This window comes from Tinamus guttatus, unplaced genomic scaffold (genome assembly GCF_059628265.1).
Source record: "Tinamus guttatus ecotype Peru unplaced genomic scaffold, ASM5962826v1 Tinamus_guttatus_pri_ptg000211l, whole genome shotgun sequence".
NCBI classification, from domain to species: domain Eukaryota; kingdom Metazoa; phylum Chordata; class Aves; order Tinamiformes; family Tinamidae; genus Tinamus; species Tinamus guttatus.
The window spans coordinates 5007604-5247578 of NW_028288745.1; the positions used below are offsets into that span (position 1 = coordinate 5007604).

The 239975-nt window shown below is 43.4% G+C and overlaps 7 protein-coding genes across 8 annotated transcripts; 2 read left to right on the top strand and 5 right to left on the bottom strand.

Annotated features, from left to right (window-relative positions):
- Window positions 1-1542: 1542 nt before the first annotated feature.
- On the bottom strand, window positions 1543-35722 carry SUCO (SUN domain containing ossification factor). 2 transcript variants are annotated; one of them, XM_088524422.1, is made up of 24 exons: window positions 35616-35722; window positions 25042-25150; window positions 23507-23614; window positions 22551-22696; window positions 19559-19699; window positions 19244-19394; window positions 18116-18236; window positions 17769-17893; window positions 17351-17418; window positions 15673-15780; window positions 15262-15367; window positions 12968-12988; window positions 12664-12719; window positions 11667-11758; window positions 11046-11111; window positions 9170-9244; window positions 8525-8618; window positions 7043-8209; window positions 6093-6180; window positions 5271-5375; window positions 4313-4467; window positions 3874-3965; window positions 2753-2808; window positions 1543-2593 (listed from the first exon to the last, which is right to left on the bottom strand). In XM_088524422.1, the coding sequence occupies exons 1-24, from the start codon at window positions 35678-35680 to the stop codon at window positions 2147-2149; spliced, it is 3762 nt and encodes a 1253-aa protein (XP_088380548.1). In that variant the 5' UTR covers window positions 35681-35722; the 3' UTR covers window positions 1543-2146. The 2 variants fall into 2 exon arrangements, with proteins under 2 accessions (XP_088380548.1, XP_088380547.1); XM_088524421.1 differs by having other exon boundaries at window positions 8525-8621.
- A 13565-nt stretch (window positions 35723-49287) lies between these two features.
- PIGC (phosphatidylinositol glycan anchor biosynthesis class C) lies at window positions 49288-50236 on the top strand. The gene has a single exon (XM_010216972.2). It carries the CDS (start codon window positions 49303-49305, stop codon window positions 50188-50190), a length of 888 nt encoding a protein of 295 aa, XP_010215274.2. The 5' UTR covers window positions 49288-49302; the 3' UTR covers window positions 50191-50236.
- A 9961-nt stretch (window positions 50237-60197) lies between these two features.
- On the bottom strand, window positions 60198-211438 carry DNM3 (dynamin 3). The gene is given in 23 exon segments (XM_088524463.1): window positions 60198-60430; window positions 72373-72609; window positions 73351-73397; window positions 73399-73523; window positions 73526-73577; window positions 78390-78554; window positions 105848-105959; window positions 115029-115138; window positions 161713-161826; window positions 168269-168298; window positions 169967-170015; window positions 172818-172888; window positions 175094-175180; window positions 176690-176828; window positions 179218-179285; window positions 180634-180769; window positions 182088-182230; window positions 184898-185058; window positions 185686-185784; window positions 186357-186560; window positions 188298-188447; window positions 198533-198606; window positions 211263-211438. Coding segments are annotated over 23 exon segments (2589 nt in total). The 5' UTR covers window positions 211409-211438; the 3' UTR covers window positions 60198-60360.
- A 1378-nt stretch (window positions 211439-212816) lies between these two features.
- On the bottom strand, window positions 212817-217007 carry METTL13 (methyltransferase 13, eEF1A N-terminus and K55). The gene is made up of 8 exons (XM_088524423.1): window positions 216848-217007; window positions 215925-216672; window positions 215334-215533; window positions 214803-214998; window positions 214422-214565; window positions 214055-214267; window positions 213535-213666; window positions 212817-213131 (listed from the first exon to the last, which is right to left on the bottom strand). The coding sequence occupies exons 1-8, from the start codon at window positions 216998-217000 to the stop codon at window positions 212857-212859; spliced, it is 2061 nt and encodes a 686-aa protein (XP_088380549.1). The 5' UTR covers window positions 217001-217007; the 3' UTR covers window positions 212817-212856.
- A 295-nt stretch (window positions 217008-217302) lies between these two features.
- Window positions 217303-219999, bottom strand: ITPA (inosine triphosphatase). Its single transcript, XM_088524424.1, has 8 exons — window positions 219882-219999; window positions 219735-219792; window positions 219591-219655; window positions 219432-219505; window positions 219141-219172; window positions 218410-218525; window positions 217921-217997; window positions 217303-217433 (listed from the first exon to the last, which is right to left on the bottom strand). The coding sequence occupies exons 1-8, from the start codon at window positions 219942-219944 to the stop codon at window positions 217313-217315; spliced, it is 606 nt and encodes a 201-aa protein (XP_088380550.1). The 5' UTR covers window positions 219945-219999; the 3' UTR covers window positions 217303-217312.
- Window positions 220000-223196: 3197 nt separating this feature from the next.
- On the bottom strand, window positions 223197-233066 carry VAMP4 (vesicle associated membrane protein 4). The gene is made up of 7 exons (XM_088524425.1): window positions 233001-233066; window positions 232857-232903; window positions 232503-232553; window positions 226115-226215; window positions 225279-225358; window positions 224815-224866; window positions 223197-223845 (listed from the first exon to the last, which is right to left on the bottom strand). Exons 1-7 carry the CDS (start codon window positions 233064-233066, stop codon window positions 223817-223819), a joined length of 426 nt encoding a protein of 141 aa, XP_088380551.1. The 3' UTR covers window positions 223197-223816.
- A 972-nt stretch (window positions 233067-234038) lies between these two features.
- Window positions 234039-235633, top strand: MYOC (myocilin). Its single transcript, XM_088524571.1, has 2 exons — window positions 234039-234594; window positions 234839-235633. The coding sequence occupies exons 1-2, from the start codon at window positions 234039-234041 to the stop codon at window positions 235621-235623; spliced, it is 1341 nt and encodes a 446-aa protein (XP_088380697.1). The 3' UTR covers window positions 235624-235633.
- The last annotated feature ends 4342 nt before the right edge of the window (window positions 235634-239975 follow it).

Genomic DNA, 239975 nt, shown 5'->3' on the forward strand with positions numbered 1-239975 from the left:
AGTAGAGGGTATCAAGCTTCCTACAGGACAGAAGCCAAAGAACACATTAAACTTCCTCTCTTCTCAAGGCTTTATTCCCCCCCATCACAGACCTCCCTCTGATGAGCCAAAGACCCCAGAGATACTCCAGTGAGAGATGAGTGCTGGAGAGGTCTTGTTTGAGAGACAAATAGATGCTGGACAGCCACTGAATCTGGCATCTGGTTGCACAGTTGCAACACTGGCTAAAAACTTAAGAGGAAGAGATTGGTAGAGACAACTAAAACAATAATAGTTTGAGATGTGTGACTACCTAAACATCATCTTATGAGAAGAAAATGCCTCTTAAGGCTCTTACAAGCCTTAGTTTTGAACACTGGCAGACAGTTTGCTGCAGACATCTTCACAAAGCTACTATTTCTTGACCCAATGAGGTCTTAGAAGTTAAGAAACTGCTTGAAACTTTTCTAGCAGTTTTACACAGTAAGGATTTCTAAACTTTTAGGCAAAATACCATTCAACCTTGAGCATTTCAGATCCACACATCTGGGGTGACAGTTAAGCTTTGTGGGCCACCAAATGATCCCCAGGCAAGATTCTGCAATGAAATCTGAAGGCTAGCTCTTCTCAGAAATTTAGCCACAAGTTTGATTTTTCAAAGGAAAAAAGTCACTGAATTAAAGACAAAGTGTTCAGATTTATTTGGAAATTCACAGTTTCTAATAGCACTACAGCTCTGTAGTTACATACTCTTGTTCCACAACATGGTGTGCTGCACTCAGGTGGTACATCTTTTCCTCATTTGGGTTTGAAGCCCTTTCAATTTCAAGTTCAACAAATCCAGTTCATGTGCTCTGACTGGCTAATTGTGCAGATCAACTCCAAAAGTACATCACCTTAAAGGTATTCATGAACTAACAAGAAAGCAGCAAAAAAATAAAGGCTTTAAATAAGTCACATTACATACAATACCCAGGAAAGGCATTAGATCTGTTAAAAAGGGTATCACTAAAAGTGCTCAATAAGTTAACTTATTTTTACAACGTGAACCTCTAAAAATCTCTCAAAAGAAATAACCTTTTGTTCCACTCACTCTGATCCACATTCAACATTTTAGCACTCATTCGATAATATCCAAATATACAACCACAAAATAAAAAACTCAGATATGAAAATACCAACCATACAAACACTGCACATTTGTTAGCCAATGCAAAAGCAAACATTATGGAAATATCCACTTTAAACAGACCTGGCTGGTTAGACTTCAAAACTTTGCAAACTCTACACACATGCAGGGCTGGCTTGCAATATTAGCCAGCTCCAGCAGTGCGCACTCACATTTTTAGGCCGAGCCTTTATCTGAACTCTTCCTGTGCTAAGAGTGAACAATCCCCATTCACCTCTTGGAGGACTACAGCAGTCGGTCCAGGTAACAAGTACACATTCACAAGCATCACTTCCTTTTGTATATAGGAAATCCTGAAGAGCAACTGTCACTGGTTTAGTACAGACTACAGTTCTGATTTGTAGGTGAAGGTGGAAATAAATGTAATCACAATCCCAAGCAAGTTTTCTTCCTCAATCGAGTTTGCAAAGCCTGAATCTAGTCAGGCAAGTCCATCTATTAGCATTTTTACAGTATCCAGTCCACATTGAGTCCAGCTGAAGGCCAACACATGTCCCTTTACAGCACTGTAGTGTTGCATCTTCAAAAAAAGCTAGAGAAATTACAAAATAAATCAAATGACAAACAATTTTATCTCCCCTCTTCCAGTGGCATTATAAATAGACAAAAGGCACATAAATATGGGAAGGTGCAAGAAATAGGAACAAAGCTAAAGGAAGAGGATTAGGCTTTTATCCCTATTCCACCCAACAAACTGGGTTTCAAAAATCTCTGCCCCAGGAATTGTGAAAAAAACCTTTATAAAATGAACCCTGCCCTCCCTCCCCCCAAGATGTTCTCATAGGAAATTATCAGCCTTGTAAAGCTGCAGCTTACAGCCAAGATTGACACAATCCCATCTATTTAAAAAGGCAGAAACCAAATTTCTGAATACTTTCCAATTACTTGAGCTCTTTGTCTCCCATTAGCCTCCCACAGAATACCACAGACTGTTCTCAAATGAACAAACACTCTCCTGTTTGAGAAGTTCAGCTAGTTTTAGATGTGTCCAGAAACAGCCGTGACACCAAGAGTGCCCACTGTTATATCTTTGTTTCCTTTGATTATGTCATGCAGGCTTGGCATTGACCCTGACTTAGTCTGTATTAGAGTTTTTATGAGCTTCCCTTGGTCTGAAACTTTTGACCGTCTTCGTTTTATAGCCCTCTTCTCAGTTTTTGTCTTTTGGGTCTGTCCGTTGCACAGACTCGTACAAGCTGAAATGCCACAAAAATAGGACTCCTCAGACTGCGACGAGGTTTCTGAGCTTCCTTCAGATGGAGGACCCTTATACGAAGAGTGATAAACTTCCCCGATATTAGAGAAGTCCCTCTGGTTCGTGAACGGCTTCCTTCCTTTAATTTCCCCATTGGCTACGGGATGCAGAGGCTCTGCTGTCGGCTTGATAGTCTCTATCTTGTCACTTCTGTATTTACAACGCTTTTTCTTAAAAAGCACAAGTAAAAAGAAAAGAACAGTTAGCTTCTGGGGCAAGCAAAGGGTTAAAAAAAAGGAACTGGCAGAGCAGGGGGGTAGCTGGAACATGCTCCTCCTGCTGCCAGAAACACACTCAGGCTCAGCTTGCCTGTCCCACAACTACTTTACCTTCTTCTCTGGGGAAAACTTGAGGGGTTCGACAATGTACAGGTCCTCTGGGTCCACTGCAAGAGGAGCGATAAGAGTTAGCAGTCCTACCTGACACTTCCAGCTCTAGAACGCCACGATTTAAATAAGCAATATCATGACAAAATACTCCACTCTTCCGCCCACAGTTGTGCTCCCGTTGTAAGTGCATGGGACACAGCCTATGCACACTGAAAATGAACTCAACGCTTTGAGGAACCTCCCTGTGCTGTCATGGCAGCTGTCAGGAGCATGTACTTGAAAACAACCGATCTCCTGATAGGTTAGATAAGGCTATAGATAAGTGGAGAGAACATCGTCTGGGGAAAGAAAGTGTTCTGCAGAAGTTTACTTTTTCCTCAGCTTTAGCTCATGCCTGCTGCAACATTTTCTCAGTTCAACTCATTTTTCATGTGGTTTTATTCACAGCACAAAGCCTGAATTAGGTTTGCTGCATCTAGAAATACAGCGTTAACTACTTACACGGTAGTTACTAGAATTAGGTTTTGTATGATGAAGGCTTAAGAAATCAAAATTCAGTTGTCCCAAGTTGAACATGAATATTCAACAAATTAGAACACTCCCCATGTCCAGAGTAACTGCTTTAAGTTCCCTTTCTACAGCTAAACTCAGATGCCTTAACATCTACTGAGCTTTAAGACAGATGACTTCTCAGGAGGAGAACACCGACCTCCCAAACTTGACAATCAAATATATCTACTTCCCCCCCACCTCCAAACTTCACAGCTTTGTAAAGCTAAATGCCCACGTGCACTGCTATTAACCCTAAGAAGGCTACATTATATACTCTGGACACTAATTCAGGATTTAACTACCTTTTAGCACAATATGGCTAGACAATTGCCATGTTTGGACTGGTGCATTTTTAAGTTGTGTTCACTGAAAACCAAGCACCTGCATGGACACTGTTAAGTGTCTCATAACTTGGCTTTAGACTCTACTGGCTAACAGAACACAAGCAAAGCTGAGGTCACATAGTGGTTCTTTGACAGAAACCTGAGATCATATTCTCCCACACCCACAGGAACTGTTAGCTGTATATAGTATGTGTGTAACACCAGAAACTAGATGTATGGATGTACCTTCTTTACCAGATAGCTGAAAGGACTGCGATCTGACCAGTGGAAGAGAGATTCTTCTTTTCAAATTCATATCATCATAGGAAGAAAAACATCTGTGGAACAAAACCCACAACTTTAACACATTTTTCTCAGAAATTTATCATCTTTTTCCACTAAGAAGCACAGGAGGAGCTAACATGATCAGCCATTGACCAAGGAGTTCAAAAAAGCCAGGAAAATAGACAGAACTTTGCAAAAAGCTATCAAGGCAAGCTACCAAGGTAACATTCCAAAACACTACCATGACTTTGGGAAAGCTAAGCTTTAGTAACTGGTTTTGGCTATCAGTCCCAGGGTTCGCGCTTGCAGAAAGATGACCCTTAGGACTAACACAGGCATGACAGTCCATGGATTTAGGAACCACTAACAAGTTGAAACAATAAAGTTTAAAATACAGTACCTTTTGGGGCTGGGATAATTATTACTTTTGGGAATTTTTGAGAGGTAATCTCCACAGAACTGAGAGGTGCTTCTGCAGCGCTGCGCACACAGCACCAGGCCCAGGATGACACAGAGAACCAGAGAAATCACAAGGTAGGTTTGCCTATCAGAAACCTGAAATAATTTTATACAGTTGTTAAAGACAAGAATTACTTAAAAGTAATATTCCAAAAATGTAACTTTAATTATAGCATAACTGACACGTTTTCAGATCAGCTTCCTTAATCTCACTTAATCACATCATCTCTTCCTTAATCACACCATTTTTCAGAGATTTGATTTAAACCACTGGCCATTTAACAGGTGAGATTAAAGTCTGAAAACTAACACAGGACAAGATGCCACTGATTGAGATACCACCGTAATTTATAGAGATACTTTGCATTGGAGGAGCATACAAGCTTATGCAAAATTAATGCACTTTTTGTGAGAAAGTTATCTTCTCTGCTTGCTAGAGAAATTCTTGAAGAGATTTACCTTTCACCTCTCGTTTTTAAAGACTTTTAAAGTGACAATTATGGAATTTGCCATACATAAAGTCAGTGGTTTTTTCTTGCTTGTGTTTGTTTAAGAATAATTTCACAGTGCACTACTACCAATTTCTATGCAGGAAGGAAGAAATACTACACTACCCTGAATAAGTTACAATCTTTTATCACTACAGAAGACTACAATAATCGGGCTAGTAAGGTTATAATAGAAGTTATTATTAAAAATTTTGCTGAGAACAATTTAAGCCACTTGGTTTTCAGCCTATTTTAGCAGCTGGCCAAGAAAGGGAGAAAAAGCAATAACACTGGCACCTTCCCAAACATTAAAATTCATTTTTAAACCCTCGGCCTCTTTGAATTAAGATATATCTATGCATCTGTCTGCCCTGCCTGAGTTCCCATGCCACATTGCAGAATTATAATTACCTCACGCTTTAATTCCGTGACAGTTGTTGACAGATTGGAAACCAGCTGTGTCATGTTGGTCAGCTGAGCTTGTAACAGCTGAATTGCATCTGTTTGCCGCTGATCCTGTATGAAAACATTCATAGCCACGTTGTTTAGCTGTCAGGATGCCAATATCATCTACTTTATGTACCAAGTTAGCACTATGTGACAGTCAGATATGATGTAGCCACATGACCTATTTACAGTTCAATAGGATGTCCAAATAGTGTCTTAATTCAACATTCCCTTCAACACATTTTTTATACAACAGTATTTGAAATTTTAACTGACACCTGTGTATAAAGATCAAACAATACTACTAAAAGCCCTCAACAGTTCTACTTCATTGAGCAATCTTTTTGCAACTTTATGTAAAGTGTGTTTGAGTACAGCAACTTCTACCATCTCTGGAGGCAGAATAAGCAGGCAGCTCTATGCAACTATTATCAGAAAGTTCTGAGTATGGCCATATTACAGAGTACTTGTAGTTCATGTGTTTTTATTTTTGTTTTTAACTTGAACTACACTTCCAACTGCAAATCGGGCATAAGCCATTACTACACTGCTCTCTTATTAGAGACTATGTCTCTTCAGTTAGACTAATGAAGTGCTCATCCAGCTATACTATATCAGAGTAGCAAGACAAATTAAGTTAAATTAGTTAAAATAGTTTAAAAAGTGGTTCTGAATAAAGATTTTTTAAATACATCATTCTAATCTTTCCTAAAAGAACAATCCATCTTCAATCCTTCCTGAGCAGCAAAACCCAGTAGTCAAAACTAGCAGTCAAACAAGCCATACCTGCTCCTCTGCTATTCTCGAGGTGTTCTGAAGTTTTATTATAGTTTTATTGAAAGCCTTCTGCATTTCTTCCATTTGCTTTCGATACCTAAAACAAGAAGCATGTAAAGGTCAGAAGTGCTAGATTCATCATAAAGCTCCTCAGCATTAGACTTGTCACTAGAAAATACTACTACATAAGGCTTTTCTTTGCCTAAAGCAGCATTATTTAAATTGCGTGGCATTGCTCTTCAAGTTTCATACATAAAGCAAAAAATCCATGTCTCTCTGGTGTTCCTACTGCCCCAAGGTCGAAGAGAAAGATCTGCTTCAATACTTAAGATCTGAGCTTTAATTTACTGGAATTCACTATGGAGCAAATTCACAAGCTATTGACTGTCAGGAAAGACACCTCAGAAGTTAACAAAAGAGCCTTCCCTTGGAGTCAGTTCTGAAAATGGTACGTTTCCTCTGTGGTTAGTGAGCACAACAGGCAAATATTAACAAATATAGATCCCTCACAAAGTTCTGGTTTCCCCCTCCATGCCCTCAAGAGCAGTATTACAGAACACAATGTTTTAGGTGAAAAAAATGAGTTTGGACAGTTCTGAGAGACTTTATAGATATGTGTCGTTCAACAACAGGATGTGACTGACCTTCTGCTGAAAGGATTATGGAGCAGGATTATTGCTTGCATCCAGACAATGCCTCCCATCCCTCTATGAATCAAACCAAAAAAATCCACCACCTGAACACACAGATGCGTTCCTTCGCACAAAAATAAGACGGATGGTATCATGGAACACAGGAAGGAAATTCTTGTCACCTGCAAGCATCTTGGCCTTTAGCAAGTTCAGAAGTACATACTTCTCTGGGTTTTTCATAAAGCTTCATGCACACACACTTCTTTCAGTAAAGGGTTATATCGTGTTTACATATAGTAGACTTTTCCTAGTCTTCCTCAGACTTACCTCTGACTAAGTTCTTCCAAATAACGGCTGCTGAGAGACATATTTACTTCCAGGGCTTTAATGCGATTATTAAGTCGCATAAAAACAGACTCCTTCTGATTAGACCCATGCACAAGATTTCCATTAGCATAACTTAGATCTGTTGAATTCTGCAGTTCAGCATAGAAGTCTGTAGCTGTTCTCTGTTGTCCTCCAGAAACTGGAATTGCCATAAAAGCATCTTCAGTTGCCTGATCCTCCTCCTTTATATCAGCAGATACAGGAGACTCAACAGTAGAGACCACAGGCTTCTGCACTTCTGGAGTGCTTTCTTTTCCTTCCCCAACATCACTGGCTAAGGTGCCCATTGTATATTCAGGCTGCAGAACAGTCTCTGTGGGCTTTGAAATTGCTGGAATAGCTGCAGTCTCTCCTGTGCTCATCTCCTTTACTTCACTGACAACACTGGTCTCTGAAGCTAAAGGTTTTTCTGCAATAACAGAGCTCACGGCTTTCTCTGTTTCTACACTAATCTCAGTTACATCCACCTGAGGAGTCACAGTTGGTGCTACATGGCCTCCAGCTTCTTTTGCTGGTTCCAGTGACATTTCTGTTGTTGCCGATGGCTTAACTTCAGAAGTTACTTCTAAGAGGAGAGATTGAGAAAGAGTTTGAGGATGGCTTGGTTCCAGTTCAATAGCATCTGTGGTCTCATTTTTCATCTCCTCATAGACCGCACTGCTAAAATCACTTGCAGCAGTAGATCCAGATGGTCTCTCAGTAACTTTGCTGTCCAACTCCTCAGGCAGAGGCTCATCTACTGAAGTGGGTATAGACTCAGGCAGAACAGCCTGGGGCTGATGAACAGCAGAATCATCTTGCTCTTGCTTGCTTTCACTTTTACTGTGTTGCCGATGGAGGGCTATTATAACTGAACACCATTTATACAGATACTCTGAAAAGGTAGAAATGCAACATATTGTTGTCATGTCATAGCAATACGTTTGTGTTTCAAGCTCAAACCATGCTGATGCTTCCTCGTCTTGATCATCACTGGGCAGCAAGGTCACTGTTGATTGACTGGCATCTTCTTCATACTCTTGAACTAGCTGCACAATGGGACTTTCTTTTGTCAAATCAACAGTTAATTCCTCTTTATCTATTTGGGGAATATCTGTAGTTACAAGTCTATAAAGAAAGAATTAAAGACAGGATGTTAATTTGACAGTCTTTCTTACTACTCTGGAAGCCTACAAAAGCAGGCTATTTTAAATAATTATCAAAGCTTCTATCAGTGACCAAATGCCAGTTCCCACATCTTGTAAATTCTGTAAGTTATTTTTGCTAGTGCATTTTCATCCCGATGTGCCATTCAGTTATTTCGGCCACAGTTTCTGAAACATCAAGCCTTCTGAATTCGATATTCCCCCTTCTTTCGAAAATTCCATACTGGCATATTTGGTCTCTGCTAGAATCTCCTTTAAAAACATACCAATCACTTACTCTGGTGACGGAACAGGAGTTGGTTCAGGCAGTCTTGGTGCAGATGTTGAAGTTGCAGGAGTGACAGTAACATTTTCAGATACACTTTTGTTCCCTACTACAGAACACAAAATGGAAGACATATATATATATATATAGATATAAGACTTCAAGGAAGCACTAACAAAACACTTTAATATTTAAGCTTCCTTCCACATTTCTACCATTTCCTCCATACCATCCCCTTTCCCCCCTGCCATCCCTCTCCTCTGTTTAGAGGATTAACTGCACTATCAAATTGACAACTGCAGGTCTCCAATTATCTGAACAAATATGCTAATTATGGTTTGTGTATAAGATTTTTTTGGACACGGGTTAAAAACATCACCAGAATATAACTGAATATATTTTTACACCTATTCTCCTTTTAGTGAATTCAGCATCTTCACTTCATGTTTTGCAGGTAATACAGTTAAGAATTCTGTGGCAATAGCCAAACACTTATGCCATGGAAGAGTGTGAAGAAAAAAAAAATCAAAATAAAACCACACATTTTAACTTATCTTCTGTGAAATTCTTCACAGAAAATTGAAGCATGCAGATCATAAAAAAAAAAAAGAAAAGAAAAAAGATGACTTTCTAGAAAGTTCACCACTTAAAGAGTACCTTCAGCTTCAGAAGTCTCTTCAGTTTTGGCTCCAAGAATATTAGCAGCAATATTCACCATATTTAGAATAGCATCTGAAATAGAAAACAACTGATCAAAGATGACATATGGAGAGATCTCAGGAATTAGCACCTCCAGGCAATTTGCTCTTATGCAATACTTCCTTTAAATGAATCAGAACAAAAACATTGAAAAGGCAATCATTCTGTTACACTGAATGCAATCTTAAAGAATTATGGATTTTCTGCTTATGAATAGCCTAGAAACCTGTATTTGAAAACACCATCTCATCTTTACCAGTCACAATCTGGCAAAGTCTTCTTAGTTGGCTTCTAGATAGCTAAAAAAGTTTATACCACCTGCTTCAAGTGTAAATATTGAAAGAAAAAAAAATTCCAATACATAAGATTCCCTCCCTTATAGTAATACTAAAGGTATCATACTAAAGCTGCTTGTAGCAGCTAGCCAAAGTTTCCCCAGCAGCTCCAAAGAGGTACATACTTGCACTTCAGTGCCCATCTCTAGGCACTGCCTTAGACTGTGCTGTACGTAGGGTTTGCCTGAATTAGCTTTGGCAATCGCTATACGAAGGAGATGCTTGCTCTCCCCATACAGAACTCCCTCGCAGAAAGAAAATGCAAGGATTTCCAGTGTATCTACACCACGACAAGCCTGTATCATCAGGGCTAAACCATCTAACACCAAGACAAGAAGTGATGGGAAGTACTAACTCATCATTACAACACAGAAATCAAGGAACAATTCAGTTGCTGAACTGCCTAGCAATCGAAGTGAACAAACAAGGGAGGATTCCATGACAAATTTCCATCTCAACCTTGAGAAACTGACAGACACGTCATTTGTTTCTGTCTGATCTCCCATTTCTTGGGTACTATTACATCAGGCTCATTTAGAAATTAAATGAGGAGCAGGAGAAGAGCACCTTCCTGTAAACAGGCATACATGAGTCAACTCTGCCCATTCCTCTGCCACCTGTCAGCACACACTTACCATACATCAAATGGATAAATTCATGAAGTTATAGAAAAAACATTTTAGTAGTATTGCCAAAATTCTTGTCTTAAACTTAATGCTATGTTTCCTTCAAAATACTTCAAAAGCTACATTCCTAAACTGTATTATTTATGCAAGCATTTATGCTTTGACTTACCATCCCCTTGAGAAGAAAACAGAAAACATTAACCTGAAGTACTCATGGCTTGCCATCATTTATGGGCAAGCAGGGAAAGAAGGGGAGTTAAGATCTGGTAAAGCAGCTTGCCAATCTGTAAGAATTTGCAGTGAGAGATGCAGGTCACCATAAGGGCAGACTTCAAAAACATTCCTAGGGAATAAAGATGCCCGAGAAGCACATAAACCTCTCTTCAGAGGTCCCTTACTGCATATCACTCACTCTTTAAGGCAGAAGGCTCAAAACAGACATCTGTCATTTGTTGAAACACATTAAAAACAAACTTGGATTTCAAAAAAACACTAGAGATGAAAGATTCACTAAGGAAAGCCCAGTAACAATATCCACAAGGCAGCAGAGCTGAGCAGTGAGCACTGCAGCAGCTATCACTGCAATGCTCAGTGTTCAGCTGTGCTTCTAAAGCACTGCTAGTATCATGTGTCAGGTCTGCTGATCCTGTTTTCAGTAGTCCATAGCATTTCTCAGACAGTGAACAAACTTACCATATTGTAGGGGTAGACAGAACATGCAAATTACTTCTTGACAGAAACTTTGAAAAGCCTCAGATAAAAGCTGACACAGGGCTTTCTCTCATCAGTGAAAGGCCAACACTGAGAAGCAAACTGCCTTTTGGTACTGCCTATTTTAGCCCAGCAGCAAGCTTCCTAATAAGCCATACTCACTTGTAGCAGAACCAAGGAGGTTTTTTGAAGATTTTTCTTCTCCTGTATTGTAATCCAATAGATAGTCTATTTAAAGAAAAAAAAAAACATTTAGGAGTATCAAAATTAGATGTGCTACATCAAAAAATACAACCCAAAATTTAACAAGTTTCAGCCACAAATGAGACTACAGAAATAAAGTCAAGGATGACAAACTGATCAAGCTCTAGAGAATAAGCAATCCGAAGAGATTCAGATTAAAGTTTCCATTTCCCTTAGATTCAAGAGACAGATGCAGTAAACCACTCCCAAGGTTTACTACAGAATTTTTCCCCCCTCCACTACAAACAAAAGGCATGAGCTACTCAGATTATTTTAGCTATTGTTCATTACCATAAGCACATAAGATGTTTGTGCCTAACCAGGCAACTGAAATTCAGGTTTAATATTAGTGTTTTGAAGCAACCTCCCAAATTGCCTTATTACACAAATAACATTAGTTTAAAACTTAAAAGAATGCATGGGTAAGTTGGAAGGAACACTAAAAGCAAACTCAGCAGTAAAATCATTTAGCATATCCAGGAAAGAACTAGACTTGCATGAAATATTTAAATGGTTAAAAAAAATAAATCACTTGCTTACCATAATCTTCATCAAAGAGTTCTTGTCGTTCTGATTGATATTGAGAATCAGCTATTTCTTCATATTCTTCCACCATACTGGTACCAAAAACCCTGAGCAACAGGTAATTAGATTAACATTTGTCTTCTGTTAACTTTGATCAAGCAGCTCATTTTATGCACATACGCTTTTGGAGCCTTTTCACAAACTTCTATCCAGAAAGTCTGTTGCAGCTTATCAAGGGCCGCTCCAAAGCGAGACCCTGTTCCTATTTCAAATACTTCATAACAGACTTCTCTTATGTGAGGTCCCCCCTGGATCTCAATTTCTGAGCTTCCTGTGTGCTCTTAGTTTCTCATCTTCACTTAGATCAAGAAAAAAAAAAAGAAAAAAGAAAATCCTTCTACCTGACTACAAATGCGATTCTTTGACCTGCTCTGTTGGACTACAATGTTTTAAATAAAATTGTCTTGTCAATTGAAAAGATGTTTTGCCTTACAGTGCTAGATTACTTGTGTTCAAGTCCTGCCAGAGCTTTGATAACAGAATCAAAATTGGATTTTAGGAACAGCAGAGAGGCCAGTCATTCTGTTATTCTGATTCAGACACACCAACTATTATTGCAAATAGGTACCTGGGGGATCATGCACCACAGTGGTTTATGAAGAGCACAACACCACAGCACCTGCTCCTATTAGTGTCTCACATGCTCCTCCTTTTGCTGCGTCAGTCTCCAGATGCTGGTATTCTGCTGTGCAGCTGCTGGCATTCCCATAACTCCACTCCCACCCAAAAACAAACTGTTCCTTAAAAAAAAGTCTTGATTTTTCCAAAAATTTTTTTAAACAAGTATGACGCATGCTGTGCAACAGGTAATTTATTCAACTACTTTGATTCACAGCATTTCCAACTAACTTAAAACACCAACTACTAGAATTTGTTTTCCAGTTATTGTTAGAATACATTAGTCCACAGTGCAAGGAGGCAGAAATACAAAGCAAAACACTTAAGTTATTACCTTATAAGACTTAAAGGACAAAAGTGTTCTGATCCAAAATGTGATATCAACTCCACCTAAAAAATAAAAAGTACTTCAAGATCTACAGAGCTAAGAGTCCATTTAACATATGCATCCAATTTTGAATTTGCAAGCTATGTTTGCTTAAGGGATTTGCAGAATGCCCAAACAGAAAAGATCTACAAGCTTTGCTCTTGCCATGCATTTGAAAGCTTTTCTCTTGCCATGCATTAATGTGCTGGGCCACAGCAGAAAACACCCCAAGCCCTAAGCATGCAGCATTCCACAAGAAGATGTTTCTAACCTTTATGTACTTGATGAACATCTGAAGCGAGAGAAAGGAAAAGAAAAAAATAGATGTCAGTACAAAGGCTGAACACATGCCACAGGCAACTACAGAGCCTTACTGTGTTTTTAACTCAGTACTACAAATACCTAAGGTAATAAGTTATGAAGGATAAAGTTGTATTACTCCTTGATCTGCCTTAGGTATCCATGATTTCATTTAGTCCTCATACCTTGCAGATATAAGGTAACATGCAAGGCAAGTGTTTTATTAATGAACTGTCAAGTCTTTTTTTTTTTTTTTTTTTCTCTCCTCAGGGGGAGGGGGCAGCCCTGACACCAGACAGTATTGAAGCTTGTTAAATTCACTAAGTACAATTCTCTTCCCATCCCCCAAAAGAGTAAAGGCTAAAGTGACTCAAGAGAAAAAAAAAAAAAAATCTAATTTCATAGCATGCATTCTGTGCACTGCTGCTGCTTTAAGCTCAAACAAACATGTTCCTGGTTACAGAAACACTTTTGAAAGAACCAGTGCAGAGCATCTTACAACACATTTGGTAGTTCCATTCATCAGTATATTTCTAGTGAGAACCTGCTTACCTGCTTTATTTAATATATATTAAATACGCGCACATAGACTGCATTTATTAAACTATGTGGACACTCACAATGAAGGACTGTACTAATTTGCAAGTGAGATCAAGATAACAATTTCCATGAAGTAATCCATACAAAAAAATGCTCAGTTTTACTACAATTCAGGTAAGCCATTTCAAACCATTGGAGAAATTGTGGATTGCTCTACAGGCTTGCTTACTTTTCATTCCATAAAGCCCAAGTGTTACAATAATGATCCTTCAAAAAGTTACCATGCTGTATTAAAGGCAGAACATCACATCCTCAAGGGAATTAAGTGCTGAAGTATCTAGCATACTGCTGAAACTCAGTGACAGTCAAGATTCTAGCTACCTTGAAGCATTAATTCAGCCAGAAAGCAGAATTGAAAGCAAAAATATAAAATATTTATCTTTGACTTGCAGACTCATGCAGGATTTCTGAGTATAGATGTTAAACAGATAATTATTATTCACAGCCATCTCTTGAAGAAAGTGCAAACCTCAGAGTAGCAGAATTTCTTTTTTATAAAAAAAGCACCACAGTTGCAAGATAATATCTCACTGAGGAAGGCTTAAAAGCTCTGTATTTTATGTGAACTTAAAGCTCTAGTACATGTCAATATTTTCACAAAAGCTTTTAACCCAGTCCAATTGCTACATTATTCATGGCATTTTATTCTCTTCGAATAAAGCTACTTTGCTACAAGCTACTTTGAGAAAGAGATCACACAACAAGTATAAGAGTCATCTTTCCAGGGAGGAAAAAACTCAACTTTAGTAGCTACCACACTAAAGCACAGTTGCTTTCCATTTCAGTTCTCCTAACTGTCACAGAAAATGAGAAAGGCACTCACAATCATACTTCTTTATTGCACTGATGCTTGTTTTAACAGATAAGTGGATACATCAGAAAAGGTGTAATGGCTCTCCTCAGAGAGGTTGCTCTAGAAGGCCAAGCAGTGGAAGGCAATTTTACCTTCACCTTAGTACACAGAGATGCATGCCTTTCTTCCTCATCTCTTCCTTAAATTAACATACACATTGAAAACCTTGCTTTTCTTAAGGAATGGCTTGCAAACTACACACGGCAGGATGCAGCACAGAAGTAGAAAGCACGCACGCTATAATCTGTGCTCCAGGGAGTAAAGGTTTAAACAGATTACAAGTGACTTGAACATAGAGTCATGTAGTGTGCATTTAAATAAATCTGAAGAGGCACACTTGTGAAACTTATACATTAAAATAGAGACACCAGATTTTATTTCTAGGTGTATAAAACTTCATTCACACATACGTATGTGTAGTGGTAGGTATAGCCAAGAGAGAAAATAGGTTAATATTTTAAACTACCCCTGAAGAATTCTAATTAATTCTAATTCCTATTAGAATTATTTCAAATACAGCTTATTGTATCTGATATTGTCTAGATTCTTCTTAGTTCTCGTGTATTTGGACACAGGGTAAATGCATGCTTTCCATCCTGCCAGTTACCACTAGAGGAAGCTAACACATTTGTGACTGACCATACATTTAACTGTTGTTCCCCAGTCACCTTAAAGCAATGCAAAAACTAGTGCAACTAGTAGTAAAGCATGTGCTGATTCACAGTCATCTCAATATCCTGCTATGTAGGGCACAGTTCAGCAAACATCTCCTTTCCCAAGAAGGATGGAATGCTTTTGCAATAGAAAGTTACCTTCACATATTTTGCATACATCTGTTCATCTAGAGGAAAGCTTTGGACATTTCTCTCATCTCTGGCATGGAAAGTACCTAGTTTAATCCATTTGTTTGTTGGATACCTGAAAAACACAATACAGTCAGCTGACAAAATTCAAGTTTTGGACTCCGCTGCTTACAGACATCGGCTGAGGCTCTCAAAACACTTCAAAGAATTATTTTTCTTTTTTTGTGACATGATTGCTGCAATGTCTTTAATGGTAATGTTGACAATGTGCAAAGAAAACGCATGTCACAATGCATTATATTTTGCAAAACTACAAACATACACAGCTTATTTTGTGAGGTCATCCATTTAGTAATTGATTCCATTTAATTTTCATTCAGAGGGTCACAATAATAACAAATAAAAGTTGTGACTACATACCTGTCACTGATGGACACCAGAAAGTCTTTAGGAGTGGAGGAGAACAACTCATGATTTGCAATGTCAAGTTGCTTTACTTGGATTGGCTCACAGAGCTCAATAACAAACCTTGAAGACGAATAGAAAATATATATTTTTAAAAGCACTTCACCCTGTGCAGTTGCACAGTATCTAAGTATCAAAGAACACTACAGAAATCCTGCACAATGACATTGCTTGTTGTTTTTTTCCCCCCCTTCAAAGTCATTAGCATTACCAGTGTACCTATCTTAACAGCTCTAGGTGCTATCTAAAGTTTAAGAGCTTTATCCTTCCTATTCTCAAATGCAACACATCACAGAACTGAAAAATAAAAAAGTCACAAGCACATTTAAACCACACCTGAAAGACCAGTTAGCAAATGGTAAATTCCAGTGACACAACCTACGGCATGAAACTAAATTCTTTACTCGAACGCTTGGTGCTTTATCTTCTGCAAAATTATAGTAATAACATTCAAGTGGTACAGTTAGAATGCAATTATGAGGTAACGTATATGCTGACAATGCTTGTTAGGTTGATATATTCCCTGCTAACAGAGAGCAGACTGACTACACCATGCATTTAAAGAGGAGTGGACTTCTTGCTATACATTAATGAATATTGGCTATCATACAAGCTGATTATGATCTACAAGACTAGCGTGGCCTGTATCTCACAACAAGATCAAAGACTTCTCAGGAATGACAGAAGTATATCTAACCCGTTCCTAAATGCCACAACACCTTTTTCCCCTGCAACACAACTTTGCTCACTGCTCACTAGCATCAAGGGGTGGCTCTCGGGAGAGAACTAACTTCTGCCACCGTAACAACTCAAGACACTGATGCTGCAGTCACTAGGACACACAGGATGCTCCTAAGAAGAGGGACAACTCTGGCTAAATCTGGATTTACTAGAAGCTCTATTACAGTCTTTTGGGCAGCTGCCAAGATAGTAGTAATATTAGCTTGCAACTAGGAACCCCTAAAACAGATCTATACCAGCCACACAGATTCCCAGGTAAGTTTCCTATACTTCACTTCAAGGTTTGATGTCAAACAGAACTATAGTCATAACTGTCTTTTATCACAGTATCCAGATTAATTGGAAGTGATAGAACAGAGGAGTGATAAAAATGGTTATTCTAGTCTATCTCCAGGCTAGCAGCACATCAATGTGGTCAGTTTGAGATACAGATCTACTGCATGGAAATTCACCGTGCTTCAAACATCCCTCTAAATCCCTGAAAGTCAGATTTGAAGACCACAGATAACCTTCAATTTTCATGTGATCTAGGACAGGTGAAGAGATTTTACTCCATTGAATTCAGGAAATGCTTTGACATCCTCATTCTGTTCAGACGTTAAGACTATTCTTGTTACGTGCAACTTGGTCAGAATTAAATAAGAAGGTTGAACTATACAAAAATATGTAAAAATACAAATGCTTAAGTGAATGGTTAACCCCTTAATCTTACATCTTTATCAGAGGAAAAATTATATGGGTGACACATTAAAGTGTCTTCTGCTAGACTCATACATATGCATTTCAGGCAGACACACACCAAGATCAAGTCAGTCCCACAGGATATACGGACTGCTGTAAGGATGGAAAACTAAACTGACTCCCGTCAGTCAAGGAAATTGCTGTAACCTACCAGATTTTGGTACTGCATGGATTTAGCATATAAAGGTCCATGTTTTCCATCAAAATAGCTGAAGTGCTCTGAACAAAAAAGAACAGTAGGAATATTTTAAATTGTACGGCAGATAACACAATGAAGTTTTTCCTCCCTCCATCTAAAAATAAGTTTGATATTAATTTTGAAATTTGGTGTTACTGTGTAAAACTAAATGAGAATATATAGGAGACTATCATATATCACTTTTAGACACTCAGTTGATTTACTGCAGCTAGCCACTTAGCACAACAATATTTATAAATCCAAAATAATAATAAGTCAAACACAAAAATAAAGGAGTACTTCAGAAGCCAGTGTTTCAAGTAAGTATGCTTTGTACTGTTTCTCATGCAAAAGTAGAATAACATAGCTCACACTAACAGCGAACACTTACCTTTGCCTCTGGATTAGCTGCCAGAATTTTGGCACCGCATTCTACAGAGGCATAGTTATTTCTATTTTTCTGGACCTTTTTTGTGGAATGCTGCCCACCATTAGCAGAAGGATGCATTGACTGACCTATGAAACAAGAAAAAAATTATTATAGCACACCATACTCCATTCTTCATTCCACAGAACTGCCCAGTGCTTTTGTATAATAAATGCTATAAAAGACATAGTTTTAGTACAGAAATGAACTGCTGGGCTTCATTCTGAAACCAGGTATTTTACTATTCAGATCCTAGAAAACGTTAGTGAGAAAGTTCATATTTAGGCCAAAGGAAAGAATTCTGAACTTACTCTTCTCCTTCTCTACTTCCATAACCTTCTTTTTCCATTCATCAAATGTTGGAATGTCTCCTGGGTCCTTTGGGGTCATCACAGATGTAGGGTCTATTTCTCCTGTTTTTTTGTAGTCTTTCTGCAAAAGAAAGAGCCACCACTTGGGAATGTTTCTCAATACAAACACTGAAAACAAAGATAAACCTCAATGCTCTTAAATATATATGACCAAATTCTACCCAAGTCAATAGGACACCCACCATTAAACCCATGTTGAAAACAGCTCTGGCATAAGTCAGTTCACAGGTGAGACACACATATGCTGATCTATTCCAAGAGTTACAGATTCTTTCAGTGAAGTACAGGTAGCTTTTGTTATTAAATTAATACATTTCAAATACAAAGTACTGTTTCATAAAACATAATGCTTTAAGTGTTTTGGTTTTCCTCTTCAAAGGGAAAAAAGTTTCCCTGTTGCAGAAATATTAATATGAACATTGGTCTGTAGAATTCTATATGTCCTCCGGAAGTCATGAATAGCCCAAAAAAGCTTTACTGAAAACTGAGCTGTTGTCTAACAATATTTTATTTCCTTTTCAATGACCAAAGATGTCATGTTTTGCACTTACAAATAATGCAGTAACCCTATAAAGTTAATCATAGGCTATGCCATTTCAAGCCTCAACTTTTGCTTTTTTACACATACATTTCCACATCTTTGCACATCACCAGAACAGTGAAAGGAGCATTCAGCTTGTGCTACACGTTTCAAGTGCAGCAGATTTCTTATCTTGTTGTCAAGATTTTACAGATAACACCCAGCATAATTGCCTTGGAGTCTGACTTTTTCTCTGTGCTTAGAAAAAGAGTTATTTTATATAATCAGTAATTGAAAATCCTCATAGGCATCAAAAAGACATAGTTAAGCAGAAGTGCAGCATACGACAGATCGGTGATTAATCCTGCTGCCCTTCCAGTTTGACAAACTTCAGATGACAGCACCAGAACTGGACAAAATGCTTATGGTATAAGAACTCCAAATAAATACAGTGCCAACAGAAAAGCAGAGATCACTCATTTTTAACATTAGTGATCACCCAAGAGGTCATTATGCGTACTCAGTGGACAATACCAGTGACTGCTTACCTCCCTTTTTAAGTTCTCTGAAGCATTCAAAGCAGATTTTTGTTCATCTGCCCCCTTTTCAGCAGCTGAGACTTTTGACTCAAACTCAGATTTTGTCTTCTTTCCCTTGCCATGTGAAGATGATATATTCTCTATATGCGGACCTGCAATGCTGAAAACTTACAAGTATTAGAGTCTATAAAACCATCGTATTTTTTGGTCATACACTGTCAAACAGAGATAGGCAAGCACATGCAAATGTTTATTGCAAGGCCAGGACAGAACAGAACAGTTACCTTTAAATTATTCAGTCTTACAACCTACTTCAATACTCACCTCTCTGCTGGACTGACAAAAGAGGAAGGCTCACTCTGAGGGTCAGCCTCAAGTGTCCCACCAATATCACAGTCAGGTTCTGACTGCTCAGCTTCACTAGAGCTGACTACAGGGGTATCAGCACGGGAATTTTCTATTGCACTGAAGGGAAAGAAATAATATGCTTTTTACCCTTCTGGTAATACAAGTAACCCTGCTAATCAACTACTAAATTAAAGATATTAAAAAAATCAACAGTCCGACAGAAATAAAGACAACAGAATACAAAAACAGATATAAAACAAAGAGGAGTATCTGACACACCAGACAGTTGTGCTGTCATTCAAAGGGACCTTGACAAGCTGCAGAAGTAAGCAGAAAAAAAACTAAAATTCAGAAAACGGAAGTGCAGAGTCCTGCATCTAGAGAGCAATAACTGCATGCACAAGTACAGGCTGGGGAACAATCAGCTGAAGAGCAGCTCTGGACATGGAGGTCCTTTGCTTATAAAGGACATGCGGTCATCTTGTCATTACCCAGGACCTCCAAGGCATCAAATCAAGGTGCCTTTGCAGCAAAGGCAGCAGATGGCACCCAGGGCTGCGTTAGGAAGGTTCTGCCAGCTGGCCAAGGGAAGCGATCTTTCCCTTCGGCACCGATGTAGCCACATCTGGAGCGGCGAGTCTAGTGCTGGGCTCCCCAACACAGCAGATGTACTGAAAGAGTCCAGCCAAGGACCACAAAAACAATTAAGGGACTGGAGCTTTACGCACATGAAGAGAGGCTGAGAGAGCTTGGACTATTTATGCTGGAGAAGATCATGTTGCAGGGGGGCAGACCTTATCAGTGCATATAAATATCTGAGGGGAAGGTGTAAAGAAGACTGAGATAGAAGTGCTGAGACTCTCCTCAGCACTGCTCAGCAATGAGATGAGAGGTAATAGGCACAAACTAAACCAGAGAAATCCATCTGAACAGAAGAAAACACTTCACTGAAGGTCATTGAAAACCAGAGCAGGTTGTCCTGGAAAGATGTAGTGTCTCCATCCTTGGAGATATTCAAACACTGACCACACACGGTCCTGGGTATCCTACTCCAGCAGATCCCCTTGCACCAAAAGCTCATTCCCCTTTCACCAGGAGTTCCTAACATTCCCAAATCAGGACAGAACTTAGCTAAACCTGTCTCCTATCTCAGGAATGAAGTAGCATAACAGTATGGAGGTGAGTCAGTCTAACTTTCCTCCCACTAGATATTTCTGCTGGTGTAAAAACAGGGGTAATCCAGCAGACCAGGACATGAGCTTTATACAAAGAGCTCAACCTTGCTAGATGATCTGCCTGCTGCTTTAACTCCTCATCAGAAATGACGTTTGCTAAGAGGAAAGTCCACCTAGATGTTCTTTAGTAGTTGGAGTAGGTGGATACAGGGGAAGTCGGACAAACAGTTTGACTTGACAGGTTTCCTGCCTTCCCCAGAGCAGGGATGACTTTCACACTGATCTAGAAGGTTATTAACCAGATCTAAACAAAAGCCCTTATTCTGCCTCCTGAATTTCACCATAAGCATTCATCAGCAACAATCCAGGTTAATCCAGTACCCTGAGAGCTGCAAAATGCTTTCTTCCCCTCACAAGCATAACAGCATGCCAGCAACTTAAAAGACAAACTTGATTTTCTGACTGCTATGATCAACAGAAGCAGCAAGAACAAACAACAGGAGCCAATTTTAGTACCTTTCATATCATAAAGGTTTGGGAAGAAGGGGAGGCAGAACCACACACAGGCATTCAAGACATTTTTGCTATGGAACAAATTCTAACAAGTCCTACAAATACCTAATACAGCTGGAATTTGTTACACTGATACGAGTTACCTTCCAAAACAGGAAGAATGCAGTCTAATGAAGTGCAGCCATTCCAAATCTGAATTGTTGTAGTCAAACCTCATATTCTAACTTAACAAAATACAGTATTTCCTGGATACTGAAGTTATTTTTTTCATAAAATTCACCCATTACTATTTAAAAACAAACTGAAGTTTGAGAACATAGAAGTGTGCATGCCTTTATATTCATCCTGCCCCCCCAAACATATTTTGTTTTTCACTTTCTTCCTATCTTCAATCTTTAGAGTTTACCATTCACGCTTTTCTCAATTACGATAGCAAGACTATTTTCAACAGTTACAAGATAAAAAGAATTACAGTATCTTAGAGCCAAATGTTTTAAGATTTTAAGAACTGGCAACAGTAGATTTTCATCACAGCACGCAAACAAATCAGTTCAGTAATCAACAAAAGCTGTAAAAGCCCAATCTGAAATTACACTGCAATTTTGCTTTACAACACACACGCATTTTGGGAGCCTATCTTCCAAAACTTCCAGTTAAAACATTTATGCATTTAAGCATCAAAAGATGTGCAGTTCTTAGCCCTATCAGACTAAGAAAGACTGAATAGTAGACAAGATTTGAGATCATTTCTATTGTAATGAGACTAAACTTGGTAAACTCAAAAAGTCTATCAAAAAAGTTTCTTATTACCAGAACTTATTTCAGACTGCTGCAAGTGCTGGAAAAAAAAAAAGGTGCAAATCTCATCCTTAGCTGAAGGAACTAAAACAGCCTTGATGGATTATGGCACTTATCACTGATGTAAAAGCACATTTGTGAGGGGCAGAAATCCTAACATTGAAGACTCAAGGGCTTTCATAGCACAGATCATCTAGCATATAAGTCATTAGATGTTTTTCCCCCCTTTCTCAGCAGCTGCTTAGACCTGCTAATGGTAACAGCATGACACTTTAGACAATACAGAGCTCTTACTCCAGACACCTAGTAGAATGATGGCACATTCCACTAGCATTGACACCATCAACTAAAGCACAGGAAAAGAACACAAGCAGTCAGCAAAAAGACCAAGCGCCCTATCTCTAGTGAACTTGATTAAGTAAGAGCACCAGACTTAAGTGTTATTCTCTCAAAAACCAAAACAATAAAGATAAAGAGCTTACTCAGGCTGCGAGACTGGAGGTATCTCTGAGGTAGCTGAACTGGAAGTGTTTTCAGTGCTTGCAGCTATGCTGGACGAAGCTTCATTTAAATCTACTGAAGGTGAAGGCTCAGCTTCAGGCTGCTTTGCTTCGCCCAATTCTGCAGTCTGTGAAAACATTAGAGACAAACGTAAGTTTTTGAAAGTTTGGATAGGACAGGTGTTCATAGAATAATTACTAGTATAGAGTTTAAACAGTTCAGTAAAGCATACTTCCAGTATCAATGAACCTGAAAAAATCAGATTACAGGAAATCACACGCTTCAGACAGTTTTTCTTTCCTCATAAACCTATCCAGTACTCAGTGCTACACTAAGACAGCTGCAACTTCTGTAGACTCAAGTTTATAGCATAAAAATATTAGGAAAAAGACGCATATACAACAACTTCCTCATCCATGCATCCCTACAAAGCAGCAGTCAAGAGAGAACGGCCCAAATAGTTCAGCAAGTGAAATATATAATAAGGTTCTGTTAAAATACCACTTATATTTAGTATTTTCACCCCAGGTCTTTTGATTCTGTTCATCTTCATAAAACCTATGCAGAAGTTCTTTAGATAGAGGACCAGTGTGGCAACATTGTCTGTTAGCAAAGGTAGGGATGTATGTGTTTATAGGGATGGCATGTGCATGTAAAGAGAGATACATACAGTATCCAATTTTAAATTAATTTGGAAAAATGTAGTAGGTACTGTCAAACAGTACATTATTCTATTACTTGTGCACATTGGAATTGCAAGGTCTGTTAGCTCACAGGTATTCTCCTTCATTGGAGACATGAGTCTCAAAGCAACCTTACATGCAAGGGGAATGTGACAGATAGTTACAAAGAGCTTTAGACAATGACAATTAAAGACTCCAAAAATCACAGAAGCATTTGAAGAATGCACAGACAGAATAATGAAATAAAGGCTTACCTGGTCGGGTTTTGTAGAAACATCGAGTATCTCCTCTGCTGAATAACTTTGTTTACTTGACTCTGTATGTTCTGAAGGCTGCATTCCAGTAGAACCAGCCACTCCCCCCTAGTTTATCAAAAGATAAAGCAATAGTAAAAATGCAGTAAAATAAGCTTTCTATTCTGACAAGCACCTAGTTTTGGTAGAGACTAATCTAAATATTACCTTTACAACCACTAGAACTTAAACAGAAAATTAAGTTACACAAATCTTCAGAGCAACAGTCCATGTATGTTTAAATTTTCATCTGTACAAAGCCTACAGCAAATTCAAACAATTTAGATAAGCCTTGACAGACAAATTCAAGACTGTCTTAACATTGTCTTTGTGTGCTCAAACAAGTTAATCAGTCTGCTCCATTCTCCCACAGGCTCCCCTGTGGACAAGCTCTCTATGCCCATGCTGCCCAAAATAAGAAATCATTTTTAGACAATTTAAAACAGAATGACTTGAAAGAATTACAAAGTAACACTTCAGCACATTTCAGTTACAGTCATCTTATCACAAAACCAGAATAACTTCACAAACATATTGCAACATGTAAAATAAACTATACTTTTACAACTAAATATTTACTAAGATTTTTAAGTGCAACAAATTCAGAGACTAAAAACAAGTATGTACTTGAGGAAAGTGTTTTTAAAAAGTAGAGCAGAGAATTGACAATAGTTTGTACTTGTTCCTATGAAATTCTAAGTAGAGCAACTACAATATAAGCAATTTTTAAAACATTCTTTCTGATGCAGTATTAAAATATTCCTTGTTTTAAGGGCAAACTGAAACCCTGTATACAAGATACACAAGATCACATGATCATAACAGCGTGCAATATTAAATTGATAGGGTTAGCATACACACTGGAGGAGCAGCAAGTAGGAGACTCTACAAGGAAATCTTCAAGACAGTGGGCAAGCAACACTGTCCCCCAAATATTAGGTCACATCCTAAATTCTGGGATTAAATCCCATAAGCCTTCAAGAAACAAATGACCTAAGGAAGCCTGAACTTCTCCTTCTTTAGCAGGGAATCTCCATAGGCTTAGTCAAGAGCAACAGGCACGTGTTTTAAACAAAAGGAAATGACAGATAAAGGCAGACCTAAGCAACACATCTTAAACCTCTTACTTAGAATAGCAATCATTGATGCACTAGGCTGATTAACACAGCACAGATACAAATGGAATACTGTGGCCATGACATATGCAGCCATCACCTTATCAGGGCCTAAGAAGATCCACATGCAATCCCAAACATTCATTTCTGGTAACTCGTGGCACTCAAAAAAACACCTGCATTACCATTACTAGATTATTTTTAAATGTCCAGATATACTGTCTCATAATAGCAAAAGCCCTTAAGAAAACAAGAGCTCAGAAATAGCACCACAGTTCACAGAACCACTGAGTACATGAAAAGTTTAACACAGAACACTAAATGAGTCAGTTCAAGCACTTAATATCAAATTATTTAACATCATTTATTTATTTAGCATACCTTTTCTTGGATATTTTCATCGTCATTTGCCAGGGCACAGGCCTCACCTGGAGCATACTGCACTGCAGACGAAAGACTCTCTTTACAAAAGACATGCCAAACAGGAAGCCTGTTAAAGAACAGGAATACAAAATAATAAATAAAACCTTATTTTAAAATTAAAGTACTATGAGTTTCTTCAACACTGCCTCCTTCAGCCTTTTTTCAGTTGTTTCTGTGAGGTGCCAAAAAAATAAAGCCATTCATGTACAGTTTAACGATACTCCTTTATCAAAGCTATTAATGGGCATAAGAAATGAGAAATGGAGAATGCACTACATATTACTTCCAAAAGAAAGTAATAAGTATCACCAGATTGTTACTGGGGTCATGTCACACAAAGCAGAAGCCGACATATTAGCTATTTACTGCAAGTTAAAATGAACTTCAAGTCAACTTTTTTCTTTGCCACAAAAAGATGATATATTTAGAAGTGTTTATTACCAGGAAAAACAAAGCAAAACATTAAGAATTAAGTCCATTTTTACCCCTTCCCCCATACACAGTATACATGAGTAAATTCTATATTATCAGAAGTATCAAACACAACTTAAGAGATTTAATAAAAGCAAGCGTATTAGAGGTCTAAAAACATACGTATACGTGGCATACTATATGCTGCTTTAGCTATATATCACACCATGTCTTCATAGAGATGGGTTTTATATTTTCATCTTTGAACAGTTTCCCTGAGAACTGCTGGATGCAGCAACTTTTTAATGCAAAGAGGTCTGACAAAAGCCCAGCCTTAGCAGTCAGTCATGACAGCAACATTAGTAGGTTGAGATTCACTTATACCACTGGGACCAGTTTCACGGCAAGAACTGGAATTATCACCTGTCTTAACAGCTTGAAGATCCCCTTTACTGAAAGGCACATTACAGCATAGCTTCCCCACCGAGAAGGAAGCCTCCTCTATCTATTGCAAGCTCACAAAATATATTTTAAAACTGCTGCATCTACCTCCAGTAGGTGCAAACAAAGTTTGGCTTCTGTCACACAGTAGCCTCCATAGCAAATCAGGCCTACAATATAGCTAGGTGAGTTTTGCAGCCACCAGTAGCCAATACATCAAGATGCATTTGCAGCTGAACAGTGTCTAACAGCAAGTATATGCAAGGTAGAGCACACACTGCTAAGCCTCACCTTAGATCCTGGCAGAAATCTCTCACACCAGGCAGAATACATTCATCACAAAAATGTCCGAAGTTAAATGTTTAAATCGCACCATTTTTCCACTTCACAACTTTCTCAGCTTTGTGCTCAGTGCCCTTCAATGAATGCACCATTACTCTTGGGCAAAGCCAGGAGGAAGGGCAGTTCTCACACAAATGCCTCTGCCCTTCACAGGGGCCAGCAGTACTTGGGATGAAAGAAGCACTTGACATGAAGCCCTAGCACAGCTACTATTTCAGAAAACTTTTGTACATATTTATATACGCACACACTAGATACACACACATATTTATATTTGTGTGTATATATATATATATGCAGAGAAGAAAGGAGAGCACTACTTCTCCAGGTTGCAGGCAATCATAAATCTGAGCTTTTGCTGCTGAGATACAAATTTGCTGCTCTTCTTTCACCTGCATCAGGAGAAAGCATTAGCAAGGAATTCGGCAGGTCTCTTCCCACCAGAAGAGCAGGAAGCAGCCGGCTAGGAGGTGTGTGATCCGACATGCTACTCTGGAGACGTGGCAAGGCAAACAACACAGCCCAGTTCTGTCCCACCCACCACCGTGCCTCAGCAATTCCTCTTCTGTAACAGCTTTCCTCCAAACCAAATGGAAGTCCTCCAGACAAGCATGAGCAGCTACAGTTGGTGAAAACCATGCACTGAACATTAAGGATGTTATGGCAGTTGACAATAAGAGGTATGGACATCCATATATCTTAAATTTGCATCTCATAGCTGCTTCTTCATATTGAAGTTTCCACTGAAACCCTGTCTTATCCTAAGCGTAAGATACACACTTAAAAGGACATCATTAAATGTTACCAGACCTTAAGGTCTATTCATCTCTTAGCTTACACTTCAATTCCCCTACGTTCCTGAATAGGGATGGCACAGAACCCCAGAATGCTTAAGGTTAAAAGGGATCTCAGCTAGTCCAACCCCGCTGCTCCAGCAGGGACACCCAGAGCATGTGGCACAGGGCGGCAACCAGGCAGGTTTTGAAGATCTCCAGAGAAGGAGACTCCACAACCTCTCTGGGCAGCCTGTTCCAGGACTCTGTCACCCTCACAGGAAAGAAATTCTTCCTCATATGGAGGCGGACTTCGGTTGATTTCAGTCATACCATAGAGAAGTTCTCATGCTCTTAATTTCAGAACTTTAAGCTCCCCTTACTGCTATAAAGAGCCCCTGGTTCTTCACAAAAATGTAAGATCAAAAATGCAAGATTATATGGAGCATACTGTGACTCACTTCACCCCTTCTGTAAGATAATATTTATGTGTATGCACGGTTTTGCTTACTCTAAGCTGGGATCTTCACTGAGCTGTGCAGAATAACATTAAGTTCCTTAATGTAGAAAAGGGAATATATCATTAGTGTCAACTGCTAACAGCATTTTAAAATGCGAGGTACACTTCCACAATAGCATTAATAACTAGCATCTGTAGTTATCAAAAGTGTTCGGCACAAAAACATAGCACTTCTTGCCTTATGCAAGGATTTGCCTTATGCACAACAGGACATACTTCATTAGCATAACCAGAGCTTTTGGAAAAGTGCACAGTTTGATGGCTAACAGATTTAAGCTAGTCTGACATAAGCTGTGTCCAATATCCAATTTACTTATTTTCAGACATTCTTCTCAGCCTAATCGCCCAAATCCAACATGATACCTCAAGTCTGCTAAAAGCCCTCGAAGCAAGGGAGGGGAAGGAGGATTTCTATGCACGCACGCATGCACACACTCACACGCCGAAGGCAGCGGGCCCCTCCTGGAACAGGGGATTCAGAGGAAAGGACCTATCGCTTGGCTGCTGCCATTAAGCTCTGACGGAGCATGAGGGATGTCAACTCAAAGAAAGCAAGATCCCATGAAACTAGCTATTCTGGGGAAAGGCAAACTGATCACCTTATAACTACTATTTCTCTTTCTGCTTTTTCTCCCGTTTATTTCAGCGTTCTTCACATTTAACAGGCTTCTTTTACCAGAACAGATAAATGATACAGCCTTTAATAAGAACCTGGCCAAATGGCAAGTCCCCTCTGTTAAGTCTTTCAGTATATCCAAAAAGACACACAAACGCGCAAGACAAAGCATTTATTTACTGAGTGCAGTGTTTGCCCTGGGTTCAGTAAAGACATTCAATACCTCCAAAGAAAATAGCAGCTTCCCACACCCTTCCCTTCCTCAAAAAGAAAGGGTGATATTCCAATGCTGACGTGGAAGTAAGCAAATTTAGTGCCCAAATAGTATCCACTATTAATCACCAGACAGTGATTTCTCAGGCACAAGGCATATTTTCAAACATGGGGACAGTGACAAAATATTTCAGATACTGTACCAGATGTGTAACTAACATTTAATTACTTTTGCAGATATAGAAGTTTATTTTTTGCTAGGTATGCCTCTAGCAGAGGCTATTTAATCTTATACAGAACAACAGTATAAGCAATAGCCTTTTAGCATCATCATTAATGGTTTTTTAAAACTATTTTCTCAAACACGCCATGATTATTTAAGCTTCATGTGCATAAATCCAAAAGCAAAGCCTGCAAGCTCAAGACTACAAACAGAAAAACAAATCTTCACTCTTTGCAGGGCAGGCCTATGCTGAGCTTCTCTAGGAAGCCAAATCAGAAAGGTACAGTATACTTGTTGATTGCTATAGGAATTATATATGGTCTGCTGATGGCTGTTAGGGCTTCTAACTGACCTGAATAAAAGTTTAAACACAGGTTGCGTTGAAATCGCAGTATAGGTTTCATCTGAAAGAGTGCCAGCTTTTAATTTATTTCAAAATCTTGAAGTAACTGTGAAGGAAGATGCAGAAGACTACGAGAGGCAGCACAGCTATCATTAATGTGCTTTGATAAGGAAAAAGATCAAGTAAAAAGTAAACTGCCAGGGGAAAAAACAAAACAACCGACCAAACAAAAAATGCATCAAACAAGCTACAAGATGCCTAGAATAAAAAACAACAACAAAAAACACACATGATCATAAACAGCAGTTTGTGCTCAATCTGGCCTTACCAGAAAATTAGTCTAAGCTTTTCTTTTCAAACACTGACATACACAGAAGATTCAATTGTTTGCTTAAACTCTCCCCAAATAGGATGGGCTTTTGGACAGCTGAGAGCTAAGCAGTTCAAAACAGGTCAAAGCTGACATCTGCAATACACAACAATTTTAATCAAATGGAAAATAAAGCCATCACGTGTCCCAATTATCAGGCCATCGCTGTACACAAAGGAACCTCTCTGACTATCACGGGCATTTTCTGCATCTCCAAGGATTGTATTACCAACAGGTGCAGATACACCAAACCCAGTGGGCTATCCCAGAGCAAGAATGAAGATGTCACTGTCTGTTGTGTGACACTTGCCTGCAGAAGCATTCATGGGAACACTTCAGAACAGGCAGTGCTACATAAAGCAAAGGATAGGTACATGTTTGCTGTTTAAAAATTTACCTTCTTGATTACAAAATAACTTATTCAGGATTAATCAGTCAAAGGGCTAGAAAAGTTGTAAAAGCATGAGGAAGCCAGTCTGCCTTTCAGCTGCTGGGCATGCAGGAAAGCTTCAGCTTCTCAGTTCATTTCTTATTGCTTTCCCTTAACCACAGTGTTCCCACACTCCACATGCACACACACATAAAAAAGCCCTCCCCAGTCTTTCCAAAGAAGGGGCTCTCTAGCCTCCCTCCTAACTGAAATGCTATACAAACAGACAGTTACTCCATTCAGAACAGACCATTACAAGCACTTCTGAAAAAGCCAAATTCCATAGCTTGAGACAGTGAAATTCCAATCTTCCACTTAAAATGGCTTTCATCATTTCAGATCCACCAGAACATAGAATAGACCATAAACCAAGGTTACACTTGCACCACGCACTTCATATTTAACTGACGAGATGATTACATTTGTAGGGTAAAATGGCAGCCACTCATCCCACCCTTAGCCACATATTTTTCCTGCACCCTTGATCCAATCTAGCGATTGTGTAGCCACATGCCAATTAACTCTGGAGGGTGAAGGGATAGCTACTGCATACTTACCCTGTAAATAGGCGAGAAGGCAAAGGGAGAACAAAATTTGTTGATGACAGTCCACAGTTGTACTAAGTTAAATAACAGAAAACAAGGCTGAGGACTAAAACTGGAACCCTCTTCCTTCCTTTCAGTGCTAGCAACAGTCTCCTCCTTATCTAAAGGACAGTCATATCACAGTCATCTTGAGAGTCCCATAACTGTATACTGTTTTGATACAGGATTTTGTCTATTCTGGGCACTGTATTAGATGCATACCATAAAGTATCACCAAAAAACATTGCTCTTCATTCTCAAATGACTATCTGGGTACGCAGCTTAAGATGTCCAAAGCAGGACCAATTCCCCAAAATGTTACCAACCCTAGTCCTCAAAATGTGCCCGTGTGGAAGGGCTCAGACAAGCATACAGTTCCTAGTCATTCTTGATAACACAGAATGCTGCAAGACTGCACTGAAGGCTGTATCCTGATAAAGCCCTCCTGCACTGTCCAGCTCTGCAGCTACTCTTGCTGCAAGAATTTGGAGAAAACAGTACATTCTGGGAGGGGGGGAACCTATAAGTATTGACCATGAAGACAATGGGAAAGGGGTGAAACAGGCATCAACCAGATGCTTAAATTAATTGTCTGTGCTTTAACTTTAAGGCTTTCAGGGGCTGTTAGCAATGTTTCTTTTCAGCATCTGTGCTGGATTATTTTGAGTAGTCAGAACATTCTACTGACATTCTGACCAAGGCAAGTAATTTACACCTTTTTTTCAGTCACCTCAGAAAGACTTCTTTGCACTACTTACTAGCATGTTACACCACCACACTGCTCAATATTTTCAGTAAGAATGAAGAGATTTTTTTCAGTGATTTGCAAGCTCTGTTACCATGTTTTCAGATAAAAGGTATACTGGTTTTCATGCTTAAAAATTATGCTCTTCAAGCAGAGAGCTGTTAGCAAGTCTCATATGAAGGTTTAAAGGAAGCTGCACATTCTGCTCTGGAAAGAAGCATGGACTTTGCTAAAAGCCGGATAAGTAATGGAAACAAACAAACAAAAAGTTAGCAAAAACAAGAGTTAACCCCCCAAAATCTGTAAAGTTACTTAGTGAAGAGAAACACTAAAGTGAGGCAGAAATAACAGCTTAGAGAGGCAAAAAAAAAAAAAAAAAAAAGTACTAGAATATGTGCTTGACTTCAGCAACAACTAGGGGCTTACACAGAAACACAGCAACCTCACCAAGAGGTGAATAGCATTTTAGCATATCACTCACATAACAAGCAAACAAATTTGAAGTTTCTAGGACAAACCTTTTAGAAGATGCAACATGAAAGCACTTCATTGATTTTCAAAGAAAATTTTATAAGTTAAATATTCAAGAACTGATTGAGCCAAGGACTTGTCTTTAAGAAAAGACAGCAGAATTTCAGCTTGCCCATAACCTGCTCACACTGAAGGTACTGCAAGCTAGGCATATTCAAATCTGATTTTAGAGCCCAGGAGTTAAAGCAGTTGCCTCAGCCTTAACTACAGGGCAAGGGCAGTTTCAAACAAAATACCTCCTATTTTGAAATAAGATGCCTGAAACAAGTCTTAGTTATACAAACAGTGCAAGTCATTTCTTCCTGCCATAAAATATACATATAGTGTTTATTTTAGTGTCAGTCTTTTAAACAGATCAAAGTAAAAACAAGAAAAAAAAAAATCAGCAGGCAAGAGTCTAAACCCCCGTATAAGTAAGTTATATTAATAACTTTACCCAGAGCACTAGGGCTGCCTCTCAAAGTGGGAATATTTTATCTCGTTAAAATATATAGAGAGACTCATGCTTAACCTATTAGAGGGAGGAATACGAAGCACAAGGAGAAAACAAACAAACCAACCAACCACTACTCTCCCCTATAATTGTATTTAGGTGTTAGCCCTGGCTATGGCATTGACCTATTTTGACTTTTAGAGTTTACAGGGCACATTCCCATTATGGCTTTCCAAGTCGGTAGAGCTACTACATGAGGGGTTTCCAGCAGAAACAGTCTTACTTGACTGCTGTAGTATACTCTCAAAGTAGCTGCAACTAAAGGATCCTAACATGCCCATGCACTTAATCCCCATCTTCCTTTTATTTCTAATTGTAGAACTGGGAATGATAAAATGGTTCATAGAGCTAACTAAATCAGGATGTGCAAAGCACTGATTCTGCCATGAAATGAATCATAGAAGCACAAATTAGGGCACGCATGATTTCTTTATTAAACTTATATCTAACACATTGAAAGTGCAGTTTTTGGTAGGCAAAAGGCTATTTCACAGCAATCCATGCAGGCTATTGTTTAAACTACTGTCTCAGCTGGTCTCAGTTCAGATAGCAGTTCTACTACTATAAGCTTCTAAATCCATATCACTTATTTAGCTCTCTATATTGTCAAATAACAAAGTACTGTGAATCTGAAGAGTGTTTTTCTATTATTATCACCCACACAAAGGAATTACAAAGGCTAAAATGCTTGGTGAAGATTTAGAACAACAGTAGTCGCTTGTGTACAGCCAGAGCTCCAAGCTGCACAGATGCATATTATTTTTAGAGCAGTATATTCCTAAGCTTTACCTCAATCAGAAGTATTTCTCTAAAACTAGACAGCCACCCCATTCTTTTGAACTATTTGGAACAGCATTGCTAGGAACAACATTACATGTCAACTATGTGATTTTACACTCCCAAAGGAACATAGCTTCCTTTTTTCCTCCCCAAATTCCCATAGTGTCCTTACTGAAAAGGCACAGCTAAGTAAATAACTAAACCCAAGCATCTGCCCATCTACAGATTTCCTAATGCCCAACAATCATATTCAAGCTACTAGGAATTGTTTACATATATACATAGACTATATATATATATAAAATAATATCTATATAAATCATTCAGTAAGAAAGGTCAGGTGTCTTATAGTCCATTTTTACCAGTTGCTATTTTTTCTCCACTGCATCAACTTATTTAGGAAGCTTTATAGTATGTACTTGGGACACATGCCCACCACCACTACCATTTTAATTTCACCAAATCAAAAAACATACCTACCTATCCAGGAATAAAACAGCCCAGGTGCACCAGAGTGCAAGTAGCTTAGAGCTTTGTTTCCCCCTCCCCTCTCCCCGCAGCGGTTCTATTTTCTCTCTCTAAATTTCCCCCCCTCCTTGTTTTTTTTTTTTTGCTTTTATTTTGATACTCTGTTGTAACAGACCAGTTTCATCCTCAAAAGAGACAGCTTCTCTTACTAGCACCAAATCCTTTGAAGAATACATTCCAAGGCAACTAAATTTAAAAAGACCTGGCAGACTCAGTTATGGGAATATGCCAAAATTTGTAACAGTTTTAAGCAGCAAGTCTTCCACACTTACTATTTAAAGTTTTTTAGTGGCTTCCATGAAAGTGATTTGATGAATTTTGAGAAATAAGTACCAAATACATCACAACTCACCATGTTACATAGCTCAACAACGAGATAGGGATTAATAGGCTCAGAGACTTCCCAATTACAAGCCTGACATGGCTACTGAAATCAAAGAAAGCCTTAATGCCATTCTGTAAACAGATGAATTAAGTCTGATATGAATTAGCATTTGGACAATGGACTAATGAATTAAAGTCACAGTCCTCCTTCCATATTAATCCATCTACCAGCTCTTTAACAAAAAAGGAGAGAGAGCAAGCAGGGGAAACATGCAGCCTGAACAATTTCCCAATAGCAAAAGCTCAGAGATAGCCTAGTGCAAGCTATAGATCAGACAAGACAGAGCTTGAAAGCACAATCTCTTTTTAGGAGGGGAAAAAAGCATGTCTTTCAATGAAAGAGTTAAATATGATATGACTTAAACCACATGGGAGTAGGTGCCTTTTCCTTAAAGTTACCTACCTGTTAAAGAGAGACTGAGAACACAACAAATTACTCTGATCAGCTAGTTGTTACTAAACAGGGAACACTTCCACTTACAGAGTGCCCTAAGGCAAAGGGGACAATCAGCCTTCAAAGCACAGCAAATAAATCCCAAAACTGCTTTCCTAATAATAGCAAGGAAAGATGAAAAGCAAACAAACACAACAACAGTTCTCTGGAGAGAGTTGCCTCAGGTTCACAGCTCATTGAATCAAATCAATATAGGCAGAAACTTTTCTCTTTAACACTTTTCCTAAAGGTAGACACAACAACTGAGCTTTGCAGACTCACTGTATTCTCTCCTGAAAAAAAAAAAACAACTGTGATAAAGGGAACTAAATCTGGTCCGAGACTGTTTGAGCCTATTTATACAAGTTTCAGTATCAGTTTTGCAGTTGATTCTGTATCCACAGCCTAAAGGAGCACTGTTAAAGGGGCTTCCCCTTGTCTGTGCCATCAGAACCAACAAGACTAAAATATTTACATATATAACTTAAATGACAAACACACATATCTTTTCAAACACTTTTAAACTAGAGTATTTAAACATTTTCTCAGGAAGCATTAAAATAACACATTAGTACACAGCATTCTCTTTTAATAACTGCTGCTGATTAGGTTTTCACATTTCCAGTTTGCTGCTCAAACTGGCTACAACTTCCCAGTGAGTCACAAGTTCAAAGCGGGTCAAAGTTTTAGAAGAAGCTTAAAAAAAATGTCATGCAGAAATATATTCTACTGCTTCGGGCGTGATAAAAGTCACACTTTAATGAAACTTGAAAGCCAAGTAAAGAGAAGAGGCAGGGACAAAATATGGCCAAGAGAACCACTACAGAGAACACCCCTAGAAGATGTGACCTGTGCAAAACTGAAGGCAGCTTAGGAAGATTCTAGCCACTAATCTTGCAGACAACACAAGCAAATTTGAGACTGAAAGAAGAAGAAAGCAGCAAACCTTCCTACAGGAAGCTCAGGCCGACAGAATACGTAAAGAAATGCACAGTGCAACTCTGAGCTCCTGATACACCTGGCAAGCAACTATGAAGCCAGGATGGGCTTCCAGGAGCAAAATAAATGACTTTAAAAGATTTTATTTTCTGTGAATAATAAGTTATTTAAGAGCTGCCTTCCCAAGCCCACCCCTTTTCCCCCAGGGCTGCATGTTCCCAGCGCTTCAACGGCTGCTCTTCTCCAACCACAGCATTTTCCTTCCCCAGTTACACGTTCACCCCCCTCCCACGCCGCGTCTCGCTAGTCCCCGGCGCTCCGGACCCCTCCGCCATGGCCCGGGACGCCCCCAGCGGTGCTGCCCCACGGCAACCGCACCCGGAGAGACCCCGCTCGCCAGCGGCGTCGGAGCGGGCCCGCGGGCGGCACTCACCAAAGCACGGCGCAGAAGAAGAGGCAGGAGCCCAGGGCCAGGAGCCGGCGGGGTGGCTCCTTCATCGTCTCCGCCGTCTGCCTCCCGCGGCCGCGAAGAGCCGGCGCATCCTCCTGCCCGGCGCAGGGCAGCGGCGGCAGCAGCACGAGCGGCGCGGCCGTTAATGCGGCCGTTAATGCGGCCGTTAGCGCGGCCCCTCCCCCCGTGCGGAGCGGCGCGGCCGCTGCTGCCCCCCTCCCCCCGCCCCTCTGCCCTCACGCGCTGAGCTGGAAGGATACGCGTCACCCCAGCCCCCCGACAGCCCCACCCCCTCGCCCCGTGCGGACCAATAGGAGGCGCATCTGGGATCGGCCACGCCCACCCTCCGCGCGATGCCGGCGCTGATTGGCTCTTCCTGGGCCCAACGGCGGCGAATCGGGGAGCGCACCCGCTTTCCCCGCCCCTGCGAGGACCTCTCTTGGGCGCCCGCCTGAAACGATCCGTTAAAGGGAAAACTGCCTTAATAATGAATAACGGCTGGCGGCACAGCCGGCGGCGCGCGCGAGGAGCGAGAGGGTGTCACTGCCTCCGCCGCGGCGGGCAGTTGCAATAACGGCCTTCTGTCATGACTTTTTTTTTTTTTGTCAGGCATCTCTCTCGACAGCCCCAGGCAGGCAAGGGCCGATTGGTGGCAGCCGAGGCCCTCGGCGGCAAACGGTTCCGGGGGGGATGGAACGACTCTATCTCCCAGCAGGCAGCGCGGGGCGGCGCGGGGGCTGCTGGGAGTTGTAGTTCCGGGAGGGGGCGAGGGTCGCCGTGCCGCTTCCCGCCGCCATGTTCCCCCGGCCTCCCCGGGGCGATGGCGGCGGCGGTCTCGGCGCGGCCCTGCCCGTGCAGACCGGGGCGGGCGCGTGCGAGCGGCGCGGCCGAGGAGCTGCCCGCGGGGTTAGACACGGCAGGGGGACAAAGCAGGCGTCACCTCCCCAGGCGCCTTGCGGGGTGTTGCAGAACGGCCGAAACTCACGGGTCACTTAGTCACAGTGTGACAGAGCGGGGAGCAGCGGCCTCGCGAACGTGCTGCGAGAGCAGTCGGCACGCGAGAGGGTGGCAGATTCCTCTGCTCTGTGCCCTCCTCTGTGGCGAGGCTCCTCCGCAGAGGGATCCAGGCCCTATGGACCTGCTTTCACCAAACGTTTTCCAAAGACATTTTATTTAGCTTGTTGATAAACAACTTTCTCCCAAATAAAATGTTTCACAAAAACACTTCCAGGACAATCACACAGGCTGCCTTTTTTTTTTTCTTTTTTTTTCTCATCAAAAATTGGCATACCCGAAAACTGACCACGCTTTGGGTGCTGAGGAAGCCCTTTGAGACCCGGGGCTCCCTGGTAGCCACACGGTGCGCGGAGGCGCCCGGGGCCACGGGCTGCAGCCGAGGGCTGTGTCCGGACCCTGCTCCGAGCCGCGTCACCGCGCAGGGAGAGCGGTTCAGGGCTGCATCCCCTGCCCTGCGGGGATCCCAGCTCCCGCAGTGTGTGGAAGCGCCCGCACGAGCCGCGTCCTGCCGCTCTGCTGATGTCAGCCTGCTTCTCACGGAGCTCTGGTATCTTGGGGCAGGAGATAAAGCGGCGGTGTCCTCGGGGCCGGCTGCGGGAGCCTCCGCCTGAGAAGCTCGCGGCTGGGAGCAGCTGGGAGCAGCCCGCGATAGCTCTAAGGGCAAGAGCTCGTGTCCCTGCGCCAGTGCCCTCTGCAAGGCCCCGGCAGCTCTCCCAGCGGCTCTGTGGTGGCCCTGGGACACGCGGCTCCAAGGGCCTCTGACAACTCCCTGCTCAGGTCCTGTCGCCTCGGGAGGACGCGGGAGCGGCCCAGCAGGTTACAGCGGCACGGTGAAGTCCTGTGTGTGCCGCAGAAAAACACAGTGAGACGCTGCTTCCAGGCACTGCTGGGCGAGAGCCTCTGCCTTTGTCACACTGACAGATTTCGAGGGTTTCGGTGCCCTTTTAGGGGGGCAGTGCTGCGACGCAGCGGTGCGGAGCCGTGATCGTGTGGGCGCTAGGCCCTCCTTGGGGACCTCCCGCGCGGAGATGCGGCCCCAAGGACACCGCCAGGCCCCGGTGGGTCCCGCAGCATCTCCATGCTCGGAGCAGAGCCAGCGCTGAAATCCTCTGTGCCGGGCAGCAAACCTCCCCCCGCCCCAGGGGAGCTGCCTTGGAAACTCCCCTGAACTTCCTCAGCGCCGCCAGAGCCCGTCAGAGCCCACAGCTATTTTAACCATGTGCCCCCAGATCTTCCCGCGGGGTGAGGACGGTGCCACGAGATGCAGGCGACACGAGCTCGCGTGCAGCTGTCCTTGCTCCCCGCGCCGCAGGAGGCACAGCCCTCCTGCCCGGGCAGCTCCCGGCCTGCGTCACCCCTCACGGGAAACGCTCTGGCGTCACTTAGGGCACCTTCCCTGTGGAGTCAGCGCTGCGAGTGCGCACGGGCAATGCCAGGTGAGGTGTTGACACGGCCTCCTCGGCCTTCCCTGGAAGATCCACCTCTGGCAGCGAGTGCGTCCCGGGAGCTGCTCTGCCCCTGGGGCCTGGTCGCATGGATGTTGTGCACAGCCACGGCCAGGGCAGCACCGAAACCCACCCGCCAGGCAGCGGGGAGTTAAACAGCTGCTCAGCTGTCTGCTGAGACCCCTTAAACATCCATTGACCCTTTGCTAAGGATTTTCAGCTCGAGCCCTGCCCTCAGTGCTGGCACTATCAGGAGGCTTCTGGCCCTTGTGTTGGGCGAGGGCCCCTGAGACAACGTGGGTGCCCAACACGTGAGAGCTCAGGGGAGCCCTGCAGCGCACGGGGGCACCAGGAGAGCTCGGAGGCCTCTCAGCACCACCTCGACACAGCACGTGTTGGCTGACGAGCTGTAGCATGCGGAGAGGCTCAGCCTGGCTGGGCTTGTTTCCTGAACACAAATGAGATGAGATGTACAGAGGTAAAAATATTAGATTGCCCAATCTCCCAGCTAGAACCTGTAATTAACCCACAAACCCACGTACCAGAGGTTACCTGGGAAGCTGGTATTTGAATGGGATTCTTTAAAAGCACTATACACTGTAGGAACAAGATCAGTGCCTTCAGCTGCATTTTTTCCTTCTCAAAAGTCCTGCTCATCAACAGAGTAATTTGGTCAACAGTTAGAGATCAAGAACAAATTTCTCTTGGGCACTTTGAGAGATGAAGTCAGAGCAGTTCTCAGGGAGGGTAAGTCCTGGCTCAAGGCTGAACTTTAACCACTGCATTACACAATTGTGCACATATACATGCGGCGGGGAGAGGAGTGTCCCTGCCTATAGACACAGTGTTCAGACAGCTTGTTTTTTTCCAGAAGAGCCGGTCCATTGTTCCCTTACCAGCAGAATTTGCTAAGAAAACGTTGCAACATAGATTTGTATCAGCAACTGCATGGAGAATAAAGGCTGGATGTATTGAATGACATTATCAGATCATCTGAGTTGGTGTTGTTGGGTTAAGTTAACCCAGAAGGGAGCTCCGATAGGTGAGGAGGAGCCAAGTCCTTCTGAACCTGGCGCTTGGGTTTGGAGACGGTGTTTTCAGAGGCAGCCACTGGAACTGCACAGGCACCAGACAGAGACCAGGGTCCGGCTTCTTCCAGCGAGACAGCCGAGCTGAACCCGGAGATGTCGCCATGGCCAAATCCTGGAGCGAATTACCTTCCAGCAGAAAGAAACGTCTCTCATTTCTAGCTGGGGGTCAGCTGCTAGGACTCGTCATGCCTTTGTGCTGCCTCTTGGTCTGCTCTGCAGAAAAACAGAGACCCGGAGCAAGGAGCATCTGGACAGCTAGAAAAAACTGCAGCTGCACCTTGCCAGGCACCCGTTAGCTTCTGCTCCCCGGATGCACAGAAGATGGTCAAAGTGCGAAAGGCTTCTTTTTTTCAATTTATTTTTTCCCCACCTGTGGAAAAAAAAGTCCACTCATGCAAAATCATTCCTTTTCTAACTACTGATCCTGGCTCTTTATTGCTTAAAAGAAAATGAATCTTTCCTAAGCATAGTCTGACAACGCAACTTTTGCTGGTGCTTTCTTTCCAGATATAATTTCCTGACCATTTCTTACTTAGTACAGGAAAGGCTAAAAATTGCAAGTTTGCTCCAGATAACTTCCTCTGTCTTTAGATGAACCAATAAACGTCTGCAGGACAGAATCCAGAAAAATAGTGTAAAACTTACTTAAAAAAAAAAAAAAATCCTGAGATTGCCAGGTAACTGAAAACTCTCCCATGGTTTTACCAAAAGCAGATAGGAGAAACTCTGCCTACAGCATATTTGAGGATGGTGCTTTCATTGCTAAATCTCCTCCTGAAGTACGGATTTTCCTTCTGCGGGATGCTAGAAGTCCCTCCCGTGTGATTAAGGACCTGCGGGGCTCAGCATTGGGGCCCCTGCCCGACGGGCCTCTTGCTCTCCCAAGTTATAACGCGAGCTCCTGCATCCCGTGGATTTGGGAACGCCCTGGAGCTGGGCAGACAGGCGCTCGCCGCGCGCGGTCACGGCCCCGATCCCGGTGCCGTGCGGATCCGCGGGCTGCGGCTCAGCACGCCAGGTCCTGCCAGCTGCCCCGCTCCGCGACACGAGGCCTCAGTGAACAGCAGGCCGGGAGGGCGCTGCCCGGCTCCGAGCAGCGGGACGGCGCCCGGCAGACCCTGCTCCCGGTGCTCCAGGATCGTCCCGGCCCGCCAGCCTCGCGCTCCACTGGCAGCCGCGTCCCGGCGTGATGAACCCACAGGCGTGCAGGCGGTCACCACAACCCGGGACATTTTGGCTGGGGCGACATGACCCGGCCTCGGAGGGACTGCTGCAATTGCCAGCCAGCCGACCATGACCCGGGCTGAAAGGGCCTTGAAGTGGCGTGGAGCCCAGCAGGGACCCACGGCTCCACAAACGCCGACGGACGCACGTCTGGGGCCAATTAGTTCAAAATTAATTGAACTTCAATTTCATTTATGAACGATTTTGAGTTTGTTTTTATCATTTACTGTTGCTTCATCTGAATTTTAGACATAGAAAATGCAGTGATTTCTCTGAAGGGCATCCCCAGATGCAGCCCTGTGGAAAGCTGTGCCATTTCCTAACCCCATCCCACGACCAGGGAGCCTCCACAAAAGGCGCCATCGATTTCTCTGGATGGAGATGGTACCTACCAGCTTCTTTAACACCTGGCAGCAGGGATAAGGCCTTGGCCAACCTTTTCAGCATCGTCCTCACTAGATCCCACCCTGCCTTCTGCGTGTGAAGAGCTCCCCACAGGCTGAGTGTGATCCCCGCTGCGCGTGGGCTCAGCACGGGAAAGATCAGAAAGGCGACGGGTTTGGCCAAGGAGCATGTCCCAGCTCTGTGTCCCACAGACACGAGTGCACCGCGGCCCTCGGAGCTCTAAATGGATCATTGCGTGTTACTGAGGATTTCTTCTGCTATTTAAAATCAATTTTTTAAGACAATAAGAGAAAATGGCACTTTGAAATAGCCCCTCCAAATGCCTTGCTTCCCCGAGAGCCCCCAAACCCTGTTAAATTTGGCTTTCCTCAGCGTGTATCTCAGCCGGAGGAGGGAAGGAGCTGCTGGGGCAGGGCAGGAGGACCTGGCTCCATGCACATCCTGGGCCAAAGATGACTTTAGCCACAGGGGACAGGACCTGAGGAAACAAATGGCTTTTCAGAGCCTCTTGCTGTCACCACAAGGCAAAAGGCGAGCGAGCGGGCAAGGCAGCAAGGGCTGAGCCTCCTCGAGGCACCGCTGCTGATCTGCAGCTCTGCTCGGTGCGGCCGGGGCGCTCGGCAGGGCAGAGCCAGCCCTGCCAGAGCCGCCGGGCGCTGCCCTGCGCTGCCCGGGGGACCTGGGCCCCGCGCTGGCAAGTCCCTGCTCTGCACGACGGGGACGGGCGGCCGGGCAACCTCCCGCCCGCACAGCAGCCGGGAAGCGCCCGGGGCGCTTGGTTAACCAGGGCAGAGGGAAACCTCGGAGCCCGCTCGGACAGCGCCTGGGCCGCGTCCCGCTTGGCGCCTGCACTGCTGCCCTGCAGCACGGCCTGAGCTGAGCTCCCGCAGCCGGGACGTGTGGGGGGAAGCCAAGAGAAAGCAAATCTCACCGCAGAAACCGAGAAGCAGGAACAGTCCTGGATGGAGGCGGGTGCGGGAGCCACGCGAAGCGCTCGCGCATGGGGGAGCCGCCTGCCTCCGTGGCCGGGCACGCAGGCGGGAAGGGGCCACACGTGCAAACCTTTTTTTGGCTTAGTTTCTAGGAGGGCAGCGTGGGCTGAAGCTGCCCGTAACCCACCGAGGGCCCGGAAAGCACCCGAGGCGACGCGCCGGGGATTTTCTCACCGCGGCATCACGCGAGTCACAGCAAAGCTGGGCCAAGCTGCAGGCGCGTGATGCGGCAGGACTGGACATCTGCTGTCGCTCCGTCAGCAGGCAACGGACAGGCCGACACCTCAAGACTGGCTGCTTCCCTTCCTGCTTGTGCAGTTAACTAAAATTAACTAGATTCCCACCTGGCTCCATCCCCTCTCCGCTCCAGAAGATATTTTAAAACCTGGAGTCAGATGTCCGAGTGCCCCAAGGCTGCTCCCGAGGGAGCTGCGCTCCTTGGGGCGCACGTGCTCCCAAGGGAACGCGCATGGCCCGTGGGCTGCCGGGAAAGCACCGTTCCCGGGAGCAGCAAACACACTGCACTGCCGGCAGCACGCCGCTCTTCCCAAGATCCTGCCCAGAGGTAAATGTTGGTGGGAAGGGAGAAGAGGGAAGGCAGGTGGGAAGGCGCAGGCTGAAGCCCATGGATCTAAGAGAGCAGGAACAAAATCCACGTTGGTGCAACCGTAGAACTGGCTCCTCCCGACGTGCCTCTGTTCACCCCAGTACAGTCGTATCCATAACAGGGAATAAAAAAGCAATGTGAGTGCGTGTTACAGAAACGAGGGCTCTGCGGGAGTCGCCTCTCCCCCCTTCTCTGCCAGCTGGTCTGATTTTCACTGGACTCGCTGCAGGGTTTAAATTCCCAATGGTAGAGGGATTTGCAGACGCAGCGGAAACCTGCAGGGCAGCTGGGAGCGGGCGCGACGCGGCCGCGGGGCCGTGCGGCCGAGGTCAGTGCTCTGCGGAGCGTCGCCACGCACAGCCCGCCATGGCGAGCGCCGCCTTCTCCCTCTCCTGGGACAGTCACCTTCAACTTGAATTTTCCGAAGCAGCCCCGTTCACGCTTCCTCTGGAAGCCGTGCTGTTTGCATGCTGCACTTCCTCAAATGTGCCCCCGTCCACTTCTGCGCTTGCACAGACAGAGAACAAAAATATCTCCTAGGCAAATGGTAAAAAAATGAGTTCAGAAACACTGCGTCTTTTCATGGCTTTTGCTTGGCCTCCCTCTTTAAGGAGGGCAGTGGATGCAGCTCCTTATGCATGTTCACCTACTGCAGCAGAGCTGGGTCAGCACTTCACACCTGACCCCCACGTCCCAAATTCAGGGATCAGGAAGAGCCTGAGAAAAGCCTCGCTCAGGAGGGAGCTGCCCAGGCCCGCTGAGGAGCCACCACTCACTCCTGGAGCAGCCGTGCCCGGTCGCCAGCGCCAGCAGCCGCACGACACGCGGGGCCCTCCTCACGCCCAGCGCTCGGCGCTTCTCACCTTCCAGCTTCGGCAACACGAACGCTTGGGCTTCCTCCTAGCCCTGTGGAAAGGGAGACTGCTGACCCACTGCCCTCGCCCTGGCAGGGGACGCCACCAGGACGGGGTGTCCCTCTCCCTGGAGAGCAGCACAGGGAGGGCATTTTGCCACGGGGCTTCTCGGGCACGAGCTGAACGCCGGGAATGCCAGGGCTGAGGGAGCTCGTGGCCCCGCTGCCCCATGAAGGCAGCGACTGCCAGGGGCCTCTCCCTGTCAGCGTGAGCCGCTCCGTGCGGTGTCGTGCCCCACGCCTCAACCCCACTCCACTGCTCTCCTGCGTTTCCAGCCTTCTCCCCCTTCAACAAGTCCCACATCTGCAGCTGCCCCATCCCGTGCCCCTTGGCCCCAGCCCTGAGCAGTATCGCTGGGTCTCTCACAACCTGGGGGCTCCTTGTCTCAGTCTCACTGCCTGGTGGCAGGGCTGGATCCAGGACACACGGCCAGCACGAGCGGAGCGGGAGAGCTGGATCGCTGCTAACCAGGGCCATCATCTTCGTTCTGCTTTAGGAAAAGCAAACACAGGAAGACAAGTGACAAAGAAATCAGGGCTCACATGAAGGTGTTAAAAGGCTGGTATTGCCTGGTTGTCTGCAAACCCGGTGGGGGACTGGATCCAGAAAATCCCTAAATAGGTGATTGTGGGAGAGCAGAAGCAGCAAATGTTATGGGGCCATTTAAGGCTGGAGACGCTCTCTGGTCATGGAAAAATTCGGCAGCTGGAGCTGCGCCAACCTCCCCCTCCTCCCCGAAAACATTCCTGCAAAGGGAGGTTTCAGCTCCAGGGTGGAGGGGAAGAGCTCGGGGATCGGCTGTCACAGCAGCGAAGCCCAGGCGCGAGGAGCTGCACTCGCAGGCAGCCCCGCGGCTGCCTCGGGCCCCCGGGCCAGCAAAACCTGCCCGTGGCAGAGCCAGCCCCGCGGCAGAGCTCGGCAGCGCCCCAGGAGCACGGAGCAGCCTCGGGCGCACGCGCCTCCCGCTGCGCCCCCACGGCGAGAGCGCAGGAGCCGCGCGCCGGGGACCCCACAAAGCTCCGCGCGGCCTTTCGGGCCTGGTGTTGCCTCCTCTGGGGGTCTGGATCTTGACTCGGTGCTGCTCTGGCCACTGCGGCCTGGGGACCAGCAAGGCCCCAGGTTCTTCCAGGCAGTTTGTGTCAGCCAGAACCGCTACGTTACCCAAGCGCTCTTGCACAAACCGGCAGCCCGCGCGGTGCGCGCAGAGCCCCGCGGTGCAGCGGGACCGCGGCGCCTCCTGCCAGTTCCCTGTGTCCGTTAATGCGTCCAGCCGAAGGGCAGGGCCTGTCTGCTGAGAGCCACGCAGGAGGCTTCACAGCAGCGTTTTGGGGTGAAACAGATGGGAACCGTGTCACCGTACAAATTCGTTATCACTGGTCTTCAGGGCGGCCGCTATCCTTCCTCCTTGTGCGGCACCTTGCGCTTGGGACCAGCCTGTGGGTCCTGATAAAAACTAGCAGTGCAAATACCTAAGCGGGGGGATTGCTCAGTTATTTTGCAGCCTAGTTGCCTGTGACACAAATGTCATTTCACACCCAGCCGTCCCAGGCTGAGAACAAGCAGATGTATTTCCAAGCGACCCATGAGACTGCGGTTTGCGTGCACTGGCGGGGGTGGGGGGTGCAGTGCCCTGAATACTTTGAAATTCAAATTTCTCCAGCCGAGGCCTAGATCAGTCACAGCTATTTAAAACTCAGCCTGTCACCTCTTCCAGTGTTACTTCCAAGCAGTTTTAGCAGCACACTGAAAAGTCAGAGACCTACAAAAATTAAACAGATCCGTAGTGAGGTCTTTTGCAAAATACGGTGCCTACCAAGCAAACGGGAGGTCTTTGAAGCACGCAGGGTGTGCAGTGCTGTGACAGCCAGCTCACCAAGAGGACCTGCATTTCAGCAGCGGCTCCCAAAGGACTTGGCAAGGCAGGTGAGCCTCAAAACCCCCTTTCACAAACAGAGGCACTAAAGGGAGATGCCAGCACCATTGGCAGAGGCAGCACCTTCACAGGTGACAGCAGGACACCACGGCTGTCACTTCGTGGCCAAGTCCCTCCTTCGAGCCCCTACTCTGCCACCCCAGCCTCCCCTTATGCAAAGATTGGCCCAGGCAGCAGCTGAACGCGGGTGCAAAGCGGAGCTGTTCAAACAGGATGTCCTGAATGGGTCCCAGCCAAAAAAAGCCAAAGCCTGATGGTGTCAGCAGTCACCCGGGACAGGACACCCTCCAGCACACGCTGCAGCCAGCTGCCAGCAGCTCGGGTAAGAAAATCCACCCGGGGCTGCTCTGTTGAGAAAATACCCTCTTCTGTCAACAAATTCCCAGGCATACTGTGCTCAGCAGCTCTGTGCTGCTTGCTGGGTTCCTCCTGGGATTGACTCCTTTATTCCCAGAAAGCTCCAGTAAACTGGAGAGGCCTGGACACCTCCGCACATGCAGCAGCGCCTCAGGGGCTCTGCCTGGCCCCCAGTGCTGCCCCGTACAGAGCTCTGCACCTGCAGATCCCCCCAGTGAAGGTGGGAAGAGGGACTCACCTTTTCCGGAAGGGATCAACCTGTGGTGCTGGGAAGCACTGGCCCTCTGGGCCAAAACCTCTCTGGGAAAGGGAAGTGTAAATTATCCAGCAGTGCAGGCCCCCAGGCACGGGGAGAGGGTGGCCAAGGGGGAGCAAAAGGCCCAGGACGCCCTGGCCTTCACTCTCCCTCATTCTGAGCTGTTCCTCCCACAAGCCAGCCCAGCATTTTGTGCCGCTTCATGCTGGATGGGGGCTCAAACAAACACGGGGGATCCTGACTTGTGCCACTTGCATATCGCACTGCCCCGGGCCCCTCTGATACCAGCTGGCCCAGCAGCTCCCGGCCTGGCTTCCTGCCTGCGCTCGACAGTCTCATCACGTAGAGCTGCGGGACCCACCGCCCGCGGGGACAGATGACGCAGGGAAAATCCCCAGTGTTCAGCAGAAGGACACCCTATAAACAAGCGTTTGCCTGTGTCACGGAGGGCTGATCCACTCTGCTGTGCAAACACCCCTCCTGCCACCTGATTTATCTGTAGCTGGTGGGAGAAACTTTGTTGCGTGGAATTGAGAGCAGAAATTAAGATACTCACATGGGAGGTTTACCTCAGTCTGCTGCTTAGGGGCCTGCATGGGGCGTGATGGGAATCTCCCAGCTGCTTTTCCATTCCTGCCTCCACAGCCCACGTGGCACCACGAAGGTCCAGGGATGACTCCGCAGCACATGTTTCCCTCCAAGCAGCCAGGATGGTGACCTGGCTGATCCTGATAGGGACAGGGCTGTCAGGCAGACAGGTGAGTCACTCGCCTGCAGGCAAAGTCTGGGCCACCTGGGAAGGCTGAGCTGCCCTTTAGACTTCGTGTGGAAGGGGCACACAGCAGAAAGCACATGCAGTCCCATCCTCCCAGAGAGGGACAAGAGTCACAGCCAGCTCTTAGACAGCTCCGGGACCAGCATCCCCCAGCTGCAGGGGCAGCTGCTCTGCTCAGGGCCTCTCCGTGGGGCTTTCCGAGGCATCGAGAAGGAGCGGAGCCCAGCAAGCCTCGGCACTGGTCAGCGCTGCCCCGAGCAAAGCCAGGAGCTGCTTCGCCTGGATGGGCCCCTCGTGCCAGGGCTGTGCACGCAGGCAGGACACCTGCACGTGCGCACGGGGCCGCGGGTGAGCGCTGCTCTGCCGCCACCACGGCTGGCATTGCCCGGCGTTGCTTGAGGAGGTTGCGTGTTGCAAAACGACAGCCATCTCCCACCCTTCCTTACCTGCGAGCGGGACTTTAGAGGGAATTCCAAAGGGCAGGAGAGCACTTCTTACCTCTCTTCTAACCCCTCTGCAAGATGAGGTTTCCCAACAGATTTGACCACTTCTTGAGCCTCAGCCCATTATTCCCAGGCCCCAGAGCATCCTGCTGAAGTATAAAAGCCCAGAAAGAAGTCAAATCAAACCTGCTGTAACGCAGACACTGCGGACAACAGCAGGGGCAGCAGCGATGTTGGGTGGGGAGTCAAAAGCCTGAAATGCCAGCAGAAAGCAGAAAGTTAGGATGGAGCTGGGCTGGGCTTGGGGGTCTGGCACGTTGGGGACCAGCTGACCCCCCTTCAGATACCCTGGCCTGGGCCTCTGACCTCGGGAAGGTGGATGGGTTTGGGGAGGACAGCAAGGGCCGAGCACTGTCCTGCCCCATGCGCAGGGGCTGCGGGGGCTCCCGAGGGCAGCCACAGCGCTACGTGGCACCGAGCACACGCATGGCCATGGGTACCCACCTTGGCACGAAGCTGCTCCGCAGAGTGAGCTGCGGCCCTTCTCGGCGCTGAGCTTTTATTTTAGGCACCATAGCTTTCTCTGCAGCATTAAGAGAAAGAAATGTCTTTCAAAATCAAATTCCAGCCCTGTAATCCCTGCGCTTCAAGGTGATGCCAGTGATTGCAGGAGCTGGCAGTGCTTTCCTTCCCTGTGGGCAAAAGCTCGTGCGCACGGAGGCACGCGGACATGCACGGCCACGGACAAAGCAACGGGACCCAGGGCTTCCGACCAGCTAAGTTAATAGCATAGGGGCACTGGGTGCCAGGGGGTGGCGCGTTTTAGATGCCAGCATGGGGTGACCCTGCTCAAGGCTCCCCTGCACAGGATACAGCTGCAATGGATGGGTTGCCTGCTGCCCTGGGCTTCTCTGTAGGAAAGGTGGCCTTGCAGCAGTTACCTCACGTCCTCTCCTTTGGAGAGGCCTCCGTGGTAGGAGCAGGCTGATCGTGGCTTGTAGCCAGGAGGAATGAATGGCACAAGGCATGGAAAGAAAAAAACCACCAGCTCTTTGATCTGCTCCCAGCACTGCCGCCGTGGCAGGACAAACGCGAACGCTCCCTTCCTGAAGCACAAACAGGGCAGTGTTCAGGGCTGCGCTGCCCCCATCCGAGGCCTCTCCGGTCCCAGATTGTGGCCTCGCGAGGGGCCAAAGCAAGTGGCTCCCCTGCGCCAGCCGCTCGCTGCGGGCTGGGAAGGAGCCTTGAGGCCTGCGCAGAGCTGCTCCGGCTGCGCCTGCCGCCCCGGGGAAGCCGCGGGACCGGCGGCCGCCCGTCCCCAGTCGCGGCTCGGCCAGAAGAGCGGGTCCGGGGCTCGCGGCACAGGAGGCCGGGGCCACCGCGGAGCAGCGGCGCTCCCGGCTCTGCCCCCGGGGGAACGGGGGCCTGGCCCGGGCCGGAGGGAGGCCGAGCCCTAGCGGGCACCTCCACAGCCGGGCCTGCAGCGCCCGGCGCCGCCAGCCGGGGCGCCGCCACCCGCCGAGCCGGGCGCTCCTGCGCCTGCTCCCGCGCGCGGCGAGGGCGGCGGGGGCGGCGGGGCCGGGCTCCGCGGGGCGGCCCGGGAGGCGGGAGGGCCGGGCCGGGAGGCCGGACAGGGCGGCGGGAGGGCGGCCCGGGAGGCGGGCGGGAGGCCGGGCAGGCCCGACAGGCCGCGCGCGGGGCCCGCGGTGCGCGGGCGGGGAGGGCGAGCGGGGCGGCCGCGCGGGGCCGGGCCCTGCGCTTTGCCTGTAGCGTCCAAACACCCACCCCGGCTCCCGGGGCTGGGGAATCGCGGGGCTAAAAAGGGGCCGCGGTGCTGAAAAGGGGGACGGGGGTGCCCGGCCGTGCACCCGGGGTTTCGCCGCTCGTGGTGCAGACGGGCTGCCCCAGGGCCTCAAGAGCTGCCCTTTCCCAGGGGTGCTGCCTCTAAAGCCTCCTGCTCCCTGTTAGGGCTCAGGAACGGGGAAGCTGCGGACGGGGCCCTTCCCTGTGCCTCCCAGCACGGGTTAACCTAGTACCGTGCCCTGCTCAGGAGCGCAGCGCTGCGGGCTGCTTTCTGGGGGGGGGCACGAGCTGGAGGAGGAGCAGGACCTGAGGAAGTCACCGTGTGGGGTGTCCCCAGGAGCCCTATCTCACGCCCGCAGAACTCCCCGGCGCACGCAGAGGCGGTCGGACCAAACTCGGGTTGAAGAATGGCCCAGGTGGAGACGAGCCCCGGGAGGCGCTGGCAGAAGGTGCTCTATGAGCGCCAGCCCTTCCCGGATAACTATGTGGACCAGCGGTTCCTGGAGGAGCTACGGAAGAACATCCATGCCCGCCAGTACCAGTACTGGGCTGTGGTCTTCGAGTCAGGGGCAGTGGCGCAGCAGCTGTGCAGCGTCTGCGTCTTCGTCGTTACCTGGTGGTACATGGACGCCGGGATGCTGAGCCCACAAGAGCTCTTCGGAGCAGGCCTGGTCTCTTCCCTGCTTGGCTACATCCTGTTCCACGTTATTGACGCTGGGGACGGGAGGCAGAAGAGCGGGCGGACGTGGTGGGCAGACCTGAAGAGCACAGTAGTATTCATTGCCTTCACCTACGGCTTTTCACCGGTGCTTAAGACACTGACAGAATCAATCAGCACAGACACCATCTACGCCATGTCGGCCTTCATGCTCCTGGGCCACCTCATCTTCTTCGACTACGGCGCTAATGCTGCCATTGTATCCAGCACGCTGTCCCTCAACATGGCCATCTTTGCCTCTGTGTGCTTGGCATCCCGCCTGCCGCGCTCCCTCCACGCCTTTGTTACCGTCACCTTCGCCATGCAGATCTTCGCCCTCTGGCCCATGCTGCAGAAGAAGCTGAAAGCCCAGACGCCCCGGTGCTACGTGGCGGTCACCGTGCTCTTTGCGCTGGCAGCGCTGGCAGGACTGGTGAGCATTTCCAGCGTGGGTGCCGTTCTCTTCGCCTTGCTGCTGCTCTGCATCTCCTGTCTCTGTCCCTACTGTCTCATTCGGCTTCAGCTGTTCAAGGACAATATTCACGGCCCATGGGATGAGGCCGAGATCAAGGAGGATCTCTCCAGGTTCCTCATGTAGGCCTGCCTCTGAGGAACAGAGGGAGGGAGAGAAGGGACCCTCTGCTAAAAGCAACATGAAGGATCCTTTCTAAGAGACAGTCCCTGACACACCGGACACCTTGACAATAAAGGCTCTTGCACAGAAATAGTGGCACATTTGCATGTGTTACCTTCAGGAATACTAGGTTGGGCCCTGTGGCAGCAGTCCTGGGCACAGAGAGGGCTCACAGCCAGTGGCTCATCTGCTCTGCAATAGTGCTTCAATAAGCACCACCAGCCCCTTGCTTCTGTTCCTGCAGCTGACAGGTAGAAGCTTTGAATCAGAACTTGCCAGCTTGGAGAGGACACCAACCTTCTCGCGTCCCACCCTTGCAGTCCCTTCCCCCTGGGTGAGCTTTTGCCCTCCCTCTCCGCAAGGGAGGCTGTCACAGAGCACAGGATCAGGGCCAGCGCAGGCAGCAGGTCCTTCCTGCTGACGCTTCCTCACGCGGGGCCAAGGCTGGTTGGAGTCGTGCGGGAGAGAGGGGGGACTGGGCTGGCATGCGAGGGTCACCGCAGGCCCGGGAGAGGAAAAGGGGTAGGAGAGACAGAGTGCTCTGCAGAGAGGCAGGGTCACCCGGGGCCTGCAGAGGAGCTGCGAGGAGGTGGGGAGGCCAGTGCTGCTCAGTGGCGCTCCGGCACGTCGCACGAGACAGCCGGAGTCTCCCAGTGCTGCCAGACAACCCTGAGCCCTTAGGAGAAGGGTTGGTGAAGATCGCAGGAGGTGACAGACGCCCTTCTCCGTCGCCAGAGGCTGCTGTGACCTCCCACCCGCGCTCGGGCCTGCCCGATGGCGGAGCCGCCACGGTGGCACCGCGCTGCCGTCCTGCCCGGCCGGCTCCGGCTCGTGCCACAACAGAGGGCGCTGCCGGCCAGCGAGTCGCGCTGCGGCGCAGGCCAGCGCGGGCCCACCCGGGTGGGGAATTGCCCGGATTCTGCGATCCTGGCACCGGCTGGAGCGTCCCCCACCAGCCCTGCCCTGCAGCATCCAGCGGGGAGCAGGGGGCCTGAGGGAGGCTGATCCCACAGCAGCCGCATGCAAAAGGGAACCCCCAGCTCTGAGGGGGGTTCCCTCCACAGCCACTCTGGTGGACCCGAGAGCCACCTCAGGGGCCCGAGAGCCACTTCTGGGGCTTTGTGCATCCCCAGCGCTGGCACCAGCTGCGAGGACAGGTAAGTAGTCACAGTGCCCAGCCCCGTGGGCGCAGGCATCCTGGTGGCACAGTGCTCATGGAAGGTGTCAGTGCTCCCCCTGCCCACAGTGAGGTAACAGCCGCAGAAGCCTCTTCCCCTCCCCGCTCCACGCGTTCATCACCGCGGCACTCAGGGCACGTGCACACCTGGGCCTCTGTGAGTGCAGAGCGTCCGTCTGGGAGAGCGTGTAGTGCTGGCTCTGCAGGTACATGGGCGCGGGGAGAACAGTCCTTCCAGAAGGGGACACCACGCAAGCTCAGATACTGCCAGAAAGGAGCTGTGCTCCATGTAACAGCGCTGGCTTCACTTAGGGCTTCCAAGCTGCACGTCTGGACTCCGCACCGCCCGGAGAAACCTTCCCCAGGAAAACCAGCCCTCTGCCCCCGAGTCGCACCCAAGATTTAGCAGCACCAGTCCGTGTTTCGCTAACAAATGCTCGCCTATTACTCATCACTTGCACCATGGTGGATCTGGGCAGCTCTGTCCCAGAACGGGGCCTGCACAACACAAGACCCTCCCTTCCCAAGGAGGGAGATGGCAGGTGGAGCCCCACCAGCTCACGGCTGGCAGCAGGACAGCTCGCAGGGCCAACCCAACAGCTAGGGAGGACTTCCTGGCACCGGCAGGTGAAAAGGGGCTCGGAGAGAACACAGAAGCGCTTCTTTGCAAGTCTTTTTCCTAACCTGAAGCATTTCAGTTTTCAAAACGCACTCACCTGCTCTGCAGGAGCACAGTGACTGCCTGAGCAGCAACCTCTGCTGCACGCACAGCTTTTTGTGCCCTGCTAGCAGCAAACCCCAAATTACTGAGCACCAGGGCTGAAGCTGCCGGACTGTGCGCCTGCCCTCCTCTTACGATAGCAAAGCAAGCAAATACAGAAGGAAAACATGCACCCCGTGCCCAGGGCACAAGCCCCAGATGTTCATTCCTTGCCCAGGGCTCATCATCCTCAGCAATAAAATCTTTGGTCAGGGAATTCTGGAGTCAGAAGGCCCACAAGACATGCATGTTGGGCCTGCCATTGAATAGAAGGTTATTTGACACAATGCACTATTTCTCTTAATTTTTCATGGGGCATCTGTGGCTTGTTAAATCTAGCACAACTGTAAGGCAGAACTTCCCTTTCCTTCACAGATCAGGTAGAAAGGAAAAACTGGGAATCTTTAAGCTGAGCAGACAGAATTAACCGGCGTTTATGGCCTACTTTTAGCAAACCTGTCAGAATCAACCTGTTTTAAAAAAACTGTCTAGAAAGATGTTAATATGACACTCTTCAAAAGGACTCAGTAGAAGAATGAAAGGTTACAAGAGCAAGGAAACCTAATGCTACAGAAGTGTAGCAGGAGTGCAGCATTTCTGTTGTTTTGCTTTTTAATCCATCAAGTGTGAAGGATTTTTGTGGACAAACAGCCCACACGTAGAACCGGCTTCTCATCTCGGTGAGCAGACACAGCACGTGCCTTGGGTTTTCTAGGAAATGAGCAACCCACTTTGGGAGTCCCTAATACCTCCTGCGCTTGGAGCCATTCTGTCACTTGCCAGGTTTGATATGTTGTAGTAGTCATGGTGACATCTCATTTTTATTTTAAGAAAATCTGAAAGGCTTACAGCACGTGTCCCAGCATTGCAGGGAACAGCTGAGTAGCCCCATGCTCACTATCAGGACAACATTTTTTCAGTTCTCCCAAGAGAAGACCATTTCTTCCCAAGGAAATTTCCAAGAGAGTCATTCTGCTGCGAAGAACCGAAATAGCCCATCTTGTTTGGGCGAAAGCCTCCACTTGGGAATCCTTTGATATCACGAGTTACGAGTTTTTGGAGCAGGGACAGTTCCCACACTTCATTCCTTCTAGGGGAAAATACGTTGCCCCAAGCACTGTCTGGAAAGCCTCAGGGGTTCCAGGCTGCCATCAAGAGCACCGAAATGTCAGACTCTCTACCCCTTCCCCAAGGAGGAATATTGCCTCAGAAACACTCTGCCCAAGTCCTGATTGCCAACAATCCCCCTGAGCTAGGAAAAGGGCAAACGTCAAATATGCACATATGAAACCAGGTAGCAATAGTCACAAAGTAACATGGCCCTGGGAAATAAAGGAGCTATAGAAACAGCAACAGGCAGAGAGAATCAGTGTTGCTGCTCCCCGTCAGACCCTGCAGACTCGTGACAAGGCCATGCTCTGAACGAGGAAACTTGGTCTTAACTCCGCATTCAATTCAGTGACTCCTGCGTAGGGACCAATTCAGGGACCGCTGCCTCTCAGCAGTGAAACTGCTTTAAGCATTCCCTATCTGAGGATACATCGGATGCACACCATGAGACCAAACAAAAATATTGGTCCTTCTTGGTTTATGCAACTGAGAAACCATTAAATGTTACTTTGCATAACAAAGCAGGTGCAGTTTCTTTAGGTTGGGGTTTCCAAATCTGCTGGGATACAGCACTTCAAGAGGACATCTTCGTTCAACTTCAATCTAGCCCAAAGTTAAGTAATTCTAAACTGGCCAGGGATAAACGTTGCTGCTCAGGGGAATCACTGACCCGTGCCATTTGGAATATCCATCTCGGGAGTCTGCAGCAGGGAAAGACAAGTGTCAGCCACCACCACAGTGACATCAGGCTGTCTCCCCTGCAGGAGACGGGGATCTGGGAAGCAGGCGACAGCAAAGCTTTAGGTTTTGAAAGCAGGATCTTTCCATCTCTCCACACAGCAATCACTAACCTTTTCTTTATGACATGGGGACAACAACATGAATATCAGGAAACAAAAATTAGGGGGGTTGTCTTGACACATCCCTTGTCAAGCAGCCTAGGATGCCTAATGCCACCAGCTGGTGTGTGGCACCCTTAGCCTTTTCCACTTATCCACAGAATATAGGTCACATTGTGCCTCCATTTCACCCTTGCACAAATTCTCTCCAATTTATCTAAGCAGCTTAAGATACCTTTTTTTTTAATATAAAGTAAATGAAAACATTGATTAGATTAGATGAACTCCTTGAGGCTTACTCCTTTACACACTTCTCCAGCACCCAAAACAAACCCATTTTTTCTGCCCATTAAATGCCACAGTCTTTCACTTGGATGCCACGGGAACAGGCACATTTGCAATCGCAGGGGTAGCTACTTACAGTTATTTGAGCTCGGATGCTCCAACAGGGTTGGCCCGCAGAGAATTCAATGGTTCAGCTAGAGAAACGGTCACAGCAGCTGCGATTTCTTTATAACCATGTAGATTCATCAGTGCAGAGAGTGCTACTATCGAGTGGGCATTCCATTCCCCTGGTTTATTAGCCTCTCCTCAGAGGGTCTCTTCAAGTCTTTGTTGCTAAGACATTGTCCACTCTTCCTCCTGTACCATTAAGCCAAAAGCCCCTTCTCTGGAGCCCCTAATGGATAAGGGATTCTGAAGCTGTGCTAGGATCCCAGCAGCACCTCCCTCTCTCTCTACAGATGGCCACAATTTCAGCAGGACCCAGGCAATTACTTTCTGGGGGTGTTAATGGCTCCATTTAAGAAAGAGTGGGTGAAGCCTGTAATGGAAAAGCATTTTCTTTTATTTATCACCAAGCTTATCACTGATTCTGAAAATAAAATTTTTATTTACAAATAGTGTAGTGCAAAGTAAAGATAATTTTGGCCAAAAAGACAACACATTGCATATAACACAAAAGAAATGAAATGTGCGTGTTAGGATGATCTTCCTGGAACAGCTGGAGGAGGTCGCCTAGGGGAAAAAAAAAAAAATAACCCAAAATTCATGGGGAGGGAGGTGAACAGAATTAAAACGGGAGGTAAGATACAACAAAATGGCTCATATACAAAATTATAAAATGGGTTAAGAGAAAAAGGCACAGAACATGCACAGTAAAGAAAAGAGCATGAAGGAGATGAGAATCAGCTGGCTGTCAGCACAGCTTCTGCTTTCATCCTCACCACTTCCCATCTGCCATGTCGGCGCCACAGAACTAGGACAATCGCATCACGAGTGTCGAGATCCTTGGTCAGAAACTTTCTACTTTTCTTGCAGAAAATAACATCCGCCAGAAGAGCTTTTCCCCAGCCAGCCTTAAAATCTGGACCACGGTTTGTTTCAAACACTGTTCTTGGAGGAGGCCGGTAAGTGAGATTCTGATGGATTCAAGGAATGACCAGACAAGATGATCTATGCGTTGGATTGCAATATTTGGAGGGGACATTGCTGAGGAAGCCTAAAAGCTTGGGTGATGGCAGTGCAATGAGTCTGCTGCCAAAATATGCAGGAAAGACCCTTGGCAGTCAGTGACTTAGCGCAGCAGTCAGAGCAGAGCGGCTGCTCATTCTAGTATCCAGCAGACAACACTGACATATTAGCTGGCCAGCACGAAGGGAAACAACTCACACAGGGATATTTAATGTACTCCAGCCAGCCAGGACACGTGTGGGACACTCCTGTCTACTGAGAGTGAGTGCAGACACTGCCTCCGGCGCAGCCATTAGAGGCTCTTCACAAAAAGAAAAAACCCAGGGCTCACAAGCATTAACAGCAAATTTGGGACATTGCTGCCCTGCCCATCCCGTGTTTTGCTCCCCTCTCTTTCTCTAGCACCTAGGGCCCAGCACAGGGACTGTCTTGCTCAGGCAGGACACGTTCCCTTGCGGAGGAAGCTGCTGTGCGTTTCCTACTTGCTGTCCTGCTCTTCCAAGCACTGAGTCCAGTGACTTGGCTCTTACTAACCTGCGGGAGGAACTGAGCAGCAGAGACGTGGAGGCATCTGCATGCTCGTACTCCATCACTTCAGGGAGAAATCCCTTCCAGGCGGAACGCACGCACACGCACAACGGCACTCCAACTTCTGCTCCTGACGGCTCGCTGGACCCCTGCTCAGCTCTGAATCTCCCCAAACACGTCTTCCCCAACGGTGAAAGAAATATCTGGTACTGCCTGGAAAAGCACTCACCCATTTCCCAGCAGAACATCTCTGCAGCACTCCAAGCCCCTAACGGTATCAAGCTGAACACTTTCCATGGGTCACTTCCCTCCCATCTCCCCATACACTTAAGTGATATCTCTAGCGATATGAACTGCAACATGTGTCTCTGGTGAATCCTTACTGCAGTCCAAACAGAGAGGTGGAGTGCAGCATGCTGAGGTTATGGTGAAGACCGCTCCTGCGCATCCAGAAAGCAATAATAAAAGCCCGTCAAGAGTTACAGTTTATTTCAGGTTCAGAAATGCAGCATAACATTTTTACAGCGGGTGTATGCAATGCTTGGTAATGACCAATGACTTGCTGTGCTCAAAGGCCAATACCAGGAACCATTTACAGACTAGGAAGCCGATGGCAGATGTTTTGGCTGTTATGAAGTAGGGTATTAACATACAGAGCAAAATTCAGACAGAAATTAAGCGTTAGCTCCTTACATAAAGAAGACATTGCTTACACCATTCTGGGAAAGCAAAGAAACAGGAAGTGAAACAAGCGGCTCTCGAGACGGCACAAATCATATATCAAGCAAGAGTGAAGGGCTGTCGGGACGGGAGGAGCCGTCGGTATCAGCTCGCCTGCAGACAAAGCAAGAGGAAAGACGGGCAGAGTAACATTCATTTACACAAGGGAGCTGTTCTGCTGGAGCCCGGGGGAAGAAGCAGGAGGCACCGTCCTACACGCGCCAGGACGGGAGGTGCCTCCCCAGCATCACATGTGCAAAATAGCTCTGCTCTCAATTCAGGAGGCTGGGGCTATTTTAAGACAGACAGAGCTAGCCAGTAATCTCAATATGCTGTATATATATTGCCTAGTGTAGCTGTCAGCAATATAGAGTACAATATTTGCTATGTTATACATTAACACAAAATGTCATAACCTATAACATGTCTCTTTTAATATAATAAATATCTCCTTTTATGAAACTTACTCAGAAAGTGCAGTAAGATCGGCAACAAAATAAACACATACTATTTACATAAACCTTTTCATTGAACATACAATCTTTTTAATCCCAACACAAGATCCCTTGAGATTAAAGACTGAGAGCTATTTTTATGGCACAGGTGAGCTCTTCAGCTGTTGGTCATCTGCGATGGGATGAGGTGAAACATGTTCTTTATGCAGAGATCTAGTCTTAGTCTAAATGCAGGAACACGAGCACCCTCCTGAAACTTAGCCCAAGTATCATCCAGCTAATACAAAGCTCACGTAAACTCAGAGAGCCTTCTGTTGCTTAACCTAACCAACCTACCCACCCAGAAGTGCTGCATTTCAGGAGCAGGGCCAGGTTTAGGTGTAATCTGAATGGGGATGCAGCAGAAGGAAGGGCCGCGCAGCTGCACGCTGTGCCCCACGGCCTCAAAACGAGGGCAGAACCCAGTGGTGCTAACACCAGGGCTACAGACCCCACGACTTCCCTTCCTCCTCTTGATGGTGAATCTATCCTGGAGAGCTTCATTTGGAATTTGAGACTACCACGGAGAATTACCATTTCTTGTGGGGCAGACTTAAGGGTAGCAATGAATTGTGATAACTGTGTATTTCCTTAAGCTTCACAGAAACCATAAGTAATGTAAATTAAGGAGTCTCAAGTATGTTAATTAAACATTTTTAGACCAAGAATTATGCCATCTGATTGAGGCTCCTAAGTTACCAGCATTCCCACCCTGGGGCCTGGCGTCCTGTGCAGCCACACCAGTCTGAATCACTTTCTGGAGCTGCTGTCTTTTCCCACCAAGCAAAGGAGGCCTTGGACAGCTAAAGCTGTACTCAGGCATTTAGGGTTGGATGGGGTGAATATTAAGATTTGGGGTTAACAGGATGACTCTCGCTGGCTGAGGTGGAAGAGGTGCTAAGCAGGGCCTTCTCACAGAAGGCAGCTGCCAGCTCAGTAACTAGCTGATAATCTATATACAGGTTTGCTAGCTAGGCAATAATATGGACTACTACAGTTGCTTATAAAAACTTATTTAACAGATGCATTATATGTTACAGAAGAGAGCACTACAGAGTGGAAAACAGAAGAAAAAACATCAAAATATGTTTTCACTTTTTCTGTAGTAAAAACCAATGTAGTGCAGTTGCAGTTGCGCCCTTTTTTTCCCTTGTAAACTGATTTTCTGCACTTGAAGATTTGGTCCTGTTCTCTAGACAAACACTGGCCATTTCAGCCCTTTGCTGAGACCATCAAGCTGCCACTGCACTGAGAAATTCCATCTTCACTGCCCTTCAAATACTGATATCTGGGCTCCCCAGGCGTGTGTCACAAGTATGAGGTTGACAGGAAATTAAAGTTAAGCTAACACACAAATCATGGTGCTTTTCCAAGCTCACCTCTCATTTAAGCAGAAATATGATTTGTTTCAGTAAATAACATAACTGTTATTTAATCAGCAGCCTGGGACTAATTAACAGGGAAATTTTCCACTGGTTGTGGTTCTTAGACTGGATTCTTCCTAACCACGGAGATACAACATAATGTAGCCCTATAAGCAGTCTCCAGAAATACATTTATTAGATTGTTATACTAGTGGCCTTTGAAACCACCAAAGGCTTTGCCTAGGGATCTGTAACTAAAACTGTAGTAACAACAATTAATATTTTCTGAAGACACAAGACCAAATTAGTCTTTAGTATAGTTCTATTGATTTAAGTTTTAAGCCACAAGGATCACACTAATCTTAAGTGTTTAAAATTAAGTGATAACGGTGTAGTGGTTTTTTTTTTTTGATGCACTAATACACAATTTGTAAAACAACAAGCAGAGAAGACCTCTGAAAGTGAGTATCTGCTAAAACAACACACTGCCAGGATGCACAGCTGAGTGCTTCTTAGTACCTATTTGGATTAAGAGACTCCCAGTCTGAGGCAGGTGGGACCTCAGGAGATGCAAACGGAAAACCTTTCTATAGTGGAACTTCCTTGACTGGCTTGAGCCAGTATCTTGAATTCAAACTGGTTCCTTGGAGAGCTCACATCCAAACCAAGGCCATAGCTCTGTTGACTGGCTCCCACAATGACCAAATGCAGTACTCAACCTTCTAAGTCCTTCCAGGCAGCATATTTAGACATATTACCCACACTCACACACACATAGTGCTTCCACTTAGTTCAGCCAGGGTACCAATATGAGCAAGTCCTAGTAGAGGACAAAGCAAGTTGGCCCGTGTTGGTCTGTCATGTACCAGCCCTTCAAACTGCTTCTGTCACATCCAGGATGGATTTGTCACAGCTGCTGAGAACACTAGCTAGTACAGGCCAGGGTACTGCAGCCTGGTCCTTGCTGATCGCCAAGCCAACTTTGGATGTCAGTCACCAATGTGGAAAGAAGGATTTTGTAAAACACTGACTGTACCATACACACCCTTCTTGTTGAACAATGTTCTTTATAAACTAGGTTTCTGATGAGGAGAATTATAGGACAAGCTGCCATCCAGGCTGCAAGAGAGACAGGGAAGTATTGGGCCAACAAGGAGCTTGCTTAAAAAACAACCTTGCTTTTCTTAGCCCAGTTTAGCCATTAAAGAAGACAATGGGCAGAACCCTCTAATTCCAAATGACAGAAAACTTTTCTTTAAGTGGTACACCTTACAAATCTGAAAACTACATATAAAACAAGAAGCCATTCAGACAGAAGAAGAAAAGCAGCAGACTCGGACAACACGTGTGCGCACGCACACACTCACTCACACACGCAATCCCTCATTTGGCTGGGCAGGATTGTGAGCACAGCTGTCTGGGTGAATATGTATGTCAGTAAGTTAGCTAGCATCAGCTACAGCACAAGGAAGAGCCAAGGCAGCACAGACCTTCCCAAAACATTGAAGACTCACAAGCAATGCAGAATGGACAGAGAATGTATCAGTAAAACTGGTTACTTGCCTATAGATGTCCATACATGCCACTATACATTGGTTATTGCAACAGTTATCAAGCAATTTGCTTCCACATATTTGGTTAACAATGAATGGCATGCCAGAAACTTCGTTTAGTCTAATAGGGACGAATCTAACGGACGAATTACAGTGGGCCGAGTAGGTGAAGGGGGTGGTCTTCGACTGGAGAGAAAGAAAGAAGAAACATTAAGCAGAAACACTGAGAATGAACCTTTTGCTACAACTATGTGAACATGCACATGCACCTAAACATTATACTCTTATGTTCATTTACACCGAGGCGTGTAAGTCCTAAGCATCCACAACATGGAAGAAGGCAAAAAGTTTCTGCAACCTGTACCTTATTTCTCACATATCAGAAAGCTCTTCTTCAAGGCTGTGTATTCTGTGAGCACCATTATCTTTTTTGCCATGAAAATTACCAGTGGATGATCATTATTCCTGTTTTTCCCAGTGTCACTCCCAACCTGGGCAGCCACAGGGTAGACTTACAGGCTTTCTCAGACAGAATCCACTGGGGATCTGGGACACAGCCTGAAGTGACTTCAGGTGCTTTGGCAGAAGCAGAAAACCTGCAATTTCTTGCAACAGTTGGGCCAATAGGACCTGTGCCACATGAACGTACTTGAAGGCCAAATAGCAACGGCCACTTTTAAAAAAGCCAGCTGAGGTGATGGATTCTGGATTTATCCACTAACATGTTCACCTTGCAACTTCAGTAGCTGCTGAGAGAACCCCAGGTTCCTTGGGAGGGCTGAGGAGACCTTACCCATGTTTCAAATGGCTGGTTCAGCCCTGGGCTCCTGCGCACTGCAAAACCCTCCATTTCCATGTGGGCTGCATCGGTGCAAGAATCAGACAGCAGCTGCTTAACCCCAGGCGTATTCCCCGTGCAGGCCAAGCTGAGTTCACACCTCACGTCCCTCCCTTTGCCCAAGGATGACGTGCTGTCTCCATTAGATTTCCTGACAGATTCTCTCTGCTAGCTGCCTGCCACCTACATTTTTGCATGTATTTAGGGTACACCTGTATGGACTGCTTCAGTGTTGGGTGGAGATAACCCAGGCAGAGTAGTTATAAGGATTACGTTGTAAATACTCCGTTCCACCTGGGCTAACACAAGCTGAACAGAGCCTGCACTGAACGTTCCTCTCCTGCCCTCAGTGCTTGCACCGGCTCAGGCTGTTCTGCCTTTAGATACTTCACAACGTGCAAATCTTCTTTGAACCAAAACATAATGTATGAGGCAAATTTACACTTGGGAAAAAAAAAAAAAAGCTTGTTTGGCGCCAAGAGTATCTTGTACAGCAATATTCTCTGTTGGTGAAGAAATGAGAATTTTAATCCCTACTATGCCACAAATACGAAGCATGCCAACCGAAGCGTTCATGTAAGTCAACAAGCTTAAAAAAATGAGTCCTAATTTCTTCCTGTTGTATTTTTCTTACAGGAAAAATGTCACTGTGTTAACCATTGTTTCTTGCGCTGCTCCAGTGTAGGTCTTCTGGCCCCGTTTCCAAAATTTGCAGTTTCAAAGGACCACTTCTAAGGCTCTGCATTTCTGCTGGGTTACACTGAATTATGCCTCTGTTGAAATGCCTCGCATTGCATTGTTTGGTGCTTACTGCAAACAGCATGTGTGTACAATTTACAAACAAGGGAAAATGCATACAGCTGTCTTCATATTGAATTGAGAAGATACAAGTCTCACCTTGTATTTTAAGACCAGGGCTGAATGTAGCACAACAACTTCAAATAATGTAATTTAGTCAAATGGCCACCAAGGACTAGCTGGGTCAGATGCTGGAGAGCCCAGTGGAAGAACGTCCTGGACCAAAAATGGCTCTGAGTCATTTTCTCCTTGCACCAGAGCCCTTATGACACCTGAACCATTAACCCGAAGCTTTTGTTAAGCCCACTGTAGAACTGAAGTAGAAAAAAGCATCAAGCTCTCGCTGCCGCCTCAGCATAACAGTTGCAGGGGCAGCCAAGGCTCCCCAGGGCCCTGTCGTGGGGCCCTGTGAAGGCCTCTGCCGCGGCCCTGCGCCCCCGTCCTGGGCCTCTCTCCTCAGCCTGCACCAGGCAGAGCTGCCCGGGCCTCGCAGCTCCCCGCGGTGCCGCCCACGGGCAGCCCGGCCGCCGAGGGGCCCCTCACGCACGGGAAATGCCACGACCATGCAGCTCTGTTGTTCACACACTGCTATGGGCGCCCCAACTAGAAGAGCAAGATGCCAGTCACCGGGCAAGCCAGAGCAAAGCTCGCACCAGCTCGACTGCCCAGTCAAACCCTGCAGCTGGTCCCGAGCAGTGGATTTGGTCACCACGGGCACAGCGTGCCTAGTGCCTGGCCTCATCCTTCCTGCCTCACATTTTGGAAAGGAAGGTATGTGAGAGATGTGCGGAAGCTCTAGGCCCTCCACGAGCAGCCTCATGGGAAGGTTGTAGCTCCACACGCCAGTAAATACAGCAAGATGGGTCAGCAGGAGAGGCCAACCCTCCTTTTTTTTTTCTCTCTCTTCTGAAAAAACGCCAGCCTGAGGAGGCGCAGCAAAGGTTACGTAAACGCGCTCGCCAGCCCCTCGAAATCGCAGCCGTCTGGAGAGTCGGAGCGGCAGGGGGAGCCCCAGGCCGCTGCTGGACACGGCGCTGAGGAAAACCGGAGAAAAACAACCTCCCCCAGAGCCGGGCTCCGTGGCGGGAGTAAATATGTGACTAAGCCCAACTAAATGTTTAGTCTGCGGCCAAAAGATGATACTGGTAGAGACAGCATGGACCATGTTTCCCTGCTTTATCGGGCTGCGATTCCCTCCGCCTGGGAGGGGACTCGGTGCATTAGCGATTCCCAGGCTGCAAAAGGCTGATCCAGATTCATAGAAAGCTCCTGCTTATAAAAATGTAATTTCTACAGTAGTTCCAATTTGGTTATTGTCTCAAACATTTTAACTGCGTTTCCAAGTTTTGGGGGCCATGTCCCACTGCTGGCCCCTTTAACGGTCTGCTGAGCCCGTTTTTTTAAAAGGGAAACAGTGTTTGCAAAAGCTAGTGCTAAAGGGGCAGGGGATCATAGGTCCCCAGGGTTGAGTAAACGAGTCTGCAGAAAGAATCAGTTCTTCTAACTAGCACACATTAAGCAGACATAAAGAATTTACCAATGAAAATTGTGGAGTAAGTATGTATTTAATAACTCCCTGATGTTGCTGCAGAGACTCCTTCTTTGAAGAGCTCAGTGGGGTTTTGAGCACAGGATAACTCGTTCCCTCCACCAAAAAACGTTTTAAAAAGGAAAAGGTTTACATTTATTTTTAACCTAAGCAGCACACAGTTTTTTTTTTCAGTTTTAAGAAAACTCCTAAAAAAACGTAGCTAGGCAAACGCAGAGCAAAAGAAACTAAATAAAGCAAGTCTAGACTTAAAATTCAATCGGAAACATATGGGAGCTCTTCAAGCTTTTGCTTTTTGAGAAGTGCTATCACCCCACATGCAGAGTCCACAAAATATGCTTTCAGTAAAGCACAGCTGTAATTACCATGGGAGGCCCAGCTTTAAGAAGATGGCTTCTCTTTTCAGAGTGCAGCTAACATATTTCTAAATAAAAGGCTTTCGTTTCCACTTACGTTTTACATTCTTGTTTGCTTGTGACCACCAGAGATCACTTGCAGAAGGCATGCACATAACCATATTTTATGATGCATTCCTATAGATTTGAAGTTGTAAACAAAAGTCCATTATTCTCCCTCTTTTACATGACTTTGGTTTTCCTATAATGCAGGCCCCTCAGAGTCCCCTCATATTTGACATTGTCTTTGCAGAATTTAACAAGAAAATATTTAAACAAAATCTCTAAGTGGCTTTAAACCTGACTGCAGGCAGATTTTATTTTAGGTGAAAAGAAAAATTCAGATGTGAGGCATACAATAATGGGATTAAAGAGTAATTTGCTTTCTTTAGGTAAGGAATAAATATAATTTCCTCATTCAGGTGATTTAGTTACAGAGAACAGGCAACCAATATCCTGCGCTTGTCCTTGGGACTACTGTAACGCCTTGACTCAGTTGATGTTTTATACATGTTTTGCTGTTGAAGTAAGATCCTGAGAGACCCACACAACAAATCCTCTGCCTTTCCACATTCTTATATCAACCTCTGTAACTTTCATATGGTTCCTCTTGCCCTCCGTCAGCTTCTGGATTTAGCAGAAAATCCAAACAAGGAGTGAAACTACTGTACACCATGATGGTCAAAGAACGGAAGTGAGACATAGTTTGTAGGTCTGATTAGGTAGTCTACTACCTGTACTTAGAAGCTCTCGATTAGAGCAGATGAAGCACAGCAACTACAGAGTCTCCAGGACAACTCTTGATGAGAAGTGAGAAAATGAAGAGGAAGAAAGAGATTTGATGCCAGTGACACAGGTTTCATGAAAACAGGAAAAGCAGAAAAAGGAAGATGAGAGTAAGAACAATAAGGAGGACTCATTGACAAACTGGGAGGAGGAGATTATGGGAGAAATGAGAAACAGCAATAAATGGCAATGAAAGGAAAAAGTAATAGAGGGGCATATATCTGACATTGTCCCTTATCCCAGCGTAATGCTTGAAGAGAGTAGAAATTTCTCCGATTTGTTTCTGAGCTGGAAAACGCCATTTTGTCAAATATGAAATGTTCCCAGTAAGCATGTCTAGAAGATTGCTATTGTAAGGCAAGTAAACAGATGGACTAAGAAGCAGAACACTCTGAGGACAAATGTCAGTTCTGAAGTAGCTCTCCAGCTGAACACATATATATGAAGCTCCACCAGTGCACAATATGATTGTATTGCCAGATTGTTCAGTTTTTCCTCATGCATAATTATTCCTTTTCCATGAAGGAAAAAAAAAATTAGTAGTGAACCCAAAGAATGTGTCCTTCCACTAGTCATGGCTACGCTGCAGCAATGTATATCAACATTAATTCTAATACTAATATTGTTCCAAAGCATTTGGGTTATTGATGTTCTACGCATTTAAATTGCTATGTATTGGTAATATGAATTGCCTTCTTTCAGGGATGCAAAATAGGCTTCACTATAATAATTTCTTTGCAACTTACGCTGGGTTTTCTATATGACCATCATAAATTAACATCTATCACAAACACACACAGCTATACTTATGTTTACGTGGGTGTTGCATTTTGGAGTTAGTCATTTTAGGGAATTATTATGTCATATGGAAAACTCTGCTTGAATAAACAATGAAATTAATTGAACAGAACAACCAAGACTGACTATTATTCTTAACAAACTGCTTGTTCTTGTTTGCCCTTCAGCAGAGAACATGTCAACTAAGCAAGTGTGCAACACATTAGTGGAGGACTGTCACAACCCTTCAGAAAGCCTGGGTCAGGGTGGCTGGGTAGATCAAAACTCTGCCTGGAGGAAGAGGACTAGGAGTACGGAGCACATACCTTCCCAGGGCTGCTTTTCCCTCCTCTGCCCGCAACAAATGCCGTCAACGGGAGGGCCACTAAATCAGCAGGAGGAGCTATCTTGGAATAGTAGCCAAAGCCTTATGTACTGTTCGTTGTTCAAATGCAGTGTCCAGTATCAATGAGAATCATGTGTACCCTGTCTTTAAACATCACCGCTATTTCTGCTCACTCTGTTTCTCTTCCTTCCTCGCCTTTCCTTTTTCTTTGACCTCCCTCCACCTTTTTGTGTCTCTCCTCTTTACTTACCTTGGTGCAAGGAAGGAAGTGCACATCCTGCTTATCACCTCCAGCTGGAATTGCACCTATTCTTGTCTATGATGACAGACACTAACATGATTATCATTACCAGTGCTGTTAATGTGACTATTGAGTGCCCTTCGTTTCATTAATGATCCAGCACAGTTTGCAGCGGACAGGAGTTTCTAGCCTTCCAAGCTACTGACAGATTCAGAAAGTTTACACTATCACTGTTTTCTGTTTACTGTCTTATGTTTTCTCTTCAAACATAAGGAAAACTAGAAACGTCCTGCTATTCTGTCCACTCTTCCAAACATGGCAAGAAAGACACCCTTGAGCTAGCCCTTCATAGCCTTTATGGCAACTGTCATTTAGCTACTCTGAGATTAAGTAAATATTAGAGACAAAACTTTGGTTCCTGTCTGCATTCCTGGCAAACAACATTTGCTATTGTTCCACTCTACTTTCCTTTTTCAAGTTCAGAGTTGCTAAAAATAAAAACCACTTCCTTTTACAAATAGTATATTGAAAGAGAAAAAGCTAAGAAGGCAAAAAAAGCTTTTGTTGGAAATACCTAGCAGAATAAATTAGTCACTCATCCAGCTGACCAGCTGACACTCCCAAAGCTGCCACTATGCTTGGGGACTGCACTCCCAGCAGTAGCTTTATCCCAGAATCACTTCTTAGAACTCTTCTCAGATTCCTCCTTTGCTCTGTTCCTCTTTCCTGCATCATTTCCATGTACCCTTCCCAATATTGTGGGATTGGTCTACCCAGAGAGTAATGAGGAGCCATTTTCCAGCCTGAACCACTTTGCTGAATTGGGAAAGTACTTGAAACAGTTACAGTAAAGTGGATCTCCCCTCGTCCACTTCATTTTAAAACAAATTTTGCTAAGTACGTTTTAAGACAGGGAGGAGAAAATAGTTCAGGAATGATATTAAAGAAAAAAATATTTGAGATATAATAAATGAACTAAACCTAAAAAAAAAAAAAAGAAAAAAAGAAAACAAATAACTGACTCTTGAGGAACATTTGCTCAACTGTCTTAGGGCACTGAAGGTCACAACCCATCAGAAAATCCCTACACCACTGAAGAAGTAAAGTGGAGCGCCTGGCTTATGAAAGGAGATGCCGGTGAGAGTTAGATTCAGTGCAGGCAGGTTTAATACCTAGATTCTAATGTTTGATATCAAATAAACTTTGCTTTACCTGACCTTTAGGACAGTTACCTGGGTGAGAAGTAAACGAGGGAATATGGTGAGCAAAATCCCACTGCTAGTGTTGAAGAAAGCACAGCGATGCGAGAAGCTCTTGGAAACAGGAGTGAAGACTCTCCTGTCTCTCCCAGCATTACAGTTTAGGCAGCTGAAGAGTCAGTTCTGCGCAAATGCTGTTCCAAATTTCTCTTAAAGTCAGCATTGCAGAGTTATAATGAAACCACAGGAGTTGATGTATTGTGATATTTTACATGTTTTTAAAACCTGCTGTGACCTGCTTTCTGGCCAGCTCCTCCAGCATTCAGCCTCATTCAGAATGCTGCTTATTTTGGTGTCTCCATTAGGACTGAAGCCACCAGATGCCCCTAGTTAAGATGACAAGCATTCCTCCACTGCTTTTCTGCACATGCTAGTATGGTTACTCTAAGTAAAAATAGCCAGTGTTTCTAATGGTCATCACCACCACTGACACAGGCTGCTGTTAAGAAAGACTGCCAGATACCGCTGTTTGAAAACTGGATGGAAAACAGTTAAAAGAGGAGAGAAACGTAAGGAACAGGAGACAGATTCACAGAGGTGCCAGGAAAGGAGTAGGTTGGAAAGAAACCAACATAAAATGGTGAGAAGGTAAAGGAGAGAATATATGGACTATATGGAGAAGGGAGACAAATGCCTTAGACAGGAACCTAAGTGAAGGAAGAATGTGGAAAAGCATGCAAACAGAATGGGCAGGAAAGGGACAGTGAGGGAATGGCAGAAAGAGGCAAAGACAGAATAGTGATAAAGGAGAGAGTGAAGGAAGGAGAAAGTCAGATCTCCCTTCTAAGAGATAAGAAAAAATAAATGGAATCTCAAAGCAGACAGCAGCAAGAGGAACATAGTAGTATATATACCTTTGATCAAGAAATGTAAATTGGACTGGTAACAAATTACACAGAGGTGTCTTTCCCCAGGGCAGAAATAACAGCAAGAATAATTTGTAATCTCATAAATCTCACAAATTTTGAGTACTTGGATAGGCAGAGTTGGAATCCTACTATGGAAGAGCAGTATTTTCAGCTACAATGGGCTCTGGCTTTGCAGCACCCCATACAGCTGTATGCTCTTTTGTCCGCAGATATGAAATGGCTTCCTTGTCTCCCTCTAAATCCTCCAGGATTTGGGTACCTCTCCTGATAACACTCTTGTCTATTTGCACACATGAAGCTTTCCTAGTTGCTCATTATACTTTTTGACTACCACCTCCCCTGAAGCTCATTCTGTGGGACAGTGCTGTGCTTGCAGACAGAGATCATTGAACACAGTGTCAAAACTCCTGCCAAAAGAGTTCGATGCAGGGGCTATTTGACTATTATTTGTATCCCATTAAAATATAGTAGTATGTTTTTAAGGCTGCAAGGTCAAACTCTTAGAAGAGAGGGGATTCCCGGAGTAAGGAAGGCCAACCCATTGGCCCTATGTGCCTATGCATTAGGACAGACTGTAGTCAGAGGATCACATGGGATTTTTTGCAAGGGATCCCCTTCCTGTTTGGTGCACAGTGTTAGACTTTTCAGTAGATCCTTTCAAAGAACTCTGATCCCTAAAAATCCACCGTAGAAGACTTTAACTTAATATTTCAAGTCTGCTGCCTGCCCGTGGGTTGCAGTGAACTGCAGGGAGGCAGCTGGAGGTGGCAGGCAGGGTATGGCGCTCTTTGCCACCAGCATGATGTGTTCTCTCTCCCTTGCTTGCTTCATGCTTAAAGAACAGCCACAGTCTGCAGGGACCACGCACCGGCAGGCTTCAGGAACACACATTTGCACAAAAGTGTCCATTTTCCTCCCTGTTTGAAGGCAGCTCTCTGAAACCTATGCTTAACCAGGTCCTGGGGGTCCACCACAAGTGGGATTGTCTACGTTTTAAGAGCCAAGTGAGGAATGGCCTGCAGCCCTTCCCTGGGGGAGGCCCTCGTGAAGCCGCGGTAGCGCAGCAGAGCGGCACGGAGAGAGCAGCTCCCACCGCCACCACGGGCCCTGCTGCCAGCAGAAAAACTGCATCCATTCAACTGAATTCAAGTGAATTCAATTCACATTCAGGGCATTTAAATGTCATAAATCAAAGCACCTACGGTAGAGCTAAAATTGATCAAGTTCAGGCTTTGCAAACAGGGAGACAGATACACGCCATGGCAAACTGCAGTGGTTCAAGTGTCTACTCAAAGCTACCTTACCAAAACGAGCGCACAGCTGCATTTTCTTTTAAAATACTACTGCAGCCTTTCAAGGGAGAGGGGGAATAATCTAAATTCTGGCAGTGGGGGATATTTCACAAATCATATATGCTTTGGCATCAAGCCCTTAACAAAGCCAAGGGCCTTTACTCACAGGCTTTGCTGGGAGAGATCCACCCACCTCAAGTGGGATTAATTAAAAGAGGCATGTATCATGCAAATAGTTTCTATTTCCTTACAGAAATATTCAGAGCACATAACCCAAAACAGCTTTAGAATCAGAGTGAAGCAAGGAAGAAATTATTTCCTGCTCCCCTAACCCTCTTCCTTTCCCTGTACAGTGGAGCGAGGAACAGTGAGAAAATGTAGAGAGCTCAGTTCCTGCACAATTGCTGTGACTAAATGTTAATGAAGTTGAGAGGAAAAAAAGGTTTTTTATTAAAGGCAGGAGCTGTACTTCAGTAATAAGGTGGGAAATTCTCCAAACGAAATGTGTTTATCATTGGAATAGGATGGTTCAGAACTTTCCCCTGAAAACGACCTTTTTATCTTGTGGCAGAATGCATAAAAAAAAAAAAAAACTTCTATTTCTTTGGCACATCAGGATTTTCAGCTCCATGTGACAGTGCTAGGAGTGCAAAAAAAGCTTCTTTTGAAAGCTAGAACAACTTTAAGAGAACATCTTTCCTCTCAGGAAGCTACATTATTTCCCTAAATACGTCAAATCCTGACACTTCAAGGAATCACTGCAGAATATAGGGGCAAAGCAGAGTGCAGAGCCTCAGTCCAAAAATAAGTCACAGGGAAAGCTCAAGTTTCTGCAAGAACTCTTCCTCGCAACTATTCTTCTTCCCTTTAATATCTCAGACCCATTTTCTGAGTCAATTTCCTTCGATGCTGCAAAGGCTGTTATTAAAACCAGACCAAGCGGAGCAGAAATTCCAAGGCTCAAAAGCAACTTTTAACAGGCACCGGAGCCTGCTACACTGTCCCCCTCAGGTGATTTCCCCCGCAGCCCCTTCCCTGGGATTTCCTCTCGCAATGTTTAGTCAGCAGGAGAAATCTGAAGTTGCAGCAAAAAGGCAGACCCTTCCTTCGTGCTTTTAGCATCTGGGATTTTTATATCTGAGGCTTTCATAACTCTTAAAAAAAAAAAAAAAAAAAAGGGAGAGAGAAAAAAAAGGAGAACCAGGATCCAGTCCAGAAGATTGCAGACATTTTTTTTTCCACAAAAGTGCCAGGCAGGAGTGCGCTTGGTTTTATATCCAGCTACAGCACCGTAAAAGCCCCAAGCTCCTTCATCAGCCACTGCTTTGCCGGCCATCAGCTTCAGCCATGAATTTAGCTGCTCGCAGGCTGCTTCCCTAAGTGGCTTTTGCAAGCCTGGAAATGCCTGTCTGATGTCCCTCCCATCCATCAGTTTGGCATCACTAAGGTTATGGTCAGACCTGCTCCTGGCAAGCAGACTTGGGAAAGCAAGAGCCATGCAAAATCAGGGGCAAGGAGAGGTGCCCGCTGGCGGGAGGGCAAGGCGAGCACTGCCGGAGGGATGGGTCTGCGCCAGAGCGACGGACACAGCCCTGGGCTTCGTCTTCCTCTCTGCTGTCTGGCTTTCTTCTCTGATGGCAAAGTGGAAAAACTGAGGCCACTGCCCTTCAGCCCTGAGCAAAAATCTCCCATTAAGGGGACTGCATTTCAACTTGCCCCTTTTCATGGTCAAGTTTAGTACCATGAAAGGCAATTTTGTGTTTCTCTTCCGTAGTCCTAATCCAAGCTAGGATATCCACTGGGGCAAAATTGTGCATTTCATCACTGGGCGCCCATTCTTTATATTATAAAGGGAAATTATATTAGAAATGCTGACTCTCAGATTTAAATTGCTAACAGCTCTGGTATATCTCACCTCTTTAAAAGAAAGCATTTAGTAGTTTTCATCCAAAGGCAGGTTATAGCTTTAATTCCAATTACTATTTTAAAATGAAAATGTGCACATTTTCTTTCTGCTTCTATTTTAACCCACATTTCTTGAAAATCATTATTAATTTCAATGTAAATTTATTAATTATTATGGAGAAAGCCTTTTGTTCCAGCATGGCCCAATCCGCCCATGCCTCTAATAATTTTGGAAGTTCCTGAAGCCCTTGGAATCAGAACTTTTCACATTTATGAGTGATTAAGAGTATTAGATCATGGTGAAAATAAATCTGATGGGTATTTTATTCAAATATTTTGCAGAAACAACCCCCAGTTCATGCCACGCAGAAAGCCTATAAAATATATGACGTTACTTTTTAAAGTACTGATAAATACAAAGCCCTTGGAAGTAAAGGAAACAATGTGATTATGAAATCATGCTCTTTAACCAACCATTTTGTGCTATATGACCTACACCATTAGACAACCAAGGACTATTTTCAACTGGCTGTAAATTATTTGTCCCGTGAAATAAAAGTCAAGCTCTGACCACTTTGTTCCACTGATTCTATAAGGGCTTGCTCTTGTTCTCCCCCAGAAGAGTCATTAGTGAAGACTCAGAATGACTAAAGCGAGTTATTGTATCCAGTGCCTCTGTACTGTTGGAGGAAGAGATGACTTTGGTCTTTATGAACCCCTCAAGAGGATGCAACACAACAGTGGTTCTTAATGCAAAAGAACCTACTTGCTTTGAATCAACTGTCTGGTAAAAAATATATATGTACTATGTAAAATACATATCTAATTATATATGTACATATTTTAGATATATATATATATAATTGAAAGAGTTTTATCTTTTCAGAAAGTGATGTTTATGCCAAAAATAGGTTCCTCAGAATGCCTTTGACTCATTGCAGGTAATGCTTAATTTTGCTTTGTTCCAATACCTATTCAACAGTGACACATGACTGCTGTGCAGAGCGCAGAATCAGTCCATTAGGCTGGAGGAAGAGAATGATGCCCGGCACTAGGAGATGTGGATGGCTTACCTGGGGACACTGGGAGGAGCCCGAGTTGGCCGAGAGGGAACTTGGGGAGGTCCTCCAAGGGCTTCACCACCACTCGGAAACGGAGGCAGCGGTCCCGGGCGGAATGGGACTGGGGGAGCCCCCGCTTGCGGGCCTGGAGATGGGATCGCAGGAGCTGGTCCTCGGCCAGACAGAGGTCTGGTTGGGGGATTATTTAAGGTAGGCCTCCTCTGAGTCGAGGGACTTGGAGGAGGTGATCTAGTGAAATACCAGAGATTAAGATGCTCAGTAAGTTTTGGAGTTTTGTTTGTTTGACATAAGTGAAAAAAAAATCTTATATCCATGACAACATTTTCCAAAGAAAACAAAACACTATTTGGTGACATAAGCAGCTGCAACGTGAAATGCCAGCTAAGCTATAAGTCCACTGGGGCTTCTCTCAAAGACAGGCGTTTACATACACATCCAGAGAACATGTATATGTGGGAAAACGTTTTTAAAAAATAGCATTTAAATTGAACCATACCGAAGGCCTGCTGGCCCTCATCTGCTTTGGAGATTGTCGCCTGGATTTCTGGATCTGGCTTCCCGCTAGCATAGTATAGGAGAACATAATGCTTTTCATGTTCTAGGAAGGTCAGTGCTTATTGAAACCAGAACTAGTCTTTCCTCAAAGACATTCTTGAATACAGTACATGATATTAGGAAAGAAGGCTAGTGACTTGACTGGAAGGAGAGCACTGGTATTTGAAGTCCAGCTTACTTCTGAGATTCTTGGCAGTATGCAATAAAAGAAGCTTACTTGCATGTTCTTCATCTCTCAGGTACTGGAAGCAACTCAAAACATCATCTAGATAGCAGCAACATTTTCTGATTTCCTCATGAATGTCATTAAAGACCTGGAGGACTAGCTGCCCAAAATGAGTGGGAGGAAGTGCTGATGATGACAACATCTGCCTGTCCTAATGTTCATCGCAAAATGCACATAAAGATCCTTACCTGCGGGCTTGCTGAAGCCAGGAATCATCCACAGGAGGGGGTGCAGGGGGTGGACACAGTGCTAGTGCTAATGTCGCCAATGATTGCTAGAGCTTCCTTAAGAGCTTGGTACATGCGCAGCATTTCATCGCGCCTCTGCGCCTGTTCAGCTGACTCCTCCATGAGAGTGTTTGGTCCTCAGAAGAATATAAGTGAGCGAGGAGCTCTGCATTGATAAATTCTTTTACCTAGTTCATGAGACAAAAAATAAACAAAAACACACACTGCTATTAGCCATTGAAAATACCATACTGAACAAATAAGTTGGGGGAACCACTGTACCAGAGGACAAAACACAACTAAATTGAAACTGTTACTCCAGAAGTACTGTTAAAAGAAAGTATAGAAGACACCCAGGGAAACCAGAGCTCAGAAGGAACTACTGTTTTCATGTGTGCCAGGTAGACCACGGTGGAAAAGACAGTTGTCTGTTAAACAGCATGAACTTGAAAGAGAAGGCAATACTAGTCACATGAATTTTCTCCCTTCTAATAAGAAGAAGTTGAATTAGCAGCTGTCAGTTCAGTTCTCCATAGCCCTGTACAGAAAACTCACAGGGTTACCATTAGCAACAGTCTTTCTTCTAATCTCTAAGTACTTGGCATGAATATTTTTAAAAACACAGAGCTCCCACTATTATCCTGCTCTTTGCTAAGTCAACTGGCAAATATTTGATCATGGAAACACTGAGATAAGAATATATAACTAGGTAGACAGTATTGGTGGATTTGCATATTTTGCTTATCAAACTTCCTAACATTTTTTTGAGGTCAACAGGATGAAAATGAAATACTTCTGTACATACATCTCTCTAGGAGCTCCCTGTGGTTTCAGCCCATCTAGGTACAGCTTCTCCTTACTCGAGCTGCGTCTTCCCCACTACCTTGTATATGGCAATTTCAGCAGCCATGCAGCTCTGTATTAGGCTAGATCAGGGACTGATCCAGCTGAAAACTCTCTGCAGAAGAGAAATGCTAAAAACACTGGTTATAGAAACCTGGGCCCCGTTAAGAGAGGCAAAAAGCAAGAGGTACTCTGATAAATAAGACTGTGGTAAACAGACCAAATGCTGACCTGCTAAGTCCTTGCCTTTGAGACCTTTGTTGTTTTTCTGATCTATTTCTCATCTGGCTTTTTGCGCTATGAAGCTTATTTGAGCTGGAGATGCTAACGATAATACATTCCCAGGATTCTGGTTACATAAACCTGAGCTGCATTTGCAAAGGGGATTGCGCTAGTTTAACTAAAAGGATTTTAAACCTGACAGTTAGACAACGCTTGTGGTCAGACAAGGTCAGCAGGAACAAGCAAACTGCACGGGCATGGGACCCTTCATTGTCACCTAGCAATGAAAAGAAGGTCTGGAAGGACCTTTCAGAGGAACAGATCCACACTGACTATGCTCTGCTGTCATTTCCCATTCACGTATGACAGGAGATACACAAATTCTTAGCAAAGCCGGCAAAAATTTTCCATGAGTCTCATGCTGTTTTCCAGTAGATGGTACTGATCAAGAGCCAGAATACACTACTTTCCTTATGATTGCCAAAAACTCCACATTAAAAACAGATATCACAGTTAAACAGCATCACATTCAACTTGATGAAGTGAGCATTTTTAATGGCATCACTTCAAAAAAAGAAGAAGTAGTCCTAAAATTAAATTAAGGCCAGAGCCGATTGTAAAAGAATTGCTAAACCACAAATATCTGTTTGAAAAAATCAGCCTGTAACAATTATCATGAGATCCCTGCCTGTCACTAGCACAAGACGCAAGTAACTCCCTAAACTCTTCTGGAAGGAGATGACTGCTACGTTAAGGACAATCCTTCAGTCAACCTCCTTCCTTCTACAGACAGATGCGCTTTACTGGATTGTGCTAGATCTTCCACAATAACGGTTTTCTCCAGATTGGAAGAGAAAAGTAAAGTGACACTTATTTGTGCCTTTGCTCTTTTCTAGAAAAGAGAAAACAGATCACAAGAATAGTTTCAAATGTGTTAACTCATGGACATCGGACTGCAGTCAGAGCTGAACCACAGCACACGTTCTGTATGGCAATACCCAAAGACTGCCTGTCACTGAAAAACGGGCAGAAAAGTGCTTGCAAGGAAACGTCAGCCATCGGCCCAGTCGATCCAGTGGGACCGACTACTACAGACAGTAATGGCTGTCATGCAGGGATGATTCATTCTTTGATCATACGTTTGCTATTAACCTTCACTTTGCCATTCTCCTACTCAAGTGAGATTAGTATCTTATGAGGAAAGACTAAGCAAGCTAGGCCTGTTTAGCCAGGAGAAGATTTGAGAAGGCATCTGATCAACATGTGTAAGTACCTGAGGGGAGAATGTAGGGAGGATGGGGCCAAACTCTTCTCAGTGGTGGTCAGTGAAAGAACAAGGGAAAATGGGTACAAGTTGAAACACAGGAAGTTTCGTCTCCATGTGAGGAAAATCTTTGTTACTGTGAGGGTGACAGAGCCCTGGCACAGGCTGCCCAGAGAGGCTGTGGAGCCTTCTTCTCTGGAGATCTTCAGAACACACCTGGATGCCACCCTGTGCCACATGCTCTGGGTGTCCCTGCTTGTGCAGAGCAGTTGGAGTAGATGCTCTTTAGAGGTCCCTTCCAACCTCAACCATTCTCTGATTCTGTGAATATCAATCACCACTGCCTACAGAGATACATCATCTATTGTGAGACCACCCCTCTTGTATAATCTGTGACATCTAGGCACCATGAAATACAAATTCTGAAATGCGTATTTTGTTTGTGCATGTTTGCAATTTTCGTAACTCAATGCAGTTCTTTGTGGTAAATGTATTTTCTTTAAGGTAATCAACATTCACCCTAGGGGAGGAACATGGGATGTTATTTGGAATACAACCATCTAGGCTTAGGCCTCAAAATAAGCTTTAGAGACAGCATCTGATTATCTTCTGTATACCACGTTTGAATCTGATACTGTCCCTGAATTGCAAGTGCTCATTTACAGGCCCACAAACAGAAAGGAAGCTCCAGGAGTCCTTGGGAGGTTACAGTTGCTCAGGAAACAAACTCCTGGGGATCAATTTCATTTCTAGTTTTGGAGGCAACGTGATGGGCCAACAGAAAGGACCCAACATGATCATTAAAGGTGGGGGTCACTCTCATTTGACTCCTGGTGATGGGCTGGACTCTGGAAGACTCCAACACGTGCACTGTTTAAGAGGACCCACCTTCCCTCAGAGCTCCACTGCTTTCCAGATGTTTACAGAACATTTTTGCTCAGCTCAACAGCCTTAATTGAAGTCTTTATTTCTTTTAAATGGTGTTGATTTTTTAAAATTCATATCTTCACTACTATTTTTTTAGCATGGTATTATACTGCCCGTGCTGCACAAAAAGAGGCACATAAAGGTTTTAGTCTCATTCTTCACAGTCTTCTAAAAAGCTGTGATGCATTGGCACAAGTTTCAATGCTGGGGTTGTGCTACAGGTCTTAGTTAACACTAGTAAGCCCAAGCACAGGCTGTGAACAGAAGATCAGGTTAAAAGTGTGCTGTTACTGTGTGCCGCTGTCACCCAGTGTGGCAGACTTTACTAACGGAACAGCTGATGAGAGTGAAAGCACAAAACATTACAGTATTCTATTTCTGAGTAAGGCACGCACTTCAGGGACCTTTAAACTATTCCATATGAGGAGGTGAGTGGCAGAAAATTTAATGTAAACTTTCAAAGGAACTGCTCACTGCCCACTGAACTCGGCATTTTACAAAATGGGAGCTGAAAAACAGCCCATTCAAAAGTCACTGAAGTTGTGCAAAGTCCAAGCAGGAGGCTGCCAGCTTTGATCTCGAAAGAGCAGAGGGAACATGCCCACTATATGAATTAAAAATCCCTGCTGATGTCAGGGAAAGAAAGGTATTTCCCTCATTCCCAGGCTGTTTTGCAAAAACTCACCCATGACTAGAGCATAATCTGGAGTCTGACTTCTTTTTTGATATATATATATATATATATATATATATATATATGTGTGTGTGTGTGTGTGTGTGTGTATGGTATCTACATTTAAAGAAGTTAACTGAATATATCTAGCATTTGGTGTGAAAATTTTGCTTGTATCGTATGGACGAGGAAATCCTATAGAAATTACTTATCCAACCACCTCAACTCTTAAATATAACGCAAATTCCACAGGACTAAGTGAAAACCATCAGACCAATGCTGAAAGTGGCTGAGTCAAAAGTAAATGCCACTTTTTAGCCTGATTTGCTTTATTGTGTATTGTATTCATAACAGCTGATTTGTTTGATGCCTTAACAGTTACACTATCCATAACTAACAGAAATTGTGCTTTCTATAATTAATTTATATGACAGTAATAGAAAGCTTAGTTCAACAAGACCTACTCAGAACTCTTCCAGGAAATGAAGGTTGAGATCTTAGTCCAGTGAAAAAACAACGATATCACAAAGCTACTCCCTTAATCAAATAGCCTTCAGATCAAAGAAACACATACACAATAAATCAAACAACTGCACTGGCTTACCTAAACAAGTGTGCCCATGGCTTCCAGAGTTATTCCTTAAAAAGGGATGATATGCAAATAAAAAGAAATACAAAAAAAGAACTGCCTCAAGCACCCCCCACAAAGGATTCGCAACTCTGCTGCTCACACGAACTGCCTAGATGGAGCTCCCAACTCCAGCTTGTCTCATGACATCAAAAACAGACAGAAAAGGATCCTACATTTAAATTACATAATTTACACACTGATAAAGAAGCCAATTCAATATTATACTAAAAGCAATGTAGCAACACTGCACCAGCCTTTTAGAAAGCTGCAGAATTTTGTTAGTACTATTACAGAAGATAGGAATATTTTGATTTAGAGTGCAAAATTTTAGGCATGTGTTCCCCTCTGCTACATTCAACAGTTACATTCAAGAGGTGCCTTTCTATGAAAGTCAGAGATGTAAGAGACATGTAAAGCTAATGTTGAACCTTGTTACTTACATTATTGATCATAAGGTGCATGATTGTTTTCGGTATCAAGTCTCGGATACACTTGTTGATGATAGACATGTAGGAGTCCACAAGATTGCGGATTGTCTCCACCTGTCTCTCCAGCTGGGGGTCCATTGAAAAGTTGTCTGCTTGGCCGTTCTCATCATTTTCTGTCTATGGAGAAGCATAAAGGTAAAGTCAAATCTTTCAAAAGGCTGAAAATGGAAATCAATTGGGAATTAATGTTAATACTAACATTGTAGTAATCTGGCACACAGAGAATGTCTGGAGGTTAAAATATGAAGTACTGACCTGTTTAATATGAGTACTTACTTAGCATTATGAAATCTCGACTTTTAGAGGTTGATGTAATACAAGACGTGTGAGTATTTTCAGAAAGTACATTATATATTTCTTCACAAACTTGGAATTTTTTATCAAAGCAAGTGTTGGGATATGGGGGTGAAGGTAAACAAAAGCCTAAGAAATTATTTTAGATCACCTAGTGCAAATCCTTTACCCCTGAGATTCAACGAGCCCGACCCTCATGCAAGCACTGAGCAGCCCTGTAAAGGTGGATTTTGAATTTGACCCTCCTACAAGCGAAAAAAAAATCTTTGTTACTTAGGCAGATTGAGTTGTGACAAATTCCACAGTTCAGTCCCAAACTTGCTGGATGTGAATAGCACCTCTATAAACAAAGGAGTTATGACAGATGACAGTAAAAAATCTTTGGTTACAGTACTCAAGGTTCAGCATAGGACAGGCTGGTTTATGCATCAGAGATCTCTTCTTTGGATAGAAATAATTTATGTGTATGTAAACAGCTGACCTTGTTATAGAAAACACCACATACTTCAACAGGAAGCTAAAAGATATGTAATTTTATTTCAGTCTGGAGGGTTTAAACACAAGAAAACTTAACAAAGGAAAGAAAAAATCCTTTTAGAAAAAAAACAAAACAAAAACAAAACTGCTTTCTCAGGCTCAAAGATGCCAAAAGAATGGATTTTCAACGTGAAAAGTTCCCCAAACTCCAACCTACCATATTTCTCACTGAAAATTAGGAAAACAAATTAAGCCATATTAGCACAAAATCAAAACCTGTTCTGTTGGTAGCTAAAAACATAAGGAAACAGAAATTACCTGAAAAAGATAAATAACCTATTAGCAAGTCCTAGCTATACACTAGCTAGATTTATCACTACAAGCACAACCCCATATAGATTGTGGCACGTTGCTAAAATTTGCGAATTCCTAGCGCTTTACAGGTTTGCTGAGCAGTTGAGGTAGGTGGGTATATGAAAGTATTCTGTTACAGCTCTTCTCTAGGATCTCTAATTAATATAAAAACCTATACTTTTATACATGGGCTTCAGGATGAGTAGGTGTCAAATCAAGACTTCTAAATTGGCTGATACTTCTAAATACTGAGTGCCTCTGATTCGCAATGCCCAAACTGAGATGCTTTAGAAGACGTTAATTTTTAGCATGTGGACAATCCACCTCTGGATCTCACAAATGCTGTACTGCAGTGTGTCAACGCAACTGAGATGCCAAAAATGATAGTCACCTTGGAGAGCTTGGTTTCAAGCCGTACTATTGCCCTTCTTCAGAAAATACAACCTGGATCAATTCCTATGTGGTAGTAAGTCTCATGATTCATATGAAACAGATTTGTTAAGTGAAAAAATATTACAGCAAGATATGATAACATGTCACCAAAGAGAGGCTTCTCCTTGCATGAAAAATCATCCTTATTAAGACACCAAAGAGATTGCTAGTCTGACCTCTTACTCTGCTAGAGCAGCACTGCCAAGGAGAGCGCTTCATGTTTTATAAACAGTGGCTGGATCAGTCCAATCCAGATTAAATGGCCACAGTTGTGATTTGTTAAGTTGTAGTTTTATTATTTAATATACCACTATAAAAAAAAAAGAATCCTCCAAATGCTTGTAAAAGAATTATAAACAATTAGCAGCACTTCCTAAAAATCTTGGGACGGTGAAAGAGACCAAGAGAGTTCTGGATGCAAATCTTGCTTTCAGTTCTGTAACACCAACAGACACACTAACGTACAAACTTCAAGGATTTTTAGCAAACTTTAAGCAGTGTACTGCATGTACAAATGAATCTCAGGATGCAGTATTTTGCTTTCCCTCCATGTTTGAAAAGAAACTAACTGTAATTTTCCCTTTGAAATACCAAAAATAATTGGAAAATCATACATCGATCATATATCCACAGATCCTAGCCAAGCAACTGCAAGCGGAAAACGCTCCCCTCCCAGCTCCCCTGGACCTGTCTTGTATTCTCTTTCTTTTCCTCTTTGCTGTCTATATAAAGCATAGCTTGTGCATTTTTTTTCTTTTTTTTTTCCTCCTATTTAAATAACGGATTGCAATAAGATTCTTAGCTGGCTGAGCAGCTGAGTGACAGATGTTTATCATTATCCTCATCAAGGGAATGTAAAGTCAAAATAGTAATTTGTCTCTGATCTTTACAGCAAAAGGGAACAGTCTGCAAACATTTAACCTTTTGCATACAGGCTCATAGGTGATATTTACAAAAAGCCGTTAATACTTCAGGAGTCACTCTCCTGTTTGAAACTGTAACAGAGTTGACTTTGTATTGTTGATTTATTTTCTCTAGATTCCAAAAAGATCAATCTCTCATGAGTTTATGATGATTTGTTATAAAAGCTTTGGCCATAGTATTCTTAATCATGAACTGTCTCAACTGATGGCTTTTCACGCCAGGCATCATCTTCATGTTAGTGCTTGCATAACACCTTGAGCAACAGAAATCTTTATTTTTAACAGATTTATCTCTACAGCACTATAGTACCTACACACCTATACGTTACCAGGCTTTCTTCTCTAAATGGTCCGCACTTGGTGCTAACAGCACTGTTTGAGAATAATGCTGTCTGGTAACGCTATGTTTGACATGATAAAAGTGATGTAGACACCTTATTTCATCTACATTCAAGTCTTTTTAAATGGCTAATTTTCTTACTGAGCATTACAACAATTTTCACTTTAGTACAGGACAACCCACAACACAAATGTATACTGCTGTACATTACAGAAATGCATTTGCAAATTGGTTGTGATGCTGAAACTCAAAGAGAAATACTTCAAAAAAAATCCTCACATCTATCTGACCACTGATAAAATACTTCTAAAGACAAGACTGAACATTTCAAAAGATTATCTTATTGATGACCAAGCAGTAAGCCCTGTACTTTCAGCCTACCAAGTCTTTTTGCAGTTTAGTGAAGGCAGCAAGGCCATGGTGCCACTGAAAGAATGATCATGTTGGTACCTCATCACCGCTTTTTTTAATGATCAAAATTGCTACATAAATAGTTGCTCTTTGGAGTCTTCCTCATGAAAATATCATCCTCCCTTTATGAGCAACAAGTGCTCACATACAGGCTGTACAGTGCTCCCTTTCTGGATGGACAGATCTAAGTACCTTCCGTACTAGTATGGTAGGAAAACAGCTATATGGAGGAAAGATCGATGACTGTCAAAAAAAAAAAAAAAAAAAAAAGATTAAAAACTGTATGTGAAATTATAAACATCCAGATTTGTGGGAATTTTACTGCTGGCTGCCATGGGGATAGGATTTCACCCTATGCATGTCTAGGACACATAGACATAATTAGACAGGAATTATATCAGTCCACTGCAGATTGTAAACTCTCCGGTGCATGAGGAATGATTTAATGTGGTACAACAGGATGTAGCTTTGGGTAATTACATGCCGCTTGAAAAAGGAACAGTGTCTCGGAATATCATGATAATTTTCCTGATTGTGGGAACTGTAAGCATGTTGATCAAGATCCCAAGAAAAATGCAGGAAGACTAATTCCTTTGGAAATTTACAGCAAAACTGGATAACATACTGAAAACAGTCCTGAGCTGGCCACACAGCGAGCGCAATACTGCTAATTTCCATGATTTCATTAAATTCAGGGCAGCTGCCAGCATATTTAAGAATGTCTTGTATAACATTCCTGATGTCAGTTCCAAGAAGGAGCATTTATCCAGTGTTTTCATTAGAAAAGTGGATCAACCAGTTTTCTGTAATCAAAAAGGCATTCTATTAAAAATGACCTAGAAGCAGCAGACTAGAAGGTGACAGGCTAAAGGGTAACAGTCGAAGCATCAGCAAAGCAAGGTAAGGGGAGGAAATAAATCCATAACTGCTGTCAGAAACCAATAGTCTGAGCTGCTTCCATATCTTTCATACAGAGATGCAAGCTTGCAACAGGACCAAACATCTCACAATAAAATGCATTTATGGTATAACTCACGACCGTTAAACATTGCTTTATCTATTCTACCCAAGTGTTCTTTAATATTCAAACACTCAGCAAACTGTAGTTGTCCTAAATCCCCCGTCTTTCCCTAAATCTTTACGACTGGTTCTTGAAGTCCTCATTTCATTGCATTGTGCTGCTGCATACATATATAATTTGGTTAACATACTCTCAATTGTACATGGTGTATTTTGTGCCGAAGGACATGACGGCTTCACACAGTGAGGTTCTCGTACTGGAAGGAACAACAAGTAAAGGACAATACTCTACTTCTGTGTATTTACAACAAAGCAAGCAGCAGAAAGAACATTTCCCGGGTAGCTTGGCAGCCATCCTCTTCCCTCACTTTGCCACCCTCTCATCTCCTGACCGTATGGCTGGTGCCTTTGCTGAGCCTCCCTCAGGCGATCAACCATAGCGATCCCAAATGTTTAGGATCTACTTTAGGCTCAGTCTCTGCCTTCTTCGATCAAGAAGCAGGCTTGAAAATACGGGACTGAAGTCAATAATATGCTCTGATTTCTAACTTAGAGTCTGTAAGCTTTCTAGGGTCCATTTATAAGGGGTCCATAAGGGATCCCCCATCTAGGGTCCATTTCTAGGGTCCGTTTTCTTCTTTTTTCTTCAGAACTTACTGCAGCTGAAGTTCTTCAGCGCTCTTCTCATCAGTGGTTCACAGTCAAACTGGAAGAGTCCATCAGGGGATCCATATGAGCCTGCATTTTTTAATGTGCTTATTGATGCTAGGATGGCAGGTTGTACCTATTGCATTTGTAAATGAATAGAAACTGGGAGGACTGTGAGTATTTTAAATGATGGAACCAGCATTCACAGCGATCACAGTGATCTTCAGAAAGTTTCAAAATCTAGATGAAATTCATTGTGAAGAGAAAACATTTCATTTACAAAGGAATAAACCTGTTATACGCGTGCAGCAGGGGAATGGTCACTTAAGTCGCAGCTCTGCGGAAAAGCAACTGGGGCTAGAGTGGAATAGAGGAGCAATATTAGCCAACACAGTCTTGCAGCCCTCTTGTTTATTGGGTGATACTGGGCGCAAAGCAGCAAGAAATTACAAGCTGGCAATCCCTAAAACTCTGCCAACGTCTTCTACTTTTCTTTCCGTTGTACGCAAAAATCAAGTAGGTCTCATGACAGTGACAAATAAAACATCGCAGGGAGCAGCAGCCTCCCCTCGGAGAAGCCCTTGGGCTGCAGTCGCACCACCCGCCGCCGCGCACCTCTCGCACAAAGGACTTTTACATAACCCTCCCTGCGCTGTAAGTTTTGAAGCAGGGCCAACAGCTGCTCCGTGCCTTTCTGAACAGACTGCTGGACAAGCAAAAGCAAAAGAAATAATAAAAAAAATAATAAAAAAGCTGGCATTAGGAATACAGCACCTTCGTTTATAGAACAAAAACTACTTGGGAATTTGCAAACTTTTCTGTCAAAGAATTTCCATATCAGAACAACATATGAAGTGCCCCATATTTACAGGGCAAGCTAGAAAAAGAAATCTAAAATGTGAGATATTGTGGGCATAGTATTTGCTGTTATTTCAGGGGAGAAGGAGGTGCAGGAGCGTTGGCAAGTCACAATAGCGGTCTGCCACCCAGGAATTCAAGCCATGCGGATAAGGACTAGAAGTGTGCTGATTAGCCTAGATGATGGTCAGGCTGGATTTTATTATGCATTTGTTACCGAGCACATGCAACGAATCTTCTAAGGCAGCAAAGAGCAGGAGCCAGCAGCAGACGTGGTTTGTAAACGGAGCAGTGGGAGAAGGTAATGAGTGGTAGAGGCCTCAGCCAGGCATCGGAGGGTTAAAGCCAGCGGCTGCACTGTGCACTTCCCCGAAGAACGAAAGCAAATATGAGTCTTTCAATTTCTGCCAACGAAGAGGAAAACAGAAAGCAAAAGAATCCAGCAACCATCCATGGTGCAGAGCAAAGAAGTCCTTGGAGTCCTGAGGACTGAAATAACACCTAGCCCTTCATCTTTGCCTCCTGCCCAGTAAAATCCTTAAAAGCCCAGCCTTGGAAATGCTGGCAGAAAAAGTTCAGCACTGAAGACTTTTACTTCGCAGTACCCGTGCGAGAGAGGGGACTAACAAAGGTCTCCTTATTCCAGCAGCCGCGCGTCAGCCCGGGCTGCAGGAAGCCTTTAGGGAGGGGGAAATGTCTCATCCTCGGGGGTTAACAAGGGGCAAGTGAGGGCTCAGTACGGGGCCAGTGGCTCGGTGAGGGCAACCGCTGGAAGACACAGCGCCCGAGGTGACACGTTTAAAACGTGGCTGATGACTTCACGTGCCTGTGCGTATAATACAGGAGTTGCACATCAAAGCATGACCGTCTTAAAGGTAGGCACCCGAAGAAAGAATAACAATTATCCTGTTTTTTCCAGATTTGGTACTGGGCTCCTATTCCATGGTTCCCTCCACCCCAATTCCTTTCAGCCCGGACAGTAACTTCTGATGGAAACGGTCAGTATTTAGTGCCCTGGTTTAAATAAAGGTGAGCATCAGCAGAAGGGCAGCACGCACAAGCACTTGCATTCAGTGAGCGAGGGGCTTGGGGGAGGCCTTCTAGTGGGGGAGCTCTGCACAGCGTCCAGTATATGGGTTGCATAAATTACAGCCTTGCCTTTTCTTTTTAGCTGATCTAATGTAACATGTCACTTATAACTGCACTCTTTTCCATAATTAATGATGTCTAGAAACCGATTCTGAAATTCTCCTCTGATAAGCACCTAGACAAACTTGATGTTTCCTCAGTGAGGCACAGAAGGGGACGTGAAACTGCTTTCACCCCCACATCCCTCTCGCCGTGAGAAGTACCAGAGCTCTTTCTGCCGGGCCAGACTAAGCCCTGGTTCACCACAACCTCAGGGCAGCACCGACAAATGATCTCCATAGTAAATGATGCAAATAAGAAATGTCAGCATGTTCCAAAATTCCTCACTTAATCTTATTGCCAGTTGTATAGTCTGGATAATCAGTAAATAAATCCCTCTAACTTTGCTCGAATCCCGAGGGGCTGAATATACAGAGAGCACTTTCTAACTTGCTCTCATTAACCTCCCCAGCTCTAAACAAAACAATTTCCGACTTTTCCCAGTGTCCGATTTTTTCTCTCCACCGGCCTCTGCAACACCTGATTTAGCAGCAGTGATTTCTCGCCTGTGATTTGGGCTCCGAGCTGGCACTGCTCCGTCTCCTCGCGCACACGCTCGCTGGAATAGCACGAATCAGCAAGATTCCCCAGCCCGAAGCCCCTGAAGGGAAATTGCAGTTGCGGTGCCAAGGAACACAGTCGTACGTTATTTGACTTTTCCTCGGCCGGGCTGACAGCAGCCGGGGGAGGGCGGGAGGAAGGGAAGGAGGAGGGAGAGGAAGATGGCATTTTAATAGCGCCCACAGTGATTTCGCACAGTTGGATCCCTGTGCTCTGGAGCGCTGCTATTTCCTTTCTCCTTCGTCTCGCGTTCGGTCAGCACTGCTGTGCTGGGGTGCACGGGGAGGACTCTCAATGTTTTTCTCCCAGCACAGACCACATCTTAATAGAGAAATGTGTCTGTCCTCCGCAGCGAAGCTGGCTAGCCCCCGCTCTACCCTCTTACTGGCAGGGCAGCTCCAGAGTTGCCCAAGCTTTCCCACCTGCAGTCACCAGAAGCGATGCCAAGGGCCCACGTCCCTGCTGCGACAAGATGGCTTATCCCGTTTCCCGGCCATTCCCTGCGGCACCCGCTGCAGTTGCTTATGGGAAATAAAATAATAACAACGGGAATGTGTTGCATCTTATTTAGCGAGCGCACATACAAGAAGAAACCAGCGTTTTATGTAGATAAAACTACCTTTCCCAGATGTTAGTCATACGCCAAACATCTTGGCCAGACAAAATGTTCTGGCCAAAACATTTAACTTGATAATTCAGGTTGCAAGATTCAAAGTTTCTCTTACACACTAACGAGTTTTCCATAAACCGTCCGTCCAGCAGAGTGACAACAGTCTACAACTCCTGGCAGGAACTCTGATTCCAGCAGAGCATCACCAATCACCACCAGTGCTCCCAATTTAAGATCTCATTCAACTTAGCAAGTAAAAAGTTGAGCACTAATACTCCTGTGGTGGAAGAGTCCTCAAGAGAACAGGAGACAAAGCTGAAAACAATGAGACCTTTACTGAAATGTAGTAAATACTGTTAAATAAAATAAATTTATCTATCCAGGAGCATTTTGGATTCATGTCACAAGAACAGAAGTTGAAAAATGCTGGGTAAAATTATTTTTAAGGAAAGAAACGAGCTGTAACTCTGCTGCACATACAACTGGATCAAATGAAATTAGATACTACTTTATTACATGGCTTCCATTTTACCTGAATACTCCCAAACCCTTCGAAGTGTTCTACCAAGCCAACAGAATATGAACATAAAAGCCAATTTTATTTAGGAGACAGTGAGATTCTGATAAGTTCATATGCATGCCTGTAAGCAACAATCCTAGCAACACTTTTGCTATATAGTTGTGGGCTTATTGGCAAAACAAACAAACAAAAAAACAAAAAAACTATAAAGTGTAAGTTGTAAGTCACCCTAATCTCCTTTCTAATGGGAAGTTAAATGACATCCGTGATTATCACTATATCCCGAGGTCCACCACCAAAACAACACAGACTTGGCACAGAGTTACCTTTGCAGTCAAGTTCATCTGTAGCATTTTCAATTCAAACTTTTCAAAATTTTTCTTCTTGATGGGGAGATCACATCTAAAGCCCTAAGGATTAGAACTTCTTTTGTCAAGAAGATTAAAAACAAACACAATATTGAAACTACTACCTCTGTTCAGATGGTTCACACCTGCTGGGCAGATTGGTAGTTTTAGGGCATTAGATTAACATTTCTTCCCAGCAACTAAGTGTCTCCCTGTATGGTTGCAGATACAAAAGCTGTACTCTTCCTCCCCACAGTTCTATTTAAACATGTTTTCAGTAATGAAATTATTTTGAGACAACTAAATGCAAGGCCAGGCATTTAACTTGAACCCATGGCCTTCTGGCTTAGAGGTGAGACTATTCCTAACCGAGCCAAAGTGACACATATATAATACGCTTTCAAGGTTTTTTGAGAGCTCTGTCATGATTTAAAAACACTAAGTCTTTGTGGTACAAACCACAGCACAGGAAAGAACTGGGGCTCCCTTTTTACTGCTAATTTTAGCCAATGAATTGTTTATAATCTCCTGCAAAATACATAAAGCCTTATTCTGCCTTGAGCTAAGAGAGAACAGCCTTTCAAAACTGATTCTTAATTATAGTGTTCCCCTGCTAGATGGGATGCAGGCAGGTTCCAAATTTGTGTCAGAGTATATGAAGTGATAAAATGAGGATGGGTGAGCTATTTTTAAACACACTCAAAGGCTTTGAGGTCAAAATCCCTGAATTTATGTCCTCATGGCCATATTAAGACTCATGGATTATTAAAACCTACATAGTGAGACACAAATATCATTACATTTGAGACACCCTTTGGCTTCAGAGCCTCTGTTCCCTAAGTGTACGCCTGCCAAATTGGAGGCCCTCGGGGACAGCCTTTAAGCACAAATTACACCCCTACTGAACACAGCCATTTGGGAGACAAGGGGATTGGATGCTTCCATTGCAGCGTATTCCCTCTCTTTCCCAAGACGTTTTGCAAGTCGGATGCTTGCATTTCCAGATGGGCAGGAAGCGAGCGGTTAGAGATGGAGCTGAGGACTCTTAGGCAAGAGCGCAGAACCTGGATAATGGCTAATACAGCTGCAGCCCTTGCTGCACGTTGAGGTGGCCACCGAACAGGTCCCCTGGGCGCCTGCTGGCACTGCCCGGGAAGCTCACGGCTGCGGGACAGCACGTGGAGCTGCGGGCCAGGCTGCATCCAGCTGGTGCAGAGCAGCACGGCCCTCTCCCGCGTGCCTTCTTCCCGACGGAGGGGAGCGGTGCTTTGCAAAAGCTCCAGAAGCACATCAGGGACTTTTCAGAAAACCCAGGTACTTTAACAAAATGGATCTAATGGTCTAGTGGATAGAAGCTGTGCACAGGCATCACCTGGCAAGCAAACAGCTTTGCCTCCCCACAAGCTTCCCAGTACTCCCAGGAAAAGCAAGCAGGCTGGTAAACTTCTGATCTCAGCTTTGGCTCATGGCAGCACTTGCTTGTCACCCTCTACACACACAATGGTTTCCTTCCTTCCAGTAATGACTAACAGACACCATTTTTGTGTCTAGCAAGGAGAGCCAAACAGGACAGGACTGCCCTGCCTTACAAGTCTAAAAGGAAATAGCTCTAAGCCCCTTTTTTTATATCTTTTTTGATATCTTTTATATCTTTCTTGATAGAACCTTTTGGAGTGCCTTCCTCTGGCAGGTATAACCTTAGTCAAACAAAACTCAAACTTTTTCTTTATTGTTTATGGATTTATAATAATAAAATCATACAGCATGCACAGAACAAAAACTTAGTAAAGAAAGACTTCATTTAAAAAAATTCTAGCAGTACTTTGGTTCTGTAATTAATGTACACTTTTGTTTTGATTGCAAGAAGTTACTGAAATAGATTTGGCACTATACTTACTAGAAGAATATGATGCACTTAGTTATTACTTCTGTTATATCTATGGGCAATTCTGAAGGGATCCAGGTTCCTTACTGAGGCATTTTTAAATACCATGTATTTGTAAAAATAGAAGACATTAGATCATCCTCAAAGAATTGAATACTAATTCATTGAAATCTTCTATTTCTACATCTGAAAATCTTTTCTTTACCATTAAACAGCAGTCAGAGCGATGACCCGAGAGCAAGATTCCTCTGGTCAGGGGACCTCATTGCTGTATTACTACAGGCTCCCATTGCTTACTCTAGAATTCTGATGCTTAGCAGTTGGGCTTCATTAACTCTGACTAAAGGGGCACAAAATCTTCCTCCTGACATCCACTGGCAGATAATCAGACTACAACAAAGGCTTCCTTACATTTCAGGAGAGGCAAAGCCAGGTTTAAAGCCTTTCCTACAGGTGCCTTTGATGAGTTTGATTTTCAAGAATACAGAATTCCTGGAAGCCTGCTCTGCACCACACACCAACCAGCAGCTACATCCTGTACTACTGCATCCAATCCTGCCCTCAGTGAAGCCCTTGGCGAAATTCCCCCCAATTTTCATAGTTCTGTTCTCTTCCCCACAGTTCTTAAGTGAGGTTGATTTCTTTTCTCCACATACAAACAGAAAGCAGCAGGTAAAAAGACTTTGTCTAATGCAGTGCTGAGGCTGTGGAATTTGCTCCCATGTGCGAATGGCACAATAAAATCGTTTGTTTAAAAGTATATTGAAAACATTCCAGTCCTTCAGACTTACGACTATTAGCTTTAGTTTTTGCACAGCACTGTAGAATGTCTGGCATCAAAGGCACTTTGTACACTGCACTGAACTTGTACTGGACACTGTTAGTGGACCATTAATCACAGCGAACAAAGATCCCATGCAAACACACCAAAAAAAAAAGCAATGATTTTCACGTTTAACACCACAGGCTTTTGGATCCCACATACATTCTGATATTGGAAGTGTTGACAAGGGAAGTGATAGGATGCAGATTTTCCAGCTGATAACTACATATTCCATGTCATATCAAACGGTTCCTCTTTCGGCCCAAGGCTCTCTAGAATTAGAGATTAACTTACCCTCAGAGTATCCTAACACATTTGAATTTAACAGATGCCTGGATGCGTACAAATGCATATATGGAAAACATATGCCTAAAGGGCACTGGCTGTTGGCAAGAAGAAGTACAATCGTGCAAACCCAAACAGTGATGAGAGAAAGGGAAGAGCTACGTGAAACACACACCAATAGATAAAGGCTGAAGGACTGTGATAGCATGTTTGGAAGTCTTGCAGAGAGGAATGAAGTCTGAATCAGCGTGAAAACAAAAAGACCCCCAAAAAGAAAACCAGCTGAAAGCCAGGTAAAACACAAAGAAGGTATGGACTGTCTCAGGAGAAATAAAACTCACCACATTACTTTTCATATCCCGGACAAAAGATGTGAAGGGAAACCGTGAGTCTGTAAATCTGCTTTAAATAAAACAAACAAACAAACAAGCAAAAAAAGCACAATGGCAGAACATGCCAGGCTTGCTCTATAGGTTAGCTGATTTCCCGAATAAGGAAAGCTTAATAGGTCTTTGTTTCAGTAAAGCAGCACCCTTACGAGGCTGGTAATTCAGCCGGTAACCATGGGCATTATGGAAGAATTGCACAGGGAGAAACTACCACCAGTAACTGAGAGTATTGGAAGAGGAACCGAGAGCCTTGAAGGCTTTCATCAAAATGTCCCTGTGAGGTACTGTCAACACAATGGGGGATTGCGACAGTGTCCTGAAAGATAAGGACAGATTCAAGGATTACAAAAACACAAACAGGATAAAATAATGCTTAGATGTTGACAGACTGAGAGCTGCTGCTCTGGAAGCTCATCAGGTAGCAATAATAGAGGAAAAGAAAACTCTACGGCCTCCAACCATGAGATAATTTTGATAATTAATGTGGCCACGAGAAGACCAAGTGAGCTATCAAGCACTGCTTAAAGCAGTGCAGGTCCAGTAGGGATAACAGTCTGGATCATGGATGAAGCAGGCTAGGCGCATTCTGGTGAAAGATACATTTTACACTTTCGTTGTTTCCAGACTTACTGCAGTATTTCCTGAATAGAGAAATGAAAATGAAATGGCTTTGCATCATATATGAACTATACGGTCTTTTTCCTTCACCCCTCCCAAAGTCCTTGTCCGTGTTCCAGAGAACACTCAGAGCTGCACAGGCCTCCGGCTCAGCTCTCCCGTTACGCAGGGGACTGTACTTGGGAGAGAAGAGTGAAGGTATTTGGTTAGCGGTCACCGAGAACTCCCATGTATGCTTTCATCAGCCTCATGCATGAGGAAAGCAGGCTGCTGAAAAACAGGTAAAGAACTGAACAAAAGGGCTTTCAGCTTCCTTGTAATGGAGAAGGGAAAAAAACCTTGTTCGTGACCCACAAATTAATTTGATAAAAGAACAGTGGACTGGACCGTCCATACTAGATATCAAACCTGAGATGTTAGTGACTAATCTATTTTAATAGAAGGTCACTTCAGAATTATTAGAGCATCAGCTGACACATTTGAGGATCTTTTACTCCAGCTAAATGTCCACGTTTGTCAAGGGAAAATTTCTGGGGTGTTCATTAGGAGAGGAACGATAGGACGTGAACTTTAAAGCGCAAATTTATTTTCTGTCTACCTTTCTTTATAAGAAAAAGAAGAGTAAAAGTTCAGCTTAAATGAGAGGCATGCAGACAAGCTCTTTTAACCCCAGAAATTCATCCTATATGTTGATTCACAGTCAAACTACGAGGGCTTTAACATGAAAAATGGGAAAGGCTTCAACTCAAGATTGGCTGTAGCTAATGATGCAGTGGAATGAACATTTTCATTCCAGCTAAACCATTCCTTCTCCTGTAAAAATAAAGAAATCCAATCTTGGGTTATGAAAAAGACTGAAAGAATTTTGCATACTTACTGGCTTAAAAGGATGCCGTGTATTTTAAGAAACCTCTATACACAGGATATTTTATCTACACAAACATATATATATAGATATATAATTACATATATGTACACACAGCATATAAACATCTGAAGTCAGGCCCTGGAAGATAATTGGTGACCATAACCTGGCATTTCACATGTACAAGCACATTACAGAGTTACTAGATGTTAACATAGCTCCTGACAGTCCAAAGAATTAAAATGTTATAGTGAAAACACCACAAGAAAGTGCAGGGGGCTGCACCAATTCTGCCTGGCAAGGCTGGACTTGACGGGAGATCTCCCTGCGGTTCAGCCCCTGGCGCCATCAGTTGGGCTGGAACTCAAAAGCAGTGGAGGAAGGTAATTAAAAGTGACTCTACACCCACCGCGCAGCTGGCAATGACGACTCTGCTCAAGGAGGGTGGGAAGGCGATCAGGAGCATGCGGGAGAACGCACGTGTCTCTCCAGCCTTAGCGATTTCCATTAAGGAAACGCAGGGCTTCCTTCACAGCTTTTAACCTTCATGCAGCTGAAGTCAAATATCTGCTTTTCTGTTTTAATTTCAGCACATTAAATACATCCTCCAATCTGGCTAGTGGCAAAACACATTCTGCCTAAGCCACATGTAAGGTGCAGAGTTGAGAAAACAAAAAAAAAGCACCACCAGGAAGAGAGCTGAAAAGCAGGATTACGCACAAATTGTGGTTGCCACCAGCATGTCTACTGGCTAGACCACGAATTTTCAAGGCTATGGAAAGGGTGGGAAGGCCACCAGGTTCAAATCATCCTGTTGGCTGCAGGAAGAACTGTTAAAAGAAATTAAGAGAAAAGTCAGACCCCAGAAGGAGCAGAAGACACCGTGTTCCAATTCTAGCCAGCTGAAGGAAAGTTTATATAAAAACCATCACTTGGTTAATGACTCATAAGGAAAGAATTCCTAAGCTTTCTTCAGGGAAACCCCAGTAAATAACATGTCTAAAAACACATGAAGATGGTGTTGCCTGTTCCGTTGCGATATTTGGTCCACATGATAAAACCTCTGGCCAGGGAACAGCCGAGTGAGCACAGCTCACTTTGGGAAACCCAAAACCAGGAAGAAGTGCCGTGGCTTCTTGAAAAGTCTGCCTCATATTTTAGCTCTTGTATGACATGTCTAATGAAACTGGGAAGAAATGTGAAAAGAATGTGGGTTTTTTTTTTTTTGCTACAGCCTTGGAGAGTGCTTCTCCATTGACTACATGCAGTTGTACTCTCAAGAAACACAAATGCCTGGATTTCTACATTCTTCATCTTTCATAACTAAATGTTTATGGATGCAAATATCCTGGCGTACTACACCCAGAGAAGCTGAATGAAAAGCTCTCTGCATGCACAGCCCTTCTGGAGTGTGTTACTGGACACACAGCAGCCTGTGCAAGAAACAGCACCAAGAAATCCAGCCAAAGAAAGACAGGATTCAACTTCCAATGTATAATTCTTTGGTTATGATCTTCTAAGTTCTTTATTTTATTCTTTTTTTTTTAATTAGTATAACATTTTGGAAGCATGTTGTGTGTTTTTAAGTGTATCTTCCAGCAGAGAGATCTTGAACTCAGTAAAATAAGTTCATAAAAGTACGAGATCACAGTGGTTTCCAAGCAAACAATTAGCTCTGAACATCGTGACGGCAGATTTTTGACTGGCTACAAACTCTGCTGTTGGCGAAGCCAGGCATGAATATGAACATAAGAACATCCATCCTGTGTCAAGCAGAGCTTACATTTTATGTCAAAGCCTCCTAGTTTTTACGGAAGTCCAGGAAGACAGACTAGAAAATGAATAGCAAATTCCTGTTATTTTTTTCCCCCACTTTCTCCCTAATGAGTTTTTAGCTCATTAAATGTGTATGTGGATACTAATCTGCCCAGGAATATCCCCTGCCAAAAGTTACTCCTTTTTACACTATTTTCATTTTATGCTGGTCCCCATATATTCAGCTGCTCCAAATCCCTAGCAGCCCCCAGAAGTTTTCAGGGATACAACCAGAAACTTACGGAGGAAAAAAAAAAAAAAAAAGGAAGATTAGAATATCCTAAAGTAATTCTCAAGAGACTCTGGAGTTACCATAGTAAAGCAGTGTTTTTACCATAATGCTTAGCAACAGAAAGGATAATATCACTGATATTTGAACAGTAATTCTCCAGTTTTGATTAAGGGTTGAATTTGGAATATCCAGAAAGATTGTCACAACCACCATATTTATCTGCAAGCCCTGGGAGATAACTTAATGATAAAATATATACTAAAGAAATCTGTGAAAGAACAGTTGAAAGGCTAGCAATATTGGTGAAGCATGAATGGGAGCATCTTTTAGGCCAGCTAAACCAGACTCAGAGGATTCAGCTAGAGGAAAAGGAAGGAAGGATTTTGCCCTGGAACCCTGGCACTCCCATGGCACCTTTCCTGAGCTCTCTCAGGGAAAAAACGTGCGTGTAAGTATTCCACTGTGGGCTTGAGTTTTCCTGTTTCACTGCCATGTTGCCCATAAAGGAGTATTTAGGAAGTCCTCCAGTGAGAGTTTTGTTTCCAAGCTTGCATTGCCTAGAAAGAGAGACTGTGAAGTAGCCCACAGTCAAAAGCTTCAGACTTGGAAGGAATCGTCTCTTTCTTCTTATACCCAGATAAGATCCCATTAGAAAAAACTGAATTTAACAGAAAATTATCGATACCTGCACCCTGAAAAGAAAATCTACTCAGCGTATCTGAGCAAAGACACCGCCAAAGTTCTTTGAACACAAACACCCACATATGCACATGATGGCTTAGATACGATCATGTTCCAAAGTTTTTCCTTTCCTCCTTCATTAACTCAAAAAGAGGATGGAGAATCTCATATGCGTGTTGACACCTAACCTAGTTCACCAAGATTACCCATTTTAAACCACTTGAACAGCTAACCTGATAAAATCAAAACCACTTGAGCAAATTTGCACCTACGCATTAATCTGAGAGGCTTCTGGTTGACCAGCTAAGGAAGTGAAGCACTCCAGCCAACCGGTCAAATTTTAGAAAGAACTTGAAAAAGCCAGGAAAGTAAGTAGAACAGGAGGACTAAACACTGCTTGTCCTTAAGAGACAGGCAGCAATCACCTTATACTCAATCACCTTATACTCAAGGGATGTTGGAGCAAGGTGTTTTTAAGGAATAGAAGATGAAGACGTCCGGCTAAGCCTGCCTCAAACAGCAGACAATCCTGCCTTTGGAGGCAGTAAAATGGGACCCTGATCCACAACTATAGCTTCCAGACACATAATATCTATTTGCAATATTAGCAACAGCTGCTAGAAAAGCATCATGCTGAGACTCACAAAGAAACTGTACCAACAAGATGAAGCTAAATAAAATAGAAGAAATACGACATGGGGCAGAAATCACAGCCTTGGTCAGACAATGCCAAGACTGGTTCTAGGAAAGGAGAACTTCATGTTAGCAGAACACTAATCAGACTACAGAAAGCAGGAGGGAAAACAAAAACAAAAGCCACACAGTCCCCCAGAAGACATCCAATGCTAAGGACAACCCGCCTACTCACACCAGATGAAATCCTAGCCCTCTGAAGTTGATGCAAGTTTTACCACTGGATTCTTTGTGCTCAGGATTTCACCCATGTTTCCAGCCTTCCAGTGACCTATGATGGTTGTAGTAAAACCATTCCTGAGCATAGGAATTCACTCATCAGTTTAAGAGGTTTTTCCTGCATAGCCCTACATAACAAGGAGCACAGAAAGAGTTGCTTCCAAGTGCTTGGAGACAGCTGACAGATGAGCTTTCTGAAGCAATGGCACCAATTTTCACCATCCCCAGGACACCACAAGTACTGTCACAGACTACAGACAATGCTGTATTTTGCTCTCTCTATTCCCCTCAGTTTTAACATCTTAATCAGCTTTGAGCTCTCAGCTGGAAGCCATGGGTCTAGATGAAGTTCTGTAGGGTAAAGGTAATTTTCCTTTGCATGGGACATTGGTTACTTGCACACTGAGATATACATTCAATATTCATACATGAGACATGGATGCCATAGCTTAACTGTGCTTCACATATAACCATCTTAACAAAGTACCACCGCTCTAGACTCCTACACATTCCAGGGCGTTTGCTGTTGTCACTCACAGATCACCACCTATACAGAAGTGAAGGAACAGCAAATAAAATTATACAGGGGTCCACGCAAATATCTATCTCTGCAAATCAAAGTTTTAAATCACCAAACTACAACTGAAAGGCAAATTATATTCAATAGGACTATTTTTTTTCTAACACAGTTTTCTTTCTATGCTCTAGATTCATCCCTTCAGCTGATTTCCGTAAATGCCCTTAGCTGTGATGCTCAGTGCAGAAACCCTAATACGATGTCATTTGAACTATCATATTCAAAGATGCATTAATTCCATCTTTGAATTACAAATAATTGGGTTATAAAAGAGGAATAGCAGCAAGTGGGCAAAAATAAACAAAAAGCACCTTTTCTGTGAGTACATAAAGGTGAAGAGCAAGATGCTTCTCATTTGCAGGAAAAGGAGTTTTGAGAACAACAAAAGTCACTGAAGTGAAAAAAAATCACATTTGAAACAACAGAAAATGTTCACAGGGAGGTTCTCCTGGGGACAAAACCAGATTATCTCAAAGTAGCACAATCGATTTACCAAGTATCATATAGGCACAGCAAGGAGAGAGGGACAGGGAAAGCAGCAGCCAAGCAGAGGCCACAACAGATTTGGGAAACAGGTGGGTCAGGAGCTACGGAGCAACTGATCAACAGGAGCAAACGACAGTATGAATAGAGAGGTAAACGAGAATGAAGTTTCGGAATGGAGGGTATTTCACTCTGAAAATTAGACTTGAGATTTTTCTCTCCCTGTGCAGACCAATTATAAAACCATTTCCACAATAAAATAGGTTTTTAAAAAAAAAAGCCAGGATGAAACCATTTATCAGATTGGACACTGCATATGAGTTAGTTTTTGTCCAAAAAGGAGACAGGGAAAACAGCACCTAGTCTGTCTCAATCATCTTGGTGCCTGGGGTAAATGACAGAGAAAAGAGAATGATCTGGCAGTTTAGCAGCTGCTCTCCACCCTCATGTCCAATGATACCATTTCCTGTTACACTTGAAATGCTATGGATGCGTGAGCTTGGAGACAGTTTTGGCAAAAAAAAAAAAATTCCTTGGAGGTTGCCCTTCGGCACTGCCTGCTCTAGGGCAAATCTCACTCTCCCACCCTTTCAGTGGCACATACGTCCAGAGCTGGACTCCATGAGCTGAAACTTGACAGCCAGAGAGTTTTCACCTTTCCATACAGCTTCAATGAAATCGTTTATATGCGTAGAAGTGGTGCAAAAATTAGCTGTGCCATAAAAAATGAAGAATTTCAAAATATTTTCAATATGCAGATGCCTTGCCAAAAGCACACTAAAGAGCCCACCATGAATACATTAGAGAAATAAAAACTGTTTGCACATTTCTAAATTTCCTGAAGCTTGCTTAGTGTCAGCAGGTCCATTTAATAGCAGAAATGTAAAACCCTGCAACAGCAGTTGAACCCCGGGCTCCTGGTAGGCAGATACCAGCTTCTCTGGGACTGCTTTTGAAATCATTCAGTTAGCTCGCCTGCATCTTGTTACAGCCAGTGCAACTGATGCAATGCTATGAATCTTTTTCCCTTGTACATTTTTTTAACTCTCTCATGACAGGGATTATTTTACTCTTAAGAATAAAAAATCATAATTTAAAAAAATATATAAAAGCAAGGCTGAACGATTTCTCGGCTTCTGGCAATGGAGTCATCTGCCATTTGGTGAACAAGGCACTAGTTGCATCTAGTTTTTGTTTGAACTATTCAGTAGTTAGGAGATGAGAAGATAGTTTTTATTTGAAACATTTGTTCTCACATCCTTGAAAGAGTGAGGCAGCAAGAATGGACTGAAAAGCAGCCTGCCATTTCCTTTCCTGCCTGGATTTTGGACTGCCTTCCAGCCAGCCCGTGCGCGCGTGCGCGCTCGCTCTCTCGCTCTGCTCCTTTACGCTGTGACTTCATTGTAAAATTCAGTTCGTCTGTTCGAAGCAATGCCCGAAACATTGTCTATAAAATCATGGCATTTTTCCACTTTAAAAAATATTTTAGCGCTTCTTCATTTAAAAGTTATTTTTAAAACCAGTTGGCCTAAACCCAAGTTTGCTGTAATTGAAGTGGATTCTTCTTTCCGGAGAACGCAATGCCTTCCTTTTCTAAAAAGTGTTAGTTTGTTTTTTAAAAATTGTAAAAAAAATAGTAAGTGCACAGTTTACACTTATACCTCCACTGTTTTGACCTCCATCGTATCAGCAGTTTCCATCTCTATTTCTCACTCTGCAACAAATGCAAACAAGTCTTTACTTTCCATAATTTACAGACTTAAACACCGACTTGAGCAGTCTCCGAGCAGAGCCACTTACTTTCAGTTTGCATCTGCCTGGGGTGCTCGTACAACATCACCACAGCCCGTACCCGGCTGAGTCACAGCGCACAGCTACGAGGTGGATGAAGACCCTCCAGAAATATGGCTCAATGGGAAAAAGGAAGCGTCACAGCGCTTGCGTGACGCAAAGATACATATGACTTCTGGAACAGTATCTCCACTTATATGTCAACTGCCAAGCAAGCACGAAATCATAGATGAGCTGAGAGCGCTGTTGTGATATACTCAATTTGAATGAGTATCCTGCATTCGCTAAATGTAAGCTGCTACTTTCCAGGACTGTCTCAAGAGAAAGCAGGACATCTGGTCCTTTTAATGAAGTAGCTGATCTGGAATTTGGGTTTGGTAAAACTCCCCCCCGCCCTCTGAAGAGAGACTTGAATTGAAGCAACTGTCACCAAGAACTATTTTAAGGAACAACAAGCAAACTGAGCAGCAAGAAGTGTATTTGCCCGTGTATTTTTCTTCTCAAAATTCAAAAGGATTTTTGTTTGTCTCAAGAGAAAATTCAAACTAACCCTTGCTGACTTTATACTCGGTAAATGTTCCATATGACCAGTATTGCTCACGTTTTCCTCACAGTTTCACAAAAGATGAAGATACAAGATGAAAATACATTACTTATGATTCTTCAGTTCTATATGCTTTGTAAAAAATATGAACAAGCATAATAATGCAAAGCTCTTAGAAAAGAAGGCCAGAATCACTGCACCTAATGCAGTTTAATCAGACTTATTTTCTAGGGTTCTAGGTTGGATTTTCTCGAGTCTAATCACAGCATTCCGATCTCTGACTCTTCAAATCAGGCAGATGTGGTGAAATGGTTGTCGACTTCAGGCCCTGGTGAACACAAAGGAAAGGTAAACTCTTCAGATTAAAACTTTTTTTTTTTTTTTTTTTTAAGTATGGATTTGGAATCAAAATTTCATGAGGACATATTACATGGCTTATCTTTTAATTTAACCATGGATTTTTTTTTTTTTTAATTTAAAATGGATTTCATGTGGGTTTTTTTTTAGTGGCATGTTCTAGAAGGCTTTTTCTTTTTAACAGAGGTGATGAAGGTGCACAGGGCAAGGTCCAAACTCACCAAGTTATTTAGACACTCAGCTCCAGTGTCTGCAGCATCTGGACTGAAGCGACAAACAGTTTCTCAGTGCTCTCCTGTCTCAACGCAAGATCGCAGAGCAGAGTTCAGTTTTACTATTAATAAGATGTGGCTCGCCAGCATGTGTTTGCTGAATGAGGTAGGTCTCCATTACCTCATTCTAAAGGACCCCTCTACAGATCTTATCCAACAAAGCTATTGAAGATATATTTAACTTTAACCACGTGAGAAATCTCGCTTACGTTAATGATTGTGCAACAGTAAAAAGTAAAAATAAAAATGATTAGTAGATCCACTGACGAATATAAACCCGCCCCCTCTCCTTTTATTTTCAAGGATCTCATTATTCCAATGTTTATTTTTACTTTTGTAAATCTAAAAGTGCAAACTTAAAGGCATAGGTAGAGAAGAGGTGGATGTACATGACACAGTCAACTGCGTGAATGCAATAGTGGAGTGTTACAGCTCTGCTAGATGCCCAGGGCAGTAAGGAAGTATTTTACTGATTTAAAAAGTCACTGTGAGCTTCAGCCTACTTCTCCTCTGTCCTCCTGACACCTCTTCAAACTTTGCCATCACCTCTCAAGCTTACCTGTTCATTTTCCATACACCTGGATGGTGGAAGTGTCCCAACGGCGCATAGGCCGTGGGGTTTGAGCCCCTGTGGGCAGCTGCAGACTAACATACCTGCCTACATGGGACAACATGGCCCCCAGAAGCTGGCCTGGAAGGCTTTTGTCAAAGAGGATGAGGGTGACCAGGGACAGTGGTTATGATGCAAGGATTCTCAGGATGAATTAGTTCCAAGCAGGACAACTTTCAGGGACATTTCTTGCAATTATTTTCTAGCTTTCAGACCAGGCCAGCAGTAGAATCTAGAATGAGAATTTCTCCTGGCTTGAAGCAAAAGGAGAGTCAACAGCTTCATCATCTCTCAGATCTCACAAGTTTCTTCTGTGCTTGCTTATATGTATCCTGCCTAATGTTGGCAGTTAACTCTCCCTAAAAGAGGTGACCTCTCTGGAGTGACCCACAGTTCAGGTCTCTGGAGAGCAGAACATCTTTATGCAACTCCTGACCTCCAGGATCTGCCCCTGCCAGTGCCATGGCTTTCTTGGTGCCCCAGTTACTGTCACTCCCTTGACAGAGCACCTACAGTCTGCAGTCTCTCATCCACAGGGCAGATGAGCATTCGCTGCCACAGCACAGCCTAAAGTCAGCATATGATAAAGAAACCTTATAGGCATTAGCTTGATACTGTACGTGAACACAGCAACATTTACACTTCACATCATCTCCTAGGTGAAGTCCCTTTTTCCATGCCATCCATGCTCCACTCTTAACTCCTCCCTACTCAACACTAAAATCCTCTTTTATGGAATGGCCATCAAGCCCAAGGATTTTTGGTTTGCTCAGCTCAGCTGCTATGGAGATAGAGGAATCAAAAATTGCTTAAAAAAATAATAAAAACGGACAAACTTCCAAACCTTCAGAATATTTCAAACTCACTTTATAGTCTTTCCAAAATACCCCAGAAATACTTCAACCTCAGTACGTAACACAACAGGCAATATTTCAGGGATTGGTTTGAACATTTGCTAGGAAGCATCACTTGACATTCCAAATACATCTTCCCTAAGGGTTAATACACCAAAACAGGAGGAAGAAGAAAAAAAAAAAAGGCACAAAAGCTGTGTAACTTCTTTCCACTGTCCACTGTATGACAAACTCTCTCTGCATCGTATTCCAAAGTGTGCGATGTGCAATTTCCACCCTTAAGTTCAGTAAAAAGTGACATTAAGAAAAAAGTACTAGCCCTGGGAACTGCCTGATTATTAGTTTATCAGATCAACATCAGCAAAACTGTCTTTTTATGTGCTGCTCAGTTTCAGAAACCTACCATGCATACTTCAGCTCTCCCTCTCCACACCCCACACCCTTCTGCTGCTGTCCAGCTGGAACACATCAAGGGTCTAGAAGCCAAGTCAAATGTTGACCCCACCCTCCTCCATCCATTTTAAGGCACCTTCAAAGCCAGTACACTGATCTAGTTCAGCTTAGCCAACAACGCCAGCAAATCTGTTATTTAAGACTTTAGCGCTGGGTTTTTATAACTGCCCATTAATACAAGCTTTGATGTATGGTCAAAAAATCCAGCTGTAATGAGTTTCATCAGACTGTAGTAACCTTTCCTCAGAAGGTCTTTATTACTATACCTTCATAATCTTTGGTCCCAATACCGTTTTATGGCATCATTCTTACCAAATTGCATTAAAATAAACAACACTCAGCAACATTTAACACATCTCCTTCCCCAAAATTAAAACAAAGAGCTGTTAGTAATTTTATAGATGACACTTTTGCACCAACATTTGTAATACGATTTTGTTCTAAAGAGTATGCAGGCAACAGTCGTGTGAACCACAGGAGAAACCCATTTCCCCAACAAAAGCCTTGTGGCAGATTACAAAAGGATTTTGTGAAAGGACAAAGAACTTACTCTGCTGTTCCCCTTTGCAGGACGCAGCAAGGAGGAAAGAAGGGAAAGAGAGAAATATTAGATACATTTATTTTACACGGGTTCAATCTAACTTGTACAGCTCTGGAAATCGCTCAAACCAAATGAGAAACTGACTCAATGAACATTCATTAGATCCTTTGGTTAGGCAGCTTCCTGGGGAGCATAGGGAATTCGCAAAGGATTGAGGATGTTCAGTGAGGTTGTAAATTCACTGGTTTTCAAAATTTCCTCTCTACCCAAACATTCTGTTTCTTCTTTTGCTTCCTTCACTGTGAATCAGGAGCAACTCCAGGGAAGTCTGTGGACTTTAATACAAAGGAACGGGAAAATGAGGCCTGAAATAATCTGGGCATGGGACCAAAGCCAGAAGGATTTTCACACATTGGTAATACTGAGCTGGTACGCAAAGCAACCCACCAGCCATGTCTGCTTACCTTTCCCAACAACTGCTCCCTGCGACATGCTAACGAACGGAAAGTTTCACTATCCAATGCTTTTTACAAAGCAAATACTGTATATTTAATTTAGTAATAAAAAAGGGAGGAGATGGCATAAAGGGAGAGAGGAAAAGGAACAGTGCTAGCAAGGTAAAGAGTGCAGAACAAGTTACGATGAACATCTGTGCTATTATTTTTTTTAATTGCGAGTTTTGCCATGAGCTGGCATGAACAGTGTATATTATCCAGTGGGAAGTCAGCCAAAATAAACACCAGCCTACAGTTGAGAAATAGAGTCTGGAAAGGTTAGTCACCAAGTTGTAGTCATTTTTTTAAAAAAGGAGGTTTGGATGCATCAGTACCGAAACCCAGCAGTAATGTCAGCTGGTAAATGGATATCGCGTTTCAAAGTGAATCAGCCACAGTAGTGTGATTTATATCAGGCAAGCTGAATTGCATATGGCTTGGAAAAATAAAAACACTGATTCATTGCTATCCGGGTGGCTGTCAAAGCCCACGGCCTGACAACAGCAAATTCCCTGGGGGAAGGAGGTGACTTGGCAAACTGCAAAAGAGTTCAGGGGCTCCTCGAGCAACTTCTTGGGGTGGCTGAGGATAGCAAACAAGAGAGGGAATAAATGAATGGGAGTGTGTGTGTGCATGTGCAGAGCAGCCAAGGAAGGCAGGCAAAAGGAAGCAAGGAAATGGAGGAATGGAATGATATCTGGCCTTTAAGTTTTAATATATTAAGAGTTTTGCTTGGGGGAAAAATCAGCAACCTTGAACTTAGCTTACAAATTAAGTTAGTCCTAGAGACAGATAGATGGAGGTGACCTTATGTTTGTGGCAGGAAGTATTGGGGCCCAGTATGCCTATAATTACACAATTTCAAGCAGCACTATTAGAAAAACAATAGAAAAGCAAATACTCTTAGCGCAGAGTTCTGCTCCTAGTGAGGGTTCAGTAAAAAAAAATCTTGAATACAATGACAAATCCTAATATTCCTGCTGCTGTAGAGGTTTCTCAACTAAAGGAAAATGAGTTGGGTTTTACATCGGCGTTCTTGCCCACAAGCAGAACTGTTGATGAAAACCCACAGCTTACCTTTCAATTCCAGGCTGTGCGCGCTGCCCTGGCAGTTACAGAAAGCAGGCCAGCTTTGCCACAGCAGTACTCCAGGTTTACAGGATTATTAATCTATTCTTCATTTTCTATTGCTGGCGCCAGAGTCTTAGATACTTGAATTTACCAGCTTTAACTCGTACATACAAACTAATGAGACGGGCATCCTGCAAAGGGACTAGGGTATCTCTTTGCAATCTCCAGGATTGCAAACCTTTGGGGAAACACTGACATGAGAATTGCACCTAGACTCCAGCAGTGGACTTGCTCAAAACCAGGGTCTTTAATCCTTCCAAGGAGAATAAAATACTAGTTGATGTCTCTAAAACTATTTTATTGTTGTCCAAGGAAGATCTGAAACTGAAACCGTAATGAGGATGTACATGATTTTAAAGAAAAAAAAAATTGATGACTTTTTAAAGTTATACTGCAGCTTCTGGTGTCTCGCGGACCTTAGAACCTTTGCTCAACAAAACTCAAAACTTCAGCACCTTTTCGGTACACATTTGAAACTCCAGCCTTGGAGATACAAGGTACTTTGCAAGACTAAAGTAGCATCAATGGTGTCTTCCTGCAGAGCTTGCAGGAGCGTTCTACTCAGGCAGAGCAGGATACTGGATGACTTCCAGACGAGAGCGTTTGGGAACAGTAATACTCACTCTTTTTGCAATGTAAAGACAACTCCAGTTCAATAAAAACTGAATTTTGAAGATGCCCTTCCTTTCATCCTACAAAGAAAACTCTCATATCTAAGATTCTTTTTAAAAAGTTACTTTAAACAAAAACAAAAAACAGAAATAACAACAACAAAAAATGCAAAATATTTTTAGGGGTAAGGAAGAGACAGAAGGGCAGAAGTGCAATTTGAAAATCCAACTAGCCTGTCTTGCTTAAAAATAAAACACAAAATATATGAATGACAGATGAGACGGAATCAAAGATTGAAAAAAGTTAGCCTGTTGCTACATCTAATTTAACATCATTAAAACCTAAGCAAGAAAAGGAAGCAGTATAATATTTCAAAAATATTTCAAAAATAAAATTGCTTCTGGTGAGTGCTTGTGTGCCTAAATAGCAGCAGGAGGAGATGCAAACAAAATTATATGGGAAGCTGTGGGGATATCACAGGTACAAGGGAAGTGGTAGGAGAGAAGGACAAGGTGGCAGCCAGCACAAGACCCCAGAACAGTGGAGTTAGGGGCCTGGTCTGTCCATGGAACACAGGCAGAAAGAGGGAAAACTTCAAAACAAAGCATCATTCTCATTTCTCAGAATTATGATTAGCCTGGAAAGGTTTAGCACATTTCATACACAAAAACATCCAGTGAATCAGTAAAATAGATGTAATTGCTTGGGTGCCTCTGTCAGTTATGCACCGAGCTTGCAGGAATGAACTCTTCATAACATATCTTTACCTTAGAAGACGTTAACAGAAACAATAAAGGTCAGGGAACTCCAAATTGCTCACTACTTTTACTATTCAGAACCAGTGGATAATATTTTGGAAGATTTTATATATATATATATATATGTGTGTGTGTGTGTGTGTATTTAAAAAATATATACATTTTACATATATAAAAACTTCCCCTCTCTCTCTCTATATATATATATATGTAAAACCTCTCTCTATATATTTATATATAAAATATATGTATTTTGAGGTTTGACACACAAATTAATGTTAAAATATTTCACTATGAATATTTTAAAATAACTGTAGAAGAGTTTAATGAGAAAGCTATAATTTCTTGAAATATTTGCAGACAGGATGTCTTCCCAAATGATGAGATTGTGGTTCTGACTCACACAGAGCAGCTACTGAAAAAACTAGCAAGCAGTTTAACTTACTGAGGATTTATCAGGATAGACACCGGCTCGTAGCAGAGATGCCTTCCAGCTATCCACCTCCTCTTGGGAGTCACAGGCGAGCTCAAGGAAACGGTAATCCTTATAAACATTCCTAGAATAGAGAGCACCACATTGTAAAGCTGGAATTTTGCTACTCTCTATTATGCACAGAGCATTTTAAACTAAAAATCCTTTGGGATCAGAAATGATTTGGTAATTGTTTTGCACAACAGAGTTTATGAAACAGGTGCTTCTTCAGTAATTACATAGAAAGCTTAAAAATATCTTAGAATGCTACAGCAGAGCTCTAGAAACAATAAGAATCTAAAAGGACTGTGTAACTACTTAAAATCAAATTTCCAGCTTTTTGCCAAATTGGCACACATTTAGGAAAGAAAATACTGCTGGGATGCAGAGGACAAACACCCACATGACAACATTGTGTCTTGTGGCGAACTGATGCTGTAACCAACACCTACCAAGACACTTAATGATGGGCCCTTTTCCCCTGTTGAGTCCTTTCAGAGCATTACTGATCCTGCTTAACTTTGAGACATCTTCAGTAAAAAAGGGGAAAAAAATAAAGGAAGAACTATCTGATTAAAAAAAACAACACTGTGATGTCTGCCATAGCAGCAAAAAAAAATTGAATACATTTAAATAATACCTATTGCAGGTAATTAATATAATTACCAAAATGCAATCAATGCGCATAGGGAATCATTAATGGCAGAAAAGAGAGAGAGGGAAAAATACTTAATATGAGGGAAGGTAGTACTTGTAAATTCTCCAATAAACAGAACAGATTTTCCTCTTACGGTTTAGCCATTAGTTTCCAAATTCAAAGTCTACATACAGAGCAGATTGCTGTAAAGTTGTCAGCCAAAAGTCTTTTCAGGAAAGGCCACAAGCTTAGCTGACAAAGGTTATGAAACCACGTTTTGCAAGATCTCAGCAGATGCACAGAAATCCATCTTCCATTGCAGCATGACCATTTCCTTTCCTTAGGAAGGGGATTGTTTAACTTCCAAAGACAGCAACAAAAAGTCCTTTATGCAACTAAAGAGGCCTTTTCTGCCATCATATTTTGATAAAGAAAAATATTTTTGAGTCCACTATAAAACTAGAAAATAAATCCATTATTACTACCGGAAAGACCATTTTTTTCAGCTTTCAGGGACTTAGGAGCTTTCACTCACACCCTTCTGAAACTTGCTATGATTCCCACTCACAAAAGTGCTTCTCTTTTAATCAACAAGGTCACCTACAAAAGCTCCTACCCAAAATATATCCACCCCAAAGAGAGAAATTAGGTACACTAGCAAGCTTATGGATTGCACTCAAAACCACAGGAAAAAAAAAAAAAAAAGAAAAGAGGACAAATTCAGATTTCTTGATATTAGTGACATGGTTTTGACTGATTTCAGTGACTACATCTAAGACAGGGCTGGAGAGTGTTGGGTGCTCTTTAGGGCCACCTGTCCAGGTTTCGTTCTCAGGCAAACCAGCCCCCAAAAGGGACAAAGTGACATTAAAGGGTCAGGTCCCATACTTGAGGCAAAGCTGCTGACAGAGCAAGTCATTTCAGGTGCTGTAGATCCTTCACCAAATAGAAATCTAAGAGACCTTTTTCCCTTTCTGACTCTGGATGTACTAATACTGCCTTTAGGCAAAAGGTGAGGCCTGATCATCCTCACCAGATCCCTGAACTGATGACAGAACACCTGAATTTTCATCAATTTACAACAGGTGAGACTCCGAGTCTATGTTTTCTGAGTAAAGCAAAGGACTCAATGAAAATGAAAAGCACAATACAATCCCTAGAAAAAAATGCATTAATTTATCGTTAGGAGAAGCTTCTACTGAGATAACTTTTTGGCCAAGTTATCGAGGCAGCTGTAATAGCGAGGGAAAGAAGCTGAGACAGTAAAAGATATGCTCAGAAAAAAATGACGGTAGTGCAAATAAAGGCTGTAAAACATCATGATAGGGTAGTTCCAAAAACACTTATCTGCAAGAGCAAAACAACATGACACCAGCTTATGAAAACTCCTTTTTCATGATTATCAGTATTCTGTTTTGTTTTTTGGACACTTTTATGATTTGCAGAAGTTGACCAATTTATGAAAAGGGATTTTAGATTACTGCCTGCAATAGATGCGAGACAGGAGTCCAGGATTCCCATTCCCATATTCTCAATTTTTCAGGTCTATGGTCGATCTCCTTCATATGAACACATTATGACCAAGCTGCTGGATTGGATCCACCTACTAAGACACATCGCACTGCAGAGAGAAAGCCACCATTCCAGTGGGCTAACCTTTCCCTCCCAGCACAACGGAGGGCTCAAACACAATATAACCGTATCCATAAACATGCAGTTGAACTAAAAGCAGCGTTTCTCATTCTAGAGTGGCTCCAGGTTCAGGACACATCTAGACTGTGACCCACTACCTGAAAGCTCAGAGAGCATCTGCTTTAATTTGTTGCTGTCTTCACTTTATTGCTACCCTGGCTTCCAGCATAGGGGATTGTTTTTTGCCATATCTCTCAGGGCTCAAAGTGAACTTTCTAATGCAGAAATGACCTTTTAAACTCTCCATCTGGAGGTACTGGCAATACTTTTTTAGTTCCTCCCATCTCAGAAGAACCCTAACATGAAAACGCAGGATGCAAATAAAGTATTTGGAAGCGTACAAGAGGAAAGAGAGAAATGCCTGTCAACTCTGAAGACTGAAATCTCATTGCAAGTTACTGAGATTCTTGTCCCATTGGTCCCAGACTCTGGGATAAGATAATTGAAGTTGCGTTTATTCTTATCCTGAAACCACCAATATAAGAAGAGACTGAATGCTAAAAACGGTGTGTTTATCATCTGAAATAACTTTTAAATATTTTTTCCATAAATAAATAGAGATTGTATTCTCTATTTATTAGGATGAAATCACAACTAAAATGAACTCAAAATTGTGGAACCATGCAAGTTGGCCCACTTCCACAAAAGCAAGACCAAAGATTCAATTCTTAAATATTTTTATTGTTGCAAATGCAGTCATATAGAATATCGGCTTCAGACCTAGCCACATAAAATGAAAAAGGGAGAAAATGGAATCCACACACTCCAAACATACATGGACTATTAAGGAAAATAATCAATCTCAAATGCAACTCACTGTATATACTCTACTTATTCAACCTTAAGTGCACCATTTTAGGCACCTGCAATTACACAATGGCTGGTCTGAATATACACACTATTTTTCTTACATGAAAGCGCTGCTTGAAGCTCCGCAAATCATATGTATTAAAGAAATGAAGCTGACCATCTGCTATGAGTTAAGGGCAATGACTAACATTTTCTGCCAAGGCGTGCCATTTCTCATCAGTCCAGTGTGAATGGTAATGAAAATTAATTAAACGTCTCTGAACAATTTTTTTTTCTGAATACCCAGAAAAAAAAGAGAGTATCTGTGAGACAATACTGTAAAATCACAGCACTTAAGGATTTTACCATCTTACTCATATAAGTGGTTGCCCAGAAGTAGGATCTAGTTCACACACACGCAAATGCACCAAGTTTTAAGGCAAAAATGAATGGCAGATATACTGATTAGTATTAAGCTGAGCCCGGACAGTGAAGTGTCTAAAATTCTATATGTAACCCGAAACAGAACTGCAGCCAAAACTCACATCGCGTAGGCCAAAATCTGCAGCAGTGATAGCAACTGGCACAAAAATACTCCCCGACTCCCCGGAGAAGGGGGGTTTGAGCCTTTTTGTGGTGAGGGATTGAAGTGTGTGCTGGAACCTGCTTGGGGGGCCACACACACAGACAGAAGCTGCTCCCAGCTGTCTGAGCCTCATCCTCCGGCACGGAGGGAGCTCGGCTCCAGCTCCAGCCCTCTGCGGCCCTGGATGAAGCAGTGCTGGCTTTTGTGGGTGACGGGGAGCGAGTGAGGCAGCGCCGTCCTGCAGGCTCTGTGCAGTTCACAGCCACGATTCAGCCCTTGCTCACTGCAGTGCCTCCACCATCACTTTGCTGTGTAACTTCATTTACTGCATGACTTTGGCATTGCTGTTTCTTTCTCCGAGGCCCCATGTTCACTCTGTCATGCCAGTTTTTACCTGCACCACTGAGCCACTCTCCTATGTTTTGCTTATTGTAAAAAGCATTCTCTGTAGTGCTGACAAAAGTGAAATATCCCAGAAAAAGTAGCTTTTTGTTAATGGAATGGAACTGGGGTACAAAGACCACTTACTCTTCAGGTTGGTATATTTTTCTGTTCTTAAAAATTGTATTCACCAGCATCTTAAAAGTTTATTTGTTAAAAAAGCAGTATTTTTCTGGATTAAATTAATGAGATTTTTAATTAGTTTCTTACTCTTCCATTTCTACCAGAGGGCTGTGAATAGCTTACAGTCCAGCTCTTTCTGGGGCTTAGCTTTCTTAGTAATTCAAAAACAGTAACTAAACATACATCTCATTTTAGGCTTTCTCCCTTAGCCTGGCTTCCATCCAACACCTTCTCTGACCCGGTCTCCTTTCACTAGTTCCCTTTATTTTGGCTCTGCTCCAATTTCCCTTATACATGGATAGCAGTTAACCAGTTGTTGTCCCTAAGAAAGAATTCAGCAATTTTACTTAAGTTCTAACGCATCTGGAGACCCATCCCCTCCTAGAACAACATTCACCTTTCATGGCCTCCCTGGAACGTCTACAGGGCCCAGCTCTCGAATTCTCATGTCTCCTTAAAACAGCCCAGTCCCAGTTTAATTGCATTCCTGTCCCAAACTCGTAGCTGGAGCTCATAGCTGTTTAAATACCCCATGGAGTCCAGGAATATTGCTGTGCTCTGCAAAGATTACTGCCAAAGTGAAGGAGTAGGAGATGAACTGCACTGGTCAGTCTATGAGCAGAAAGGTTGCAGCTGAGGTTCACACACTGGTTCTGCTTCTTCGCCTCTCAGGAAAGATCCATTGCTTTAAGGCAGCACAGAACTAAGCAAAATTGCACCATGTGGAATATGTAAACACTGGGCAAGGTCATGAGATATGATGACTACTTGCCCTTATTAACTTGGGAGAAATGGGAGTGTTGAATAGATCCTAAAAGGGAGGCACTTTTAAGACTACAGTTCTTATCCCAAATTACAGCACTTGCCTAAAAGAAAAAGTGCCAACCAGCAAATAAGTTTTACGGGAAATAGGTGGGGAATGCGCAAAGTGTTTAGATTGAAACCCTAGAAGAAAAGTAAACTTCCTGGGATGGACAGAATCTGTTTTGTTTGTTCTTGGGCTCTGCACAAGGGGCTTGTGCTTATATAAGGCAGATTCACCTGCAATGTCTGAACTGATGAGCGAACATGAGCTGACAAAATCCTCCTTCCTCCATTCTTAGTCCTGTTTCAGAAACCCAACCGTGGGCTACATCTACACAGCAACCTTGCCAGCCCTCTGGCTCCTCACCTCACCAGGAAAAAACCGTAAATTGCCTCGTGTTCGCAAGAGTGCCTGGTGCTGGCTCCAGGCCTTGAGCTCTGGGCCTCTGGGAGTATCAGCCCAGTCCTCGAGAGCAGCCTCCTGACATACCTCATTGCACAGCAAGGAGTTATGGAAGGAGTTCTTATTCGAGCTGTTCACACAAATTTCTCCTCAACACGCTCTGACTGCATAAAAGGCAGCAAGATACTTACTATCCTTCCGCTTCCCATGGGGCTGAAAGCAGTGCTGCAGACATTATTTCTCTTTTTTTATAGGTTAATTATTTTCCAATATTTTGTCTGCATTTCTTTTACAATCTAACACTCACCTGCAGTTTACCAAGAAGATGGAAGGGGAGAAGAGAAAGACAGCACAAAATACCTCTCGCTTTTTCAATAGCCTTCAATATAGACACATATTGTTCAATCCTGCAGCTCAACCTTGACTGCTTCATGGCAGACCCGTGTAGATGGACACTGCCAAGAGTGACGCATGAGTCAAAGAGCAGCTGCCCTGAAGTGCTGGGCTTTAGTACCCAGTGCTACTAAGGTTAGTAAAGAAGTCCATCCCCAAAGATCTTCCATGGTGACTACAAAGTACACGGAACTTAAAATACATAGTCCTGCTCAAAAACTTCAAATAATTTTTTGGTTTGCTGGCAGGCAAGCCCTTCTCCCCTTTTCTTTAGGCAATACTACTTCCATTTCACAGCAGAGGGGTTCTTTTTCACTTTTTTTTTAATTAGAAAGTAATAGGAAAAGAATTTAATTATTTCACAACACAGGCTTTTCATAGACGTGCAATTATATTTCATTTCATGAGAATTTATCTTCACTGTGAAATCAATCATCACAGTCTCCATTTACTACACATTACCGAGTCACATTTGATTTCTGTCAGGGAACTATTGACTTCTGCAGTAAATCAAAGTGACAGATACTGTGAGTTTCCTTCTGCCTCTACCCCCAAGCCTCCTAAGTCAAGTCAGTTTGTCTCTCTATTCAGTGAGATGAGGATTTCCCTGGTAACTGTATTTCACAACTGGAAAGGCTTCATAAATGGAAAAAATGCCGTGCATAATCCAGGAAACTATTGAAATGTACAGTATCAGAAACATATGGCTGTAGCAAATACCTATGCACTGAGGGCCTGGGAATGAAGAGAACAAACTTATGAAAATTCTTTTACTAAAAATATTTTTGTTTGAATATTAAAATATTTGTAATTGTACATTAAGAAAGTTTGCATAATCAATTAAAAAAAAACAGGTTATAGGGAATAAAAATAAATTAGAAAAGAGAAGGATACAGAATTGGCCCCACACTACCTGGGATGCCAGAGTAGGTGATTTTTGCCTTTGTTCTTTAATAATTTACATCTTAAACAGCAAAACGTTTCCAGAGTCAGAACCCTCAGCAGGCAGACTCCTAAGGAAAAAGCTGATTTGTCGCTCAATTACTAAATTCTTTTCAAAAATAAAACAAAAAAGCAGAAAATTATTTCATGAATTTAGAAAGCAAGAATGTTCAACTCCCCATCTATTCAGAAATCAGAAACCAACATATTAGCACAAAGCAAAACGACGAGAGCCTTTATATCAGCCGTCCTCCACCATTTGTGTGTTTCAGTTTCTCCAGGGCTCAGCTGAGGGCTGGATTACTTTACACAAGCCCCGCTATCCCTGCCACTGCATCCACAGCCTATGAGTTTAGGAGGCAGGGGATAGCCAAATGATACTGAACCTCATTTGCTCAGTTTATGCCAGAAGGGAGATTTCGAGAAATATCAAAAAATCAGCTGCTTCATGGCAACAGAGGAATCGTTGCTTGAACTACAATTCAGTAAATATTTCTTCAAGAACAAGTTCTGCCTCCTTTCAAGCTAGGGGATTCTCCTCATAAACAGCCCCTCCCAAGGCCAAGTTATCTTGGCAACTTATCGCTGTGCTGTCATGTCTTAGCACGTCCGTATCGATGTAAGGATGTTTTTAGAGCAGGCTGCAGATGCTGGAGGACCTACTTGCAGCCCAAAAGGGCAGGGTTATTACAGATATGGCAAACATTTTAGACATCTCAACTTTGAAATCCTTGCTGTGCAGTCCACACAAGGATCCAGTGAAAAAGTACATGTGCAGCTATATAGCTCCCAAATAAGTCCCAGGCTTGTCAAGAAAAATGGATGCTTCTCTTGGATTTTCACAGCAGTGCAGTGATTAATATTTAAGATGAAAAAAATATTCAAATCCATCAGCCAAACAAAGGAGAAACAATGCACTAAAATTAAAAGATTTCTCATGGAAGAAACATAATGTGTACAAGCTGACACGCAGCCATCAGGAAAAAATTATCTTTCTTGACTGCTCTATGTGCAATGTTAAGACTATTTACACACATCAATAATAAAAGAGTCAGAATTGCATTAATTTTCAGCATCTGAAGAAAAATATGTATGTTTTTTCAAAACCTAAGAAAACTTTTCCAAAATTTTTATTGTGCTGCAGAAATCTAAGTGGTCAAACGCTTGAAATCTTATTCCCCGCAAGTATTTCTGAGGCACATTTTCAAAGTGCATCTCCTGGCAGAAGAAGTCTACACATAGGTCAACCGAGCAGTCAGCAGATGTAGGCAAAGCCTTCGTGGGGCAGTTGAGAGTTAGACTCATATTTAGTCCTCGTGCTTCTGTGATCAGCAGAAGCCACGAACAGTCCAGAAAGCCTGTGCTTTGCTTTGACTTTGCAGGAGGGAGGGACATTCCTCGCTTCTGCAATGACTATTTCTGGCCAGTTCAGGAGCAACAACAGCTGGCTCTGCAGGGAACAACATCCAGCCCTCATCATCTTGAGCAACATTTGAACGCATTGCCAAGCTTCGCTTATGGGAGGGGGAGCAGGAGTGAAAGGTTTTAGCAGAAGAGAAGAAGAAAACAAGGACATCTACGAATGCCACCACACAAATAATTTTGCCTAATTTTCTGGGGTGAACAACAACAACAACAAATTTCACCTCATCTACTAAAATGCAGTTCCACTGAACCAGCTGCAAACACAACTCTTTAGTTTAAAGCACGCACACAGATCACTTGTATGACTTAAGCATTTTCAGGTTTTCTTTACTTATTTGTGCACAAGTATCTGAACTGGCTGTGCATCAGGAATAAGTTTACACTGCTTAGATCAAAGGATGGTGTCTGAAAGGAAAAGTATGAGGTAAAACTCTAGAAAGCAAAGGTCCTAATGAATTAAGGAGGGAGAGGAGTCTCATTTGTTCTTCATTCAGCTGTATTTAAACCCAAACAAATAACAGAATGACTCCCAAGATTGCAGGCAGCGAGATGTTCCACTGGAGAAAGTGGAAAGTTCTAATGAAGCGTTTGTGATTTACACTAGTTGAATCTGGTCACAAGGTACAGAAGTCATGAATGTTTTGGTAAGCCTAGGAGAATGCCAAACAAAACAAAAATAGGCTCAGGAGATGATTATTCAGCCATACAGAAGAGCTAGATGACTAACACGGCGCTGTTTCACTCTGTGAGTGGCTAGGAGGACACCAGCTTTTCATTCCATGGTTATGCAACAGCACAGAAGCAGATGAACCAAGGGTGTCAAGACCTCTGTTCACCCGCGTAGTAGAAACACCAGAAATTAAAATGCTTGGCCAGGTATGCTTTTGTACAACTATCTACAAACAACACATTTTCTTACCTCTGTTCCGTGTTAAATAATGCAAAGATATGTTTGCTAGACATGAAGCTCTTCTCAACATCCCGCACTTTCAAGTTGTCCAAAGGAAGCATATACTTCTTCTCTTTTTCCTACAGAAAACAGAGTAAACCAACACTGTAAAACTTTTCAAAGAAACATGACATCATCATGTTCTATTTAGTTGCAAATGTCTTCAGTAGATTGCTACCATGAGGGAAAAAAGCCAGATTGGAATGCCTGCTCATCCTGTGTACATGTATCTGCAGCAGAAATGAAACCTAAATTCCAGTCCAATTTTCCACTGAGCCAATTCAGATGATACCCTAATATAAAAAGTCTCATCTCAAGAATCTAAGCACCTACATTTCTTCTTTGTTCCTCTGAACACCAAAATGAAAAGGGACAGATTTTACTTAAATAAAAGTATCCATAGTCAATGCAGATTTTTTTCTATCACAGCTGGAGTAGCTCGTAACATAAAATTCATCTCTATGAATGATTATTTAGAAGTGGCATGTGATGATCCCAGTAATAAAATTTCATGCCACCAATTAAAAATAGAAAAAATCATACAAAACCAAGACTTTATAGATATTATTTACATATGCTACCATACTTAAGTAGATAAGCTCAAGTACACATATATAGTAATACCTAAACAGAAACATGCTCTAATCTTACCAGTTTATCCCCCATATAGCAGGAATGACCAACTCACTCCTGTTGTATATGACTTTCTCATTTACTAAAAATTTACAGCACAACCAGTGCCACTTTACCTTTTCTACATTATATGCTTCCTATGACTCTAAATTAAGGATTAGCAATGCTCTCACGATACTTTCTGATGTCAGAATAAAAACCTTAAAATTATTAGTTATTCTATTCACCTGTGTTAGCATTCCCCAAAATTCTCTTGTTGATGAATAAGCAGGACAAAACTGTCCATTTTTCCCCATTAACATGGTTTATGCTACATAGAAGTAATCTCCTGAAGCATAGCATCCTTTTAGTTTAGTTTAGCCATTTTAGTTTCCCACTTCAGGCTAAAATTACTGACAAGATCCTAACACAGTACAGAGTTTAACAACATTGAAAGGTTGTTAAGGTATTTTTAAGGCTTGTACCATTACTGTGGCAGTGATGAAGTTGGAAAAAGATTTATGGCCTAGAATTTGTGCAGCAAATATCAAATACAGCTTGAGATTCTCACGAATTTCTCTACCCAATGATCAGCCCTAAAGAAGTTCAATAAAGTCACCAAGGCTGGAAAGCTTAAGATTCCTTTTCACTCCTGTCTCTGCCAAAATAAAGCAGTGAGACTGTCCTCCCCAAAGCCATCATCTAGCTGTGACATCCAGCCTGTGTAGCACTTGTAGAGGAATCACAAACACAGACCCTAGTTATGAGGGGTGGCTCCACTAAGAAATACACAAGCAGTAAGGTAAAACAGAGCAGAAGAACCAAAACCAACTAGCACTCTTTTTTTTTTCCTCAGTACTTATTTCCCAATTATTTCCTGAAGAAATATATGAAGTATCTTTTGTTGTGAAGAACTGTAAGAAGTTTTAGCTAGACTTTGAGTTACAAGTCCTACGAGTGCCGGTGCAGTTCAGCTTGGCTAAGGTTCACAAAACTAACCTGGATGAGTATGCACAGAAAAATGATACTATAAAAATATTAGTGACACCTCTACTGATGCCTCGCTTGCCTAGTCAGCTGTGTAAGAGGCCTCAGTAGAAGGAAAAGCCTACTTCAAAGGCCAATTGTCCATCTGTTTATCAAAACAGGTCATGTTTAACAAAATTGGTAGACCTGTTTTGCTATTATAAACACTACCTGTAGCATTTAAAAGGTAACAAAGTGTTTGTTCTGCTGCCGTGTCTATGTGACATACACTTGAGAAAATTTTGTAGCATGTCATTTCAGGAGAACATATATTAATCTCGGATTAAAAGCAAATCATATTTTCGAGTTGAAAGATGAACTATATGGTAATACACTGTTTTATATTTCAAGCACTTAAGTTATAACTTATACCTCTGCCAAAAAGATATAAGTTACTCATTTTTTTTCATTGCTATTAAGAAAAGAATAGATAAGCTTAATTTTTATTCTTTAAATATGACCTTCCACTGTTATAAAATCTGCCTATAATCATTTATTTATTCTATTACCCAAAATATAAGTAGTGATGACAGACACTCTTCACTGATAAACCAAAGAAACACAGAAGTGTAAAAATAAAACCAATGAAAAAAGCTATACCAAGAATTTGATTGTCTAAACAAAAATTTTGGAAGCAGGAAAGATTTATAAATGTTTCATGCCAAACTGTGAGAAAGTGTTTCTTCTGTAGCCACCAGGAAAACGGAAATGCCTACTGAGGGCTAAGATGTGGTTGCTATTTATTTACATGGCCTCTCCCCGCACACTGAGGCAGAGCAGAGTTTCCAAGAAGGGGAAATCAGAGGGTGCCTCTATTTGAGAGCACAGGAGACAGCGTGTCGCATAAGAGAGATCAGACCCCAAAACCGCTTAGGAATTAACACGGGGTTATGGCAGGCCCAAACCCCTCCAGCCAGGGTCGTATCCGTGCCCGCTCCCCATCCCACGTGGCGTGCGACCCGGGGAATGTACGGAGCCTGGCAGGAATGGGGCTAGGCACCCTGCGACAAGCGACGACACGCGCATAACTGCGGGTCCGGTTTGTCCCCCTCAGCATTTGTTCTTTTTTATTTATAGCTCTTTATTTTTGTAACGGGGCAGAGAGCTCAAGTGAGACACGAGGGGGAAAAAAAGCACATGCTGCTCTCAGAGACACTTTGCCCTTTCTCTTTTCTTTTCCCCCCTCAATATACTGCAGAGGAGTGGAAGAAAATAGTGGGAGGTCGTGTGACCCAGGCCCGTCTCTGCAGCATGAAAATAAAACCCCTAATGCAAGTTAGAAAAACAAACCAACCTGCAGGGCTGGGAAGGCCTTCGGAAGGCCCCTGGAGATGGTGTTTCAGCCTCGTGGGCATCAGTAGCACTCGCATCCGCAACAGGCCACGTCTCTCCTGTGCTCTCTGACAGGCGAATGAGCTGCTGCCAGGAGCTGACAGCATGATGTAAATATGCCATATTACAACTGCCTCTTCCTTCAGCAATGTTTAAATGCACTAAAAATAAACACCACTGAAGTCCAAAATGGCACAAGGGATGAAAAAGAGGAGGAAAAAAAAAGAAAAAAAAAAAAGAAGCAAAAGTGGCTCCCCTCCCCGAGAAAGGTCTCCGCCAGCACTTACTTCAGATCTACAAATTTGATCTCATTTTCGGCTGCAGTCATTTAAATTTAGATTTTCTCCCTCTGCTTTTGGAGCTTTGCAGGCTCCCTGGGAACAGTGGAAGGAGAAGCCTTGGGCCTGATTTCAGCTAACCCGGTTATAAGGGAAACATTATATTACCCTTATCCTAAAGGCTTCGCTTCAAAGAAAATAGGCTGTTACTGTCTTCTTTCCCGTTATCTAAGGTGATTCTCATTTTTGGTTTACACTTCAAGACAGCTACTACACAACAGAAGCCTCCCGGACGAGTTCTGCTCTGTTTTACATCTTGAGGGATGGAAGCAAAACTTCAGGCAGGACTTGGTGTTAATGCAAATACATGTTCTTCAGATTCCAAAAGGTGGATTTGAAGTTGAGCACTGCACTAACAGGCCTTTCAATTAAATCTCTGGGAAGCGGCCCAGTAGGTTGAACATTTTGTAATGTCTTTTAAAACACCAGTTTTCAATCTAAGGGCCACGACACCGAGAAAACCCTAAGTGTTTATGCTAATTCAGATGACCACAAATCCAAAGAAACCAGGCTCGCAGCTGGATGCGCAGGCCATGCTTTGACTCTTTGGAGAAAAAATCAGAAGTTTGGCAGAGGCTGCTTTCCAGCAGCATTTGTCCTAAGCGTTGTTTGCACTGAAAGCACAACTTAAGAATAATTATTGCCCTGATAGCAAATATAGGTATCCATGAAACATCTCTGTCAAAGGTTTGGCAAGATAGCCAACTATTTGGCCACAACAAAAAACTGAAGAAGGGCAGCTTTGAATTAAAGCTTGGAAGCAGCAAATAAAGAGGTTGGCGTTCCTGCCTCTGAACTAGGTTTCCAGGCTGACACTGTACTGCTCTCTCCTTGTTTCCATACAAGGAACTCTGCCTAATCCCTACCTGCCTCGCAGGCCTGCGGCTACATGTTGGTTTTGTGCAGCAGCTGGTGATGGGAGAGTTTATTAAGGCACTCTGCAACCAGGAGGCTAAAACATGTAGGTGGAACACCATGCCCAAGCAAGTGCTTTACAAAGCTGTTAAAATCAGAGGCAGAAAATAACCAACCACCTCCACCAACGTGGAGCTCTTATACATTACTGTACTCTTGTGGACCCATGGTTCATTACCCGCCTTTTACAAACAGGCAGAGACACAAGATGCAGTGACTCCTGGACCTGCTGAGCCAATGATCTGTATTAAGGAACAATGACAAAGGAAATAGAGTAAGGAGATGCTGGTGGTGTGCTGCAAATGTGCCTGCTTAACCCCAGAAAGGAAAGCCTTTCACTTGTATACATCTAAGAGCTGCTGTCATTGCCACTGTGAAATAGTCTACTCTATGGCCTCCGATAAAAAAAAAAAAAAAAAAGCTATTATAACATCTCATAGCAACTTTTATAGCATCTAAATTAACATCCAAGAGTGAACTATCATCTAACTTTAAATATACCCAAGAGAATTTTACTGTGTTTCTATTTCAGTTTATTTTTCTCTCTCAATTTAGAAAGCCCCACAGCATCTTCACAATGTCTTTGCCTTACCACATTTGGCCTTACAACATACTCTGAAAAATGAAGCATAAGATACATTCACATTACTCCCAAATTTGATAGAAAAGCAAAGCAAGCAAGTTTGTTTCAGACAATTTAGCAATGTGAGATTCAGGCCTGAACAAGCTCCTGGGTACAGCTGTAGAAAAAATAATGCTAAACTGCCTATAAAACAAACAGTGCTACTTTAGCAGAAAAACAATGCACACAGAAACTCTCTTTTACAAAAAGCATGGCAAAAAAAAAAAAAAGTACTTAATGAGTTACAGATGAAAAGACCATGTTTCTTCCATCTCGGCACCTCTCCCTCCAGTTCCTTGCCTTAAAGTCCAAACGCCTTTAGCTTTTGATAGCAAAGCAAGGACATGAAACAATTCCAAGGGCTTCTTTCCTCTGACCAGCGCGCGGCAGTGCCCTCGCTGTGCTACTCGGATAAACAGCCTTCCCACTGACCAGCTCCCCTGTCCCTCACGAGTGGAGGGGGGCTGGACAGGCACCCCCTTTGCATTGATGCCACCAGCTCTGAATGGCTCCATTCAGAAAAAAAAACATTCAAGTTATTTCACTCATTCCCTGTAATGCCTGATGTTTTAAAAGCTGAGGTGTTTAGTAATTTCTGGAGTATAGGACAACTGCAACATGATTTAAGACTGATGGAAGATCGCCCCTCCTTCAGAAGAAGTATTTCTTATCGCAGGTGGTAAAGACTGGTCTATCACAGTGCTGCAGGGATGTGGTGTCAGTAAAGGAACCAGCCTGAGAAAGGCCCTGGTGAAGAGGAAACCTCTGTTTAGCTCCTATTAGTTCAGATCTTGAAAGATCATTTTGAATTTGGGAAATCTTGTCTAGGAAAATGGCCAGCAATTCCTCCAAACTGAAGTGGTGCTGGCATTTAAAGCAGAGGGAAAGCACCCAACTGATGAAGCAGTAACAGTCTGGAAAAATTCTGCTAGATGTGACTAGTGGCTGCTCTGGAGGTGGGATGGTGGGGAGAAATATCCTTGGATTTTTTCTATCCATGGTAACAAAGTCTGATTATAACAGCTTGTTTTTCTTTCTTTCCTTTCTTTCTGTAATCTATCTTTGGGTAGCTGCTGAAGTCTCTGGTGTGAGACCATTTTTCCAGATCCTTGTGTGTGTGTGTTTGTGTGTGTGTGTGTGTGCATGCGCGCATGCAAAAATTCCTCTTTATTAAAATCCAACTGGTAAAATATGTAATTACATAATTGTGCATTTTTTTTTTTAGGCGGGATTTTCCTGAGTCAATATATCTGTCTCTACAAGACTCCTGAAAGGCAACCAAATACACACACGCAATTAATCTGTAGCATTTATACTGCTCTACTTAGTTGTTATCATTAAAAGCTTTCAGACAGTAATTAATTTCACTGTGGTGGAGATTACTGCAAAATGCATTAAGAAGTTCACGCCTGTGGCAATGGTCACTGAAAATATTTTGGAAAGCATCCCAGAAGTATACGACTTTTTCCAGACATCCGAGAGAAACTCTGGTATGACAGAGCTTTTGCTCGCAAGTCTTCTCCCCCACACGCTTCCTCCCCCCACTTTCTTTTTTCTTTTTTTTTTTTCTTCTTTCCTTTTTCTTTTCTTTTTTTTTTTTTTTTTAAATAGGAACATTTTTTGAAAGGTACGTTTCAGTCAATTTTTTTTTCAAGCACGCCAAGATACTTGGGTCATGGAAAACGTTAACTTCTGAGACACAACTGTCTGAAGATAGCTCCTTCCTAGCTCTACATAATAAGTATAAACACACTCTGGCTTCTTAATTTCACCAAAGAAAAATTGTTGAGTTATAACAAACGAGCAAGGAAACCACCTGCATCGTCCATCATAAGAACATTTGCAATTTTTTGTAAAATAAGTAGCTTTAAGAATGTTCCTATATTAAATAAAACAAAAACAGACACTGGAATACAGCATAAGCGACAAGCACTATTTTCTTTCTTAGTATCAGGAAGGACATGACCTTCAAACACTCGCTGACATACACCATCAAATCTTCAGGAGAACGAGTTTGGAAAATGTTTCTGATTAGACTAAACTGAAGATATCCTAAAATAATTGTGGTGATGGGCAAGGAAACCTGTGACTCTCTGCCCTTGGAAAGAGTGGCTTTAGACTGAAGCCTCCTTGGAAACATTTAGCAAAAACAGTTTCCATGAAGTTCTCTCTGACTTCTGAAGTTCAGAGCCAAAGTTGTTCTTCATACTGGCCTTAAATTGTCTTAAGATTTAAGATCTTAGATTTTATAATCCTCGCAAGACACAGGGCTCCTGTCAATGCACAGTGTCTGTCTTGGAAGGGACTTGACCTCAGGTGGGGATTGGAGACTTGATCATAATCAACACTGAACAGCAAAAAGGAACCTGACAGGTTGGAAGAAGTTTTGGACAGAACATCTTTTAAATGCCAAGGGCACCTCTGTGCCCTTGCTGATACAGAGTGGCAGGATAATAATCCAATACCAAAGCCAACGAACTGTCGAAGACCTGGCATCAAAGCAATGCCCAACTGCATGCCCAGTTAGGCCGTGGAGAGCAGACAGCACTTACCAGACAACAGGTCACCCCAAGCTGTCTGCTGCGACCACGGCAGAACAAACAGCCGAGAGCTAAGAAACAGACCAATCAAACTTTGCAAGCATAAACTCAAAGCAAATTTTCAGTGATGTTGTATTACCTCCGCTACATTCGAGGTGACAGCTACAGACTTCTGCTAAGAAAAAGATCATGCACTGATGTAACTAAGACCTAGGAACAAAACAGGACTGCCACTGCGCAAAGCAAGAGGCACCAGAGCAAAGGGGGGCACTGACCTCCGGAGGCGACATCTGTGATGCTTCTGGCTGCCAGATTAATCGCCAGCAAAAAGCCACAAAATCTCCATCAGCCAGAGACTCCATCATCATTACTGTGAGCAGCGAGTGGAGAAACGGGGCCACGAAAGCCTGCCTCACAGTATCAGCACCCTGTAGTAAGGAATCTCCCTTGCTTCTGCATAGTGGACAAGAACTTGTATTCAAAATCTTGCTGTTATATTCTTTTTACTACCTGAAAACTTCACCTTCACAAATCATTAAAACTTATTTTTAACCAATTTTCTGCTTTTATCTGCATGCTTTCTAATCCAAACTAGCACCAAACACTGTCATTTCTTATTATAACATTATAATAAGGCATTTCTTCTCTATATGAAATGACAATTATCTTTAAAAAATTCCATTTCTCTCTTGCCTGGATACCTATAACTAAAAATTCTTCTGATCATGCCTAACATTCTCTTTTATTTGATGCCATTTGGTTAGAAAGGAAACAACAAATCTACAGTTGTTCAGACCAGAATGATAAACACCCGCATTCAGCTAATCATTTTTGTTAGCATACAGTCAGTTGGACTCTCCCAAAAAACAATTTTAGAAAGAGCTTTTCACTAAGAAAGAAGTCTAACTGTTAATCAAAATAGTTGTAAGAAGCATCTCCAGCCTTCTCTAAAATTTATAACTTGTGGTTTGGATAAGATATTATTGTTGCAGGGATCTTACGAAAACAATATTTTATGGAGCCAATAACCAAGAAGACAGCACAATTTTTCTCCAGCAGAACTTTTTACACCTAACGTCTGCCGTTTCAGAGAAGCTGCGAAACATTCATCTCAAAGTCCCCAGGAATTTCAGACCAGGCAAAGAATGTCAATGCAAGAGGTAAAGACATTACTGCAAACAAAAATGCTACGCTGAAATGTGAAAGGTGAAACAAGCCTGCAAAAACAACTGATTTTTATAATAAGCAAACATATTCTATATGGAAGAGGTATCACCTCTGCTTCTCTGAAAGAAAGAAGTTTTTATGAGGAGATGCCATTTCCTCAAGAATACAGGTTTTCATCAATGCTGAGTGGAAATATCGTAGATATCAACACGGGGACTTGCTGCTCAGGACACCACGGCGTTTGTGAAGCTGTCCCAAAGGACGTAACGTAATTGTACATAACGCTGACATACAGCGCTGAATTCCCAGACAAAGTTCTGGGCAGGAAACCAAATCCCCTCCCTACCCTCCCCCCTTTTTCTTTTTCTTTTTTTTTTTTTGTTTAAAAAAACACTCTTATACTTGTTACTTTTGCTTTGAAAAAGATATTCCATTACTCCTAAACATAGTAGATTTTTACAGATTCTGCAACCAACAAGGACATGCTGCTGGAAAAAATATAGAGCAACTATCTTCTAACACTGATATATCCCGAGTATTGCAATATTCACCTGAGAAAGAGGCATCATGGCAACAAGAACCCTAGTTTTACAATGAGAGTATTGGTACAAATCTGAGTGTCGGCAAGGAATCTGTAATAGTAAGAAAAGCTGTTGGGTTCTAAAAAAAAAAAAACAAGATTTTGTCATTTTCCACGTATAAATTCACTCAGGGACAGATTCTGAAATCTGAAAAGTGAATTCATACACTGAAGTCTTATTGGTGTAATCCTATGAGTGATCAAAGTGATTCGTTAGGATTCTCTCTACAGATTATCTCTATAGAGATAATCTTCCAACAGCTCCTCAAGTAATACATGATTATAATGTGCAACAGTTGAGACGAACACTCCCTCATTCATCTCAGAGATACAAAGGAAGGAGAGGAGCTTAGGGGAACGTTGCCCCTTCAAAAAAAGAGAACAAGAAAAAAAAAAGAAAAGAAAAGAAAAAAATAAAGGGGAAATTAAAACATTTATGAAAGTTTCCTCCCCTGTAAGACTCAAAAAATGCACCGCTGAGATAGAATTTTCCTTAAAAACATTCAAAATCAGCCTAAGCTAAGCACCCAAGTACTGTGATTTTCAGTTCTGAAGTTTACATTATCCAAATTCAATGCAAGCTTCAATTATATTCTCAATTCATTTGTTTTGTTAAAATAACATTCTATTTACCTTTAAGGATTGTCCAAAGGGCATTAAGACTATATTGGCTAGTCGTACTCATAACTCCATCCTCTAGTTCCTCCTCCCTAGAACTGCTTGTTATGTAAGTTGCTTTTGAACTGTTGAGATAAACGTCTTCATAAGCAAGGAGAAGCAAGGCTATAAATGTCTTCAGTTCTTATTCACATTTTGACCTAAAATGCCCAAAGGCTCTTGTTCTGCTCCCACATTCTGGAATGCCCTCCCATCAAGCACCCACGCAGAAGCTTCAGAGGCTATTTTTGAAAAGCATAATTAAAAGGCATTTCTTTAGTTAAGAGTTTGTCATTAAAAAGCACAGCTTATTGGCCATCTAAGCTCTGAAGATGCTCACCCTTCCTGCCATTTTGCATACAGATGAGATTAATGTGTAGTTACTAATTACAAAATTCAACTAAAAAGGAACAGTTGTTACAAAGTTGGACAAAGGAGGAAGCAGTCTTCTCTTTAGGTAAGGATGCACCAATCTTCACAGTGAAAAAAAGGAAAATATGATTTCCACAAGGTTTACTGTAAATTTATGACAGCAATTAAACTGTCCAGTGAATCTCTGCCTGTATCAACTTATTTCCAGATTTGAAACCAGATGTAAAAAACATCCTTCATTAAATTTGATTATTCTAACTTGGGTAGAATATGTAGAAAAAGATATTTTGGCAACTACTTGCTAGGGAGCTTTCCTAACTCTTTAAAGCTGTTCTTGCAGTCCTTTGCCTACAGTATTTACAAGAAAAAGCTAGTAATTAAAAAGTGTTAAAAGCATTGCTCCTGCTGCAGGAGAACACATTAAATCTCTTTTGTGCAGGAGAGCTTTCCCAACAGGCCTTTGTCAACCACAGCTTCCTGAGAATCCGCTTTCTCTCTGGCCATCACCTTAGTTTTTCGTATTTGGACCGTGCAGCAAAGGGTTAGTAAGCCCATCTGCATTAAACCGCCCATTGTTGCACTCCACCCATCAGAGCTTCTACCACTACCAGAAAACGCGCAGTATTTTTTAACCCATTCTTGAGCACAGTCTTGAGCACTGTATAAGGGATCTGAACGCTCTCTGTAAATACAATTTGGATTTTATTAAACTCTTATGGGGAAGAGGCATGGGATTTCACGGATTCAATAAGGGACACCTCAATAAGGGATCAAAGCTCAAAGACAGATTGATTTGATGCTTTAATTTAAAATTAACGTAAACAGTTCTCACGTATTCATCAATTTAAGCTCCTACCTATTCCGCCATGCACCCAACTATCATTCTTTAGCTTTACTATCTATTTCCTACGTCTGTGAATATTTTCTTCAGCATAAACAGAAGACAAAAATCAATCAGGCCACTGACTTCTGTACTTACTCTGTAAAAGCTGATCAACAGAAGTTACTTTAAACACAACATATATTTAAGCTATGGACTCCGCTGATGCCAAGCATCCTTGAGACTAAGAATTCAGTATGATTGCAGGAATCCTTTCCTATGGACAACCACAGCTGCATGAGAAAAGAAAGGAGGGAATCATGAAAGAAAAATAAAACTTTGTAAAACCAGGGAATAAGCCGAATGCTACCCAACCATTTGCATGGGGACCTATATACTCTGTTACATTTTGTTCCTCTACAGCATGCGGTGCTATCAAATACACAGCGTTTGGTTTGCATAAAATCACAAACTGAAGTCTGATTTTAGGTTGGCTGTACCTCCTCACAGTAAGTTTACCAATGATTTGACTAAGCAGTAGAAGAATCAGGAACGGAACGACAGCCTTAAACATTCCATCCTATGTTTAGTTACAAGAATACCTTTTCTCACAAAATATTTAAATCCCTATCCTCTATTTCCCACCTGCTTGTCAGCTGATAACAAAGAAAACAAATAAGAAACAGTTAAGGCACCACCTGACAATATTTCCTTGGAAATACTATATTTTACGCAAATAGAATTATTTCTGTAGTGAAAAAAAAGGGACTTCTAAGTTATGACAGCTCACCCAGGACTTCCAGAAGCCCGGTAGCCCGCTCAAAGGTCTTGCATGCAGACCACACGCACGTCCAAATGAGCCTCCACGCACACGGCAGGGACAGAGCTTCACTACACATCTACAGAGGAGACGACAACCACATCCGCAAAATCACTGAATGAATGGAAGAGTCAATGACTTTGCCTACTGCATGTGGAAGTGGCGGCTTGGGCCCCTGTAACAGGCCAGGAAAGGACATCCAGTGCAAAAGAAAGCATGTTTACAAAGTCATTATGGCAATTCTTCCAAAATAAGTGTGTTCAAATATCAATGTTTCTTTTTGTTATTATAAAGAGAAACAGAATGAAATCAAATAGGATCGTTCCAAGGATCTGAGCTACAAGCAGGATAATCACCACAACAAATGGAAAGAAGGAACCAATAAGCGCAACTGCTAAACAGTTTCCCACTAGCAATTTTATGAACAAATCAAAAATAGCAGTGCCCTATAAAGTATTCTCTAGAACGTACGATAAAATATTCTCTGTCACTTAAGATTAAAATCTGTCTTCAAGGTTGCAAGCAGCAAAAGCTTCTCTTCTATAGAACTCAGGAATCTTCATGAAAATTAACAGCCTGGTGCACTAAATAACTTTCTCATCCCCTTCCCAATAGGTTTTGCTCCGGTTCGGATGCTTTGCTCTGCCTGCCAAGATACTAATTTGCTTGTCTCCTCTAACAGCAAATAGCTTCCAGAATTCAAGTTATTATCTAAAATTAATAGAAGATTTAACAGGCCAGCAAAGAGTCATTCACGCAAGGGGCTAAAATAAGGAATTAACAAATATTTCAGCCAGAAAAACCTGCAGTTATTTGTTCTGCTGTTTGTGTATAAAAAAGGAGGGGTAACTCAGTAGAATTCAGCCATATTCTGATCACTGACAAAAAAAATACACGTTCAGCTTGTTGTGGGCCTGTGATACAAGGGGAGCCCAAGAAGGTGGGCACATTTGGGAAATGAAGTTATTTCCACTCCTCTGCTAAACTCGGGGCTAGCCTAAGGACCATTAGCTTAACTCGGACTGTGGAAGCATCTAGGGATCCAAGGAATATTTCAAACTGCTCCTGTAAAATACTTTAATCCATTCTTGCCCAAAGGGCTAAAGATCCTCGTCACCTTGGTAAAAAGCCCGGAGACCCTCTAGCAGTCTTCCACCAGCATGCTCTCTTCTCTGATGTTGCAGCTAGACTCTATTTCAAAGACAGCAAATCCATTATATTTTAGGAAAACTTTTTTTTTTTTTTTTTCTTAAACGAACTGATGTTCCCTTAACTTTGCCCCCTGTTAATTTTTCTGTAGTTTTTAATCCTGTCCAGGCAACATCACAGGGTCCTCCCAGTTAGGAGACCTGTACAAGGCCGAGTTCCGTAGCTTGTCATCATACCTACCATAAAAGATTGGTGTTTTGCCATTCAGAAACATCAGAAAATTGAAAGAGACGCCCACTGCCCACCACTGAGGAAGAGGTAAGGATGTTTTGCTCCTAGGGATTCCCAGACTGTAAGGATCAACTCCACATAACTGCAGTGAAGCTGCAAAAACTATTCACATCCTAAAGGCAGCAAACAGAACTGGCTCTGCTACATACTGAGCATAATGATAATGTCAAACATGAGCTGGATTAACCAATGCTGGAAAAGGGGATACAGCAGCGCCTGTTCAGGACTCAGCACAAGCAGATGCAGGAAGCCCTGCATTTCAAATGGCTCACAAGCAGAGCTGGTATGTCCCTGCACAGAGGAGCACTGCAAGAAGATACCAAGCACAGATCTGCAGGTGGGACAGATCTCTTGCCAAGGGCTTGCACCCAGGTTAGCCCGCACGTACATCCTGGAGATGCAGCTTTGTCCAAGACTTCCACAGCTCAACACTAGAGGCACCAAATGGCAGAAGAAAGAATGAACGAAGGAGCTAGAAGGAAAAGCATTCAATAATCACGATGGTATGCAGGAACCCACGAGAGGCTCCAAGAGCTCGGCAGAATCCGGGCGCTCTCCAAGCTGTTGATGTTAATTATTAACTAATGTTTTGGACAATGTCTTGCAGGTTTGCTTTTGGATGCTGCAGCCAGATCCACTTCACCTCCAAGATGCATGGGACTCACTACTATAACCTGGCGGTTATGGTTGGCAAGGTTTTCATATTTGCCCCTGTTTTCTGCTTAAGGTCTTTGTGCTTTTTTTTGTTTTTCAGGTTGATGTTTAAAAACACAACACAAAATAGCCACTGGATTGCCTAGTTCATAATCAAAGCCATCTAGAGTATTAGGGTATTTCTGCTTACAAGCAACCATCTGAATCCCCTCCTTCCCCCCGATCTTTGCTGAGGTTAATCAAAAAGCAGTGAGCCAAGGGTGGTAGTAGGTGAAAATTTTACATGACAAATCACAGGAGCCACTTACTAAATCAAAGCTGAAAAGAACCTTAAGTATCTTTGGGAGGTCGCTAGACTAGTAAAATAATAGACTTCAAGTTCTCTAGCAGCAAGTGTGATATAGAGGGTGGGACACTCGAACACATATCCCTTGTGAATATTGTGGTTGGAAGTGATTATACATTCAGTTAAATTAAGCAGCTACGGGAAACACAAAGAATTGGAAAGAGAGCTAATTTCCCTTTTCTTTCAGCAGGAATAGTACCTAGTGGTCCCAAAAGACAAAAACCTCACTGTTTTGATCTTCTACGGATTTGGGGCAAATTTGTAGTGAAACGTAAAACCAGGCTAGTTTCATGCTTTTTGTGTTTTCCCTGCAAAGTTTTAATAGGCTTTTCTAAATGCCTCCTGCTTTCATCACCCAAAACAGTGAAAGAAAGTTACTCTTGCTTGTAATGGAAGGTATAAAAAGCATAGAGGATTGCACTTACCTACATACAGCAGCACCCCAAACAGAAATGTGGGCATAATTCAGTGTTACAAAGAGACAGCTTAGCTTCAACATTTTAAAAGCCCAGATTGTGTCCCCCCTTCCCCCTGCGACAAAGCGCATTCAGCAGCTCAGCTTTCTGGGCTCCGAGAAGCCTAAGCTGGGTAAAGGCCACGAGGCTGAAAACGTAGCAGACGTATCATAAAAATTTAGTAACGTTTCTAAACTCCTTCTCACCTCGCTGGTTTGATGGTGGTGTGGTACTGCAATGCAATATGTGCTGTTGCCAGGGCAACTCGATCGCACCTCAGCAGCTGCTGCAACTGCAATGAATCAACATGAGGGGCTGTGGCAATTCTGAATTTGTATGTTTTATAAGAGTCTTTCCAAGTATAAAGCATACTCAGATAAACCTCTGAGGCTTTTCTTTTTCCCCAAAAAATAAAACTATGGGGTTTTTTTTTGTCCTCAAAAATATATTTCACCACATTCTAGTGGAAATATTTTGACAATAGGTTCAGAAACATATTTTGGTAAATCAGATCTGTGTCTGGCAATTTTATATGTGGTATAGAAACAGTACCATACCTCTGTGCTCATTCATTTTAAGCACAAAAATTTACATCGAGGGCAACAATATAAGCCTGCCTGGACAGTCAGGATTCCCTTTTCCATTAAGAAAATGAATAAAAAAAGAAAGAACAAATGAATCCCCTAGCTCGTCGAAGCACCAGGCATAAGATCTAGCACATCCCTTCCACAGGAGCCAAACTCTAAGATTGCTTCAACTCCATTTTAAAAGCAGAGGTAAAATAAAGGTTGAAATCCAGAACATGATTCTGTGCAAAGAAATCGGCACAGAGGGTCTCTGTGATAACGGCTTTTGTGGAGGGAGGTGGTTGGAATCTTGTGGTCCAAAGATGAAAGATTTATTTATTTATTTACTTTCACGTCCTTGGCTTCAGGACGATGCTGTGTGAGCAAGGACTAGAAAAAGTACCAGCACATCAAGCGTCTTCCACATAGTAAATAATAATTGGCATTTTTGAGAAGATTCAGTGCTATTTCTTTTTCTCAACCTATTTGGGTACCGAACCAAAGTAAACGTAAGACAGTAGAGCAAGCCTGTGAGGGTGTTTGGTGAAACTCTGCCAAGGTTCCTGCTATTTTAATTTGAGGAGAAAAATAACTGTTACAAAATGTCTAGGAAAAGTTTGTGCTGAGAAATCACATCATCATTTAAAGGTGGGCAATTGAATTTAATAAAGAGGAAGAATGTAAAAAGTGCATCGCAATCATTAGGGGAACAAGAGATCTATTAGCAAAGCTACAAAGAAAGAGTTGATTTTTCTTTTTTTTCAGTCTAGACTTCTCCTTCCCTTCCTTTTTGCCACTCTTCCCAACACAACTGTAACCATATATCTGTCAGAAAGCAGTCTAAAGTGGGGGCTGACAGGAAAAATGCTGGCCCTAACCATATACACAGTGCAAGTCCTCCTAGTTGGCGATTCAACAAAATTTGTGCAACAGCATCACTGTTACCTTCTTTTTCTAATCCCCATCTGCAAATAAGATATGCAGAAGGTCCACTGCTTTCTTTAGCTTAGCCAAATATCTCTTAAAAGCTTCCAAGTGTCCCCGTGCTCCTTGAAAGGCTTTTTGCTATGAAAATACCCTGACAGACAACTTGTAAGTGCCCGCTGCTACTCGTAAAATTCACAATGCTCAGCACGAACACCCGTACGATGTTTGTGCTTCTCTTTGCCGTGAAGTTCAAACACACGTAGCAAAAGCTGCAGTGGTAGCACAGAACCTGGCAATGAAGCTGCTAAACTTAATGACACCAAAAGAGTTAAGGAGAAAAGGGGGGAAAAAAAATGGGAGCAAAGAATGAACCTAATTACTACTAATCCTGCCTATTAGATTTCAGTCAGACACCACAACTTCTTTCAAATAACCCCAGTTTATTTTTGAAAAAAATTCCTTTCTTCAGACAGGATATGGGGGAGGAGTCAATCGGTGATGTTTTACACATGCACATCTGGATACAGTCCAATTATTCCCCTTATACATTCCTCCAGTTGTTTTCATTTTGCTCCATGCTCTGGCATTCATAAATTTGTGAGATTAATTGTGTGTGAGCGTCTGCAGTCTTGGAACTGGGCACGAGTTTAGCAGCAACACAGCTAGAAGTCAACATTAAAGAGCAGCTTCAGTTCAGAGAAAACAATTTACATTTATACATCTTTGGTACAGTAAGGATCGAAGCAACCCTCATTCTTACCACATGCACCACGTTGGTAAGATGAATTTAGTATCAACCAAATTATGTTTGGTTGTAGTTAGTTGGAACCTCACGGAAAGTTATTCTGTTTAAATTGCAAAGGAAGGATATTTTCAACCTCTCTTATTATGCCTTTGTTGTCTTTGAGACCATTAGGAGATCCCAAAGTCAAACCACGAAGCGGTGCAGACAATCCAGCACATCCTGCCACTGCAGCCGCTAACAAGGTCCCTGGAGTTGGCACATCAAGCAACCTGGGAAACCCCCATATCGGAGGTATTCCCATGAGGAGCTCAGAGATTCCTTGCTGCTCCAGCTTGCTACTTCCAGTCCTCGGCACATGCTGACATGAAGGTTGTGCCTGGACTTCTGCTGTGCTCTGGCTATTCCAGGCTGCTAGAGCTGCCCCTTTTGGGGCCAAAAGCAAGTGAGCTTAAGCCAATCATCAGAACAGAGAAAGCAAGGGTGGCTAAACACTGCTTCTCCTCTCCTGGGGCCAAGACTTCCATTTACTGATGTTTTGTATTTTATGTGCAATTTACTAACCAAAACCACCTGCTTCCTCCATCTCACTGCAATTTATTGTTTTGCAAAATCAGTCTCCCCTTACACTTATGATCGGTGCAGTTGCATACGAGAGCTGCAGACCTGAGCTGATGTATTAAAAAGCAGGGGGCCGCAGGCCAAGAATCCAAGCGCTTGCGGCGAGCTCTCCGCGCCCGCGCTGCCCGCACAGGCTCCGCTCGCGGTGCCGCACCGCGCTGCACTCCGCACTGCCATGGAGCTGTCAAGGCAGGGTGACGAGGGAGCTGAACTGTGCCCAGCTTACAAAGCTCTTCCAAAAGCAGTTAGTTGCTGGCTAGTTTGGACAGCTATAGACTCGCTTCCCACCTCCCTCCCCCGCCCAGCTGCTATATATATATTTTTAAACAATTATCCATCAGATTCAATGGACTATTTACTGAAGATATATTGAACTGAAAACTTCTTACAACCATGCTGCTCTCTTTTCTCCCCAAATCCTCATGCACTGCACGAGAAGCAATATGGGCATATCACTTCAAATGCAGCAAAAGCAAGTAGTCTCAGACACTTGAATTCCCTAACATCCCCCCTTTGTAATCCTTTTTGTGTTTATCTTTGAAGATCTCTCAAATCTGTGCCGTCTGCGGCAGACCTTTGATAACACATGGCAGGAGAGCAGAGCTCCTTCACCCCAGATCTTTATTTTTTTTCCAGCCCAGGAAATTCTGTTCTGATTCCCTTGGCCCAGAAGCAAGGGATGCAGCTGGGGTTGCTCCCACCCACAACACCTGAATCTAGCAGCTACTCCCACGGCGCAGCACCCGTTTTCTCCCCCTGCCAGGCAGCACCGCTAGTCCTTACAACTCCTTTCGCAGTGATCTGTGTCGCTGAAGAGATCCAAAATGCCGAAGGCGCCTGCAGTTTGAGGGTTAATTATTGGGACAAGCATGGCTGATGTCCCCAGCCCGGCACTACCCGTGGCCGGAGTAGCGCGCAGGGTGTTACTTGAGAAAGGGACCAGCTGCAAAGCTCTGCCCCTCACCCTCAGCTACCATCGTTACAGTCGCATCCAATCCCAGCAGTTGCATAAATATAAATATTTTAGCCTTTTCCTTTCCAAAGTCAGAAAATCATACCTAAACCCAACAAACGTTGCAATTAAAAAAATCTTTTCAGCATCAAGAGGCTGAAAGCAAGGGAATGTCAGATTTATGGTCACCCAAACAGCCTTAATTCTGCTCCCTCTGTGCACGCATTGTGATTAAGTATCTGATTTCGTGATTGCATACAATTTTTCTCCAGGAATCTTGCCTCATTCAGTGTGTAGAAAGCACATACAAGACGGCAGAAGTACATTTGCACAAACAACCATAAATCAGGCATTTCCTAGCTTCTGAGTGCTTGACTTTGCAAATAACGGCCCCTTAGCGTGCAGGCCGGTTGTAATCCTGACACAGCGTACACCTATAGAGCCCTGCTGCGAGTTGCGCCGGAGTATCCTCCGAGAGCACACGCCAGTTGCCAAAACCCTCACATTTTCTGGATATAGCATTTTCAAAAAGCCTCCTTTCAGGGTTGCACTCTCAAGCTTATAAAAGTCAGATTTTCCACACAATAGAGGCAGTTGAAAAATTAAAACAAGCTGTCCCTGAGTTGCCTGGGTTACTTTCTTTCTTCCTAACAATGAAGTGTGTTCTCCGGGCTCCAAGTAAACAATTAAGAGGCGTGGGGTAGGGGGCAACTTATAGTAAACAGCACTTTAACTGCACTTTTGCAGTAAAGCATAACAATAATAATAATAATAAAATAAATGAAATAATCCCTCTTTTCCCTTCATTCTGTTAAGAGATCTCGGTGCTATTTAGTAAAGCCAAATTTCTGAGTTGCAAAATCCGATTCAACACAATGTTAAAGAAAGACAGAAAGGATTTTTACCTCTTTACATCTCCAGAAACATGTTTTCAAAACACGGTTGTTTTTATAGTTAAATCAGATTATTGGAGTGAGTGTCACCTGGCTCCACCAGCCCCTATTCTCACAGCATACAATGCAGTTGCTGGCTCAGCAGGTGGCACTGGATTAATATAGATACGATACTTTTACTCCATAGCCCACAAACAGATTTTTGAGAACAGCTAACAGTGCTAATCACAGCAGTCGCACTTCAAAAAGCTACTCCAAGAGTGCTAAGGGACCCCACATTACCAGCTCTCCCTCATTCCTTTTTGAGAGCTCACAGAGTAAAACTCTGTCAACAAATCCCGATATCCATGTCACGTTTCAGGGCAATGCACACCTTGCACTCTCAGGTATTTCTCTAATTCTAATTGCTCAATTCCTTGCAAGCATCAGGGTATTTGTTTTGGGCAGTAGCAAACCAAAATTACCACATTACAGTGTCTACTTTACTACCTTCTTGACTGTGTGAGCTGAGGAGAGCAGAGAGAAGACAGCAGCAGTGAAGCAAAAATACAAATACCAAAAAACTAAGGCAGTATTAAGAAAAATACAAGTAGAGAAATGATAATTCTCTGAATATCTATTGCATCTTCAAGTTGCTTCCCATGCCATCCAGCTTGCAGGAATTCTTAAGCCTTCCCGTTGATTTTGGGAAGAGCCCGGGCAGAGATCTGAATGAGACGCCCCTCAGGGACTGCCAGTTTTTCTGCTAGAGTAAACATTTCAGGTAAATTGGGGCTGACACTTCTATTGGAAACAGGTAAACAGGTCTCTGGAATTGCAGTTCATTCTGGAATTTCCATAACACAGTTTACAGTGGCTCTTAACGGAGATGGGAACCAGAATGCAGCATTTTTAGGTAAAATGCAACTTTATTATAAAAGCAATATGGAAGCAAGCACAAACTTCTGCGCGTACACATCACCACGTGTCAGAGACAGCCTCAGCACAAGCCTTCTGTGCTGCACAGCACAAGCATGACCACCTCTGTTCCCAAATTAGTATTTTCAGAATGATATTGCCAATGATATTACCTGAAAATCGAGTAACAAACATACGCAAAGAGGTCCTCCAGGCTAAACTCTAATTGCTCAATTGCTCAAATTGCTCTAATTGCTCAATGAGAACATCCAAGGAGCATCCCTCATACGCTCAAGCCAAGTCCAGCACACATCTTTAGGACTGATAGACAACAGGCTCAATTGATCTTCTGTGCTTCTGGACAACTTAAGGCAGAACTAGAAACCATCAGTAGGCAGCCACTTAGCTAAGAAAGAAGGTATTAACCAAATGCCAATATCTTCATTAATTAATCAGCTGATGAGATATTCTAGCATCCCTATCACAACTTGGATGCTCTTTCAGGACCCATCTAACATGTTCACTTTTCTCACCAAGCCTTGGAAAATTTAATGGCTATGGACAGGTTTAATTTATATTCTTAACCACATAGCCATCACAGGAAGATTTTTGATGTCTGCCCATTTCCTAGTGTATCCACAGAAATAGGAACGTGGAGACTATCCACAAGATGAAGTTAACTTGATAGTATTTTCTTTCACAAGACGCACTGAACAATTTTTTGCCTCCTCCCGTTCTAGTTCTGCAGTGGAAGATTCATTTTTGTGCTAAAAATCCTAACCTCAGAGCCTAAGCAAGAGTCTAACATCGGCTGTTTCTAGCAAATCCAACTATCTTCTCACTTTCACTGTTTTGCTGCAGGAGACTGGGACACTAAATAGCAAGGAAATTATAAATTTTGTAGGTATTGCACAAAAAAAGTCATTGTGTTTCATAAATCAGGGATGCCATTTTAAATATCTCTGCGTTTAGTAAAAAAGAAAAGAAATCTGCTAAATCTTACCTTGTTTTATGCACTTAAGGATTTCAGAAACACAATTAAGACTATACTTTTTCTTTTTTCTTGACAGTATCACAGCAAAGATGCAAGGGAAATAAGTGAGGAATAGAGGGTTCAAAGCTATCCACTGGGACAACAGGAAACCTGAAATGATCACAATCTAGCATTACTCCTCACTTTTTTTTTCCACCTCAAATCAAGCATATCACTGTCACTGCAAGTCAAGGGACTAACTCACTTAGGCAGGACAGGCCAAAGGGGTAAACAGATACGATACAGTTATGATCAACCTATCTAAGGATCACTTCAAAGATTATGAAAGGTTTTTTTTATTATTTTATAACAGATAATTTATGACTCAGATAAACATGATCAGGACCAAGTATGAAGTAAAAGAGAAAAAAATCATAAATAGGAGCAGAGCTACATTAAAAATGAATCAGCAACATCTTCATAAACATGTGAAGACTGCAGCACAGTCTAAAATATCAAGTTCTACACAGAAGACTATAAATTGGGCATGTGTTTAATAGTTCTCCCTGATGTTACCTTTAGATACCATAAAACAAGCCCTCATTTCTGACTTCCTGGCTCTGGAGAATGTTTTTCTTTAATTATATGCACATACGCCATGCAAAAGGAATTTACCATTAGTTTTTTGGCCTTTACCAGACATCGCTATTAATTATTTTAAAATACCAAAATTATGATAGAGAGCGAAGATAAATATAATTCTATATAGAAAGAGATTTTGCAGAAGATTAGACTGCAGCTGCAAGTAGGTGTACAAAAGATACATGATTTCCACAGGTTCCTTTCCTAGGAGAGTTCTTTCCAAACCCAAACACATGTGTTTTAATAAGATCACAGCTTACAGCAGACCGGCTACAAACTACTGCTTTGCATGATTGCTTGAATGCAAAAGAAAAAAAAAAGGCACCTCGAAAACAAATATCTGGATTTGTGATTTGGAAACAGAGTCCCTGGGGGTAGTGCCACAGGCAATGAAGGTGAGGTGAGGTACTGGTGAAGGATGACAGACACAGAAGCAGGATGCCACTAGAGCACCACACAGTCACTGCACTATGACTGGAATACACTGGACATGTAAGAGATTGGTATGGAAATGGGTATGTGGGATGGGAATGGTTCTGGGAAGGAAGGGGACTGCAGCAGCAAGAAGAAATGCAGCGTTATATCCCCAGGGATGACCTGCAAACTGGAGGCTGCAATCTGCAGAGATGACAGCAGGAGAGAGAGTTACTGGGAGAATGGATTGAAGGTCCTCGAGGCGAGGGGAATGGATTGATAAAGGATGATGCTAGTGACATGGTGGCAAGGCCGCCAGGTGGACAGAGGAGCTACCAAGTTAGAACAGGGAGCCTTAGCGCTCTCAGCGCCTTCTTCTGCTGAATATATCATTATTGCTGTGTCTTTTAACCCCCATGCCTATTTTATAACGAAAGGGAACAACTAGTGAGAATTACAGAATAGATCCTGTAGATTTCTTCATTACATAAAGGCCTGAATCTACACATACCTAGGCTCGATCTTAGGAAAAGCAGCTAGCACAGACATCATGTAGGGCTCCAGCCTCTTTTTGGGCCACAACCTGCCTGCTGCCTCCTCATCGGTTTCTCAAGCTTGCTTTGGGATGGGTCGTTCAGAAGACGCTGACTTGCAGGGAAGATGGGGCAGCACGGAGGACAGCGACACCGTCATTACTGAAAGGGCTGTGCGGTCTGTGACATCTGACTGACTGTTACAAACATGCTTTTTTTTCTCTCCAAGTAATAAGACACTGTCTTAATACATTCCCATCTCTCCTAGCACTGACCAACTTGCATATCACCATTTAACTCCCATGCTATTTTACTATAACTGCAAAAGTTATCATGCTTTTAAAAATTTTTAAAGGATTTTAACTGACATTAAACTGGAGTTATGAAAAGAAATATTCACATTACAATGAGACTTATACAAGCTCACTGTCTGCCACAGGAAATTTTCTATCATCCCTTTTCTAAATGAACAAAACATTAACAGATACAGAATTGAATGTATCATGTCTTTAACTAAAACTGAGACTTCTAAAAAGCAGCATATTGACTTTACACAATTTAATGCCAGGTGAATCTTCAGGTGGAGAAAGGAGATTGTTTTTCCTAGCCAAAGCAACTGTCTGTCAATACCTTAGAGTATGCCCAATACGAAGTTTCGAAACAGGGGCTTGAATTAGGAATGAAAGCTAAAAGAACACAACTATGTCTCAACAGGTGGAAAGTATAAAAATAAAATTTTGGATAATTCAAATACATTCAAAGAGCTACATTTTCCACAGAAATAACATATTTCTAACTAAACGAAATTTCACACCAGAGACAGCACTATGATTTATCCAACCTGAGAAACAAAATATTTCTCATCTCTCCAAAATTAAAAGGATTAAAAGAAAATTAAGATAAATTAAAACAAAAGAAATTAAAAGAAAACTTCTAAAAAACAAAAGATTTCATCAAACAAGGCAAATGTTAACTTTCGTTACTGCAGGATCCAAATGCCAAAACTCAGGTCCATGTCCCCCCATACTGAGATCCTCAAGTACACAGAGAGACTTTCGAAGTGCTGATGCTTTAATGGTACAAGAAAAGAGCACTGCCTAGGAATGACACATTCTAGACAAACACATCTAATAAGGAATAACACCATTTTGTCAGAGTTCTTTGTTTAACTTGGGATTTTTGAGGAGTGAAATACATTTACAAATTGTTCTCTGTCAGTCAAAATAAGAACTTTCACATTCTGCCAGTAAGACAAAAGTATACAATTATTCAACCTCCTCCTGTCCATTCTTTTGTGCTTTACCACTATATAAATAACATGATATCCATTTTTTTTCCAATGCTTGGTTTGCTGAGAAGCTTGTCTGCACCAGTCTCAAGTTATACTGTGGCTACTCTTGCAGGGCCGAGAAATCTCAATGCATTTTACATGTGGACCAAATTCTTCAATTATGTACCTCTCATCAACACCTTTGCAAGAGGAATAATGTTAAAACAGGTATCTCCTGCATTTGATATTAAGAAAAAAAAAAAGGAATTCAGAATTATTTTTCATTCAATTGCATTTTAGATTTATTCTTCTGTTTAGGATTCAGTTACTCTGACAGAAGATGCGAGTTATGCGGCACTGACACAGCAGCAGAGGCATTCAATAGCTCCTCTGACTTGCTCTGCAGTTTTACCCTTCAGGTCTTTGTTGTTAATCAACTCAAGCCAGATTTCTACCAGCAGCATGACAGTAGCGTCATCGGCATGCCCATCTGCTCAAGCTTTCTGAATGTCCTCTCATTATTTTTGTGAACTTAGTGCCTCTTTGTGAAGTTCTTCCCTGCATAAAATGTGCACTATCATCTGATCAAAGCATTTCTTGGGCTCAGAAGCAATTTTAACATTCTTATAAGTAGTTACATATAAATACAGAAAGTCCCTTTAAAGAGATCCAGCAACTGAAGCTGGCCCATCAACCCTCCTCAATCTGGGCAGCTGACTGTAGGTGCAGAAACACTTGTGAATGCCTGCAGTATTCCTGTATCACAGTTTGCCTATATTTTCCAAGATGATTTAGAAAACTTTATCCTTGGAAACCTAAGGATCCATCTCCTTTGCTTAATTTCCACTATTACTCTGACCAAAGATTCCTTACCACGCTGTTTACATATCTGGATAGCACACTCAACACCTTGAAATTACCGGCCAAGTGTAGGTATTGATCACATGTACTGCTGAGCACCTGATAATGAACAGCTCTATTTTGTATAGTTTCCAAAAGGTCCAAGATTTGGATCAAGAACTTAAGATTTTCATAACTTCCCTTTCAAGCAAGTTAGGCTTTTATTCGCTGAATGAACTTACAGTAAAAGTAACTTCCCCTTACAGAGGGGAAAAAAATAAATTAAAAAAAGTCCAAACCCTGAGACTCTGACTAAATCAACTGGACTGTTTTCAAAGATGGTGAAATTTTCCACTCCAGCTCATAACTTTTTGAACAATATTAGAGTTCTACTCCAAATATTTAGTGTCTACTAAATATTTAAGTTCTGCATGGTTAAGTTCTACCAGAGTGGTGCAGCTTCACTAACTCAGCAGCCTTACAGTTCTGTTGATGTCCTATTAGCCCAATCCATTAAAATTTAAAACAACGGATGGGTCGGCACATTATTTTCTTTTTTTTTTTTTTTCTGTTTTTACAGAATGCTACACAATATTACACTACTAATGAAATAATGTTTTTTCTTAAACATAGAAGATATACAGCCCTTTATTTTAAGCTCGAACTAGCAGTTTGTTTCTCTCTCTCTCTCTTCTACTAGCAGAAAATATAATACAGGAAAAGATTTAAATGAAAAACAGATTTCTGTAGTGAATTGCATATGGTTTCCATTTTCCTTCATGCAGTGTTTCATAGACGCTCAACTGAGAAATCCCTCCCACAAATCCCGATTTGAAGTCCACTTTCAGAATTTTCTCAGCACAGGAGCTAGGAGACAACGCACTAGGTATGAAACATCGCAGTATGTCAAGGCAAATCATTCATAAAAAGTACCACTGGATCTGGCCAGTAAATCAATATATATAAAATATGCATACCCAAATTATGTTGGCTGTGGCTGTGTGGACCTGCATAGAGTTTCCTGTTTTCAGGCATGTCAAATTTGTGTCCATGGCACAGAGCTTATTGCATTTTATGCCTGTGCACGACACATGGATTTTTCCAGTGCTAATGATTTTATACCTACTTGACATGCTCAGTGCTATACTAAGCCCAGCCAATGCATAGCACTTCTGCCAAGAAGCCTCTGTAACTATTGTATTCCATCAGCTTTCCTAGCTGCTTTAAGTAATTAGTTCCAAGCACTTTCTAACTTTGTGTACATAAAATGCATCTTTTCCTCCTACTCCTCATTGCCTCTATTAATGATTTTTTTTCCTGTAGCACGCTCAGCCATTCCTGGTGACAAGCACACACATGCTTCCATCAAATCCTGCGGAAAGTTTAGGAAAGCAGCAAGCTCCTGGTGTCTCTGGCCACTTGCAGGGGACTTTCATGTCAGTGAAAAGACAAACTGACATCAGTCACACACTTCTATGGGCGCCAGGAGTTAACAATTGTTTCAATTTCCTCCTCTTCAGCAAACTCTCTGAAAGGGAGGAAAGAATGCAGAAGAACTCGGTATATCTTCCCTATTTTCCTTCAAGTCCAAGTCAAAAGAGACATATCTGAGAAAAACTGTGTTCCCAATAAGCATTGCTTGGTTAGCACATCAGAATAACACATGCAGATCCCCCAAAAGCAAAGACGACCTTTGTGTTTTGCATGGTTGCAGGTGAAAGACAAAAACAAGTCTAGCAAAGCATAGGAAATTGTGATGTGCTGATGTCTTGAGGGAATGTGTGCACTCAAAGGATCAAAGCGTCTTTTAGCCTGACAGACATAGTCTTAACTTTAATATTAGCATCTGTACAGTTATATACTATTCCTGTTGTTTGGCAAAATCTCACACCTGGTTATCTAATTTATCTATTATAATATCTAAGTTATTTATTATGGATGCCTGACTTTGATAAATACTTGTGGATTGAGAACCCTTTGACATAAAAAGTTTTGCTGGTTTTCTGTCTCCTTATATTGTGCATTAACAAAAGTGAATAACAAAACCTAAGGAAACATGCAGTCAGTAGAAAACTTTAAAATATGAAATATATGAATTGTAGAATTAAAAATACAGGACCAGCAAGCTATCTTTACAGCATCACAGGCTTGTAAAATTCGCTAACAAACCTAGCATGCCTATAGAGCCTAACAGCTCTGCTTGAAGAGGGCATTTCCGATCTTAGCATCCTTAAGGGCTAGCCCAGAGTCCAGGAACCCCATGCTATGACAGGTCATTGAAAAAATAGCCTTAGAACACTTTCTAATCCCAGCATGAATCAAAGTCAAACTTGTGTGAATCAACTGTCCTATCAGTTATCACTGTCCCATTACCTTTTTCCCAATCTTCTTACACCTTTAACTTGCCAAAACCAAACTCCAAACTTACTTTCAGATAATTCCCCAAACTCTACCAATTCTTTTCAGCTTACTAATATTCAGTGCTATGGCTACTGTCGAATATTTCATCTTCCTTCCTTTCGTCTTCCTGTTTTGAGCAAGAAGTAAAAATCCAGTGGTGTGCATTAGACAGGCCCTCCTGCAGAGGGAGGCTGTGGGAAGACCCCTGACATCCCCGCAGTAGTTTCCAGCCAGCTGCGGTCCGGGGATCGCACGATGGGAACCCTTTTCTTATGAGCCCGAGTACACCATACACTGTTTGACAGTTTGTCTTGGCCAAGTTCATTGAAAATGGACTTTCCAGAATGGAATGCAGAAAGTTATGTTTACAGATGATGCTTTAGCTTGCAACCAGTGACTGAGTGCTGTGGACCTGACGTTGTTTTCTTATTTCCTTAATGTAATGATTAGATATATGCACCCGTTAGAGGTCACAGAAAACCTACTATACTTGAATGCATGGGATCTACAAGTTATATAGAAGAATAACTGACTTACAACCAAAAGTCCTGCAGAAGAGGGGTACATGGAGAAGAACTATTGGAAAATAATGTTGTTAGAACTTCTGTAGTACACGGATCTGTTAGGTGGAGTTTTTCATAAGATACTCAACTGGATGACAGAAAGGGTAATTCTGTAGATCCAAGGAAAAATCTTTCCACCAGCAAAGGCAGACCTGGAATGAGACTGGAGGCTGCCATGAATGGAACACATAAACAAGCAATGAAGGTCACTATCAGTGAGAGATGATAAAGCATAAATTACCATGACAAATATATGAAAGAAGAGAGGGGAAGAGTCATAAAAAATCCTAGGGGGAGAAAGGATGGTGCAGGAGAGAGAACTTGCAAGAAGGAAGACAGTATTATTATTCCTTTTTGGGGTTATTATTCTGTATTATTATTCCTTTTTGGGGTTCTATTCTATATTATTCCTTTTTGGGGTTTCGGAAACTGAAACATCAAAAATTCCATAGGAACTTAAGGAAAAATTTCTTAACAGTGAGGGTGACAGAGCACTGGAACAGGCTGCCCAGAGAGGTTGTGGAGTCTCCTTCTCTGGAGATCTTCAAAACCCGCTTGGATGCAGTCCTGCGCCACGTGCTTTAGGTGTCCCTGCGTATGCAGGGGGGTTGGACTAGATGATCTCTAGAGGTCCCTTCCAACCCTAAGCATTCTATGATTCTATGATTCTATGATTCTATAATGCAATAGGTTAAGTTATGCTGTGACTTTTGACAGTGATAGGAGGAAGGAGAGGGAAGAAAAAAATAAAAGAGAAAAGTCCACAACTTTTTGACCTCTGAAGCACAAAAGCCGAACGGCATCAGTGTAGGTGTTTGAAATTAGTACAGGACAGGCCTTTTTAAACCATTTTTGCTATAGACCTTCCTTATCACAGCAAAAAAGAGGGACTTAAAATAACTGACTGTTTGAAAGCTCTTCATGGTCCTTCTCACACATCTCCACCTCTCAGACCATCTCAGTTAGTGAGTTGCTTAGTTGCTTTGAAACTTGCATAAATATTCTGAAAATAATTAGTAATTTATGGAAAGGAAAGAAATTCTACCACCAACATAACAGAAAGCCTTAATACAGTAAGCTTTGCTAAACTTCTGAGGAATAGTTGCAGTAAGTTTAGACAGTTGAGTAATATCAAAAACTCAGAAACATCCCCCTGACCAATACAATGGACAGTGGCTCATAGGCATCCTGAACGTGGCTTGTCTTAGCTGCAGAGAGCTCATTAGTGAAGTCATGACAAATACAAATTTCCTTGCATTATTAGGTAAAGCAACAGGTAAGGCAAATCACTAGAGCTTTACAGTAGGGTAAGCATGTGCAGTAAATCACAGAAAGCTTATTAATGTCTATGAGCACTCCTGCTGCACACATTTTCAGGGGAAAAAAAAAAAAAACCCACACTCGCTTTCCTAAAAAAAATGAAAAAATACAAGAGTTACACATGGCAAGCTCAGCAACCATTAGTTCACCTCTGCATTCTGCAGGGAGCAGATCTGATCAGACACCTCAATATCTCTGAACACTCAAAACACTTTTAACTTGTCCCTTAACTCTGACTGAAACCTTTATGCCAAGGTACTCAAGTCTGATGGCAGCAGTACATAATTAAACCATCACGACCTACAGAGAAGTCGAACAATACTCAGCTCTTATACCTACCCTGGTATATTCCTGACCTGACTGCTCCTTGGATTTCACTTCATCTTTGAAAATATAATTTAGAACTCAAAAAGCCATAAAAGAGAATGAATGGTATTTTTAGGTGGCTCCACTTAAAGTATTTCATGGAGCTGGAGCAATGCAGCTCCACTGAGGCTCTTTGGTAATCACCTCCTCTTAGAGCACACATCTCAGCGCTGATGACTGACTTCTACATTCAGCCTCAGGAAAGGAACTCTCTATTTCACATTCAAGAACCTGACTTGTTATTGTTAAGTCTTTATCAAAAGTAAGTCAACTTAAGAAGAAACTACATTATGAACAGAAGTTTTGGCAAGACAAAGACGACACTTCATGCAGCAGTTAATATAAAGAGGGGATGATAGTTCTGCCAAAGACAATAAATATTAGAAGAAATGGCTTTCAGTTTTAGAGGCCCTGAGCAATATTGCTGGTGTTCATTTTAAGATCAGCTTCTATAACAGAATTCCCTTGGGAATATTCCTAAATGTGAAAAGGATGAATATTTTTGTTTTGTCATTATTCACAACGTTGACATTGCACACCAGACTTGGACTGAGGTGAGAGTTAACATCATTCTGCCACTAACTCCTTTCAGTTGCATCTTTTTCTTCCTTGATCTCCCTTCCTCCTGAAAAAAAAAAGCATTACTATCAAAAATATTCTCAAGTAATAAATCATGTATTTGCTCTCACGTGACTGGTAGTCATTAGTCAAAGAATTCCAAGATCTGCCCCGAGAGCCTATTATGTTACTGAAACACAGAAATGGCTGCAACACAAAATTTTACCAGAAAAAAAGCAAAAGCAACACCAAACTGTCTCTCAGTTGAGCAGAAGAATGTTCATAAAAATGCTTGAGGGGTTTGAGTTCTCATCAGATAAAACAATCAGTGTAAACCCAACAAAATATTTCCCAATCCATTTCACATAGGATTCTCAAAGTAGAAAATTCTATAATATAAGTATTTTTTTTCCAGCTAGACAGTACTTGCAAATAGATATTTCTGGAAAGAAACAAAAAAAATATCACTGCAAATTTATCTATTATCTATGTTTGCTTTTGCTAGCTTCCTTCCTCTTTATTGCTCAATTATTTTGCTTTACTGAACACTACAATCACTTGGTAGCAGAGGTGAGATCTAGGAGAGAAACAATGATTTTTCAGTGACGTGGTAACCTGGCTGAATCCTTTGAGTCTGAGTGGGGGAAAGGAGCGCTTGATTCAACTGTACATCTGGGTTTTATAAAGGAACCAAGAGTTTACCATTAACTTGTTTCAGGGCTAAAACAAAGTCTGAGGAGATCACAGCACTCCAGAACAAAGACAGTGTCAATTCAGGGCATATCATGCTTTTCTCCCACACTCTGAAAATTAACTTAGCTCAGCTAAATTTGCATCTCCAGTAATTGTGTGTTGTGTATGAGTAAGCAGTGACTAAGGAAATGTCAAAGCTATTCCATATCCTGTTCTTTTCCTGCAGTATAACATGACAGGCAGAGAGGATACCTCCCATTAGGCCATAACAAGTCAACAAAGCTGATATTTATTTAACAGGAATCAAAACCTATATGCAAACTAAACAGTGCGATTCAATCATTACAATCACTTCTGCCATGTGTAATAACAAAGTTGAACCGTGCTAAACATACACAGCTCCCCCTAAAATCAGTTCAGATGTTTAGTTACAGGCATAGCTTAAACTGGGGAAATTCAAGCAAGCATGAAGTCACCTGTGCATGAAGACTGATGACCTGGGGTACTCTGGCTATTTTCAAACATTTTCAATCACACATTCGTAAACCCTGACCACCATCTCTGAAGGCAATAAACAATAAAGAACACAAAATGGGGCACACACTGGAACAAGGGTGAAGTTGACCAGGGCTGCTAATGGGGAAAATGAAGTGGCATCAGTACCAAACCTCCTGTCTCTGTTCACTCCCATGCAAGGGAAGCCATCGACATCAGCTGGCTGACAAACACACCTCAGACACCGACGTGTCCTCTGCTCACTACATATGCAGTGGATACGGACTCCAAAACTTAGCTGCTAGGAATTTAAGCTTTGCAGGATGCCCAGAATAGCTGGATTTAACCCCTCCGGCTACACTTTCTTTACATTCATCTCTCTTGCACCAAGTGTGAGACAAAAATATGTGGAGAACAGCAAAAAAATGGAGTAAGGTAGAGAAAGGAAAAAATAGGTTGCTAAAGAGTCAACAGAAGAACAAGTATATTCAAGCATCCAAGTTATATCTGATGAAGAGGGAGAGCAGACCAGAGAGGAAAAGCAAAAAGGGGAGGGAAAAGGATTGGGAGCAGGAGACAGTGCTCACAGTTCATGGCTCGCCTGATCAGTATTTGCTTTCCTCACAGGAACTACACCATGGAGGGGCCTTTGGTGGAAGGGTGGACAACAGTAATTTATAAAAGAGCAAACCAAAACATAGCACCAAGGCTACTACCACAGGACCAAGGCTGGTCAGAAAATAGAACAACTTTTAAAGATGCATCTATAACCAATCATACAAACAGGCAGCCTTCGAACAGGGGTTTTATTAAAGAGGCTCTTTGCTCGCACTATGAAACACCGCTGCCAGTTCTCATGATTTTCTCTCACAGCTCATGCAATGTCCCAACCCAGAGATGAAGCTCTAGGTGCAAAATGAGCAACACTGCACAAAATGTTCCCATAATAATGGATACCACTACTTATAAACATGGATCATTCCTACATGTACTGGCCTGAGGTAACAAAATCTTCAAGAGGCAAACATAAAAATAAAGACACACATACAGATATAGAGATATTAGTAGGTCAGACTGCAGTGGAACACTAAGAAACAGGATTGCTACATTGTGTCAGACTTTGTCCAACTGTCACTGATATTAGCCTGTTAACAGGAAGGTGACAAACACTGCAACCAAGTACCAGATCCTCCCTCCTTCCCTGGAGATGTTTCCTCAAACCCTCCTCTTTCTCTCCCTGCACATATTCATCTTTCTTCTTGGATCCATAGCCCAAGCATTCCAATTAAAAGGGAGCATAGTTTTATAATGAAACTCAAGGGGCTTTTTCTGCAAGTTGATGCTACTCCTTTGCACTTGTTCTTTTTTTTTTCTCCTGTTCAGCTCTCCACTCACTTGGTTTAGTTTGGCTTTCTAAAGATCTCCATCATCTTTCCTAGCCTTGCCTAAGCTAATCACAATCCATAAGTTTTATTACGTGCATTTTTACAAATAGATATTGTTAACTTTGGCTACCAAGTCTGATCTAGGGATAGTCTCACAGGGCTTTTTGCAATGACAAAAATCATAGCTCGTTCCTACTGTTCCATGTGCCCTAAGCCTACCTGCATCTGATTTCCTTAGCTCAGGATTCAGCTTCTTGAGAGCAGAAAGGGGTTAACTTTTACTGCTGGATATGCAAAAAAAAAAGTCATGGCAGACATGATTTTCTGTTGCAGAATGATTTTAAGAATAAGCACATTCAATTATCTGCTGTTACTTCAACTCATTTATCAGCTGCAGACATACAGCTCACTATTCTGTAGTTCCTGGATCTGGAGGTTTTGAAAAACACAAATAATAGTAATAAAAAATACAGTTAACCAAACATTTCCTATAACAACTATGTTTTTAATGTAAAAATGCATATGAGCAGCAACTCAGCTGCTTCACTAGTTTGAATACAACCTAGAATGCTTTACCAAAAAAAAAAAAAAAAAAGTATATAGATTCCCCTCTAGCTATCTAGCTACACCCTTTCCGTTTCAAAGATGCTGGTCCCATTCAGTTTGAAAAAAGGCCGGGCACTCTACTGCGTCCAGCAGTAAAAGAATAAGTATACAGCCATTTTCTTTTTCATGGTAACTCTGCAGAGAAGTGTTAACAAAGGGGACAAAGTTGAACTTTTCAAAACTCTTAGTTTCCGCCAAACCTTCCTCCTCCCTTTTTTTTTTTTTTAAATATATATCTATCTATATATTTTTTTTTTTGTCTTGTGGAAAATGATTTTATCATTGGGCAGATCTCATAGACATGGCAGGTTTGTCATTCTACTGACAATTATTTCATTAAAAAATTAAAGTTTATTACCTGCAGAAAGCAATTAAGATAGTGTTTATATCAATAATAAATTGCTACGCATAGCCTCTGACTTTGAATCAAGATTATTGCAGCCATGAAAATGAACTGTCAATTATGAAACCACAACCAAATGCAAACATGAGAAGCTTATCAATTTTGTCTGAAGCACTTCAGAAGAAGATTTCAAATATTTCAAGTATAGCGTGACCTGTATTACCAGAAGGAACAGAGATACTGATTTCTTTTGAGGACTACTCTTTTCCAGACAGGGATTAAGTGAAAAAGGAGGGACTGGTCTAAAGGTATAACACAGATATATGAAACTCATTCATCAGATCTTAGGAGGGGACAAGAAAGATGCATAAAAGAACCAAATAGCTTTGAACCATATTAGAAGATCCTTCCAGTATAGATTTGGTGACTTTCTGGATACGCAGAATAACCCCCAAACCCTTTTCATATCCCCCATTCCTCTGGTGCTCTGCTTTTGCCAGGAAATAAGTTTAGAGGGATAGGATTTCCAGGCTGCACTTTGGTGAGCAACTCTGGTTCTGCTCAGCCACCTCAGGCAGAATTCACGGACTAACGCTGCTGCAGTCAGCAGCAAGATTCAAAACTTCACCTCCCTCAGCCCCTAAGCCTACTTGGATGAGTAAAACATCCAAGCCTCTGGTTTTATTCTGGATCTTTGCGATCTAAACTGCAGGGACAGAAAAGTCAGCTTAGCTTCTCTTCTGCAGATGGGGAAAGAAGATTCCTCAAATAGTGTGTTTTCTGGACATGCATCAATATCTTGCACTGGTGGCATGTGCAACAATTCCTCTCTCTTGATTCATCACTGGGGAAAATCTGATCCTCTAAAGGGTCCTACTCACAGAAATCTCTCACTGCTCAGTGCTCACCTCTGTGTGGGTATGGATACCCCCTGGTTTGTCCATGCTGTGTCCTACTTTCTCCATAATAGCAGCCTTTATCTCTAAAAGCTTTTACCCACTTACTTTCTCTTCCACACGGACATGGTGTTACTGCTCCTAGGAGGATGAAGTACTCTCCATATTAAACATCTTTGTATAGCTTCTTCGAGCTGCTATCTTCACTATTCAGAAATCCCACCGATGCTTGGATACATACTAGTCTCTTGCCATCAGGATGGTAAAGTCGGATGCACAATCCAAACCAGACACGTGGTGCTTCGCATCCCACCGCCACAAAGCACCTCAATAGCCACTATTCTTTTCGTTGGTCCATGACTGCAAATCCAACCTGTCTGCCTTTCAAATTTACTCTCTTCATCCTCCTTGAAGTTAGAGAGTTTTGCATGCTGCTCTGCACATGCCTCTTGCAGTGATGGCTCTCGGAGAACCTGCCAACACCCAGGAAGAGCAGTACCATGCAGAAGTTATTTAGGACACCAGAGCTCGCTCACACAGCTTATTTCAAAAGCCATCCAAGCACTTAAAGGGCATATACCTTTTAGGATAAATTCTCAATACTGACTTTTGCCTCATACTGACCACGTTTCTAGGCAGGAAAAAAAAAAAAAGAAATAAAATAAAAAATTAAGCTACCAGCAACAGTTCTGTATGTGCATTTTTTAAACCTAATTCATATCACCTGGAATTTTGACTTCAGAAGAGCTTACTACTGAACACTTGATAAGGAGAGCTCCTTTATTTTACATCAATGCTTAAGGGGGATTTTAAAAAGAAATATATATATATATATATATGCAAACGCACTCAGAATCAGCAGGCACAAGTAACAGAGCGAGAAAGAAAGTCTGCAGGAGAACAAGGATAGATGCCTGTGGGGAGAATATCTTAAAATCTACGGTAAAGTCATACTTGGCAAAATTCAATAGATCTGGTAAACATCAAAGATAAAATTTAGCAGGATAATTCCATCAAGTACCATTAAAAGAAAAATGGGACCAGCAGGGTTACCAGTGAAAAACAATGCCAGGCCTAATAGCACTGATCTACCAGAAGCAATTTATTATGACACCAGAAATAGCTATTTTCACAGTGGATGCTTGAAATGAAAACTTTAAAGCTTCTTTAAGTCTTGAGCTATAGCAAAGTATTCAGCCAGCCAGCCAAAATAGCTGAAGGGAAATAGGAAGGCCACATGTGGAACTAATTACTCATGTAGAGGCTATGACAAAGAACATTTCTCCAGACTTTTCATGGGGGCTTCACTTTCAGGAAGTAACTCTAATTACTGTTCAAGTCGCGGCAGCCTGCATGCCGCTGACAGTTCCAAGAAAAAAATGAACCTATTTGCCCTTTTCTTAGTCTGAAATGCCAAAATATAAAAGCACAACTGCAGTCATTAAGAACCACCAAAATAAGCACCGGTTTATTGCGTTCGCTTCTCGAGCGCAAATCTTTTCGTAAACTCATTTTTTCAGTCTCCGCAACGCAGCAAATTCTGCGTCTCCATTAACTCGCTGCTCCGTTGGCTGCGGCGAAACTGTACATCTTGACTTTTTACAGCTTTTCCATACTGGGGCCCACTTCCTGCCCAGTTGAAGAAAAAAATCTGGCCTGAAGATGAAATGACTGCTTAACATTACACTAAAACATCTGGTACCATTTTATACACAGACCCATGTCTGAGAGCAGGCAATTCTAGCGGTCTCACCAGCGGCACAGTGCATACCCAAACCTCCCTAGGGTGACATCATCCCATATATGGACTCTCAGGCCCAGCCCTCCCCCTTTTCCTGGTCCTAAATTCATTGCCAGATCCCCAGTCTGCTGCAAATGTGCCACGTCAAGACTGGAAATCACAGCACTTCAGTGTGGTTCAGTGAGTGCTGCAGAGTGTGAGGGAGAGCCGAGCACAACCCGTGATGCAGGAAGGCAGTTTTTTTTTTTTTTCCCCAAGACTAAAAGAGGATTTAAAATAAATAAATAGAAGCGTCCGGAGATCCTGCTCCGTCGCCCCAGTGTTCAGACTACCTGTTCAGGACAATGCTGTTGTACAGTAGTCTGCACATTGGTTAGACTGGGCAAGGGAAAGCAGCGAGATGGACTATTGGGGACGCCAAGTTGCCATGGCCAAGGAGAAGACACTTACCGCTCCTTTCAGATCTCATATGCAGTATTTTTCTTCGCAGGTTTTGCACGCTAGGGAATAAGAAACGCTAAAGGGACACTGTGAAAAAGGAGGACTTCCGAATAATGCGGGAAGACATTCTGGTAAGGCCTACTTGGGAAGAACACCTGGCCTATGACCTGGCGAACCTAGGTGACTCCCCCTCCCCCCTTCCTCCAGTCATCACTGCAAGAAAGATGGAGCTCTGATGATTTAGGAACGCGCGGGCAAGGAGCGGGAGAGCTAGATTGCCTAGAGAAGTGCACAAGAGCATAGCTAAAGTCCATCATTTCCTTTCCTTTTATCTTTTTTTCCTCTCTCTTAATTTAAAATAAAGCTTATTTTCTCCCCCACAAACTAAAAAGGTAAATTTTTTTAATTGTAGCAACTGTATAAATATTTAAGGGCTTTTTTTTAATGCAGAACAAAAGCTTGATAGAAGTATGCATCCTAAATAGCTCCTGATATAGTATGATCTGAAGATCAATTTAAAAAATATATTTTCTTTTTAAATAATAAAATTATAGAACGGAATGCATGAATACTAATTTTAAGTATTGTGAAATATACTGTCTCATCATTGAGCAAATTGTGCTTTGATTTTACATGCAGCTGAAACTTCTCTGCAAATAATCTATGCTATATGCTAGGGAAAACTGGGAGGAAAGTCATAGGGAAGACACAGCTACTACTCCATGCTAAGCTGCTGCTACATAGAATACAAAATCTTTGATCACCAGGAAAAAAAATATCCCTGAAAGGGCAGGATGAGACGGAGAAAACAATAGATGAATAAAACAGAACTAACAGCTTTCCACCTCAGGACTTGGCTGCCCATTGCCAACAGGGATCAGCACCAATTGATTGTTACCGCTTGCATGTATAGTTTGTGTTGTTGATATTTCTTCTAATGTTCAAAATGATAAGTTACTTTGTCCTGAATCCCACTGATAAAAATGGAATTTTGTAAATGAATGCAGAAGTTTGCTTTGGTGAGTTTCCAGCTGTCCTGGTAGGGGAAAAAAACCCTCAGGCTGAATGAAATCCCCACGGAGAGAATAATACAAAAAGTCTGGGCTGCAATTTGATACCAGCTGAACTCCAGAGTCAGCTCCCCTAAAGTTAACACTAGTAACAAACTATTGCAATGGGGAGGGAAAAAAGAAATGTCCATCTATATGGTGCACATTATTGCTAGCAAAGCTTTCAATAGCTGCTATAGCTGTACTATCAACAAAATTAGTATAAATATGCAGCTGCTAGAATTATAATCAATTTATTTGGTGGAATGCATGTTATATTTTAAAGCACCCCGATGCTGTGCAATTTTTAAAAATAAACATATTATTATTACCTTCCTCACTGCTCCTTCAAAGATCAATAAAAGCCCAAGTGAGAAGAGATGGCCATGTAGTATTAGCGCAGCAGTGCCTATACCGGCTGTCTTAAAGCCTACGAAGCAAGAACTAGCGCTGTCATTTCCCTAACACTCCCATCAAAGCTTGTGTATTTTGACTAAAAGATTTATATTTTACACATAATGTTCTCCCTCTTTATCTCAAGAAATATCTGTAGATTTAAATTCCTTTTTATTAATTCATTACAGCATGTGTAGGAATTTTTATTCTCCTCCCAATTTAAAGTTGCTGTATGTAATTATTTATAAAAAATCTGAAGAGACAGGAAGAAATCAAAGGGGTGAAACAAAATTAAGATTTGCATTTATATTTCTCAATCTTGCTTTAAATATGATTTTTTTTTAGGCATAGCAGACCTGGAAAACTTTATGATTTAGCTTCCATTTAAGCAGAAGAAAAATAGCTTTCAAGTTTTGTCAAGAAACTTGCTCACTTATGCTTTCAAGGAAAATATGGTTGTGGGCAATTTTTTTTTTCTACATAGTGCTTATCTTCATAGTCACTGTTACTTTTTTCTTAATTTCTAGATCCAAATTATAAAGAAATTTCTTTATCCAATAAATAATAGGCTTTTTAAATGAAAATACTATTGAAAGATAGCCATGTCAGCTTCTGCTAACTAGAAAAAGACAACAAATACATGCGCAACTAGTGTTTCTCTTATCTCTAGTCCACTATTTGCATTAATCTTTATTTTAAATGACCTTTCCGTATTTAGGAAGTGATTCCCCTCCCATACACCCATGACTCCTCAAAGTTACATTTTTAGACTGTAAGGCTGCGATCTAGGAGGCCCCCTTGGCAGGGGGGTTGGAAAAAGGGAGGGAGATTGCAGCACGCGGAGCGGTAGATACAGAAAGAAAGCCTGTATTGTTAGGAATGAAGAAGGAAGTATCTACTCAGCTCAGTAATCAAAACATTTTCAAAGCAAATTAAGCGACTGCGTGATCCTTGAAACAGAGCTGTCTCAGCTGAAAAAAAAAAAAAACTTCTAGCTGATAATAATCCTACAGAACGACTTTCTAGTTATAAAACAGAGGTTTTAAATATGCATATCAACAAACACATAAGACAGTTGTATGCAAATTTTTCAAGACCAAAAAATAAAGACATTATATATTGCAGCAACTGAAAATTATTAGCAGGATTCAATACATACTCACTCTCGGACAGAGTGCCAGGTAACCAGCATTGCACCGATGTTTAAACCCGCTCTATGAACTAGACGATACAGTTCCTGTTATTATAGAATGAACAACAGGAAAAGCAAATTAAAGCTAGCATGACCATTTAAACAGGTCAGCATTTCAGTGCAATGGATTCTTTCTTTTGTCTTTAAGGAGCATGGTTTATTTAGCACAATCAACAAAACTAAAGGAGGAAGGGGGAGAAAAAAATCTAAACTTTTTCTATATATTTTTAATGTAAAAAAAAGAAACAAGAAAAAAGAAAAAAGAAAGAAGAGCAGGGGGAAGTCACTTAATTATATAGAAAAAAATACAGATCAAAAGACCAAAGACAAAAAAAATACTTTTTTTAAAATCACTTGTCGATTTTTAGCCTTGTAGTTATGCTGCATGTTGTCTTATGCTGTTTATCGTGTCTGTATTTTCAGACAGTTACAAGTCACTTCTGTCCTTTCTCTACTCTTTGCCGCCTTGCTCTTTACAGCCTGCACTATCACCATGCGCGCGCACACACATTTCTGCAGACCACCCAAGCAACATTGCTATGTGGAAAATTCTATAAGCAAAATAGCTAAATACTTGCAAAAAATCCAAACTTCTAAGTAGTGTGTTTAAAGATTATACTCCTTCAATCAAAATCAATTATACCAAATGGAAAATAAAAAAAATATTTTCCATAAATTCTGATTTTTTAAAATTTTCTATTTCATTATCTATAACTTTATTCCTAGTTGCAAAAAGCTATGCTTTCTGAACTGTCCTGTAAAACAAACAAACAAATAACCTAATACCAGAATTAAGAATGAAACTCTGGTGAATAATGCTGCTCTGCTTCTGTGCTGCATTTTATGCTGCATTGCAAAATAATACCTAAAAATAAAATAACTACCTCCTGCTCAGACAAAGAGTCAAAATACCACTTGGAGAGAATTTAGTTGTCAAATCAATTTACGAACTATCTAGACTTACAGTCAGATCCTTAATATACCTTTCTGTATCTAGACTATTTGTAATCCTGAGATTTTTCTTTGTTCCCAGTAGGTTGAAGAATTTTTATTGACTTAATGAATGAACTAGAACACACACAAATGTTAGGCCCTTTTTAGTACCTGGGGTAAAGTGTGATTTTAAAAAACTAATATTCCCTTCAAAAGAAAAGAATCAAATGCTGATAGCTATCCAGTCATTAGTCGTACCAAATTAACTAAAGGCAAAATAAATCTGCCTCAGCTCAAGATTTAAAGCCTTTTGCTATTTCTTTGACTAATCCTCCTTGTATACAGTTATTAGAAAGAACATACAATCTTTCACTTTTTGTCCCAGCACCAGTTCCCAGACAGCTATTAATAGACTCTTAATTAAAATGCACACTTCTGTTTTTCCAGTCTTTTCATTCTGTAAGTTCCAATTATTTCTACTGTATAATTCTTTTGCTGCTTCAAGAAGCACCCACAATATGGAAACTTAGGCCTAATTCTCTCCCCTATTAAAGATCACTAATTAATTACTACATGCATAATTTAAATTAAATATATAAATCAAGAAAAACTTTTTATATTTGTTTTAAAAGCATTTCTGATTTTTTTCATTTTAATAAAACCTCCTACTCTGCAAGGCGGGTAGAAGGAATCGCCGCCTTAAAGGATTAACTTAAAGTTTTACTTTGAGCTATAAATACACGAAAACAAGTTAAGCATATTATAAAGTAAAAGCAAGGACATTTAATGGCTTGGAATAAATATATTATGTCTGAATTAGCTAGCCGTATTTTGTACTCGATCCACTTTGTAAGATACCCTATTCTATCCTTTATTCATATAGCGATATACTTAACTCATATACTTTTTTCATATTTTTCAAAGCTAGATAATGGGTAGTGCCAGAACACTGGAATAACTAAGTGCTAATTTACTGTTAGACTAGGTCAATTTTCAGCCTAGTAGAATGTAAATTACTACACTATTCTTCTGTACGGGATGTTTGAGAAGCATCTGAAAATACTGGCTGGTGACTTACCTATGGTGGCACTAGTGAGCAACGGCGATAAACAATCGCCTCATCTGTGTAAAAACTGATACAGCTATTTTTCCCTTTTAAAATTTCCAATGTATTTTATACCTTTTAAAATTAGTGATACCTCCAAAATGCCATTTTAAAAATATATTACATTTACTGTATATGCTATATACAGAGAAGACTGGCAAAGTAACATACCTTGTGGAAGTGATGCTATTTGGATGCTTTTGACTTATAGCACAACCTACATTTAACAGAAAGACTTACTGAAGCTCAGTCAAGCTATCTGCTTACGAAGTGTGGATTTCAGGAGAAAAGTGAATATAAAGAATATGCTAAAATTGCATATATTTAAATAATATGCTGGCTACTACAATGCAACCAGCTTTCTGTACAGAGTATTTCCTTTAGCTGGGTTACTGTACAAGCGGTTGCCTCCATTTCTACAGAAAGCTTTTTTATTTTTACCATGCAAGTTTATTGTACTTATCTGCTCCTAGAAAATATGCACTGTATAAACATATTCTTTATCTTGAACTTCAGTATTTCTGTGCTTCCACGAAGAGTAAAAACATCTGGCTAAATTACTACGCTCGGCGCTAGTGCAATATGCAGGCAAACTCCTGTATGAGCTGCATCTAAAATAAACCACAGTTTCAATCCTTTTTGTTTTTTTATTGTTTTTATAAATGTTCGCTGTCTCTCTGATATATGTGGATGCAATGATAACTAATGTAGCAAACTGCTTTTCTTTTTCTGAATAAAATCAAAATATGTTCTTGTTCGACAGCTCCCAATGTTTTAAAGTGTAATTCTGTGATGTGTGTTCCCCACCTCCCCACCAAGGCCCCCCAAACTGGAATGGCACAAACTGATTGACGCCAGCGGTGATGGCTCCAAGGGAGTGGCTGGACGGAGTTGTCATGTGTCTGCCTGTCTACACTTGCTGTGCAGAACATCCTCTCACCTGTACAGCAGGCACAGACAGGCAGTCACATGACAACCCAGCCTGAGTGACACCAGCCAGTGGGAAACAGCTCTGACACCAGAGCATCTTCACCAAGAGCTACAGCCAGGAGTCACTCTGGATCTCAGACTGTCGGCCAGTAACCAAGTCGTGTGTTGCAACCCACCTAGAGTCAAGCGAGCAGTGCCTATAAAATCCAATAAAGCCCACTGATGAAATTTTTACTGTGCTTCCTATAGTACTCTGTTCCTAGTTGTTCTGATTAACTCACTAACAACAAGTTTTATTTACAAGCAGCTTTGTGGCACCATTGCAAATGGGAGGACAAAACATTTCTCACTCTTATCTTGAGCAACTTGCTTTTATAGATTACTGTCAGTGTTAAAAACAAACAAACAATCAAACAACAACAACAAAAAAACACCTAATATTCCTGTTAGCCACAGAAGCCCAGAGCAGCTCAGTATGGCTGGTTAATCCTACGCACAGACAAATCGTTAAACCTTAGAGTAATTTCTCCCCTTCAACCATTTCACCTTCCCTCTAACTATTTACATTCCTCCATCCCAAGCCACAATTAGCAGTATAGCGTGAATTACCAGCTGCATCTGTCATGGATGCTAGACTTCACTATTGCAACAGAATGGAACTACTTCATCGGGGAATAACAATAATAGGGATTTTTCAAATAAACATGGATTTCCCATTTTAAAAGTTCTTCCTCTGGATGCCAGCTCAGCATTCTCTGCACACCAGGAATGCCAGGGAAACCTTGGGCTGCTTTAGATATACAAGGAAACAAGACCACGTTCTCCGACTCTGCCTCAACAGAAACACCACATAGCTTTACAAACACTACCTTCTGTTTACAGTGAAGAGCTTTTTAATTCACGAACCAGAACGACGTTCCTCATTCGCAAAGGTCGTTTTATTTGAATGCAGCAGCTGCTAACACACAAACTTCAAACTTGCAATTTGATCCTCAAATGCACGAAACTTAGCACAAAATTTTGTAGCTTGTCACACTTATTAAAGCAGTAATAACCAAGACCTGAGGATGCTCAGATTTATTTTTTCTTGCAAGTATATCTCATAGAACTTTAGCTAGTGTGACATGAAACACCCTACTAAAGAAAACTGTACTTGCAAGCTGAATACATTAATTTTGCACTTACTCACAACAGCCTCAAAGCTGTACACACTATTACTACTCATGTTTATTTTTAAGCATGGTGAAAAAGCACAAAGACGTGGTACTAGTCATGCATCAAGATTATGAACACAGGCAACTATTTCAGGTTCAGAAACTAATTGAGAATATTATTCATATATCTTAAAATATAACTGCTTTATCCAGGCTAATCAAGCATCAGTTTGCTATTTCCACTATTACAAGACCAAAAAGTGTTGCTAGCCACCCATTCCCTTCTCATCAATAACATCCTGTTGTATGTCTGAGCCATAACAAAATCACACCAATAAGGAACACGAGAAATTATTTAAGATCTGAAACCATACAACAAATTTTGAATTTTTCTGCCAAAATAACTTGCTGCAGTATGCATTCCTCTGTGATTTCTTCACTATAAACGCCATAACTCACAAGTAAAGGAAATAATTCACATCCTTCAAAAGGCACTAAGCCAGCATCGACTCGCATTCATGGAGGGATTTTCATCTCCGTGTAAGTTCCAGACTTCCCAAGACGGGTTTAGCTCACACCGGAGGGATACACGGCCGTAGGGCTCCTAGCAAACGCGGTCGCTTCACGCGCCGCATTGTGAAAGAATCTCAGTGGTCCACAAGAAGCTACAAAAGTCCTTAGGGCGAGGGGGGAATATACTCATCCCTGTGGCTAGCCAGCTGCCAAGGAGAGCAAAGGTGCATCACCTCGCCCACCACCGAAGACTACATATCTCACCGGGGCAGAAGTACCACAGCGTGCAGCCACCTGGGTAACCAGCTGGGAATGGGACGTGACAAGTACCAAACCCAGCTGAAAGAGAGGGGAACATTTTAAGGAAATGCAACAAAATGCAATTTTACCCAAACCGGAATTCTGTCAGGAGACCAAACATTTGCTTCTTGAGGTCAGAAGCAGGTAGTTCATTTCTGAAACAAATCACTAATATTTTGATTAGCCTAATGACCAAGCTGTGCCTATAATCATTTTCAGAAAAGCATCTCAGACAGATCTTATTATCGAGAAAGACACAGTTAATATATATAAAAATATATCTCAACACAAAGCTTTGTGAAAGCTTTCTCAGTGCAGAAAAATTGAACTACGCAGCAAATACGGATTTGAGGAGAAACTTTTCCATGAGCAAAACATGCAACACTACTGGGCTGCTCCCTTTTCCTCCCACTGTAGCATGTTCCTGGATGATCTCCCTTGTGAGTCTCAATGTACTAACTGGTATTTTCATGACTATCAGAACCGACTGGCACATTATTTTAAAATACATGTATGGAGATCAGATAGCAGCCAAGCTGCTCTAAGTCTTTCACGCTGTTTCAAAGTTCCTGAGCACTTTTTTTCCTAACAGACTATCAAAAGCAAACCACTTATTTTTGAGTAGGCAAAGCTGAAGGCATCCACAGGTATTGTCAAGAACATTTTTTTCATATTTCAGACTCAATCATCCCCATCTGCTGAGTTCAAAACCTGTCAGCGCTCATCACAGAGGCATTTCTAAGTCCTTGAGATGAAACACAGCAAGAGGTGTTCGTTTCAGCACATCAATTACATTTACTTATATTTTTGGTTATGTGCACTTCATTTAAGACAACAGATCGACCATGAGTTATCACAGCTTATCAGAAAAATAATAGTTGGCTTTGAATTTTCACAAACCTTCACATTTCAGGTTGCTAATTTATTTTTGTATTTTTATGATAAATGATTTTTTGAGTATAAAACTTAACACTTGGTTCCTTACCTTTGACAGGCATTTTTCTGTTACTGTAAATATATTTGTGTCCCTTTAAGTGTGTGTGTGTGTGTGTGTGTATATATATATGTATATATTTATATATATATATATATATATGTATATATGTATGTAAAAAAAATGTAGTTCAGGACTTTTACCCCATAGCTCTAGAAAATTCCTAAAGGAAACTGCTAAGATAGTCTAAAAGAATATCAATTGTCTGCACAGTCCCCATTACCTAAATCCTTGTTTTGTTGCAGATAATTCAGTAGTTTGATTATTACTAAAAATAACCTGGAAAAATGATGTAATATTTTAGACTTCGTCAAAAAGTGTCTATCTGTGCCCCTTGAATTCAACAAAACCGCTAGATTAAAAAAAAAAAAACTGAAAATGAAAGGAAAATAATCTGGAATGCTTGTGTTACTTTGAAAGCTCAATTCTTCTATGAAGACAAAAAGAAATCTTAAAGAAAATCCTGATAGTGCACCAAATAACCCCATTTTATTCTTCAAAAATTAAGAATAGGACTGCTGTTGAATTCGAAGCAGAGGAGAACATTGCTAATATTTTTGAAAGAAAATGACTGAGCAGAACAGACCAGCAAGAAAAAAAAAAGGGGGGGGGGGGGGCGGGGGCGGTTCCCAAAGATGTCTAACAATATATTCAACAAAGTGAGGAACCTGGATGCCCAGTTCGTTATAGAACTTATTCCTGGCCTATATATTTGTGATTGGCAGCAGTATTGCTTACCAAGTTGCATTTACTGGACTGCCAGTAGCAAATTTGAAATACATATGGAGCTGCCTGCAGCACTCTGCAGCCATGCATCTCAGCTGCACAGAAGATGAAACAGGAAAACAATTGTTATCATTAAATCAGTGGCTGTAGTAGTTCATAGCAGTAACTTTGCCCAGATAATTTATGGTCAGCTTATAGATGATCCAAGAGAAGTCCAAACAGGCACAGAACAATAACCAGAACATTTTCAAACAGTTTGTTTTTTCCCTCCCCCTTCTCTCTCTCCTTTTTTTTTTTTTTTTTTCTTCTCTTTCCCCAGTCCCATGTGCGAAACCACAGGAAGGGAGGAAAAAGAAAAAAAACAAACAAACCAAAAAAACCCCCAAACCCTACACACCCTGTATTTATGTTTCCAACATTTCTACAGACATCTCAGAAGCTCAGTATCTCCATGAAACAAAAATAGAAAGTTGCGGAAACCTTAAAATGTTCTTTCACTTCAGGTCTATGCAAGCTGATTTAGTACTTCAACTTAACAACAGAAATGAATAAACACTGTTTACTTCAGCACAAGTTCTTCATTCCTTACCTCATCATCTTTATACCAGGACAAGCTTTCTGCGGTCAGAACAAACCAGTATTCCTTGGATCCTCCTTTCATGATTCCAATATTGTTGATGGTCAGCCAGCCTTTCCGGATGACCTGTGCAGAGGTGCAGTCACCACAAGTTTAGTTTGTTATTCATTTGACATTGTGCAGCTACTAAATTCATTCCTTCATATAAAGAATTGCTATATAAAGTAAGAGGTGGTGCATTTCCTTCACTCCCTGGTAAGCTCAAATCAGTTTTTATCGGTTCCAGTCATTGAAGAAGAATGTAACATACAGTAAAAACAGCGTTTTCAGACAAAAGAGAGAAGCCTAAGGATGACCATGTTGTTTTTAAAGGAAACATACATGAACAAAAGATAACGTAACATTGAGGACACCTATTTGCTGTATAATAACGTACTGTAAAAGCCCATACAACATTTATGTATGACTAATCCTATTGTTCTAGTCCAATCTTTAGGGTCAGTTGTAAAGCTGAATACTTGGGACAGCACCTTACAAATAAACAAATGGCCTCTGGCATACATAGGAGACTATCACAAAGTACTGAAACAACTCAAAAAATAGAGAGATCTAGAATAGAGGACTCATAAAATGGAATGCAGAAAAGAAAAGAAAAACAAAAAAAAAAGCATGCTGGAGGAAAAATGATTAAAGCAGAACTTGGAGAAAAGAGATCTTACGAGATGAATAACCCCAGTATCAGCAGATCATCAGAGAGAGAAAAAAAAAGAGAGAGAAAGAGAGAGAGACAGAGAGAGAGAGAGAGAGAGAGAGAAAGAGAAAGGTGTAGACTTCTAGGAGAGAGGTTACTCAACTCCATGCATAGGTAGACAGGGGTGAGCACCCACCACAATTGCATGATAAATATACATTCATCAACTATGAGAGTCACATATGTAACGGGGTCACATAATCCCTGAGGGTAAGTGCGCCCTGTCCTGCCACCCCACTGAAGTGCAACAAAGATTCTGGAGCCTCTGACCTTACACCAAAGGTCCTCACCACATTAGCTGCATACACCACTTTTGCCCAAGGCAAAGATAATGGACAGCCAGTCTATACTGTAATCTACATAGCATTTCTTCTGATATTTCACCAATCCTTCCTTTGGAGGAGGAAAAAAAAAAAAAAAAAAAAAAAGGATATTTGCACACTTTCACAGTAGGGGAACCGTTTTGGATATTGGCAATCTCTAAAAACCTCCAGGCTGCTTCAGAATCAGCAAGCTCAGTCTGGACTGGTTCAGTACAGGTATCTGCAATTAGGTTACATGAAGCCCTTTGAATAACTATCAGAGGCTGGGACGGCATTCTGAGGATTTAACTTTAGACTCTTGCTCTGATGTTTAAAAAAAGACACTGCTAAGCATTTACTTCCACCTGCCATAATAGACTTTTGGCCTGACAGATGGAGGTGCTCCTATGCCATATTCTGTTCAAACCATCTCAGACCAAGACCAAGTAACAAGCGCTAGTCAGTGTTTGGAACATTGCTGATGTGCACTGCACCCATTAAATCCTTGTTTTTATATTTTATTTTATGCTGAAGGACATATGTCCAGTGGCCTTCAGGCAATTTCCACTCATTAAGTTGTAAAACCAAACTAATTTCATTTTGCTTCTGCACTCAACTACATGAATAGAGCCCTGTGTGTGGAAGCAATTTCAGGGAAAATCCAGGAAGGTAAGATTTTCCTACCACTTTAACCTACCTTCAAGGTGAGCTATGCTTTTATAGCTGGCTCTATGCAACTCAAGCATTTCAAACAATCTCACAGCAAACATGCAAAGATGGTTATTCCCATGCTACAAAGACCCTGAAATGAGAGGCTCCATAAAGGGATGCTGTTGGACCATGCTGTCTGCAGTGTTAAAATGCTGTGTGCTTCATAGAAAGCAACACGACAAATACAGGAAGCAGAAGCATCCAGACCAACACAACGCTGAAAACTGGTCTGGACACAGATCTTAGAGAGGGAAAAGATTTAAAGACAGAGTTCACAGTGAGGATAAACTGGTGGGTTCTACAAGCAAACCAAGGAAAAATACCTGCAAAGCAAGTTCAAAATCCTTTGATAAATAATTTAAATGGTAAGGGAAGTAGTTAACTATGTGTATCCCATTCAATGCTTTCCCTCATCATTAGCATAGGCTTTTCAGAAGGTTAATACAGTCAGTTTTCCTCAATTACACAAAGAATGCATTTGCAGCAGTGGTCTCAGTGCAGACCAAGGTTTTAAAATCTATGTTTTAATGTAATCTAATGTTTAATGTAATGTTTTGAAATCTAAACTATATAAGCCAGTTAAATAGTAATTATGTTTTTAATCTTTCCATTCTAATGTGAGACTACCTCAATTGCTTGGTTCCTAAAAAACTATCTTGCTCTTGTCTGATGGACATTGTCTGATAGATGCATAACCATCACTGGATGTGCAGAGAAAGGGACTGATTTGGCAATATAAACATTGGTCACTCTGTCTTGTAGAAGAAGGAATTTGCCAGCTGTTTCCTCAAAAATCCTGCGTGCTGGGGATTAGATCCAGCTGTCATTCCCACACCACATTGAATCAAGAGCAGGACACCAAGTTACAGCAGTATCTCAAATTCATGCATGTGGATTCCATGTGCAAATTTCTACATCTGCTTACCTATACTTCTCTAGGAAAAGGGGGAACCAAGTTCTCTAAAATAGTCTGAACACAAGAGATCACAGTTATCCACAATATTTGGAAGCCATTCCATGCAATGTCATAGAGGAGGGGAAAAAATTAAAAAAAAAATCTAGTTGTAATAGCTAAAGAGTAACTCTGGAGCATGGTGTTCTTTTCATTGAAAAGTTCATGTTCCCCAGGCGCATTGTCCCTGGGGAATACAGCACAACACCACTTTGGAACAACTCAATAACCACACTGGGATGGGGGGAGAGGGCGGTCTCACACCAAGGTACACATTGCAAACAGAGAGAGCTCAAGCAACCATTCTGCTTCCCAGAGGTGTTCACTTACACTATAGACTCAAGCCAATTTCCTCTTTAAAAACAAATAGCTCAAACTATAACTTTTAGGGCTTCCACAGGCAATAAGCAGCATGTGTTTCTAAGGAGACTTTTGAATTTCATTACCCTGATGGATTTTAACTCCTGTGTTAGCGATGCCTTAGGTTACTAAGCACAGAAATGGAAAGCAGTTTCCCTCTATTGTTTTCACTAGTTCATTTGGTTAGTTTGGATTTGATTCATTTAAATATTTTCTAGATGTCACCAATTTGTCACTAAATGTGACAATTCTAAATGTCTATTTCTAAATGTCACCCTACACAAACTGGATATTAGTGACCTGAGTTACGAACATCAGGAAGGTGAAAAAACCATAAGCATTGCCAGAAGCTGGCGAAGACAATATTCCGACCGGTAGTTGGACTCCATGTACAGGATGAACAAGAGATGACAGAGTTCCTTCCTTTGGGGTCCCAATATCTAATCTGGGTGTCTGAAAAAAATGCAGCTTAGAGGGTACGAATGCACATGCACAAGCCAGAAGGCAGTCATTTTTCAGTAGTTCAGTTGTACACACAAAAAACTGTTGATTGTCCACCATTTCATGGATAAACAGGAAAGCAGGATTTGACAAAATAAGCACATTTGATATATTGCTGACTTATTCCATTACACCAAACAAGATATTAAATTTCTTTTTTAAAAATAAGTGTTTCATTTCTTTAAAGGTAATATTTGAAAGATGCTTTAAAGAAAGGTAAGTGAAATTGGCTAGGCAGAGAGGGAAACATATGTGAGAAAATCACAAAACTGGTTACTTCACAACAACTTGCATTTGTTGAATTAATGTAATTTTGTAGAGTTACGTTAAATAATCCCAATGAAATAGCATGGGAAGTGCAACACAACTGCCAGCACTACGCGGCTTTATCTTCTAATAGTTGTGACACATGTTGTACCACACATTATCATGTGTGTTGTTAAATGGTAAGCTCAGTGAGGGAATTAAAAATATTGCAAAAACAACTGTGTGGGCCATTCTTACAATTCATTGGTTCTTTAGGTTCAAATTGTTCAATTTTAGGTTCAAATTTTTCAAAAAGAAACAATATGTTGGAAGGAAATCTAATAGTGTTTCACGACGATTTGCTACATGTCAGAGCATAACCTCAGCAGATTAATCATCTTGTTTGTGCTCAGTATGTAAACAGAGCTTCTTGAAATGACAATACTTCCTTGAAGTCACTGCAAAATACATTGCATAACTTAAAAAAAAACAGTGGCTTAATTGCACCTCTACTTTAAAGAAAAATTCTAGCTTTAGTGAAACAAAGTACTCAGTAGTGAAAAACAGATCTATTCTTCCAAATGCAATTAAAGAAAATATCGAGGTGATTAAGTTAACCATGAAGGAAAGTTAACCTAAAATAAGTATAGCTAAAATCAAGTATGTACAGACCACTTTGTATGATGCTGATAAGGTAAAAATACAAGACTGTGAATCATTCAAGGACAGTTCAAAACTTAGCATCATGCTATTGCCAATCTGCACCACCTCTAGAATCTTTCACAGAAACACTGGCCTTCAGCAGAACAGCTGTGCCCCACACCTTTGCATGACCACCTCCCCGACTCCAGTGCAAGCTTCCATTTTCACCAGCTTGCTTTAAGAAAGCCGATAAACACATTTTTTTCTGGGTCACGCAAGGTAGCAGACTACACTAACAAATCTGGGTTAAAAAAGAAAAACAGAAAACAGAAAAACAACAACAATAAAAAGCATTTTCTTTGGGAAAAGCTAATACAGTATTTCAGGCCCACCAATGAGGTCTGAATGCTACTTGTGTCCAGAGAAAAATGAATCCAATCACTAGTGTAACATTGTAAGAGATGTAAATCAAACCCTTCTAACCCAAACCTCAAACTCTCTCAGACAATGACTTTAAATTTAAGATTCAGAGCAAGTCCCTTCTCCAATTACAGAGGCTGCTTAAAACACAGCCACACCACATAAGAAATAAAAGTTTAAAAAAGTACTAGAATTTTGTGTGATAATATTCTGTAATTTCAGTAACTTGTATCCTTACCCACTTTTGCATTAATTGCACACATGGAGCAATGGCTTTTAAGGCTTATCAAGAAGAGGAGTTTTAAACACAAAGTTTTAGTGACAAAACAAATCTCATCACATGAAATACACAGGAAAGAGGGTGTCAGCCTGCAAGATCCAGATCTTGCTACAGTTCTATGTAAAACCAAGCATTGCATTGGTTATTTCAAGCAAATTAGAAGACAGACTAACCTGTGACTTAAAAATAAACTTTTTGGAGTCAGGTCAAAACCTCAGGCGGTAGCAAAGAAAAAAAGACAAACAAAAAAGCCAAAGATTAAGCGTGAGAGGATAAATTAGTAGTAGGAAGGGGGAAAAAAAAAAAAAAAAAAAAAAAGGAGCAAAAACATGTTAAGAGGAATTGCCATTACATTTCTTCCAAAAATAGGATGCTACTGCACTTGTTTCTGAGATGCACAACAGTTATCGGCATTATAACAGTCCAAAGCAAGTTACAAAAAAAGAGAAGCAATGACATTGCAACCGAGCACCCCACAGCCACTTTGGAAAATCTTAATGGTCTGGAGAGATTCAGCTCAACTGCTGTTAGGATCAGCACTGTCTAGTCATTTCTCCCTTTATTAAACTTCTGTTTAGTTTAGGTTTCCTTGCTATAACGACTACTGTGATGTGACAATTTGACAATATCCTGGAAAAAATGTATACATTTTCATCATAAATAAATACCAAAGAATGTACATGATACAGAGATTTACCTCTTACAACAGCCACAGATCCCAAAGTGACTTGTTATAAAATCAACTGCTGTTTAGACAATTAAATCTAATTAGTAAGATTAAATGCATTCACACATTTATTTACTAATGAGATGAAAAGGTTAGGAAGGAGTCTGTCCATGACATATCGATCCTCCTGGTACTATAAGAAGAATGGTAGAAAGGCTTTAGATATTTTTAATTTTATTAATAAACCTTTTTTTCTATCAGAAGTAATTTCTTTCTATAAACAAAACACAAATAATGGTACCTGTACCAATAAACAGTAAGTTCATTTGGCAACAGCTTATGTTTTCTTTTCATTACCAAAACCTCATTTGCCCACCTTTCAAAAATTTTTACTACAAATAGAGGCACGTACAGCAGATAAATACTGTTTTCCAGTTATACAGTAAAATACACATGAATTAGTCATTTTAGTTTGAGAAACTCAATAAATTATAAATATTAATTTTCTCCAAGATCTTTTAGTACATTTTAAGTTCTACTAGTTCACTCTCACAACAGCAGGTTAGTAGCAATTAAGAGATGAACTGCATTTATACTTGGTTGAGTAAGTGAAATAGTTTAACATTAAGTAGTTTAGTAGCAAGTATTAAAAAAACTAACAAGTTAGAGACAAACTTTGCCCTTCGAGAAGCTAAATGAAAAAGCAACAATAAAGCTTACAGAACTTAGCTCGTACAATTTGCCTTGAAGGCGGTAGATTGGTTCCCTGAAATAGCAAATTACAAAAATGAAGTTTTATTTCAGAAACATTTTCTCATTCTTTTCAACTCCAAAAAAAAAAAAAAAGACTTACAAACATTTGTTTATTCTCTTTAAAATAAAAAGTTCAGCAAAGTCCTTTACAAAACAAGCAGCCAAGTTTCAAAGTCTAATTTAAAAGTTTTTTTTCCCCAATTTCTTTAGAGAGATAATATTCACTCGCAGAACCATTCATCCCATTTGTATAATTTGAAGAATCAGATAAATTGGCTGGTTTTCCTTTTATAGGACACTCCACAGCAATGACGGTTGTTGTGTTTGACACATGTTCCTGCACAGCTAGATAAGAAGGAAGTCTCTCCTCAGAGGGGATCAACTAGTCTTTGAAGATATTTCAGTGTTTAGACCTTTCAATTTTGTTTTTTTTTTATTGTTATTTTAGCCTAAATAGTGCATTTTTTCCAAAATGTCACTCATACTGGTCAAGCTCTGGAGGACCTCCACATGCCAGAAATTATGGATCATTTTGACTAATCTCTTGGAAATGAATAGGAACTTCTTGGGGGTAGGGAGAGTTCGGATTTCCTTCCCCTCAAAAGACTACTGAATTTTCAGAAAATGCTGAAACCCTCATCTACTACAGCAAAACAGGAAAACTTTCAGGAATCTCAAGTTTACCATCCCCCCCTAATTTGAAGGATCTAAATTCAGTGGTCACATGCAAAAGTCTTGATCTTTCAACTCTTTAGACTTGTTTCACCAAACTGCACATGAAAATATTCAGTGGAATAGATTATGCAAAAATTTAATGGTTTTCTTTTTTACTAGAGTCACTTATACCAATCAAAAAAATTACTAATGTCAAAATGTTTCCTTTCTGTGTAAGACTTTGCAAAACCCTCAAAGTGAGCAAGAATAGACTTTATAGCTCTAACATTTGCATTATTTTAATATCATATAGAAAACAAAGGACTGATCCTGCGACATACTGAGCACCCCTGGTCTTCACAGAAACAAAGGAAGAAGCAAAGCTCAGGAGCACTTAGCACCTTACAGAATCAATCCCATATCATTTGGGATAAAAAGAAAAAAATCACCTAGTATGATTAATGCATCTCAGCAAAACCACTATTAAAGCTGAAACCATTGTTCAGTTATATTTTATTTACTTTGAGAAGGGAACATAGTATGTAGTTAACATCTTTATCAAGTCAGCTGGAAGTTTTCAGAAGAGATAAAGGCAAATCCTTTGCTTGCTGGATTGCCTCTTCACTGTTATGTAATTTGTGCATGCGTGAAAACTAGTACAATTAGTGTACGACGAAGCACATACAAGCAACTACTTACCAGAATTTTGGATTCTGAGAATCACAAGCTAGCAGTTAATGAAAAGTACATCTAGGTGTAACATGAGAGATTCAATATACTGCATAGCATGGAAGGGCAGATTACAGTGCAAATGGCAGCAGAGTTATTAAGCAATAAATGATGACAGTAATGAAAGAGTCAGGTGGCTCTGAAAACTTCAGTAAAAACAAGATGATGATGTACTGTCTGTATGTTTCAAGCAGAAAAAGTAAATTACACATTCACAAGAAATAAATGCAGCCAAGAACACCAAAACAGCTTGTATTAACTTGCACATGCCATAATCCATTCTCTGTTAGGTGCCTACCTGATTTCCCACTGCACTTTTGTTAACCTGACTGCTTCTTTGTTGGGCACTAAGGAAAGCAGAGGAAAAAAGTTATTCTGAAGAAACTCAAAAACTAAACCAGTTCCTGAGCAGTAGATTTTGTCAATAAAAGTTACTTATGATTCCAGCATTGAAAGCTAGCATAACAAAGCAACATGGCAAACTCATTACCTATGAATGTATTTTTCCACTACTTTTTCTTACAGTAAAGGTATATTTGCCTGCTTAGCACAGGAAGGACATGCACAGCAGGCGGCCCCTGCTAGTTTTGTCCTCTGTAACTACGTCCTACTTGCCTTGGTAAAGGTTACTAGCAGCCCAGAGAAGTTATGGTTCATCTGGGTGCTTTGGAAACATTAGCCTCTATAAATATTAAAATGAGACAAAAGGCAAGGCAATATTTAGAGCAGTTCATCCAAATCCACCCCTGCCAGAGGCTCCTTAGTAGCTTTGTTCTGACAGTTTGTTTTGGATATTATTCTAATATTTATATGCACTTTGTGAATGTAAATGTATAACCAATGGATGAAGCCATCACAAAAGCTGGTTCAAAAAGCTGAAATCTTAAAAGAATAGACCATATTTGAAATTAAAAAACATTCAGAATATTTTGCTCAGTTCTTGAACTCTGGTAATTCTTATTCCTGAAACAAAACATATTCCTATCTCAAAAACATACAAGTTACTATTAATTCTAAAGGCATTTGTGTAATGTGGTTTGTGTTAGACCACACAATCAAAATATTAGATCAGACTGACAGGGGTCTTTTTGGACAAGATTATACCATTTCAGCAGCCATTAAGCGATTGGGAGGGGAAAAAAATATAAATATATACACACATTAGATCCACTACAAACACTATGAAAAAAGAGATGTGCTTGGATCACAGCCTACAGGCCCAATCCTGCAACTGTCTGATGCACAACAGGTCCAGCCCTGTCCCAGCTCCGAACCTGCATTTAAGATGGTACCCTAGCACATGAGCAAGCCACTTGCTCTCAGTGTGACAGTCCACAGCACAACTGCTACACGGCCCTGCTTGATGAGCTTTGCTCTGAGTCACCCCGACACTTGTGACCACATTACACTGTATGTCTCCAGTGCCTCATCTAGACTGCAGAAATTATGGTGCATAAATTACAGTTAAATAACCTGCACAGAGAACACACTAACCCTGCACCAACACTGACCTGTTGTTCCAGAAACACACACAACATTGTTTGAGATATTCTAATTGCCACTCCTCTGGGTTGTTTTTGGCCTGTTGCCTTAGGGAAGCTAATTGAACAGATAGCTGGCACCATCTTAAGAAAATCACTTATTTGAAGCAAAGATCAGCAATTAATCCTTTATTCCCTGTTCTAAATACAAATTACTGTTCCTGTAGATTGAAGCATGCAGCTATGTTTAGCTTACACCAATTGGAAATAAATTCAGTCGTAACATTTTACCTCTCATTCTGCTAAACGAGATGAACACTAGCATCCTAGTATTTCAGAAAAGTTAATATATGTCCTTACAATTACTTTAAGAGAAAAATCATTCTAAATATTGACATTCTTATATCATTTTAAGGTCAATTCTCATTGTGCTGTACCTGTGTACAGGTTAAAAAAAAAAAAAAAAAAAAAAAACACACACACACCTCTGTACCTCAGTGCAAGGTGATAGGAATTTAACAGTGACCATCCTCTGAGCAGGAGGCTGGACTAAATGACCTCCCAAGGTCCTCCTGAACCTGAATTACAATTCTATATGCTCTCTGTACACACACACACACACACTTATACAGTACATATATGGAGCATTTTTAGTAGGCGTTTTTCCTGTTAGAAAAGGATGAAGAGTAATAAATAGTAGGCAGGTTGTTGTCTTGACCTCTAGAAGGTCAGCTACTATTCCTACAACATCCTGCCATTTTTCAAAAGAAGTGATAAAGGTATCTGGAATCTGCAAACAATACCAGAGAAATCTGTTCAAACCAAACCCACAAATAGCGCCTGGCTGTGTCCATTTCCATCTTAGATTACTTAATACCGTATTTTAATCCTTGACAGCATACTGCCTGTCACAGTACAGCCTTCCACAGTGCCATCTACAATAGGTCTCAGTACAACACATATCGTGGTGCCCAAGTTAGTTGCTAAAAATCACACACACAGATGAAACCTGCTGTCATAACAGTGTCTGGAGTCACAAATATGGTATGACCATGACCGAAGAAACATTTATTCTTCAAAGAGTGAAGACATCTCTAACATATTCACTAACATCAAAACGTTTGTTCGAAGTCCCTGAGGCACAGCTTGCTGGAAGCTAGAATATTCTGGAAAATATTCTCAGAGTCTTTCCAATTAAGTGAAGATAACTGTCAAATCATGCCCCGGAGGGCTTTCTGCTACTAGTTTTCTCTACAGCCAAACAGCAGGCACACTTAAATTCTGCAACATCCATTACCCTCAGCAACACCGGTTCAGATACTGTTGCATAGGTCCCAAGGCATTAATCAGTAGCAATCCAGAAAGACCACCAAAACCACGCATGTCTGTGGTGCTAAAATGGACACAGTGAGGACATGAGGCCTCCAAAGCTGCTTACTGAGATTCATGTTACTTCAGACCAAGATGTGAGTTTGAGTTCCAGTGAAACCAGGCTTGTGAGCCAAGGAAAAAAATCCCGCTATAAGTAAAAGTGTATAGAGTTCAGCACTGTACATACTGAGAAAGAACATCTCTACTGTCACACTTCAAATCTGTTTTTTTTTTTTTTTTCTGAACTTAGTTAAAAAAAAGTACAGTAGTATCGTATAACAGAGTCTATATACATACTTTGCAAAGCCAATGAAGTCTTCGTGGTTGGTGTTGATGTAAGATACCTGGATATCAATTAACAACAGCACCTATGAGGAAATTGGGGAGATCAGTAAGAGGGTTGGGGAGGTGATGAAGAGAGATTGAGGAGAAGGGAGAGAAGAGGAAAACTTTGAGTTTGCTGCATTATGGAATGCTTCATAATTATTCAAGCCAAATGGAACAATATTTCCTAAATCCTACTGCTTCTCTTTTTGTGCTTGTATCATAAGGTAGTCTACAGAACAGCAATTCCCATTCTCCTGTCCTTTTCCTTAGATCTCAATTTTACCAGGGAGGATGTTGCTCACTTTGCTAAGACTGATCACACACAGTCAGAAGAGTTTAATAATTCGTAGCAGAGGCGCAAGCTCTACATTTTGCAAGCTAGGGAAAACAGTGCCTATCTGTATTATCCCAGTCAGACTAGCAATGAACCTGATCAAGGCATCATTTTCTTTAGATACTACATTAAGCAGCAATATGTAAAAGCTACCCCTGCCACAGAAAACTAATATCCCTGGTACTAAAGAGACATTTTGGTGTAGAAGTCAAGCTTGAGAAATGAAATAACAAAAGTTGATTTTTTTTTAAATGAGCAATTGATCTTTTCTTGTTTCTTCTGTATTTCAGGGAAATAATTTAAACGGAACTTCACAGTCGAACTAGACACAGAACTCAATAAGATATTGGAGAAAGCTCACTTTGTTCCAGACTTGAACAGTTTCTTGAACATGCACAATATGAAGGGAACTAAGACTGCAATTTCTCCACTCTCTTTTCAGTTTTCCACTTCTCAGCAGGGAGCAGAGAAGAAACCTTATCAATCACTACCACAGAGTCTCTAAATTTCCTAAGAAACCTGTCTGAACATATAAGAGGAAGCCTTCTAGCATCTTTTCCCATTTTAAGCTTCATAACAAGGATTTATAATATAAAGGTGCCTATTTATGCAATCCAGTTCACATGCTCACTGTGCCTCAGCATTATCAGTAAACTCTATCGCTAGACTAGAGTGAGCAAGGACATTTGGATGGATATGCCTCAGCTGTGAAAATAAAGCAAGTTTTATTTTGATAAAATATTAATGACCATTTTATGAAAATAGAAAGTTCTATCTCAAAAATGAATAAATAAATATCCCCCCAATTTGTTTCCAATTTGAAGTCCTAATTTCTACATGCCTCACTGGGCCCTATCAAGGCATGAGGCTGCTGTGCTTTTGAATAAGACCTAAGCACTAGACAATAAGCTTGCCTGGATTCTTTTCTCAAACATCTGATCTCCTGAAAGCACACAGTTACTTCCATGCAGCTCCACAAATATGGCATCACTCCCAAATTCTTCAGCATTTCCAAAAGATACCAAGACCCTCACCCAGAGCAAAGATAGGAAGGATTTGACATCTAGCTCTTATCTCAGAATTTTCTCACTATCGTTTTATTAACAATAACTACTAACAGTGTAAGTAATTATGTGAATATGTGACAATATGTAAATGCCAAGAATTGGTCGAGTAAATTAAAGCTGGTAGTTTGTACTTTGTTCCGGGAAATTGTCAGGTATGTGCATATAGTGAAGAATGGACTAATAGGAAAAATAGACTCAATTATTCTAAGTGACTTGCATCCTCTTCCACATTTTGAACGACTGTGTATTCTAACTAAAGCTCCCTGCAGCAAATACAAGTATTTAAAATTACTTTAAAGGCTACTTTCACACCACAGATGAGGAGAAAAGCAGGACATGCTACACAGCCCCCCAACTTGCACAGGAACACAACTAGAGAGCCAGGAGCATAGAATTATGCAGAAGCTCTGCCTATCCCTGCTTCTCCCAGATATTTCTGCTAACCAACTGGTCTGCATTCTCCAGACCATAATTCCTGCTTCCACTTCCAGTAGATTTTCTCACATGTAATCTAAGCTTTGAAGATTCCTGGATCTGAGTGCTTGGCTGGTTGATGAATGTTCTTAGAGGGGTTGCTTCGAATAGAGGAAAAAAAAAAAAAAAAAAACCCCTGTAAGAGTTCAACTTTCGACAGTCAGAAAAGTAGTGACAACCTTCCAAACATGGAAGGTTGCTTTCTGTGCTTTTCTGAAGTATGTAACCTGGCTAGAAATTTCTGTGTGTTGAAATCCTTCACTATCTTAACGTACTTTTAATGCAAGAACTCCCCTAACAGCACAAACATTCTCCAGGACAGTCTTCTACACAAGTCTTCTCAAAGAACTAAATCTCTTATTTATTCTCACCTGATCCTTGGTCTTCTCTTCTCTTTCACGGATGTAGCCAGCAACAATTCTTTCTGTTTCCTCACATAGCCTTGGATATGTTGCCAGCTGAAAAGCAAAAAGAATAGGAATTTACACCTGCAGTGTGACTTTAGTAAAGCACAGACAGGGGAATCTCCAGCTTTCCTGTTTAGAGGAAAGCAAGTATTATATATGCTGGTACTAAAAAAACCCTACTATACATCAAGCCTTACTTGCTAGCAATCATGATTTTTGAGAAAGCCTGGAGACCCCTAAACCTTTGGATTGTTTCTGTGTTTTTGCACCACGGAGCACTCGAGAAAGATGATTCTGCAGCTGTGAGCCTTTCTAGACTTTTTTTTTTTTTTTTTTGAATAAAGTAACTGTGACACTGGAATCCTAATACTTTCTTTTTTATTATTATTATATTGGTATGAAGTTAATCTCTCAAAATATGTAAAGAGAAAAGACAAAAGAAGCTGATCCATAAGAAAGAAAAAGATAGATGTCTATAGAATGACCATACTTCAAGGTCTGTAAAATGCTAAAACATATTTATCTAGCTTTATTTTCTAAAATGGCCTCTTTAAATGACCCTAGAGTCAATCCAAGTTGCCACAGTCTAGACAACCCACCACACAGCAGTGGAAGACTCCAAATGCAGATCTAGGGTAAGAGGTCAAAGTCCTTGCATGTTGCTACCACCATGCAAACTGCATGACCCCTGAATGAACTGATTGGATGGACAGATATATATAGACACAGTATCATAATACATACATACACACATATTATATATAAATATATCCATGTATATGAAGTACTGCCAATACAAAGCTCCACTGAAGCTACTATGAAGGCAACTAGATAGAGGTTTTTCCCCCCGAATATCTGCATCCTGAAAGGTGGTGCCAATAGCACAGCAACAAAGCTCAACACAAATAGTCAGCTATACTAAAAAGGGGACAATGTACTCCAAGTAAGGTACATTTTAGTCGACTATGCAGAAATGGGCCCAAAACATGGGCATGGATGCAACTCCTAAACAGCAAGTGCACCCTAAAGAAATGCTATATTGCAAGAGAATTAGCTGAAAAGTCGCTGAGCATGGTGCAATCTATAGTAGTCACAGACGAAGCCCAGTTTATCAGTCTTGTGTTGAGGGAACTCCACAGTTCTCTTCTCCTGTGCTTGAATTTCCAAGTGTCTTATTCTTTGAAGGCTCCATCTTGTGGCAATATCTGTACCTCTCAAGAATGGCACTTTTAAAATGTGAACAGCAAAACGGTCTCAGTAACCTTAGCTCCAGAAAAAGAATGACCGATCTTCCAAATATGACAAAAGTGAAAGTCCTAAAAACTAAGCTCCAAATATTGAAGAGTGTGCTTCAAAAAAATAAAAACCTAACCACTACATACATAGATTTAAAACACAGGAATCAATAAGAATAACATTTACGGCATTACATTGTTTTGGGTATTGCAGAAGTCATATCTGCTTTACTGCAGCTTAATCTCTTCAGCAAGTGACTGACCATAAAATGCAGAAGAGGCTTTTCTATTATAATATTCCATACAAATCTATTTGGCAAGTTACCTTTTTAGTGCACTTCTTGACGGTGTTGATCAACTCTTGCATCACCAGATCCACACTTTTTAAGCAAGGTCCTTTCAGCTTCACTATCTGTTTTTTAACAATAGCCTCAAATGCCATGTCCGGAGTAAACAAACCTGTTCTGTGGACATAATAGAATATGTAAGGCACAAACATTCTGAAATGAATGTTCTTCTACTGAACTGCTAATATCTTCAGATAATTAACCAGTTTAATGAAATACCTTTTGTGTAGGCCCTTTAGAACACTAAACCTTGGCCTACCTTCACCTCATCTTTTGGAAAAATTAGGGTAGCCTATATTATATACTATTTCTTCTGACAGAACACACTAGTGAAAGAAGGTAGAAATAGATAAGAGATGATTTGGAGAATATTTGCATTTCAACAAATGTCAGCTAAGAGTATTGCATAGCTACAAGGTTACAAGACTTGGAGCTCACCAAGTCACTGTGTTAAAAATGTTAGCAGGGTATTTCCTATGCAGGTAACAAGAAGAACTTTTTCCAAAAGGCAAACAGTCTAAGCAAGAATTTCAAAAGAAATTAGGTGCTCACAAGTGCATGGAGGGGAAGAAAAATCCCCCAAATCAGGCCTTTTGGAATATGTTCTACCACTTAAAGGACAAAAATGGTTAAATGAGCAGGCATCTGAAAGTCTCTCCTAAACAGACTAATCATTCCAAAGAGATAAGAAGACTCATAGAGCAAAAATTTTGTGTGTGTGTGTATAGTGTACACATATGCACACATATACTAAAAAGTGGGTGTATATATATACATATATGTGTATGTATATACACACACACATAGTTTTTGCTATATAGATTTTATATATAGATAATACATATAATAAAGAATAATACAAAGATAAATAAATTTTCTACAGCAGGTATATGAATGAATCCAATCTAATCTAGTCAATTAAGAGAGAATAGGCAGGCAGAAGCTCTTATTTAATGCCAGAAGGTGGAGCTGCAAGCTTTTACCCATCACAAAGGCATCAAGAATTAGGTAGATTTGCATTCAGAGCCAAAAATCAACTTTGCCAGTCCACTGCTGATGCATGTCGCATTCTGATCCTTAGTCCCTTCTTGCTCTACATGAGGTTTACGAATGATACAATGGAAGAAACCTGAATAGGGATCTGACTATTTGTTCTCACAGTTCATATGGCAGTGGCTATAACACCACTCAGACACAGACACATAAAGAAAATTATGGCTTCTTTTTTATAAAGTAATGAAAATTACTTCTGATAGGAGTTCTGAGGTAAAAAGTGGAAAAAGCCTAAGGAAACAGCTTTGCAGGGCACTGCTTAAGAACTGTGATGTTGATAAGGCACTCAAAATAGCTAGAAGTATAGGCCAAAGCACTGGTAGAAAATATTTGAGGTGGTGTTTAATATCCAGACACATCTGTCACTGAAAGAGCCAGGGAAAAACCAACCATATGATGATCAAAAGAGGAACAGAAGAAGCCATGAACAAACACTACTGAGAAGGACAGCATTTGTTGAAGGATTTATTTTCTTGTTGTTTTGTGGATACTTACCAACAGTTGACCAAATTTCACGCTAACAGCTTTCACATCTAACAATCATATCTAACAGTCAGCCTTTGAAGCAGGACTTCACTCAACTATAACAGTCATAATATCCCAAATTCCAGCAGCATTCCGAACAGACTAACATGTCAAGTTTTAACTACCATCACATGTGGCCTTTGAACTGGTGCTTCATTATTTATTTTCTAGAGTTTTCTGTCTTGTCCACAGAACTTGAGTACTATCAAGCAAAATTTCCTTTTTTTTTTTTTTTTTAACTTCTTTTTACTAGAGGAACAAAATTCAATGCAGAAACTAAAAATTCCCCACATGAGCTACTACATTAGCTTCCTCTGAGCCACGGGCATTATTATCAAGGAACATAGGTTCAATAAATGTCTTGTTCTCCTTCAGTTATGTCCACCATGCACCCAAAATCTCATGTAGTATTTGCAGCTGATACTGAATTGATACTGAATTTAACAAATAGGGCAACTACAAATAAAGGATAGCTAAGAATCACCCTACTGTGAATGCAAAGTTTCAAGCAGTTGCAGAAATCCTGCGAATCCTGTGTTATATTGGAAGTTAAAAATTATATACTTTAGCAGGAGCAAGCAGCACTACCAAAGTATGAAGGTCTGGAAAAAGGTATGGAAAAAAGTACAAAGCTCTGGAGAAAAAAAAAAAAAAAAAAAAAAAAGTCAGGTGCCAGAATCAGTGAGTTTGTAACTTGCAGAAGTTAAAAGGTTGCCAAGAGAGGTTGTGGAGTCTCCTTCTCTGGAGATCTTCAAAACCCGTTGGACGCAGTCCTGTGCCAAGTGCTCTAGGTGACCCTGCGTGTGCAGGGGGGTTGGACTAGATGATCTCTAGAGGTCCTTTCCAACCTTAACGACTCTATGATAGCAAGTATGTCCAAAGACTAAAAAATATATGTGTATGAACCTGTAAGCATGGGAGCACTTGCCTGATACCATGTATGTTCTTGATTGCATAACTTATTTCTCTCCGCAGTTCTTTCTCATTGAATTCCATCTAAAGAAACAAAAATATTTCAGATCCTACTAAAGACAGCTCTTAAATAAAATAGAAAATACTGCTTTTTCCAATATAACTGCAGGACAAACAAGTTCTACTGGCTAAATATTCATTTCTAATTTATGCTAGACATGAAGCAAAATTATTCTAAAACATTTTAACACTAGGGCTACAGGTAGCAGCAAAGACTGCTGCAAATTATGCACCCTTCCAGACACACTAATGTATGGACCAATTTTGCAGAACATCCTAGGAGAAACATGAAGTAACACAGTGAACCAAAACATGCATTTGGAAGATGAAAATTTTCAAGTCAAATTTCTTAAAACAGTGCAAATTCTATGATTATCTTCTCTGTTTACCCTTCCCTTCCTATCCTACTATTTTTTAACCAAATTTGAGAGAATAGTAGTATATGAAATACTCATAAATTTTTGGCATTTCAGCTGTCAAGAGATGAAAGATTCCATTTAAGTTGGGACCTTTTTTAACCAAAAGTTTATTATTTAAGTCTATCACATATCTGTTCTGTTGCCCTGCTAACTAATCTACACATTTCAACCCCAGAAGCAGCCACAACCTTGTTTGACCTTTGTCCATCTGAAAGTTAGGGAGTATCAAGGGAGCTGACGAGGTGAAAGGAAGCTTATGAAGCACATGGCAGAAAGAAGGGGGACTAAAAATACAACAGGGTGCAAGCAGAGGGAAAACTAAAGTCAGTCTACTGAAAAAAACAGAAACAAAAACAAAAGGTGAAAGAATATGTAACAACATATTATCATAGGAAATCAGTTTTCATTAGTTTGCAGCCATTGAACATCACCTTATTCCATTAGCCAAGGGATGGACAGGTAAAGGGAGATATAATGGAGGCAAGATAGGGTCGGGAAAACTAACTCTGAACATGAAATTTGCTTCTCTCCCTCTTCTTATCACAAGAATATGGGAACGAAAACTTTGTTTTATTCCCAAAAGACAAAAAGTCAAAAAATGGCTATTTTCCACAATTCTCATTTTAATATAGTCTACCTAACTTGTATACAGCAATGTAAATTATACCAGCTACAGTTGCTTCCCTGCCCCATCTAAGCAGAATGAAGATGCCAAAAAAAACATTTAAAAACAAACATACACAGATACACTCACATAAAAAGGCAAGGAAAAGAGTAGGAGCTGGGACTATAGTTACAATCTAAATATTGTACCTTGCAATTCTTAACTAGAAGTATCCAAATTATTATTTAGTCTAATTTGTTCCTCTAATCAAACCTTCTTTGTTTTACTTCTATCAACATGCACGTAAAAATATACATATAAAATTCAAAACACACAGGAAGATAAATACCTTCACTAGTTCAAAAGGAAAGCGTTCATGGAAAATACGATTGATTTTTGCACCACCTGAAAGTTCTAATGTGTCAACCTGATCTCCTGATCCTTCAATCCTTTTTTCAAAGTCCACTGAAAATTGTTGGACCATCCTAAATTCCAAAGGGTGGGAAACAAACAAACAAAAACACTTAAGCATGTCAACTACCAACCCCATATTTCAGCACTATGTAACTACTACTGCCCAACTAAAATATGTTTAGGAGCTGACAAGAAGATCAACAGTTACAGCAATTCATTCAGTCAGGTTGCCCATGCAAAGTGCTACTCTACTCATAGTCTTTGAGAATCCAATTCTCTACATATGCACCACAATTTTCACTCCTCATGGAATATATCCTTTGTATTTTTAAATACTTTTTATGAAAGTGTATCCTAAAGTCAACTATAAATATGACAGGGTATCAAATTATTTCCCGATTTTATTAGCGATGACAAAATTGTAAAGGCTACAAGCATCTATTACATACACATTTTAGAAAAGAATAAGTGATTGCAATCTTTGTAGTAGGATGAGCAAATAAAAGTCTTGGTTTAAGCTAACACGATTTATTTGGTAGAAAAGTACACCCACATTGAGAAGCTATTAAAGAAAAAAATCTCAAGGTGCAGGCAAAAAACGTCAGTTTTATGATAAAAGGAATCATTTGAGGAGAGCTCCTTTCTCCACAATGCCCCTTTCATCTTCCTGTGGAATGGAACAAAAGCCACTGAGGGAAGTGCTGAGGGAAAAGTACAAAAATGGACAAGCTTACAGTGGTATTTCTGCAGGTACTCTCTTGGCCTCAATAAGTTGCTATTTGCAAGTTCCACAGAGAAATGTCTTTGCATTTATTAAGCTTGAGTATTTTTCACATCCCCAAGAATTTGCCTAGCTGCTTTCTGTAAACACATTGATTGTTAGAATCAGCTTCTGCAGCAAGGATTCCTATAACTTAAACACCCATCATGTGAAGAACTACCTTCTGCCGTTAATTTTAAACTTGCTATCACTTGAGGTCTTTCAGATGCTCAAGTTCCTATATGAGGGGAAAAAAAATTCCCTTTCTCAGCCTCCTTACCTTATAGACTCGTAACGCAATCTCATCCCCTGGCCTGCAGTCATCCTTTTTCCAAGCTCAAGAATCTACCTATGCAATCAGAAACAGATTCTCACCTTTGACCACCTGTGCTGTCAATCTCTGCATCTTTTCCTATTCTACTTCATCTTCTTCATATGACTATTAAAATTAATTTATGAAAAACCTCACTGAAACAACAGGTAGCTAAAGATGTTCTGGGACAGAAAAAAATATTCAGAGTTTGGACATAATATGCTCGATCACAGCCTAATTTTAAATATAACCTGTTAGAAAGGCAAAACAAACAATTTTTACACACTGGATCCACAGATGAAAAGTAGCCACTTACTGCAGCAGGGCTTTAGTTTTTCTGGTTGGATCTTCTGGTCTGAAGTTTTTGTACACCTCTACTTCATGTTCTATAGAAAGCAGCTGGCTCTGGAGTTTGCTCCTGAAGCCTGGCAGGGTATCTCGAATATGATTGGTAAGTTGCTAAAAATAAATAAATAAAGAGCTTTTATATTCTAAATACAGATGAAAGCAAAAGCACAGCCATTTCCTTCTGACCCCTGAGCATATCAACCATGAACTGTGCTGGTTTACTAATATACTTCTTTTTGGTCTTTGTAGCAATGGAGACTGTTAAAGAACAATACATACCCATACATACTATATACATACGTTCATGTATATACTATACAGACACGTGAAAATTTCTTGGCCCTCTTGTGCACTGGGCCCTCTTGTGCACTAGACTTGCGTGCCTCCAGATTCCCAACTCTGGGCTTTCTGGTCAACTATGTTAAGAAGTTATTTCTATAAATTAAAAATTCAGCTTTTGAGACATAATTCTCAAACTGAAGTATTTAAATCACTTATATTATCATACAGTCATCACTAAAGGCATCGCGTCTAACAGTCTCTTGTAAAAAAGGCTGCAGGAAAGTGAAGTTGCCACTCAGCTTGCGCTGGATGACTCCTTTAAAGCAAAAGGCAATTCAAGGAAAGGGACAGACTCTGAAAATGGACAACCAGTTCAGAAGGGCGATGGGAGGAAACACAGAAGCACAGAGAATCTACTTGGGACTCTCACCATTAAGAAATGTCACCATCATATTATTTCTGCTCCCTTCTACAGGAAATATAGTAAAGGGAAAAAGAGTTTCCTGCATGAAGATTGTAGCATTTTAACTTCTTTAAACAGTTCATCTTTGCCTGAAAAAAGAAGTTCTACTTCAAGAGTATCAACTTTCAATTCTGAAATATATTCTGAAAACACTGTAAGTATCTCACCTGTGCTGTAAATGTGCCATTTGAACAGTTTCCTGATTAAAAACAAAGTAAACTTGCAATTTGTTGCAAGATTGTTGCAAAACTCTCTTCCCAGGCCCCATTCAGGCATGCAATTAATATAGAATGTTATATACTGAATCCCTTAAATATCTCCAAGCAAAAGTTGATCCGCAGATGTGTCAGCACACAATAAAAAGCTGGAATTTCCCTGGAGCACCACCTTGTGGATACAGAGAAATTTAAATTTCACCTGAAACCACAAACCTTAACAGATGCTTAGTATCTTAGGAAGGAGACTTGCAGAGTTTTCCTCACCCATAACATTCTATACACAGCAGAAGACAGACACACAGTTTTCTACCAAAAGACAAACAGTCTCAAAAATAAGATGTACTAAACACTTGGTATATAATAAGAAAGCAAAACATTCTAAGCACAGCAAGTTCTTGCACTCCGCTGAAAACTTGTTTCTGCAGTACAAATAAATGGCAGTAGTATTCTGTTCACATTAATCCATGGAATGTTTCATCTTTGCTGTCAAGATACATAGCCGTAAAGTCACTGTAGCAAGAAATTAAGCAGATCAACCACACAGCCTGGCTTCTCTGAGTAAATAATAATTTCTGCTGTTCCTAATATCTGTCAGACTGACAGATTCAGGTAGACCTGAGCTCTTCCTATCCAAGACCAAAGGCCACAGCTTGGCAGTGAACTGGAGAAAACACTCTTCGGAAATTTGACTTGTAGGAATGCCAAGAATACAGGCCAATCTGATAAACCAAGTTTCAAATAGATCGTATTGCCTCACCAGGTACTTTAGGAAGGCGTGCGTGATTTGATCTTGTCCTCTTCAAACTTGCTATGAGGTTCATCACCTCAAGAGGCACACACTACCTGCCTTTGCATTATGAGAGCAGCATTGCTCAAGGTCACACATCTGGAAACTAGATGAGGCAAAAAGGAGCCAATGGGATAGCTAACTGCAATGCGACAGGGTGGAATCCTTCTTAAATAGACACTCTGATCACACTTGCCTAAAGAACAGGCTACTCAGCATCCCAACCAATGCGAAATACAAATGAATAGAATTGGGCTTTAAAGCAATACACTCAGTATACCTTTTGTTACTATCTACTCATGAGATTAATAAGCTTGTTAGGAAAATGTAATCGGGAATCATGGACACAGGGCATGCGTGTGTCTCAAAGAGCAAACTTCTGCAACCTACAGACTTCCTTCAAGAAAGCTTATGAGTATCTGAGGCTAAGATTTACTGCCTCTAGAGCTCCACTTTGTGGAGAACAACTCCTGACACGAAAGTGTGTTTACCAGCCTACTGACGGATGATTTTCTTAATGCTGGACACAGAACTCCCATCCATCAGTGATCCCCAACTCCTAGATCTCTCCCAACTAACACAGAGAAGCATGTAATAGTGAAGAAGATTGTGAATTCTTCTAGTGTTAGCACTGTCTAGATGAAAAAATAAGGAAAAGGATTCTCCTCAGCTAAATGGGAAACTGACTTCTCTACTTCCCACTAAAGGAAGATGCGATCTGATGCAGTTTGACATCAGTCTTTAAGACTAGTTAGATTGTGGGGAAAAGGTAGCATGAACAAAGTGCTCTTATAACTGTATTTGTCATCTACATCAACAGCATATGGTGCATTGTTTCTGCTAAAAACTAGGGTTTTTGCATAAGCCACATCCAATAAACAGTTTGTTTATTTCATTGTGAAATTTTAAAAGGTTAAAGGCAGGAAAGAATAAATCAGGTTAATTGATGCACTTTCCTTTTAATAAGGATTTTATATCAGTTCTATCATTATAAAAGCAGACCCTCAGACACAAGCTTCAGCTTTTACCTGGTTTAGAACCTTTTGGAGATACGGTGTGCCCATCCGATCTGCCATATGCCGGTATGCGGGGTGTGAAAGAAAGAATTTCCTTTCTGCTAGAAGAGCTGCCTTGATATCCTTCTTCCCATCAATGTCTTTCTGGCTTCTGTTTACAACACCAATATAGCCTAAAATAACAAAAAGAAATTCAGGTACTGTAGAAGTACTGAAATGAATTTCATGATAATCAAGTCATTGATCCAAATGCAGTAATACCCTGGTTCAACACATTCCTAGACTGTTTTCTGTGTTATTGTAACAGGATAAGGAGATAGTCTCACTAGTAGTGTAATTAGAATCAAAATTCTCGACATGGCTAAAAGTGCAAGTGACTGTGACAGTAGCTGCAGTAACAATCACATGGAAAATTTCTGGAAGGGGCAAAATTTGGTTTACAGTGAAGTGACGGGAGCTCTGGTGCTTGCTTCCAAGATAGATAAGGAAATGGAGTCTCTTTTGGCAAGGCATAGCAGCCTAGCACAGAAAAGATTTGCTGACTTCTTATTCTGACATTATTTGTTTCTGGGATGGCCTATTTAAAGCACCTATTTTCCAGGTCCAGTAAAAATATCTTTTAATTATTCAGTATTTGTCCACGATCTCCTATGATGTTTGCTGCTTAAATAACGATAGAAAGACTGCAGTTCATTAAGACCCAGGTAGCCTTTGATTCACCTCCGTAACTGTTTTGTACACCACCCTAGCCCAAATCATTGTCCGTGTCATGTAAAATATAGACAACTGAAAATTCTCACCTCTACGAAGAGGGAGGAGTTTGTTTTCTAAAATTTCTCTTGCATCTGTTCCTTCATCCATCAGATCCAATTTTGTGATCACACCAATGGTCCTAAGGCCTGACCAGTGAGGGGGAGAGAGAGAGAGATGACAAAGGATTTTTTATAGTCAGGAGGGTTATCTTAAAATTCCATAATACTTATCAAAAAAATGTGATATTCTCAAAGCACGCATCATGCACAATACCAGGCAAAGCTGCAAGCTGAGACGTGCCTAGAAAAGGAATCATTTCCAGTGACGAAATACATTCTTCAAATCTCTTTAACCAGGTTCAGCATACCCATGATACTACTGTTTAACATTTATGATAGAGTATCCAGAAATCCCATTGGCATCAAGGTCCCCTTTGGCTAGCTGTTACAAAAGTTAGTGGATAAAAAAAACAATCAAACAGAAAACAAACAAACAAAAACTCCCATCACATTTTACAGCATCATTATATGAATTATGCTGAGCTAACAAGCGATTATTTTGATGAAGCACATGTGAGAAGGCATACATAGATCTATATGAAAATATATAAGCAGTAAAAGAAAAATGTGTAATAGTTTTTGGTTATTACATACTTCCATTTATGTTACTGTACAACAAACAAAGAAACAAACCAGCTGAACATTCTCTTGTGCTTTACCTTGAGGGTCCACTTCTTTAGCTAACTTCAGTGCATCTGAGTTGGCCAGATCAGTGTTAGCTGGAGTGACAGCCAGTATCAGGCAGTTCTCCCGAGAGATGAACTGCATTATCATCTCTCTGATTTGATGCTCAATATCTGGAGGTTGATCCCCTACGGGCACCTTAGTGATTCCCGGCAAGTCAATAAGAGTCAGGCTTAAAACTAAATGGAAAACACAGGAAAACAACACTGGTTAGCATGCCAGATTTATTTAAAGAGATCGATGGATCTCTGGCTGCAGATACTTTTTTTAATCCCATAAAACCCTACATAATTAAGATTTACAGGTATATAAAGACTGTTAACAAAATGCCTGACCCCCTGAAAGTTACACCACTTAGCACAGCTGTTTCCCTACTGCTTTTTCATCTCTAGATTTAAGAGTACTATTTAATATCTTCTAAGGCTGAATAACCTCCAGACAACTGTGAACTTTTTCCACCAATAGCAATACAGACAACAGACCATTCCCATCTTGTCTTTCAAACCAACCCAAATAGAGTTTTATCTTGATTTGGACACCATCCTCTCAGACCATCTTTCAATAGCGTCTCCAACCAAGAACTAGAAGTCAACAATTACAACACTAACTTATATAGCAAAATTCTTGTTTTGTTTTTCCCTCCCCCCCTTTTTTTTTTCCCCTCTCCTTTCTCCTTTTCTTGGGGTGGTGGCATAATTTTCCAGATACTGCGAAGCCTTATACAGGAGAGCAACAAACAGGAAGAAGTTTATCTGGTAAGAAAAACTGTTTTGCTTAAGCATGGTTCCCCCAGTACAGGTACCAATGCTAGAAGCATTCCAACTTTTTCATGAGACACTGGGATAACAGGGTATCCTTTAAACAAGTGAGAAAAATAGTATTTCTAAAAAGGAAACACGAGAAAGTACAGTTTAGATCTAATACAGGCAACAGTTCCTGAACTAAAGGACTAACTCTAAGAAAAAAAAATAAATAAAAGGAACAAGAGCATTAGACAGGAAGTTTTCACCTTCTCCTGGAGCCAGCCTGATCCATAATTGAGCTTTGAGGCAGGACATTTAGTTCAGCTCCACTTCTGTTGGCTATTCCACATATGCACAGCAGAGATGAGGCTTGGGGTAAGCGTTTAGACCCAAGTCTGCTCACAGTATATCAAAGGGAGGTTCAGGATCTTTTCAATTACCTCTCTTTTTATTTTAATACTTTTATTCTTTGATTCACAATCAAGGCATCAAACGAGATGGTTGGAAAAACAAAATGCCTCAGCCAAATATACTTTTCCCCCAGATTCAAGACAGATTCAATGCAAAGCATTTTCTCAAGATTGCCTTCTTTAAACAGGGCAGATGGCAACCACAGGAATCAACTTTGATCTATACTGGGGGTCTACAACACGAAGCAGCTTCAAACATCCTTATTGTCTAAATATGTTTTTAGTGAGAGGGAACAATAAACATCCAATAGGGCAAGGAGACACACTGGCTTTCTAGACTACAGTTCGGAAAATCCATCTAGGATGTGAGAAGGTGACAAAAATTTGTCTTGACACCAAGTCCCCTACACCCCTATTATATGTCTTAACTGCCTAACTAACAGTGTGTGTACCAGGGCCAGGATTGTTTTCATCCTGATGCAGAATGGAAATATTTTTAAATCATGAGAACGTTGAATGTGATACAGAGGTCTCTTTCTGCCCAGCACTAGCGACAACAGCTCTCTGCAGCAGGCACATGAGAAGCTGAGGATCCTTCAAGTGAGCAGATGTATAGAATGCTTTTGGTCCAACTTAAATTCAGGAATCATTTCATCCCCAAAGATTCTGATCAAGCAGTGAGAACACACAAAAAAGGAGACAGCTAACAGAGGTAGATAATATATTACAAGACAAGAATATGGAGAAGAATAATTTTACCTACCATGTGGGGAGTATATTCTTAAATTAATAGGAATTGAAGAAATGCCTTTATTCATTCCTGTTATTCTATCCGTTTCAACTTCAATTTCCTGACGAACTTCATCAAAATCAGTAAATTTCCTCCCTTTGCAGTGGAGAAATTCAGCATACTCTGTGAAAAAATATCGATAGCATCGCTGTATCACAAAGGCTTGTAGTTTGAGACTTGCTTTCAAGTACCTAGTATGCTTCAGATGTATAAGCACAAAAACACGTCATCACAGATAACAGGAAAGTGTTATATATGAACACATGCTGTATATGGAATTGCAATGATGAAAACCAGCCTATGACAAGAAAGGGTTAGTTTTAAAAAAAGTCAAGTTGACTAGATGTGATTTATTGCTTTTATCTTTAGCCTGTCATCTGCTAGAACAATCTAGAAGGTTCAAATAAATTAAGATTAATAGAAAAGAAACAGATTGTGAATCATTCTCAGTTTTCATCTGATTACATTTGCCTGTAATGCATCAATAAAATGAAGAAGAGTAATTCAAGTTCTGTAGCATGATAGAATATTAGCATTTTTTCAAACAATTAACAACCCACATTACACAAGCTTTTAACAGAGGAGTTAGGTACAGTTTAAAGTTCACAATCAAAATTGCAAACATTGTGAAGTAATTAATAAAATACTCAGCTCTTAACCTCCTAGAGACTTCTTGAAGCCTAAATCCAAACCATGCTTTATATGCTAAATCCAAACCATGCTATAAAAGTTTTTACAGGCTTTTATAGATACTACTGCTATTTTGTTGAAGTAGAAGAAAACACTGAATTCGTAACATGCCTTATGCAATTCTCATATGTTTGCCCTCGTACCGTGAAAGGGCACCAGGCAGGAATTTTCCTCCCACTTTCATCAGGGATAACAGTCTAATATCCTTGATTTCAGTATGACACTAGGTCCCTGTTTTGACTCTTGAATACAAATACTGACACCGATTATTATATCCTTCTGAATCTTCTGCTCAGGAAAAAAAAAAAAAAAAAAAAACATAACCAAAAGCACATCTCAGTGTTTTAAAAATGGAGTTTTCCCTGTTCTGAGAGGCGAAAACTGAACAAAAACCATTTACCCGGCTAGTAAGCATATAACCACACTATGATATAAACATCTGTCATTGATAAGAGGTCGTATCTGTCCCCCCAAAATCCTCCCTTAATAGGCTCTAAACAGTAGGACTGGAAAAAGTGGGGACTGGAAAAGATAGGGAACCCATCCTTGTTAAGAAAAATATATACATATACATGTATATATTTATATATCTAAATTAATAATAAAAAAGAGAATTTGAAAATGTCTGTTCTGCCTTTGGATAATTAAGAACTCCTATATACCTTCTATCCTTTTTCAGAGCTAGCAATTAAATGACGCTGAGTATGTGGGCCTGTATATTTAAAATAACACACTGTTTCTAAGAAAAAAAGTAATATTCAATTATTCCAAAGTGCAAGATAACATGGTGCACAAAAGTAATAACAACAATGAAAAAAGTCTTGTTCAATCTAACATATTTGGGAATTCACAAATTTAAATTTATTATTTAACATATTTATGTTAAATTTATTATAACAGATTATATCAGATTTAGAAAACAGCTGCCTACGAGGAAAAGCAGACAAGTTGCTCTTATTTTGATCGAGTTCTTCATGCACTACACATCATAAAATAAAAAGTATTCCTCTCAGAATTTCTTCAGTTTTGATTCAATGGTTCATTAGATTTTGTTAGAAGAATACTTCAAAATTCAGACAATTAACACTTGGTGTCTGCAGTCCATGATCTGACTCACTCAGCTGATGCCCAGAGAGGTTTCTCTGTTCCACTTGACACTTGGTAACAGAAAGAGTCCCTGAGGTAGCTATAAATCAAATTAAACGGGAGAAAAAAAAAAAAAGTAGATCAAATGAAAAAAAAATAGTTTATCACTTTTTGGCTATGCTAATAATTATCACTAGCTCAATTTCTCTCAGCAGCATTTGTGGTCTGCTAATTCTGAAGGGATAGACTTGGCTGTTGTTCATACCCTATGGCATATATGGGATGCCATGCACAGCCTGCAGAATAAAAATTCAAAGGAACAAATAGTGCTTTGTTGTGTTCCTTTCAGTCCTTTGCCTGCCCTTGGCAATGATCCTCTAACCAGGCTGGATGAGCCCACATTTTAATGCAATTTTTTTTTTCTTTTGCTGAGGAGGGACACACTTTTCTGCACAGAAAAAAAATAGAATATTATAATATACAGTATTATATTACATTTACATTTTTGTGAGAGTGCACATGAAGCCATCCTGAAAAAGGATTGTCTAATGCTCATTTTAAGACACACATTTTCTACATAAAACTGAAGTTATGTCAAGAGAAAGAATAATTTCAGGAAAAAAAAATGAAATGATTTCTTTGCCTGTAAAATCCAAAATCTTTTTACAGAACCATTTGAACTCCTTGGATAATATCGAATGAAAAGGCTAGCATATCACAATTCTATTCGGTGCTTTCTCAACCGCAAACATCATGGTGATTATTGCTCTTCTCAATTTTGATTAATTCAACAAATTGCACAAGTCTAATAACCTTTCTCAAAATACTTGTGCCATGTGAGATATTTCTCCTTACTTCTTACGATTTAATCTAACACAATGATATACTCTTATTACCAATAAAGTGCTATTAATATTTTCAAACCATTCTTAATTATAAGCACACAGGTGATCTTTCATAAATCCATCTTGAAGCTGAAGAAAGCCAAGTTAGATACGCCTTGTGGTAACACTAGGAACACTGTTTCTACCTGCCAAACACAAGCCAGATTTTTGGAAAATGTCCTTGTTCCACATCAACCGAGTCCAAGATTTTTCAAAGTCTGACAAAGTCTACAGACTTTAACCTGTCAATGAAGGTCAGAAACTTCCCAACAAGATGAGACCTGAATTCAGAACTCTCCCCCATCTGATTTCAGGCAGAGTTGATGCAAGTCACTGCAGTACCAACTCAAGAACTGGGTCTTCAGCTCGGGGTTTTCAAAAAAGCTGCAGATGAAATTGCAAGTCTAAGCAAACATTGTTAACATATACGATATAGGGGAAAATACCTTCTGTGACTGTAACTTTCATCTTCCAACTTTTTAGGGAGAAAACCAGTAATCGAAGCAAAAACAGTCTTGTTAGCTAACTTCAAATAAGCGTTCAAGAAGCCTCAGAATGCTTTCCAAAAGAATCATTAAAAATATGCAAATAAACATCATATGAGGTAAAATACATCACCTTTTCATTGACGATACATCAGCTATTTCTGAACAAGGCAAATACAATTAAATTCAACTATTTAGACCTTAGCAAAGCATTCAGTACAGCTCTTCATAGAGGGATTGTGGTAACATGCTGAAGATGGAAAATGCAGAGTTCATAAATTTTGCTGCTAGCATTCATTAACAACTTGTTGCAAGGCTACAAGAAGTAGAAGTGCTCTGGTATTTTCTGAAGAAAAGACAGAACATCTTGTTAATACAGAGAAGGAGGGGAATATCAAAGCAGAAGAGATTAAAAACCATTGAAAATTGGAAAGGTGTAGTTCTAATGAAAGTAACTAGGTCATGCTCTTCAAAACTAGGAAAACGATTAATTATTGGGGCAGAAGCTCATACAGGGAGACAAAAAAAAAGGATTCTTTTCTTTGCAATAGCGTTTTACACTCTTGACAATTCTTGTTTCTGAAAGACATATATCCCTGTTTTTTTCAATCTTTCTCTACAACTGTATTTTCTATACTTCTGATTATACAGAAACATTGTATTATCCTCCAGGCATATTCTTCTTAAGTTACAGAGACACAGCTCTAGCCAACATCTTTCCAGGACAGGAAAAGAAAAAAAAAAAAAAAAAAAAAAAAAAGTGGAAGAACTATTTGTAAGATTACACTTCTGTTGAAATATTTGGTACAATATTTACTTCTTTGTTTTACAGAAGCATGATATCAGTGGCTTCATTCTGTTAAGTGACTCACTGCGAGTGCCAGATCCTGTTCAGATATTAGCCTTTTAGTAGATACATAGCCCTTAATGAAATACTTTTTCTTTTTTTTTTTTGCAAGCTATTTGAATTCCAATTCTAATCTCCAGTTTATTTACAGTCTTTCTGGCATTTGTCAAATATACACTTGATAAATATACTCTATTCCATCATTCTATCAACAACATCAAAAATACTGAATAGGACCCAGAAACATGTCCATTCTACTCTGTAAGACAATCAGTAATGCAACCATGTTACTGCAGCCTTTTCTAGGCCATGCTTCCTAAGCTAGTGGGGTTTTTTTTTTTTCAATAAACATGCAAAATAATAATAATAAACAGCAACAAAAAAGACTTGAGATCAAGATAAAAGATACCCAGCACATCTTTATGTACAACTTCACAACTCTACATTATTGATATGATGGGGTTTTTTCCTTCAATTTATTTGGGTTGCTATTCATCTCCTATCTTTCAGATCATTAATTACAACTACTTATAGTTCTTGTTGTTGTTTTTCCCCCCCAGAGGACCAATCATCTGTCACTTCTCTTTATTATCTCTTCAAGATGGACAAATTTAAAGCCATCCTCTGGCCAGTGATTCTCCAAGATATTCGTTATTGCTTCAGATATTTCTTTGAAAAAGTATCAATTCCCCCTTCGCCCCTCTAATATTTTCCTTACCAATTCTTTTAAATTTATTGATGCTGAACGTCAAGAAGTAAAAGGTTTTATTCTGACGTTCTTTCTCCCTTCTTTCCCAAGCGTTGCAATCTTCTGCATTTCATGGTTATACTCAGCCAAGTTGCCTTCCTCATTTATCTTGTGGAATCAGTTTGGTGGGGGCAGAGGGGCTGGTTAACAAGTTATACCAAAAGTTTATTACAGTCCACCACTGCAGTCATGCAAGTCATTTATTCTCTCAACTTTTCCATGCATATTGTCAATTATCTCAATTTCTCCTTCTCCTCCTGCAAACCCACATTTCAGTTTTTACATCCTTCTCCAGATACTCACTTTTGATCCTATCAGGGAGTTTTCTCTCCAACTCCTTGTTTCTTTAAAACAAAGCTTGTCCCTGGGCTAGCGAGCAGGCTTGCACAGTTGTTATTTTATTTCTTGATCAGTGGATTCCTTCTTTCCTCAGCATATAAAGGAGCAGCAACTTGGGAAATGAAATTATCCTAGTAACAAATTATCCCAGATTGGGGTCATCATCACTATCACCTTTTCCCCATGGTGGCTGAGTCTCTCCTATCTTCTGGGGTACACGCCTCCTCAGTCTTTGCTGGTCTGAATGCATCCCTGTTCATCATCTGAAGTGGCTACATGAATTTTTACTCCTTTTTTTTTTTTTTTTTTTTTGCCAGCAGATGGCAATAAAAGACAGGTATGCATTGGGAGTAATCTCACAGCAAGAGATACTTGCATTGAAGTTCAGCAACAGTAATAGAAAAGAACATCTGCAAGATTTGCAAAAAAATTCACAATGGTGGAATGGAACCTTATGGTGATTTACTTTCCCCTTAATTATTGCTGTGATTAACAGAACAGAAAAAAATATGGCTATTGTACATATGAATCATTAGTCTAAAATGTCTGGCCTGGACATGATTTTTAAACTCTATTACCTGCCATTTCTTTAGCACAGAGATTTAAGAACTAGCCTTGAGACAAATTTGAAATCCTTCAAAAAATAATTATTAAAAGGGGAAAATTACCTTTTTTGACAAGATATGTTAACATTTAAGGAAGCAATTATTAATATAGTAAGTAAAGCATTTATAATATGCAATAGACCTACAGCGATAACTTCCTCCAAAACCATTTTTTGTTGCCACTGCTTTTTAAAAACCATACTCCAGGCTCAAGATATCTGGATAATTATTCCATTTGTCAGGGAGGAAAAAGCACAGTAAAAGGAAGAACAGACTGTCTAACATTATATAGAACCTGTGGCAGAAGCAACTGGAAAAAGCAACTAACTTTCTTAAGATGTTCTCAGGTATTTTAGATCATTGGCTTCCCAAGGCCTACTCAACAGCACTGTTTAAAACTACCAATTAACTGCTAAGAAGACATATTTAATTCTATTAAAATTATTTTAGCTATTATAAAGAATTTTCAAAGTAGGTAGTACACTGGAAGTGTGAAACTTAAAGCTGTGAAACTAAAACTTTGAACATATTAAGAAATGGGGTTTAACATCCAAATTAAGACATAGCCATTCCAAAGAAAAAGATGCTTCAAGACCAGTGAACACTAATGAAATCCTTTAAACTCCTGGCCCAGGTCATACTGTGTGCCATCACTTACACCCTAAGTATACACAAGAGAAAAAACTTCTAAGAGTACAACCACAAGAGTATGGAATGCATAATTCCTCCTGAATAGGAATTATGAGTAAGGAAGTACAAGACCAGCACTTTACACTCATTGGTAACTGGTGAAATATTCAGAAAGTTCAGCATTTAAAGCAAACCTTGTCTGGACAGGAGTGAAGTCTATGTACATTATGCTGGAGCAGTCAAATACCAAGAGCACTGGCATTTCTTTTGTTCAATTTGGAAATCAGATCCTCACAAAATGAACTACCCTCACATCCAACTTATCACTCAAGAAAAGAGCAAATTGCATTCCTCCAAAGACACAGATCGGGTAAAATAATCATCACAGTTGTCTTGCCTGCCTTGTACAACCTGAAGTTCCCCATCAGACAGTCTGTCAGCTAACAGAGTGCCTTCTAAAAACGCACTGAACTGTGTCTTCCAGATGGGACTATTTTCTTGTAATCCATTCTGTACCCTGAGCTTCTTCAGACACCAGCAACAAGGAAGGGGTCTAGGAGCAAGGTTCTTGTTAGACTCGGCACTAACATTCCCAACACCAGGGAACTGCTGAAGGCCAAATGCAGTGATCATAGAGGAGAACATCAAACTGCTTCTATATTCTTTACCGTATTTGATGTTGGACTCTATACTTAATTCTGATTTTTATAGGGGAAACAGAGCTGCATTTTAGGGTTACTTATCACAGAATAAAGACCTTATGCGTATTTGGTTCAGTTGTCTCTTTCAGAGAGACATCACATATCACATCTTTTTTCAGTGGAAGAGAAGCAAATGAATTGAGAACATGAACTGAAGACCAAGCATGAAAAATTGTGACCCTGTCTACAGGACTCCCAGTGAAAAGCCCTGTAATGTATCTCAGCACCAGAAGCGCCATTTTGGAGCCTCAAAATATTTACAAGGCAGAATATTCTTCCTTCTCTAGATGGTACAGTAGGCCACATTTGAATTTAGGCCACATTTGCAATTTCATTTGGAATTCAGCTGGGCAGCCCCCAAAAGACAGCTCTCAAAATAGGACAGTCAAGATACACGTTAGAATCTTTCAAGGATTGTGCTTTTTTTTTTTTTTTTTTCTTCAATTGCCAAGTTTTCGCTTACTCTATGCTACCAGATATTCTTGACATCATCAAACTGAGAGGAAAACAATCACAAGTACAGAACACTGTCTTGTCAATTGTAAAATTCAATTAAAATATTTGTCTTTGCCTCTGATATTTCAAGGTTCAGTATTTGCATAGATATGCAAGCACAAAACACGTAAAGCTGTTGTAGGAGCTGTGTTCCCATAAAACACACACCAAAAAACTGTTACAGTGATTAAATGTGGTCAAAAGGTCACTAGCAAATGGCTAATTGTACAGAATTCTTTAAAAAGAGAAAGTTCACAGAATTATTAAAATATTCCATTTTCCATAGGAGATACATTTCTTTCAATTAATTGTTTCATGTTACTACTTGCATATTCTCGTTTTCAAAGCACACAAAGACTCCAGCTCTTTCTCCAGACATGTCAGATCCTTCCAGGTGTGTTGAGATGAAGATTATCCAGATGATAATCTTCCTCTTACCTAGGAACGTAGAGATGCCTTAGCTAACAACCTTTCGCCCTCAGTACCATAACTGAGGGTTAAAGGAAGCCTTAGCTTCCCTCATCAGTGAAATTCACATTCCAAAAAGATCTTCAATTGACACAAAACATTACTAGAAGTAATGTTTTGTAATCAACCAATTGAGTCTATGCTTATATTTACACAGAATAAAAAGCATCCTCTTTCTCCCCCATGAATACTGCAAGATTAAAAACAGTCACTCTTGAAAGAGCCAAGAAAGAGCCTAGGATTACAAACCTATTAACCTTGCCATAGTGCCAGGAACCTGACACACTCCTCTAGTCACATTTTCTAACATTTCAGATAATTGTGAACTTGATAAAAATCAGCCCAGCATCTGCTTCCTGCAGAAGAACACCATGTTTCTTTAAACAGTTGCTCTCTATTTTCTTAAGCTTTTTTTATTATTATTTTAAATGATAAAGGTGGCTCAAATGATAAAGGAATTTCACCACCCAGAAGATAAAAAAAAACAAATATTAAATAAAACAACAAAATAATCAAAGTCTGCATTTTCTAAGGGTCTGTCATCTAATTCCAAACAAGCAATATTCAGCATTTCCCAAAGGCAAGGCATGTCATGCCATCTAGCAAATAAGAAATTAGCTGCAGGCTCACATCTCCAGAATTTGAGTGTGTATGTGTGTGTGTTTTCAAGTTATAATGGAAAAGTACTGTTGGAAGAGAAATCACTCTATAACAAAACCTAGAAGACCTACCAAAAAGTTTGTGAAATAGTGTTAATATAGTAAAATAAGACAGAGAAGTACTTAAGCAAGGGACAAAGATGGTTCTAAAAATAAAGCAATAAAGATCTGCCAGAAGCAAGTTTAGGATGTTTAGGAAAAAATATTTAGTCACCTGACATTAGAGTATATGTTTACTTACTAATTCATATGTCCTTGCAGATTAGTCATTATTAAGAATGCCAACATAGAACTGGGTTCTTTTCTTTCTCCTACATGTTACTGGGAAAGTTAGATGGAGATTCTTTGCAGCTAGGATTTATTCATGTATTTCTGCATGCTCTGCTGGAAATCTAAAGCCAGAGGCGCAGAAATGGCAACCATTTGTATCTCCAGCTACAGCAAACTTGGTCTTTCAATATATACAAGACACCGTAAGTATACAACACACTGCAAACTGTTAAGCTGAACACACAGACCTATGGAATTCCATGTGTTTTCCTTCTCACTCAGCAACGCTATGAATGTGCTTCACAAGTACTGATTTAGAAAGAAAAAGAAAAAAGTACATTATGGAGGTCACACATCACTGAATACAAAAGATACAAATACTGAAGTCTCCTTTCCCCCTCAACAATAATGAGATTTTTTTCAAGAAAAGAACATGCACAAAAATTTATCCACACTTGCACATCACAACAGATTAAAGTTCGATAGGCAGATTCAATTTAATTTCCCCTCCCCAATTTCTGAACACTTCATACATAAATAGAATTTCCTTTTTCTCTTTTTAAATGTTCTGCATATAATTTCTTTCCAAAATCTTTTTTCAATGCGATTTTGTTGTCCACCCTGGTTAAGCAGTAATTAAAACAGTCAAACAAACAAAAAAGATCAAGAGAATATTTGAAAACAATAGGTGCTTTTAAATATGCCAAGCGATCGAACTATACAACAGCAGATACGTGACACCTGTAATTATGAAGCAGGTCTCAACGCCTCAAGTATCTCGGTGGTATATACTTGCTGTAATTTTTATTTTTGACCAGGCAGTTCTCAAAGCTGCATTCTTCTGAAGTCTACTTTCTGCTCTACTTAGTGCAATGAGCCCAACTAAAAAAGACAAGTCACGAAAACAAGCTGCATGGAGCCAACCCTGCGTGCACCAGAGCAAAAAGTTGGAAATAAAAATATAGCAGTTTTGGTATGTTAACTAATGCAACTGTAACACATCAAGAAAACATGAAAAAAAATGAAAAAAAAATAGCTTGTACATAATAATATTTCTCCTATGCTTCAAGTCTGACCTTGAATTAAATTTACTGTGCTCTAGGATTAAGATTTTTGTATTTTCCTGGATAGGGCTAACTGGTCTGAAGCACACAGCTTTGACGCACTAGGCCTTTGCTCCAGGTTCACTAGTTACACTGTTCTTTACACTGAACAGGTTTCCTAGAACATCTTTTCCCCCCTCCTACTGAAGTATATCAGGACTTTGTCCAGGAATTGAACTAGAAAGAAAGGCAGGTTACCTGTTTTGGCTGTGACAAGTTGCAAGACCAATGGTCGTCTCGTTACAATTCCAGATCCCCGGGGAAGAAAATCCCTAGAAAAAAAACAAAGAAATAAAACAACTACACCAAGAAACACAGACCAGTTACATAAAATACCAGACTAATTTGGAAACTCCACTGTTTCTCCAGGTGCAATGAAATCAGGAAGTCGACAGGATGGATTTACATGAAATGCTGATATAAAATGGTATTAATTTTCATTTGAGATAGCAACAGGTCATTATACAAATACACAGTAAAATTAAATTACTGGCTTGGGATTTTACCAATTCCCTTTCTCCATGACTGTCAAAAATAATATCTCACCTGCTGTGATGTTTTATAATGCTTGAGACAGTAACAGAATGCAAGAATTAGCTTAAATGGGCACCAAAGGTTTTCAAAATACCTACCACAATTTCAATAGTTACCAACTGAGAGACATCTACGTCTCAGTGAAATGTCATCTACTGATACTTCTTGCTGGAAAGAAGATTTTAACAAAAGTGTATTAAGTTTTCTATATGCACTAAAATGACAGAAGTCTGGTATGCAGAAAATGCCTAGCAAAATGGAGGTTTCATTTTTTGATTTTCAAGCATTTCATATCTGATTTAAAAGCAAACAAATATTGTCTTCCATCACGAAGCTAAAGAAAATTGCCACTGAGGACAAACTGATCACACAAAAACAAGGATCCTCTGCAACAACATGGGAGACAGAAGGAGAAAGGAAAACAAAAACAAACAAACAAACAAAAAACCCCACAACATTCATCAGGGAGTCCAAGGCCAAGAAGCCTACTAGCAATTTTCTGCTTCAACCTAAGCACATCCAGAGACAAAGAATACCGTATTAATGCAGCTCCCAGTTGTACAATGCTGACCTCCCTCAACAGCAAAATTACAGAGAAATATAAGGCAAACGCCTTTCAAAACATTCTCCCACCACCCACAGCGTAGGTGACATCTAACAAACCTCTCCCAACAGGACGAGCTGCTGCAGAAAAGCCCATCACCTGTTCAAACAAGCACCAGCAGGGAGCTGCAGAGAGTCACTGAGCAGAGAGCGGTTCACGCTTGGTGAGAAGACCAACTATGTTGATCATGTCGCCAGCGGGTGACACTTACAGAAGGCTTCTGCTTCAACTGCATGGTTTGAAGATGAAAAAACTAACAAGGAATGAGGAGGGAAAGGGCTTTATAGGGAGAGTTCAGAAAAACCAAAAAACTCAATAGACTGTCATATCTGCAACCAAACAGCAGTGCTGAAGGAGCCTGAGGATCCAAACCGCAGCAATGTACACAGATGTAGGGAAAGGTACTCATAAGTCAAAGATATTTGACAGCTGCTCAAAAAAATACGAATATATATTTTACCTGTATGAGAGACATTGATCTAGTCTAATAAATTTGCTCCCATGGGAACAAGGAGACTTTATTTTTCCCCTAATACATTTTAAATTTCAGCTTTCACCACTAGCCAAAGGCATCTGTACACTTACTCTGTGCAGCCAAAATTGTATATTACAGATAAACTCTATTTTAAAAATAAAGATATTTCTCTAAAATATTCAAACCCAAGACATAGCTTTCTTTCAAAAGTTTAAGGGAAAACAGCATATAATAGAATTCTAATTCTATTCCACCATATTCCAATTCCAGCCGATATTGGCCTGAATCTGACTTGGTAAAAAGTCAGTCTGAAAAGCAGACAACACAAGCTTGAGAAAACACGTTGTCAATGGCTGTATTAATAAACCTTATTACTTAATAGGAAATAGGACAATTAGGAGTCTGATCTTTGATACAGCAATTCACTCTACAGCATGAGAAGTTTTCATTTTGCAGCTCGCTAGTATACGAGCAGTATCTATCATAGTAAAGAAAAAACAGTACAGCCCCCAGTTTGTGCATAGGAAATGGAGAATGACAGTGTACGCTAACAGTTCTCAAAATTTTATCAATTATATGCTCACTTATATAAGTTTCTGTAAAATAATGCATGCTAATTTATACTAATGCCAATATACTAAATCTATGAAATGAATCCATAAAACAAACAGTGGAAAAAAATGTCAACATTTACACATTAAATGCATTAATTAGTAAATGCCAGGAACAATGCAAAACTGTGCTAGCAGTAAACTGACAAAAAATAAGTCCCTCTAGAGAACAAGCTTCTATGTTTTCACAAACCATAGAAACGTAGCTCCAGGCTTCTCACAACTATCTTAGCGAGATGCACAAATCACCCAACAAAACCTATTTCATTTTCTCAATTTCATTTTGGAAATTTTTACCATTTAGCCCAAAGCTCTCCCTACGTCCCTAATCCTCCTTCAAGTGCAGAAAGGCCATGTTCCTGGTGCTATTCGTGAAAACTGCACTGCTGCGGTAGCATTACGTGCAGGTCTTTATCCCCAAGGATTGCGAAGTGCTACAATGCAGCTTTAATTGCAGTAGGAAGTGATTATGCCAAGAGTCAACAGTTTTCCTAGGCTTTTTTCCAACACGCTCTTCATTGTTCTGCACGACTTCCAGCCTGGCACACCAGGAGCGCCGAGCGCGCGCTGCCCACTGAATGGTAATAGCGAACACCAACATGTGCTCACGGCCCAAATAGCTCCTATTTCCTTGGCAAATTTACATTGTACAGAAGCACAAAAAGAAAAAAAAAAAAGTGTCTTTTGTTTTGCATGGGTCATATTTAGCTCTAAAGCGAAGCAATTCAAAAGAACAAAATAGGAAAACACATGTCCTAACTTTATCCAAGTCCACAGGAGAGAGACATTAATAATTACTAATGCCTTTTCTTAGGATCACATCTTAAAAACCAAACTAAAAATCAGTTGATTTGTGACTAAAAAATAATTTCTAAACCTAAACATTTACTTTTGTGGACCTAATTTGGCACAGATAAGTTATTCTCCCTCTTTTTACTCCTGTGCTTACCAGCACCATACAGGATCTAGTACAAGGTCCTTCACACACTTTGGACTTTTCAAGATGTGCCAAAGTATCAGGCACTTTGCAGTTCTTAAAAATTTAATTCTTAGCAATAAGTTATCAAATTACTTTCCGTCACAAGCACAAATGGAACTCTCTAGTCTTCTTTAGTGGCTTTGGAAACAAAATTCTCCTGTCCTCCAAATGTCAATACAGAGATCACCCTGAGATACCTACACTTACAGCAAGAGCCCAAAGCTCCAGGGCAGTATATCTGTTTTGTATTCTGATACATTCCCAATCACACACCATTTTCATTCATCAAACTATCAAATAGCAAACTATCACACTGATATTTGGCTATACATGTTCATCCTCAAAGCACAGACCAACTTTTATTATCAGTCATCACTTGATCCCTTACCTCCTTTCATTAGTTTCAGAAGATGCTTCTTTTTGGCACAGTGTCTGTCAGTAAAGAGAATTTCCCACAGCTTTCATTCAATGATAGCAAAATCTCAACCTAACATATTTGGGATTACAGGAAGATGCACAAAATAATTAATCTTCTTCATTAAAAGGATACTTAATTAGATCTAGTGATCCTATTAGATCTACTAGGCAAGCTAAATGTGTTAGGAGGCTGTAGAGCGTTAATGACCTTGTATATTTTAGTTCTTGAAGCTTAAAAACAAGTTTTTCCAGGTTTCTTGGTAAACTATACATCAGACATTGGCATCCTTACTATCATGTTTTTGTGTTCAATTCAAGAACTCCCATGAACTTTCATCTCAGTTGGTACCAACCCTTCCTTTTAAGGTCAGTCAATCTTCTTTCAACTGAGAGACAATTTTAATTAAGTGCTGATTCAAGGTACAATCCAATTCCAAGGAACAAGAACTACATACTGCAGCCCATGTAGTTTTTGGGGGGACTCCAGTGATGAGAAACTGAGTATCTGGTTTTCCTAGGACTATTGACTATCTCCTCCTCAAAAGCAGGCAGGAAAAAAATGATCTCCCAGCTCCAAGGCTTTTTGTCGCTTTTGAAAGCCATTTTCACAGAATCACAGGAGGGCTGAAGTTGGAAGGGTCCAAAAGTCCCCGCAGTATCCTTTATCACCACTGTAGATCCCCTGGCAGGGAAAAGTCAAAGCACGAATTATGTCCCAGTTAGCCCACTCAGGACTCTCAGGTGATCATATACACATTGAATGAACATACATTTCTTCTGGGAAACAAAATCTTGAAGTAGTTACACGGTGCTGCACACTAGGAGTTTAAAGGTCTCTTTGGGTCTCCTTTCTCCCATTTCTCTATGGAGTTCAAACCAAGCACACAAATCTACAAGGCAGTGACACTAAATAAAAGTAGATGAATTAAAAAAAAAATTCTATGGGAATACAGGGCGTGTTGACTCTAGAGATAATTACTTACATTTTAAAAACGTATTAAATAAGAAATTCATAGAAGATATAGAGGGATTTCAATTGTACTAGCCAGATACCTTTGAACAGCTATGTTCAAAGAAAATTCTTAGCCATTAATGAGGTGAGGAAGCCAAGTTTGAGATTCCCTTTTCTGGAATGAGATGATTCTCATCCAAAGATTGGAAATGATCTAAAAAGCAGGCTTAAAAACCACTGCCATTATACTTCCCCAGATCTGGAATAAACTTTAGCTAGCAGCTGCACACTTGCTCAAGAAGCTACGAGAAATTACTACATCTACAGAAAACATTATAGGGCTATCCAGAAAACAGTGTCAAAAGTTACTCTAGGACCACTAAAAATGACAAGAGCCACAAGCTTCTCCAAAGTAGGGGATGCCTGAGCAGAAGCCTAAGGCATCGCACACTATGATTGGTATCCTAATGCTAGCATCATATCTTGGCAGTACTCAAAGCACGTTGCACTGCATTTCTGCAACAAAAGACAAGTCTGTCCACTGAAGGGAAAAAAAAAAAAAAGACACATTCCTTAGTTTAAAAAATCTTCTATGTGATATCAAGTTTTAAAGTCTCAATGTTGTTTCTGGGGCTGAATATTTGCCAACATACATAGCTGTGAAACCTTGCCAGGCAAAAGCATGACGCGCGAAGATGAGCAGTGCTCTGTTTGCACTGATTATGCCTAGGCTGTAGGTTTGCTGTATTAACAAACCGGGAAGCTGCCAATGTGCAGGCTCGTGGGCAAGCCACTCTGTGCACGCTGCATCTGTCCTCCCTGGCGGGCATCCCAAACCTTGCTGCATCATTCTAACTCCATTTATGAGAAATGCTCTTTTCCTCTCTCCCTTTTAAGATTTTACAGAAGCTTCAGCTATTTCCCGCTCAACAGTGTTCTCCAACAATTCCAAGCAGAGGAAGAAAGTATATCACCAAACACAAATAAAACCCCAACAATTTGTAGAATTTTCTTGTGGAAAAGAATAAAGCCGACTTTTCAAGACAGTTCGGTTCTCCTTAATCGAATATGTTTGCTTTTAGGGGAGAACTAATTTGTATAGGCTGTGAAGGCGTAAAAGCACACCCATACTCAAGATCAGCACAAACCAAGGAAGACTTTGTATCTCAACACAAGTTGCCTCTACAGTGCAATAAGATATAAGCAGAAAGTCTTCCTGATTGCAAGGATAAGACAAAACATAATACAACATGACCCTACACCATGGACATACCAGCTATGTGAAGCAAGATATTATGCAGCGACTTGCATTTATCATGTAATTTCCCTTTAGATACTCTATCATGATAAAGTTTTAGGTATTTCAGATTTCTATGCTCAAAACATTTTTAGATTTCAGCCACCAGAAATTCAAGCAAAATAAGCTCCTGTGCCTTCTGGCCCAAATTACACTATCCAGAACTCAGATCCATCAATGTAGATATTTTAACCAATGGTATACTATCAGCCACACCATATCCCCGTCAAGTCCCAAAACCTTGCTTCCCAAAACTACCTTTTTTTTTTTTTTTTTTAAATGGTAGACAGGGTGTCAAACTTCAGGACTACCTTTTTTTTTTTTTAAAGAAAAAAACAAACAAAAAGTGACAGTGAGCAAACAAGGACATAACATCACTGCTAAGAGATCCTGTTAAAAAGCTGCTTCAGCAGTTCTCAGTTTGCCTGCTGAATAAATTGAACATAGGCATTTCATTTATTTTCAGGCAGCAGAGGTTAAGGATACCTTAACGTTGTTCTTGTGCTTGCTACACAGGATCCTGCCTACTGTTTGCAGGTAAGGGGGTTAACATACAGATTTCTAAGTTTTATCATTTTAAAGCACTACTGAATATGTGTGTATACTTTAGTCATCTGTACAATACATAGAAGACAAAACATTAAGGATTTAAGATTAATCCAACTTTGATGACATCATCTATGAAGATGGAAATCTCGCTGTACTACAGCAAACATCAAAACTCGTGCCTATCTGAGTAATGAAGTCTTGGCGATATTGCAAGAAAACAAGTAGGCAGAAATGTTATGCTAAGTCTTGAATTAAAAGCACAACTTCTTCACACAAATTATAAAAACTGACATTACTGATAGATACTTTGGTTGAAAAAATCTCTCATCTACAGCTACAGTCTCCTTTGCATCCCAGAGGCCATCACAGACAACAGTACTTGGCAGTACATCAAAGCCCAGTATGCAGTTAAATGGGATTTTCCTCCTCTCTAGTTCAATAATACTGTCTTGTTCATCTCAACGCAACTTGCTGAAGAAAAAGATGCAAGGTCACAGTTAAATAATGCTCATTTCCTGTTCTCAGCATATTCACACTACAGGCTTTACACTGCAGACAGAGAGCCAGCATCAAAAGCATTCCTCGTAACCCATTACACACCAGCACAAAAAACACAGGGGGCTCACAGGCTTGTGTTTACTAATAGGCCTCATTTTGTAACATGATATTTAAAAAACAGAAAAGGTAAGAATAGCCTCTGCCCCTCGTTCAGTATTCATTGATGAGTATTAAACCACAAACGATCTCAGTGACTAAGCTGTTAGAGGTAAAAAAAATAAGCATCAGCAAGGATCTGTATTTTGAAAGAAGAAACATTGCTGCATCTGAACTGCACAAAGCAAAATGCGATAAGCAGCTTTGGTGTCAGATAGGCAGACGGTTATCAAACGAAAAAGAAAATAAGGCAGAAAACAGCAAGCTTTAGATTGCAATCACAGTTAACCCACACCAATTTAAAAATTATGTGCTAACCTCTTCTTTAAAAAAAATAGAAGGAAATTAAAAATATAAGATTAAAGTCTAAATCCAGCCTACAGTTAAGACAGAGTTAAGACGTGACGCATGCACACACAGATATAGATGACGTGTAATAACTGGTTCAAGTTCATATAGTAGTTCAGTGGTAGAGAAGAGAACAGCCTGCATCCTTATTTCTACTCATCTGCTGTAATCCACACAAGCATCACTCCCCAGGTTTACAGGTGAATTTCCGAATAATCATACCATGAATACATATTTATCTAAACTGGGAAGTCTTGTTCTAGCTTTCATTACAAAGACAACTAACATAAAGTTTCAGGCTTATCAGAAGCAATGCCTATCAAAATGGAGCAACACAACAAATGCACTTTTTATTTGCTGATTCCAACACTGCAAAATCCCAAAGTTAGGGCTCCTTCCTGAAAGGAGCAGAGACACAGATCTGTATAAGTTTTACAACGAGTTACACAGGAGCTTAAAGAGTCTGAGAATCCATTAAAAACTTGAATTTTCAGAAGTGTCCCTATATTAAGGATTGCAAAAGCACAGACAAATGTAAGCAGATACCTTTAAAAGCCATTGGAAGCATGCAGCACTTTCAGTACCTCGACACACTAAATTCCATTATCAACAGCCACTGAATTGGCAGCACTGATTTCCCCAAAGGCACTCAAGACTGGAGGGAATTTGCTCAAGGAAGGGTTTCTTTTTATTTTATTTTTGAAGGGCAGGTATCGGACTTCAACTCTCAAGCCTGCATGCAACAAATCACAGGACTACGAGAACTTTGCCATACTGTAGGTGAATAGATTAAGACCATACATATTTTCATAGATAGACAAAAATCTTAAGCATTAGATTTTGACTTAACATCTCCATAAAGCATTTGACATACTGAACTCAAAAGCCAGAATATAATGGCAGGGTTTGCTATACTCTAACTCATTATTGAAATATTTTTAAGAAAAGCTATGTTCAATCAGCAAATTTAAATGCCAGAAATAAGACAAAAGACTCCTCAAAAACAGGTCTAGAGAAAAACCTTTAAGTACTTAAAAAAAAATAAAATAAAAAGCAATGTTGTTTGCACACCTGTTTGGAATGTGTTTACGTGTTTAAAATACATGTACATATATTTAAGGACAAAACCATGCCATCTACCATCTATGTCACATATAGAAGTATAAATTTGCTTTGCTTCCTCTAAATGTGTATAAAAAAAAAAGGCATTTGAGGAAGAGAATTAGAGAGAAATGTCTCATTTTCAACTGTTTCTATTTAATAGATTAGCCCAAAACACTTTCTGTTCTCAGTGTACCAGAATATTTTGATAACTAGATTAATGCAGTAATACAGCTGCACAATAGCTTAATTAGTCAGGAAAAGGAGTGGCCAATTCTCATTTCCATAAGATCCTCTAAAAAGAAGAAAGACAGCAACAAATTTCACTTTGAATCTCTTATTGCTTAGTAGTTTTATTTCTGCTTAACCTAAGAGGAAAAAGATTTCTGTAAATAAGATTTTTTTCTGTCAGTGACTAATAGCTAAGCCTATAATGTATCTGCATGCTTTTAACTACATCTCCCCTATGAAGCACACAATCTAAGTATATGTCGTCTCTTTAGAGAAATGCTCTGCTTTAATAGTCAGATTGAGGCTCCTTTCTTTTCTCCTCAATGACTCAACAAAGTCACTCCTCCCCACCACCACAACCGCCATCTCAAGGAAGAATGAGCTGGGTACACAAGGATTTGTAATTTGAAAAATCATAAATTAGCACAGATTTCATAATAAAGTTATGCAATAAGCAGTGGACATGAGATTATCAAAAGCATCTCAAAGCAGAGAGCTGCAGAGCCACATATACAGAACCAGACCTCAGGCTCTTATAAAATGAAAGTGCTTGCTTGATTGTGAATGACGTGCTTGCAACCGAGAGTTCACATCTCTTATAAAAGAATTATTTGGCCACATGTAGTTTATACTGCATTAAGCAGAAGAGGAAGTAAAGAGCTTTTAGCTTTAAAATCTAATTATTAATTTTTCACTATTTTTTAGAATAAAATAAGGCTCTGATTCAAACCTGGAGAAATAGGCCCTAACAAAATAACTAAAATCACAGATGACAAGTGATCTTAAAAGCCCATTTTGCTGTATGAAGTAATAGAAAATGCTTTCTCTCCAAATACAGTTTCCAATGATTGCTTCCTGCCATTAGCTTTTTTTTAAAGTTATCCTGTTATTATAGAAAGGAGAGATTTTTAAAAAGCATAAACAATACATAGAGTCATGACCTTGTTCTCATCTATGGCAAAGGAATAGGACTAAAAGTGTCCAGCTTCTGTGGACGCTTGTCGGGTATTTGGTGCTTAATTCCCTTTTGTGCCTCTGAATATCTTTGCCACCAGTTTGTACCATGACTAGATTACACCCTTTTCTTCTTTAAACACAGGCTCAGTCTTTCATGGACGTATTTACTTCTGTTACAAGGCAGAGTCGACAGAAGAACGTTTGATCTTATGATACTCTCTTCTGACAATAGCACTTCCTCAAATGAGTGCCATGAGCTCCAGTTAGGCACACGTGAAGGCCACCCGCTTTAAAAAAAAAAAAAAAAAAAAAAAAACAGCTATTTGCATTTTTCTCGATTGTTCTCCAGAGTCTCTACTTTAATCTAAATATAACCTTTGGCAATCTAAGAGAGGAAACCCTTCAAACATAGTCCTAGACTACCAGAAGAAGCAGTCTCCTGACTCACAGAGAAGCAGTAAGTAAAGAAAAAGCTCTCCGAACACCTCAGTGAATGCTAATTCAAATGCTAATAGCTAAACTGAGAGATCTGTCGCTCAAACCTTGTTCCAAGCTGTTGCCATAATGACAGTTCTGGTTGCCACACAACTCCTGAGGCAGAAAAATATTCAAAATTTATCCTTGTGCAACATCAGCACTGACTTCTATCAAACAGGCAAACTAATCCCAACTTACTTGTTGACAGTTGTCAGAAACAAACTGTGATTACACCTAAACACAATCCAGTAACTGCTGCCATGGGGACAGCAAGGCATATATGTCACCCAACACTTTCAGAAATAACAGAACTTGGATCCAGCTCCTGGAATCACCTGCCAGCCCACAGAGCTAGGCCAGTCTTCATGCCACAGTCTTCATGCATTCCTGAAAGACCATGGCAACACGCAGACTAGATACTGAACAATGCATCTTTCCCTGACAGTTAAGCCACAGAAAGAAACTTCACCTGTGGTGCCATTTGCAAGCTAGAAAATCTTTGTTCAAGTAGAGACCCTATGAAGGACTAAGAGGGGCACAGCAGCTTAGCAGCTACAGGCAACAGAGTAAAAATCTGATCCCACATTTAATATGAACAAGAAGCTTACTAGCCCTCACTAGAACTCCAAAAGCAAACATGCAGGTAACACTTGTGAAGACCCTCATGGAGCATTGTAACCATGTCGTAACCAGGAAGTGCCGCTCCTAAAGGAAAAGAGTTTAACTGTCACACTGCAGGCTAAGAGTTCAAAATCTGCCAACAATAATGTTTCGTATGATGTTTAAAAAAAAAAAAAAAAAAAAAGGAGGGAGCACAATACATCTTTACATTGAGATACGCTGCCTGTGTTGGTCATGCTAAGGGGGACATGGATAGACACTTCTTGTTTTCAAAAAGCAGCTTCATTGTCATTATCAAGGGTGACACTTGCAGATCCGTAAGAATAGGGATGTCCTACAGCTTAGGAAGAGAGATAGACTGCATTGCCTGTTGATCTGATGACAAAAACACCCTTTCCATCCCATGGGTATTTCCTCGCCTGATCCACAATTAAGTTCTCACACAAGCAGCCTCACGGAGATAGATTTAAAACAATGCATTTTAATCTCCATTTGTAAGAGGCTCCAAACTTGCAAACAGGGAGGTACAATCATATACATACAATCGAGAACAATCGTATTAAGCTCAGATTATTTGAAAAACATCCATATTTCAGATAAAAACAGTGATACTTCACACTAGCTTGTAAAACTTCCAGGAAGAGACTCTTGTAGTATTAGTAAGGGGCAGAGTAAATAGCTATTCACATGAAAACAATTAAACAAGCATACGCATCGCCCTTCTCATTTCTTCATAGCTCTTGCTAGGAGTGCTTATGTGTCCCTTGTGCAGCAGGCCCTAACCCACTTTTCTCCAAATGAGCCAGATTAGCTCAGACTTCCCATTTATCCATTTTGCTCTAGTCTGGCTCATCATCTCAGGGGAAAATTGAGGGGGGAAAACACTCATAGAAACAGCTCCACCTGAGGCTCAGACTGAGCAGGACCCTCCAGCTGCAAAGGGCAACACGCACCTGGGAACGCTGATCCGTCCTCCACCCCTAGCCCTGTCCCAGGTGGCTGCTGCCCCAAACAGGTCTGTGGGGCAGGGACCAAAACAATTCACCAGAAGCGTGAAGATTGCCTTGCCTCAGCGCATATGTTTTGCAGAGCTTCGGGGACAAGTAGATTAAGATCTCAAAGGTGACAAAAATACTCTTCAAAGACTTGTTTAAAGAAAAGGATAATAACGTGATGGCCAAGAGTGATTTCAGAGGACCTCACTCATGCTTTCTAAATTCCAGAGAAACACAGTCTTGTCAACATTGGTAATTAGCTCTAGCCTTCATGCAGAAGGAAAATGAAAAACTGAAATTCAGCACAGCTAAAAGTAAAGTGTGACATTGCAATATAGAAACAACAACTATATGATATTTTTATGGTGCTTACTAAGACGTACTCCACTTTGACGCATGGCCAGCTGTAGAGACAAAGCATTTAATCTCATTTTTAATGACAAAGTTGACACACAAAAGCCCCGACATCGCTGACAAAACAGCGCTTGTGATCGCGCATACAGGCTAACAATTGTGGTTACACACCGAGGACACAACCGAGCCTGCAAACTGCAGCAGAACTTCATGAAATTACAATTAAGTTTGCATTAACCTCAAGAGATCTTCATGGATACAGTCGGGCCGTGGGCAGCACCCACGGAACCCACAGGCTTTCGTGCTGCTTTTTTGGGCCGCTTTAAGCAGGGATGCTGTACCAGTATGCATGAAAGGTGGATTGCAAGCATTAATGGCATGAGAAGCCTTGACCACTGAAGTCCCCACCGCAGTTAAGGGCTAATTAATTTATATTTTAACAGCTTTCCCCATTCTCCCTGCCCAGGCGAGCTGCCCCGCAGCATGCACCAAAGTTGCGCCGCTTCCCTGCGGTGGGGAGGTGGATTTGCACCACCCGTGCCCAGGGATGCCTCAGCACCAGGCCCACCCGGGTTCTCCAGAGGGCACCGGGGAGACGGGGGGACAAAGTGGAGGGTGTCCCCGAGCATCCCGGTTCGCGCCAAGGCGACCGTTAGGGCGGTCGGCAGCCGTTGGGTGGGTGGGCGGGCGGCCGTTGGCGGGGGTGGGGAGAGGGAGGCACGCGCAGGCAGCTGTTAGAGAGCAGCCGTTGGGGCGGGGGGGCCGGTCTCACCTGGACACGCAGTTCTCGAGCACCGAGCTCTTGCCGGCGCTCTGCCCGCCCACCACGGCGATCTGCGGCAGGTCGAGGAGGCAGCTCTGGCCCAGCGCCGCGAAAGCGTCCTGCAGCCGGTTGACGAGCGGGATGAGCCCCTCCATCCCGCCGTCCTGCCCCGTCCCGCTCCGCTCCCCTCCCGCCTCCTCCTGCGCCGCCGCCGCAGCTGACAGGTAGCGGCCGGCGCACTGCGCACGCGCCGCAGCCCCGAGCGCGGAGGCGGGGCCGCCGCGGCAAGGCCACACCCCCAGCCCTTAGGCCACTCCCCCCAGCGAGGTGCTGAGGTGATTCCCGCCCGGGAATTGAGGAAAAAGCCCTTGGTCCGCCGGGACTGTTTGTACCCGGAGAAAACAGGGCTCACGTGGATTAAAAACTCAGGCTGGGAGTACATGGAGCTTATGGGCTGCAGTATTATGGTTATTACAGTGATTTGACAAGTTTTCCAGCATTGCCAGCGCCATAGTGCTAGGGTGCTGTTGGGACAGCTGCACACGCTGGGCTCTCCCCGGCGCTGGCTCTGCACAGGCGGCTTTTGTTCCCCCGCAGGAAGTGGCAATGCAGGGCGACGAGGAAGCACCAGCCTTGGGATCAAGGCACCCTTTGTGCGAGACCCAGGGAAAGGCAGCAAGTGGCAAAGGGGGTAAAATGGAGGGCGCCTGAGCTACACTCGCTTATCTGAGGTGGGAAGCAGGGCCCAAGAAGAGCACTAACCCTTGCAACAGCTTCAAAAGATTTAACAGCCTGGGTAGGACTTAAAGAACCGCCCCCCCCCCCTTTTTTTTTTTTTTTAAGGGGGGGGGGAGAGAAGAGGAGCAAAAAAAAAAATAGAGGAGCAAAAGGAGAGAAAGGAGGAGCAAAAAAAGAGCAAAGGAACAAATGAAAAAAGAAAGAAAGGAGCAAAAATTGACAAAAGGAGGAGAAAAAAAGAAGGAAAAAAATAAAAGAGGGGAAAAAAGAGGCAGGGGGGGAAGAGGAAAAAGAAAATAAAGCATCTGCTCACCCATCTTAGATGCAGGCCAGGCAAAGGGGTGAAGGGGGACTGCCAGGCTCCCCTCCACCCCATTGGGCTGGGAACTTGGAAACCTTCTGAGGACGCTCAGCTCCTTCCCCAGCCCCTGGCTGGCCTGGTTCTTGACTGCAGCAAAGACATGAGCCTGGCAAAGTGCTAACTTTATTGTCACAGCTCCCAGCCCCTGCACACATGCCACCAGACACACCACACGGATACTGGGCATTGGGGAGAGGCAGGATCAGATGAGGGAGCTGTGCTGCAAAGCAAAGGCGCAGCTGGCAGAGCGTTGTCCCACCAGCTGCAAGGTTGCAAAGCAGCCTCAATCCATGCACCTCCCGCCCCTGCCTGCCTGGCACCCTCCCCAGCCCTGCTTCCACAGCAAGAGATCGCACCGCAAGGGCTCCTGCTGTAGAGCCTGGCCCCTGGGCCTCCGCACGCCACACAGGGCTCCCTGCAGGGAGCCTTTGCATTCTGGCAGAGCAGTCCCAGGTGCCGTCATAGCACCTAGGCAGAGATTCCTCTCTCACGTCACAGCCCATCTCACAGGATCTTCACGGCCTGCAGCATGTCCGCAAGAACGTAGGAGCTGTCCCAGGGACGGCCAGGCTGGCGCAGGGCTCCCTCCAATGCCCGGGCAAGTGCCAGGAGCTCCGTCGGCTGCCGGGGCCTCTGGGGACTGGGCTGGCAGAACAGGATCTCGTTGACCTCCCCATCTATGCGGCGTGCATACAGCAGTGGGAAGACTTCCCTGAGGGTGACCAGGACAGACTCCTTGAGCTGGGCGTCTCGGCACACCAAGTTCAGCACAAAGACTCCTGCAGCAGGGGTGAGAAGCGTTGGGGACACTCAGTTTCTGCTCACTCTGGCTCTCTCCCAGTTCCAGGCTCCATGGCTCACACGGGCAGACAAACAGACGAGCAAACATTTGTCAAATGCCAGGAATAACCCGACTCGTGCAAGTCTGCTCCCTCTCTCATGGCAGCCCTTGGCTGCACGACAAGTACTGACACTCCACTGGTGTCCTTGGCCTGGCTCCTTGTCCCCACCACCATCTAGGCTGTAGGTGGCCGTACAATCTTTTAAGGATGCCACCTACACCTTCTGCTTTCCAGCAACCTTAAACTCCAGCGATTTCTCACCCTGCCTGACCCAGCAGCTCCCCAGCTCTACACTGACAGCAGGACACGGGCAACGGCACGACCAAACCTCCCCTCCTACCTTCTGGCTTGAGGATGGTTTTAACCTTCTGCAAGAAGGGCTTTTCCACAAAGGCTGGAGGTGGGCAGCTCATTCCCACCGTGAGGTCTTTGCTGTCCACATCAAACATGACGGCGTCGTATTGGGCCGAGGCTGCAGAAGGAAGAGCAGAGAGTCATCAGCCCTGTGGCACAGGGCTATGCCATGCACCATGCTCACAGTGGGGAAGCACTGCATGAGCTGGTTAATACAACCCCTCCTGTCCTGGCAGGAGATAGCAGACTGTGCAACATCGCCTGAGATCAGGGCTGGCACAGAGGGACGAGGGAGGGAAAGCTAGGGGGGAACAGAGCCCTGGGGACAGCTGGAGGCCTTTGGGAGGGCAGGATGTAGAGCAGAGGATCAAGAAGTCCATCAAGGGAGGACAGACAAGATCTCTACAAGGGTCTTTTGAGTGCCTCCTGCTTCAGGGACCTCTGTCCTGCACATCCCACCTGCCATGCTTAGTGGGAGCCCTTGGGCTGCTTCACGAGGAAGGTACCTTCAGCTGCCAGGTTAGCCACATAGTCCAGGCCATCAGAGACATGCACCTGCATCCGGTCGCCCTGGGAGAAGCCAAACCAGCGCGTGGCCACCTCCAGCATGGAGGGGTCTATCTCCACCACAACCACGTGGGCCCGGGAGAAGTAGTCGTGGAGGAAGAGGGGCAGGCTGCCCCCGCCAAGCCCCACCACCAACACCGAGAGTGGGGCTCCTGCCAAGGGAGAGAACCAGCGTGAACCACCAGGACTGCCTCAAGCCGGCTGCCCCAGGCCGCTTCTGGCAGGGCACATCAGGCTCCCATGGCCAGAAACCCCCTTTCCCTGCAAGCTGGGGCTCACTTTGCCCTTCGCCATCGGTCTCGTTACCTGGGAGGGGGTCAGCGCTCTCCAGCAGGCAGAGCCCAGCCACCATGGCCTTGTGGTGCTCGCAACATAGGTAGCTCTTGTCGATGGCTGAGGGTGGCTCAGTAGGGCAAGGTTTCTTCCTGTCTCTCCTCCGTTTCTTCTGGCCTGAATGAGAAATCAGGTGAAGAGTGAGCAACGCAGCTGCACTATCTCAGGACATGGGCTTCTGCCCCAGTGACACAGATTTAAGAGAGAGAAAAGAGTTCCCAAAGCCACTCTTAGACGAGATGAACACATCCCAGGAGAACTCTTAACTTCCTCCTTGTATCAGTCCCAGTCTCTGCCACCCTTGACACCTGCCTCTTCCTCTAGTCCCTTCCATCTCTCTAAAGCCCCACGTACCTGGGAGAGGTGCTGGGGCCAAGAGTCGGGCTTCTGACTGCACCACGTTCCTGTTGCTGAGGAAGATGAGGCGGCGGAAGTAACACTTGTCATCCCCCTTGACGTCCTCTACGACATACTCCCCGCTCAGGGGGCTGGTGTTGCGGTGCTGCACCGTCCGGACCCCGATGTCGCCTCCCACAGACAAGAAAGGCACCTGCAAAGAAAACATGGACTCACGTGAAGAAGAAAAAGCTACAACGAAGCAGAGGTGCCTCGGTAGCAGAGGGATGCACTGGGGTAGCCCCAGGACTCTAGGACTCGCCCAGAGTTTCCCCTCTGGTATGCATTTGGGCACAAAGTGCGAACGTCCAAAGACCTCTTGCAATAAAGCTTTATATCTGGAGAGATGAGGCTGTGCTTGAGGCCAGTCTCCTCCCTGCCGCTGCAGCCAGGCTGCTCCTTGCGAGCACATCTCCCTTGCGGAAGCGGGCGCCGCTGCCGGCGGGTGCTCGCGGGGAAGCCGAGCGAGGGGCCTGTGGCGGAGCTCACCTGCTGCCCGGCAGGGAGGCCCGGCGGCGCCAGCTCCATCACCTTCCCCGACAGCTCAGCCTGGATGCCTGCCATGCCCTCGTAGTGCTGCTCCCTGTGCAGGGCGACGGCGACGAGGCGCCTGAAGCCCGCGCTGGCCGCCAGCTGCCTCCGCCCTTCCTCCGTCCCAAAGAGCCACTCGGTTTCTCTGCCCTGCGGGACTGAGAAGAGGCTGCAGTCAGCCGAGCCCAGGCATGATCCCAGCCCCAGCACAACCGCCTCAGCCTCAGGCACCCCAGGGGAAAGGCACGAGGCCGTGAGGGCGTCTGCTGAGTGACCTGCGGCAAGCTTTGCACCTAGACCTCAGCTCCATCACCAAGGAGCCAGGAGCTGCCCACTTCGGGGCGGGCTGATCCAGGAGGCCAGAGAGGCCGCAGCACACACTAAGGGGCTGTCCAACCGTCCTGCTTCTCCTCTCCAGGTTCTGCGTGCAACACACTTCCCAACGCAGAGTCAGGATTCAAACACCAACCGGACCCCATGAAGACGGGCTGCTCCCGCTCCCGTGTCAGTGGGGTCAGGGCTGCTGCGGGCACGCAGGGCTGTACTCACTGATGAAGATGGCAAAGTGGTTGTCCCGGGAGAGCTTCATGGAGGGGCTGTCGACCACATGCAGCGTGTACCGAGGGCTCCCGCTCTCACTGCTGCACAGATCCAGGGAAAGCTGCTCCACGCTGGAGGCTTTGCTCAGCTGGCTGCGGAGCAGGGCATAATGCTGCCTGTCCCTCACGGCCTCCAGCAGCCGCTCTGTGCTCTCCACCCGTGTCGGCTTGTCCTGATCCTCGGGGCAAATCTCCAGGATTTGTGCTGCCGAGCCGGGGACTTTCTTAAACTTTGTCATGACATAGACAAAGATAGGCAGGACAAACCGTTGCTTGTCCCCACTGCTGGACACCTGGTGGACACGCACCACCCAGCCCTCCTGGGAAAAGAACTCCACCGCCTTCTTCAGCACGTGGGCCTGAGCCAAGGAGACGCAGAGGTAGCGCCCTCCCACCTGCAGCACCCGGCTGATCTCGGCAAACATCCTGTCCGCTTTGGCGAGGGTGGCCTCCTCCTCGTCGGCAAGGATGGCATCAAGTGTGCCTTTGTCCAAGACCACCTGGAAGAGGGCTTCAGGGAAGTCCATGTGCAGCGCGTCCATCTGCAGGTAGCTCATCCTGGGCCTCTGGCTCGCGCTGCGCTCCTGCATCTGGCGGACGACGGCCTCGCTCACATCGATGTTCACAATGTCCTCGCACAGCCCCGCGTCGTACATCTGCTCGCTGAGCTCCGAGTTCCCGCAGCCCACCACGAGGACCTGGGTGGGGGGCGAGCGCAGCGGTCACGGAGAGGGCACCGAGGCGCTCCGCCAGCCACGGCCCCGCACGCGCTCGCCGGGGGCGAAGAGCGCGTTTTCCCCGCGGGAAACGAGCCCCGCGGACGCCACGGGCAGCAGCGCTGCGGCCCCTCCCCGCCTCGCCCCGCTCGCCCACCTTGTCGCGCGCGCGCACGTAGCGGCGCAGCACGGCGCGCAGCTCGGGCAGGGCCCCGTACCACTCGAAGGGCCGCTGGCCGCGCCGGCGGAAGAAGCGCTCCCAGTAGGCGGCGGAGCCGAAGTCCCGCGGGCTCCGCGGCAGCAGCTCCATGGCGGCGCCGCGCGCGCCCTCCCCTCTCCCGCCGGCGCGCCCGCACGTGGCGCCGCGCCCGCCTCCGCCCGTGACGTCGCGGCAGCCCATTGGCCGCCGCCTCACCCGGCAAGCGCGCCCCATTGGCGGAGCAAGGGCGCACGCGCGCTCCGCGGGCGCGGCCCCGGCAGCCGGGACGGCGCAGCCTCCGCGTCCCCCCCGGACACACAGCAGGCAGGAACGCGTCCTCGTGGCCCCGGAAAGAACCGCTTTAATGGAGGGCACAGCTGGGAAGGGACCTCGCAGCCACCAGTGCCCACAGCTGGCGGGGCACTAGCTGGGGCAGTCTGGGGCGTCTGTCGAGTTGTTCTGGAGGAAGAAGGTGGAGAGCTCGTTCAGTGCTCTGTAACGGTGCGAGATCGAGTTCTTCACTGCCTTGGGCAGCTCGGCGTAACTGGGGGCGAGAAAAGCCAAGACATGTCACAGCAACACAGACGCTCCAGCTTGCGTCCCCCTGCCTCTTCTGTAGCAGCACAGGATTTTCCCATGTTCTCCATAGGCAAGAGGGCATCCTATCCACTTGTCTGCTCTCTGCACGAACTCCTGCAATGCCTAATGCAGGTACATTAACTTACCAGATCAGCCACAAGAGCCTTTCACCATGGACAAAAGCCCCACACATACCTCAACCACAGAAAACAAGCTCATGTTTTAGCAGACAGTGCGCAGAACGGGGTAGAAAAAGCTGGAATCCCCCCAGGCTTCCTAACTCCCCAGTGGTCTACAGTATAGTGGAAACATCTGGTTTGCGTATTTTATATGAAATCACTTTTTCCCCACCCCTCTTATTTGTTTAGCAGGTCCTCTTCACATGGCAACAAGATACAACATCGAGCCCTCGCTTCCCCTATGCAAAAAGCTAATGGTGAAAAACTACTTACGTCTGTTCGTAACCATCAGGCTGAAAGCAGGGATCCCAGCCAAAGTCCCTAGGGCCTCTGGGCTCGACTATCAGCCCCTGCCAAGCGAATGCAAAAGAAAAAGCCTCATAAAGTCGTGTTTTCCCAGGACTTCTCTCGCAGTCACACTTCAAACCAGGCTGAAAAGTTGCCCTCAGCCACCCTTCACACTGCAGACACCAAAGGCTTGGCACTGTCTGCATTCCTAGCAGTTCCCCAAGACATGACTAAAACTCAATGGATCAGCATGTTGCTCCACACTGAAAGCATTTCACTCCACCTCTAACTCAATTCAAAGGGCTGCCCTCGGAACTGGGTGGGAGACCTTACAGCAAAAGCAGTTGTTTTCCTCCACAGGCTCTCGGTGATCCAGCTGGTCTGTGGGTTGCTAACGACCTCGCTAGAGCCAATGCTACTAACAAAGCCACATTACAGCCCTTCCCTTCAGCGCATCCCAGGCACCCCACTTACGTGCGTCTGGCCTTTGAACAGCTTCACTGGCTCCTCTGGGTTTCCAGGACTGAACGCGAAGGTACAAAGAGCATAGGCAGACTTGTCCTCAAAGCCAGCTAGCAGCTTGTACAGACCTAACAACAGGGAAAGACACCTACTGTCACAGCACCTCCTTCAGTGGGTGAAACACCCAGGCACCAGGCAAATCAGGGCAAGGTTCTTAATTCACATTAACAACAGAGAGGAAGAATTATAGGGCTCTACTGTGCGTTTGGAGGCAGAAGCAAACAAGCGCACAGCCCTGGAGAAGGACCAAAGCGCCCTCCGAGCTGCCTGTGCTCGCGATATCAATAGATGATTTGCAGCTCTTAGCTGGGAGCTAGTGCAGTCACTGTGCTGTGGCACACCAGCACAGGGCAGCACTTAGGGAGAGCAGCTTGCGCCGAAGCCAGAGGGGCAGGAAGCCTTCTGGATCACCTTGATGACAGACAAGTAATTCTGGCCACCTGCTGCAGAGGCAGAAATCTGCAAATCCAATGTGGTAGGGCAGAAAAGAGACTTAGGGAGAGAATGAGAAGGGACAGAGGGAGAAGGAGTGGCTGCAAAGCGGGCAGCGAGGCAGGCAAGTCCACAGGGCAGAACCCCACACTGGCAGCAATGTGTGGGTTGCACAGCTACGCTTGCCCCCAGAAGCCTGCAAATCAGAAGAAACGTTTTACTTGCAAAGCAGAAACTTGGAGGTGCAGTACCTTCTGGTTTGAGCTTCTCCAGGAACCATTTTCTGAAGGAGGAGAGAAGAGAGAAGATGATTTGTGCCACGAAAACATAGAAAAACGGCCATTCCTGAGGCACTGCTGCCTTCGTTTCCAGAGTCCTTCAAATGGGCTGCCTTCAAACCACCTCGTCCGACCGCTCACCCACAAACACAGACCCTGACGTTAAACTAAACGGGTCTGGGGGGGGAACAGCAGCAAGGCCGGGCTCGCGCCTGCAGAGCCTCCCCCGGGGCAGCAGAGCAGGGCGAGGCCGCCGCTACTCACATGTAGGGCCCCGGGAGGCCGCCGAGCGCGTTGAAGCACAGGCACGTGTCCTCCACGATGACGGGCGCGCGCACCTGCGGCGGGAGGCGGCGACGTTAGCGCGGCGCTGCCGCCGGCACCGGGCGGCCGCGCGGCCCGCGGGGCGGGGAGGCGAGAGACCTGGCGCGCCGCCTCGCGGCACTTCTGCACGGAGATCTCGTCCGGCTCGCCCTGGTACTCCGGCACTGGCGACACGGGGCGGCGTCAGCGCGGGCCGCGCCGCGCGGCGCGGCGGGACAAGGGGGCGCGGCGCCACCAACTTACGGTCTATCTTGCGGGCCACCAGCTTGTGCGGGAAGGTGTCGCCGAGGATCTGCACGACCTGCGCGAGACCGGGCGGCGGCATCGGCATCCCCGGCCGCCCCCCCCCCGCAACACCGGGTTGCTAGGCAACCCCCCCTCCCCCCGCACCTCCTCGAGCTTCTTGGCGTTGCCCGTGACGAACACCACGCTCCGGCCGGCCGGCGCCGCCATCCTGCACCCCCCCGCGGCCGCGGCGCGTGCGCACGGAGCCGCCAATCAGCGCGGGGGCACCGGCGCCCCATAGCAACGCGCCGGCCAATGAGGAGGGGGACGGACGCGGCGGGGCGGGAACGCCTGAGGCGCTCCGAGGGCTCCGCCGTGCCGCCGCTGCGCATGCGCGGTGCAGCTCGCTTCTTTCTCCCTCCACCCCCGCACGAAGTCTCGCGAGAGCGGCGGTGGCGCCAAACCGCAGCGGCGATGGCGCCGCCATGGGGGTGTCATGGCGGCAGGCCCGGCCGCCCCCGCCGCTGGCTCCCGCGCTCGAGCACCTGGGCGCCGCGGGGCGCCCGCCCTGTTTACTCCTCGGGGCCGGTGACGGCGAGTTTCCTGGCGCCTCCACGCTCTCGCGGAGCCGCCCCAGGAGGCTGCGGCTGGGAAGGCAGCTGTGGCGTTTGGGAAGCCCGGGGGAAGGAGGCGGCAATCAAAGGGGGTGAAGCTGGACATGCTCGGAGCACTGCTGCTGTTTACACCCAGATCCCAGGGGAGTCTTTCCCCTTCGTCACCTCCTGGCCACCCCCATTGTGTCCCAGCTGGTCCCAGTGCCAGGGATGAGGAGGGGAAGCCTTCCTCCTTGCTCCTGGGACCACCACAGACCCCTGCATCTTCTGTACCGCAGCATGAGGGGTCCCGAGATGCTGGTCACAGCTTGGCACGAGGAACCAACCCTGGCTGAGGAGCGCGCTGACTCCCGCCAAAACATGCCGTTCCTTGTAAAATGCTGCCCAATGGAAAAGAGCCACTAATGAAGAGATCCATCTTCTGCTCAAGGAGGGAATGAAGAAAACAGACCCTACGCTTGGGTGGAGGAGTTGTTTTTGTTGCAAAATCTCCTTCACAACATCAAAATGAAACACAGCCCCAAGGCACACAGCCAGCGTCTCCCTAGCACTGCTGTGAATGACGACCCTTTTCCAGGCACTGCTGTTCTCCTGCCGATCGCTCCACGATGGGACCCCAGGAGTTATAAAGGCCAAAGTAGGGTTAAGAAGCACGTGAAGAACCCCTCTAAAACACACCAGGGATCAGATAGTGGGACTCTCAGGTCCACTTCCCAGCCACAGCTGGCATCCCAGAAAGGGCCAGATGCTCAGAGCAACCAGGTGTTCAGCAACTTGGTCCTAAAACCATGAAAAAGACTGCTGGCAACTCGGAGGGGCATAGAGGGCAGTGCCTGGTCTTTGGCCTCAGCGGCTCTTCTTGCCTTTCGTAGCAAGCACAGACGTTAGCACCCCGGCCTCCTGGGAGGTACTGCAAAAACACTTGCACAGCCCTCCCTGTCGAGGAAAGCAGCTGAACCAGGCCATGATCCTGCTCTTGGAGCTCAGCGATCTGCAGTGGTCCAGTTCCTCCAGCATCCAAAGGAGCAGGTAGGTGCAGAAACAAGGCCCAGGTGGTCCTAAAACACTCCCCATTAAAACCAACCATTAAAGCTGTTTACTTTAGCACTTGCTTTCCACAGCAAAGCCATGTTTTCTGGGCAAAGCCTACTGGTGCCAGCAGCTCCTAGACAGGAGCTGCTCCAGCCATGAAAGCGCAAGGCGTCAGTGCAGAAAACACACACCTCTCTCTGAAAAGCCAGCCCCACTCAGCTGTAGGCTGCCTGGGGTGGCAAAAGGGGATATCCATCCCTCAGCACTGCTCTGGGATGAGCCCATCAGAAAAACCCCTTCCCAGCGTTGACAAATGCTCAAAGTACCCGTGGCCACCACTGAAGGAGAGCCTGAGGCCAGGGCTCACCTTCCTTCAGCTGGTGCAACTGCTGTGGCCGGGCACCGTGGGGAAGGGCTGCCCTGCTCCCAAGGTCTGGGCTCAGGTTGGCTCCTTGAAGGGAGCACCCACATCTCCAGGGCCTCCCCAGGCTGGGCAACTGCATCCAAGCAGCACCACATCACCCACACAGCCAGCAAGCTGTGCAGCCCCAGGCCGGGCCAGGGGACACAGCTGCCATGAGACATGGTATGCAGCTCAGAGGGGAGCTAGAAGCACACTCCATGCCAGCTAGGGAAAGGGAAGGTAACCTTGCTGCCTCTTTTTCCCTGGATTTTAGCAGTTCAGTTGAAAAACTTGCATTTCTCCTCTAAGCAGCCAGAATGCTGCTAATGACAGCCTTCCCCAGGATTGTACATCTGCAGTGGGGCACTGCTTAACACTACTGCCAACTCCCTAGGACGATGCTGCTGGCAAAGATCTATCAGGCCCTGCAAGGCCAGGGCTCTGCAGAGGCAGCTTTGGTGGCTCCCCCAAGTTGCACCTTCTTGTTCCTTCTCCAGCAGCACCTGACACCAGTGGTGTTGGCAGGACTCTCTAGCAGCAGGAGTAAAGCCAGCCCTTAAGGGCAGCACAGGCAGTACAGGCACTTGGACTGCTTCTAGCTCATTCTCTAAGTCATCTGGCAGGAGAAGGCTCAAGACCCCCCAGACACCTGCATCTCCTCTGAAAATCAGTCACTCTGTTTACCCTCTTAATCTCTAACAGGTGGAGCACAGCCAGAGGCATAAGCAAAGTGATTTTTATCCCTTCACTGAGTGCATTATTTTGCCTTCAGGATCTTAAAACCTGGCTCCATGCTAGGAGGAAAAACCCAGCTTGGCTTTCTGATTCCCTCCTGGAGCCAACAGGGCCCACAAAGGGGAAAGCCCCATGTACTCACCAGCAGGGCAAGTGGAGCTTGTAATCAGATCTAACAGCCTGCTGTGCTCACTATTAATCCCCTTCTCTGCATGAAGCAGCAGCACCGCTCAGGTGGAAACTGCACACAAGATCCTGGAGGCAGCCTCAGGCCAGGAGGCACCACTGGGATTCTCCAGGGCACCATTTCCCCCCTCAGGATTGTGCCTGGACTGAGGGTAGCACAGCTCGTGCACCCAGTGCCCCCCTTTCCCTGGCCTCTGCATCAGACCCACCTGCAGGTGGAGGAACCAATTCTGCTTTTCTATCAGGGCACAACCCTCTGTCCCACAAATCAGGAGAATCATTCAGGTCCGTGACAACCACAGCAAGGTGAAGGAGCATGAGAGTTGCCATACTTGTGCTGAGTCTCCTTATCATTGGCTGTCTAGAGATCTGGGCTTTAACATACTCTTCTCATTTCTTTTTCTACAAGAACACTAAAAGCCCTTTCCCAGGGATCCCTGGCAGTAGGGAGTTCCCAAAGCACCTCCTCTCTCCCCCCAAACACTAGAAGACATGCAGGAATTCCACACATACAGTCAAAAATAGGTTTACTGGAATGTCTTTAGTCACAGGCTATAAGCAGCGATACTGAAAACACTGAGCTTATGCATTCTCACGGCAGGATCAGAAAGTCTTCTAGCTTGTAACACCTAATTACTTTTCTGTTTTTCTTTTTTTGAACATGAGAAAACCACCACCCTTACAGTTCCTCACAGAAGGGTCAGTAACATGATGGTACATTTCTCTTTAGACGTTTCCCCTCCATTGCTCTGAAGAAAGGACAGAGTCCACTCCGCCCTCCAGTGCAGGTAGTGGGAAATTGCTCAGACTGTATCGCTACAACTTAACCGTATATACAGATAAGTACTAATGGCAAGTAGCTAGATCCAAAACAGAGACACAGAATTCTGCAAAATGGGTAGTTTGGGAACTAGATCTTCTGCTATAAAAGAGGCCTAACAACAGCAGGTTCTCGACCAAAAAAAAGGGTCATTTGGCAGTTCTCAGAATGCTCTGTTAGGACTGGCTACTTGCCACTGCCTTCTCCTTTGAGGAAAACAACTTGGAATCTATATACAGATATTTCACTTAAATTACACAGCAGTTTGGTTATCCCAGAGCCAGCTCCACTGAAGCCTCCAGCTGCCCAGTCAGGAACGGTACTTCAGGACTATGGGTACTGAAAAAGACATAAAAATATTCAGCACATGCCTCGAACACAGCAGCAATCACTGTCAGTGAGGAAACTCCACATTTCTTCAGTCACAAACAGCAAGCAGCTGTAAGGGAGAGCATGTCTCCAAGCTCAAGCCAGCACAGTCTGCTCCCTGCACACACCAGACAACAGTCCCTGCCACCTTCATCTCCTTCCAGCTTCCCCAACTGAAACCAGATGGGATTTTCCATCAGCCTGTCTCTCCACAGTGCTCCCACCCTGCTGTCAGCTCTGTGACTTCTGCTCCCAGCTGTGCACCAACAACAGGACAACAGGCCATGCTGCTTTTGCTGAAGGGCAGCATGGCAGAGCTCATGGGAGAAAAGCTCCCTTCCAGGACCACAGGTCCAGAAAAGCTGCTCTCCTACACTGGCCTCCTTGGAGCATGTTGCTCAACAGTCAGAGGGCTGAATTACTTCCCTACCTGGAAGAAACACTGTCTGGCCATTACTACATATTCAGCCAGAGAAGCAGGAAAGGACCAACTTGCAGCAAGCAAGAGCAAAGTATCCGTGCTGAACTCCAGCAGGCTCCTTGCAACATGGTTTGCGTGAGGAGACACCCTTGAAGACATCGCTGTGGTCTGAAACTCTCCCGTGTCCCTCTACAAGCCACACAGCCTCTGCGTCAGCTGGTGCTAACCTGGGATCACTGCAGCTTTGGCTGTATTGACCCTTCCCTCTTTAGTAACAGCAGGATGTGATTGGATCCACCTCCTCTGTGCACACATTTAAAACTCTGCAGAGCAGAAGCACCGTGTAGGCTGCAGACACCACGTCTTACTGCTTCACACAGCAGGACAGCACATTCCCAACAGGAACAGCTCCGTTGTTTTCTCTCCAGAGGACACTGACACCACAGCATCATGTGTGAGGAACAGTGCCGTGAATATTTCAATGCCAAACACAGCTGGGGTGACTTGAAGGTACTCACTGATGATCACAAGCAGGAGAATGACTGTCACCAGGGCTATGACCGCCTTCATCTGCAAGGAGGAGGAGGAAGACAGGTTACAGGGCACACCACGAGGCCTTTAGCCTCCAGCCTGCAGGCCAGCTTCAAATCATCCTGCCCGAAGCTGGAGCAGAGCATCTCTCCCCCGCCTCAAACAGGGCTAGCAGCCGACTACTCACTGGACCACAACACCCTCAAGGACTGAGCAGGAGCGCTGCCTCCTGCCAGCTCCCATGCCAAGTTCCCACACCAGCTCTAGGGGCACCTCCAACCCTGAGCCTTCCCTTGTTCATGTTGTTACAGACAAACCCACAGGACAGGCACTTCCTACACTTTATTTGCTCCCTTGTACTCTTGGCACCCAAAGTGACCCTGTTGTTCAGCCCAGGGCTGAAGGATCTTCATGGTGAAGTCTAGTCCTGCGTGCTCCAGTTCTCACTCACCTTGCAACCTCGCCACCACATCTGTCTTCGAAGCTGCTTGGCTCTATTACTAAAAGCAGTTGCATTGTCTGATAAACTTTCTGTCGAGAAGGAAAGGAGAGAGACTATTCAGCAGCACACACACAAAGCATCCACTTGTTCCCCCAACTCCTTTTAGTTTCAAGCAAAAAACTTGGCGATAGGGGAAGAGGTCCAACCACAGTGCAGATCTCCAAAGCCATGGCAGGTTCTGGGAGCTGCAGAGCCCCAGCAAGCCCCCTTTGCCCTGGCTGCCTCTGAGCAAGGACTGCGCTTTGCAAGCCACAGAGCAGACAGCTGAACTACTCAGGGCCATTTTGAGTCAGGCCCATCTAAGCTGTCTCAATAGCCACCTAGATCATGGCATCCAAATGCCTCTAAACCAAGCCCTTGGCATTTACATACCCAGATCTCTTACAAGATTGGTCTCATATCACTGCATTAACAGGACATTGGGCTGTATTGAGACTACACGTGAATTGGGACAGCCCAATGCCAGCTGCATACACAGGAGAAGGTTGAAGAGCAACTGCAGTGACAGAGGAGGGATCTTTTCCCAAGGAAATTGGGGCTGCTTAGTGACCAAACCAAGGTGAGACATCAACCAGCCACTTACAGGTACCAGAAAGTTAGATCTGCATAGCTCAGGTCTGGGAAACACCATTCTTAGGAAGGCTGGAACTACGAGCCCTCATGGAGTGGGGCCAAGTCCACCACTAGGCACTCTCGATTTGGAAGCTGGCAACCCAGCCCAGTAAATGGGGAAGAGATGCAAGAAAAAGGATGGGCAGACAGGGAAACTGCATTTGGCATCACACCTGATTTATCTTGCAGGTCATCCAGCCGCTCGCCTCTCTCAATCACCTTCGTGATGTTCTCCTGCATAACATCAATGACTTCATCCACCTGGTTCTGGACACTGGAGCAAAGCAAAGCCAGAGTGAGGGGCAGGAAGCAAGGACACAGACTGCACATTGCAGCGCAAGCCCTCACGCAGAGCTGCCCAAGCTGCCAGGATGCAGGGAGTGAGACCAAAGGGCACAAGAGCAGAGGGAGCTTGCTGAGAACGCTAGCGGCTTGTGTCTCCTGGTGAGCGTGGTGCAGGGCTAAACAACTCGCAGCAAAACTGCAGGGAGATGTGCTCCCTCCTCCAGAAAGCAGTATGCTCCTGGCAGACTCCGTGTCACTTCATATCAAAATGACAGTAAAGGAACAGTTAAAATAAACCAAACTGGACTATTATAATCCAACTTCTTGCAGGTTATGCAATGCTGTGGGTAGTCATTTCAGTGAACAGTAGCCTAAAAATCACACCCGCAAGGTTATTATAAATGTATTTATTCACTCCATAAAAAAGCCATTCTTCTTGAGAGAAGAATTCTTCTGATGGAAAAATACTGCTACATTCTGGTTTGTATTTTGGAGCTAAAAACATTTCATCTCCAGGAAAATAAGTAAGAAATTTCTTGGGCCCTAGGGAGACAACATTGTTTGAGACGTACGAGGCTCAGAAGGTAAATGGCAGCGGCAATGTCTTGGAGGCAACGCTGTGCACAGGGTAACAAAACAGAAATAACCCTGGGACACTCATGCTGCGTAAAGTCTGATGTCTGACTTCTTAAGTTGCATTGATCAAACACATTTAAGCATTTTAAAAATACTGAAATTCCTCTAGCATTACAAAACCCGTAGCGTGGCTAGGCCACTCTGGCAGTTCCTGTGCTACCAGAAATAGGCACCTCCTAGTAACAGTGCACAACTGTCATCCCCAAGGGAAGGAAGGGTTGCTACCACCTCATCACCTGCACATCATCTACCCTGTCCTGCTCCCCAGATTATCTGGCAATATAATCTCTTCACCCTCCTTGAACCCACAGAGAATCTCCTCCTCCCCATCAGCATCTCACAGGTGCTATTTGATGCTATTTGCCAAATCGGGGTCTATGCAGGAGGCTGACACCAACACGCAGGGAGACATCAGCCAGCCCTAATCCCAAAGTGCCTGGGAGGTGGAGGATGGACAGCATAACCTGTCACAGCCCAGGCATCCGAGGCCACCAGAGTGGCAGCAACTTGCCCAAGCCAGTCTGCAGGGCAGCTGCAGAGGACCTCGTCCAATCACCGTCACCGTGAGCCACACGCCTGTAGGTAAAGAGCATCTCCCACTTCTGGCTCATGCCAGCCGAGTTCGCCTGCCTCCCTTGCAGCCTCCCCCCAGGCAGACACCAGCCCCAAGGTAACACTCGAGCAGCGGCTGCAGTAACCAAGAGTGGTTTCAGTGTGAACACTGATGCCCTCCACAGACACACTTACTCCAAAGCAAGCAAGGAAAACCACTAGAAGAAAGGTTTTCTTTCCCTTCTCAAACACTGGGAACACAATATGGAGGGGCCTTCCTGCTTGGGAAGCAGGCAGTCACTTGCCAGGAGTTTCTCTCCTGGATGGGGAAAGGCCTGGGTAACCCCCAGACATTTCTCAGCAGAAACCTGTCTCATGACCATGAAACCTTTTTGATCCACTGTTTGCTCTTTAAAGTAAGAGGAGAGTGACAGAAGCGCCCGAATCCAGCGCACGCAGAAAGCGAAGGGAGCACCGAAGCGGCAGCCTGCGGCTGCCCTCCAGCTGGATGGATGAAGGTGCTGGATGTAGGAGGCCTTGTGTCCCCTCCCACCGGCCTTGGTGGAAGGGAGGAACATGCTGATAGGGAATCTCTGTACCTAGGCACAATGGACAAGTCAAGCTGAGAACCACAGGCAACTCTGCTACGAGCAAGGAAAAACAGAAACATCTGCTTTCCCACATGAGCTAACTTTGCAAAAAAAAAAAAAAAAAAGTCTTGGAGTTAATAGGCAGAAAACTACATTTTCAGGATGCAAATATTTCTAAAACCATTTACTGGCTCCAAAAGAAAGACTTCCTCCTGCGGTGGATTTGTAACCCAGTTTCTTGGGGCGACTAACACACAGAGGATACCACACGCACAGGAGCATCGGCGCAACGCAGCGCTGCTGGGCGCCAGCCAGCACCGCCTGGAGCTGCAGCAACGCTCCTGGAGCCCAAGGCACCTCGAAACGTTAGTGGGAAGACTGGGACCAGGGGGTAGCTGGAAGCTGCTCTGCTGCGTGCCGTATTTAGAAGACCCCATGGAGCTTAGGCCAAACGGTGCAGGCTGCAACTCAGCATCCTGCCGCTTCTCACTGGAGCTGCACAGAATCAAGGCCCAAACTCTCATTGATGCCAATGAGAGTGGGGCCGTTTTACTCCCACTGAAAGCACCCCAAAACACTTTGGTATCTGACCAAACGGAGAACCTGAGAACAAGCAGAAAGGAGCTCCTGTACCTGTGTCCACTCCACAGAGTGCCTCAGCCACCAGTAACCAGACCACACTTTCTGTTCGCTCCCCCCATCCATCACTCCTGTAAAAATGCCTCTCTGTGAAGGGGCTGAAAGATCGGTGCATTAGTCCTGCAGGCTGAGAGCAAACTCAATTCCCACTAGCACTGCATGCTTCTGGTTGGAAACTCAAGTCACATCAGGAAAAAAACATTTCTTCCTTTTATTTGGCAGGGAAGGATGAATATTCTAATAAGCACACTTGCTGTAAGGAGCCGTTTGGCTTCTGAGATACACATTTCACGTATTTCACTCCTGCATCTCCCTACTCTGCCAGATTTCCAAAGAAAGTGGAATAAACACTTGCCAGGAAAGGCAGTAAGAGAAAAGTAAAAAATATATCTCCCATAAGTCCTGCTTCATACTAACCAGTGCAGATGTGCTGCATTTACCTGCACATCTATTAAAGCAGCAACAGGAGATGCACTGCTGTTTGACTTCATTTCATCTCGGCTCTCACGTGCCTTGCCTGGGTCAGAGCAGGAGGAATCAGCCCATTTCAGCCCCGCTGGGTTAGCTGCCGAGAAACTCCAAGCACCGGTGACACTGCAGTGTTAACAACAGTGCCACATGCTTCAGACACCGCGACCAGCCCACGCACAGCCCGCAGGACCTGCTGCTACAGTTCACTGCTATCTCCAAGCTGGCTGTTTGCAACCAGCATGACGCTTCTATTTTCCACACCAGGCTACACGTGGGTACTATTAGTGCTATGTGTATTTTGGGGAAAATTACTCCTAAACACCCCTCATGGTGGCAGTAATCCAGGAAAAAGGGAACAGGAGACAGAGCCAACTGCTCGGCTGGCGCAGCTACAGCGGGAGCAGCACAGCCCTGCGGGCGCCTCTGCTGAGCTCGGCCACGGGGCATCAGCGCTGAGCTCTGCCACCATCGTGCATCCCTAGCTGCTGCTTCAACACAGCTGTGAGGAACAAAACAGTTTATGCCTCACTGGCAAATAGGTCTTGGCATCATTTCTCTACGAAAGCCTGGACAACAGGGTCTGCAGCACACCCGTCTTTCCAAGAGCAGTGGCCAGGGCCTGGGAATCAACCATCAGTTCTTGCCTTTGAGCCATTCCCCAAATTCCTCCTCCTCCTCAGTAACCTGGGGCTGTTCCCAGAGCCTGTGGAGCTCGGGCTGGGTGTATGGGGCAGCCCAAGCAGTGGCAAGGACTAAAGAAGTTGCAAGGACCAAGACTGGACTCTAGGTGCAGCGCAGAGTGCCAGGAGTGGAAGCGGCAGAAGAGAACATGCTCTCCAGGAACCCAAGCAGCAACAGAAAAGAGGGATTCTGGTAGCAGCGTGGAGACCATGACCTGTGAGGAGGGGCTCCTATTCTACAGGAAAGGAGCTGAGGTGGAGGATAGACTTCCCACTTCTCCAGCAAAGGCACTGACAGCTTTCACTGCAGTCAGGCCCTTTGGCAGGGCCTGAAAGCAGCAGCAGAGTGACCAGTTCTTCTTTTACTTGTTGTTGTAACTTTGGGGAAAGATAACTTTCAGCTCCAACTAAACAGCCCTGGGAATGGGGAGACACATCAGAGAAAGACTAAGGGACCCCCCTTAGTTACACAGGAGCTTCCACTCCAACCAAGTACCTGTTGGGACAACAGAGCCTGAACATGCAGACATACCAGCACAGAGGGAACTGTCACACTTCTTCCCACCATTATCACTGGCTCTAGCCCTTCTCTTTTCCCTCCAAAGTTTGTAGTATTCCCAACAATCTCTTCCTGCAGCCAAGCCATCCCTGAGGGTCTCTGCTCCAGATTCTTCATGCTGACCCAGGTCCCTTTGATGTCAAGGACAGCAAGTAAAACTTTTCAGTCTTACCTGTCATTTCCAATATGCTCCACTCCTTCACTCCCATGACCTCTTTCTCCACCCAGTTCTCACCCTCGTGACTTTTATTCCTGTCTTTACATGTTGCTCCCTCCAGCCTTGCACAGCCCAATTTTCTATAGCTTCACCCAGCTGTGCCTGAGCTCTTCATATACAAAAATTCCTCCTTGGAATCTCTTGTCTTTACAGCACTTTATCAACAACCCAGTTCTGATGAAACAAGAGAGATCTGTACCATTACACACCCAGGCATCACCCCACCCAGCACAACTGGCTGATCACAATTGTAATAAAAAGCTACTGGACAAGAAGTGACTCCAACACAGAGCAAGTGCTCACTGAACAGAGCAGTCACCACTGATGAAGGCAGAAAATAGATTCCACTGCACATGGCCTGGAGAGTCTAAATAAATGCAACCACTAGCTCCCCTAAGGGAAGGGTTAGTAAAGGACATTCCTCATATTGGGTCCAGGCAATTATATGGCTGGAGAGGCAACCTCTGGCACATACGTGTTGGGCATTAGTCACTCCATACCTATGAGCTAGCTGTACAACCCACCAGCTCCCGGATTAATCCTTCTTTCAGTTCGCTTCCTCTTCACAGTCGCTGCATTATCCTTCACCTCCTGGAAAATACACTCTTCCTTGGCTCCCACCAACTCCCACAACCTCTCTACCCTAAAAAAGAATTCTTATTCCAGGAAAGGAAGACTGAGGGTTAGTCATTACACTTCGCTGGGGCGTGGGGGAGCCACTCAATGACAGCAGTTATTTATTTTCATTTATTTGAGGCCAGGGTGGTGCTGCACTAGAAGGGAAGCTCTCTCCTCACCAGCTTGCCCTAACAGTGGGTCTGGCATCAGCATCCCGGCACCGGGAGGGGGCAGAACCCCCCGGTAAACTCGGGGCAGGGTGACCGGCACCCTGAGCCCTCTGCAGCTCAAGTGCACCTGGTGATTCAAGGTGCAGGATAAGCAGACGCCTGTAGCTGACATTGGCAGCGAGGCATCTCAGGGCTGTACTGGCTTCTTCCCAGCACGAAACAAAAGATACCCCCATGAAGAGCGACTTGGAGGCAGCAAGCAAAATGACCAATCTGTTTGGATCTCTGTTTTGACTCTGCACTTTGCAGGGAAGGGAAACCAGCAAAAGCAAATTTCAGCAACCCAGGGCATGCCCCTGCAAATTCTCTGTCCTTTCCATGAAGTAGCAGTAACGCATCCCTAACAGGAAACCATGGGCCCAACTGGAGCTCATGACAAGCACCATCCAGGAAATGACTCGCTAGGGGAAGGATCCAGGGTGTTCCTTCCTCCATGCCCTATTTCCAGGCTGTCTGCTGCTCCTGTCTTGCCCTGTTACAGCCAATAATCCTTCTCCCAAGTTAATGGTTTCCTGTTTGTGCACCTGCTTTGATGCCAGTGAATCACTGCTCATCTCCAGTTCACCCAGATAAAGTTTTCACAGAGAAAATAGGAAGCCAGAAGGCCAGCAGCTGCCTGAAAAAAAAATGGTCCTCACCTATTACTGACCACTTGTTTTCTTGGAAAACTGAACAGGGAGTCACAGAGTATAGGAATAAGCATTGAAACAATAAAATTAAAGGGTACGTGAGCAGTAAGCTAGCTCAAAAATAGAGAAATTGGTAAAAGCATGAAATAGTCTATCACCAGAACACAGCATGGGCTTTGGAAGCTCTTCAGTGCTCCCGTGCTGCAGTCCTATCCCTTTACCTGCATTAATGCACAATTCCTTGGGTTTCAATCCATCTTGAGACTTCCCTTAGCTGAAGGTGGGTAGGGCAGAAAACCACAACAAGGGGAGACTTACTCAGAAAAACACAAGGAGAGACTCGCTCAAGCCATGCTCAGCCCCAGGGCTGCACAGACACACTCTGCTAAGGGAGCAGCAGGAGCTTGCAGGGCCAGAACAAAATAGTCAAGGGACACAGGGGAACAAGAACTTACTGCCTGATTTTGTCATTCCTGGGTCCAAACCTTGGTCCAGAAGGCCCTCTCCTGCACGCAGGAGAGAGAGGGGTAATAACAGAAGATACAACAGAACCAAACATTTAAACCAGCAGACTGAGAGCTGCGTGCTGGGGATTTGCGTTATCCCTCCCACTCGCCCCCGTGTCTCAGCGCCGGGGGTGCCCCACTGGTGTGGGTCACACCGGACAGGCCCCGCTCCTGCCCAGGCCCCGCAGTGACACGGTGACACCGGGAACATCCCGGCTCCCTGCTCGGCGGGGAGCAGCCGCGGGCTCCCCCGCTCCGGCCCCGGCCTGCAGGCGAGACCCCCTCCCAGCAGCGCCCACTCACAAGAAGAAATCTTCCTCCTCATCCGAGTCTTCCTCCAGGAGGTTCCTCTGCAAGCACAGGGGGGAAACAACGGCCGCTCAATAGGCGCCGCGCCGTGCCCCCGGCCAGAGCCGCCCTCCCCGCGCCCGGGACGCCGCCACCCACCCGCTCGCTCTTCACCGAGCCCGTGACCTCGTCGTCGTGGAGGTGCCGCTTGAACTTGGGCGGCATGGCGGCGCGGAGGGCAGGGCCGGCCGCGCTCGGGGGGCTCCGCGGCGCTGCGGCCCCGCCGCGAAATGGCAGCGCCGCGGCGGCCGCGCAGCTGAACCATCGACCAGCTCGGCGCTCCGCCCGCCGCGCCGCGCGCCGAGCGATCCACCGCGCCGCGGAGGCGCGCACGACACAATGGGCGTGGCCACGGCGTGGGCGTGGCAACCCTGGGGCGGGGCCACAGTGGGGGCGTGTCCAGCGCGAGGGGCGGGGCGCATTCCTGCGGGCGGGGGCGGGGCCGGGGTCCGTGTTGATTTTTATTTTCTGGGTGATTTTCAAGAGAATCGGGAAAGAAACGCAGCAAAGCCCCGGGGGGGGGGGGGGCGCGGGGTTGTGTCTTTCTTTCTTCTTTTTTTATTTTTTTTTCCTCCGAGCCGCCTGCTAAGTGATTCCCCACGTGTTGTTTTCCTGCCACCACCCGTGTCATGAGCTCAGGCCTCAGCAGCGCCAATGGGAGCCGGGAAAGGGGGAGCGGGACCCCGTGTCCCCCAGGCTGGGCCCTGTGCGGGGCTGCTGCGATGCCACCTGTGCAGGAGGGGGACTCGGAGGCACCAGCGAGGAGGGGGTGCTCCGGCATTCCCACGAGGCAACGAGCCAAGGAGTGCTAACCAATAACATTAAATAACGGTATTAAATAATAACAGTGATCGTAGGGAGCTGCAGGCACAGAGGGCGGCTTGTGCAGGCGGCGCATTCCCCGCCGGCCCCGCGGCCGGCGCTGCCCGGGGAGCCCTGGCGCGCGGCCGGCCCCAGCGCATACTTTGGCCGCCGGCAGCCGGAGCGGGGCCAGCGGCGCCGGGGGGGCCGGGACACACACACAGGCGCACAGAGAGGCAGCGCCGGCTCTGGAAGGTTCCCGCCGCCCGCCCGGTGCGGCCGCGCGCTATAAATGCGGGCGGCGGGTCGGGGCGGGCGGCAGAGCCGCGGGGCACCATGCGGGGCGCCTGGGCGCTGCTGCTGCTGCTCTGCGGGGGCCCGGCCCTGGGCGCCGCCGCGGCGCCGCGGGCGGGCGGCGAGGGCGACGGCGAGGGCGCGCGCTGCACCTACGCCATCACGGTGGCGGCGCCCGGCGAGGCCGCGTGCGCCGAGGCCGGCGGCGCCCTGCGCGCCGAGCTGGCCGCGCTGGCCGCCCGCCTGAGCCTGCTGGAGCGGCGGGAGCGCGGCGAGGGCGCCGCGGGGGGCTGCGAGGAGCTGCGCGCCGCCGCCGCCCGCCTCGACGCCGACAAGGGGCGGCTGGAGCGCGAGGTGCGCGAGCTGCGGCGCCGCCTGCACAGCAGCGCCCACGAGCTGGGCCGCCTGCGCGCCGCCCCCTGCGGCGCCAACGGCCGCCCCGCGCACGCCGCCGCCGCCACCGCCGGCCTCGACGCGGCCTCCGCGTGGGATGTGCAGAGCGTGGGCTACCAGGAGCTCAAGTCAGCTGGGACGGAGGTGGCCGCGTCGCGGAGGCTGCCGGAGAGCGCGCCGGGCCGCGCGGGCACCGAGGACTCGGGTACCGCCAACCCCCGCCTGGCGCCCGCTCCTGCCACCCGCCCGCGTCCTTCCTCGCCTCGCATCTCCCCGGCTCCTTCCCCTGCTCCTCCTGCTGTGCCCGCCCGCTGCTTGCGTCCACTCCCTCCCCATGCGCCCGGCTCCCGCTGGCCGCATCCTGCTCCTCGCGCGCTCGCGAGCCCGGCCGGGCGCTCCCCACCGCCGCGGGACCCTGACGCACATCTCTCCCCCCGTGTCCCCAGGAGGCTGCGGAGAGCTCGTGTGGGTGGGGGAGCCCACTGTCTTCGGCCAGGCCGACTCCATTGCCGGCAAATACGGTGTGTGGATGAGGGACCCGGAGCCCGTGCCGCCCTTCACGCGGGCCACCACGTGGCGCGTGGACACGGTGGGCACCGAGGTGCGCCAGCTCTTCCAGTACGACAACGACGAGCAGTTCAGCAAGGGCTACCCCGCCAAGGTGCACATCCTGCCGCGCGCCATGGAGAGCACCGGCGCCGTGGTCTTCCGCGGTGCCCTCTACTTCCAGCAGCGGCTCTCCCGCCGCCTGGCCAAGTACGACCTGCAGGGAGAGGCCATCGTGGCCGAGAAGGAGCTCCCTGATGCCGGCTACCATGGGCAGTACCCCTACTCCTGGGGCGGCTACACCGACATCGACCTGGCGGTGGATGAGTCAGGGCTCTGGGTCATCTACAGCACCGAGAAGGCCAAGGGGGCCATCGTGGTGTCCAAGCTGGATCCGCAGACGCTGGAGATCCAGCACACGTGGGAGACCAACATCCGCAAGCAGTCGGTGGCCAACGCCTTCATCATCTGCGGCGTCCTCTACACCATCAGCAGCTACACGGCCCCCAACGCCACGGTCAACTTTGCCTACGACACGGCCACAGGCGCCAGCCGGCCCCTGAGCATCCCCTTCCAGAACCGCTACCAGTACGTGAGCATGGTGGACTACAACCCCGCGGAGCGGCAGCTCTTCGCCTGGGACAGCTTCCGCATGGTCGCCTACCCCATCCAGCTCGCCCACGCCTGAGGGCCAGCAGGACGCGCTGGCCCGGAGCGGGGCCTCCGGGGCCGGGGGCAGCCAGGCCCTCACAAGCTGCCTCGCACACGCAGCCCGCGCTGCCCCCGGCTTCCCCCAGCGCAGCCTTCGCCGCGGCCGTCCCCGCTCCGCTCCGGCAGCTGCGCCGGGGCCGCAGGTGGCGCCTCCTGCGGAGCCGCCTCATGCTTGGGTGCGGGAGGATGAAATGAGCTGTCCCCGCGCCCGCTGGGGCCGGGCGGCAGCGGGAGGAACGCGCTGTGCTCCGCGGCGGGCGCAGGCCGGCGTGCAGCAGCGCTGGCCTCCGCACAAGGAGCGTTGCGGTGCCGCGGAGGAGGAGAGCTGCTCTCAAGCCCCGAGCGCCGCCTGCGGCTGCCCCACACCACTTTAGGAGCACACGTTTCAACTATTTATTGTAAAGATGCTGCAGCAGGCTCATTCCTTCCCCTGGCGCCCCAGGCGAGCGCGAGCAACAGCTGCTGTGACGCTGCGAGCCCCAAGGCATAGGGGCAGCCGGCGCAGAGGCAGCTGCGCTCCACCCCATATCAATAAACATCCCCCCAAATAAACGTCACCGCTGCTGCCGCCGCGTGTGTGTCCTTACTGCAGCCTCTCTCAGTGCCGTTGCCTCAGGCGGCTGGGGAGGGAACCCCACGGCGGGGGAGTAAATCGCCCGCTAGAGCTGTGCGGGGGTCGCGCTGCCAGCGCCGTCCCCTCCTCTCCTGCAGCCGCCGCCGCGCAGCTCTGTACCCAGGAGCGGGGGATCCCATGCGAAGAGGGGCTCCGACGTGCCCGAAATGTCCGAGCAGGGCAGCAGCGGCAGCGCTGGCACTCAGCCCCCTAGATTCGCTGCATTAAAAGGATTAAAGTGCTCCGGGCTGGGGCTCTGCAGGCGCCCGCTGGCAGCCGGCGCTCGCACATGCTCCTCTGCAGCAGCCGCCTCCCTCTGGGTGTTTTTCCAGTTTTCGGGGAGTTTTCCACTCAAAGCGTGGAGATTTTGCCCGGATGCTGCCAGGCAGGGGTTGGCCCCAGGCTTTGCTGAAGGGGAGCCCAAGAAGAAGGCTCTGTTGTGATGCCTGCTCCCTGGCACGGCTCCAGCACTGCTGCTGACCAGGGGAGCAGGAGTTTTTGTTGGCAGGGACGTGCTGGCCGGGGCAACGCCACGGGCCAGCCCCGTTCTAGAAGGGCCGGAGACAAGGAGGGCGCCGCGGGCAGCGCGGTGTCGCATGGGCTGCCCCGGGCCAGGGCACTGCGGTGAGTCCTCAGGGGCCCTCCTGGGCTCTCCAGAGCCCCGGGGGGCGCTGGGCGGGCGCGCGGTGGGCGGCAGCGCGTCCTCACGGCTCTTGCTCCCCCACAGGTGGGCGATGCTCGGCAGGAGGCAACGGCGGTTGCTCGGTGCCCTGGGGGCTCCCGGCGAGCCGCCGGCTCCCGACGCCCCCGCCGCAGGGGACCTGGCCCTGGTGGACCGGAGCCCCATCCCGCCGCTCGCGGCCAGCTGCGCTGCCTTCTCGCGGGGAGCGCCGGGGGCCGGCGGCGCCTCCGCGGCGCCCCGGGGCTGCGCCATCTACGCGCTGCAGCGGAGCGGGGCCTGCGCGCTGGCCCGCGCGCTCGGCCCGCAGCCCTTCCCGGCGCTGTTGCTCGTGTATGAGGCGCTGCCCGGCGGCGGCCCCGCCATCGACCGCAGCCCCGCGCCCCCCATCCCTGCCTGCTGGGCCCTGTACGCCCGCGCGGACGCGGGCCTGTGCTGAGCCTGCCCGCGTGGGGAGCTGGGAATAAAGCTGTGGCCTGGCCCAAGGCTCTCCCAGCCTTTGGAAATGCCATCGCGACCCTTTCCCTGGCCCTGGGCAAGGCCTCAGGCCCAGGGCAAGTCGATAGGGCCTCGGTCCTGCTCCAGAATACTGCACCTGGGGTTGCTGTCCAGCCCCGCATCCTGTGACCTGTCGCTGGGGCCTGCGGCCCACGGCAGGCAGGCAAAGCGTCTCCCAGCGCGGCTGGCTCCAGCGCCAGGCGAGCCCGGAGAGCTGGGAACCGAGTTCCTGAGGTAACGCGGGACTGCCGCGAGGCCAAACGCCGCCTCAGGGCAGGGGCACCTCCTCTGCTCCCAGCGAGGTGCAGGGCCAGCCCTGTCCCCAGCGGTGCTGGGGCAGGGAGGGCTCGAGGGGCGGCAGCTCCGGAGCGGCGGCTCAGAGGGCGCGAGGCCGAGACGCTGAAGGCCACACAGACCCGGTCACACCATTCCTGTCCCCCCGCTCCTCAACAGGCCTTGGGGCTTGGCAGGCTGGGACACCCACCCTTTAACTGACCAAGGAAAATAAATGAAGAGTGGCCAACGTACCCAGGATTTCCAGCAAGCCGGGCAGGAGGTGACCCCTCAATACACGGATTTACTTAACGGGCTTTTCAACAGCAGCCCCACAGAGCGCCCCAGCACTCCCCCGCGCCAGGCGTGGAGCAGCCTCCTGGTCACAGCCCCAGGCACATTCATCCCGCTCGACATCGTTTCACAGGCTCAACTTGACAACAAAAATAGGGAATTCCCTAAAGCCCTTTGCTAAGTTATGGGCTGCTCTCAATTATCTGCAATGAGTAAACAGTCCCCAAATAGCCCTCAAAGAAAAAAACAAACAAACAAACAAAAAAACCCAAGATGCAGCCTCCTTGTAAATGGCCAAGACCAAGTTATCTGGTTAAATGTTACAAAAAACGCCTGAACGAACTGGGGTCAGCTTTGACCAAATGCTTAACTCGGCCTCAAAAGCCCCAGAGCTGGTCCAAGGTTACTTGAAGGGCATCCATCAAAAAGGATGTATTCAACCATACTACATCCCCAAACATTTGTTTTTGATTAAACTTGTGCAGAAACATCCTTGTTTTGCTCAGCGCAAGGAGAAGCCAAAAGTTTAGCACGGTCCCAACTGCTGACTCTCCTAGTAGCTTTATAACAGATCTTAAAATTAATCCTCTCGGCAACATTAATTACAGAAGAATCCAGGGAAGGACTTTGTGATGATTAGTGGTCTTTCCAAAACAAACCAGGCAGAAGAGAGCTGGCAAATAGGGAAGCATCAGCACAAAGCCACATAACCAGAAAGCTCAAGTCACAGGAACACTCTTGCTTGAGTACCCCCTAATAGTGCCCTGTTCTTAATACACAGTTTATTTAGCACTCAAAGCATCGTTCCCAGGACATTATAGATCAACCGACTTTGACTCCGTCCCACACCTTCCTCCTCCTCTCCGGGTGTTCAGCGCCGCTTCAGGGTTGCTGTAGAAAAGGCTTCACTTCGGCTGCCCTGTTTCCCCCTCAGGGGTAGCTTCTGCCCCACCACAGCCCGGCTGTCAGCTTAGGCAGCTTCCGTCAGGTTCACACGGTTACAATCCTGCTAGAAACCCACGCAGAGGCCAACAGCAGCGGGACAACTCCAGCTGCTCCAGGGTGCCCATGGCAGCGGTGCTGCTCCAGCCCAAGGGCTTTGCTGCCGCCACCTGCCCCAGGCAGCTGAGGTGAGACCAGCGCGCGCTGCCGGCACCGGCACTTGCAGAGATATCCCGGCTTGAGCCTCTCTCCAGGGTGGGTTTGCATTCTCTGGGAACATGCCACCCAACTCCTCTCAGGGCGGGATTGTTTCTCAGTATTTGGAGACCAAAGAGAAGAGAAAAAGGCTTCCTGGTCCTTGCTGCAGATCAGGAGTACCCTCTGGTGGCCAGCGAACCGCAGCACAAACCGCCTTCCAGTCCTCCAGGCTTCACCTGTGCAAGCGAGACTGCAGGGCCATTTATGATATTTAACCCTTCATTACGCCCAGGGGTTGAGGGCGGTCCAGACCACGCCAGTATTTGTGCGATTTGAATTAAACTGTCACAAGTTTGTTACGTGGCCATTGGTTTAATTTTGGCCCCGTGCCCATGAACAGGAAAAGCAGCAACTGAAGGGTCTTGAGCAGCGAGGCAGCCGGCGGCTCCTGTCCGGGGTTGTCCGTGCGCGGGCCTGGCTCCTCCGCGTCTCCCGTGCCGAGCTGATCGTCCCCAGGACACCCAGCTAACGCCCAGCCAGGCTGCCCACGCGCCGCAGAAGCAACAGCAGAGCCAGGTGGAAGCTGCGTCCCGCGGGACCTTCACTGGAGAAGGAGCAAGTGCAGGAAGGGTGAGGAAAGAGACAAAAAGCAGCCGCTCCACACGCGCCGTCTCGCTCCACGGATTTGCCTTCCCGGCTTGGAACACGCACGTTTCCCTTGGCACATGCTATTCAGGTGATCTGCTTGCGTCCTGGGGCATTTAGCTAATCATGAGATTACCCGGGTACTTTATTTAGAGAATACTTTATTAGTTTCTGTAATCAAACCCAT

Excerpts from the sequence above, each read along its gene's own strand:
- MYOC (XM_088524571.1), top strand. The coding sequence starts at position 234,039 with ATGCGGGGCGCCTGGGCGCTGCTGCTGCTGCTCTGCGGGGGCCCGGCC. Across the intron at positions 234,595-234,838 it reads CGCGGGCACCGAGGACTCGG|GCTGCGGAGAGCTCGTGTGG; the intron begins GTACCGCCAACC and ends TGTCCCCAGGAG.
- VAMP4 (XM_088524425.1), bottom strand. The coding sequence starts at position 233,066 with ATGCCGCCCAAGTTCAAGCGGCACCTCCACGACGACGAGGTCACGGGC. Across the intron at positions 232,554-232,856 it reads GAGGAGGAAGATTTCTTCTT|GAGAGGGCCTTCTGGACCAA; the intron begins GTGAGTGGGCGC and ends TCCTGCGTGCAG. Across the intron at positions 225,359-226,114 it reads TGACCTGCAAGATAAATCAG|AAAGTTTATCAGACAATGCA; the intron begins GTGTGATGCCAA and ends CCTTCTCGACAG.
- ITPA (XM_088524424.1), bottom strand. The coding sequence starts at position 219,944 with ATGGCGGCGCCGGCCGGCCGGAGCGTGGTGTTCGTCACGGGCAACGCC. Across the intron at positions 219,793-219,881 it reads ACGCCAAGAAGCTCGAGGAG|GTCGTGCAGATCCTCGGCGA; the intron begins GTGCGGGGGGAG and ends GGTCTCGCGCAG. Across the intron at positions 219,506-219,590 it reads GCCGCGAGGCGGCGCGCCAG|GTGCGCGCGCCCGTCATCGT; the intron begins GTCTCTCGCCTC and ends CTCCCGCCGCAG.
- PIGC (XM_010216972.2), top strand. The coding sequence starts at position 49,303 with ATGGCCCAGGTGGAGACGAGCCCCGGGAGGCGCTGGCAGAAGGTGCTC.
- SUCO (XM_088524421.1), bottom strand. The coding sequence starts at position 35,680 with ATGAAGGAGCCACCCCGCCGGCTCCTGGCCCTGGGCTCCTGCCTCTTC. Across the intron at positions 12,989-15,261 it reads TGTATGCAAAATATGTGAAG|ATGTTCATCAAGTACATAAA; the intron begins GTAACTTTCTAT and ends CTCTCGCTTCAG. Across the intron at positions 9,245-11,045 it reads CCTCCTTGGTTCTGCTACAA|ATGCTATTCTAAATATGGTG; the intron begins GTGAGTATGGCT and ends TTTCTATTTCAG.
- METTL13 (XM_088524423.1), bottom strand. The coding sequence starts at position 217,000 with ATGGAGCTGCTGCCGCGGAGCCCGCGGGACTTCGGCTCCGCCGCCTAC. Across the intron at positions 213,667-214,054 it reads GGCTAACCTGGCAGCTGAAG|CCTCGGCCCAATACGACGCC; the intron begins GTACCTTCCTCG and ends TTCCTTCTGCAG. Across the intron at positions 213,132-213,534 it reads AACCATCCTCAAGCCAGAAG|GAGTCTTTGTGCTGAACTTG; the intron begins GTAGGAGGGGAG and ends CCCCTGCTGCAG.